Source organism: Sorex fumeus, unplaced genomic scaffold (assembly GCF_029834395.1).
Source record: "Sorex fumeus unplaced genomic scaffold, SorFum_2.1 ptg000063l, whole genome shotgun sequence".
Lineage (NCBI taxonomy): Eukaryota > Metazoa > Chordata > Mammalia > Eulipotyphla > Soricidae > Sorex > Sorex fumeus.
In genome coordinates this window covers 6,661,173-6,935,212 of record NW_026606120.1, presented here as the reverse complement: position 1 = coordinate 6,935,212, position 274,040 = coordinate 6,661,173, and the positions used below count along the sequence as shown (strand labels likewise).

The window sequence follows — 274,040 nt, the reverse complement described above, 5'->3', positions numbered from 1 at the left end:
CCCAGCATCCCATATGGTCCCCTGAGCACCGCCAGGGGTAATTTCTGAGTGCAGAGCCAGGATTAACCCCCTGAGCGCCGTCGGGTGTGACCCAAAAAACCAAAAAAAAAAAAAAAACTAAAGCATTTCTCCAGCCCTGATTGAATGTTTGTGAGCCAGGTCTTTTCCACGACCACTAGGGTCAAGATAGCAAACTGGGGGAGAGGTGACGGAGGGCAGAGAGGACTGACATGACACCTGTATGTAATAAGGAGATGATGCTTGCCTTGCCTAGTTTTAGCTTGTGAGCAGCTTGTAGCATCAGAAGTGAACGTGGCTCCTTTGGACCTTAGACCACATCCAGCCACGCTCTGCGTGAGTGAACTCTTTCTATACTAAAAAGTTCACTTATATCACTATAAATCCGACCTTGTATGTATGTGGTGCAGGAGAGTGCCCTGGTTAGCAGACCCTTGTATTTTTCACATTGTTTTTAATTAAGAGCCATGGAGGGCTACTAGGGCCTCTCCTGGCTGGGTTGGAGAGAAGCAGGAGAGAAGCAGGGCCCAGATGCAGTGCTGATGGTGCTGACAGCCTGGGTATGGAACTCAGAACCTGGAACTGTTTCCATGACCCCCACGTAGTGATGGGGGGTGGGGGTAAGCTTTTTGGACAACACTGGGGCACTCTCAAGAGCTACTCCTGTCTGTTTGCTCAGGAGTGACCCCTGGCTCTGAAGCGAAGTGCAGTGAGTAAAGGCATCTTATTCCTATATTATCTTTCTGGACACCACCATGCCCACCACCATCCACTGGCCGTTCTTGTTTGTTTTCGGGCCACAACCCATCGATGCTCAGGGCTCACTCCTGCCTCTGTGCTCAGTAATTGGTACTGGTAGTGCTCTGGGGACCATATGGGATGCCAGAAATCGAACCCAGGTCAGCCGCATGCAAGGCAAGAGTCCTATCCACCTTACTGTCTCTCTCGCCTCCCACCAAGGATCCCTCTCTTTTTGGGGAAGGCGGGGTTTGCTCAGTGGTAGATCGGCTGTATGAGGGGGAGCGTTACATCCAGGCAACTCCCCGCAGTACCTGCAAATGAATTCCGGCTGTGCTGGTGATATCATTCACACCATAACTCAGTGTCAAGTGCCCCCCAGCACACCACATGCTAAATATAACATTCAAATTGCCTCGTTCTGTATTGAGTTGTCCCGTGACTAAGATGTGAATTCTTTAAGATGGTGAATATTACTTAATTCTCTTGTGCAATAAGAGTTGGAAGATATAATAACGCGTTCCTCAAAAGCATTGTTTATAAGACTAGTGAACATAATCTCAAGTTCGTAAAGTACATAATATAATGCCATTTGCTACCATTATCACTTATTAAAAGAATTTTTTTTTGCCTCAGGAAATCTGCTTACCTATTTAACATAGCCTAAAATTATTTTTTTTAGTATTTTTTTAACATTATAGGCAGAAAAATTAATTGGCGGCTCTGTGCTCAGGAGTGAGCTCTGGTGGGGCGAAAGGGACCATATGTGGAACCTGAATTCAAACCAGTGCCACCAACACCACAGCTGCATGCAAGGGAAATGCCTCACCTCATGTGCTCTCTTTCTCTGGCCAGTAGGCATAAAGTTTTTGTTTGCTTGTTGGCCACAGCCAGCAGTGCTCAGAGCTTACTCCTGGCTCTGTGCTCAGAACTCATTCCTGATAGGCTTGAAGGAACATACAGGGTTGGGGTTCTGGGGATTGAACTCCCGTCAGCCGCGTACAAGGCAAGCTCCATACCTGCAGTACTATCACTCTAGCCCCAAGACATTTTAATCGCTCATAAGACAAGTTTTCTTTCTTCCTCCTTCTCTCCATTTTCTCCCTCTTCTTTTATAGCTCTAGGGATCTCAGACAATATGACACTGGCTAGCATGACTCAGAGAAGCAAGCATGGCACTGACTGTGCACAGGCACAGGGATTTGAACTCATGACTGCAGCATTGCAAAGCAAGCACTTTCCTCCTGGGGGACAGACACTTATCCTTTTTGTTTTTCAAAGGGAGAGATTCCCAACAGCTGGGGGCGGGGGACGTATAATTTATTTATTTACTGGGGCTGGAGCGATAGCAAAGCAGGTAGGGTGTTTGCCTTGCATGTGGCCGACCCTGGTTCGATTCCTCTGCCCCTCTCAGAGAGCCCAGCAAGCTACCGAGAGTATCCCGCCCGCACGGCAAAGCCTGGCAGGCTCCCCGTGGCATAGTCAATATGCCAAAAACAATAACAACAAGTCTCACAATAGAGACATTACGGGTGCCCGCTCAAGCAAATTGATGAACAAAAGGAGGACAGTGCTATTTATTTATTTATTTTGTGGTGTAGTGGCACACCTAGTAGTGCTCAAGGCTTACTCCTGGCTCTGTAGTACTCAGGGATCACTTCTGGTTGGGGCTCAGAGGACCATATGGGATGCTGCAGATTCAATCCTGGTTAGCCAAGTGCAAGACGAGTGCTCTCCCCACTGTGCTATTGCTCAGGCCCATCATTGGGGGTGTTCTTGGGAAATTTAGCTCAAGGCTGCCGGGATTGTTCTGCCTCGCCTGGGCGTCCCCAGGGCTAGCCCCTTTGATGACAAAGATCAAACTTGAGGCCTCCCACATGCTAGATATGTGCTCCACCTCTTTGAGCTATCACCCCAGCAAGAATTTTTTTTTCAATTGCCTAGGCTTCAAAAAATTCAGGTTGATGATACACAGTTGTTATTTTTTCCCCTTTTTTAACTGTGAAGGAGAATTTCTGCAAACCACTTAAATTCAAAATTTTTACTAGGCATCACAGATTTTTCCCTATTTTTTCCCTTTAACTGTTTTTGGGGGGGTGTAGAGGGGGCACACTTGACAATGCTCAGGGGTTACACCTGGCTCTGTACTTCTTTTCCTTTTTTTTTTCTTTTGGGCCACACCCAGCTATGCTCCTTACTCCTGGCTCTGCACTCAGGAATGACTCCTGGCGGTACTTGGGGTCCATACAGGATGCCGGGGATTGATTGAACACAAGGTCATGTACATGCAAGGCAAATGCCCTACCCGCTGTGCTATCGCTCTGGTCCCCTGGCAATCCTGACAAGCTCAGGGGAACATGTGATGCCAAGAATCAAACACAGGTCAGCCACATGCAAGGCAAGCGCCCTACCCACTATACTATCTCTCTGGCCCCTCTAACTGCATCTTTCATTATTATATATCATAATTATCATTAAAAAGATAATCATGAAAGGCTGGAATGATAGCACAGCCAGTAAACTCTTTCCTTATATGCAGCTGATCTGAGTTCTATGTCTGCCACCTCATAGTCACCACCAAGAATGATCCCTGAGCACATCTCTGAGCACAGACAGACCCAGGAGTAAGCCCTGAGCACTGCCAGATGTGACCCGGAAGGAAAAAAAAATGTAGGGGCTAGGGAGATAGCTCAAAGGGCTAGTGTGCATGGCTTTATATGTCAGAGGTGCTCCTTTAATCCCAAATACCACACTTCCAGGAGTGAATACCACAGCTGAGAGTATTTGCTGAGTACCACCTGCTTTTAGTTTTGGGGCTCCAGAACTAACAGTAAATAAATTTCCACTCCCTCATGGAATACCCACTACCATACTGTGGGAGGCTGCCTGCCCTTTTCCTTTTTTTCCTCTGTCTTTACTCATCTCTTAAAAATTTCACCTGAAAAATAAAAAGATTAACATGGGCAACCAGCAGTAGTACAGTGGGCACTTGCTCTACATGCTGCTGACCTAGATTTGATCCCTGGCACTCCATATGGTCTCTAGAGTCCTGCCAGGAGTGATCCCTGAATACAGAGACAGCCCTGAGCACCCTCCCAAATAAAAACAAACAAACATGGGGCCTGGATATAGCTCAGTACTTCCATGTGAGGAGGCATGAGTTCAAATTCTAGTACCAAAGACCAAAAAACCCCAAATAGTTATTATACTTAAGCTCCCCCCCCCCATTCATAGGTATTTGTACATCAGTCAATTTCAGCAGGTATTTGTGATGTGGACAAGGAGAAAAGCCCAGCAGATACTTTGTAGGTCTAGTATCTACAACAATCTGGGACATAAAAGTATTTAGACTTTTGTATAAACTACTTCTTTTTTTTGGCACCATGATTGCACTGGTGTTGTTTCAGTGATAAAGCAATGCTGTTAATATCCTTGGGGTACCAGGATACTACCTCCACTGTCTCTCGATTCCCACTTCATTCCCTCCCCATGCACCACCTCACCTTGGCAAGCTATATATATATATACACATACACAAATATATATACATATATGTGTATATATATATATAGTTTAATTGAAATATCGTGCTTTACAAAGTCATTCATGATTTGCAAACTCAATTCCATATTGCACACTCAATTATACATGTAGATAATGTAGATTCTCAGGGCCTGTTGTAGTTGTTGAGAATTTGATTCTTTATACTCCACATATCACTGTCACTGTCACTGTCCTCCCATTGTTCATTGATTTGCTCAAGCGGGCCCAAGTAACATTGTGAGACTTGTTACTGTGTTTGGCATATTGAATATGTCATGGGTAGCTTGCCAGGCTTTGCCGTGTGGGCAAGATACTCTTGGTAACTTGCCGGGCTCTCTAAGCGGGGCTGAGGAATCGAACTCGGGTCGGCCATGTTGGCTGCGTGCAAGGCAAACTCCCTACCCGCTGTGCGATCAGTTCAGCCCAATCCACATATCAGAGAGATCATTTAGATTAGTCCTCCCTTACTTCACTCAGCACAATCCCCTTCAATTGAATCCAAGTTGTAGCAACCAGCAAGATAAATTATTTAAATTTTGTTTTTTATAAAGTTGTTCACAATAATTTATTAACTTCAATATTCCAACGCCAATCCCACCACCATATTTCAAATTTTTTCACACAGACCTCCAAAATCTGCCCCCAAGCAGGACCTAAATAATTTATTTTGTGTTGTTTTTGTTATGAATAATTTTCTAAAAATAGTCCAAAAAATTTTCCTTAGTGGAAAGTGAGTGACGATTGTTGTGTCTCACCCAGGAGCCATTAAGCCCTTGTGTAAGAGATTACTAACATGTTGTTAAAGGTTGAACCTTATGTGCTAATATGTATATATATGATATTCTTTTCATCCCGATTGGTTGCCTTCTACTTTACACTCCATTCAATGTGGTGTGCTACTCTTGGTACTCAGTGGCATAGAGAGTCATGGCCACACATTCCAGGAATTACAAATTTTAAATAGGGTAATACAACTGGAGTTAATTTTTTAACTGGATGGTGACTTTGAGTTCCGGGAGCATCCCTGCAGCACATTGCTCTCTTCTGAGATTTATTTGTGAGTCTCTGGATCATGGCTGTTACATATATGATACCAGAGGCAGTTTGTGGGAATGATTTCCAGGCTCCTGGAAGAATAGGGAGATGGGGGAAGGCTGCCCATTCCCAACTCCATGCAAGCCTGGAAATTTCAGTCACAAATCTCCGTACCCGAGTTTTTCAGCAGATCCACTCATGGATGAGGCTCGTCCAACCCTGTAGAAATTGGCCATGAGCATGGTGGCGGTTGAATTCTGGGTTTTTTTTTAAGCTGCCAGGGCTCTGTTGGGGTGGATGGAGAGACTCACCTGCTCCCCTCTGGGTTTCCCTGCATGAGACAACCTGGCATAGGTTTCGGTGGCATCTCTGCAGCATGTTGCCCTCTTCTGAGATTTGTGAGGCTGGCAAGATAAATTTTAAGCTTAAGTTTTGTTTTGTTTTGTTGTTTTTCAGGCCGAACCCAGTAGTGCATAGAGAGTCGTAGCTGCACAGAGCTTCCTTATGGTTCTGTGCTCAGGGATCATTCTTGGTGGGGTATAGGGGACCATATGTAGGGCTGGGAATTGAACTCAGATCTGCTCTGTAGAAGGCAAGTGCCTCACTGTACTAGCTCTGTAGCCTCCTATGCTTAAGTTTTATTTATTTTATTTTTTAGTGGGTTGGGGGTGGGGGACACCCAGAAGTGTTTAGTGCTTACACTTGACTCTACACTCAGGAATCACTCTTGGAATGACTCGAGGAGCCTGATGAGGTGATGAAGATCAAACCCAGTGCCATGTGCCTGACCCACTGCCCTGTCATTCTTGCCCAAGTTTTATGTTTTTTTTAAAATTTTTTTGAGGGGTAGCTATAACCAGTGTTTCTCTGGACTACCCCCTACTCAGTGCTCAGGGCACCACTTGGTGCCTGTGATGAAATCTAGGACTCCTGTATATAAAGTATGTCCTCCTGTGCCTCGGCTCCTGTTTCAGCTAGCTCGTCTGACCCAAGAGCTATTTTTGGCTCTATGTTTTGGGGGTTACTCCCAGCAGTGCTCAGGAGCCCATGTAGTGCTGGGGATCAAATCAGAGCCCGCTAGAATCACAGCATGTGTGCTTGGCACTTTGAGCTATTGTCGAACTATTGGTTCAATGATCCCTGAGCACAGAACCTCTGTCAATAGGAATCACTTTTTTAACTTAAAAAAATACGTGCCTTGAAGAAACAATATACCTTGGGGCCAGAGTGATAGTACAACTGTAGAGGGGGGAGGGCCTTTGCCTTGCCCGTGGTGGACCTGGATTCCATCTCTGGCATCCCATATAGTCCCTAAGCATGGCAAGAGTAATTCCTCAGTGCAAAGCGAGGAGGAACCCCTGAGCATCGCTGGGTGTGGTCCCCCCAAAAAAAGAAAAGGAAACAATGTACCTTAAGGACAAAGAAAGATGGGGGAGGGGTTCTAGTAGGAACTGTCTGTAAATTTAAGAATACAGGATATAAACAAAGAAAAAACAAAACCCAGAAAAACCACAGGTAATTTTTAATGTATTTCCTATTATGCTAATCAAATTTGTTATCTAGACTTTATAAAACATTAGTAGAAACCTGATAATACAATGGATAAGGGCCTTGCTTGGTTTGGTCCCCAGCTGAATCCCAGCTGAATGATCCTTGAATCCAGAACCAAGGAGTAAGCCCTGAGGATAGCTTGGTTGTGGACCCCCAAACCAAACTGAAAACAAAACAGGGCTGGAGCCATAGTACAGTGGGTAGGGCATTTACCTTGTACAAGGATGATCCCCGGCATCCCATATGGTCCACCATACACCACCAGAAGTTACTCCTAAGAGTCCCAGGTGTGATCCAAAAAGTCAAAACAAATAAACAAACCAAAAAACACCATACCAAACTGAAATGAAATAAAGTGGTTCTCTCTCTCTCCCTCCCCCTCCACACACACACACACACACACACACACACACACACACACACACACAGACAATGATGATTTGGGTTGATTCTTAAAGGTACTGAGGTTTTTTGGTTTTGGGTTTTTTGAGCCATACATGACATGGCTGTGCTCAGGGATCATTCCTAACTGGAAGACTTGAGGGACCATATGGGATGCTGGACATATAACCAGGTCAGCTGCATGCTAGACAAGCGTCCTGCCCACTGTGTCATTTTGCTGTCCCATCTCCCACACTCTGATTATATTTTGTGTGTGGCTTCTTGAGTGAATAATCTCTCCCTGATATATGGAGAAATTAGAAAATAGAAGGATGGAACTTCTGGTCTAGAGTTATGGTTGCCGTATGCCAGGGTAATACCACAATATATTTAGCAGATTTAAATTCTATTCATTTTTTAATTTTATGGTCCCAGGAATGGGTCTCTATAGATCTCAGGATGCTATTTTATGAGCTTGCTTTTCTTCCCCTACATGTATGCCTGTACATATCTGTGTTTTTATCTTTTTTAATCATTTTTATTTAACACTATCCAAAAACGGGAAAGTACTGATTACTTGTATTAGCTTCCTTATGTAATGACAAATAAGAAATTGCAAATAAGAAACTATGTAATGAGGGGCTGGAGAAATAGCACAGTGGGTAGGGTAGAGCATTTGCCTTGTGCGTGGCCAACCCGGGTTCGATTCCCAGCATCCCATATGGTCCCCTGAGCACCGCCAGGAGTAACTCCTGAGTGCAGAGCCAGAAGTAACCCCTGTGCATTGTCAGGTGTGACCCAAAAAGCAAAAAAAAAAAAAAAAAAAAAAAAAAGAAACAACGTAATGAGAATTATGAAACTGTAATGAGAACTGAGACACTGAAACCAACCCCAAGGTCAGCCAGAGAAGGGAGGAAGAGTTTTTTTTTTGCTCTGTATGACCCTGATCAGGTAGGATAAGGGCCCGCCAGATGAACAGTAGAGTACAAGCAACCCCTGCCAGATTTAGGGGAATGCATGGGAGATGACACATGAAGGTCACACCAAAAGGGAAGGAGATACTGACACAGACGTTCCTTTTTTGTTTTTGGGGGCACTTCATTTTTTTCCTTTTTGTAGATTATAGCTCACTCTTAGAGAATGAAAAAAAGAGATCCCCCTCAGCAGACCGGGCCCCAAGTCTCTTTCTCATTCAACTTGGGGTCCTCAGGTTGGAGCTTCTAATAAGCCCACTCTTATCCTGAGCTGTCTCTCTGTTTGTTGTCGGCTCGCCAGCACACTTACATCTGCATTGAAATGCTTTAATATGGGTCCTGCAGAGTTCATGCCCGAGGCATTCATAGGGAATCTGTTTAGTCTCAGCCCAGGTTTTATTTGCAGATTTTACCGCAGGGGTCCAGCCAGGGTCTAATAGCCAAGAATCAGTCAGAAGGACCATGGGGACTCGCAGTTGGTCCTGGGTTTCTATTTCAACTCTGGCCGGTTTCATTTCCGCGTTAGGGATGCAGCCTCCCGGGGTTGCGGGGCTCCCCGGTGGCGCCCCCGCCCCGCCCACCGTGGGCTGGGGACGAATCACAAGCGCCCGTGGGTTGATGGACAGGTCCAGTGGCTCCACGGCCCCCTCCCCACGGACTCCAGCAATTGGCTGCTTGCTGCGCAGAAGTGGCTCTGGAGCGCGGGAAACGGCCCCATATAAGCTGTGGCGGGAGCACAGCCCTTGTCTGGGCCTTGTCTGCGAACTGTCCGCCGGTGTCTGCTTGTCCTCTCTCCCGGCCTTGGACCATGGTGCGCACTAAAGCCGACAGCGTCCCCGGCTCCTACAGGAAAGGTGAGTGGGCTAGAATCCCCGCGGCCAGCGCACCCGGGCGGGAGAGCCGGCTGGAGTCCCTGTGGCCCGTGCCCAGGCCTGGGCAAGGAGGAAGGAGCGGTGCGTCGGGGCAGGAGGCTTCCTCCAGGCTGGCCAGGATGCTGGTGGGCTCTGCCCTCCGGAACGACCTCCGTGCCTCTCTTTGCAGTGGTGGCGTCGCGGGCTCCCAGGAAGGTGCTTGGTTCGACCTCGGCGGCCACCAACTCCACGTCCTCGCCTTCGTCAAGGAAAGGTAAAGGAGTCCCACAAAGGGTTGCGGTGGCCACGACAGTATACGGTGGGTGGGCCAGTCCCGCACTCTACTCCCCTGCCCCCACGAGATGCGCTTTGCTTGTTTCTTCCTTGTGCTCTGAATGTTCACCAAATGCATCACGGCAACCGCAACCGGGACCGTGGTGAGGCTGGGGTGGAGGTTGAGACGTTAGCACAGGAACCCAGACCAATGTGTAAAGACCTATGGTCAATGGGTATGGGGGGCACTCGTCATACATTTCAAATTTTAAAGATTCATTAACGTTTTTGGATGTTGTTGTTTTTTTCTTGTTAGAAGTGGTGCTCCTTTCCAAGACGAAGAATTAACACCAGCCTAGAGGTTTAGATCAGTGGTAGAATACAGGCTCTGCAGATCTGAGGTTCTAGGTTTCAGCCCTGACACCGAAGAAACAAAAGAATTGGAACTAGGCCAGGAAGTGCCTCAGTGTATACCACTTAACCTTGCTTTGTGAAAAGCCCTGGGCCCAAGTCGCAGAACTACCAAAAATGACAAAAAATGAGGATCGTTGTTGACAGAGTTACTTACTTTTCCTCTTAGTGTAAAACATTTTTTTTTTACTTCTGTATGCCTGCCTGCCTACCTGCCTCCCTCCGTTCCCTCCCTTCCATCCCTTCCATCTTCTCTTTCCTTCTCTCTCCCTCCCTTCCTCCTTTTCTCCCTTCTTTCATGCCTTTCCTTTCTCTCAATTCTATCACAGGTGTGTTTGTGCATGTATGTTTCTAACTTTGCTGTTCCTGGTACTGCACTGGGACAATGGGAGCTAAAACTGGACAAAAGTAATAGTTCCAGCTGCCCTTTCCCTGCTAGGGAAGGTTGAGGAGAGACCAGACCATCTGATGTCTCTTCCTTCCAGCAGGAAGTTAGCAGGCAGCCAGGTTGATCCCCCAGAATCTAGTATGTAGGGGATCAATGTGAAGGACCTTGTGGTTTGGTTTGGTTTGGTTTGGTTTGAACACCAGGCAGTGCCCACTGGCTGCTCCCAGCTCAGTGCTCCGGGGTTGCTTTTGGTGTTGCTCTGGGGTCTGTGTGGTGCTTAGGATCACACCCAGGCTTCCCACATGCAAAACATGTGCTCTAGCTCTTTGACCCATCTACCCTGTCCCACTCATGATTTTTTTTTAATTTTTTATTTTTAATGAGTCACGTGAGGTACAGTTACAGACTTAGAAACTTTCGTGATTATGTTTCAGTCATACATGATTTTTTTTTCCGTAGTGGGGCACACCCAGTGGTGATAAGGGGGTTACTCTTGGTGGTGCTCAGGGGACCATATGGGATGTTTGGGATCGAACCCAGGTTGACTGTGTGCAAGGCAAGCATCCTACCAGCTCTAGTAGCTCTCTAGCCCCTGATTTTTCTTAAATTGTATTAGAAAATTAGTAAATATATTACAAACTATTTACTTTCCTTTTTTTTTTTCTTTTTGGGTCACACTCGGCAATGCACAGGGGTTACTTCTGGCTTTGCACTTAGGAATTGCTTCTGGCGGTGCTCAGGGGACCATATGGGATGCTGGGAATTGAACCCAGGTCGGCTGCGTGCAAGGCGTTACCTGCTGTACTATCACTCCAGCCCTTACTTTCCAGTTTTTGTTGTTTGTCACTCTAGGTAGTGTTCACAGTTACTCCTGGCTGGCTCTGTGCTCATGGATCATTCCTAGAGAGGATTAGGGAACCATATGTGGTGCTGAGAATTGAACTTGGGTCCGCCATGTGCAAGGCAAGTGCCCTATGTGCTGTACTATCTCTCCACCCCTGAGAAATATTTTTAGAAATAAAATTTTTGTTAGGCCTGCAATTGTAACTTAATAGTAGTAACATACTTCCCTTGCATGTTTGAGGCTCTGAGTTTAAACCCCAATATTGCAAAAAAAAAAAAAATCAACGTTCTATCTCTGCTACTTTTCCAGGTTAAAGGATAATTATAACAAAGCACTATTTTGGCAGGAGAGATAGTACAGCAATGAAGTATGCAGTCTGCCAGATTTGACTCTCAGCACCACATGTGGTCCCTCAAGTCCTGCCAAGAGTGATTGCTGAATGCAGAGCCAGTAGTAAATCCTGAACACAGCCATATGTGACTCAAAAATCAAAACGTCACAAAAGAAATCCAAAATATTATTTGATATTACAACAGTATCTGGGCTGGAGCGATAGCACAGTGGTAGGGCGTTTGCCTTGCACGCAGCCGGCCTGGCCGAGCCGAGTTCGATTCCTCTGCCCCTCTCGGAGAGCCTGGCAAGCTACCGAGAGTATCTCGCCCGCATGGCAAAGCCTGGCAAACTACCCGTGACATATTCAATATGTCAAACACAGTAACAACAAATCTCACGATGGAGATGTTATTAGGCCCACTTGAGCAAAATTGATGAACAACGGGAGGACAGTGCTACAGTGCTAAAATAGTATCTGATATATTATTGGTTGATTGGTTTATTGTGGTACATTTCTCATTATTTGGAGGCATTGAATCATACCTGGTGGTGCTCAGGAGTTATTCCTGTATCTTGGTTGAGGCATGACCCCTGGCCAGCTGTGGGATTATTTACTGTGCCAGGAAATCAAACCAGGGTCAGCCACATGTAAGGTAAGAAAGAACCTTCCCTCCTGTGCACTCTGTCCAAACCCTTCTCATCTTTGAAGGTGAACGTAATACTTAAAATCCTTTCTGTTTTTTTTTGCGGGGTTGGGGCCATGCTCATTAGCACTCAGTGGTCACCCATAGCTCATTGCTGTGGGTCTGTCCTACTGATGATTGGCAACAGTGAGTCCCAGGGATGTACCCAGGGCCCTGCGTGCACAGCAGCAGCCCGGACTGTTGAGAGGTCTCCCCAGCCCCTAAGTACCCTTCAGATTTGATGTTAAAGGAGGAAATGCCTCTTGAAGGAATGGATTGTATTTGTCTTACTTCGTTCCATCTGTTCGTAGAAAATAAGTATGCAGGAGGAAACCCTGTTTGTGTGCGCCCAACTCCAAAGTGGCAAAAAGGAATCGGAGAATTCTTCAGACAGTCCCCTAAAGATTTGGAAAAAGAAAACTGGGTTCCCGAAGAGCCAGGAAGCAGTGGCTTAGGAAAAATAAAGAGAAAGTAAGTTATTAAATCTAAGGAAAATATTTATATTCTTGGTGAATAAGATCAAAGACCTTGAGTAACTAATGTTCCTTTTATTATGTATTTGGGGGATGGGGTGAGGGATGCATTCGATGGTGCTTGGAGGCTATTCCTGGCTCTGCATGGGAGAGCATGTTATACTTAGGAGTGAACCCAGGCCTCCTGCATGCAAAGCATACTTAGCCATTCAGCTCTTTCTAACTGAGTGGCTAAAGTTTCTCATTGAGCAAATAAGAAAATAGAAGTTATTTTTTTCTAATTATTGTAAGTCATTCTCAAATTTTAAACAAGAATAAAACGTATTATTTTGGGCTAGACTCAGCTGTGCTTAGGGCTTACTCCCAGCTCTGTGCTCAGGGATCATTCCTGGAGGGGCTCAGGAGGGGCTGGGGATCAAATCCTGGTTGGCCATGTGCAAGATAAGCACTTACCACTGTACTATCTTTCCAGCCTGTAGCATCATTTTAATTTCTGTTTTTTTTTTTTTTCTGTCATACTTTGAAGTTGCTCGCAGCATGCCCGGGGAACTATTCAGTGTCCCAGAGCAATCAGATTGAGAATCTGGGCCTCCCGATGTGCTCTAGTCCACTTTCCACCTCTCTTTCTAGTCTGACGGGTATCAGTTTTTTTCTTTTTGGTGTTTTTTTTCTTTTTTTTTTTTTTGGCCACATCCAGTTGTGCTTGGGGCTTACTCCTGACTCTGTGCTCAGTGATTACTCCTGGTGGGGTAGAGGACACTATGGGGTGCTAAGGATTGAACTCGAGTTGTCCAACGTGTGAGGCAAGTGCCTTACCCATTGTACTACCTCTCTAGAATCACAAAGTAAGTACCTTAATCTACTACACATTAGTTCCTTCACCATCCCAACAACAAAGCTCAGCAATGACATGCGGCCAAAGCCATCTCCTCTTGGTTTGACTTGCCCTTCTGTAGTGCCTACTAATTTTATATCTTTACTGTTTTGTGTGCATCTTATACTGAGGACTTACCCATGTGAGGCATCTTCTCTACCACTGAGCCAAATCTCTGACTATACTTTTATTTTAATTGTTTTTGTTTTGGGGTCACACCCAGTGCAGGGATCACTCCTGGTGATGCTGGGGAGCCAGAAGCATTGCTGGGACTCAAAATGAGGTTATAGTTGCCATAACTACATGCTGGCAAACCTTTTTTGCCCTCTCTCTGGCTCCATCTTTATTTCAAAGAATCAGACCAGGGGCCGGAGCAATAGCACAGCGGGTAGGGCATTTGCCTTGCACGCGGCCGACCCGGGTTCGATTCCCAGCATCCCATATTGTCCTCTGAGCATCACCAGGGGTGATTTCTGAGCGTAGAGCCAGGAGTAACCCCTGTGCACTGCCAGGTGTGACCCAAAAAGCAAAAAAAAAGAAAAGAAAAAAAAGAATCAGACTGTGCCAGAGATATAGTGCAGTGGACTGAGTACTTACTTTGCATGTAGGAGGCACATCCTCCACCAGTATTTATGGGAGTGACCTCTGAGCACAAAGTTGGGAGTAACCCCTAAGCAACATAGTGTGGTACAAATGTCTCCCCCAAAGTAATCAGACCAAATCCACTAATTCATATAAATTCAGGAAGCAAAAGAAAAAAATTAGGTCTTTATCAGACAAACAACTTCCTTTACTAATACAATGTGACAGTCCCCAAATCATACTTGTTTAAAGAGCATGCAAAGTATTTGGCTAGATAACGCATGCCAATGTTAAATCTGCTACATTTTTTTATCAAGACGGAGAGATTAAAAAAAAGCTAATGGTATGATTAAATGTAGTTTAGGAGATTTGCTTAGTACTCTACCTAGAGGGGCCAGAGAGATTGTACAGTAACTTTCTTGACCCTCGTTTAATCCTGACTACTTCATAAGATCCCCTGAGTACTGCCAGGAATGATTACAAAACTTGGAGTACAGAACTGCCAGAGGTGGCCAAAAAATACCACTAAAAACCAAAACTCCATCTTATTTCAAATAGTATAGCAATAGTACAGTGGGTAGGGTGCTTTCCTTGCAAGTGGCTGACCTGGGTTCCAATATTGGCACACCATATGATCCCCCAAGCCCCGGCAGGAGTGATTCCTGAGCACAGAGCCAAGAGTAAGCCCTGAGCACTGCCAGGTTTGAAAACAAATTAAAATTTTAAAAAAACATTGACTATGTTAATATACCTAGTCAGAATGTTTTAGCTTTATCTTCCTTCTTTCACCACTTCATTTACTAGTTTGCTACTTAGTTCTTTGAGTTTTCAGTCTAATCATATAGTGTGAGTTCAAGATGTGGGCGATGACATGTGCCAAGAACCACCTCCCTAGGCCTCCCCAGCAGAGGAACAAAGAGACAGGGGACCACATATTTATAGAACATCTGAGGGGGTTTGAAGTATAGGAGTGCACGTACGTGTGTGTGATGGATCATTTACAGAGGTAAAGCATTTTGATGGAGGCAGTTCTCTTTGGGGGATAAACTCAAGGAGATACTTTGTCTCCCAGGAATATCTATATTGCTTTTCTCTTTCCCTAGCTATTAGTAAATATTAAACAATTAAGTTTACTTCTTATTAATACTTGTAGTTATTTGGATAAGCACAATAAGATTAAAAACTTAATTCTTTGGCCTCTAAGGGCAAGCAGGCTTTTACCGTAATTCCAGACTAAGTCCTCAGGTCAATCCATCTTGTCCTTACTCATGCGGGTCCTGTCTCTTAAGTCATAACAGCTTGCATCAAGACCATGCGTTTATGCTTTCAATACTGGAGTAGCTTCACCACTCGTCCTGGGTGCACAGTGGGACCTCCCTTAGTGGGGTGTTAGGAACTACAGCAACTGAAGCCAGAGTCAAGTAATTATGACGGATACCCAGGAGTAGATATATTTCAGAGTTAATCAACTCCCAAATATTAGGAACATAGCATTAACGGTCTTTCTGTGTTTAAGCAAAGAACAATGCTCTATAGAAAACTATGAAAAGGCTATAGGGGAAATAGAAAAGCAAGTAATTTACTTCGAATACAAAGTCCAGAATCACCAGAAGTTTTGACTTACAAGTAGTCAAAGACTGACTTGGGTAAACTGTGGCAATGAGAGGTAAAACACAAAGGAAAGGTTAAAGATAAGCTTGAGGGATTGGGGTGCTCATAAGAGCACTGTAAGTTTCTATGTGAGGAGGAAAGGAGGCAATTCACTGATGAAGCCTAAAACACGTAGGGTTACTATTCAACAGTTTATCATTAGAAAACAGTAATTTTTAAATCTAGATTTCACAAATCCTCATAGGCTCTAAAAACCATTCTTGTTTTGTGATTTTTAAATTTTTGTTTATTTATTTATTTATTTTGTCCACACCTGGCAATGCTCAGTGGATCATAAGGTGCCACCAGTGATTAAACCCAGGGCTCCTACATGTAAAGATTGTTCTCTAGTTCTTTTATTTTTTGCTTTTAGGGTCACACCTGGCAATGCACAGGAGTTACTCCTGGCTCTGCACTCAGGAATTACTCCTGCCAGTGCTCAGGGGACCATATGGGGTGCTAGGAATCGAATCCGTGTTGGCCGCTTGCAAGGCAAATGCCACACCACTGTGTTATCGCTCCAGCCCCTGTTCTCCAGTTCTTTGAGCCATCTCCTATCCCTTATATTTTAGTTATTATTTATTTATTTATTTATTTCTCGTGACCATGTCCTCATACTTTATTTGTTTATTGCTGCTTTTTTGTGCTTTATTAATTTATAAAATTTTTAAATTAATCACTGTGAGATATAGTTACAGACTTATAAACTTTCGTGATTAGGTTTCAGTCATACAATGATTGAGTACCCTTCCCTCCACCAGTGACCATTCTCCCCCACCAATGTTCCCAGTATCCCTCCCACCACCCCCACCCCATCCCCCCTATATTTTAATTTAAGATAGCTTACTAGGGTCAGAGAGGTAATATAGAAGTTAAGACACATGCCTGGCATATGACCGTGGCCAGGACACTAGTTTGAATTCTGACACCATATGTGGTCCTCTGAGCATAAAAGCAAGTGTGATCTTTGAGCATCATTGGATGTGGCCACACACCCACAAATAATGAAGCTCATTAATATTTATTTACTTATAATTTATTGGGGGTGGATTGTGCAGCAGCCCTCAGGGGCTATTCCTGTTTCTATACTTGGGAGTAATCCCAGATGTTACTTAAGGGATCATATGTGGTGTTGAGGATAGAAAGAGGGTTAGCGGAAGTAACTGCTTGCAAGGCAGGTGCTTTCTCTTCTAGATTATCTCTCTAACCCTAATGTTTATTTTTAATTTAACCCCCTCCCATCTACCCCCAACATTCCGCCTTCCCTTCTTTGCTGTGAGTTTGCTGGAGTTTACAAATCTTTTTTTTTTTTGCCTAGGGGGTGGTGGTCGGGAGGCATACCCAGCAGTGCTCAGGGGCTACTCCTGGCTCTGCACTGGAGTCACCCCTGGTGATGCTTGGGACCATATGTTATGCAGGGATTGAACTCAGTGGACTGCATGCAAGGCAAACGCCCTCCTCACTCTACTATCATTCATGCCCCCTGAGGTTCATATCTTACTACAGAGCTGCACACTCTGAGGCAGTGCTCCAGGGGGGTAACACTCCTTTCACAGCCATGCTCCCAGATCCCGTTTGTAGTTCTCATGAGGGTTGTTGTGTGTACACTTGCGTACTCTTAAAGGGTGGCACAATTAACAATGGACCTTGTACATTTTTAATTGTACTCCAAGAAGTTGGGCTGGAGCGATAGCACAGCGGGTAGGGCGTTCGCCTTACAAGCGGCCAACATGGCCGACCCGAGTTCGATTCCTCCGCCCCTCTCGGAGAGCCCGGCAAGCTACCGAGAGTATTCGATATGCCAGACACAGTAACAGCAAAGTCTCCAATGGAGACGTTACTGGGCCCGCTCGAGCAAATCGACGATCAACGGGAGGGCCTTTACCTTTTTACCTTTACCAAGAAGTTGATACACATTTTGGGGAGACTCTGGTTCCCAAACAGCAGATCTGTTTAAAGCACCCTTCTTAGCTAATGTGACCTCAGGGATGAAGCTTGGAACCTTAGGTTTGTAAGGAAAACTGGTGCTTTTACTTATTTATTTTTGGGGCCTCAACTTGTGGTATTCATGGTTTGCTCCTGGCTTCGTGCTCAGGGATTACCCTTGGTGGGCTCCCAGCACTCTCTGTGGTGTTGGGGATTGATCCCAAGTCGGTGCATGCAAGGCAAGTGCTCTACCTGCTATAATATCGCCCCAGCCCAGGCTGATGCTTCTAGCCATTGAACCATCCTCTAGACCCTTTACATATATATTTTTTCCAATTGAATTTTTTTTTATAGATTCAATTTTTCCAATTGAATCTATAAAAGGTGTAGTAACAGGCTGGAGCAGTAGTATTTTGGGTTAGGGGGTTGCCTGGCATGTGGCCTGAGGTCCCCTGAGCACCACCAGCAGTGATCCCTGACTGCAGAACCAAGAGTGCAGAACCTGAGCATTGCTATGTGTGTTCTTCTAAGAAACAAAAGAGGGGCTGGAGCAATAGCACAGCGGGTAGGGCGTTTGCCTTGCATGCAGGTGACCTGGGTTCAATCCCCAGCATCCTGTATGGTCCCCTGAGCACTGCCAGGAGTAATTCCTGAGCACAAAGTCAGGAGTAACCCCTGTGCATTGCCAAGTGTGATCCCCCCCCCCAAAAAAAGAAAAAACCAAACAATAACTCCCTCCCCCCCTTTGTTGCTGGGGGCTGGAGAGATAGTACAGTGGATTATATATTCTTGCCTTGTATACAGACAACTTGGGTTTGATCCACTGCACCACATTCGAGCCCCACCAAGAGTGATCCCTGAGTGTAGAGTCAGGTATGAGCCCTGAAGCCTGCTGGCTGTGACCCAAAAATAAAACAAAACAAAACAAATTCATTGCTGTATTATTTGAAATTTGTACGTGTCTTGTCAGGATTGCTGTTTTAAGTTTCTCCCAGTCTGGTTACTTGACCTATGGTACTGTTAATGTTCCTATTAATAAGCTTGAAAATGCTTTTTTTGTTTTTTTAATTGAAACTTGGGTGACTGCTGAAGTTCTCTATTTTTTTCCACAGAGCAAGTCCTTTGCAACCTGATCATACAGATGATGAAAAAGAATAGAACTTGTCATCCTGCCTAATGTCTTCTGTTTGTTCTGGTGTGCTAGCATGTAAATAAGTGCATTTGTCCCAACTTTGCTGAGTAGGCATTTAAATTTTTTTTAAAATCAGGATTTTAGATTTAGTTTTTCAAAAGCCTATAGTTATATTAGCGTTTTTAAGGTTAATTGTGGTTAGCTTATTAGTCTACATCATGCAGTTATCTGACTTCTTTCACTTGTGTTCTTGCTAAAAACAAGTCATAACATGGTGTTCTAATTATGAATTCGCTAAATTTGAGATTGGCTTAGATCGTTGTACTGCTGCCATTTGATTATTAGAATATTGCCATGTTTTCATTCCTTTTATTTGCAATTAAAAGTAGAGTTAAAGTTTTGCACATAAAAACGTTTAGTATTAATTTGAGCCTATACTTAAGAAAGGGGGTCAAAGATGCGAAAAAAATTCAGTGCTGATCTTTGCGTTAGCAAAATTTAAGGGCAATTTGATCCTGAGAGTTTAAATAGTTGATAAAACAACAAAAATGACAAAACAGCATAAAGTTGGCAGAAGAGGTCTAGCAGACTACATTGAAAGAGAAATTTTTCTAGAACATGCTTTTGATTCAGTATCATAAAATATTCCTGTTGGGTCTATACTTCTTAAAGTTAGAAATCAATAAGCCATAAAAGGCAAAAACTGTGATAAATGCAGACCTCTGTCTAAAATGTTATAGCTATCATATTTTCAAGATAACCCAAGGGTGTAATTGAGGAGGTAGGCTTAATATTTCGATAACTGATATGCTTTCTTCTTTCATTTTTTGCTCACTTACATTGCCATAAAAAAAATCACGTTTTAATAGGTATGTTTTTCTAAAGTTTGTTTTTTTAATAAAAAGATACTTATTTTCATAATACATGCATATTTTCTAAAATTATATCCTACTAGATTTATTCCTTTCAAATATTACTAAAAATCAAATGCTAGTTACCTAGTTAATTTTCTGCTTTGTCATTTTTAGATACAACGTAAACAGTACGTTACTGAATTGTGCTTCTTTTTTTGGTGGGCAGCATACCCAACAATGCTCGGGCTATTCCCCATAGTGTTTGGGAGCTCAGGGGATTCCCGGGATGGAACCTGGGGCTTCCTCATGCTAAGTATGCATTTCAACCCTTTCAGCCATTTCCCTGACCATGTTGCTGATTGTGAGCAGAGATTTTTTTAAATTTTTGGTTTTGGGGGCCACACCTGGTTCAGTGTTTACTCCTGGCTCTGTATTCAGGAATTACTCCTGGTGGTGCTTGGGGGACCATATGGGATGACAGGGATCCAAACTGGGTCAGCCTCATGCAAGGAAAGCACCCTCCTCACTGTACCATCTCTCTAGTCCATTTGCAATCCAGAGTTTTTAAAATTTTTTCATTTTTTTTTTTTTGTTTTGTGGGCCACATCCAGCAATGCTCAGAATTTACTCATTGCTCTGTGCTCAAGGATCACTCATGGTGGTGCTTGGAGGATCATATGGGATACCAGTACTAGAACGTATGTCAGTCGCATGCAAGGCAAGCACCCTACCCGCTGTGCTATCTCTCCAACCCAAGAGGGGCTTTTAATTTTTGTTTTATTATTATTATTATTATTATTATTACTATTAATTTTGCCTCTCCCAGCTGTGCTTGCTCCTGGCTCTGGCTGTGCTGGGGTACCAGGGATGGAACTTGGGTCATCTTCATGGAAGTTAAGCACCTTACTTGCTCTTTTGTAACTCTAGCCATGTGAACATAGTTTTATTCTTTTTCACTCTGGGGCCAGAGACCTTGCAGGCATTGCTCAGGGCTTACTCCTGGCTCTATGGGATCACTCCTGGCAGTATGCTCAGGGGCCATATGTGGTGCCAGGGATAAAACCATGAACAGGTTCAAAGCAATAGTACAGCGGGGAGGGTGTCTGTCTTGTACGTGGCTGAGTTCAGTCCTCAGCATCCCATATGGTCCCCTGAGCAGGAACTACTCCCCAGGAGTAACTCCTGAGTGCAGAGCCAGGAGTATTACTCACCGGAGTATTGCTGGGGGGTGACCCAAAAGGCAAAAACAAAAAAATCCAAAGCAAAACTGTCATCAGCCATATGCAAGTCAAGTACTTTTGCCCTGTCTGGCCTCAAATCAAATCTTTTTTTTTTTTTTAATTTTTTTTTTCTGAACTGTATATGTTTGTACTGTCTTTCTGACCACCAGGAATTACTTTTAACTTTGTAGGTTTTTTTTCTGCTTTTGGGGTCACACCTGGCAATGCACAGGGGTTACTCCTGGCTCTGCACTCAGGAGTTACTCCTGGTGGTGCTCAGAGGACCATATGGGATGCTGGGAATCGAACCCGGGTCGGCCGCGTGCAAGGCAAACACCCTACCCGCTGTGCTCTCTCTCCAGCCCCAGCTTTGTAGTTTTTAAGCAGACCTAAAAGAGACTATCTTTCTACCTCTGAAAAAGTATTTTCAAGAGATTGGGGGAAAAGGTGGTATGTCCCATATTGAGCTATAGGATAAAGATAACATACTCTGTAGCCATTTGAAATCAAATCTAGATCTGATGCCTACAGATCCAGCGTCTTATCGAGGGCATCTCGGAGGGCGTCGGGTGAGCCCACCACCTGCCCAAACAGAGCCATGTGTGTATTCAAAAAATGAACGAGCAACTCGGGTTCTCTCCTGCTATGTGCTTTCAGTGGCCATGAGCTGCTTCCTCACCCTTGCCTGCAGCTGCTGCTAATAGAGTATGAAGGAGGGAACAGAGCAGCCAGGCTTGTTGATGATCAGTCGCAGTTTATTCCAATCTTCCTCTCACCCTCTCCCATATTCCTCTTGCCCCCCTCCCCCCAATGCTACTCTCTCCATGCTCCATCTCACAGCCTTAGTCTAGAGCCTAACGTCCAAGCATTGGGGGTAGTAACTACACCTAGGTCACATATCACTCTCAACATATGTAAAGCCCTTCCTTCTGGGGAAGCTCTTCTAAGACAAAGATCTCCTGGTCGATCTGCTCAAGGCAGAATTTCCCCAAAGACATACTTCTCTTTTCTTTAGTCCATAAAGAATCATCTTAGATTCACTTCTTCATAATCTTTCTAGTCATTTTGTTTGGACACAGTAAGAGATATATTAATTTTATAGGGTGGCTCTCCTTTTATAGGGGACCTCTCACTATAGATCCCAGACTACAGTTCTCAGGCCAGATTAGTCCTTCCTAACCCCAGCAGGGTCCTTGTTCAGTCACTTCTCTTTGGGGCATGACAGAATTTGTCCACTACCATGCTCTTAAAAGTTTTATGGCACTTGGCCTGTCCCATTTCGATGCCAGGGTAGCTTACCACTTGTCCTGGGTCCATCCAGTCCCTTCATTGGAACCCTCCTTTGGGGTGCTAGGAACTAAGGGCAACTGAGTAAGTTGAGTAAATATAACAGATGCTCAGAAGTAAATATTGTTCGGAGTCAATTAAGTTAAAATAAGTTACACAAGCATAGCATTAACTGTCTTCCTGCGTATACAAAAAGGACATTGCCCTGAAGTAAACTATGCAAAGGACATAAGGTAAGGAAAAAAGCAATATTTCATTACTAATACAGAATTCAGAGTCCTTAGAGGAATCTGGCCTTAGGAGTTACAGAGTCTAACTTGGGGATAAATATGATTAACCAGTTGAGGAAGCAGAGCACAGAGAAGAGGTTAAAGATAAACACAGAGGAATGAGATTGCCTTGGGAGCACTGTGATGGGTATAATCCAATAAACCTAAACATGTGGCAAGGGAGAAAGGATGAACCAATATTATCCTACACCACGGCAGCCAAAAACCTCCATAACCTGTTCGCTGCCATGATCATGGCTGGATTTCACAAGCTTGGGAATCATCCAGGAATGAGTCTGTTGAAAAACTCAGGTATGTGGGTTTTGTGAGAAATCTGCAGGCTCTCAAGGAGTTGGAGATGGGTGACCTCCCCCTAGCCCTATGTTCTTCCTGGAGTCTGGTGGTCATGCCCACAAGCTTCTGGCACCATATATGCTCATTAACTGACCATGATCTACAGACTCAGAAAAGATCAGCAAGTTGCAGAGATGCCTCCAGACCCCACACGAGGCTGAGTCTCATATCCGAGGCACCCTGGAGAGGGGCAGGTAAATCCATCACCTGCCCAAACAGTCCCAGCAGCCAAAAACCTCCATAATTCAGTTGCTGTCATACTCATGGCCAGAATCCATAGGCTCTGGACGAGCCTCATCCATGAATGAATCTGTTTGAAAACTCAGGTATGTGGGTTGTGTGTATGCAGATCTCAAGAAGTCTGGATTGGGCAAACTTCCCCCTATTCTTCTGGGAGCCTGGCAGACAGGCCCACAATCTGCCTCTGGTACCATATGAGCTCATTTACCTCCACATAGCTCATTAACCAACCAAGATCCAGAGACTCATAAATAAATCTCAAAATGGATCAACAAGTTGCAGAGATGCTTCTGGGCCCCAAAGACAATATCCAGTTAAAAATTTAACCCCAGCTATTTCGCCTCATTCAAAATTTTAGAATTCCTGGAGCGACATCTCATACTCTACACCACTGGTATACCAGGAGTAGCACACCACAATGGATGGGATGTAAAGTAGAAGGCAACCAATCTTTTTTATTTTTCTTAAATTTTTATTAGTGAAACACCATGAGGTACAGTTGTAGACTTACAAATTTTTGTGCTTGGGTTTTAGTTATACAATGATCGAATACCCATCCCTCCACCAGTGCCCATTATCCATCACCACCAGTCCCAGTATCCCTCCCACCCCCATCCCCACATCCCACTCTATCTCTATGGCAGGGCATTCCCTTTTGTTATCTCTCTCCTTTTGAGTGCTGTGGTTTGCAAAAGAGACATTGAGTGGCGATCTTGTTCAGTCTATAGTCTACTATCATCATGCATCTCCCATCCTGAGAGGAACCTCCCAACACCCTTTATTTGGTGCTCCCTTCTCTATCTGAGCTGCCTTTCTCCCTAGCATGTGTGGCTGTCCTCAAAGCCATGGAGTAATCCTCCTGGTACTTTTCTCGGCTATTCTTGTGTGTAGTCTCCTATTTTGTTATTTTATGTTCCCCAGATGAATGCAATCCTTCTATGTCTGTCCCTTTCTCTCTGACTCATTTTGCTTAGCATGATGTCTATACTCATTGGATTTGTACTTTTCTTTCCTAAAGTTTTTTGACATGAAAACTTTGATAATGTAAATACCAAGCTCTATTATATACTTTCCATGTAGTACCATTTGTATATGAATTTCATGACTTCATCTTTTCTAACAGCTGCATAGTACTCCATTGTGTAGATGTACCAAAGTTTCTTTAACCAGTCATCTGCTCTCGGGCACTCAGGTTTTTTCCAGATTCTAGCTATTGTAAAGAGTGCTGCAATGAACAAACAAGTGCAGATGTCACTTCGACTATACTTTTTAGAAGGCAACCAATATTGGTTAAGAAAATATTAGCATGCTCAGGCCAAGCCTCACACACCAGAGAACATATTCCTGGATACATAAGACATACCCTACCCATTCTCCAAGAGTACCACATCACATTTGATGGAGTTTAAATAGTAGCAACCAATAATAGAGGGAAATATATGTAAATATATAGGCATATATTTACATATGTATATAAAAGTTCACAAGGCTCAACCTTTAACAACATGTTAGTGACATCTTATAGAAGATCTTAATGATCCCTGCCAAAATAGAACAGTCTTCACACTCTTTCCTCTATGAATACTTTTTTTGAGCATTTTCAGCAGTTTTTCATAACAATACAAAATATATTATTTTGATTCTGCTTTGGCACAGGGATTGGGGTTCGGGATGGAAACATCCCAAATATGGTGGTGGGAAGGTGTAATGGTGGGAGATTGGTGTTTGAATATTAAATGTAATAAAATATTTTGAACTACCTTATAAAATAAAAAAATTTAAGGGGCTGGAGCAATAGTACAGCGGGTAGGGCATTTGCCTTGCACGCAGCCGACCCAGGTTCGAATCCCAATGTCCCATATGGTCCCCTGAGCACTGTGAGGGGTAATTCCTGAGTTCAGAGCCAGGAGTAACCCCTGTGCATCACTAGGTGTGACCCCAAAAGCAAAAAAAAATTAAAAAGAAAAATTAGCACACAAGACTCAAACTGTAACATGTTAGTAATCTCTTATACAAGAAATTAATGATTCCTGAGTGAGATACAACAATCTTCACACACTTTCTTCTAAGGAAAACTTTTTGGATCATTTTTTGTGAATGATTCACAACAAGCAGCACAAAACAAATTATTTAGGGCCTGCTGTTGGCCCATACTTGGGTGGTAGTGGGAAAAACAGAAAATAATGGTGGGATTGGTGCTGGAATATTGAATGTAATAAATCATTGTGAACAACTTTATAGAAATAATTTTTTTTTAAATAGAGCTTGGTATTTACATTATCAAAGTTTTCATGTCAAAAAACTTTAGGAAAGAAAAGTACAAATCCAATGAGTATAGACATCCAGAACTATGGTGAGTTTGAATGTCTCTAAATGTTAAATATGATTATGGTAAATGTGTTATAGATAGTACCGCAGAGAGGGTGCTTGCCTTGCACAGAGCCCACTTAGGTTTAATCCCCAACATTCCATATAGTTTCCCCAGCCCCATCAGAAGTGACTCCTGAGTGCAGAACCTGGAGTAAGCCCAGAGTACTGCAGGGTGTGGACCAAACCACACTCCACAATGCAAATTCCTATTCTTTTGTCCCATAGCCTGAAGAAATGTGACATTTATTTACATGATTATTTTTCTACTGGAAATTATTTTGGCTTTTATGAAATTATTTTGGGCAGATATATTAATAACTAAATGGTCAGATTATTTCTATAATTCCATCATTTCAACAGGCTCATTGCTTGGAGATTTCTACAATAGTACAATTTTTACATAGAACTAACAATGTTATGGGACTGAAGTGGGTAGGGAATTTGCCTTGCACATGGCTAGCCAGGGTTCCATCCCTGGAATCCCATGTGGTCCCCCCAAACCTACCAGGAGTGATCCCTAAGCGCAGAGCCAGGAGGAAGCCCTGAGTACCACCAGGTATGTGCTGCCCCCCAAAAACCAAAACCTTGTTCTTCAAGGCCACGTTCTCCCTTTAGTATGTGTATCACTTGCTTGTCTTTCTCTTTGCTTATTTCCACATTAGAGAAACCGGTGTTCTCTCTCAAACATATACTTTTCTCTCCTCACATCTCTCTCCAACACATATTTTCTCTCCTCACATCTTTCTAAATATGTTGCAATAAAAACTTCGCCAAACCAAAATAAAATGAACAATTTAGGAGGTTGAGCCATACCTTCGGGTTTCTATAAGCAGAACTAAAGGAATCCATAGTTTTTTGTTAAGTTTTTGGGTTTTGGGTCTTCATCCAGTTGTGCTCAAGGGTCACTCCAGTGGATGCTTAAGGGACCATATGTGGTGCAGCAAAGGTGAAACGGGTCGGTCACATGCAAAACAAGTACCTGAATACCCTCTATTATCTCTCTGGCACAGAATCCATATTCTCTTTTTTTTAAAATTGATGAAAAAGAGATTTAATGGAGTTTAAGAGAGTTGTCCAAGATTACAATTGACAAGATGTTGGAGTCAGAATTCAAACTCAGTCCTTTTTATTTCCTCTATCACAAAATTTCTAAACCAAAGAGAGACAAACCCTCTTTGAAGATTTTGGGTTTGTCAGAAGCCATATTCTTAATATATAAATAAATAAATATATTTTTATAGTTGTTCACAATTACTGGGTATCAACCTAAAACTCTTAGGAGTTTTAGGCTTCACCAGTAATTGCCCCTTTCCTTCTCCCAGAATTTACAATGCCCTTGCTAACATCCCTAATTTGGTTAAAGTCTATCTTCAACCTTTCCTTTGTGTTGTATATTTACCCTAAGTGCTTTAGGCTTCATCAGTGAATTGCCCCCTTTCCTCCTCCAAGAGAAGATTAACACGCTCTTGCTAGCATCCCTAACTTAGTTAAAGTTTATCTTTAACCTTTCCCTTGTATTTTACATCTCATTATTACAGTTTCCCAAGTCAGTCTTGATTACAGTAAGCCAAAACTTTCTGGCAATTCTGAACTTGTATTTGTACTGCTTTGTATTTGAAGTGCTGTATGTTTGTACCTGCTTTTCTATTTCCCCTATAGCCTTTTTATATTTTACTATAGAGCAATGTTCTTTGGTTAAACACAGAAAGACCACTAATGCTATGCTCCTAAAAATATTTGGGAGTTGATTGACTCTGAAATATATCTGTTCCTGGGCTTAATTACTTGTCTCAGGCTTCAATTGCTGTAGTTCCCAACACCCCAAAAGGGAGGTCCTGCCATGGGACTGGGATGGACCCAGGGAGAGTGGCAAAGCTACCTGGCATTGAAATGGGGCCTTCTAGAAAGCGTAAATGAATGGTCTTGATGCAGACTGTTACAGCTTAAGAGACAGGACCCCCACGGAGAAGGACAAGCTGAACCGGTCTGAGGACTTAGTCTGGGATTTTAGGTAAAAGCCTTGCTTGCTCTCAGAGCCCAGAGAACTAAGTGTTAAAAGCCTTGCTTGCTCTCAGTCCAGAGAACTAAGTGTTGGGATCTTTGTCTCTTACTCTGTTTACCCAAACAACTGCTAGTACTGATAATTTATACAACGAGAGGGAAAGATAAAAGCAATGTAGATGACCCTGGGAGACAGAGTGTCTTCTTGAGTTGATCTCCCCAAGAGAATTTCCTCTGCCAAATGTTTATCTATGTAAATGACCAATCACACCTATGTCCTTACCTCAACCCCCCTTCAGATGTTCTAGAAGTATGCTAGCAACTCTGCATTAGACGGGCCATTTTCACCATCAGTCTGTGGTCCCTATTTCTTTGCTGAGGATTGGAAACAGCTCTCACCTAATGCAGGCGTCATTGCACCATCTGCACCACTTTGTGAATTTACACACATTGATTTATTACATTCAGTATTCCAACACCAATCCCATCATTATTTCCAATTTTCCCCAACACCATCCAAGTCTGCCCCAACAGCAGGCCCTAAATAATTTATTTTGTGTTACTTGTTATGAATAATTTATGAAGGTAAAGGTAAAGGCCCTCCCGTTGATCGTCGATTTGCTCGAGCGGGCCCAGTAATTTATGAAAAATGATCAAAAAAGATTTCCTTATAAGAAAGTGTGTGAAGACTGTTGTATCTCACACTGGAATCATTAATTCTTATACAAGAGATTACTAACATGTTGTTACAGATTGAGCCTTGTGTACTAATATTTTCTTAACCAGGATTGGTTGCCTTCTTCTACTTTACATCCCATCCATTGTGGTGTGCTACTCCTGGTATACCAGTGGTATAGAGTATGAGATGTCGCTCCAGGTATTCTAAAATTTTGAACGGGGCGAAATAGCTGGAGTTAAATTTTTAACTGAATAGTGTGACTTTGGGGCCCAGAAGCATCTCTGCAACTTTTTGATCCATTTTGAGATTTATTTGAGTCTCTGGATCTTGGTTGGTTAATGAGCTATGTGGAGGTAAATGAGCTCATATGGTATCAGAGGTAGTTTGTGAGCATGACTACCAGGCTCCCAGAAGAACAGTGGGATGGGGGGAAGTTTGCCCAATCCAGACTTCATGAGAGCCGCATACACATAACCCTCATTTCTAAGTTTCCCAACAGATTCATTTATGGATGAGGCTTGTCCAGAGCCTGTGGAGTCTGGCCATAGGTATGGCAGCAACTGGATTATGGAGGTTTTCGGCTGGGTCCCACTAGGCAGTACTCACTCCTGGATATGCTCAGGGGACCATATGAAATCTGGGTTGGCCACATGCAAGGCCAGTGCCCTCCCTGCTATACTATTGCTCTGGTCAGGTTACTATCAGGCAGGTTTTCGTAAGAACAGTCTATTACTTAACATCAGATTCTAGTTAAATTGTGTATATACTTTTCACTTCCACAAGTATACAAAGTTTGAAATGCTTTAGATATAAAATGTTTAAGCAACATACCAATATTTATTTCTGGGGGGCAGGGAGGCATACCCAGTGCTTGGGCACTCCTGGTTCTCTGCTCAGGGATCACTCCTGGAGGTGCTCAGGGCACCATCTAAACACTTTACCTGCTGTATTGCTCCTGGTGGAGCTATCCACCTGGGCGGACATGTGGGATGTGAGGGATCCAGCCCAGGTCAGCTATATGCAAGATTAACGCCTTACCCGCTGTGCTATTGTTCTGGCTAAGGTGGAAGGATTCAAAGTTGTGTTGTGTCTACAGGAAACCAAAAGACTTGCTGTTTCTTTTAAGTTAGATGCTGTAGGCTAGAGAGTTAGTACTGCAGGTAATAAGCTTGCCTTAGGCTGTCCCTGGTTTGATCTTCCTCTGCTTTTGGTTCCCCTGCAGCACCAGAGCAGCAGTCCTGAGCCCAACTGCATATAACAATCTGATGCCCTCTCCGCCCCAAATAACAAGCACATTTCCTCTGCACAGGTGAAGTGGACAATTTAGTGCTAATGTCTAAAAACTTATTATGACTAATAATCTTGGAGCTTGCAACTGCAAATACATTTATTACTTTGGAAGACAGAAGAAATTCAGGAACTGCCTTCGCCTCCGTCCCCCCCCCCCCCCCTTTAGGCGGAGATTAGGTCCAGAGTGCAAGTCAAACCCATTATCCCTGTATTCTTTCCAGTCAACTAGGAACTGCTTTTAACCTTAGCTTTTTTTTTCTTTCCCTTTTTGGGTCACACCCAAAAGCAATGCTCGGGAGTTACTCCTGGCTTTAGCACTCAGGAATTACTCCTGGCAGTGCTCAGGGGACCATATGGGATGCCGGGGATAGAACCGGGGTCCACCATGTGCAAGGAAAACGCCCTACCTCTGTGCTATTGGTCCAGCCCCTAACCTCATTAGCTTTTTTAGCAAACCTGTAGCACTGTAGCACTGTCTTCTGGTTGTTCATTGGTTTGCTGGGGCGGGGCACCAGTAATGTCTCCACTGTGGGAATTGTTGTTACTGTTTTTGGCATATTGAATACGCCATGGGGAGCTTGCCAGGCTTTGCCGTGGGGGCAGGATAGTCTCGGTAGCTGGCCGGGTTCTCCAAGAGGAACAGAGGGATCAAACCTATACAAGATAATTTGAAAAAAATCACAGAGGAGTTTTACTTTTTTTCTGGGGACGGGATTTGGGCCAAACTCTGCCGGGCTCAGGAGTGGGCCCCTAAGGGGCTCTGGAAACCAGCTGAAATGTGGATTCCCTCCAGGGTGTGCAGAATGCCAGGCAAGCGCCTTAACCCTGGCCTATGCCAGTTTTCAATAATAAATATAAAGATTTTTCTAGAGATAATAAACCAATTTTCCTGATATTTTCAAGGCTTATTCACCCCAACACAAGAATAAAGTATATGTTCTCTTATCGACATTTGCCTTGTTCACTTTGTAAGTATGAACACTTATTCAGAGTAAAGGATTTGATGTCTTCCTCCTTTCCAGGCTTGATTTCAGATTTCCTTTGGTCTTTTCTCAGGGCTTTTGTTTTATTTAGGGATTAAGAGCCTTACCGGTCTTCCCCTTTTGTTTCCTCCTTTGATTTACCCAAGGCCAGTCCAGATCTTGGATGTATGTGCAATTCTTAAACAATCTTCCCGTTTGGTTTCAGAGACTACCAGGAAAACCTAGTGCATGCAAAATCTCTCATAACATGAAACCGGTTTTAAAAACCTTGATGAAACACAACTGAAAATCTACAAGAGGGAGAAGCTTGCTGAATGGCCACAGCAAAGCTCCCAGGAAAGACCGGGGAGAGCAGGAGACCTCCGGAACAGATGCGCCTCGAGGCGGAGCCGGTGCAGGGAATGGCTGGAGGTTCCAGGGCGTGGCTCCGTTTAAGTGTAAAGCTGGACAGACTTCCGTGCCTCTGGCGACGAAGCTTTTGCTCGGTCTCCAAGGAGCAGAAGGTGTCAAAGTAGGACGGCGCTGAACACAAGTTAGCAGCTACCTACGGGAAGTCCCGGAAGAAACGGGGTGGGGGTTTGTCTTTTGAAGGTACTTCCGCTTAGCAACTCCACGCGGTTGCCAAGGAGGGGGGCAGCAGCTGCAATGACCCGGAAGTAGTGGTATCTTGTTCTCCGAGTCGGCTCAAAGTTTGTCCTATGGGGAGCGCCGGGCGTTCTGCTCCCGGGCCGGGGGCGGGGCCAGCACTAGTGGTTCCGGTTCGGCTCCTGCCGCCCATCGGCTCCCTGCATCCCCCTCCCCTCCCGCACCTCTCCTTCCTCCGGCTCCTGGGAAAGAGAGAAGCCACCGCTGCGGGTGGGTGGGGTAGCCCGGGGCGCCTTTGGCAGGGGATCGCATCCGTCGGCACCAAGTCCCGGAGCACGGCCAGACCAGGTACCGGCTCCGGTTTGGCGAGGCTGGGGAGTGAGTATGTGTGTGTGTGTATGTGTGTGTGTATGTGTGTGTGTGTATGTGTATGTTGTGTGTGTGTGTGTGTGTGTGCGCGCGCGCGTGTGCGCGTGTCTGTGCAGGGGGACCCCGCTCGCTCAGAGTTTGGGGTGGCCAGCTTCGGCGAGTCTGGGGAGTGTAAGAGGTGTCTGTCTCGCTGAGAGTTTGGGGTGCCCGGTGGAGGCTGCGGAGGAGGCGCTCCCCGGGGACGAGACTCAGGCTGGTGCGGATGGCCCGCCTGCACCCGGGGAGCGTAGGGGTCTCGGGGCAGTCCTCGCTCGCCCTCCCTGCCCGCCGCGCGGAGCCGGAGCCCTTGCTGGGAGAGTCGGCGGGGCCCCGCGGGGAGCCGCCCTTGGCTGAGCGAGGGCTGAGAGAACTCGTTCCTCCCCGCAGCTTCCGCGCACTGCTCCCCCTCCAGTGAAGGAGGAACTTCACCGCTCTCCCCTGCATCTCCTCTCCCCCACCCCCTTTCATGTGGGCAGGTATCCCCTCGGAAAAGAAAAGGAGGTGGGGGGCTGGATGTGCTGCCCCCTGAACGATACTTTCACTCCTCGCAGAGTCCCAGCTCTCTATATTAAATCTGATAGCAGTTATCAGAAAAGTGCATTTCTGTAAAGCGCACGACTGACTCCAGGCTCATCTGGCATCGCCCAGTGTGGTGGATAAAAGGGTTGATGAAATGCAGAGTGGGGGAGCAGCCCAGGTTTAAGCGAGGCATGTCGAGGCAAGCCCCTTTCTTTAACCTGCTCATGTGCCTGCCCCAGTTTACTCGGAGCAGAAAGCTCTATGTATCTAGGTATCTAGGTATCCCGGGATGCGCACAGGTATCCCGGGATGGAGCCCGTGCGTGTGCTGGGAGCAGGTCCCCCGGGGTCACAGAGCCCCGGGGCCCAGCTTTTAATAAAAGATGATCGGATCAGCTGTACAAGTCTTGCCTTTGAGGCCGGTAAGCCTAGAGCCTGAATCCAGCCACCGTGGGCGAGGCTTGCAATTGACAAGAGATTCCGTTTCTCCGCCAGGAATGTTACAGGTTTATCAGTATTGTAAAGGTGACAAGGTATTTAAGTAAAATGTTCCTAAAGGAAGCAAGTTTCTAATTGAAGTAGGAATTAGGGTCGTTAATCTTACCCCGCCAGAGGAACTAGGTTGAAGTAGGACGGGAACTGGATCTTTCAAAACATGTGCACGAAGGGACTTTCTAAGTGGCTGCTAGACATTAACCATAAGTACTGTGAAATTCAGCTACTTGTTTCCGACAGCTCAAAAATAACACAGAATGTGTGCTTTTATTAAAATGACCAAGATAGGTTTCAAAGAGCGGTCTCAGATTTGTGGTGGTAGCGTAGATGGATTGCTAAGAAAACATTTTAAAGTAATGTATATAAAATTTTATTAACATCATCTGTCTTTGAAGAGAATTTAAATTGTGACATAAACTAGAAATTAGTTGTAACTTTAAGAATAAAATCAACTACTAAGCACTGCTAGGTGTGACCCTCACAACGTCACCACCATGACTCAACAGATTTAAGTACCCAAACCTAGATTTATGTAATGTTTTGTAAAATAAGTGATTTTTCTTAAATTTATGATAATGTAATAATAAAAAAATGAAGTCTTTATATTTTGTATTTAAAATAGTAGTTATGTCAGATTTTAGTTTTAGTTTGTTTTTTAATATTTGATTTTAATATTTGATGTATTTTGGCTTTTGGGTTACACTGGCAATGCTCAGGGTTTACTCTTGGCTCTGCACTGAGGGATCACTTCTGATAGGGTGACCTTATGTGGTGCTGCGGACCATGTGTAAGACAAAGGTCCTGTTCACTGTACTATTGCCTCTGCTCCTTTAGACTTTTTTTGGGTATGACCCAGTGATGCTCAGAGATTACTCCTGGTTCTCCATTCAGGAATCCTCCCTGGCAGAGCTCTGGGAGACCATCTGAGATGGGATGCTGGTATTGAACTTGAGTCTGCTGTGTGCCAGGCAAGTGCCTTCCCCACTGTGCTATTGCACTGGACCCACCCTTTAGTCTGTTTTTATATGCCACTTGTAATTAGTAGTTTAAAATTTTTAAATCTTTAGACCTAAAGAGAAAGTATAGTCGGTAGGGCATTTGCCTTGCATATGGTGGACCCGGGTTTCTATCCCCAGCATCCCATATGTAACCCCACGTACTGCCAGGAGTAATTTCTAAGTTCAGAGTCAGGAGTAACCCTTTAGCACCTGATGTGGTTCACCCCCCATTTGAAAAAAATATTTTTTAAAAGTTATTTTGTGGGGTGGGTGGCTTGACCATAACCGTGGCTGTTCTGTGGTTAGGGCTTATTCTTGGCAATCATGAGGAATTGTGCCAGGAATTGAACCAGGGTAGACACATGCAAGGCAGGCATCTCAACTCGGTGTAACCTCTCTAGCCCCAAATATAATTTTATAAAGGATATAACTTTTTTTTTTTGAAAAGAGCAAGGCAAGCATAAAACCTTGAACACTGCCAAAGGTAGTCCCCAAACCAAATAAAAACTAAGAAACCCAAATAATTTGTTCTAATAATGTTGTGTGTGTGTGTGTGTGTGTGTGTGTGTGTATTTTGAAATTTGGTGTAAATGGGCCAGAGATATATTACTATAGGAAAGGTGCTTGCCTCCCTGCTGCTGACCTGGGTTTGAGCCCCAGAGCCATATATGGTTCTGCAGCTAGGAGTGAGTCCTGAGTACAGCCAGGTGTGACCCCAAACAGAAACCAAAAAAAAAATTCGGTATAACTTTTGAACAAATATTGCATAATTTTGAGAGAAAGTTTCAAATATACTTCCCTGTGTCTATCTTAAAACAGTTTACTATCTATCTTAAATAGTTTACTCTTTCCTGTATTTTTATTTTTTAGTTCTGGACATAGAAAATAGTCTTCTTTATGCAAGACATGTATGTACTGTACTTTTACTTCTGTGCCACATCCCTAGCATAGATTTTTTTCTTTTAAAATAAGTGGAGGGGCTAGAGAGCTAGTATAGCATTTAGGGTAGTTGCCTTGAGTGAGGCAACCCAGGTTCAGTTCCCTGTACCCTATATGGTATCCTGAGCACGGCCAGGAGTGTAGTCAGGAGTCAGCCCTGAACATCACTGCATGTGGCCCCAGAACAAAACCAAAAACAACCTGATATGGGGCTAGAGATATATAGTACAGCAGGTAGGACACTTGCATGCAACTGATTGTGGTTTGATTTCTGGCATTCCATATGTTATCCCTGCCCCATCAGGAGTGATTTCTGAGTACCCCAAGCCACAGGTGTGGCCTCAAAACACAACAAAAATAAGATAAAACAGATAAAATGGTTGAACTTTATTTAATAGAAATACTGTCTCTTTGGGGCTGGAGCGATAGCTCAGCGGTAGGGCGTTTGCCTTGCATGCAGCTGGCCCGGCTGAGCCGGGTTTGATTCCTCTGCCCCTCTCGGAGAGCCCAGCAAGCTACTGAGAGTATCTTCCCTGCACGGCAAAGCCTGGCAAGCTACCCGTGACGTATTCAATATGCCAAACACAGTAACAACAAGTGTCACGTTGGAGACGTTACTGAGTCCGCTCAAGCAAATCGATAAACAACGGGAGGACAGTGCTACAATGCAGTGCTATTGTCTCTTTTAGGCCAGAGCAGTAGTATAGCAAATATGGCACTTGTCTTTCACACAGCTTGCACGTTCCATCCTCAGCAACCCATATGGTTCCCTGAGTTCTGCCAAGAGTAATCCCTGAGTGCAGAACCAGGAGTAAGCCCCACTGGGTTTAACCCAAAAGTTAAAAAAAAAAAAAAGCAACAACAAAACTCAAAAAACTCTTAAATTTTATTCACCATGTAAGCTCCAAATAAATTTTGGTTTAATGAGATTTTATATGCACACATGTTTATATATTTATTTGTTTGGGAACTGTACCTGGTTCTGCTCAGGGCTTACTCTTGTCTCAGAAATCACTCCTGGAGGTGCTTGGTAGGACCATTTGGGATGCTGAGAATTGAACGTGGAATCTGGGAATGTTGGGAATGCTGGGAATCTGCTGCATACAAGGCCAGTGCCTAAGTTCTATCTGTTCAGCCCTCATGAATGAGCAGATAATATTTTAAGTTTTTGTCATTTTGTTGTTGGGGAGGGTGTCTTTACCCAGTGATGGTGTCTGGGGCTATTTTGGGGAACTTGCTGGTTGTGTGGGTTGCGCTCTCCATTGCTGGGGTATCATGCTGTGCCAGGGATTGAACTCAGGCTTCCTGCATGAAAAGTATTTGTTCCAACCCATGAGTCATCTCACCAGGCATATATTTTTTACTTTAATTTATTATTTCAAAACTTTCTTTGGCTTTTGGACCATACCAGGTGATGCTCAGAGGTAATTACTCCTGGCTCTGCACTCAGGAAATGCGCCTCGCAGCACTCAGGGAACCATGTAGGTTGCTGGGGATCAAACTAGGCTTGGCCGTGTACAAGGCAAGCACCCTACCTGCTGTACTATCTCCTTGGCGCTTTAATTTGAATTAAATTTTTTTCTTTTGGTCTGGGATACCAGGCAGTTTCTGGGATGTTACCCAGAAACTATGGGTAACATGAATTATGCATTCACCCATTGAGCAATATATCTGGCCCCTAATTTTTTGTTTGTTTGTTTGTTTTAAAGTTCTGAAGTTGTTAACCTTTTCTGTAGATTTATTTCAAGGTTATTAAAATAGATTCTAAATGACTTTTCTGGTAGTAATTTTCTGGATTACTCTCATTTTCTTTCAAATCTTAAAGCTTTGACTCTGTTAGTTTGCTTAGGTAGAACCATCAGAAGTTCCATTACCCCCCTTCAGTCATCTCATAAAATAATATATCATTTATTTTAATATCAGGTAGGATGCTAGCATTTAAAATAAAAGTTTTACTTAAATGAAAACTTCAGTAGACAGTTTAGAGATAATCCTTTTCCTCAGTAGCCTTTTTCACTCAAAGTATGTAACAATTCCAAAGATCTTGCAGTTGTTATATATGAAATTTGCTTATCAGGAATTCATAAATGACTAAACCTTACTTTAGTAAGAACTGTGTTTCAGAAAATTTTAGGAAAGATTAGAACAATTTAAAGTAAATTTTATTGTTGCTGCTAAATGGGTAGAAGAGTTATTGTGGAAATGTTTTTAAAATAACAGGATTTTCTCTTTATTCAATCAAATGATTATTTAGAGCTGGTTTCTGTTTTAAAGCATATTTCTCTTATGAAAATATAATTTATTCTCTCCAGAAACTTTTGATATTATAGACATGTTTTAATATTAACAGTATTGTTAGAAATCTCTTCAGTGGCCTCAGATAAATGAGACTTTCACGAAAATACATTAGAATATATAGGATGATAGTTTTTCTCTTTTACTATATCACTTGTTCTACTCATTTTTGCCAAAGTTTGAGAAGCTTGAAGAAGAAAATAGAGTCAATTTACTAAAGAATTACCATTTTAGGTTTTGTAGGTTGCTATTTGGAGAACTAAATTGAATTTGACATTACTGAGATTGCGTTCAAGATGGACTCGAGAAAAAAAATAGAGATGCCATCTGTTTCAAATTCCTCCCCCTACCTGCCCAACGTCATGTTTTGTAGCTTTTAATTCATCACATTATTTAAAAAATTTAAATCCTCAGTAGATTTAAATTATATAATTGTGGCTATATCATTAAAGATGTAAGTAACTAAAAGAACATATATTTATATTGGATATCACAGAATGATTACAGACATTGTCAAAAGCAATAAAGTTGTTTCAGTTAATCTGAACCTTAGGTAACTTTCTGCTTCTTTTTCATGAATCTCTTAAAAATAATTTTTGCTGGAGTGATAGCACAGCAGTAGGGCATTTGCCTTGCATGCGGCTGACCCGACGGGTCAGGGTTCAATTTCTCCGCCCCCCTTGGAGTGCCTGGCAAGCTACTGAGAGTATCTTGCCCATACGGCAAAGCCTGGCAAGCTACCTGTGACGTATTCGATGTGCCACAGTAACAACAAGTCTCACAGTGGAGATGTTACTGGGCCCGCTCGAGCAAATCGATGAACAACGAGAGGACAGTGACAGTGACAGTTAGTACTTACTATCGATTTCACTTGTTGGTTGAAACAGCTATAATTTTTTATTATGGATAAAAAGAGTATATCTTGGGCTGGAGCAATAGTACAGAGGGCAGGGCACTTGCCTCACAGCCAACCCAATTTCGATCCCTGGCACCCTATACTCCTTGAGCCCGCTACGAGTGATCCCTGAGTGCAGAGGCAGGAGTAAGCCCTGAGCACTGCCAGGCCGGCTGCCCCACAAAAACTCAGCCCCACAAAAACTCAGTTTTTCTTCCTTTGATAGTTGAAGACACTTCAAGGAGAATGCGTAAGGATAGAGGTCAGTGTGGAGCTAATATCTGTTATTTGTGGGGTGTTCTGGGTTCAGTCACCACATGACACACAAATCACAAACACCCAAAACAAGATAACCCCATGTAATCTAAGGAGAAGCTTCTGTTTAGACTTTTTTTTTAAATTTAATTTTTATAAAGTTTACAGTAATTGATTACATTCAGTATTCTAGCACCAGTTCCACCATCATTACACCTTCCCACCTCCATTTTACAAATTATTCCACTCCAGTCCCCAAAGCCTGCCTCCAAAGCAGGACCTCAATAATTTAGTTTGTATTGCTTGTTATGAATAATCCGCTAAAGATGATCCAAAAAAGTTTTCTTAGAGGAAAGTGTGTGAAGATTGTTGTATCACCTTGAAGCAAACGCAGTCGTCTGTTATAGAAATTCTAAGATTATAAATAGGGTGATACAGCTAAAATTAAATTTTTATTTTTATTTATTTATTTTTTTTTGCATTTTGGGTCACACCTGGCGATGCACAGGGGTTACTCCTGTCTCTGCACTCAGGAGTTACTTCTGGCAGTGCTCAGGGGACCTTAAGGGATGCTGGGAATCGAAACCGGGTTGGCCGCATGCAAGGTAAATGCCCTACCCGCTATGCTATCTCTCCAGCCCCTAGAATTGAATTTTTAACTGGATAGTGATTTTGGGGTTTGGAGGCATCTCTGTGGTGTGTTGCCATCTTCCTCTTTCAAGGTTTATTTGTGCGTCTCTGGATCATGGACATTAATTAGCTTATGTGTTGCTAGAGTTAGTTAGTTGGTGTGACTGCTGGGCTACCTGAAGTACAGAGAGTTGGGGGAGGTTACCCATTCCCAACTCGTGCTAGCGTGGAGATTTCAGTCACAAGTCCAGCGTACCTGGGGTGTTTAGACATTCTTAAACTTAACTTTTTGTTTGTCCTTTCAGCCACACCTGGCTCTGCTCAGCCCTTACTCCTTGCTCTGTGCTCAGAGGTCACTTCTGACCTTGCTGGTGTACCAGGTATAGTGCCAGCAATCGAGCTCAGCTTGGCTGGGTACAAGGCAAGTGCTTTACCTGCTGTTTTGTTTATCCAGTCTCTCAAACGTATTCTTTCAGTAGTGATAACAACGATCCACAATCCTCAGACACGTTCCTCTAAGAAAACTTTTTTTGTTCAAATATTTTCTTTTCTTTTTTTGTTTCTTCTTTTGTCATTCTCAGCAATACTCAGGTGATGAACCCAGCAAAACACATGTTCTAGCCCTTTGAACCCTTTCCCTGACTCCACGCTATAGTTTGTATCTAAGTGATACCAGTTTATAGGGCACTTGTTGCTTGTCAGTTGGATCAATTCTTTTGTGGAGGTGGGGCGGTGCTGCGTTTGAACCCTTTGAACTTGCTTCATATATATGAAACATGTACTCTGCCCCAGGGCTACATACATCTGTTGCCCCATCACTTTGGATCTTTTGGGGGGATGGGGGAAGAGGAGCATGCTCAGGAGCTGTTCTTGTTTTGTATTCAGGAATAACCTGGCGTGGTTGTGGAACTGTAAGTGGTGGTGCTGGGGATTCGAACCACAGTCACACTTACCCCCACCCCCTACCCCCTTCCCGTGCAAGGCAAATGCCTTACCTTCCTCCTTGTTGTCTCTCTGGCTCCACTCTTTGGATCTTAATAAATCTGAGGACAGAAATCTGTGTTTACTGAGCTGGAAGAGGCCACAATTTGTTTAAGTTGCTGTAATTGGCAGTTAGCATGGTCTGAAGGACCTAGGGATCTTTGAAAACTACTGTCGAACTTGCGTGCTGTCGCAGGAGAGGCCTGTAGAGAGAGGCATCTGGATAGAGGACAGCCATGCTTGGTCTGCAGTGAGATGGAGGAAGACAGACGGACTGCACTTACACCACTCTAGTCTGTTTCTCGCCCAGGAGTTCCAAGTGGGCAGTGTAGTTATGGGAGGGCCTGGGGTGTCAGTGATGGGAATTGTTCTTCAATAATTGCTGAACCATCACAATGGAGGCTCGGATGTACTGAGGAAAGGAATATTGTCTTAGATTTTGCTTTGGCCAGAGAAACTGAGTAAACAGGTAGCCATTGCCTTTGCCATCAGAGACACCTTGGTGCAGCACTGCTCGATGCTGGGTAAGCCTATTAAAATACTGCATCGGGGCTGGAGCGATAGTACAGTGGGTAGGGTGTTTGCCATGCACGCGGCTGACCCGGGTTCAATCCCCAGCATCCCATATGGTCCCCCAAGCACCACCACACCACCAGGAGTAATTCCTGAGTGCAGAGCCAGGAGGAACCCCTGAGCATTGCTGGGTGTGACCCAAAAAGGAAAAAAAAAGATAAAATACTGCATTGAATTTTCTGTTAGAATGCCACAACATTTTCATTGGAGCCACATTGTTTCCATAGTTCTACAGGTTGTTTGGTGTGTTCCAAGGAATCACTTCCATAGCTTCATACTTGGGAAGCATGCCCTCTTCCACTCCACATCATCCCAGGTTTTCACACTCTTTAACCTAGGAAATGAGGCACTTTTGGGCTACTGAATGAAAATGCCATTTTTTACATCCCTCTTGATAGATTAACAAATACACTTTAATTTTTAAAATGGTTTGGGTTTGAGGCCACACTGGCAATGCTCGGGCGTCATCCTGGCGCTGAGCTCAAGAATTAACTTCTTGTGATGCTTGGGGGACCTTATGAACTGCCAGGGATCGAGCCTGGGTTGGCTGCATACAAGGCAAATGCTGTACCTTCAGTATCATTTTCTAGCCCTACAAAATACACTTTTATTTGTCTGTTTGCCTTGATAAATAATGTGAAGACATTTTTGTTTATTTTGTGTTTGAGTGTCTTGATAACCACCAGGTGCTTTGGGTAAATTGTTTTTGTTTTGGGGGTAACACATGACTGTGCTCAGGCTTTATTTCTGGCATTGCTGGGAGGGTCCACATGTGGTGTTGGGGATTGAACCTGGGTTAGCTGTGTACAAGGCAAATACCCTACTGTACTTGCTCTCTAGCCACTTAATTTAATTTTGAACAGTTTTGAATTTACACAATTGAGCTGAGATTTCTATTTTTTAAATATATATATCTATATATCTCAGTCGAATCACAGTAAGATACAGTTACAAAGTTGTTCATGATTGGGCTTCAGTCATATAATTTCCTCACATCCATCCCTTCACCGTTGTACATTTTCCATCACCAGTATTCCCAATTTGGCAGCTAGACCATTCTCACTATCTCCATGGTTTTATCTTTTTCAAAATTTCTTTTTTTTGCAGGGGGGGAGGTGGTTTGGGCCTCACCCAGCAGTGCCCAAGGCTTACTCCTGAGTCCGTGCTCTGGGATCACTCCTGGAAGTGTTAGGGATCCATGTGGGATGCCAGGAAATGAACCCAGGTCAGCCTAATGCAAGGCAAGTGCCTACCTGCTATACTATTTCTCCAGCTCACCTTTTCAAAAATTATATGTAGTTGGTTAAATCATAGTATACAGCCCTTCAACAGGTTTTTCTCATTTAGTGATAAGCATTTAAAAGTTTACCATGTCTTTGTGGGTTGTGGGTTGATACATATATATATAAAGGTAAAAGGTAAAGGCCCTCCTGTTGATCGTCGATTTGCTCGAGCGGGCCCAGTAACGTCTCCATTGGAGACTTTGTTGTTACTGTGTTTGGCATATCGAATACGTCACGGGGAGCTTGCCAGGCTCTGCCATGCGGGCGAGATACTCTCGGTAGCTTGCTGGGCTCTCTGAGAGGGGTGGAGGAATCGAACTCGGGTCGGCCATGTTGGCTGCGTGCAAGGCAAACGCCCTACCACTGTGCTCTCACTCCAGCCCATACATATATATTTTTTCATTCATCCATTCATCATCCTGTTATTCGTTGATTGCCTCGAGCAGGCCCCAGTAACGTCTCTTTCATCCTAGCCCTAAGATTATATTCAAGGCTCTTTAGGAGAATGAGACCCATCATTGTTACTGGTATTTGGCATATTGGGTACGCCACGGGTAGTTTGCCAGACTCTGCCCTGTGGGCAGGCTACATTCGATAGCCTGCAAGTTTGTCCAAAGTAGGAATGAGATAATAAGATGTCATAAAAAGATGTCCTGATAAGATGTCTCGCGGCCGCATGCCGCGCGGTTCCGGGAGCTGGATTTTATAGTCTCTGAGTCTTGGCCAGTGATGGGATTACACGGCGCCAGGGGGCCAGGTGGTGGGTGTGACCCCCGCCTACTGGAATTTGGAGGATCTGGGTGGAGGATGCTCAACTCCAATCCGAGTAGGCTTGGAGATCTCAGCCCCGGAACCCGCGTGGCTTTGTCCCTCTGCCAGTACCTTCATGTGTACCTTCATATATATATTTGGATGGATTTAAGAGTCTACTATGTCTTTGTGGGTTGATATATTTTTTTTAACCTTTCCCTTTTTCACATATCTTGTAGTGTGGAACAGGTGCTATTCATCGTGGTGCTTAGGGGACCTGCCAGAGATTGAACTGGAATTCCAGCTGGGAGTGAATGCTCTACTCCTTCTCCTACTATTTTGTGCTGTTGCTCTGCCCTGCAGTTCATTTGTTGTTGTGTGTTTTTTGACTTTTGATTTTTGGCTTTTGGGCCTCACCCGGTGGTGCTCAGGAATTACTCCTGGCCTTGCACTCAGGGAATCACTCCTGGGGATGGTGGGGCTCAGGGAACCATATGAGATGCCGGGAATTGAACCCAGATTGACTATGCAAGGCACATGCCTTACTTGCTGAACTATCTTTTCAACCTCTTTGCTTTGTTTCTTGATATCTCAAATGTCATCTGATGTTTATTTTTCCCTTACTGACTTACTTTACTTATCATGAATTGAATATTATGAATTCAGTTGCCTTTATGTTTTAGCAAAATAAAAGATTCCATGTTTTTTGTAGTGGGGTCATGCCTCACCTGTTTGCTTGGTGGGGTGGGGCTACTACCAGTTTAGTATTCTTGGGGCCACCCCAGTGGGGATTTGGGAATCATGGCATTCTAAGGATTGAGCCTAGGGCTCTCGTATCTAAAACAAACTGTAGTACTGTGTATCTCCTTGGCAGTTATTTTATCTTAAAGCTTTTCTTATTTCAGTGTTGGTGTGTGTGTGTGTGTGTGTGTGTGTGTATGAATATGCATACATGTGAGTATATATCATATATAATATATGTGGTATATATAGCATATATATTTATAACATTTTCTTTGTGTATGGTGGGGCGTAGAGGTTGGCCTCTACCTTTCCTTGCTCTGGAGCTATTCCTTGTTATGTGCTTGGAAGTAACTTTGGCAGCACTCAGGCGTCTATCTGTGATGTTGGGCATTTGAGCTAGTGTGAGCCTTCTAAAGTGCAAACACTTAACCTCCTGTGCTATATCATCTTGGCTCTGTGAAATTTGGAGGTGTCCCAATGACTGAGTTTGTGGCCACATGTTCTAGGAGCTATGAAATTGGGATGTCATTGAGATTTGTTGTGGAGCTGTGAAGCTTGGCCGTTCATATGCTGGAGGGTATTGTGTGTGGGTAGGGTTCTGGACCTCTCAGCAGAGCTAGTATGCACGCTTGGGTGTAGTCCTTCCTGGGTTCCTTCTACAGTATTGCTTGGCCCCTGAGAACACTAAGCAGGGAGTAATTCCTGAGCTCTGCTCTTTGTGGCTCAAAAACAAAGAACTTGATTATTAAGTGTATCTCAATAACACTTTTTTTTTTAAAAAAAAAAAAGAGGTTAAGCTTTATTTCTAGTTATTTAAGTGGTTATTTTGGGGGGGGCATGGGGGTTGGGCCACATCTGGTGATGCTCAGGAGTTACTGCTGGCTCTGCACTCAGGAATCACTTATTGCGATGCTCAGTGGACCATATGGGATACCAGGGACCGAACCCGGGCTGGCTATGTGCAAGGCAAATGCCCCACCCGGTGTACTATCGCTTGGGCCCCCTCAGTAGACATTTTTTAATTTGAGATAAATAATAGTGTGAGCTAAATATATTACTAGTTATATGATAATTGCTGGAGGTCTAGGAGTTTGCTAGGAGGTCAGGTTATTTTGTTTGTGTTTTGTTTTTGGTCCATACCAGACTGCTCAGGGCTTACTCCTGGCTCTATGATCAAGGATCATTCCTGGCAGGGCTTGAGGACCATTTAGAGTGCTGGAGATTAAACCTGGGTTGGTTATGTCCAAGGGAAGTGTCCTACCCACTGAATAACCCCTGAGCATCACTGGGATGACCCCCCCCCCCCAAAAAAAAGCAATGAAGATAGCTTATATTTAAGTGGGCACATGTTTGATTGCATTAACATCTTCCCTCCCCTGCACAGTAGTGATCATCTTAATAGTTGATAACACAGAACAACAATGGATTTGCTTAATGTAGTGGTGTGGATATAAAACCACAGGGTTTTATAAAAGCCAAAAATGCGGATTAGTTTAGTATGCATCTGGTGAATTCAGGCTTTGAAGGATGATTTGTTGAGAAAACAAATCATACAACTATTCAGAACCTCCTCATTTTAAAATATGTGTGCTTTGATTCTATTTAAATGTTTTGAAACAGTCTATAATGGGTTTACGAAAACACTGCTGAAAGGAAGCAACTGTGAAGCCCTTATAATCATTTATTCTTCCTCACAGCATTTTTATACATTAGTATTTTTCTTTCCAATATATTAATTTCCATTATAATAATTTTAAATTATTTAAAAAGAAGTTAAATGACTCACCACAATAAAATGAGTTTGTTGAAAACTATTTTTACTGTGTCAGTGAACCTATATGTAGGACAAGTGCTATTGCTGAGGTATATCCGTGGTTTTTTTTTTTTTTTTTATTTTGGGACTATTCCTGGTTGATGCTCAGAATTTACTCCTTACTCTTCGCCTCAGGGATTATTCTTGGTTGGCTCTAGAGGATCATATGTGGTGTTGGGGATTGAACCCAGGTCAACTGCATTCTAGGCAAGTGCTTCCCCCCCCCCCCCCCCCGCCCCGCCCGGTACTGTCTCACCAGACCCTATTTATTTATTTATTTAAAATATTTTTATTTTTAAAAATTTATTTTTATAAAGTTGTTCACAATAATTTATTACATTCAATATTCCAATACCAATCTCACCACCATTATTTAGGATTTTCCCAACCATCACCCATGCCTGCCCCCAAAGCAGGTCCTAAATAATTTATTTTGTATTTCTTGTTATGAATAGTTCTCTAAAAATGATACAAAATTTTCCTTAGAGAAAAGTGTGTGAAAATAATTGTATTTTACCCTGAAGCCATTAAGCCCTTGAATAATAGATTACTAACTTATTGTTGTAGGTTGAGTCTTGTGTGTTAATATATATATATATTTTTTTTTTTTTTTGATCGAGATTAGTTACCTTCTACTTTATACCCCATTAAAGTGGTGTGCTACTCTTGGTACATTAGTGATGGAGAATATGAGGTGTCGCCTCAGAAATTCTAAAATTTTAAATAAGGTTATTCAGCTGGAGTTAAATTTTTAACTGAATGGTGACTTTGGGGTCCCAAGACATCTCTGCAGCTTGTTGCTCTCTTCCAAGATATTTAATTTTTTGGGGGGTGGCGCATTTTGGATCACACCTGATGATGTTCAAGGGTTACTCCTGGCTCTGCACTCAGGAATCACTCCTGACGGTGCACGGGGTACCATATGGGATGCTGGGAATCAAACCTGGGTTGGCTGCATGCAAGGCAAGTGCCCTACCCGCTGTACTATTGCTCCAGCTCATCCAGCTCCCTATTTTTTTACATTTTTAAATTAAATTGAAAAAAATTTTTTGAATGCTGGTGATTGAATGCATGGCCTCATACATGTAAAGCATGGCACTGCCACTGAGTTACATCCCTGGCCCATTCTGTGCTTATTTTTCAGCTTTTCCACGTATAGAGATATGCTGCCAATGAGTAGAGATGAGTTTACTCTTTCATTTCCAATTTAGTTGCCTTTAAAGCTCTTTCTCTATTCCTTCCTTCCCTGTCCTTTTCCCCCCTTTCTTTCCTTCTTTCCCCTCTCCCTTCCTAGTTTCACTTGAGTAGTGAATAAAAATGCCCATTACAAAGATCCTTTACTTTGTTCCTATTCTCAAGAGGAAAACTTGCAGGTTTTTACCATTGAAGTGTAATGCAGTTCTTGTTTGTTTGTGGTACCACAGATTGAACCTGCATTCTGAGATGTTCCATCACCGTTTTACAAAACCTCTGGAGCCTTGACTATCTCTCAGTGGCGGGATTTCTGTGAGGTTCTTTATATTGTTGAAGTTACTGTCTAGTGTTCTTTCATTTTAGCCTACAGAGCTTTTACAATTTTCTTGTAGGGCCCACTTATTAGTGATAGTATCAGTTTTTACTTAGTAATAATAGATTTTTTTCATTTATTGATGTATTGGTTTCTGGGCCACATTAGTAGTACTCAGGACTATTCCTAACTTGGTGCTCAGCAGACTGTATGTGGTGCCAGGGATTGAATCAGGAGCAGTTGGTCCTCTGCAGGACAAGTGCTTCAAGTCCTTGTTCTATCTTTCAGGCTCCTGAGACATGAAGAATGTTTTACTTCACTTGACTAATGTTCTGTATTAGGTTTTTTAAAATCTCTAATCATAAATTAAAAGTTTGCTTTTGAATAAAATCTTTTTGGGGTAGGGGTCGGGGATGTACACTCAGCAGTGTTCAGGGCTTATTCCTGGCTCTGTATTCAGAAGTCACCTCCTGGCAGGCCTTGTGGGGGCTCTGTATGGGATCAAACCCTCTTCCACTGCATGCAAAGCAAGTGCCTACCCACTGTCCTATATCTCTGACCCCTTATTTCATATTTAATTAATTTTTGCTTTTTTGCTCCACACCCAGCTGAGCTCAGTTACTCCTAATTCTGTCCTCAGCGATCACTCCTAGTGAGTCTTGGGGGACCACATAGGATGCCGAGGATCAAACCTGGATCAGCTGTGTGCAAGGGAAAAGCCCTACCTGCTGTACTATCACTTCGGTCCCTATTTCATAATATTTTTTTTTCAGCCTTCGTTATTTTATTAAGGCACACGTGGTGAGATTACCAGTCTGAAGTGTATAGTTCAGTTTCACTGCCCTTCCTTTTTTTTTTTCTTGAATCACCATGAGATACAAAGCTTTCATGATTGAATTTCAGTCATACAATGATCGAACACTCATCCTTCCACCATTGTACATTTTCCACCACCAATATTCCCAGTATCCCTCCCACCCAACCCCGCCCTTATTTCGTATTTTAATGTCACGTTTTCCTGATGCATTTTCCCAGCATCAGATACTGTCCTTCAGTCTTTTTTTCTGTTTTCTTTTTTTGCCGGGGGGCGGGGGTAAACCTGGCAGTGCTCAGGGCTTGCTCCTTGCTCTACACTCAGGGATATCTCCTGGCTGGCTTGGGATACCAAAGATTGAAACCAGGCTGGCCTCATGCAAGGCAAACACCTTGCTCACTGTATATTATTGTTCTGTTCCCTCCCTTTTAATCTTGAAAAATAAAATTTAAATGATTTGTGGTTGTTACCAAGTGGTATAAATGAAAAATTGGCAAGGGAAGCCCAGGCATTTTTCTTCTTCTATAAAGCATTGTTTTAGACGTGGATGCTTATGCAGCCAAATGCACAAAATTTTGTATTTTTCTACACTATCTTGCTAATTGAATTTGGCCCAGGCTCATGGGAATCCTGTGGGCGTGTGTATGTTTGACTTCTGAGCAAGCTTCTACAGGAGGATTGGTCTTAATTAATACTTCACAAATCCATGGTAATGTACAAATTTTGGGTTGTTTTTATTTTTTCCTTTGTGGTACCAGGGATATAAGTCAGGGCCACACACATTAGCAAATGCTCTATCTCTGAGCTACATCCCTGGCCCATGGGTGATTTTTGTTTTCTTCTTTGTTGTGGGCCTATTAATAGTTATTTTCCTCACAAGGCCTTTCTTGACATTAAAGAAACACCTGTCCTTCTTAGTACTGTTTTGGCTTTCTTTTGTTTCAGAGGCACACCTGGAGGTATTCTGGGGACCATATGTGGTGCTAGAGGTTGAACGCATATTCAGGGCAAGCACTTTACATGGAACTATCTGCCTGAGAATTTAATCTTTTTTGGGGGGGTGGTGGTTGAATCAACCTTGGCAGTGCTCAGGGCTTACTGCTGACTCTGCACTCGGATCACTCCTGGTGGGGCTAAGGGGACCATACATGTGGTGCCAAGGATGGAACCTGGGTCGACTGAAAGGCTAGCGCCTTACCTGCTATAATATCACTTTAGCCTCCCATATTTCAACATGTTTTTATTGCTTTTATTTAGGTTTTTAGTGAAGCTCATATTTCTACTGCTTATTGACCTGAAAGAATGAGTAGATTCTTGTGAATTCAATACAGAGTCTCAGCTGGAGAAGTATCAACAGGCTGAATGCATGTTTTGCAAGAAGGAGTTTCCGATCCCCACCATTGCATTACTCTTGACTCTGTGCTTATGAATCACTTCTGGTTTGGCTCCAGCAACCTTATGGCATACTGGGGATTGAGCCTCCATTGGCCAAGCGCTCTGCATTGCTCCAACCTCCAGAATTCAGGCTAGTAACAGTGGTTAAAGTGCCTAACTGGCTGCTAACCTTCCCCAGCCTCCCCTGAGTACCCCCAAACATTCTGGTATGATCCAAACATTCTGGTCACCCTGACAGATAAAAATAAGTGCAAGGCCTTTTCATATTCTCTTTCATGTGTAGTCACACGAACAAGCAAAACCCAAACTTTTGTGGATTCAGGAAGTTCTTCTGCAGATTGTGTCTATCTTTTGTCTACTCTTTTTTTTTTTTTTGCTTTTTGGGTCACACCCAGCAATGCACAGGGGTTACTCCTGGCTCTGCACTCAGGAGTTACTCCTGGCTGTGCTCAGGGGACCATATGGGATGCTGGGAATCGAACCTGGGTTGGCCGCGTGCAAGGCAGACGCCCTACCCGCTGTGCTACCTCTCCAGCCCCTACTTTATCTCTTTTTTTTTTTTACCTGCTCACCTCCTTTTACTTTCGTTTTTAGTTTTTCGTTTTTGGGTCACACCCAGCTGTTCTCGGGGATCACTCATGACTCTGCTAAAGGGAGCAGTATGTGGTGCCCGGGATTGAATCCAGGTAGACCTGTACCAGGCATGTGCCCTCCTATGTGCTTTCCTTTGTCAGCCTCTCCTATTGACTTGTAACTGTTTAGAGGAAGACGGGGATGAAAGAAGAGTTCTGTGGGTGGCCTCAAATCTCTGATGAGGATTCCCCCACCCTGCGATTCTTTCTTCTTTTGACAATAAAAAGAACTGAGTCAGTTTTTACTGTTTCCCTCAATTTGTTCATGACCTTTCCACTTGAACCCATCAGTGAATGTTTACCCCACTCTTGAGCTTGTGAACTCATCTTGATAAACTTTCTTGCAGAGGAGGTGCTTTGAAGAAATAGTCATTTCTGGTTTAGTGGTTTCAGTTTGATTTCCTCTTTGACACATTGTGATGTTAGTGTTGTATTCATTTTGTTCATAAAATATACTTCTGGCTGATTTCTGACAACCACAGAGAATGGTATAGCTCTCTATAGTTGTAAATAAAAAAACAAGATGGCTGTTTGTTGATTGCTCATAGAAATTTCTAACATTCTGAAACAGTTAAACAAGAGACTAGCTAATAGAATTGATAATATAGGATGAATAGGTAAGTGCTTAGTTGTATGAATAGTTTTCAGTTCCGGGAGAAAAAGGTAATTTAGCCAGTTTGAACTGATGGTGGTATTCTTTTCCTTGCATACGTAAGGAGCCAAAGAGATTACTTGATGGGCTAAAGCATAAGCGCTGCGTGTGGGAGGCCCACTTTCAATCCCAGACACCCCGTGCTCCTTTGAGCATCTTCAGCATCTCAAGCATTAGGCCAGGACTAGACCCTGATCACTTCTGGGGACAACCAAAAGAACAGCAACAAAAACCCATATACAATAAAAGTAGAATGAAAAGGAAATGAGTATTTTGCCATCTTAGTGTACATACATCATTTTTGTTTGTTTGTGACCTTGACAGTGCTTAGAGGTCCATCTGTGGTGCTGGGAATATGAATGAGTCTATACCTGCATACAGGAAAAGTGCCTTAACCCCTATCCCATCTCTTTGTGCCCCTCTTGTTTTGAGGCAGAGCTACACAAGTTGTGCTTAGGGTTTATTCCTTCTCTGTGCTCGAGTACCACTGCTAACAGTGCTCAGGGAACCATATGTAGTATAGGGATTGAACTGGGGACAGCTGTTCCTTACCTGTACTGTCTCTGCTTAACATACTGTCTCTCCGGCTCTTAGAGTGCTTGTTTTGCGTGTGTGAGGTGCTAGGTTTGATTCCTAGCACTGAAAAAATAATTTCTTTTGGTGGGGAGGTACTCCTAGCAATGCTCAGGGTTACTCCTTACTCTGCACTCAGGAATTACTCCTGGAAGTGCTCAGGGGAACTTATGGAATGCTGGGTCAGCTGCGTGCCAGGCAAGCGCCCTACCTGCTGTATTATCACTCTAAGCTCTGAAAAGACGACTTAAAATGGGCAGCCAGCCAGGGAGATGACTCAAATGGCTGAAACAAGGAACACATGCTGTGCAGGTGGGAGCTCTGGGTTTGATTTCTGACACTGCATGGGGATCTCCTTTTGAATGTTGTTGGAAGACAACCATGAGTACCAAGTCAGGCACTGCCTGGCTCCCATCCCCAGCACTACTGACGTGCTCCAAAAATAAACAAAGAGAGAAAATAATAGTGATTAAAAAAAATAGCTAGAACTAACCCACCAAAAAAAGTAAGATAAGAAACTCAAAGAGAATTTAAATGTAAGTTCAAGGAACACCTGCAAGGACAATTAGAGGCCTCCCTAAAAGCCTCTATCCCTCTTGGAGAGCCTGGCAAGCTACCGAGAGTATCCCGCTTGATAAGCTGTCTGTGGCATATTTGATATCCAAAACCAGTAAATACAATGGGTCTCATTCCCGGACCCTGAAAGAGCCACCAATACGGCAGCATGAAGAAGGATGAGAAAAGAGAGGCTGACAAAATCTCAAGGTTGAACTAGTCTGCCAAAATGAAGAAGGACAAAAATGACTGTCTGTACTTTCAATGTATGTATGCTGGCATCAGATGCGTCCATCGAGGACCTGATGGTATAAGTGTGAAAGATCAAGTACGACATCATTGGTCTGACTGAAATGAGAAGGCATCAATCACATCACATTGTTTTCAACACTGGAGAAGAACTGTTCCTCGGAACATGCGACAAAAGAGGTGTAGGTGGTGTCAGTGTCCTTGTCAACACGAACTTGGCCTTAGGCATTGATTCATTCGAATGCCTAACAACCCGAATCTGACGATTACACCTGAATAGATGTGGCTCCCTGCCGGCAGTTTCTATCTTCGTTGTCTACGCACCAACATCCAATTATGATGGAGAAATTGAGAAGTTCTACATGGAGCTGGAGAAGTTCTATAAAGAAGACGCTGTCTCGTCTGCCAAGGCATCGAAAATCAGATGGGCTGGACACGTAGTGAGATTTGGAGATGACCGCTGGACTAGAGCCATTACCGACTGGATTCCATGGGACGTCAAAAGATCGCATGGCCTCCCATCTACGAGATTGTCAGACTTCTTTGTCAAGACCCTGAACAATTCGGTTTGAGGCTCTTCGTGTTCCTAGAATGAGCAGACGCCATTGGGCTACACTAGCATGTGTCAGGGACGAATGGTGACGTTACTGGCGCCTGCTCGAGTAAATTGAGTATCGGGATGTCAAGTGATCAAGTGATCATGGGTTTATAAGCATCAGCCACCCTAAGGGCATTGGTTTTTTTTTCCTCTTTTCTTCTTATTTATTTGTTAAATTTATTTATCGAATCACTGTGAGAAAAGTTACAAAGCTTTCAGGTTTAAGTCTTGGTTATACAATGATCAAACACCCTTCCCTTTACCAGTAATTATTTTTTACCAACAGAACCCCAATATACCCCCCCCCAACGATGCTTGTGAGGCAGATGATTTCTACTTAACTCTCTCTCTACTTTGATTGCATTCATTATTTTGACAAAAGATGCACCATTATTGTTAGGAATTTCCCCCCAGCAATCAGAACTGCTGAAAAGGCATTGTGAAATAATTTTTTTCTATTGCTGGTTATGAAAACCATATGATGTCGTGTGACCGCTATTCTGGTCGTGCGATTTTGGAATTCTGATATTTTACTAATTAAGTCTGGAGGGATTTCTGCCAAGAGCCGGGTAATTACGAGATTGATTTCTGTGTGTCTGGTGCCGTGGCCATGCTGGAGAGCCGCTCGTGGGGGGCAACTCATGGCCTTGGTAGGGTGTGAAGGACAAGCCGATTCCGCCCCCCATCCCATGAGGCTGCAATTGCCCTGTCACTGCCAGCTCAGACCTGGCTGTCCAATAAGCTCTGAGGTGGCCGCCACAGTGCTTCTGGAAGAGACAGACGCCCTTTCCCTCCCAGCATGGGGGGGTCATGGCGCCATAGTTTAACACATAGTCCATTCACATTTCTGATGCAAGCTGTCGGGCTCTGGATTAGGTCCGTGTGCCTCTGGTGCCATGGCCGTGCTGGAGTTTCCTTTCCTTTTTAAAAAAGTTTTTGAAAACCCTTTTGTGGTTTGGGGGCCCCCACCAGTGATGCACAGGGGTTACTCCTGACTCATTTTTCAGGGATCACTTCCGGTTATGCTCAAGGGACCAGATGGCATGCCAGGGATTGAATTGAACACAGCTTGGCTGTGTTCATAGGAAGCACCTCACCCACTGTACTATTGCTCTGGTACCACATTGCTGTTTTCTGATGGCTTGTACTTTTTGAGAAGACGGGTGATTTGGGCACCTGGCTCTGTGCTGAGGTTCCTTCCTCACAGTTATTGGGGATCAAACCGAGTTAGGCACATGCAAGGCATCTTACACCCTGTACCTACTCTCCACTCTTCACTTTTACTTTTAAATATGTATTAGATTGAAAAGACAAAGTATAGAAGCCCTGCAGTATATTGGGAAACAAGTCAGTGATTTACAGCCTTCAAACCAACCCATAGACCCACACCCACACCCACCCCCACACCCACCCCCCCTCCCACACACACACGCATACACATACACACAGACTACTCTCTCTCCCCACCACCTACCTACATGTGTTTTGAGAAAAAGGATGTAGCGAAATCTTTTTTTTTTTGGCAAAGAGAGACAGATGGAAAACTTCCTCTCAGCTCTGGCTAACTGAGTAAAGGGAGAAAGAAAATTTCCTTGAATACTTTTCTTTTGAAATAGGCCCTCCTAGGGGATTAAGTTTCTGTCTCTGTCTCTGTCTCTATCTTTCTGTTGGGGGAGTGTGGAAATGTTAAGCCTTGTTTGAGTTATTATGGCTTGTTGTTATACAAATGCAAAGACCAGTGGGTTCAGACCTTTCTGGAGGAATACTCTCTCTGGAAAGATGCTCAGGCGGCTGGGCTTGTTCCTCTCACTTGGTTCATATCCTTGATCTCAAATGCATTTTTTCAGAGTCGGGGCCATATCCAGTGGTACTCATTCATTTCTTATTCCTTGACTCTGTACTCAGGGATTATTCTTGGTGGGGTTCAGGGAACCATATGGGGTGCTGGGAACTGAACCTGGGTCGTCTGTGAGTATGTCAGTTGTGCTGCCCATTGTATAATCTCTCTGATCCCAAAACTATGGTTTTTCAGAGACAAAACTGTTTTGGAGAGAAACAAGTAAAGAATGGAAAATTTTACACCTTGCAGAACAAATAACCAAAAGGGGGTAGGAGGGAAACTGGGGACACTGGTGCTGGGAAATTATACTGGTGGAGGGATGGGTGTTGGAACATTGTATTACTGAAAAACAATCATGAATAATTTTGTAATGCACTATATCACAGTGATTCAATTAAAAAGAAATTGGTATATTCATATTAATAGAATAAAATACACTTTCAGGGCATAGAAACAGTAACTGTGATTCAGATGAGGATTGCTTTTTGCAATCCTAAGTAGAGATTAATGAGCAACTTCATTAATAGCAACTTACATGAAGACACACTTATTTTTCTTCTTCATTAAAGAGTCTAGAAGTTGACATTTGAGGGCCGATTTTGGAAGTTACCTTTCATCAGTCAGGATTTCAGATACTACTGAGCTAAGGGTTGAACCCAGGTCCACACTATGCATGTGAAGCAGGTGCTCTATTGCTGAGTTCAGTCCCTGGCCTTCATGATCCTTATGAGGGTTTTTGGTATCACTGTCTTTAGCATTTGGCTAACATCATGGACCAAGATGGGTGTTTGGAACACCAACTCACACAGATTGCTTGTAGGAGGAAAGATGGGGGTTGGAGCTGAACACATGTAAGCTATTAGGGCAGATCTTAAGGTGATTCATGAAAGTCCCCCGTTGCAACCTCAGAGCTGGCTCTTTGCTGTAAGATAGTTATAAAATGTACTTTAGAGGAGTGCATTGCTGGGGCTGGAGTGGGGAGGATGTTTTCCTTGCACACGGCTCACCCAGGTTCGATTCCCAGCATCCCATATGGTCTCCGAGCACCACCAGGAGTAATTCCTAAGTGCATGAGCTAGGAGTAACTCTTGTGCATCACTGGGTGTGACCCAAAAAGCAAATAAATAAATAAATAAATAAATAAAATAGAGGCGCGCATTGCTGGTCAAAATAAAACTGCTTTACTTTCTCTTCTGTTTTCTTATTTTTGAGCCACAAATGGTGCTCTGTGGCTACTCCTGGCTTATTGGTTGGGGTCATCCGGTAGTGCTGCGGGTGGCGGGGGGCAGGTGGTGCCAAGGACCCACCTAAGGCTTCAATCATGCATGGTTCATGCTCTAACCCACTGAGATAACTTTGGGACCCAAGAACGTTCCTTACTAAGGAAAGGAGAGACTTGATATTGGGGTCAGTACCAGTAGACTCTGCCACATTATAAATAATAATAGGTTTAAACCAGGTAATACAGAAAATAAGAGAATTCTAACATTATCTTTTTTGTTTGTTTTTTGCCACACCTAAGTATGCTCAGCGGTTGCTTCTGGCTCTGGCCAGGGATCGAACTCGGGTTGGCTGCATGCAAAGCAAGCACTCTACTGCTATACTACCTCACTAGCCCCAGAATTCTAAAATTATCTGTTGGAGTTTCCAGAAAGTGCACAGATGGAAACCTATTGAGATCAAGTCAAAGTAGTAAGGAGGATTGGTAGAGAACCTTTTCAGATGTTAGTCATTCAAGGATATTTAGTTCCAGACATCTTGGAGAAGTAATCATATCAGATGCTGTACATTTTACTTTACTTTATTTATTTATTTTTGGCTTTTTGAGTAACATCCGGCAATGCTCAGGGGTTCCTCCTGCCTCTGCACTCAGGAATCACTCCTGGTGGTGCTTAGGGGACCATATGGGATGCCAGGGATCGAACCCTGGTCGGCTGTGTGCAAGGCAAGTGCCCTCCCTGCTGTACTATTGCTCTGCCCTAGATGTAACACATTTTAATTTCAGTAAATTCGGTTAGGATTTTTTTGTGCTTTCTTTAGATCTGTCTTGTGGTCTTAAGCATCTCTTCCTGTGCAAAGGTTTGCTAGTGTCTTCCGAAAAAGCGCAGCAACAACTGTGCTTTTTCTCTTGAAAAAGGACTTTATTGGTATAAAAATGAGTTAAGTTGTGAAACCTGCTTACCAGCACAGGCTCGAGAGCAGGCTTTGAAGAAAGGAGTGGAAATCTGGTTTTATGCCCAGCAGAATGGGAGTGACATGGAAGTTGACACATATTCTAGTATGATGTCATATCCTGGGGGTGGGGGTGCTTTTTAGTATGTGGGGCCAAGGGGGCTCCACCACACAGTTTCTACTGAAATGTACCCTTTGGCTAGGTAATTTGGGTCCTGATTGGTGCAGAGATGTTAGAGGTGTTTTGAAAGTTCTGTCTTAGCCTAGCTTAATAATAATAATAAAAAAAAACGCAGTGAGGTGGTTTCTTCCAGGGAGAGGTTATCACAAACCCTCCAAACTATAGACCTCACCAATCTTTTTTAGCTTTTCCTAACCCTGCAAAGTGCTTCTAAGTTTTTAAGTGGAGAAAAAGAGGGAGTGAGTTGAGGAAGATTAAACTCACTGATTACACTAGTAATACAAGATAGGTCCTTTGTAGAAATTGAACGAAGAGAGTTAGTCTGGAGGTGCCTTTACTTATTATGTAAATTCTCCAGGTTGCCTGATGTATTAGTCAAAGTTTTTCTCTCTATAACACACTGAGGATTGATTGCTCTGCCAGTATATGCTCATTTTTGGTAGTTAGTCAGGATAATATTAAGACCATACCTCCTTTTATCAAGCTATAGATCAAAATAAATGGGGGCCCGGTAGTTTGAGTGTCTTGTAATTATCTCAGAGGCTGAGAATTTATGAATACCTATGAAAATGTACCTGGAATTTACAGGACTAGCAGTAGTGCTTTTGGCCAGGTATTACAAATTTACAATCCCTGCAGAATTTGGAGAGCTTTACAAATCTTTAGTTTAGTGCTAATTTTTTTTTTAATAATAATGGTGGTATGTTTGATTAAATCAGAGTATTGGTGATGGTAAACTCAGAGAAAATCTAGTGAAATTGGTCAAGTGGCACAAACTTGTGAGAACCTGTCTGATAAAATAGTTGCTGGAATGTTGTGGTTTCCTTATAGTGGAAATAAAAGTAAACTATGTTTAATTTGTCATATGTATGTTAAAAAAACAAACAAACACTGTCTTCACATGGTTCATTGATTTGCTTGAGCGGGCCCAGTAACGTCTCCATTTTTTGAGACTTGTTGTTACTGTGTTTGGCATATTGAACACGTCACGGGTAGCTTGCCAGGCTTTGCCATGCGGGCGAGATACTCTCAGTAGCTTGCCGGGCTCTCCAAGAGGGGCAGAGGAATCGAACCCGGCGTGGCTGGGCTGGCTGTGCACAAAGCAAATGCCTAAGGCTGTGCTATCGCTCCAGCCATGTGTGTTAAAATATTCAGTAAATATATGAGAGGGGGGTCCCTGTTACTTTAGGGAACACTTAATTTTTTGAGATAGACCATTACAAAGCTGTTCATAATTGGATTTCAGTCATACAATGATCCAGCATCCATCCCTCCATCAATGTCTATTTCCTACTACCAATGTTCCCTATTTCCCTATCACCATCTCCCAACACCCCATCTCCTCAACAACCCCAGTCTCCCTCTGTGAAAGGCACTTTCCTTCTTGTTCTCTCTCTCCTTTTCCTTTTGTGCATAATGGTTTGCAGTACAGGCGCTAAGAGGTCATGGTGTTTGTTCAGGGCATTCGGTATTTTTATCAGGACAGTAAGGCTGGAGTAACTTTTAAGTTGGGCGTGATGTGACTGCTGAGACTTCCAGAAGTACAGGGAGGTGGGGAGAGGTAGCCTAGCCTGACCCCAAGAAAGCCTGGAGATTTTGGTCACAAAACCCACATACCTGAATTTTCAGCAGATTATATCTTGGCAAGGTGCATCCTGAGACAGTGGAGTCAGGCCCTGGGTATTTTGGATTGTGGAAGCTAGCGGCTACCGGGGGCTCTCTTGGGTGGACACCAGACTAACCCACCCACCTCCGATTTACCCCAGTCTGTTCAGCCATGTGAGGGTCTTTTATTTATGGGTCTTTGAAGCAAGGCTGGTAGTAGAGCTTACATGGTGGCGCTCAAGTTGGTTTGTGGGGGTGACTGCCACTGCTTCCAGGACTATTGGGAAGTGGGAGAAGGTTGCCATCCCAACTCCGAGAAAGCCTTGGGATTTCAATCACAAAACCTGCATATCGGAATTTTCAGCAGGATATATCTTGGTGAGGTCTGCCCTAAGATGGTGGAGTCAGGCTAGTGGCATGGCAGCAATTTTGGATTGTGGAAGCAAGTGGCTGCCAGGAGCTCTGCTTGGGTGTGCACCAGACTAACCCATCCCTCTCCAATTTACCCCTGTCCAGCCATGAGTGGGTCTGAGATTAACTGCAGGTTTTTTTTTTTTTAATCTGTTTTGAGGTTTATTTATGGGTCTCTGAAATAAGGCCAAAAATTAGGCCAATAAATATATAGCTGAAGGGTTTGTGGGTGTGGCTTCCACGCACCTAACTTTCTGCTGTTTAATTTCTTAGTAAACTTGGCCCCAAGTTGTTGAGGTCTGGCCAAATGTACACTGGCAATTTTGGGGTATCAGAAGTCTGAAGGCACCATTAGGCTGCTGATGCAAACATTCTGCAGGTATAGGTTTACCTATTGGCGGCAGCATACCCTTGGGAACAATTAATTAGGCCCACTATTTAACTGATTTTAGGGAATTTTCTCAGCTTTGTTTGGATCCTTTGAAGACTATTATTATTTTTTTCATTTTTCTGTTTAAACACATTTATCGGTATACTTGTATCATAGAGGTAGAATCCCTTTTTCAAAAGATCAAGGGGGCCCGAGCTGGTACAGCTGGTAGGGCTTGCACTCAGCCAACCCAAGTTCAATCTCAGGCATCCCATATGGTCCCCAAACCCATCAGGAGTGATCCTTGAGTGCAGAATCAGGACTGAATCCAGACCACCACTGGGTATGACCCCAAAATGAACAAACAAACAAACAAAAAACCCAGCAATCCTTTTTTAAAAATTCATGCTCTCATGATTTTACAGTAGTTCTAATGTTAATATACTACACGCAAAACCAAAGGCCAGTATATTCTACCACTATCCCTGGTTGGTTTCCCCCCTCCCCCCACCTTCTTTCTTCTGTTTTCTTTCTTATTCTTCCTTTTTATTTTTTGCTTTTTGGTTCATACCCGGGAATGCTCAGGGGGTTACTCCTGGCTCTGCACTCAGGAATTACTCCTGCTGGTGCTTGTGGGACCCCATATGGCATGCCAGGAATCAAACCTGGGTCAGCCACATGCGAGGCAAATACTCTACTCACTGTACTATTGCTCTGCCCCCTTCCTCCCCTTCTTGTCCTCCCAAAGAAGGTGTGACTTCAAAAAGAAGCTTCTGTTAAGTTTAGAGGAGGAATGAAGAAGGCAGGTAGAGGGGGAAAGAGGAGGCTTTGCAGAAGGAAATGAAGATAGCACTGGAGCACATGGGGCTAGAGGTGAAGGACAAGAAGTGAAGGAGCGAGAGGGAAGGGGGTTGGGGAAGCCATTTGTCTTTGTTTTATTTTATTTTATTTTTTGGTTTTAATCTAATCACAGAATTTTATTTTGTCAAGGGTTTTAGAGTCCAGGTAAAATTTGGAGAGGCCCAAAATATAATCAAAGATGCCATTCCATTTAGTTTGGTAGTTTCTGAGCCAGAATTCAGTTTGATTTTAAGGAAAATAAGTTTAAAACATTCTGTGTAATTGGTAGTCTAAATTACTTTTGGTTAGCTCAATTCATTTAATTAGAAATGCACCTGAGGGGGCTGGAGCCATAGCACAGTGGGTAGGGCGTGTGCCTTGCATGCGGCACTCCCAGGTTCGATTCCCAGAATCCCATGTGGTTCCCCTCGAGCACCGCCAGGAGTAATTCCTGAGTGCAGAGTCTGAAGTAACCCCTGTGCATCGCCGGGTGTGACCCCAAAAAATGAAAAATAAAAATAAAAAAAAGAAATGCACCTGAGAGGCTGGAGAGAGGGCAGTTGCCTTGCTTGTGGCCAACCAGGTTCAATCCCAAAAGCCTCTTGAGCACACAACCAGGAGTAAGTCCTGATCTCCACTGGGTTTGATCCCCAAAAACAAAGAAACAAAACAAAACAAATGCTACTGAGATTGGGTTTTGAACCATGAATTTTGTAGAGTAAAAACATCTTAAAAACATTAAGATAACTGAGTCTCCTATTTTTAGAGCAAAGAAATTCTAGCAGCACAGATCCAATCGGGATAATCTGTTTCTAGAAAGAAATTGGGCGGAAGGCCAAACTGAAGCTTCACAGAAGCTTCACAGCTCCAGGGAATAGTATCTGTCCTCTAGACATAATAGTACTCATAAAGACATAGCACAGTTACAGTTGAAGAGTACAAATTAAGAAGAATCCACACCATAAAAAGACATCCTGATGAATGGGAGAAAATATTTACACACAGTACATGAGATAAAGGATAATATCCAAAATATATAAAGCATTCACAAAACCCATCAAACAAAAAACCACTAATCAGGCCAGAGAGAGAGCACAGGAGGTAAGATCCTTGCTTGCCTTGCATGTGGATATTTCCAATTCAAGTTCCAGCACCATATATGGTGAACTCCTTGAAGGGTCACTCCTGAATAGCCACTGAGTACCAGGTGGCCTGGGCTGGAGCGATAGCACAATGGGTAGGGCGTTTGTCTTGCAAGCAGCCAACATGGCTGACCCGAGTTCGATTCCTCTGCCCGTCTTGGAGAGCCCGGCAAGCTACCGAGAGTATCTTGCCCGCACAGCAAAGCCTGGCAAGTTCCCCGTGATGTATTCAATATGCCAAACACAGTATCAATTGTCACAATGGAGACGTTACTGGGTCCGCTGGAGCAAAATCGATGAACAACGGGAGGACAATAACAGTGACAGTGACCATGTGGCCTAGAACAAACTAACATAAATTGATAATTCCATCAGAACATTCGAGGAGTCAAACTATAGTCCAGTGGGTAGGGCACTTGCCTTGCCCACAGCAGCAGACCCAGGATTAATCCTGGCTGGCACCATATGTGATCCCCAGCTAGGAGTAATCCCTGAGTGCAGAGCCAGGAGTAAACTTTGAGCACCTCTAGGTGTAACCTCTACCCCTAAATAAGCAAGTGTAGAGAGATGAGATGAACAGATGAAGAAAACAAGCATGGCTAGCAAGATGAAAAAGAAAAGTGTTCATCATTGTGGGATTGGTGTTGGGATATTGAATGCCTGTAACATTTATCTTGAATAACTTTGTAAACCATGGTGTATTTAAACTTATAGGGGGAAAAATGATTAAAATGAAAAATTGTTCATCATTACTAATTATCAGGGAAAGGCAAATCAAAATAGCAATGAGACATTATCAGACACTAGTGGCAATGGCATGTATCAAAAAACCTGGAAACAATAAGCAATGACAGGGATGTAGTGATTTAAAAGAAACCCTTATTTACTGTTGGTGGAAATATCATCTGGTTCAGCCTCTGTTGAAAACAGTATAGAAATTTTTCAGAAAAGTAGGATATATTCCAAAGGACTCAGTGATTCCACATTTTTTTTTTAAAATTGAATCACCATGAGATAGTTACAGAGCTTTCATGATTTTCAGTCATAAAATTATCGAACACTCTCCCTCCACCAGTGTACATTATCCACCACCAATGTCCCCAGTATCTCTTCCACCCTTCCACCCCTCCCACCCCCCACAGTGATTCCACTTCCTGGTACCTTCCACCAGAACACTGAACATAAATACATAAAGTTATATGTGCATCTATTTCGTTGTAATATGTAGTACAATACCCAGGATATGTAAACAAACCAGATATCCAGTGGTGGATGAATGGATCAAGAAGTTGTGGTCTGTATACGTGATAGGATACAATGCAGCTGTAGGAAAAGAGGAAACTGTTCACTTGGCTGCAACCCTGAATGGAACTGGAGAGCATCATGTTAAATGAGAGAAGAATAAATTATCTCACTCATCTGTGGAATATAGATGAGTAAAATGATCTCACCATGGATGACCTATGGAATATAGAGGCAAAATAAGGAAATAGCAGAAATGAGCAATGGTAAATCCTTGGGCCTGGATTATAAAATTTATTAACCCTGGGGAGGACAGCCAGGTCTATTATGGAAATCTTTTTACTGAATATTGCTGAAAATAGCAGTAATTCTTTAATCCGCCAGAATTTCTATAACAGATTAGGCATAGACATAAATGTAAACAGATATAACATATCTTGGTCCAGTTTAGAAGGCATGTTAAAATTTTTTTCTTACTTAAGGCCACAGTAAGCCTGGCAGTGTTCAGGATTTACTGCTGCTCTCTGCTCAGGGCTCATTCCTGGTGGGGCCCAGGTGATCATATGGGATACTGGGGATTGAGTCCAGATCGTCCGTGTGCAAGTAAAGCACCCTGCCTGCTGTACTGTCTCTCGGCCCCCTTAAACAGTTACTTTTATTAAGTAACTGAGTGGGGCTGTAGTGTAGAATGATGCTGTGTGGAATGGGTGAAACCAGTTTCTTAAACTGCATAATTACAAAATTTTGTGGTCGTAAAACTCATCGTTCCTCTAATTCAGGTATTCCTGTGTTATTTTTCAAAAAAGAAAGAAAACGACTAGAATTGGGTGGATAGATAGCTCAAAGCACTGGAGTGCTTTCTTTACTCCTGTATTTGATGGCAGCTTCATATTTGGCTTCTGCATGCCCTCAGGAGTAGTCCCCAAACACCACCACGGGAGGTCAAACCTCCACTGCTCTATCCCCTGCCCCCCAAATAAAAAAAAAGGAAAAAAGAAGAATTGAAAACAGAGTTGAGACAGTGGTTATGACTCAGAATTCAAATAGTAACTTCACAACTGCTTATATTTTTAGTATATGTTATGGATGGCTGCCTGTAGTCATGAGTATAGAATGAGATTTTTCATTCACCAGAAAAAGGAACATTACTTTTTGTTTGCTTCTTTGTTTTTATTTTGAGCCATACGGCTTTCGCTTTCTCGTGGCTCACGGATAACTCCTGGTGGGCTCAGGGGACCATATGGAGGGCCAGGGATTGAACCTGGGTCTGCCGCTTATAAAGCAAAGCAAGTGTCTTACTCACAGTATGATTGAGCACCAGCACCTATCGCAGCATTATTTATTTATTTATTTATTTATTAATCGGGGGGGAGGGGCGCACATGCAGTGGTGCTCAGGGCTTACTCTTGGCTCTGCACTCAGGAATCACTCCAGGCAGTGCTCAGAGGAGCATATAGGGTGCTGAGGAATGAACCCAGCTCTCCTTGTGTGCAGGGCAAGCAAGTATCTTATCCGATGTACTATCATTCTGGTCCTCAGAATTGAATAGACTGTGCCATGTGCCACGCATTGATTAGAAAATATACATCTTAAATGAGAATTTTTGCTGTGTTAGTGGAAGAATAAGTAACGTCTGTTTTGTATTTGTTTTGGCTTTTTGGGCCTACCTGGTAGTGCTCAGGACTTACTCCAGGCTCTTTGCTCAGGGATCACTCTTGGTGGACTCAGAAGACTGACCATATGGGATGCAACAATCAAATCCATGTTGACCGTGAGCAAGGGAAATACCCTTTAGCTCAAGCCTGATAAAGTGTGTGTTTGTTTTGCCTACAAGTGTTAGAAACACCCTTTCCATGTTGGAGAGAAAGCCTGATGGGATGAGTGCATGCTTTGCATGTGGGAGATGCAGGTTCATTGTGCAGCACCTCATGGTCCCCAAGCACCACTGAGAGTGACTGCTGACCACTGAGCTTGGAGTAGCTAAAAAACCAAAACCAAAAGATCCTCCTATCCCAACTGCACGTTCTGGTTGTTAAATGTCTAAGTTTAATGAAGAATTTACCTATCAACAGAAATAATATACTGAATACTGATTTTGGAAACGCTCTTAGCACATGAAATTTCATGTTAAAACTTAGTTGCTGTTGTGCATTTTACACACGTCTGGTGCACGTGTTTATTGGTGTTCTCTGCACAGGTTTGAAAACCAGCAGGTACTGTATGTTTTTGTAACATTTACTGCATGTGTATATATAGATACTGCCTGGATAAGTTAAGACACCTTTTTCCTATCCTCTAAACAAACCATATGGGTAAAAAGTAGAGCCTGACAATTATTCCTAGTCTAAGCACCTACCAATTCAGATCAGACTATCTAAATATCTTCCCCCCACTTTTCTTTCTGATACTATTTGAAGAACATTAGATACCAAATAGCCAGTAATAATAGGGAAGGCATTCGGTACAGTTGGCAATGAAAAAGAATGAATAAAGATATAAATTCATAACATTCTTGTAGAAAATTCAGTAATTGTCAATGTCTCATTACTCTGATTCTGGGTTTCTTTTCTTTTTGGGTATTGTCAGGGCTATACCTGGTGGTGCTCAAGGGCTTCTACTGGCTCTGCTCTGGAGTGATTCTTAATGGTGCTTAGATAACTATACTAGGGCAGGCAGCATGCAGGGCAAATGTCTAAAACCCTATATTACTTTTTTGCTCATCACCCCCCCCCTTAATAGACACTATATATAATTCAAATATTGTTTCCTGAACTCAGGGAAATGTAATTTATTGATGATCAACTTAATCTTCTTTTGATGATAGGTCCAATCATAATGCCATTAGGCAGGACTGAAGGAATCGTACATGGTGTAGAGCACTTGCCTTGCACACGGCCTGGTTTGCTGCCTAGCACCCCTGAGCCCCTCTGGAGTGATCCTTGAGTGCAGCAGATTATAGCCCCGCCCCCTGAAATAAAAAAAGAAAAGAAAGATGGTAGGCTTTGTAGAAGCATACTGTTACACAAGAATCACTCCTGGTGGCGCTCGGGAGACCATATGGGTTGCCAGGGATCAAGCCTGAGTCGGCTCTGTGCAAGGCAAATGACATACCCGCTGTACTATCGCTCTGGCCCCAGTGTTTTAATAATACAAAGAAAATAAAGGATATTTTAACTGTGTTAATGGAGCAAACATAGACTGTCCCTGGTCCTATATTAGTCAGTTAAAGGGTCTTCGAGTCTTAACAATTTTGCTTTGTTGTGTACATGCAGTACTAGCCAACCAGTTCTAACTTTGCTTTTTGCGGGGTGGGGATAGGGGAGGCAGTGCTGGGAATTGAACCCAGGCCTTCATCCTTGCAAGACAGGTGCTACAATGCTGAGTTGCCTCTCCAGCTCTTCTGATTCTCTTCTTGAAAGAGGGGCTGGGAACATAGCCCAGTGGTAGAGCCACTTGCCTTATATGTGTGAGGCCCTGGATTTGATCACTGGCACTGCCAAAACAGAACAAGAAATACTCTAATGAAAGTGATACATAATTTTGCATGTGGTTGATGATAAAAATATACTTGAGACTGTGTATTTCTATCATCCAGCATGGCAAAAATTAAAAAAATGTTGGATTATAAAAAAAAATCGTCATAGTAATCTCATTGTAAACTTTTGTCTTAGGTTCATTCCTGAATTAGTATATTGGAGGTTTGAGGGTTTCATGTTATTTTGTTCCTCAGGGTGTTTTTTTTTTTAAATTTGGGTTTTGTGAAGGATCTTTTCAGGCATTTAATCTTTTAAATTAGTACCTTTAGTATTTCAAAAAGTATCTCAGCGGGTAGGGTGTTTGCCTTGCATGCGTCTGACCTGGGTTCAATTCCCAGCATCCCATATGGTTCCCCAGCACCACCAGGAATAATTCCTAAGTGCAGAGCCAGGAGTAACCCCTGAGCATCGCTGGGTGTGACCCAAAAAGAAAAAAAAAGTTTCTCATAGAAATGTCCTGCTGGAAATGTAGCCTAAAGGGCAGATCACAGATTTTACGTGCATAAGACCCAATCCTTGGCACCACATGCCCCCCCCCCCGGCATAGAACTAAGAGTACCCCTCAAGCACCAGCAGTGCCCATCACCTCACACACACTCCAAGGGAAGAAGTAGGAGAAATAGGCTGCAGGCAGTGATTTGTTTCAGATTGTCTGACTGTTCTCAGTGCTTGGTCAGTGGGTGAAGATTGAGGGGAGGCAGGGAGTAACCTTTCTGATAGGATTATTACAATGTTTTTAAAAAGAGAACTTTTAATTAAATTGTCCTCCTTTTAAAAAAATTGTCTTAATCTTGCCATCATCTTTGTTATCCAGTAACAACAACAACAACAACAACAATAACAACATCAAGTCAACAAATAGCTTTCTCTTGGATCATATGGACACTACTAGAAAAAGCATATTTTGTGTTCCCTTTTCATACCTGGTATCCAGCCTGTTGAATTACTGTTACGAAAGGTTAAATTGTTGGGCTATTATTATTATTTTGTTTTGGGCTGCACTTGGAGTGCTTCGGGCTTACTCTGAGCTCTCCTGGCAGGGCACTTCTGGCTGGTTCCTTGGGACCATCAGGGGTGCTGTGGATCTAATCCAGGTCAGGTGTCTCATTACTCTGGTTTTTTGGTTCCTTTTCTTTTTGGGTGGTGTTTGGGCCACACCTGGTATGCTGTCTCTCTGGCCCCAGGGTTAAACTCTTGGAAGATATAAAACCAAATCTCGTATCATGGAGCCATCCACTTTGCTTGTTTTTGGATAGGATCTATTCTTACTAGTACTAACTCTCAATTTATTTAATAATTTTAACTTTTAACTGTATGTTTTCTTGACTTTTACCTAGGTTACAAACTATCCTCCTATGCATGAAATCTACAAACTCCAAGAACTAATCAATGGTTTTTCATCTCCTGGAGATATATTAGAACATAAATATGGTACCCAAAGAAGAACTTATCTTTCTCTGACTACATTTTATTTGACTATACTTTTATATTGAAGAGAAGTATACACACTGAGACTGCTTGTACTGACTGTCGAGTAAGATCATGGACCATCCTAGTAGGGAAAAGGATGAACGGCAACGGACAGCTAAACCCCTGGCACAGAGGAGTGCACATTGTTCTCGACCATCGGGCTCATCATCATCCTCTGGGGTTCTTATGGTGGGACCCAACTTCAGGGTTGGCAAGAAGATAGGGTGTGGGAACTTCGGAGAACTCAGATTAGGTAAGAACGTGATTATATTGGTGACTTCAAATAACAACAACTGCTGTCTAACAAGCTCTGATGTATTTCAAGACAGATTTGTAATTTGGATAAACTTCTATTTTGAAAGGGTGGGTGGGTGCATGGTTTGGATAGCACCTGATCTGTATACTTCAGGGACTTCCTGAACATGCATAGCTCTGCTCAGGAATGATTCCTGGTGATTCTTGAGGAATATTTTCTGGTGCTAGAATTTGAACCAGGGCCAACCACATGCTGAGCATGTAAGTACCTTTACTCCTGCACTGTCTCTCTGGCTCTGAGAAATTCCTCTCTTCTGTTTGTTTGTTTGTGGCCCATACCTGGCTTTGCTCAGGGCTTACTCCTGGCTTTGGGTTTAGGGATCACTTCTGGCAGTGCTTGGGAACTATCTGGACTATCTGGAATGACCCTGGCAAGCTGGACTATATTTAGAACCCTTGAGAAATTTCTCGAGGAAGAATTTAAAGATTTGTGAGGGGAATTATAGCTATTGTCTGTTACAAAATATCTTGGAAAGTTATATTCTCTCTTTATAGGTAAAAGACTTTAAATTTCCCTACCAATTCTGAGAATTAATTTTATTGTTGTTATTATTATTATTATTATTGGGTTTTGGAACACACCTAACTGTGCTCAGGGCTTACTTCTGACTCTGTGCCCCGGGATCACTCCTGGCGGGTTTGGGGCACTATCTGGGGTACCAGGGATTGAACCCGGGTTTGCCTAGTGCAAGGCAAGCACCCTACCCATTATGTTATTGTCCTGGCCTCCAATTCTGACAGTTTATCATGTAGTGCAGTCTACATGTAGATAATGAGAAAATTAAGATACTAGATTTTTACTACAAGTGTGAATATTTGGGTTAGATAGCTCAATGGACAGAGTGAATGTTTTCATGCAGAATATTCAGGTTTGACCCCTGTACCCGTACCTGTACCACATGGTGTCCAGAAAAAAATCTGAGCATCAAATTGGGAGTAACTTCTGAACCAAAAGGATGTAGTCCAGACATCCAGCCCACCACTCCCAAATAAAGTCACATATAAATTTTTGAGTGAGATGACAAATCAGACAGTTTGAACACGGGAAATTGGGAAGACGGTACATAAAGTGACTTGGCTATTTATATACTTTCTGTTTGTTTTCTGGGCCATACCTAGTGGTGCTTAGGGGTTACTTCTGGCACTGTGCTCAGGAATTACTCCTGGCAGTGCTCAGGAGACCATATGGGATGCCAGGGATTGAACCTGGATTGGCCACCTGCAAAGCAAATGCCCTACCCACTTAACTATTTCTTTCAACAACTATTTATATACTATTTTTTTAAAATTGAATTACCGTGAGATACAGAGCTACACAGCTGTTGATGGTCGGGTTTCAGTTACACAGTGTTCTAACACCCAACCCTCCACCAGTGTACGTTCCCCACTACCAGTGTCCCCAGGTTCCCTCCCGCCATCCTACCTAGCCTGTCACTATGGCAGGCACTTTTCTTCTCTGTCTGTCTCTGTCTCTGTCTCTGTCTCTCCCTCTCTCTCTGTCTCCTCTGCCTTTCTCTCTCTCTCTCTCTCTCTCTCTCTCTCTCTCTCTCTCTCTCTCATTTTCTCTCTCTCATTTTCTCTCTCTCATTTTCTCTCTCTGTCCTTCCCTCCCTCTCTCCCTCTCCCTTACCTCTTTTAGGCATTATGGTTTGTAATACAGACACTGAGAGGTTATCATGTTTGTTCCTTTACCAGTTTCCAGCATGCTGAGGGATCATTTCAAACTATCTTTGTCATAGTGGTCCCTTCTCTATCCCAACTGCTTTCTTTCTCAGCACTTGAGGCAGACTTCTAACCGTGGATCAGTCCTCCTGGCTCTTGTTTCTACTATCCTTGGGTATTAATTTCATACTATATGGTTTTTGTGTTTTTTTTGTATCCTACAAATGAGTTCAGTTATTCTATGTCTATCCCTCTCCTTCTGATTCATTTCACTCAGCATGATACTCTCCATGTTATCTATTTATAAGTGAATTTCATAACTTCATTTTTCTTTTTTTAATTTAATTTTATTTTTATAAAATTGTTCACAGTGACTCATTGCATTTAATATTCAAACACCAATCCCACCACCGTGCACTTCCCACCACCATGAGCAAAGTGTGTGAAGATTGTTGTGTTTCATACTGGAGCCATTTAAGCCTTTGTATAAGAGGTTACAAGCATGTATGTTAACTCCAAACAGATGTGCGCTACTTCCGATATATTAGTGGGCTAGAGTTTGAAAGGTCACGTAGTTGCATTTGCGGCTCCAGGAATTCTGAAATTTAGAATATAATTAGAGAGCAGAGTCACTCATGGGTAAGGTGTATGTCTCTCTCTTCTGGGAGCTTTATTTGAGAATCTCTGGATCTCGGCTGTTGATGAGATTATCTGTCCTAGGGGGTAGTTTGTGGATGTGACTGCCAAGCTACTGGAAAACTAAAGAGCTGGGGGAAAGAGGCATAACTTCATTTTTCTTTACAGCTTCATAGTATATTCCAATGTGTAAAATACTATGTAGAATACGTAGTATTCCATTTTACAGTTATTTTAACCAGTCATCAACTGTTCTTGGGCACTCAGGTAGTTTCCAGATTCTGGCTATTGTGAATAGTGCTGCAGTGAACATAGAAGTGCAGATAGCATTTCTGCTGTTTTTGGGTCCCCAGGGTATATTCCCAGAAGTGGTATTGCTGGGTTGTATGGAAGCTCAATTACTAGCTTTTTGGTGAATGCCCATATTGTTTTCCAAAAAGGCTGGACCAGTCAGCATTCCCACCAACAGTGAAGAATTCCTTTCTTCCCGAATCCACGCCAGCATTGGTTGTTCATTTTCTTTTTGATGTGTGCCAGTCTCTGTGGTGTGAGATGCTGAAATCATTGTTTTAATTTGCATCTCCCTAATGATGAGTGATGTAGAGCATTTTTTTCATGTGTCATTTGGCCATTTGTATTTCTTTGAGGAAGTTTCTGTTCATTTCTTCTCCCCATTTTTTTGATGGGGTTGGGTGTTTTTTTTTTTCTTGTAACGTTCTGCCAGTTGGATACTAACCCTTTATCAGATAGGTATTTTAGTGACTAGGGAAGAAAAAAGAAGAGCTTATAATTTGTATGGAATTGGGAGCCAGAGTGATAGTACAGTGGTTAGGGCTCTTGCTTTTTACATGGGTTTGATCCTCGGCATCCCACATGGCCCCCCCAAGCCCACCATTAGTGATTCCTGTGTACAAAGCCAGGAGTGACTCCTGAGCAATACCCAGTGTGGCCCCCAAACAAAACAAAAATATATGAAATTGAACTTTAGCTTGCAGAACATAAAGAAGTTCTGTTTAGGCTAATTTTTTTTTTAAATTTTATTTTGGGAATACACCCCGTTATGCCCAGGGGTCATTCCTGGCTCTGTACTCAGGAAACCCTCCTGGAGTGGTTGAGGGACCATATGTGATACTGGGGATCAAACCCAGGTTGGTCTCATGCAAGGAAAACACTGTACTATCCGCCTGCAAAAAAAATTTTTTTTGGTTAGTGTTGATCCCTCAATTTTTATACTGTTCTTTATGTTCTTTTGTACTTTTATGGTTTTCTTGCAAGACCCAGCAATGCTCAGGGATAACTCCTGGCTCTGTGCTCAGGAATTTCACCTGACAGAGCTTTGAGGATCATCTGGGATGCCACAAATTGAACCCAGGTTCACCGCATACAAGACAAGGACCTTACCTCCTGTGATATCACTCAAGCCAATTTTTTCTTTTTTCTTAGTAGCCATTAAGACTGTGGCATTTTATTAAGAGCCCATTTATTTTCAGAGAAGTTGGTTGGCCCTTAGGTGAATGAAAGAGCATAAGATAATTATTGCCTATACAACTTCTAACCTGCGTGGCAAAGCCTGGCAAGCTACCCATGATGCATTCGATATGCCAAATACAGTAACAACAAGTCTCAAAATGGGGACTTTACTGGGCCCGCTCGAGCAAATCGATGAACAATGGGAGAACAGTGCTACAGTGCAGTGCTACAACTTCTAATAATTTTTCCAAAGCAGTGAAAAAATTTTACTTCTGAGATCCCCACAGGGAGCGTCAGGAAAACACTACACAACAAAAGAAGTCAGTTATGAACCACAAAATGAATGCAGTCTTCCACAGGATTCCACCATGATCCCGCCTATAAAGTCTGGCTTGCTTCTCTAGAATTAACCTTTTCGCTAGCCTGATTCCTCTTTTGCCAAGAGCATTTTCTGCTTCAGAACTGTTGCACTTAAAGTTCTTCCCATCTGCAGAATTCTCCCACCCTCCAATCTTGCTTAGTTGGTTGCTTCTCTTCCTCCAAACCTTAAGTTGTATTCGCCTTCTCAGAGAAACTTTTTGTGATTTTTTTTTCCCCTCTCTTCTACGTATAAGGTAGAACAGTCCTAGACCAAGGATATAGCTCAGTGGTAGAGTTCATATTTATGCATGTGTATATTTTGGGTTTCATGCCTGGAACCAAAAAAATGTTGTTTTTTTTATAGCCACATTTCTTTATTATGTGCAACTATCTGAAATTATTGTATGTATTTATTTGGCCTGCTTTGCCCTTTGCAGAGAGGGATTCTGTTTACTACTGTTGCCTGAGATATAGATAGGTGGGTGAATATCAAGAGGGAAGGAAACGAAATTGGGTTTATTGGCTTCAGGTATGTGGTGGTGAGGTGTTAGAATAACTTTATTCTCTGGATTCCCATCAAATAATAACAAATTAATAATTAGGGGCTAAGGGTGTAGCTTAGAGGTAGACCACCTTTCTTGTACGAGTGAGATCCTAGGTTTGAACCGGCACCACCACCAGCAGCAGAAGTAAAGATTAGTCAAGTGTGTTTAACCCTCATTCATTTAACAATCATTTCTTGAGTATTTGCTGTCTCTCAGAGCTTTAAGAATGCAGAGAACAAGAAGATGTAATTTTCATCCTTAAGATTCGCATAGTCTAGTAGTAGGAAGAGAAAAATTGCAGTACGAAATGCTAAATATTATAATGGCTCCTTTTGAAAAACATACTGGCAGAGAAGGCGAATGAAAGCTTCTAGGAGAGGTATTGATTGAAAACAGGTTAGGACTTCTGGTGGGTGCAGAAATACTCTCAGGAGTAGAGTGGATGGACGTTAGAGATTGTGAAAGTATTTTTATTTATGACGGTTCTGGAGCATGAAATGAAAGAAAAATAATAAATAATGCTTTTATGTAGGTCAGATCAGACTGAAGTGCTCACATGGTATTAAATTTGTACTTTATGTAATAAAATCTGTGTTGTGGAATCATTGGTTTTATAACAGAGGAATGATATGATCTGGTTTGTATTCTAGAAGAATAATTCAGATAGTTGGAGGATTGGATTAGATAGGAAAGAGATTGACGTCTCGTGGGGTTTGCTTTAATTTTGAATGTTCCCGTCACAGAATGTTATCATTCTTCATCTCTCCTTGATTTCTTTCCTTGATGATAGTAACTTTGCTTTATTAATCCTCATAGTCTGTAGTTTTACTCTGTATCACATATAATGGGTACTTGTTTGTATGGCTTCTTAGTTCTAGTCAGAAATACTTAGGATCCATCTTAGATCTGAAAATGGAAAGAGTCAGGATGAAATTTCAGAAATAGACTATGGGTGGTTTTGGCCTCTAGATATTTGAGAAGTTAGGCAGAGGCAGTTGGATTTGTTAGTTTAGCGTGACCAAGTGAAAGAGAAAGCTTTTTTATTTATTTATTTATTATTATTATTATTATTTTTGCATTTTGGGTCTCACCTGTAGATGCTCAGGGGTTACTCCTGGCTCTGCACTCAGGAATTACTCCTGGCAGTGCTCGGGGGGACCATATGGGATGCTGGGAATTGAACCCGGGTCGGCCGTGTGCAAGGCAAACGCCCTACCCGCTGTGCTATCGCTCCAGCCCCGAGAAAGCTTTTTTAAAGATCAAAATTGAAGACTAGGTCCATAAGGGAAGGCAGGTTGGTAAATAAAATTTATGAATTTGTTAATTTTAAGGAGTGTGCACCATTTATGCAGAAATGCGAATTTAGAGTTAAGAGACTTTAGACTTGAGAGGACAAATAAAAATCCTTACCATGTGCGTGTTAATGACCAGCAATCATGGAGGATGAGATGAGCCTCAGGATCTTCGCTGAGTGGGAGAAAGAGGATACGTGTAAGGGATGCTGGAAGGGGAAGCAGAGACTGAAAGCTCAGAAGAGGGCAGAAAGGCAGCTCATTGGGTGGAGTGTCCACTGTATCCTAGAGATCAAGGTTTGGTCTCTGGTTCCACATGGTCCCTGGAACACTACCTGAAGCACCCCCTGAGCCAGGAGTACCCTAGAAATAGAAATAAAAAGAAAAATCAAAATAGAAATGTTTTTGCATCCACCAATAGACGTTGCACAGTTTGCTGTTCCTTTTTTGGTTTGCACTAGTGTGCAAAGAGAAAAAACTCCACTGCATTTTGTATGTCTCTGGCAGCCAGATGAAATAGGGGAGAATATCTGAAAAGGGAGAAAAAAAGAGAAAAGCATGTTGTGGGGAACAAAGCCTTGTGCCGTAAGGTTTAGCAGGTGAAAAGTGATTAATTATTGAAATTATTTATTTTATTGCTATTAATATATTCATTAATTTTTATTTTTAAAATTCAAATAAAATTTCTGACTTTTTTTTCTTCAGTTTTTGAGGCCATACCTGGCAGTGCTTAGTGCTCAGGGATTATGGTGGGAATCTGGGATCATATGTGGTACTGGGGGGTTTAACCCAGGTCATCAGTGTGCAAGGCAAGTGCCCTGCCAACTGTACTATCTCTCTGCCACCCCAATCATTAGGAGTATTTTTTTTTTTGGGGGGGGGGAGGTGTATATCCGGTGGTACACAGGGCCTACTCCTGGCTTTGCGCTCAGGGATCACTCTGTTAGAGCTTGGGGGACCATATAGGGGTTCCTGGGGATTGAACCTGAGTTGGCTGCATATAATGCAAGTGCCCTACGCAGTGTACTATCTCTCTGTCACTAAGATTTTATATGTATATTTATTTATATATCACTCACTGTCACTGTGATGATTGTTGTTCATCGACTTGCTTGAGCGGGCCCAGTAACATTGTGAGACTTGTTTCTGTGTTTGGCATATTGAATATGTCACGGGTAGTTTGCCAGGCTTTGCCGTACCGGTGAGATACCGGTGAGTAGCTTGCCGGGATCTCTGAGAGGGGCAGAAGAATCGAACCTGGGTCAGCAGGGTCGGCCGCATGCAAGGCAAACGCCCTACCCGTTGTGCTATTGCTCCAGTACATACTCTTTGTAACCAATAAAAAAGGCAAAAATGAAAAAAAAATATCCTTTAAGGAGAAAATTTTTTTTTTTTTTTTGCTTTTTAGGTCACACCCGGTGATTCTCAGGGGTTATTCCTGGCTTTGCGCTCAGGAATCTCTCCTGCCAGTGCTCGGGGGACCATATGGGATGCTGGGAATTGAACCCAGGTTGGCCGCATGCAAGGCAAATGCCCTACCTGCTGTGCTATTGCTCCAGCCCCAGGAGAAATTATTTTTTAATTTTATTTTGGGTCATACCTGCAGTGCTCAGGGGCAACTCTTGGCTCAATGCTTGGGATCCTTGGTTTACTGTATGCAGAATATGCGCACCAGCTAATGAACTGTCTCTCTTGCCTGACATAGGGAATATTTTGAAGACTTTACCCCCACCTCCCCAATTTTCAGTCTTTTCCTGAATCAGGTTGGAAAGATTTATGTAAGCCTTAAACTATTAATTATTCTACTCTTCCAGTATTAAGAAAATACATAATGCTACTTTATAGACAATGTCTTGTTTTTCTTCTTAGTTGGGGAACATAAGAGTTATTTTTTAATAGGCCTGTCCCTATGTTCTAGAATTAGTCCTGCACAAAATTTTAATTTTAATGGGGGCTGGAGCGATAGCACAGTGGTAGGGCGTTTGCCTTGCACGCAGCCAACATGGTCGACCCGAGTTCGATTCCTCTGCCCCTCTCGGAGAGCCCGGCAAGCTACCGAGAGTATCTCACCCGCACGGCAGAGCCTGGCAAGCTCCCCATGGCGTATTCGATATGCCAAACACAGTAACAACAAAGTCTCCAATGGAGACGTTACTGGGGCTGCTCGAACAAATCGACGAACAACGGGAGGGTCTTTACCTTTTACCTTTTAAAATTTTAATAGTCTTCAGAGCATCTTTGGTAGATACGATGTTAGAGAATGCTTTTGATGCAAACAAGCAAATTGAGGCACACAGAGTAATCTCTTCTCTCCCATCTTTGGTACCTGGTGAAATATGCAGAGGCACACTAACACAGAAGGGCGTTTCTTACAAAGGCAAAATCGGCTAAGGGTAAGTGTGTCCCGCCACACCTCTCTAGCTTCTAAAATAAGGTCTGTGTGTGTGTGTGTGTATGTGTGTGTATGTGTGTGTGACTAAATCAGGCTGTACAGAAAACATCTCTCTCTCTCTCTCTCTCTCTCTCTCTTTTTTTGCTTCCTGTACTTAATCACTCAACTCTCCCTCATGAAATTTTATTTTCTTTAGTTTTCTTTTTTTTTTTTTATGTAGGAGTATTGCTTATTCAGCCACTAAGCTGATTGAAGCAGGCATGGACTCTGCATTACTTTTTAAAAATTTTTAAAATTTTTTAAAATTTTATTTTCATAACGTTGTTCACAGTAACTGTTTTCATTCAATATTTCAACACCAATTCCAGCACCTTTGCACCTTCCCACCACTACCACTTTGAATCTTCCCACCACCACCTCAGTCTGCCCCTTAGGCAGGTGCTAAATAATTTATTTTGTATTGCTTGCACGGCCCTGCGCTCCTGGAATTCTTAAATTTTTTATTTTAATATTTGGGGTCTGGAGACATCTCTGTGGCATGCTGCTCTCTTCTGAGATTCATTTTGAGTCTCTGAATCATAACCTTTCATGCGCTTAAATGGCGCCCAGAGGCAGTTCATGGGCATATCTGTCAGGAAACCACATACCTGAGTTCTTTTAGTGGATTTATTTTCATGCGAGGGGGGCTCGGGACGAGCCGGTGAAGGTCGGCTGTGAGTGTGGCGGCGACTGGGTTCTGGAGGTTTGTGGCTCCCAGGGTTCATTTGGGGCAGCCAGAGGGACAAACCTGCCCTCTTCCAATGTTGCCCTGGTGACATCAGCCTGGCCCAGGGTGGGGAGACATCTCTGTGGCGTGCTGCCCTCCTCTGAGATTCATTTCTGAGTCTCTGAATCATGGGCATTAATGCGCTTAAATGGCCTGATTTTGATGTTTTTTGAGATTCATTTATGGGTCTCTGAAACAAGGCCGGTAAATGGGCTTGTGTAGTTGAGCCAGACATGGTCTGTGGGTGTGACTCCCACATACGTAACTTTTGACGTCTAATTTCTTGTGAAACTTGGTCCCAAGTTGCTGGGGTCCGGCCAGAGGCACAGTGACAATTTTGGGGTATCAACAAGCCTGAAGTATAAATCAAAATTTGAACTTGAGCTTACTATACTCTCTCTAGACCCCAGTATGATTTTTTTGGGGGGTGAGGGGAGAGATGTTTTTCCTTTAAAAATATCTGAAGGAGCCAAAGAGATAGTATAAGGGTACTTGCTTTGTACAAGACTGACCTAGTTATATCCCCAGCACTGCATACAGTTCCTGGAGCACTGCCAGGAATATTTTGAGTGCAGATCCAGGAGTAAGCCCTGAACACTTTCAGGTATGGCCCTGAAAATTAAAGAAGAAAAAAAAAACTTCAAAAAATACCAAATTTCACAGTGACTGGGGTCCCCCCAACACTGCAGAAAACAAAACCAGAAGTGTTTGACAGTATTCATGTGAAAGAATAAAATATAAGGAAACAAGATAAAGTGTAAGATTCACAAGTGATTTTCTTCTAGTTCAAAAGTAAAAGCTTTATAATCAAATATTACTCTTTAAAATCATAGTTTTTTTTTTAAATCTTGTTTTTTACAAACTCTTAATAAATTTTATTTATTTTGGGGACAAACACAGCAGTATTTGGTCCATTAGGAAAGGTACCTTAGGGGCCACAGCAATAGAACAGTGGGTTGGGGACTTGCCTTGCATGTGGCCAACCCGAATTCAATTCCTAGATTCCCACACAGTCTCCCCGCCAGGAGTGAGCCTTAAATAGAGTGTCAGGAGTAAGCCCTGAGTACCGCTGGTGTGGCAAAAAGAACAAAAACAAAAAAAAGAGATAACTTACTAATATTCAACAGTGTGTAATACTGGTTAGAACACTTATTAAAAAGGGCCCTTTGATACTTCATGGCTGGAAGGCAGGAGCAAGTGATATGGTGGATTGTTAAGTAAATTGGTGTTAGGAAGGAAGAGAAACAAGTGCCCCACTCCCCTCTTCAATCCAGTAAAGCTGGTTTGCTGACCCACAGTCCCCTCTTTCAGATGCAGAGGTGATTTTTCTATTCCATGGTGTCAGGACTCAGGGTGTGGCATCAAACACTCCCTGTTCAAGGTACAAAGTAGACAGTTTGATCTCCTGCATTCCTAGGCTGTCAGCTCATGAAGTTCTGAGATAAACGTCACCAGTCCAGAATAGATGAAACTTCAGTGTCTTAGAAATGATGCTGCTTCTTCCCATTTTATTTTATATATACCCTTCTGTCATTTTAAAAATTAACTTCCCCTTCATTTCCTCAAGGCTCCAGCTCTGTTAGAGCATCTGCAACACTACCGTTCTACCACTTTCCTCTTTGTTCTTATCCAGACCACTCTCTGCTGTGCCAGCAGTTTAGAGCAGGGATTACGTCTTGCCTGTCTTTTATGGAGCTGTCTGCTAGAATGCTTGCTAACCTGACATCAGGGTCTGAAGTCCATCAGTGGCAGAGTCCATGCCCATGTGCGGTAGTACTCCACTTGTGGGTGAACAAGTATGGTGAGCCGCCTGCCCAATTTTCAAGGCCTTCTCATTACCACGTGATAGGCGGGCCAAAGGTTCTCCAGTGATACCATCTTTAATGGGCTCCTTTCAGGGTGGAAATCCCCAAGCTTCATGGGATTAATCAGCCTTCCTGTGATTCTTCATTTTTGCTAGAATCTGGGATGCTGAAGTCAAAGAATTCTTTCTCTTCTTGGCTTATAAGTTTTACTTTTTATGTTTAAAATGTTAATATTAGGGAACTGTGATTTGCATTGTTATTCATAGTTGAGTTTCAGGTGTACAGTGTTCCAACGCCAGTCCCACACCCACTTCCTTCCATCACTGTTCCCAGGCTTCCTCTTACTCACCCCAGCCTGCCTCCTTTGACGGGCCCGTTTTAAACTTGCATTGTTGTGGTTTGGGTTTCATGCTTATGGCATTGTTGCCTCCCTAGTTTAGCTCTATGCATATACCACACTTCTACCCCACCAGTAGGCCTATGACTCCTCATTCCTACCCCATCACCTCCTATCCATCTCTTCTATCCCCTTCATTCCCCTCCCCCCAACATTTCTTTCCTTTCCTTTCCTTTCCTTTCCTCATTTCTGTCATCTAGAATCAAGGGTAATCTGAGTGCTCTCCTTTTGGTACTTTGTATTCCCTCCTTATACCATACATAAGTGAAATCATCTAGTATTGTCCTCCTGACACACTTCACTTAACATGATATCCTTTAATTCCATCCAAACTGCAGCAAGTTCCATGATCTCATCATTCCTTGCAGATTCAGTGTGTTCCATTGTGTATATATACCATATTTTCATTACTCATCTGTCAGTTATTGGGCACCTAGGTTGATTCCATAACCTAGCCACTGTGCTGAGTGCTGCAACGAATAATGGTGTGTATCTGTTCTTTTGAATGAGTACTTTTGTGCCTTGTGTGTAGATACCAAGGATTAGAATTGCTGGGGTGTGTGGCAACTCAGTTCTTACTTTCCTGAGAAACCTCCATACTGTTTTCATAGGGGTTGAACCAGGCAACATTACCACCAGCTGTGGATAAGGTTCTTTTTTTTTTTTTTTTTAGTCACACCCAGTAGTGCTCAGGGGTTACTCCTGGCAGGAATGACTCAGGTAACCATATGGGTGCCAGGGATTAAATCTGGGTTGGCCTTGTGGTAGGCAAATACCTTACTTGTTGTATTATTGTTCAGATAATGTATGTAATCACCAAAATAGTGCTTGTTAATGTGTATCACATTCTTGGTTTGTATACATGATAAAGATTCAATTTCCCCCAACTTTTGTGAAGTATATTTTTTAAAAAAAATGAATGGAATGTGATGGGAATAGGAAGTAGGGGGTCACACCCAGCAGTGCTAAGGGACTATTCTTGGCTCTTTGCTCAAAATCACACCCAGTGCCAGGAATTGAACCAGTGTCACAGCTGCATGCAGGGAAGTGCCATACCTCCTGTACTGTCTCTGACCTATGCAATTGACTATGTCCTGTCTCTTTTGCTTTGTCTCTTTGGAAAAAGGTTTGTGTATACATACATGTATATTTGTGTATGTAGGTATTTTTGAACCATTTAAAAATAAACTACAGGCCTGAGAAAAGATTCTTCCCCCTCCTATTTACGTTTTTGCTTCACAGATCTGTAGCATTGCAGCTTTCGTTTTGAACCATAGTATTCTTGGATGAATTAAATTTAAAATTAAGCTCCCAGAAATAATGCATTTAAATCCTGTTGGGAAAAGTCACAAAACATAACATTCTTGTTACTGTACTATTACAGTAAAACTTTCTTTCAGAATTATGCCCTACTCCAAATCAAGCACAGTTTTTTGAGGTTCAATAGCTTTATAAACTATTGAAGAGTTCTTTGTTAGTTTTACATTCCACCCCAAATTAGCAGGAATAGACCATTTAAACCGTGTTTGCTGATAGAGTGCATGGCTCGCTATTTTTTTTTTTTCAGGAAGTTCAGTCATGAATTGAATGGGGCCCTTTGAAGGACTATTGTTAAATCCTCATATAACATGGTTTATATTTGGCAGCGCAGCTAAAACATTGCTGGCTAATAGAATTAAGATTCAACATTACTTAAGTAAGCAATGAATTAATTGAAAGAAAGACTTGAACGTGATTAACCAGGAGAATTTAATGGTAAAATATTTAGTCTTGCAAAACAGAGCAAAAGTATATATTTAGGGTGATTATGAACCATATAAATTCATCAGAAGAACAATTATGAGTAGTTTGTACTCAGTATTTAAATGATTTAGCTATTATCCTAAGGAGAAAATTGTCTGAACTTACAGTCATACTTTTACAGAAGAAAGCAATATTCTGACTAACGTGGAGCTTGTGGCCAGCCATAGCAAAAAGTGAGCATGCTATAGACACACAGGTTTTAATTTCATATATTAAAAGTAACCATATGACATAGATTTTATCATTTTTAATTTTTATTCTTGGGGCTTGCCTGACCATCTACAAGGACTATACCTGGCTCTGTGCTCTGGGGGACCTTGTGGTATTGGGGACTGAATCTGGGCCTCCTTCATATACACATGCACTCAGCCCATTGAGCTGTTTATCCATCCCTGTGACACAGATTTTGGGGGGAGAATTGGGTCATACATGCCAGTGCTTGGAAGCTGTTCCTGGTTCTATACTGAGGGGGGGGGATATACATGTAGTGCCAGAAAGGGAATCCAGCTGAGGTTGCTGCGTTAAGGCAAGCACCTTAACTCCTATACTTAATTCCCTGACTCAACACAGATTTTAAAGTCCTTTTTGGAGGGATTGAGGGCCCATTCCCAGTAATGCTCAGGGTTACTCCTGACTCTGCATTCAGGAATTATTTGGAAAGTAATTGGGGGATCATATAAGATTTGGGGCATCAAACCTGCATCGACAACATGCAAGACAGAGTTCCTGTCCATTGTACTATGTTGGATAACATTGGGTTGTCCTTGCTCCTCCTGCAGGGAGCTTAGCTTTATTGAGTTATTCCCACAACAGGACCTCTGAGGCACACCCAATTCCATCAAGTACTAATAATCCAATATTCTTTCCTTTATATCATTTGCATGATGTAGCAATGTCCATTTTGTATAGACACAGGAAGACAGTTGATGCTGTGTTTTTGTAACATGGGAGTTAATTGATTCCAATAATATTTACTCCTGTGCATCCATATTTACTTGACTTAAGCCTCAGTTGCCCTTAGTTCCTAACATTCCAACAGCAGGGCCCCAACAAAGGGACTGGATGGAACCAGGGTAAGCTGTAAGCTACCCTGGCATCGAAAGGGAACAAGCTAAGCACCATAAATATAATAAGTGAAGAATATGGTCATGGGACAAACTCTGTCACGACCCAAAAAGAAGTAACTGAATAAAGACCCTGCTGGGGTTAAGAAAGAGTAACCCGGCCTGAGGATAGTTGTCTGGGATATAAAGTGAGCTGTCCCAGGAAGAGCCAACCTTTAAACTTAATATATCTCTTACTGTGTTCATACAAAGTGACTAGAATTATTATAAGAAGTAGATTCACTGTGATTGATTAAATGGATTACTAGCTGAGAAAAGGAGAAAGCAATACACCCTAGGTGGAATCCGCCCTTGAGCAGATCTCCTAGTAATCTAGAGTGCTGAACCCTCAAATGAGATCTTGTCCTTGAGTTAGTCTCCTAGAAACTTCCCCTGATGAACTGGTTTTTCATCTGTTTGTTGTTATGATAATGTTCAAACCCGCCTGTGTGTATCTCCACCCTTCATGATTTCTATATAACTATGCTGTAAGGGGTAAGAGGGGACTAGTCTATGAGAAAGAGAAGTAGATGAGAACTAAGAGGACTTTGATGTCTACGAAAAGACTAGGATGGTCGAACTATGATGACTGGGACTACGACCAAAATTATGACTACGATTGTGCTGTAAGGAGAGATTGGAATATGTTGGGGAGGAGAGAGAAATAAACTGTCTACTGACCAGCCTGGGGCCCTGTTTCTCCCTTCCCTGGTCCTTCTGTCATTGCCATGGTCTGGCCACGGGAACAGTTCTTGGCCACTGAACACTCGAGTCCCTTGTGCCCTCGTGCTTTCTTTTTGAAACTCACAGTACTATTTTTTTGGCCCCAGATTTTATTTTATTTATTTATTTTTTGCTTTTTGGGTCACTCCTGGCGATGCTCAGGGGTTACTCCTGGCTTTGCACTCAGGAATTACTCCTGGCGGTGCTCAGGGGACCATATGGGATGCTGGGAATTGAACCCGGGTCGGCTGCGTGCAAAGCAAATGCCCTACCCGCTGTGCTATCACTCCAGCCTCTTGGCCCCAGATTTTAAAGTCTTGATCCCTACATGCAAGCATTTAAGTATTTTAAACATGCTCTTTTTTTTTTCTTAAATATTATTGTTTCTTGGGTTGGAGCAGTAGCACAGTGTTTGCCTTGCACACGGCCGACCTGAGTTCAATTCCTCTGCCCCTCTTGGAGAGCCCGGCAAGCTACTGAGAGTATCTCGCCCACATGGCAAAGCCTGGCAAGCTCCCTGTGACGTATCTGATATGCCAAACACAGTAACAACAAGTCTCACGATTTGTTGAGAATATGAGAATATGAATATGAGACGTTACTGGTGCCTGCTCGAGCAAATCAATGAACAACGGTAGGACAGCGCTACAGTGCTACAGTGCTATTGTTTCTTGATTCCCCCACCCCCCTATTATTAGGCACTTTTAAAATTTTCCTCATATATACATACATTCATACTCTCCATTCTATTTTCCCACTGTACCTGTGTCATACATTTTGGCTAAAAGCTTTCTATTTTTACTATATTATGCTTTTAGGAATTGTAGGAAGTCCTGAATATAGTGTGCTGAGCTGAGTGCATTACTTTTTTTTTTTTTTTAACATCCTTACCCTCCTTCCCTCAAGTGAAAATTGATACCTGGGGCCAGGAAGATGACTCAGAGGGCTTGAGCACATGCTTTGTATGTGGGTGTGCCATGTTCAGTACCCTATGCACTGCCCAGAGCAACCCCCTAACACTGTTTGGTGAAACCCCCAAATAAAACAAATGGCTGATAGTTTTTGTACATTTCTCTTGGGTTACCAGCAGAATCTTAAAATGCTTATAAAATCATTAGATGATCTTAGTGTTTACATTTTTCTTCAGTGACATATGGCAGCTTTCACAGATATATTGGTGGACAGTAAGATCTGTTAAGTCTAGTTACTTTTCAGCTTCCAGAATTTTAACATCTCTAGTCTCTTGTTCATTTACCTATTTTATTTTTCATTTTTGGTTTATAATGTTATTTCATTGAAGTTTGGGAAAGGACTAGAGCTAAATGCCTAAATTTTACTTGTTATATTAAATCAGATGTCTCTCAGGGTCACGGTCCTCCCATTGTTCATTGATTTGCTCGAGTGGGCCCAGTAACGTCTCCATCATATAAGACTTGTTGTTACTGTGTTTGGCATATCAAATACATCACGGTAGCTTGCCAGGCTCTGCAGTGTGGGCGAGATACTCTCGGTAGCTTGCTGGGCTCTCCGAGGGGGCGGAGGAATCGAACTCGGGTCGGCCATGTTGGCCGCTTGTAAGGCGAACGCCCTACCGCTGTGCTATCGCTCCAGATGTCTCTATGAAACTTTTTTTTTTTTGAAGTAAATAGATTTTATTTGGAGGATTTTTTAAGGCGTGGAGTGGGGGGGAAAGAAAGAGTGAGAAAGAGAAAGAGAGACAGAGAGAGAGAGAAAGAGTAAGGTTAGACATGAAAGTACACATCTCAAGAGGGGAGATGCGGGCGACACATGTGCTTGGACACCACATGTGCTCAGCCACGTGGGCGTAAGCACACATGGGCTCAGGCTGCATATGCGCTCGAAACTATTTTTTAGATCAGCTAGGCATTTATTTGATAGACTTTTATGATATTCTAGTAACATACAGAAACACAAACTTGCTTAAAACCTATTTAAGTAGATTTGTTGTTAACTACAATCACCAAAAAAAAAAAAGTTAATGAACCATTGTCCTTTCTGATGACAAACTGTAGCTCTGTACTCTAGGTTCATTTGGTTCAACTATGAATTAGATGGGACTTTGAAGACATACTAATTAGATCCCCACAGTTCTTGAGGTAGAGCAGCTAATAAATTGCTGGTTAATAGGAGTAAGATTTAACATTATCTTAAGCAAGGAGTTGATCAGAAGGCCTGCCTGTGGGCCAGAGAGATAGTACAGCAGGTAAGGTGCTTGCCTGGCACATTCTATTTCCAACCCACATTCTATCTCCAGCACCCCATCTGGTCCCCTGCACATCACCAGGAGTAATTTCTGAGCACTGTCAGGTGTGACCCAACGCTTTCCCCACCTGCACCCATTCCCTCTTCCCCCGAAGACCTCACTATGATTTAGTAACCTCATATCCATGTGAGTTCAAGTCTGAAAACTAGATTTGCAACACATACATGGAAAAAGATGACCGTTAGGGCCAGAGTACAGAGTACATGTACAGAGTACATAACTAAGATCTGGAAACAATCCAAGTGCTCAACTGCCTATGAGTGGAGAAAGAGATTGTAGTACATGTACCCAGTAGAAGCTAAGATATGAGAAAAAGTGAAACTGTTATCCAGAGAGATAGCTCAAAGGACATGGCATGCTGACTTGCTCAGAAATTTGCTTGCCTGGCTCTTTCCTGTCTTCAGTACCCTGCACTGCACAGTTCCTTGAGCATCATAGGGTGTGGACCAAAAATGAAAAGATTAAATCTTGCATTTTGCTCTAACTTGGTTAGAACTGGAGAGTATTGTGATAAGTGAAAAGAGTCAGAAAGAAAAGACAGATATCAGCAGACCTCTCTTAGGGAATATGAAGAAACTCGGCTAAGAAACACACAATGGCAAATGAAAAGAGGCACTTAGGATACCAGACACATAGTCTAGGGGGTTAAGGCACTTGCCTTGCATGGAGCCAATCTCTGTTTGCTTGTTTGTTGGTTTGTTTTTAATTGAATCACCATGAGACACACAGTTACAAAGTTGTTCATGATTGGGTTTTTCGGTCATACAATGTTCCAGTCACTACCCATCCCTTCACCAGTGTACATTTCCCACCACCAGTATCCTGCCAACTCTAGGCCCCCCCCCAGCCTGCCTCTATGGCAGACACTTTTCTTCTCCCTTCCCCCACCATTTTCCTTTTGGGCATTACGGTTTTCAGTTCAGACACTGAGAGGTTACCATGTATATCCCTTTACCTCCTTTCAGGACTCAGTTCTGCCTAGGGTGATCATTTCCAACTATCATTGTCAGAGTGGTGCCAGTTTCCCTTTAGGCCCCGCACCACATGGTCCCCTGAGCACTGCTGGAGGTAACACTGAGAGCCCAGAACTGAGGGTAGCTGCCAACCCTTGCTGAGTGTGGAAGATAAAGAAACGTTTAAGATACTCTCCCAAGACCTGAGGAAATACAGGGTGTGGTGGGGGGGATGTAGGAAGAGACCAAGGGAAAGCTGTGAAGTGGTATTGGCTTTCCGGTGGTGGGTGTGGTGCTGCCTTGTAAGCCCTGAACATGAATATTCATGCTGTTGTAAATCATGATACCTCAATAAAATCTTGATTAAAAAAAGAATCGGTCTATTTTTGCCTGATGATTAAGTTCTGGTAGTTTATTATAGTTTTAGTTCTACTAGAATTAGTTCTTTAAACCTTGAATTCTATCATGGTCACAGTCACGGTCCTCCCGTTGTTCATCGATTTGCTCGAGTGGGCCCAGTAACGTCTCCATTGTGACACTTGTTACTGTGTCTGGCATATCGAATACGTCACGGGTAGCTTGCCAGGCTCTGCTGTGCAGGCGACATACTCTCAGTAGCTTGCCGGGCTCTCTGAGAGGGGCGGAGGAATTGAACTCGGGGGAATTCTATCCATAATAACTTTTTTTTTTTGCTTGTAACTGCCTTTCACTTTCTTAGAGATGAATTACCAACCTGTTTTTCCAAAGCATTGTGACATTTTATTTATTAAATCTGATGGTTCTCAGAGCTTGCTCCTGCCTCTGTGCTCAGGCATCATTCTTGGTGGTGTTTGGGTAATTGTATGATATATAATAATATATATATATTATTATATATATATGTATGTATAAACATACATATATATAATAATGTATGTATAATTGTAAATGTATAATGGGCCAGCTGCATGCAAAACAAGCATGTTAATCCCTGTACTGTCTTCTCTTCTAATTTTTAAGGGGCCATTTAGACTTTACTGCCTGCATTGCTGAACTGCTGAACTGTCTCTCTGGCATGCCTCTGAGACTCCATTTGATCTTTTCATTTTCTACATTTCTATTTTGTTTTGGTTTTAGGGTCACACCCAGCAGTGCTCACAGGCTGTTTCTGTTATGGTGCTGGTGGGGTGAGGGTCGCTCCTGGTGCTTGGAAGACCACAAGAAACTGGGAATTGAACTTGGCCATCTATGATTCTTTTTAAATTGTTAATATTTTTGGTTTTTGCCCACACCTACTGTGCTAAAGGGCTTTCTCCTGGTTCTGCACTCAGGAATCACTCCTTGCTGGCTCAGTAACCATATGGGATGCGAGGGATCAAACCTGGTTCTGCCATGTGCAATGCAAGTGCTCTATCTGCTGTACTGTCTCTCTAGCCCCTACTATCTTTCTTTATATCCCACATAAAAGACTTAAAAAAAAATTGGGGGGGAATTTTTACACATATAAATGATTTGTACATATATAATAATAATTTATACATATGTAAATGATTCAAGCTAAACTGATGTTCTACATAATTGTAAGTCAATGATGAGTTACAAAATTTTTTTTTTCAAAAACCTTTTTTTATTGATATATACATTTTAAGAACCAGTCTGGATAATTCTGCACTAATCATTTAAAAATTAACATGAAATAACAAAGGGAACCAGTGTTATATATCTTTATAGAAATAAAGATACTGTTATTATTTTTTAAGAAGGGTTTTTGGACTATAGTTGGCTGTGTTCAGGGGTCACCCAGGAGACCACATGTGGTGTTAGTGATTGAACGAGGTTTGAGGCACAAGGCAAGAATCTTACCTGCTGCACTGTCTCTGACTCAGGGTAGTATTTTTTGAAATGTACTGCTTTCAGTTTAGGAAAGTAAAGAGATCTAACAAAACTGGGAACCTAAGACTGCTGTTCTTTTGTCCTGCGACTGAGCAAGGAGACCAGCTAGTTCTTTGAAATGATGCTGTCTGGGGAAGCTTGTGGTGTAGGCGACTTAGAAACAGGAAGTGTTCCTGTGGTGTTTTTCTGGGGAGCATCATATTTTGGGCTGCTGCTCACAGACAGCAGAGTTTAGGTGTACCGCCCAGGAACTGTTATGTAATGCAGAGTCTGCCATTAACTATCAAAGTAATCTCGCCAGGAAGTGAGTTTGGGAAACCCTGGATTTTGCAAAACAGATGCTAAAAGCTTTCAGTGCTTGGGACTGTACCATCTTATTGATTGCATTTTTCTGTCTGTTGCCAGCTCTTTTTAGAGTTATTGTCATATATTTTCCTGTTATTATGTTAAGCTTTAAGTGAACATTTTTTATTTATGGTGGCTCCAGGCTCTCAGGGCTTACTCTTGGCTCTGCACTCAGGGATCACCCCTGGCTGTGCTTGGGGGACCATATGTTAGTGTCAGGAATTGAACCAGGGTCAGCCATAATGTAAATAAGCTCTTCGAGCTCTATACTATCTCTCCAGACTAGTAAATATTTTGAATGGATTAGATTTACTCCTCTAAGTGTTCCAGCCAGAATTTTTTTTTTTGGGGGGGGGGTGCCATTTCTGGTGTTAAAGGCTTATTAATGGCTTTGTGCTTAGGGATCACCCTGGCAGCACTCACTGCTCAGGAGACTGTATAGTGAACTGGTGTCAGTCACTGCAAGGCAAGTGTCTTAACCTTTGTACTAGCTCTCTGGCCCCAGAGCAAAATTTCTTTGTACTAGCTCTCTGGCCCCAGAGCAAAATTTCTCTTCCTTCCTTCTTCCTTCCCCTTCCCCTTCCCCTTCCCCTTCCCTCCCCTCCCCTCCCCTTCCCTTCGTCACACCCAGCAATGCTTAGGGGTTACTCCTGGCTCTGCACTCAGGAATTATTCCTGTCGGTGCTTGGGGGACCATAAGGGGTGCTGGGGATCAAACCCAGGTCAGCCAGCTGCATGCAAGGCAAACCCTACCCACTCTACTATCACTCTGGCCTCCCCAGAGCAAAAATTTTTTTTTCTTTTTGGGTCACACCTGGCGATGCACAAGGGTTACTCCTGGCTCTGCATTCAGGAATTACTCCTGGCGGAGCTCAGGGGACCATAAGGGATGCTGGAATTGAACCTAGGTCGGCCGCGTGCAAGGCAGACGCCCTACCCGCTGTGCTATTGCTCCAGCCCCGCAAAATTTTTAAGTACTGCACATCACTGAGGATAGTGGCAGAGTAATTATCCAGACTTCCACGTTTTGTTTTGCATTTTGTGTTGATCTATTGAGGTTTTTATGAAGTCCTGGCAAACAAATTCATTTGATTAATGTATAGGCCAAGCAGAATTATTCAGCCACGAGTGCCCTTTTGGGGTAAGGTCACTGCTTTGTAAGAGTGACATGTGTATCCGCGTATCTCTGATGGAAGAAAACTCATACAAACAAGCAAACAAGCAGACATTTTGTGATGTTAGCCATTATTTTTAATGTTACATAGATTCATTCATTATACTCCTTCAATCGTCTGTTTTATACAGATAAGAAAATTGTAGCTGAGAGGTGTTTAATGTTCTCCCTGTTACTTTAAGATTTGGTGAGAACTAGATTTCTTTCTGTTCTCTACTAATTTACAGCCTCATTTTTGATAGTTCTCTTTTTATCATTGCATGTAATCCAGAATATGTTACTTTTCCCTCAGAATGTTCTTAATTTCATTTTTTGTTTGTTTGGGGCCACACCTGGCTGTGCCCAGGGCTCATTCTTGGCTCTGTGCTCAGGGCTCACTCCTGGCTCTGTGCTCAGGGCTCACTCCTGGCTCTGTGTTCGGGGCTCACTCTTGGCTTTGTGTTCAGGGCTCACTCTGGCTCTACGCTTAGGATTTACTCCAGGTGGGGTCAGGACACCATTTGTTATGCCAGTGATTGAACCTTAGTTGGCAAGGCAAGCATCCTATTTGCTGTTTGTTGTTCTATCTCTTAGCCCTAACTGCCAATGTTTTTAATTCATATGGCACAGCGGGTAGGGTGTTTGCCTTGCATGCGGCCGACTCTGCCAACCCAGGTTCGATTCTTCCGCCCCTCTCGGAGAGCCCGGCAAGCTACCGAGAGTATCTTGCCTGCACGGCAAAGCCTGGCAAGCCACCCGTGACATATTCGATATGCCAAATATAGTAACAACAAGTCTCACAATGGAGATGTTACTGGGCTTGCTCGAGCAAATCGATGAACAACGGGAGGACAGTGCTACAGTGCATCCCTCCAGATATTATTGCTTCATACTTGAAGTACAGTAATAATAAGGCCAGAGGTATCAGCAGTTAGGGCACATGACCTGAGTTTGATTCCTGGCCATGTACTTTTTGAGCATCACTGGGATGTCTTTTGTGGTCCCTGGTATTGCTGGACCCGGGATCGGAGCAATAGTACAGCGGGTAGGGTTTTGCCTTGCATGCAGCCAACCTGGGTTTGATCCCCAGCATCCCATATGGTCTCCCAAGCACCTCTAAGAATAATTTCTGAGTGCAGAGCCAGGAGTAATCCCTGAGCATCACCGGGTTTGACCCCAAGAAAGGGGCAAAAATCCTAGTATTGCTGGACCCAAATAGCTCAGTATCCTTGAGCCTTAATATTGAGCCTCTGGACAAGTATGAATGCGATTGCCCCCTTCCCTCAACCCAAATAATAAGTTCGTTGATTTGCTCAAGCGGGCCCAGTAATGTCTCCATTGTGAGACTTGTTACTGTGTTTAGCATATCAAATATATCATGGATAGCTTGCCAGGCTTTGCCCTGTGGGCGAGATACTCTCAGTAGCTTGCTGGGATCTCTGAGAGGGGCTGAGGAATTTAACCCGGGTCAGTTGGGTCGGCTGCGTATAAGGCAAACACCCTACCGCTGTGCTATTGCTCCAGCCCAGTGATAATATCAGGTATATTAATTGAAGTATTGAGAATTCAGTTTTTCTAGCACCTTCTAGTTTACAAAATAAGTACCCATATTCCAGTGTTTTTAGTCCTCATTACTATAATGTGTATGATGGTTTTCTTTTTTGTTTTTGGTGGGAGAGGATGTTTGGTGCTCAGGACTTCTTGCTCGGTGCTCAGGGATCATTTCCTTGGGGAATCATATTCAGTATGATTCAGTGGTCCTTGGGGAATCATACTCAGTACCAGACCTTGGATTGAGGTCATCCATATGCAAAGTAAATGCCTTACCTCCCTGTACTATCTCTCTGGTCTATGATGTTATACTTTAAATGTTTCTGCCATAAAACTTCTAGACATCTTCTTTCTAGGTATACCCTCACCCATTTTTATTTTATACCTTGGCATTAAATTAATATTTTTAAAATTCAGCTTTCAAGTGAAATGAGTCAGAAAGAAAGGGACAGACATAGAAGGACTGCACTCATTTGTGGAGTATAAAGCAACATAACATGAGGCTGACACCTAAGGATAGTAGATACACGGGACAGATAGATTGCTCCATAGATGGAAGCCTGCCTCATAATGGGGAGGAAAGCAATGGGGAGAAAGAAGCTGCAATAGAGAAGGGATCACTAAGAAAATGATGGCTGGAGGAATTGGTCAGGATGGAAGATGTGTATAGAAAGTAGATAAAGGACCAAACATGATAACCTAATCTCTCAGTGTCTGTATTGCAAACCATAATGCCCAAAAGTAGCGAGAGAGTACGGGGAATAATGTCTGCCATGGAGGCAGGGGGAGGGTGAGGAAGGTGAGGCATACTGAGGATATTGGTGATGAGGAATGGGCACTGGTAGAGGGATGGGTGTTTGATCATTGTGTGATTTTAACCCAAACATGAAAGCTTGTAACTATCTCACGGTGATTCAATAAAATTAAAAAAAAAAACAAAGACAAAAAAGAAATAAAATTCAGCTTTCACTAGAAATTTTTTCTCTTAATATTATTAGACTTTTGGTGGTTTCACAGCATGTTGAAACAGCAAAACTTTGTATTTGTAGGCCCAGAGAAATAATGTGGGAGTTAAGACACGTATCTTGCATGAGGCTGACTGGTTTGAATCTTCAGCACCATCAGCACCACTCCTGAGCACAGAGCCTGGATTAGGGCCTGAGCATTGCCAGGTGTGACCCAAAAGCTAAAATATGAAACAAAACAGATAGCCAAAACATTTTTTCTTCCAGGGGTAGTGGGGGTTGTGGGTTTGGGCCAATTCAGGGGTGCTGAGAGCTTACTCCTGGTTTTGACTTTATGGTTATTCCTGGTAGAGCTTAGGGGAACCATATCAGGTACCAGGGATTGATGAACCTTGGTCAGATGTTTCCTGGGCAAGTGCCTTACTACTTCTTCTCTTTCCAACCCTCAAAACTTTTTATTTCAGTTTAGGATTGTTCATAATTTGTTACTTAAATAGTCTTTAAAATTTTTTTTTAAATGTAGGAAACGCATATTGTTGAGGGAAAAGTACACTCCAAAGGAAGTAGTGGGCAGGAAGGAAAGGTCTGATCTGCCCTCAGAGGTTATCTTCTTTGTCCTTTTTTCAGGAGCTGGTGGTGGTGGCTGGGAGCCTGTACAGTGTCAGATTTTAATCAGGGTTGGCCACTGTCAGACAAACACTTTATCCCTGTACTATCTTTTTTTTTTTTTTTTTGATTAGTGAATCATGGTGAGGTACAGTTACAGGCTTATAAACTTTCATGCTTGTGCTTCAGTCATACAATGATCGAGTACCCATCCCTCTACCAGTGCCCATTTTCCACCCCCAATGGTCCCAGCATTCCTCCCACCACCACCACCCCATCCCTGTACTATCTTTTTGCCATTTTTTCCATTTTCTTTTTAGATGTCAATTTGAATTTTTAAAATTTATTTATTAGTGAAAACACCATGAGGTACAGTTATAGACTTATAAATTTTTGTGCTTGGGTTTCAGTTATACAATGATCAAGTACCCATCCCTCCACCAGCACCCATCCTCCACCACCACGGGTCTCAGCATCCCTCCCACCCCCCACCCCCCATCCCCCCCATCCCACCCTGCCTCTGTGGCAGGGCAATCCCCCTTGTTCTCTCTCTCTTCTTTTGGGTGCTGCGTTTTGCAAGAGAGGCATTGAGTGGCAATCATGTTTGGTCTATAGTCTACTTTCAGCATGCTTCTCCCACCCTGGGAAGATCCTCACAACACCCTTTATTTGGTGCTCTCTTCTCTATCTGAGCTTCCTTTTCCCCTAGCACATGTGGCTGGCCTCCAAGTCATGGAGCAAAATTCCTGGTACTAATATCAGCCACTCTTGGGTGTTAGTCTCCCATTTTGTTGCTTTATGTTCCCCAGATGAATGCAGTCTTTCTGTGTCTATCCCGCTCTTTCTGGCTCATTTCACTTATCATGATACTTTCCATGTAGTACCACTTGTATGTCAATTTCATGACTTCATCTTTTCTATCAGCTGCATAGTACTCCATAGTACTCCATAGTACACTCTGGCTATTGTAAAGAGTGCTGCAATGAACAAACAATTGCAGATGTCACTTCGACTATACTTTTTTGCCTCTCTGGGATATATTCCCAGGAGTGGTATTGCTGGGTCAAATGGGAGATCAAATTCTAATTTTTTGAGAATCGTCCATACTATTTTCCAAAAGGGTTGCATCAATCGGCATTCCCACCAGCAGTGAAGGAGGGTCCCTTTTTCGCCACATCTGCGCCAGCACCGGTTGCTTTTGTTCTTGTGGATGTGGGCCAGTCTCTGTGGTGTGAAATGATATCTCATTGTTGTTTTGATCTGCATCTCTCTGATGATTAGTGATGTAGAGCATTTTCTCATGTGCCTTTTTGCCATTCAGATTTCTTCTTTGCTAAAGTTTCTGTTCATTTCCTTGCCCCATTTTTTGGATGGGGTTGGGTGCTTTCTTCTTGTGGAGTTCAACCAGTACCTTGTATATCCTTGATTCAATTTGAATTTTTTTGAAAATTTGATTTCCTGCCAATTTTTTTCTTTTTTCCAGTTTTTTTTTTATTGAGGAAATCTTGGTTTACAAATGTTTATATGCTTTAGAAGTACAGTGCTGCCGCACCACACTCACCGCCAAAATGCCCACATTCCCCCACCACTGTCCAGAGGACTCAGCCCATCCCCCGCTCTGGTGGTCTTAGTCATGTAGTTAGAGTCAGGGTTTTTATTTTTCTTGGACACTGCCTATTTCCTTACCTTCTTTATTCTTTTTTAAAAAAAAGTTAGAATTTTGTTCACTTATTTGTAAGTGTTATTGCTTACGGTTCTGTTGATCATTTAATGAGTATAGTTAAAGTGTCTACAGACCCTCCACCCACTTCCCCCATTACTTCCACTCTGCCTCCTTAACTCTCATTCCCTGTCTCACTTCATATCTTAGTGCTGTAGGCCAGGTTGGGTATTTGATATTATTGATTTCCCTTGTTTTGTTTCTCTGCATATACTACAGATGAGTGAGTGCACATGATATTTTTCCTCTCTCTCTGATTAACATGATATTCCTCCAATTTCTTTGAAGTTGCCATGAATGGTGTGATTTTATCTTTTCTTACAGTTGTATAATGTTCTATTGTATATAGAAATAATTTTTTATTATATATAATATATATGCATTGCATATTCATGTTTTGTATATATATATTTGTGCATTATATTATTTATCCTTTGTCACATATTGGGTTGTTTCCATTCTCTGGCTATTGTCCTAAGGGCTGCAGTGAACGTGGGTAAGATAAGTATTTATCTTTCCAAAATGGTATTTTGTATTTTGGGGGATAATTGCCAAGTGAAATTGCTGGATCATAAGGAAGCTTTGTTTCACTTTTTTTTTTTCTTTTTTGTGTCACAACCGGCGATGCTCAGGGACTACTCCTGGCTCTGCACTCAGGGATCATTCCTGGCAGTGCTTTGGGGACCATATGGGATGCTGGGAATCGAACCCTGGTTGGCCACGTGCATGGCAAACACCCTACCCACTGTGTTATCACCCCAGCTCCTGTTTCATCTTTTTGAGAAGTCACCATATTGTTTCCTATAGGGATCAACTAATCTTTATTTTTTTAATATAAATAAGCTAGACCTTTTGAAAGAATTTTTGTGTGTATCAAGCCAATTTGGTTCACTTCAGTGTGCTAACTACTATTACTATCTATAAACTACTGTTTTTCAGGTTTATTGCTAAGGACACAAAGACGAGTTGAAAGTTCTACTTGTCCTTAGGAAATTTTTGCCTAATTGAGATGAAAATATATATATATACATATACATACATACATATTAATTTATATGTATGCATTGGGGGTGTTTATTAGCAGTAGAACACTTGACTTGCATGTGTGAATGTGTGAAGTGCGGGATTCACTTCTTGATCTGCAAAAATTGCACATAACTAATTTTCCATATGGAACTTTGTGTTGCCTGGTGCGGCCTCAGTTTTATAAAATGTATTTAGAAGAGGTACTGAAAATAAGGGACAAAAGAAACTAAGAAAGTAATAGAAGAGTGAAAACGGATGATGAGAGTCAGTACAAAAATTTCCAGTCTAGAATGTAGATAATTAAATTTAGCAGTCTAGAGAGAGCTCAGTGAATGACAGGGTACCTGCCCAGTATATACTCTTAAGTATATATACTGTAAGTTTATACTGCAAATATAAATCACACTAGATAGGCTTCAGAAATCAAAGACACAAGAAATGTCAGGATGTTGGGTTGCAGAAGGAACTAAAAGCAGGCCACTTAGTACAAGTCTCTGTGGGAAAGCAGTTAGTTGACAGGATCTTCCTCTTTCCCTGTCTTTACCTGGCAGTTCCCCTTTTCACCCTCTGTAGAGATGGAGGTTCATGTACGCAGCAGTGTGAAGCCAAACTGCCTAGCCCACACAAGGAAGGTGAAGAAATGTTTGTGTGCTGAGTAGTGAGGCCAGTGTCATACATGCCTGAGTGCTTGAGTTCCTCACTGGAAACGTCTGCCTGGTTTCTATACTGTCTAGGTTTGGTTTACTATAAAAGCACATTTCCCAAATCAAGCAGACTGGAGAGAGAAGACAGGGGTTACCTTGTACGTGGCCAACCCCAGTTTTGGTCCCTGGCAGCCCACATAGACCCTTGAACACTGTGAGGAGTAACCCTTCAGCAAAAGATCTAGGAGTGGTTCCTGAGCAATACTGGGTATGGCCTTCTAGTTTTGTTAATTTTTTTGGACGGGGTTACACCCAGCTGTGCTCATTGCTTACTAGTGTCTCTGCTCAGGGATTACTTCTGGCAGTGAATGGGAAACCATATAAGATGCTGGGGATGAAATAAGGGTTTGCTGCATACAGGACAAGCACCTTAATCCCTGTACTATCTCTCTGGTTCCCCTCAACTTTTTTAAAAGTTTTTAAACCAGATCGTTTTAACTTTTTGTTTGGTTTTTGGGCCACACCCAGTGATGCTCAGGGGTTACTCCTTGCACTATGATCAGTGATCACTCCTGGCGATGCTCAGGAGACTATATGAGATGCTGGGGATTGAACCCAGGTTGGCTGCTTATAAGGCAAATGGTCTACCTATTGTTTCATCTCTCTGGCCTCTAACCAAATCTTTAAAAGGAAAAGTAGTATCTTACTTGTGCTTTAGTATATGACCTTTATATACGATTGCTTTTGCATACCTCAAAGAAGCGACATTCAGGGTTATTTACAATATTGAATCTGTCTTTATTTTTAATTATTTCTCCCCATATGCCAAGTGCTTTATTCATACTGGGCGACTCAGCTAGTATATTAGGTTCTGTGCATTTTCCAACCATGTCTCCAGATCACTGTTCCTTTTTTTTTTTTTCACCGTTTCTTTTTTGTTGTTTTTTTCCTGATTTTTGGAAAGTGCTGGCAGTTCTCAGGGATTACTCCTGACAGTGCACTCAGGGATCACTCCTGACAAGACTTGGGGTGCTAGGGATTGAATCCTGGTGAGTTGCATGCAAGGCAAGAATATTACCCTGGTATTATCTCTCCAGTCCTTTATATATCACCTTTCAAAGAGACATCGTGCAGGGACTGCTCCTGGCTCTGTGTTCAGGGGTCACTCCTGACAGTGTTTGGGATACATTTTGCAGTACTGCAAATGGAACTAGGATAAGCATGGCAAGCAGCTTAGCCCCTGTACTGTCTCTCCAGTCCATACCCACCAATTTATGTATGTATGTATGTATGTATGTATGTATGTATTGGCTTTTTGGGTCATATCCAGTGATCCTCAGGGCTTATTTCTGGCTCTGCACTCATGAATTACTTATAGAGGGGTTCAGGTGACCACATGGGATGCTGGGAATAGAATCCAGGTCAGCCGTGTGCAAGACAAATGTTCTCCCCTCTGTGCTCTGGTGCCCCACCAGTCACTTTAAAGGTCAGTCACTTTAAAGGTCAGTGTTGGAGCTGTGCAAGATATGGTCTTAGATATTGTAAGGGAGTAGTGAGAACAAATACATAACATTCTTATCCTCAAAGACTTAGAGTTCATTAAAATATGGGCCAGAAAGAATACAGGTAAGTTGCTTGCATTGTATGTGACTAACCTCTGTTTGATATCTGGCACCCCTGTGTTCCCCCAAGCACCACCACCCTTTACACCAAGAGTAGCTCTTGATTTAATCCTGGTTTAATCCCCACCCCCTCAAAAGAAGAGAGCACAAGTATATAAGAAGCAATGTGAATTCCAGTGCACTAGATCAGAAATGGCATATACTAACTATACAGTAGCAATTAAAACTAGTCTTCAAGAATCACTGAGGTTGGGAGGTAGAGCTAGTTAAAACTCAGCTTGTAATAGAGGCAAGTGGTTTTCAGCCACTTGTTTGAGAAATGCTCGGGGTCCACATGTGTAGAATGGTGGGATGAGGATAGTATAGTGTACCCCAGAGCTTTTGTGTGAAGGGGTTTATGTGATGCTGCTTGGGCCAATGACTCCCACACCCCCATGTCACTCAGGGTGAGTACCCAGGGCAGACACGCATTCCAGCCCTTTAACTTTCTCCCCAACCTTCTAAGCTTCTTTTCTTATTCTGGTTTGCTGCATGATTTCATAGGTAGTTATATGAAATTTCGGAATGTTGGGGTTCAACAGTGCAGCAGGGTGCAACATACTCTACATGTTGGAGCCCCAGATTCGGTTGCTGCATTGCACAGATCCCTGAGTACCACCAGGAGTGACCCCTGAGCACCGTAGAATGTGACCCAAAATTCCCAGAAGAAAACCTTCTTATATGTATGAGGGAAAAAGTTTCTTTTTCCCTTTGTGAATTGTTCTCATGTCTAAATTAAACTCTCAAATTCTCATATTATTCTTTTTTTTATTTGAGAGGCCACACATGTCTGTGCTTCAGGGCTTTCTCCTGGCAATACTTTGGGGGAACCATACATGGTGCTAGGGTTTGAACCAGGGTTGGCCATGAGCATGGCAAGCTCATTACCCCTTGTACTATATCGCTGGCCCACAAACTGTTTTTGTTCTCTATGCTGGGTCTCATTGTCTGTTGAGGTTTCACTTATAAATATAAAGAAATGATTCATATATTTATGTAAAATGGTATTGGGGCTGACCCTTAAAGTTTTTTTTTTCTTTCCCTTCCCTAGAGTAAATGTCACTAAAACTTTTACATTCTGCTTTTCCCCTAGGTAAAAATCTCTACACCAATGAATATGTAGCTATCAAACTGGTGAGTAGACTCTATATTTGTGGTGATTATGTTTTGGTGCTCTCACCTTTCACATATCTTTTTACAGGAATTGCAAAAACACTTATGTTGTGGATATTTCTTGCGGCTGATCCTCAGTAGTAATTTTCAACATCTATAGTTTTACAAGGATGAACTCCTGATATTAAGTATATTTAAGAAATAATGAATTAGGGACTGGAGTAATTGACAGCACGTAAGGTGCTTGCCTTGTACATAGTGACCTGGATGTGATCCCTCACACCCATATGGTACCATATGGTACCCAAAACACTGCCAGGAGTAACCCCTGAGCATTACTGGATATGGCCAAAACTGGTCACGGTCCTCCCGTTGTTCATCGATTTGCTCGAGCGGGCCCAGTAACATCTCTATCATGAGACTTGTTGTTACTGTGTTTTGGCATATCGAATACATCACGGGTAGCTTGCCAGGCTCTGCCGTGCGGGCGAAATACTCTCGGTAGCTTGCCGGGCTCTCCGAGAGGGGTGGAGGAATCGAACTCAGGTTGGCCTTGTTGGCCACTTGTAAGGCAAACGCCCTACCACTGTGCTATCGCTCCAGCCATGGCCAAAACCAAAAAAAAAAAAAAAAGATGAATTAAAAAATGGATAATAAAAATGAGCTGGGAGAAAAAATTGCTGGGATACTAGTAATTTTTGTAAATGCTCTTTGACACGATGTTTTGATGAAATTATTAGAAAAATATTTAATTTTTAAGAACTTTTGTTACCAGTAGCACTCAGACCTCTGCAAAATCTTAGCACACTGAAGGTTGTGAGTTCGCGGGCTCTCTGGATGGTTCTATCTTACTGCCCACGTTCGGTGCTCTTGAGCTGCTGTGTGTGGCCTGGATCAGGACAGCTGTTGGCCAGGGGCAGATGAAGGAAGAAACAAGAGCCAGGCTGGCTGGTCTTGGTTGCAGTTTATTCCAATCCTCTTCACTCCTGTCTCTCCTCTGCCTCCTTTTCTCCTGGGCCTCAATCTGGAACCCTTTCTCCTTCTGGCTCTGAATCTGGATCTCTGTAGCCCGAACCCTCTCACTTCTGACTCTCCACTTCCAAGCTTACAGTCTTAGTTTATATAGCAATCACATAGGGTGGTGACACAAAGTTAGGTTGAACATTAACAAATCAACAAAGAGAGGTAAGACCACTCCTTAAGGAGATTAACTCAAGGATAAAATCTAGAGATTACTCCAGATTACTAGGAGATCTGCTCAAGGGTGGGATCCCAATGAGGGTGTGTTCTTTCCTCAGCTAGTAATCTACTTAAATAGTTATAGTAAATCTACTTCTAATATATCTAGCAATGTCATTCTGTCTGAGAACAGTAAGATATAAACTTACAGTTTGGTTTTTCCTGAGGACATCTCACTATATATTCCTCAGTCCTTCAGGTCAGGTTAGTCTTCCTAGCCCCAGCAGGGTCCTAGTCTCGTTGTTACTTACTTTTGGATCATGACATCATTTGTCCATGATCATGTCCTCAACTTACAGTTGAGTATTGTGGCGCTTTGGCCTGGCCCATTTTGATGCCAGGGTAGCTCACAGCTTGCCCTGGGACCATTCAGTCCCTCGTCGGGACCCTGCTTTTGGGGTGCTAGGAACTAAGGGCAACTGAGTGAAGAAAGCAGATGCCCAGGAGTAAATACTATTTGGAGTCAATCAACTCCCAAGTTACAAAGCATAATATTAACTGTCTTCCTGTGTCTATACAGAAAAGACATTGCTTTAAGGTAAACTATTCAAAAGACATAACTTACAATACAAGTTCAGTGTCCTTAGATGGATCTGACTTTCCTTACAAATTAACAGAATCTGATTAGGGGAGTAAACTGATTAACTGTTTGGGGAAAAGAGCATAGAGAAGTAGTTACAAATAAACAAAAGAGTGGGAGCACTGGGATGGGTGTGACCTGATAAACCTAAGCTACCTGAGGAAGGACAAAACAGTGTTATCCTACAGGCTACTCCCGGCTTAGTGCGTCAGTGTTGCTCCTGACAGTGCTGGGGGCCTGTGTGCCTGGGAGAGCGCCTGACTGCCGTGTGCTGAGTAGGCGTCCAGCTCTGAGTAGCTCTTGGATTGAAAGTTTCCTTTTCCTGATTCATTTATTAAAAATACAAGGTATTGTATATACTGTTAATAGTAGGGAATCAAATGTGATAATCTAAACTTTTTAAATTTTTTTATTGAATCACTGTGAGATAGATCGTTAGAAAGCTGCTCATGATTAGATTTCAGTCCTATAATATTCCAACACCCATCCCTCCACCAGTGTACATTTTTCAGCACCAGTTTCTACAGGTTCCCTCCTATCACCTTACGCATCACCCCCTGCCTGCCTCTATGGCAGGTGCTTTTCTTCTCTCTCTCTCTCTCTCTCTCTCTCTCTCTCTCTCTTTCTCATTCTCTCTCTCTCTTTCTCATTCTCTCTCTCTCTTTCTCATTCTCTCTCTTTCACTTTCTCTCTCTCTCTCTCTCCTCCACCCCCTTGGGCATTGTGGTTTGCAATATTAATACTGAAAGGTTATCAAGAATATCCCTTACCTACTTTTTAAATCTTGTCCAGTGTGATCGTTCCCAGCTATTATTTCATAGCGGTCTCTTCCCTATCTTACCTACCCTCAGCCCCACACATACTTGTGGTTAGTTCCAACCATTGACCAGTCCTCCTAACCCCTTTTTTCCCTGGCCATGGATATTAGTCTTCTACTATATATTATTTTTATATACCACAAATGAATGCAGTCATTCTGTATCTGTCCATCTCCTTTTGACTCATTTCACTCAGCATGATACTCTCCATGTCCATCTATTTATAGGCAAACTTCATGAACTTCATTTTTTCCTAACAGCTTCATAGTATTCCATTCTGTAGATGTGCCATAGTTTCTTTATCCATTTGTTTGTTCTTGGGCACTCAGGTTGTTTCCAGATTTTGGCTATGGTGAATACTGCTGCAATAAACAAAGGAGTGCTGATGGTGTTTCTGCTGTATGTTTTTGGGCCCTTAGGGTATATTCCCAGGAGTTGTATTGCTGGGTCAAATGGGATCTCAATTTTTAGTTTTTTGAGGAACATCTATATTGTTTTCCAAAAGGGCTGGACCAGTTGGCTTTCCCACCAACAAGGAGAGTCCCCTTCTCCCCCACATCCATGCCAGCACTGGTTGTCTTGTTCTTCTGGATGTGTACCAGTCTCTGTGGTGTGAGATGATATCTCATTATTGTTTTGATCTGTACCTCCCTGATGATTAGTGAAGAGAGCATTTTTTTCATGTGCCTTTTGACCATTCGAATTTCTTCTTTGAGAAAGTTTCTATTCATTTCATCACCCCATTTTCTGATGGGATTGGATGTTTTTTCTTGTTGAGTGCAACCATTGCCTTGTATATCTTTGATATTAACCCCTTATCAGAAGGGGGGGAAACTTACCAAAAGGCGGGACAAGCACTGTAGCACTATCCTCCCGTTGTTCATCAGTTTGCTTGAGGGCCCAGTAACGTCTCCATTGTGAGACTTGTTGTTACTGTTTTTGGCATATTGATTATGTCACGGGTAGCTTTCCAGGCTTTGCTGTGCGGGCGAGATACTCTCGGTAGCTTGCCGGGCTCTCCGAGAGGGCAGAGGAATTGAACCCAGGTTAGCCAGGCTGGCTGCATGCAAGGCAAACTCCCTACCACTGTGCTATCGCTCCAGCCCATCAGAAGGGTCACGAATCACGAATCACGACCATCCTGTTGTTCGTCGATTGCCTCGAGCAGGCCTCAGTAACGTCTCCTTCGTCCTAGCCCTGAGATTTTTTTTTAAAAAAGTGCCATATTAAAGACTATTTCAGGGTTAGGAGAATGAGACCCATCATTGTTACTGGTATTTGGCATATTGGGTACGCCACGGGGAGTTTGCCAGACTCTGCCGTGTGGACAGGTTACATTCAGTAGCCTGCCAGTTTGTCCAAAGTAGGAATGAGATAATAAATGTCAGAAGGGTATTGGGTGAATATCCTTTTTCATTGCGTAGGTTATCTTTGTATCTTGGTCACTGTTTCTTTTGAGGTGCAGAAGCTTCTTAGTTTAAGATAGTCCCATTTGTTTATCTTTGCTTCCACTTGCTTGGTCAGTGGCACTTCATCTTTGAAGATATCTTTAGCTTCAATATCATGGATGGTTTTGTCGACCTTTTCTTCAATGTACTTTATGGATTCTGGTCTGATGTTGAGGTCTTTAATCTATTTTGATCTGACTTTGGTGCATAGTATTAGATAGAGATCAAGTCCATCTTTTTACATGTAGCTGTTCAGTTTTCCAGCACCGCTTGTTAAAAGAGACTTTCCTTGCTCCATTTCATATTTCTTGCTCCCATATCAAAGATTAATGATCATATATTTGAGGGTTTGTGTAAGGATATTCAACCCTATTCCATTGGTCTGCAGATCTGTTTTTCATTCCAATACCATGCTATTTTAATTTTTATCACTTTGTAGTACCACTTTAATTTTTACCACTTTTGTAGTTTGAAGTTGAGGAAGGTGACGCCTCCCATATTCCCCCCCCCCCCCAAGAATTGCTTTAGCTTTTCATGGGGGCTTATTGTTCCATATGAATTTGAGGAGTACTTGATCAATTTCTTTGAAAAATGTCATGGGTATCTTTATGGGGATCACACTGAATCTACATAATGCTTTGGGCAGTGTTACCATTTTGACAATGTTAATTCTCCCAATCCATGAGTTGGGGAGGTGTTTCCATTTCCTCGTGTCCTCTTTCATTTTTTGAGGTAGCACTTTGTAGATTTCTATGTACAGGTCCTTTACCTCCTTAGTTAAGCTGATTCCGAGGAACTTGATTTTTCTGAGACACGATTGTGAATGGGATTCTAAACATTATTTTTGAAGGCTGTCAAGCATGAATAGGTAGAATATAGTCAGTTTGAAGAAAAAGTTCAATTGGTCCTGTCAGTACTAATCTTCTGACTAGTGAAACTAATCATTGAAATAACTTTCTATCAAATAATTCTATTGAGATTTGATAATTTTTAGAAGAAACAAAAAACTTTATATATTTAAGAGTAATACACGAGTTATTTTATTTATTTTTTTTTTTTTGCCTTTTGGACCACACCCAGTGATACACAGGGGTTACTCCTGGTTCTGCACTCAGAAATTACTCCTGGCGGTGCTCAGGGAACCATATGGGATGCTGGGAATCGAACCCTGGTTGGCTGTGTGCAAGGCAAACGCTCTGGCCACTGTGCTGTTGCTCTAGCCCCAAGAATTTTTTTTTTTTAAACAAAAGAATTTTTAAGCATTGAAATGTTTCATAATACAAGCTTCTCTGAAATGGTGACATGTTTGTCCATGGTGTTTGTGTATCTTAGTAGAAACATTTCTCCCTGTTTGCAGGTAGTTTGGATTTGATTAGTTGGAAGACAGGAATTGATGGTTGAATGAAGTGTCTTGAGATAGTTTCAGTTTTCTAATGACTTGCATTTAGCCATGATTGCTCTGTGGATAGTGTTTTTTCTCTTATTCAGCTTTTCAGTTTGTAGAGTTAAGACTTATTTTGTAAGAGACCCTCAGATTCATTCCTTGCTTGGAGTTGTACAGGGAGCGGGTTCTGGCAGGTCGATGCTCAGGAACCAGGGTTTTTTTTTTTGGTGTCTTGAGTTCTTGTGAAGAAATAGGAACAAGAAGAGGTAATGCATAGTGCAATGTAGACCAAATACTTTCTGGGACTGAATATCGCAGGACTTAATATTGGATTAATGACATGCATTTTACTGATGTGAATTCGGATATTCTGCCTTTTTACTTTTTCTGCCTTACTACTTTGGTAATAATCTTTCTTTGGAACGAGTTACAGAAAAAAAAAACGCAGCACCTAAAACACTTATAAACATTTTCTTCATACTTTCTTGATACTTTAGATTTTCTTTTTAAAAAATTTTATTTTGAGACCAGAGCAGTAGTACAACGGGGAGGGTCTTTGCTTCACATGTGGCCTTCCAGGTTCAGCCCCCGGTATCCCATATAGTCTCCTGAGCACTGCCAGAAGTAATTCCTGAATGCAGAGCCAGGAATAAGTCTTGAACACCACAGGTGTGACCCAAAAACCAACATGTAAACTTTAAAAAATTTTTAGTTTTGATTTGCTTTGGATTTTGTGGGTCACAGCTGGCAGTCCGGGGTCCACGCTCAATTGGCCATCAAGTGCCAGGACTTGAATTTGGGCCTGTGTAGGTGCTCAAGCACTCTGTTAAATCCCTGTCTCTTTAATATCTAACAGGAGGTCTTTAGAGGTTTTCTTTTTAAATAATGCCGTTGTAAATTGTGTTAGGATGGATTTATAAGTTTCTCTGTTTCTTTTTGAGGGATAGAATGTTTCCATACCACATCCACAGTCAAAGTGCCAATATCCCTGTGCCACAGTCCATTCAACCTGGTACCTTCATACCCTCTTGAGCCCTCTCTGCTGTCCTGTGCCCTCTCTCCTACCTTTATTCCCTCTCCACTACCCCATGCCCTCTCTGCTACCTCCGTGCCCTCTCCACTACCCCTGTGCCCTCTCTGCTACCCCAGTGACCTCTCTGCTACCTCCATGCCCTCTCCACTACCTCTGTGCCCTCTCCACTACCCTCTGCCCTCTCTGCTACCCCCCCGCCCTCTCCACTACCCCTCTGCCCTCTCCCCTAACCCCTGCCCTCTTCTTTTTCCTTTAGCAGCTGAGTTTGTGGTCAGAGTCTAAGGGTTTGTTATCACTGGACCTTGTTCTCTTGCTTTTATTAATATTTCACATATGAGTGAGACCAGCTGTGACTTTCTCCCTCTAACTTACATTTTCTCATGGTTTCCATAAGGATAGGAAGGTTTCATCTCTTCTAATACTGAGTGTTGTTCCACTGAGTGAGTGCATAACCATGACAGCTGTATCCACTCATCTGTTGATGGGCTTTTGGGTACATCTGGCTGCTGTAAATAATGCTGGAGTGAAATACCGTTTTTGAAATAGTGGGGTTCTTTTGATAGATATGAGAAAATAGCTAGGTATATTTGGGCGGGGTGGGACTATATCTGGCTCCCCCAGGCACTGCTTGCTCCCTGCTCAGTGGTGTGGGTCCTTCCTCGTGTTGTCCAGGGGTCCATGCAGTGCCGGGGGCCAAACATAGGCCTCGATGTGCTCCAGCCTGTTGAGCTCTCTCCCTGGCCTAGATCATATTTTTTGGTTTGTTTTTGGGGCACACTAACTGTGCTCAGGGCTTACTCCTGACTGTGTGCTCAGTGATTACTTCTGGTGGTGCTCAAGGGACCATAGGGCATGCTGAGGATTGAACCCAGGTTGGCCGTGTGTAAGGCAAGCATCTTACCTGCAGTGCTATTTCTCTTTCCCTCCTAGATTATATTTTTATTAGATCATATTTTAATCTCTTAAGGCATTGCTATATTATTTACTATAGGTGCTGGGCCAATTATTTATTTTTTTAATGGTTACAGTATTTTATTAAGATCACTACTGTAGGATGGTTACAGTTATATTTTTTTAATATTTCTTGAAGTACGCCTTAAACCATTTTTAGGGGGCGGTGTGGGTTTGGCTCACAGTGAGCAGTTCTCAGGAGCTACTCACAGCACAGTACTTGGGGGTTGTTCTCAACAGTGCTCTGGAGGACTGTGCAGTGCCAGGGATCAAACCCAGTCCTCCCACATGCAAAGCATATGCAGTATCCCTTTGAGCTCTCTCCCTCTTCCTGACATTGGAATTTTGATAGGATGGCACTATCAAAATTATCAAGATTTAGTCTGCAAATTGTTTTTGGTAATATTTTAGCAATATAAAAATGTTCATTGCGTGAACATGGGATATCTTTATGTTTCTCTGCATCTTTCATTTCTTTTAATCACTGTCACTATCACCCCGTTGTTCATCGATTTGTTTGAGCGGGCGCCAGTAACACCTCCATTCTTCCCTGTCACGTGCTAATGTAGCCCCATGGCATATTGGGGGCTTTTTCAGGGTCAGGGAAATGAGGACCATCATTGTTACTGTTTTTGGCATATCAAGTACACCACGGGAGATTGCCAGGCTCTGCCGTGTGAGCGGGATACTCTCGGTAGCTTACCAGGCTCTCCGAGAGGGATGGAGGCTTTTGGGGCAGCCTCTAATCACCTTTACAGGTGTTCCCAGTCAGGTATATATGCGGGCAGGATGCTCTCAATAGGCTGCTGGGTTCTCTGAGAGTGAGAACTAGAGAATAAGAGGTTGCGTGGCTGCATTGGCAGCCACGCACTTCCGGGAGCTTGGTTTTATAGTCTCTGGTTTTATAGTCTCAAGATGGGGGATCTGGGTGGAGGAGGCCCAGTCCCGATCCGAGCAGACTTGGAGATCTTCTGGACCCAGCCACAGCCATGTTGAGACCACTCTCCACATGCTCAGACGACTCTCACGCATGAAGGAACCAGCAAAGGAACCCAAGTGTGCAGGACCCGGGGCTGAGATCTACAAGCCTGCTTGGATAGGGACTGGGCCTCCTCCACCCAGATCCCCCATCTTCAGTAGCTAGGCATTTATGCCCACAAACTGTCATGTAACCCCAATCAGTGGCCAGGATCCGGAGACTATAAAACCAAGCTCCTGGAAGAGAACAATGTAGAGTCTCCTGCACCCGCACCTGGCTGTTCTCACCAGGGCCCCTTGGAGGGGGGCAGGTTGAGTTCCCTCTCCGCCCCGAGCAGAGTCCCGGCAGCTGAAGACCTCCGGAACCAGCCACAGCCATTCTGAGATCACTCTCCACATGCTCAGACGAGCTTCACGCATTAAGGAACTGGCAGAGGAACTGGTTATTATTTTTTAAATAATGTCTTATAATTTTTCCAGGTGTAGGTCTTTCACCTGCTTTGTTGTTTATTTGCTTTGTTTATTGGACTGCTTTTAGCAGTTCTTGGAGGCTACTTTAGTACAGTCTTCAAGGGCCACTCCTTGTGGTTTCTGGGTCACCATGCATTGCTAGAATCAAACCGAAAGCTCTCACATGCAAAACGTGCACTTCTCAACTTTAAACTATCTCCCCAACCCTCATTTCATTTGTTAATTATACTCCCAGGTGTGTAATTCTTTTATTTAAAAAAGGGGCCATACCCAGTGGTGATAGGTTAGCCATTATTGCCAGGACCCTTGGTCAGAGCCTCATAAGTGCCTGGAATATATTCTACCAGTTGAGCCAAATCCCTAGCCCCCTTTTAATTTTTTTGTTTTGGGCCCATACCTGGTGGTGCCCAGGGATCACTCCTGGCTGGGACTGTATATGGTGCCAGGGATTGAACCCAGTTTGGCCATGTGCAAGCCTTACCTACTGTACTACCACTCCAACACTCCAACCTGCATTTTATATTTTATTTTATTTTTTTTTTCTTTTTGGGTCATACCCGGCAATGCACAGGGTTTATTCCTGGCTTTGCACTCAGGAATTACTCCTGGCAGTGCTCAGGGGACCATATGGGATTGGGAATTGAACCTGGGTCAGCCGCATGCAAGGCAAACGCCCTACCTGCTGTACTATCTTCCAGCCCCCGCATTTAATCTTTTTTTTAAATGAAAGCGTAAATGGTATTATTCTCTTGCTTTCTTTAACTCCAATTCATTGTTGGCTTATAAGAATGCAGTATATTTTTGTTTGCTGAGCTTTTTGGTTTGGGGGCCCAAAATAATAAACAATGGTGTTCAGGGCCTGCTCCTGGCTCTGCACTCAGGGATCACTCCTGGTTGGGCTTAGGGAACCATATGTGTTCTGGGGATTGAACCCTGATTGCCTCCTTTCACGCCCAGCAAAGGTATCAGCTCCTGTTGGTGGATTGCTTTGGAGACAGGAAAATTGGATTGGGGTTCAATTTTCTGCACTAGACTCATTATAATCACTTGGTGTCTGAGCATAGCACCCTTCTGTAGACAGTTTTGTGAATCTGTCTGTCCTCTAGAGCCTAAAGACCAGTGTCCAAAATCTTGGTGGTTCTTTTTGTCAGAATCCATGGGGAAATGATCTCCAACTCCCATGTTCGTTAAAAATCGCTGTTTGTCTGGCTACGGTGGCTCAGGCACTTTGTGTGAATTCTTCCTTTATAAAAGATCTCATTCTGATCTTTGATCATATGATCATATTCATATGGGGTGCCAGAGATTGAGCATGGGTCAGTTATGCAAGGCCCTCTCCCTGCTATACCCTCCCCAGCAAGTGGTGCTTATGTTTTTGAGCTTTTTATTTATTTATCACCTTTCAGAGTCATAGTAGTCAACCAGTATAGATAAGCTTACATAGTGTATTATTGGCATGACTAAACATTGTAGATTTTATTAAACTTATTTTACATTGTATGAGCAGTCTAAAAATAGACTTCCTATCATTTAGGTTGGCATCTCTCAGTATCTCATTTCTCATTCAAATAAATTTTAAAGGCATTTTATAAGCCTTAACTGTGGGTCTCATCTCTTGTTAGGCTGTGTTCTCAGTGGGAGATAGGAAGGCAGTAATTGAGCTCTTTTCATTGAAATAGCAAAATTTGCTGGAGGAATTATCCTCCTACAAGGTAGCCATCTGCTGTCGATTTAGGATTTCTGGCAGGCACAAGTGCTGCAGAGTAGCCTGGTTCTGAGAAATAACCAGCTCTCGATGGAAGTGATTAGGACCTGACACAGAAATACAAGGACTCCCTGCTGTGACCCTTCCCGTTTTACTTTAGATATTTATTCTAGTTTTTTTCTTTTTTTCTGAGAATCTTTTATTGGGGATGGGTGAGGGGGGTGGTTGTGCTGGGGACTTAATCCAGAGACTCATATATGCAAGAGATGTGCTTCTTTTAGGAACCTTTAAAAGAAGAATCATATGATACAAACAAAATAGTTTGAAGTTTTTTATCTACCAATGAGATTTCTTGGCCAAAGAAATCAGAGACTTTCTATCTGTTATAAACCTAGGGCTGGAGAGAGTTCAGTGGTCTCATATCCATGCTTACATGCAGGAAGTCCAGATTCCAGCCCCAGCAACATATGGCTCCCAAGAGAAGTACCAGAAGTGACCCTGAAGCACTGAGCCCCATGAGAGTAGCCCCCAATTGTGTGTGGTCCCCAGAAATAGGGAAAGGGCAGAAAAGATAGCTCAACAGGCTGTTCGTCATTCTTTGCATGTAGGACCCTAAACAGGGAGCCAGGTATAGCTCTGAGCTCTGCCAGGTATGCCCCCCCCCCCCAAATAAAAATAAAAACTATCTTTCTGTGCTGCTAGTCTTGCTACCTTTCTAAGTTATCACTTGATCACTTGATCCCCCATTACTCATTGATTTATTCGAGCGGGTGCCAGTAACGTCTCCATTCATCCCTGTTGCATGCTAGCAACAAGTTATAGAGAGTATTATAGTGTCCTTGGGCTGGAGCAATAGCACAGCGGTAAGGCGTTTGCCTTGCATGCAGCCAACATGGCCGACCCGAGTTCGATTCCTCCGCCCCTCTCGGAGAGCCCGGCAAGCTACCCAGAGTATCTCGCCCGCACGGCAGAGCCTGGCAAGCTCCCCGTGACGTATTTGATATGCCAAACACAGTAACATCCAATGGAGACGTTACTGGGCCTGCTCGAGCAAATTGATGATCAACGGGAGGGCCTTTACCTTTACCTTTACCTTTACCTTTATAGTGTCCTCGAATCATACTACTTCCCAAAAAAGATATTTGTAGCTTCTCATTAGCTGCAAATATCTTTTTTGGGAAGTAGTATGAGGGGCGGAGGAATCGAACCGGGCTCAGCCGGGCTGGCTGCATGCAAGGCACACGCCCTACCGTTGTGCTATCGTAGCTCCTAGGAGAATACATTTTAGTAAAGTACTTCCAGGTGAGGGCTCTAACCTTAGATAATAGCCCAACCAGATTATTTTTGTCTGCCCATAAAAGAGACTATTTAATGCAGCTTCATCTGCTCTTAGTTTAGCTGTTTTCAAAGAGAAATTGTGGTAAGAAAAATTGTATAAATATCATTTCTAAAATATTAAGTGATCTTAGCTATGTTTCACTCTGAAAACCTAGGAATGAAAAATACTATTTCTCTAAATCTGATCACAATTTCTCTTTTTGGGTTTCAGGAACCAATAAAATCACGTGCTCCACAGCTCCATTTAGAGTACAGGTTTTATAAACAGCTCGGCAGTGCAGGTAAGTCCATTTTCTACATTTACTTAGCATATGGTAAGCCATATGCTGTAGCACTAAAATATGAAGATTTTCCTGTCTTTCACTTTTTTTTACTAGATTATGTATCAGATAGGTAAATAAACATAGTGGCCTAAAATCTACTGTTCCTGGCTTGTGGGGAGCAGTGAGTTGGTTGGGAATCTGTGATGCTGTGGCCTTGCCCATAGAAAAGTGTGAATGCATTCACCTGCCTGAAATGTACGTGGGCTAGGGTTTTACTTTTAGGTAGCTTATTCACTTTCATTTTTTAAAAGAAGACTTATTTTAGGCATTGTGATTCACTGTATTGATAGTGGTGAGGTCTCATGCAGAAGCATTATCTTTTCATTTTGTTACATATATCAAAGGAAAGCATGAGGAATCAGTAATTTGCTGACTTTATGCTGTCATGGAGACTATATCTGGGTTTGGAGGTTACTGGGGATCAAAAGTCAGGCCTTTTGTGAAGCATAGCTCTCCTCTGATGTGTAGATCCAAGCCTTAAATACCTCTTTTAAAGATATACCATGATATGACCCAAGGGGTACTATAATCGTCCAATGGGTGGTAGTAGACTTAACTGCATTTGGGGGGCACTTCCTGTTTGTTCATGTCAGAAAGGTAAGTTCTGACCTGGAGAGATGGCTCACTGGGATGAAAACATGGGAGACTCAGCTTTGATATCCTGGCACCATGTGCTCTCTCAAGCACTGTTAAATAGTCATCCCTGGGGGCTGGAGTGATACTACTGTGGGCAGGGCATTTGCCTTGTATATAGCTGACCAGGGTTCGATCCCCGGCATCACATATGCCCCCAACCGCTTCCAACACCGTCAGGAGTAGTTCCTGAGTACAGAGCCAGGACTAACCCCTGAGCATTGTCGGGTATGACCCAAAAAGACAAAATAATAATAATAATAATAATAATAAAAATAAAGCCATCCCTGAGCACCACTAGATATGACATAGAAATTAAAAAAAAAAAGCAGGTGGGTTCTGGGGGCCAAAATATAGCTCAGTTTTAGAGTACTTTCCTTGAAAGTCTGAGAGCCTCTGTACAGGCATCAAGGTATAGGGAGGTAGATTTCCAGGGTCGGATTGAGTAATTTTTTTTCTGAAGGGGTGTGGTAAGTAAATAAATTTGGGGACCTCTGTGTAAAAGAATACGTTTCAAAATATAACACTTTTGGTTTATTTGTTCTCATTAACTTGTAAAATATTTATATGACTATAATAAACTATGACTTTTGAGGATGTTTTTGTAGTTTATAATTTAAAAAAACATTATTTTTATCTACAATCTCTGAATTCTGAAATCTCTTATCAGTTTCTAGAATAATATGACTAAGCGAATGTTAGCAAACCTAAGGAAATTTCACTCTAGGATTTTTTGTTTATAATGTTAAATTATTGAGCACTTGTTTCATTTTTTTGAACATTCACAGACATTTCTTTTTGTGCTTTTTTTTTTTATTGTGTTAGGGTTATGTGACTATCTAAAATGTGGTTTCAGGTGTCACTATAGATGGTACTATGGAAGGAGTCCTGGTTTCATTTCCTACAGAATAAAATGAATTATGTTTGGGTTTGGTTTTTGGGTCACACAGGGTGGTGCATGGCACACACCCCATGCTACTCTCTCTCTCTCCGGCCCCAAAGAATATATTGAACTCTTTAAGAACCCCTCGCCATGGCAGTAATCTGTCATAGTCACAACCTTAGGATGGGTCCAGGATGGGAGTTTGTCTTTCTCAGAAACTAATGTAAATTCTTGCTCATTGTAGATTCTCAGAATATATTTGTTCAAAGATTTATCCTTTAATACAGACTGCTACTGTCATAGGTTTTTTTTGTTTGTTTGTTTTTGCTTTTGGGGTCACACCCGGTGATGCACAGGGGTTACTCCTGGCTCTTCACTCAAGAATTACTCCTGGTGGTGCTCGGGGCACCATATGGGATGCTGGGAATAGAACTTGGGTTGGCTACGTGCAAGGCAAACACCCTACCCGCTATGCTATCACTCCAGCCCCTACTGTCATAGGTTTTAAGGTGATAGCTCAATGGGCTGAGCTCATTCTTCACCTACAGCTGACTGGATTCAGTCCCTGGAATCGAGTAGTCCCCTAAGCACCTTTGGGTGCAAGCACAGCTGGGTATGGACCCAAAACAAACAAAAAAGAAATGGTCATCCATTTCTGCTTGACTGCTTCTAGAGTTTGCTGTTTTCAAGGGTCATTGTAGGAAAATCCAGCATATTGTAGGTTGGAGGGAGTTTTAGTTCACCTGAGATGCTCAGTAGTTGTTTCTGGCTTGTGCTCAGGAGAGACTCCTAACAGTGCTCAAGAGCCCATGTAGTGCCAAGTACAGAACTAAGGACCTTACATGCAAGACATGTGCTCTACCTCTTGAGTCCCATTCTCAACCCTGTCTATCATTCTAATTTATTTTTGGTTTATTAATTTGGTGGGGGGCATGGAACATATGGCTGTGCTCTCAGGGCTTACTTCTGGCTGCTCAGGGGTCCATATGGAATGCCAGGGATTGAACCTGAATCAGGCGAACATCTTACCCACTGTACTATCCCTTTGGCCCCAATTTTTATTTATTTTGGTTTGTAGGCTATACCTGGTTGTAGTCAGGGGTTACTCCTGGCTCTATACTCAGGGCTACTCCTTGCAAGACTCAGGTAACCATATTTGGTGTGGAACATTGAATCCCAGTTTCATTGAGTGAAAATCCATTGCCTCACCTATTGTACTCTCTGTCCTGCTCAGTAGACAACATTTTCATATATTAGCTGCTCTCAACCAAGGTTGATTTTTATATTAATATTTGGGTGCTGAATCTCTTCAGTATCATCATATTTTTATTCCATTATTAATATTGGAGTATTCCTTAATCCTGGTTCTGTTGGTATGATTATGTATGGAATATTTTCCTTGTTATTTTATATCCCTCTCACCACCTTACCTCATATGACTATAAATTTCTTTCTTTTTTTTTTTTAGTTTTTAAATTTTTATCAGTGAGACATCATGAGGTACAGTTGTAGACTTACAAATCTTTGTGCTTGGGTTTCAGTCATACAATGATCAAACACCCATCCCTTCACCAGTGCCCATTTATGACTATAAGCTTCTTGAAAACAAGATTTGTGCTTTTTTTAGCCTACTCTGTCTGCTGTCTCAAGTCCTAGCATAACCACAGTAGTAGGCAGTTGGAAATTATTTGGTACCAATAACAAGTTAGGAAGATTTAATAAGCATACCTTTTTAGATTTTTGCTAAGTTATTTTAAAGATATTTCTTGGGAATGACCAAATAAAAAAAATTCTTAACAACTGGAAAAATAGCGCGTGACTTAGAGCACCTGCCTTGCAAGCATGTGGTTATGCATTCAAGTCCCCAGTGTCCCACATGCAACAAACACAGTTCTGGCCACTCTAGTCTCTGATTCGCCCAACTACACGTCCCTGGCACGTCAAGTGATTTCCAGCTGCACTGCAAACAGGTATGTGTTAACACATAAAAAAGAGGTGTGATTTCCTCCAGCAAGCATCAGCACAAAAAAAAGGTGTAAGCATTATGACCAGGAAGTCAGTAAATATGTGTGAGCACTGAGCTGAACCCTGCTGCATACCTCAGCCATATCTTGTGAGACTCAGATTTCACGTCCCTGTGAGCATGTGTGCAAGCATCACAACTAAAGAAGTACAAATCTGCCGCTGATGTACAAGTACCTTAGCTTGCAACCGCCAGCGAGCGCTGTAGCTAGAAAACCATGCGAGTGCCACAGTCAGATGTGTGTGTACCCTAGGCACCACAGCAACAATGGTAAAAGGAGGCGGAAGGGAGGAAATTATACAAAAAATTAGTTTGAAAGTGGTAAGTTGGCAAGAGAGTAGACGTGATTTTGCCATAAGTGGGAGCATCAGCGCGAGAAGTTTTTAACTTTTTAAGCACAAACATGCTTCTCTCCTTTTTTCCAGACAGAGTTGTAAGTGTGACTCATCAGTAGTCTCTGTTTATAGATCCAGAGCTCAATATGGCACTCTCATCAGAGCCAAGGTGATGTGGCATTATTAATAGACATATGATGACCAAGATAATATAATCAGTTATTTTTCTCACTCATGCATTGCTGTAGTAACAATCACACAGTGATTTTAAAAAATACTTAGATATCATATAAAGATTATTTTTTTTGTTGTTTTTGTGTTTTGGGACACACTCAGCTGTGCTTAGGGGTTATTCCTGTCTCTGCACTCATGTGGTCTCATTGAGCTCATTGGGATTGGGATTAAGCTCAGCTTGGACATGTGCAAGGCAACCCACTGTACTGTTGCTCTGACCCTTCATCTAAAGAATATTTAAAAGTTTATTGTGACAGGTTTATTTAAAGAATTGATTAGTGTTTTAAAAAATTGATGTGTTTTAAAAAATGTGTTTTAAAAAATTTGAGACAAATGATTCTGAATCTGAAAAACTATATGATTATGTGACCAGAACTAGAGATTTTTAAAAAAATTGTTGTTGTGTTTAGTTTTTGGGCTATACCCAACAATACTCAGAGGTTACTCCCAGCTCTGCACTCAGGAATCACTTCTGGTGATGCTTTGGGGGACCATATGGGATGCCAGGGATCGAACCTGGGTCAGCCACTTACAAGGCAATTGTCCTGCCTGCTGTACTATTTCACTGGCCCCCCAGAGATAGGATAATAAATTCTGAAAATACGAATTTTTGTGTTGACTTCGCTGGTTGCACTATATCCTTCTGTGTCCAGGTCTTACTCATTACCTCAGAATTTTGATCCCATGTTGCTCTAATCTCAATCTGGAAATGCATATTAGTTCTCTGCTTGTATGTAAGCGACGAAACGGAAGCACTGAATGATTAGTAGACCTGGGTCAGGTTGAGTTCTTCCTCGTTGTCTGCTTGACTGTTAAGGCCTTCCTTTCCATTCTACTCTCTTCTCTAATGGAAAGTCAAACTTCAGGTTTTGCTTACCACTTGTAGGTTTGCCAGCAGGAATTCAGGATCATGCTAGAGAGTTCATTTGTACAAAAAGTAAGGTACTTGGCCTTTTAGGCTGCTATGGCTCTGACCCTGGTTTGGTCCTGTCAGCATTAAGGAAAAAAATTTTTTTTCAAAACCTGCCTATTTATTAAATTTATTTGGGGGTTTGGAATTACACTTGGCAGTACTCAGGGCTTACACCTGGGTCTGTTCTAGGGATCACTTCTGATGGTGCTCAGGGGATCCAGGTGCAGTGCTGGGAATTGAACTGGGTCTGCTGAATGCAAGGTAAATGCTTTCTCTCCAGTCCCAACACCTGATTACTTACTAAGATGGTTAGTATCACTAAGATAAAAAAAAACGAAGAAAATAAAGGATGCCTTCAGGGTGTTAAATCTAAAAATCAAGATCTTGTTCATCTAAAGTTATCTTTTCCCCCCTTTTTTATAAAAACTAAATTTTAAAATATTAAAAGATATTTTGAAAGGCAGCGATTCATGCTCTTACCACCTCTTCTCAGCTATATTGTATTTGAATATTTCTCTTTTACACAGAAATAGTTTATAATCTCAGTTTAACATGCAACTATATGTCTTCTTTCACTTATATTATGTCATATAACTATAGAATCTTCATGTTTTTAAAAGTTGCTTAATCTGTTAGCTTCATAGGCTTTAATTTAGACATCCATTGTTTTTATTTGAGGAAATCATTTTCCCATAGTGATTTCTGACATCTGGATATCATTATGCAGTATCTTTGGTGTATGAAAGATCCAGTGTTGATTTTCATCTTTTAAAGATCTGTTAAATGCAAATTGTGCTGGCATCACTGGACGGCTACATGCAAAAAAATGGGCTCAGAACTCTGCCTAACACCGTGTACAAAAGTAAGATCAAAATGGATTAAAGACCTCAACATCAGACCAGAAACCATAAGGTACATTGAAGACAAAGTTGGCAAAACCCTCCATGACATTGAAGCTAATGGTATCTTCAAAGATGCCAAGCCACTGGCCGAGCAAGTAAAAACAGAGATAGATAAATGGGACTATCTTAAACTAAGAAGCTTCTGCACCTCCAAAGAAACAGTGACCAAAATACAAAGACAGTCTACAGAATGGGAAAGGATATTCACCGAATACACATCTGACAAGGGGTTGATATCCAGGATATACAAAATACTGGTTAAACTCCACAAGAAGAAAACATCCAACCCCATCCAAAAATGGGGCAATGAAATGAACAGAAACTTTCTCAAAGAAGAAATCCGAATGGCAAAAAAGCACATGAGAAAATGCTCTACATCATTAATCATCAGGGAGATGCAGATCAAAACCACAATGAGATACCATCTCACACCTCAGAGACTGGCCCACATTCAAAAGAACAAAAGCAACCGATGCTGGCGCGGATGTGGCGAGAAAGGGACACTCCTTCACTGTTGGTGGGAATGTCGACTGGTTCAGCCCTTCTGGAAAACAGTATGGACGATTCTCAAAAAATTAGAAATTGAGCTCCCATTTGACCCAGCAATACCACTCCTGGGAATATATCCCAGAGAGGCAAAAATGTATAGTCGAAGTGACATCTGCACTTGTTTGTTCATTGCAGCACTCTTTACAATAGCCAGAAACTGGAAGAAACCTGAATGCCCAAGAACAGATGACTGGTTAAAGAAACTTTGGTACATCTACACAATGGAGTACTATGTAGCTCTTAGAAAAGATGAAGTCATGAAATTTACATACAAGTGGTACAACATGGAAAGTATCATGCTAAGCGAAATGAGTCAGAAAGAGAGGGATAGACATAGAAAGATTGCATTCATCTGGGGGATATAAAGTAACAAAATATGAGATTAATACCCAAGAATAGCTGAGATCAGCACTAGGAGGATTACTCCATAGCTTAATGGCCAGTCGGGCATTCTAGAGGAAAGGGCATCTCAGACAGAGAAGGGAACACCAAATAAAGGGTGTTTGGAGGACCCTCCCAGGAGGGGAGATGCATGTCGAAAGTGGACTATGGACTGAACATGTTTGCCACTCAATGCCTCTTTTGCAGACCACAACACCCAAAAGGAGAGAGAGAACACAGGGGATTGCCCTGCCACAGAGGCAAGGGGGGATGGGAGGATGGGGGTGGGGGGGATATTATCCATGGTGGTGGAAAATGGGCACTGGTGGAGGGATGGGTATCTCATCATTGTATAATCAAACCCAAGCACAAAAAATTGTAAATCTACAACTGTACCTCATGGTGTTTCACTAAAAAAAAAAAAGAAAAGAAAAAAGAAAAAAAAGAAAAAAAGATCTGTTAAATGATAGGGTATTCTAAATAATTGCAGGAAGGGGTGTTGGTCCACATCCAGCAGTGCTCAGGGCTTACTCCTGGATTTACCCTCAGGGACCACTTCAGGTAGAGTTGAGGGGGACCCTATGGGATGCAGGGATTGAAACAAGGTCAGCTATATGCAAAGCAGCCCTACTACTGTACTATCATTCCAATCCCTAAATAATTTAAGAACAAAAATCATTGAAATGACAGGAAGAAAAATTAGTAAGTTTAAATACTGACTTTGCATAACAAGTGGAACAATCTAAGGAATAATTTATTTAATTTTGGGGGAGTAGCACTGTCCTGTTCTCCTGATGTTCACTGATTTGCTCCAGTGGGCACCAGTAACGTCTCACAACAAATTGTGAGACTTGTTACTGTTTTTGACATATCGAATACGTCACAGGGAGCTTGCCAGGCTTTGCCGTGTGGGTGAGATACTCTCGGTAGATTGCTAGGCTCTCCGAGAGGGGTGGAAGAATCGAAATCAGGTCGGCAGCATGCAAGGCAAACACCCTACCTGCTGTGCTATTGCTCTAGCCCTTTCAGGGAGTATCTGGGTCAAACATAGCAGTGCTTTGGGGTTTTCTCTGTCTCTGTTTCAGGAAATTGTTGGTGGTTATACCCAGGGGATCAAACTGACATTGTCCACATGTAAACCCCTATACTATCTTTCAGGCCCTGAAAGTAACCTAAATCAATTTGGAACTGAATTGGTGATGATTTGTTTATATGAATGAATTATGTATTAAGAGTGGTGTAGCAGCATTGCAAACATAAGGCAATACTATTTGATCTATTTATAAAAAAATGAAGATAATAGGAGAGTTCAAATGATGAACTCAGTGGCAAAGCAGATGTCTTACAGACTTGAGTTTGATCCCTGGCCTCAACCCCCCTGCTGAGTCTAATCCTGGAGAATAGTAGTGATCTCTGATGCTGCAACAAAACATACTGTTTCTGACCACACCATAGCTAATTTTGCAAACCCTTATGAGCACTGATCACCCCGCTTATAGTAAAAACAATGGGGAAAGGAACAAAATTTTATGTACTATTATGGAAAGAGTGCTCTCTCTCTCTCTCTCTCTCTCTCTCTCTCTCTTTCTCTCTCTCTCTCTCTCTTTCTCTCTCTCTCTCTGTCACACACACACAGAGCAGGGAGTTGGGGGGTAGCACAACAGGCAGTGCTCAGAGCACCATATGTGGTGCAGTGAATTCAACCTGGGCTGGCCAAATGGAAGGTAAGCACCTTAATTTCTGTACTTGACTTTTTGATTTACAAGAGAGAAAAAAATGAAAACAGGGGCCAGAGAAATAGTACAGGGATTAAGGTGTTTGCCTTCCACATGACCAACCCAGTTCAATCCCCAGCATTCCATATGGTCCCCTGAGCACAGCTGGGTGTGACCCAAAACCAGAATAAAATTGTGTGTCTAAAGAAGGGGATGTCATCCTCTGCTATTTGAGGAGAAAAATATAGTCGATGGTTTTTTGCAGTGTTGCTTAGAGCTCATTTGAGAGATGGTCTCCTTAGAAGAACAGACACAAGAACTCTGTGGAGAACTGGTGACTGTTGGAGACCAGGAGGGGAAGTTTTATAAAGGGGTATGGGAAACAAAGGCCTGTAGTTGGGAAGGAGATTGGCATCTGCAAGTTCTGGGAACAGGTAGAATAATGTGGGCAGAATCTCCCTGACAGTGGATTTGCTGCCCAAGACTGGACCCCGACTCCATTTGTTGAGACGTACCTTGCTCCATTTCCCATACTTAGTTTCTTTGTCATAGAGTTAACTGTTCATGAATTGGAAGACGTGTCTCTGGGCTCTCAGGACTCTCAGTTCTCTTTCTTTGGTTTGTGACCCTGGCCTGATTCCTTTACCGCACAGTTTTGATTTCATTAGCTTTATAGTCACCAGATCAGAGTTTGGAAACTTAGTACCCACAGCTTTTTGCTTAGAATTGCTTTGGTAATTTTGGGAGTTTTATGGGTCCATAGAAGTTTTAGTATAGTAGAGTTTTAGATTCCTTAAATTCAAAGAAATTTTAATGAGGATTGTATGAATTTTTATAATGCTTATATGGGATAGTCACTTTGACATGTTAATTCTTCCAATCCATGAGTATGCAGTATTTTTGCATTTTTTCATTTCCTGGTGTCTTTTTTTTTAATAGTTCTTATAATAGTTCTCTGTATAACTTACCTCCTTTATTCATTTGGTTCCTAGGTATTTAATATTTTGAACACCATTTTGTAAGGGGCTGTGTTTCATTTCTTTCTCTCGTAGTTCACTATTTGCATATAGAAATGGCAAAGATTTTTGCGTTTGAATTTTCAAGTCTGTAACATTGCTGTATTGATTTATTGTTTCTAGGAGGATTTTTGGTTTTTCGTGGATTTTTAAGGGTTTCTGTTTATATTAGTATGCACTGTCCTCCCATTGTTCATTGATTTGCTCGAGCGGGCACCAGTAACATCTCCATTGTGAGACTTGTTGTTACTGTTTTTGGAATACTGAATACGTCATGGGTAGCTTCCCAGGCTTTGCCATGCAGGCGGGGTACTCTCAGTAGCTTGCTGGGCTCTCCGAGAGGGACGGAGGAATCAAACATGGGTTGGCTGCGTACAAGGCAAATGCCCTCCCTGCCATGCTATCGCTTTGGCCCATATCATTTGCAAACAGTGATAATTTAATTTCTTTTCAAATTTGGATCCATTTAATTACTTTTCTTTTTCTGATTGCTGTGGAAAGGTGTTTCAAAACTATAATGAATAAAAGTGGAAAAAGTAGAAATCCTGGTCATATGCCTGATCCCAGGTGAAGATTTTCAGTTTTTCACCACTGAGTATTATATTGGTTGTGGGTTTGTTGTATTTGGCAGTTACTATTTTGGAGTATCTTCCTTTTATCCCTCTTTTTTGAAGTTTTTTTTTTTTAAATCATAAGTGGATGTTGAATCTTGTCAGAAACCTCTGCATCAAGTGATATGATTGTATGTTCTTTATCTTTCCTTTGTTGATATGTCATTTAATTAATTTTCAAATACTGAACCATTCTTGCCTCCCTGTGATGAAACCCATGTGACCATGGTATCTCATCTTTTTGGAATATTGTTGGATTAAGTTTGCTAGGATTTTGTTGAGGATCCCTAAACCAGTGATTATCAAGAATGTTGGTCTATAATTTTCTTTTACGAATAATATCTCTGAGTCCTTTTGTATTGGGGCAATGTTGCATCATTGAAGCTATTAGGAAGATTTCCTGTTTCTCCATTATTTTGGAATAGCTTAGGAGTATGAGTACTGTCTTCTCTAAAGTTTTGGTAAAACTCACTAGTGAACCAATTTGGGCCAGGGCTTTTGTTCTTGGGGAGATTTTTATTTGTTTTTGGTTTTTGGGTCACGCCCAGCAACGCTCAGAGGTTTCTTCTGGCTCTGCATTCAGGAATTACTCTGGCAGTGTTTGTGGGACCAGGTGGGATTCCCGGGATTAAACCTGGGTCAATCACATGCAAGGCAAGCGCGCTACCCATTGTACTGTACTGTTTCTTCTGTCTCTTGGCGAGATTTTTTGTTACTACTTCAGTTCCCTTATGATTGGTCTAGTACTTAGGTTTTTATTTCCTCTTGATTCAGCTTTGGAAGACTGAGTCTATGAAGTCATCCCTTTTAGGTTCTCTAGGTTGCTGGTATAGAATTGTTTATAAGAGCAACCTTTATGGTCCTTTGAATAATAAGAACAACTCTTTTATCTTTATGTATATATATATTTTGATTTTTTTTGGGGGGGTCACACCTGGCGATGCTGGGAGTTGCTCCTGGCTGTGCACTCAGGAATCACTCCTGGTGGTGCTCGGGGTACCCTATGGGATGCCAGGGATTGAACCCAGGTTGGCCATGTGCAAGGCGAATGCCCGCTGTACTATCACTCCGGCCCCAACTCTTTTATTTTTTGTATTTCTGAGGTGTTTATTTTAATTCCCCTGCCCTTCCCCCTTTCATCTCTGACTCAATTTATTTGGGTTTTCCCTCACTTTATCTTTGTGAGTCTAGCCAAGATTTTTAAATTTCATTTATTCCTTCAAAATGCCATCTTTGGGATGGAGCAATAGTACAGCAGGTAGAGCATTTGCCTTGCACATGGCCAACCCAAGTTCTATCCCCAGCACCCCGTATGGTCTTCAAGCACGCCAAGGAGTGAATCCTGACTGCAGAGCCAGAAATAACCCCTGAGCGTTGCTTGGTTCCCCCCCCCCAAAACAAAATAAAACAAAACAAAAAAACACCCTACCAAAAAGCCATCTCCTGGTTTCATTGATCCTTTGTATTCTCTTGGTTTGTGTATCACTAATTTAGTCTTTAATTTTTATTATCTCCTTCCATTTATTTTGGAATTACTTGTTATTGATTTTCTAATTTCTCAAGTTGTGCCATTTGGTCATTGATTTGAGCTTTTTCTTCTCTTTTCTTTTTTTCTGTATATGCCTGCATTGTTGTGAATTTTTCCTTTAGTATTGCTTTTGCTATTACTAATTTTTAAAAAGATTTGGCCCCAGTATTGCGGCTTTTCTCCACCTACCTCTTCATTTACTGTAGCTTCATTATGAAGAAAAACTCAGCAGCCTACTTTTGCTCCATTTATCCTAAGCCATAGTTTAACATTGCATCTCAGACACAAGTTTAACAAATCCTAATAAAGTGATAAATAACTTTCAAGCTGTTTTCTTTTCAAATAACTTCTTGTAAGGATTCAAAGAAAATTGTTAACTTGAAGAGGATCACCTTGGTTTTCTCTCACTACCGGGAACCCCAGTTGTTGCCTATGGAGGCAATTGTTATGGCCAGTCATGGGGTTTGAACCTGAGAATTTGCACTTTCTAGGCAAGCACTTCAAGCCACTGAGTTATCTTCTCAGTCACTTGGGAAGAGTTATCTTATGAGTAGGGCTTCCTGTCTTTAATGCGAGGGCCATTTCCAGGGAAATTTGAGTAGCTATATCTTTTGAATGTTGTAAGGGAGGTTTGTGTATTGTGTAGGTAAGAGTAAATTAATTTAAAGATCTAATTGAGGTTGCTAAGATTGTATAAAAATTTTATTTTTTCTAAATTCAAAATGATTTTATTTAGTAGGAAAAGGCAGGAGAAAAGAAGTCAGGGAAGCCCCTGGATTATGGGAGGCGTTTCCTTAATTTTATCCACGTATAAAAAGTCTTAAGAGCACATTTTACCCTACATGGAACATCCTAGTGAAGATATTTGTACTAGGTACCTTCTTCAATTTCAGGAGACATAAACTTACTTTTAGACATTGGTCATACGTTCAGGGGCTGGAGGAGGCAGGACTGCACACAGCTGACCCCTGGTTTAGTCCCTGGTACCACATATGGTCCCCTCCTTCCCACCAGGAGTGATACCTGTGTGTAGAGCCAGGCGTAAGCTCTGAGCACTGCCAGGCATGTGCCCAAACCTCGCAAATAAAGAAATAATACATTAACTGACCAAAATGGACAGCGACTAAGAATGGGAATATTATGTAGTCTTTTAACCTAAAAACATAACTGGACTGCTAGATCGGGCTAGGATTTGTTCTGTTTTGTTTTCTGTTTCCCATCTCTTTGCTGTCCTTTTCACTCTGACCAGGGCTCACACACTTGATTGTGATTGTCCACACGAGATCAAAAGCCTTGTAGCGTCAGGCTGCAGAGCCGCTGCAATCACATCCGGGTGTGTGGAGCAGTGCTAAGGGATCTAACTCAGACTCACTCCCTTACCCTTAAAGTTGGTTGCGACTGCTGTGCCTTCCCAGGAACACAGGACAATGGTTTTTTTTTTTTTTTTTTTTGGTTTGTTTTTAATGATTTTTTTGGGTCACACCTGGTTATTTTCAGAGGTTACTCCTGCCTCTGGACTCAGGAATTAATCCTGGCAGTGGGCCATATGGAATGCTGGGACCAAACCCAGGCAAGGCAAACACCCTCCCTGCTGTACTATCACTACGGCCCCTGGGGCTAGGGTTTTTTCCATTTGTTGTTTTGTTTTATTTTAGGGCCACACTTAGTAAAGCTCAGGGACACAGGAGAACTTCTGGAGAACTCAGGAGAACTCCTGCTTCACAGTCAGGGATCACTGGTGCTAAGGGAATGGTATGAGGTGCCAGGGATTGAACCTGGGTTGGCTGTGTGCAAGGCAAGCACCCTCCTACTGAACTATTGCTCCAGCCCCTCAGGGCTACATTTTCATTTGCAAATTTTGATTCCAGTTATTGATCCTGAGACTGTTGGAAATTTTCCAAGCTCATTAAGAGAAGACAGTACTTTCAAATTTATTGTTATTATTATTTTTTAATTTGGGGAGTGGGGTGGGCTTGGGGCCACACCTAGAAGTGAGTTCTTAAGGGTCACTCCTGGGGATGTTGGGGGGACCTTATGGACTGCCAGGATTGAACCTAGGAACACAGGTTGGCTGCTTGCTAGGCAAATGCCCTACCTGCTATACTGTTACTCCAACTCCAAGACAATACTTTCAAATTGTGAAACTGCAGCTGTCTAATTGCTAAGAAGAGCCATTATATTTTGGGTTTTGAGTGGGTGTGAGGGATGCTGCCCTGTGCATATTCGTATGGGTGATTGTCTGTGTTTTCTAACCCTAACACCTGCAAAGGATGGGCTTTAGTTATTTCTCCTGTGGCTACACCTGACAATACTTTCTTCACTTCTGTCTGCCCTTCCCCACTCCCTTCATTTCTTCTTATAACAGTTAGGCCTCGTTACACTTTCCTTTTTCAGATGTTGTTTCTGTAGATATTTCTGAGCACTCAAGATTAGGATTCAGGGAGTTTAAGCTTGACTGGATTTCAGCGAAGTGTAACCATCTTCCTTTTTACAACCCCCCACCCCCAACATCATCTGTGTTGAGTAGTTATAGTCACTGCACACTGCAGTAAGTACCAAATTAGTTTTCCTGTTTGGGGAATGTTTTTAGGTTTGCTGTGCTCTCGGGGTTCTTTACAATAAAAATATATATACATTATCAATTTTATTTTATTACTTTTTCCTCAGTCCTTAATCTTGGCTCTCTGTTCAGGGATTGTACTTCTTGGGACTCAGACCCTGAAATGGGACTGGGACTTGAACTCTGGTTGGCTGCGTGCAGGGCAAGCCCCTAACCCCCTTGCTATCTCTCTGGTCCCTGTTGTTTAATTTTAAAATCCCAGTCCACATATCTTGTATCTTTGTGCCTCCCACTTGTGTATCATATCCTGATAAACGGGATTGCTTCTTGGTGGCTGACAGGTTTGGGCAGGGGCAGAGGATATAGAAGGTGAATAGTATGAATATGAATATTTATGACTATATTTGAGTTGGCCGCTTGAAAAGGTTCTCTTTTAATGAAAGAACAGACGAATAGAACAGAACCAAGCTTCTAGTTAACTTGCAGGAGGGAGAAGGAGGAAGACGGAATAGTCTGCATGAGCAGAACAAACGTCCTGTAGTAGGCAGTAGCAGGTAGTAGAGGAGTGACAAGAAAGTAAAGAGTAGGAGAGGATATTTTGAGCAGATAATACTACATTGTTTTCTTTGTATCTGGAACTTTCTTTGCTGTATTGAAACGCCCTAAAGATAGTAGAGCAGCTCATCTTGTTCTGGTTAAACACTTAATTCTACTTCTACTCAACAGTCGGCCTGAGAGAAGGTCACGAATGACTTTGTAATGGTCTATCACAGATACTCAATAAAAAATTAAAAAAATTGTTTTCAAATTATATTAATTAAATTGAGGGTGTGTGTCATGTGAGAAGCTCAGAGCTGCTCTACGCAAGCTATTTTCACCCACTAAAATCCTTATTCTGTGAATACAGAGTATTCCCAAGTTTTGCAGTTTTAAAAATTGCTTTTTTTTTTTAATATGCTGTAAGGATAGGAAATAATGATTGGTACCAGAAAAAGTGCTTCCAGTCTAGGGAACTATAAAATTAATAGGAACTACAAAAATTAATAGGAACATTTAAGAATGGAAAAAAGCATAGATTTGAAGAGAAATCACAAAGTGTGATATTGATGATAAGGTAAAAGGTAAAGGCCCTCCCGTTGATCGTCGATTTGCTCGAGCGGGCCCAGTAACGTCTCCATTGGAGACTTTGTTGTTACTGTGTCTGGCATATCGAATACTCTCGGTAGCTTGCCGGGCTCTCTGAGAGGGGCGGAGGAATCGAACTCGGGTCGGCCATGTTGGCCGCTTGTAAGGCGAACGCTCTACCCGCTGTGAACAACGAATGTCTTTAGGAATACATTATATGCAAGAGGGCAAACAAATACACGGCAAAATTAGGAATAGAGAATTAAGACTTTAGATGTTCATTTGAAGAGATACTAGAAGCATAGGAATCGTACTTAAAATCATATAACAAAAGGAGTTGCAAGCAAGTAACATGAGCTAACCTACAGATTCTATTGTTGAAAGTCTTAAGGAAATGAGAAGAAACTCTTTGGTCTTCAGTTGAGTAGAAAGTCTTCACAGAAAGGGAGGAAAAGACTAAGAGCCCGAAAGACTGGGACACGTGCTGGGACACGTGCTTTGCATGCGGACAGGACTGGGACACGTGCTTTGCATGCAGCAGGTCCAGGCTTAGCCCTGGCACCACATGGCCCCCTGAGCCAGGAGTATCCCCCAAAACTGGAAGATGCAAGAAAAAAGGGGGAAAAATAGATGAAACAATATTTGTAAATGAATGTGAAGTGTGAGCCCTTTCTTGCCATGTGTAAGTTTTCCAGAAGTCTCTCTGCTGGAGGTATTACAAAAATACACATTTCACAAAAAAATTCATGGAAACTGATTTTGATGAAAATACGTTTTGAGAACTGTGGAGAGAGAGACACTTGCCACCTCTAATTATAGGCAGTGTGAAAAAGGGGAGACAGCGAATAATTAGAGTGAGGAGAAACATTTTCCTTTTTTATTCTTTACTCAGTGTTAGAGATGTGTTACTGCCATGCCTCAGTTTCCCTTTTTTTGTACAACAGGAAAGCCTATTTCTTACTGAGTTTGCATACCTACTAGGATGAAAGGAGGTATAATGTCTGCAGAGCCTCAAGTCCTTTTTTTGTTTGTTTTTGGGCTGCACCTGGCAGTGCTCAGGGGTTTCTCCTGAGCACTGTGCACTATGCACTCAGGAATCACTCCTGGCTGTGTTTGGGGGACCATATGGGATGCTAGGGAACAAACCCAGGTTAGCCATGTGCAAGGCAAATGCCCTACCTGCTGTGCTATAGCTCCAGCCCCAAGCCTCAGATTCTTAAGGGAATGTGCTGTGTAAACTTGAGGCCATTTTTTCAAATTAATTTTTATTAGTGAAACACCATGAGGTACAGTTGTAGACTTACAAATTTTTGTGCTTGTGTTTCAATTATACAATGATCAAATACCTATCCCTCCACCAGTGCCCATTTTCCACCACCATGGATCCCAGTATCCCTCCCACCCCATCCCTTCTCTCCCCCCCCCCCCCCCCCCCCCCGCCTCTGTGACAGGACATTCCCTTTTGTTCTCTCTCTCCTTTTGGGTGCTGTGGTTTGCAAAAGAGGCATTGAGTGGCAGTCATGTTCGGTCTATAGTCTACTTTCAGCATGCATCTCCCATACTGTGCGGATCTTCCCAACACCCTTTATTTGGTGCTCCCTTCTCTATCTGAGCTGCCCTTTCCCCTAGAATGCCCGGCTGAGGCCATCTTATTTTTTATGAAATGGAAAATCTAATTTTCCTGTACGGAAATTTTCTAATATATATTTCTCAGAGCTTAATAAAAACAAATCAGGACAAGATAAATTGTAATTAAGAAATGTTGATAAATTCTCAAGCAATAATATTTTCTAGTTCTTGTTTTGACTCGAGCAAAATTCTAGCTATAATTGATTGAATTTTTGGTCTTAAGAGAAAGGGTTAGTTTAATAAGGGTATTTCCTAGCTGTCTTGGGCGGGTGGTGGTCATGCCATTCGAGGAATTAAGCTCAGCACTTTGCACATTATTTATTTATTTATTTATTTATGTGGAGTACTGCTATTTATTCAACCACTGGTTAGCTGATTGAATTGGCACTTTGCACATTTGAACTGTCTTCCTGACCTTTGTTTCTTTCACTGAATCTTACATGATGAACTTGAACTAGTTATATTCATTTGACCCACCCTCTCACCAGACCACACCTTTTAAATCTTTTGGAGGGCTTACTGGGTCATGGCCAGTAGTACATGAGAAAAGACCTCAGAATTAAATTTTTTAAAAAAATTTTATAAAGTAGTTCACAATATTTGATCACATTTAATATTCAAACACCAATCCCACCACCATTATACCTTCCCACCACCATATTTCAAGTCTTTCCATCCTGAACCCCAATCCCTCCCCCAAAGCAGAACCGAAATAATATGATATTCCCCTCTAAGGCTGTTTGCCTCCTACTCTGAATCCCATCAAATGTAGTGTTGTACTCTTGGAGTATGGGTAGGGTGTGTTCTATGGAATGTCATGTGGCTGCGAATTCACCCAGGAAAAGGTTTACTCGTGGGTGAGGCTCAGCCCAAGCATGTGGAGAGCAGCCCATGAGCAGGGCGGTAGTTGAGTTCTTGAGATTTTCGGCTGTTTGGGCTGGGTCCCTTGGAGCGGGGAGGGGTCTCACCCACCCACTCAGGGGCACCCCAAATGAAACAGCCCGGTGGGGGTCTGGTGGCATGGTTATGGCGAGCTCATGTTGCTCCCTTTCGGGAGAGAAAGATATGTGATCTGGATGGTGGCAGATGATGAGATTATCTTGCACTAGCCAGGAGTAGTTTATGGGAGACTGCTGATTTGCTGGAGAGGGATGGGGGGTGGGGGTGGGAGATACTGGCAGAGATCTCCGTTCTCGGTCCTGTTGAACCCAGAGTTCTCAGTCACAAAGTCCTGCATACCTGGGTTTTCTGGGGGTTCACTCGTGAAGACCCCAGAATTAAAGAGGAGTTTGCCATTATCAGTTTTTATCCCATTAACTTCTTATAGCTCCAGCCAGACCAGCTAGTTCAATTGACTTTTGATTCATACTACAGTGTTTCCTGAATTCATTTGTGAATTCACAAAGGAAGTGATTTTACTACTATTCAGTTATTGAAACATCACAAATAAGGTTTAGTAAAGTCATTTATGAGAATGTTAGTAGTTTCCATTGTCCCCTGGAAAGAAAGGAGACCTATTTATAATGGAGCTACCATTTGCCTCCACTGTAGAGAATAGGATTTCTTAGGAAGCCAAAACACGTACAGGAACAGATAGTAAATAGGAGTTTTGTAAGTACTCAGTTTTGCTCTTCTTCATAAAGCCACTTGTAGACAATGAATAAATAAATGTGCATTGTTCCAGTAAAGTCTTATTTATAAACACAAACTTGTATTGTTTTTTATTGGGGTATGTGGGCCACACCCAACCATACTCAGGGCTTACTCCTAACTCTGTGCTAAGGGATCGTTGCTGGTGTTGCTTGGGGTGATGGGCCACATATGGCTGTATTTAGAAATCTCCCCAGCCTGTGTCTGGGGGACCATATGTGGTGCCAAATTGGAGTTGGTCACATGTAAGGCAAGTGCCTTAACCCTATACTGTTTCTCTAGCTCTATAAACAAAAATTTGAATTTTATCTACTGGTCACATATCACGAAATAATCATTAAAAAGATACTTTGGGGGCCCATACTTGGCAGTGCTCAGGAACCACATAACTAAGCAGTACTCCGTGGACCATGTAGTGCTTGGGTTGCTTCTTTGGTTCCTACTTACCAAGCATGTGCTCTAATCCATTGAGCTATACCCCTATCCTTCAATATTTTAAAATATAGAGACCAGATTTGACTATTGATTACTTTTTAGCCTGACTAAGACTACAATGTTTCATTCTTTTTGTCACTCCATTCAGATTGTGGAGTATAGAAACTGTCTCAATCAGGTTTGTGGACCATACTGATGGCCCATGATGTAGAGAATTGTGTCACATGAAATATGCTACTGCATTGTAAGCCTTTTTTTTTTTTCTCCAGGGTGATTGTAATACCCAGCAATGCTCAGGGGTTACTTTTGACTCTGCACTTAGGAATTACTCCTGGCAGTACTCAGGGGACCATATGGGATACCAGGGATTGAACCTGGGTCAGGGATCAATCCCAGGTCAGCCACATGCAAGGCAAATAAATGCCCTACCCGCTGTACTATCAATCCAGTCCCCTGGGGTTTGTTGATGTTTTTTGTTTGGAGGCCACACTTGGTGATACTAAGGTTACTCCTGATTCTTGCACTCAGTAATCATTCCTGGAAGTGGTCAGGGAACCATATGGTCATTCTGGGATCATGATCACGGTCATCCTGTTGTTCATTAATTGCCTCGAGCAGGCCCCAGTAACATCTCCTTCATCCTCGCCCTGAGATTTTAAAAAGTGCCATATTCAAGGCTCTTTCAGGGTTAGGAGAATGAGACCCATCATTGTTACTGGTATTTGGCATATTGGGTACGCCACGGGGAGTTTGCCGGACTCTGCTGTGTGGGCAGGTTACATTCGGTAGCCTGCCAGGCTGTCCAAGTAAGAATGAGATAATACCATGATGAGATAAAACCCAGCTTCTGGGAGCTGGGTTTTATAGTCTCTGGGTCTTGGCCATTGATGGGATTACACGACCAGGGGGCCAGTTGGTGGGTGTGACCCCTGCCTACTGGAAGATGGAGGATCTGGGTGGAGGATGCTCAACCTCCATTTTGGGATTGGGGGACCATTTAGTCTTTCTCATCACTGTAGTGGCTGTAACATTGCAGATCTTCAGACATAAATAGCTCATCATCAGCTAAAAAATAATTTGGACACAGTTACTATTGAGCCAGTGATTTTATCTTGTCACCTTTTTACTTGGTTCTAGTCTAAATAGTTACAGAAATGACAGTACTCTAGTGCTGTGCTTAGGGGACCATATGGGATGCCAGGGATCTAACCTGGGTTGTCATGCTTTACTTATTTACTTTTGTAATTAAAAAAAATTTGTTTTATTATATTGGCTTTTTGGGTCAAACCTGGCAATGCTTGATCAGGGATTATTCCTGGCTCAGTACTCAGAAATAACTCCTGGCAGTGCTCAGGGGACCATATGGCATGCTGGGAATTGAACCCCGATGGGCCGCGTTCAAAGCAAATGCCCTACCCACTGTGCTATCTCTCTTGCCTTCTGGCCACACTTTTGAACATGCCTTACTGCTATACCATCTCTCTGGCTCTTGGATTTTGAGCCTTTTAAAGACTAGAAGCATCTTTTATTACTAGGATATTAATCAAAAGAAGAGACTCTAATGACGTCTTTTAAATATCTATATTTCTATGTTAATATATATATTTTCTCTTTCATTTTTGTTTTTTGGGCCAAACCCAGTGATTACTTGGGTTACTCTTGGCTCTGCACTCAGGGATCACTCCTAGCAGACTTGGGACCATCTGGGGTTAAACCTGGGTCAGCCAGATGCAAGGCAAAAACTTTACTTGCTGTCCTCTCTCTCCGGTCCCTTGAAATTCCCTTTGAGTGGCATTTAACCAGCAGTAAGAACATTAAGTTGAATTGCTGTTTCTTTCTTTCATGTGTACACTCAACCTCTAAATATCCAGCCTTTTCATTATTTGTTTGTGCCAACAATTGTTGATAAACTGTGTTAAGAAAGCAGAATAGAAATACAAGTAATTAATTCAGGATATAGAATGAAATCCCACAAATGATTCATGGATTTGGTGTTCAGTCAGAGATATATCTATTGACTGTTAACTACCAACTCAAAGCATCCAACAATTCTTTAGTGAAATTTCTGGAATATAAGCCCTTTGAAGGTAGCAGTGAACTGTAATGGCTATAATATTGCAGATCTTTAGACATCAATAGCTCAACATCAGCTAAAGAATAATTTGAACACAATCACATTGAACCACTAATTTGTCTTTTTACTTGGCTCTAGTGTGATAGCACAGCTGTAGGGTGTTTGTCTTGCACACGGCCGACCCGGCTGACCCAGGTTCACTTCCTTCCCCACTCTCGGAGAGCCCGGCAAGCTACCGAGAGTATCTCGCCTGCACAGCAAAGCCTGGCAAGCTCCCCGTGGCACATTTGATATGCCAAACACAGTAACAACAATCTCACAATGGAGACGTTACTGGGCCTGCTTGAGCAAATTGATGAACAACAGGAGGACAGTGCTTCAGTGCAGTACTGGTCTGAAAAGTTACATTTAGGAAAGATAGTACTCTAGATCGACTCATTACCTTTAAAACAAAAGAAAAGAAAAGAAAAGAAAAGAAAAAAAACAGGGGCTGGATAGTACCGCCTGGCCTGCAGGTTGTTTGCCAGGTTTGAAAATCCCTGGCAAACCACATGATTCCCTGAGCTCGCCAGGAGTAAATAAGCCCTGAGCACTGTGGGTGTGGCCCACAAACAAGCAAACAACCAAAAAAAAAGAAAAAAGAGAAAACCCGGTAGCTTCAAGAGAAGAAATTCATACTCTATATACAGCTTACCGCTGTGCTCCGTGGTCACTTCAGACTGCTTTGTGGTACTAGGGATTGAACCTAGGTCACCCATGTGGTAGTCAAGTGCCTTACTGTGATAGTACAGCAGGTAAGGAACTTGCCTTGCACATAGTTGGTCCAGGTTTGATCCCCAACACCACATTTGTTCCCCTGAGCCTGCCAGGAATAATCCCTGAACACAGAAACAGGAGTAAGTCCTGGGCACTGCTGGGTGTGGTCCAAGGGGAAAACTTTTTTTCCCCTTGTTTCTGATTTAAAGATAAATTGGAGATCTCTATCAAATGGGGGAGCTAAACATTTTAAACAGTTCTGATGTGTATAGTTTCATTATTCAATAATTTGAGAGACAGGATATTTACTAAAAGGGTAAAATGAGTGGGATCAGGGGGAAGCTCCGTGGTTCGCCCAAGGCCTAAGGCTCAGTCCCTGTAGCACCCTGTGCTGAGTGTGAGCCCAGTGACACTCCTGTGTGTAATCTGTGATCTCCCACAACGTTCCATAACCACAACATTGTATACAAGGACCCCACAAAAAGGTGTGATCCCTAGCCATTGCAACAGTAATGGCAGGGGAAGGAAGGGGGCATGAGAAAAAATTTAAGATAGAAAAAGTATTGGGCCAAAGTAGAGAGAGAGTATGGGGGAAATTGTCTGCCAGGGAGGCAGGGGGAGGGTGGGAAAGGGGGGGTATACCGTGGAGGTTGGTGGTGGAAATTGTGCACTGGTGGAGGGATGGTTGTTTGAACATTGTATGATTCAAACTCAAACAGGAAAGCTTTAACTGTATCTCACGGTGATTCAATTAAAAAAAAAATGTATTGGGCCAGTGGTGGCTTAGGCACCTGCATTGCAAGTGTAGGGTTGTGTGTGAGTTCAGTTCCCAGTGCCAGTACATGTACTGCATGCAATATACACATGAGCTCTGCTGTTTGCGCTCTGCAGCTTAGGGATCATATTAGAGTATATTTCCAGGGACTGCAGCATGGTACAGCAGGAGGGCGCTTGCCTTGGTATGGGCTGATCTGGGTTCAATCCCCAGCACCACATATGGTCTCCAGGAGTAATTCCTAAGTGCAGAGCAGGAGTGAGCCCTGAGCATCACTGGGTGTGACCCCAAAACAAAACAATCACAGCCACAAATCAAAGTATTTCCAGGTGCTCCTGGAGATGTGTGAGCACCACAACAAAAGGGTTGTGACCCTCCCCATCCAGTGAACACCTCTGAAAGAAGCCAGAAGATGAGATCCTGGTGAGCGCCTCAGAGAGCACTGCAGTAGTGTGGCTGCTGGGAGCACTGCAGCTGGAACGCGCAGCGTCACATCACTCCTGCCGTTCACAACAATAAAAATGACAAAGGGAAGGAGAAGGGGAATGAAAAAGAAACCGTTGAAAATATGTTGAGAAGATAGAAGCCAAGTGATGATTCAGGATTGCTGATCACATGCTCATATGTGGGAGGTTCAGATTCTATCCTGGGCAACGTGTTCCCCCAGCGTAGAGCTGGGAGCTGCCTTGGAGCCACACCAGTGTAGTCCAAGAACAGAAACAGAAAAAGTGAGGAAGTTGACAGGACCCATCATGAGCTTTCCTGTCGGTTACCAAGTGCCTAAAGCACTGTCACTTTGAGTACTTGGTAATCTAATTTGAATCCTAGATGTTATTCAGAATGCCCAGGTAACCTCAGTTTAGATGGCTTCTGAGTTAGCCCAATAGTTAGCTCATAAAGCTAGATTCTCAGCAGCTATTACAGATGTAAGTGCATAGGTACCTTATGTGAGGATTTCCAGGTGACAGGTTTTTTTTTTTCCCCTTTATTTTATTTTATTGTTTTTTACAGTTGTAGATTTACAATTTTTTGTGCTTTGGTTTCAATTATACAATGATCAGATACCCATCCCTCCACCAGTGCCCATTTTCCACCACCATGGATAATATCCCTCCCACCCCCATCCCCCCATCCCCCCTGTCTCTGTGGCAGGGCAATCTCCTGTGTTCTCTCTCTCCTTTTGGGTGTTGTGGTCTGCAAAAGAGGCATTGAGTGGCAAACATGTTCAGTACATAGTCTACTTTCGACATGCATCTCCCCTCCTGGGAGGATCCTCCAAACATCCTTTATTTAGTGCTCCCTTCTCTATCTGAACTGCCCTTTCCTCTAGGATACCCGCTGGTCTCTAAGTTATGGAGTAATCGTCCTGGTGCTGATCTCAGCTATTCTTGGGTATTAATCTCATACTTTGTTACTTTATATCCCCCAGATGAATGCAATCTTTCTATGTCTATCCCTCTTTCTGACTCATTTCGCTTAGCATGATACTTTCCATATTGTACCACTTGTATGTAAATTTCATGACTTCATCTTTTCTAACAGCTACATAGTACTCCATTGTGTAGATGTACCAAAGTTTCTTTAACCAGTCATCTGTTCTTGGGCATTCAGGTTTCTTCCAGTTTCTGGCTATTGTAAAGAGTGCTGCAATGAACAAACAAGTGCAGGAAATCAACTGTTAAATACAGTGGTGTCACATGTGAGGTTAAGGACTAAAATTATCACACAGGTGAAAAATCACACAATTAGAGTTAGCTCTGAGAAATCTTTTAAAGTATTCATAGGGTATAGTCTATCTAGGTTTGAATATATGGTCACATTCAAAGAACTTGATGTGCCTAATAGGTATGTAATCTCTATAGTGGTGCACACTTTATTTAATAAAGCTTGTATTTGCAATATAATATTTTAAATTGTTGTGTTTAGCGTTTTCCTTAGCATAGATGCTTAAGGGACCAGATGGTGCCAGGGATCAAACCCAGCGGCATGCTCATGCAAGACATTTGAGCCATATGAGACTATCATTTGGGCTGGGGTTGGTTTTTTGGACCACAACCAATAGTACTCAAGCTATATTCTGACTCTGTGCTCAGGGGTCATTCCTGGTTCAGGGACTGTATGGGTACAGGAGATTGAACCAACATGTCTGTATGCAAGGCAAGTATCTTTACAACCTCGTATGCAGTCGAACATATACTACTAAATTTCAGTAAATAAATTTACTTACTGGATTTTGGGTCACCTGGCAGTGCTCAGAGCTTACTTCTACCTCTCCACCCAGCGATTACTCCTGGAGGAGCTAGGGCACCATATAGGGTACTGGGGGTCAAACTCAGGTAGGCCACATGCAACACAACTGCCCTACCCACTGTAGTATCTCTCCAGTCCATCTGCCCAACTTTTGCTGACTCTAATACTCTTTATTTTACTCTCCTACCTATGGTCATAAAATCCATTGCCTTGGCAATAAGACGGTTACAGTAGTGAAATTTCATTGTTAGTGCTTCTATCCTAAGAGAGGCAGACATTCTTAACCACCAAGGAATGCCATCCTCCAAATCATAGGAACGACCGAATAGGAAAGAGGAGCGTTATTGGCAAGAAAGAGGAGCATTTAAGTTGAAAGGCCTGTGTACAGCAGAGTACATATATAGACCGAGCTTTAAGAAGGAAGTTGAGGGGTAGGGGTTAGGGTGGGGTGAAGAAACGCTCAAGTGGCGCAAGGCTCTGGGTTCAGTGACTTCAGTGCCTCGTATCGTGTGGCCCCCTTAGTGCTGTGTGTGAGCCTGGTAACACCACAGCCTCACCAGAGTTCTGCCTAGTCCTTGCTGGTTTTAGCCCCTGTTAAGCAAAAATAGGAAATGAAGGTGTGGTTTCATGCAGTCAGGGTGACCTAACAGCTTCTTAGTGGTTTACTGGGGAATTCATGAGCGAATTCATGAGGAGGAGGATGGGCAAGTTGGTATATTCTGTGGACACTTACCATGCATCACATGAACAGAAGTGAAAGAGGAGTATTGGGTACGGGGTTGGAGAGTTTAGGTTTGTTTTCTGGTTTTCTGTTTTTTGCAGTGCCAGAAATTGAACCCAGGGCCTGCTGTTGAGCCTCATTCCTAGGCCTTGTATATTTTCAGCATTATAAGGAGGAAGATACTTATGAAAAGGGTGCCTTTTCAGTCTCCACTGACCAGTACTGTCCACCCAGGACTCTGAGACCTTTTGTTTGTTTGTTTGTGGGTCACAGCTGGTTGTGCTCAATGGATACTTCTAGCTCTTGTGCTCTGGGTCACTCTTGGATAATGCTTGGGGGATTATGTGGTCCCACAGATTGAACCTGGGCCTCCTGCATGGAAAGCAAATATTTAGCCCTTTCTCTAGTCCTATGTGTTTTAATCAGTAGAGAGTCATTTCTAAAGCTCTCTCTTGGCCGTAGCAAGGTGGCTGCTTGCAGAGAGGGGATGTTGCAGCCTTCAGCTGGCCTGAGGGAGTCTGCTTTGGCTTTTGCAACCCCAGAGAATCTAAGTTTTAGGGAGAAAGAGAAGGGCACAGGACTGTCTCTTTTGATTATTTGAATTCTTTGTGTATGTATTTGTGTGCATATGTGTTTGTTTTGGGATCACATTCAGCAGTGCTTAGGGGTTACTCCTGGCTCTGCACGCAGGAATTACTCCTGGCAGTGCTCAGGGACCATACAGGATGCCGGAGATTGAACTTGGGAGGCAGCAAGGCGAGCACCCTCCCCTGCTATACTATCTTTCCAGCCCCTGCTTTGATTGTTTGATTACAGGGGTCTGGAATGATAAATGGAAGCTTAAAGTTCCATCTGCCAAACTTTCACCCTCTGAAGGATCTCCTCCTTTTAGAGTGATGTGAGGGTAACAGTAGAAGTCTCATTATAAAGGAAATGGTACAGTCCTGTTCTTTGTATAAAGGACGAGGAGGGTGTTTGAAAATATTGGTGCTCTTAAATGGTGCTTTTTCAAAAGGACCAGCACCAGTGTCACTCTCATTTCTGTTTTGGAGCAGAACCTAAATAGAAACACGGAATGACCTGGGGTCGCTGGGTGCAGAGCATCTCTGTACATGGGACAAACTTCAGATGTGGCACAATGGTTGTCATTTTTCCTTTTAAAGAGTCAGAGTGTTCATTCTTTCCTGTGTTCATTGATTTGTGTTCAGATTTTCCCTGCATTGTTTAGAAAACTAGTTTTGGAGGGGAAGGCATCCCAACTCATGCCCATGAGGCCTGGAGTGCCTCTTGTTGATTTTGATCAATAATTGTCCGGGTAATTCAATGTGGGGGCTTGAGGGCGTAGTGCTGCGTGGACCCAGAGGTGCCAGGGACCACACAGGTGGCAGTGCCTGCCTGGGAGTCTCCAGGACCACACCCAGCAATGCTTGGGAGATCATGTGGTATTAGGGATCAAATCAGGGCTAGCTGCATGCAGGACATGCACCTTAATCCCTATACTTTCTCTCCAGTCTTCAGAAATCATTTTTGAGGCATATTTACAGTATTTGAATATATTTTGTTTATGAGCAATGCTTGATTTTGTGAAGAAAAAATGTGCAAAATTATTTTACTAGTCTTGGAAATATAATTCACATCTCAGTAATACTAATTGCTAGTCTTTAATGGGGCTCATTTAATGGTCATTGTTTGGGGAATTTCTGTTTTTTTTCAAGAATGAAAAGCCATGACTTCAACTTGTATAAACCATTTTCATGAGTAACTAAAAAATTAACTGGTGTTTCTGAAGCCCATTGGTCAGTATTCTTTTGGCCTAGAATAAAGTCATGTGTTGTATGTGTGTATGTCCCATAGTTGAGAAAATAGGACAGTAGTTCTCATGTCTGTACTCTGTATTATAGAAAAATAGAATTTTGTTTTGGGTACCACTCAGGGTGACTTCTGGCTCTGTGCTTAGAGATCACTTTTGGTAGATTTTGGGGATCAAGTACATTGCTTGGAAACAAACCAGGTACATCCACATGCAAGGCAAGCATCTTCATCTCTTTGGCCTTATTTACCAGCAAAATGTGTGAAATAGGGCCTTGCATATGGCCAACCCTTCTTTGATCTCCATCATCGAGTACATCGAGTATGGACCCCCTATAACCACCAGCAGTGACTGAGCACAGCTGGTGGTGGCCCAAAAACCAATGAACAAAAAAACATTTCCTGGTAAAGACCTGCTGGGCTAGAGTTTCTGTAATTGCAAGTTGTGAGCTCATGACCGAAATTGGCTTGCATAATCTAACAGTAACAGAAAGTACTAATACTGTGTTGCAAAGTACAGAACTGCTAGAGGTGTTTTCTGAGTGTGAATGAAGAATTTCTCACTTTGGTTTTTTAGGAACTTTATGAAAAATAGAAGGTAAGATTCCAAGTGCAGACCCAAGTAACTGATATGTAAATGGATTGAACAGGAGAATTGTGATTTGTTCCACAAAACTGGAATATGTTTCTGCAGGCAGGGATTTGGGAAAGGTCAATATAAGCTTGTCCATAAAGCAACACCTATTCCAAGTGTGCTAGTTCTGCATTTTCTCTCAGAATAGGAAAAAATTGTCTTTCCTATTTTTTAAAAATACCGTTTCCTTAGATTTTTGTTTGTTTTTGGTATTGTGAAATCTAGTCAGGGGACTCATACATGTGAAGCCTGTACTCTACTACTGACCTATATCTCAGTCATGTTTTAGTTTTATTTCATTTTAAAGTTGGCATTAGCAGAAGCGGGGGTAGGGGTGGAGCAACTGTACAGCTCTGGTAGGGCATTTGCCTTGCACGTGGCCAACCTGGGTTCAATTCCTGGCACCCCAGATGGTCTCCCAAGCCTACCAGGAATGATCCCTCAGTACAGAGCCAGGAGTCAGCTCTGAGCATCACTGGGTGAGGCCCCCAGCCAATCAATCAATCAATCAATCAATCAATCAAATAAATAACTTTAGAATTGCTGGCTTCATCTGTACAGTATAGTAATTCAGAATTTGTAATGTGAAATGATTGAGTTTGAAATGATTCCGTTTTCATGTCTCACTGTAGTAAATCTATTCATTTTCTTTTTCTACCTTTATTCACCTCTTCTTGGGTACTTGTCTTTTTGGGTACTTGCATGTGCCTCTTCCTTCCCTCTCTGTCCAGCCATTTTCAGACATTGAGAACGACTTAGGGGGCCAGAGTGATTGTACAACAGGTAGAGCACTTGCCTTGCCTGCAGCTGACCCAGATTTGATCCCTAGCATCCCAGCTGGTCCTCTGAGCACTGCCAGGAGTGATCTCTGAGCACAGAGCCAATAGTAACTTCTGAGCACTGCTGTGTGTGAACCCTCCCCCACCAAAAAAGAAAGGTTTAATGGGGCTGAGGAGATAGGACAGCAGGTAGGGCTCTTGCCTTGCATGTGGCTGGTCTGGATTTAATCCCGGCATCCTATATGGTCCCCTAAGAACCACCAGGAGTGATTTCTGAGTGCAGAGCCAGGAGTTACCCCTAAGCATCAAAAGAGATTTAGTGATTGCCCTTAGGAAATGTGGGGGTTTTGTTTGTTTCATTTTGTTTTTTGAGGGGCTATATCTGGCAGTGCTTAGGGCTTAGTCCTGGCTCTGTGCTCAGGGATCACTCCTACTGGTGCTTGGGAGACCATGTATGGTCCTGGAAATCAAATGGGTCTACTCCATGTAAGGTGAGCTCCGTAAGTCTTGTACTTTCTCACCAGCCCAGGACAATGTTTATTCCAAACTAAGGACTGAACTCAGTGACCTTTATGGGACTGACCAAAGCCCTCATTCAGCCCTTCTAAATATTCAATAAATCTATACTTGGGCATAGTTAATTATTAAAAAGGAAGGTAATATTGAATATCCCCCAAATAATGGTGTATTATGGAGTGTAAGTATGAGTCACTAAAGTGAAACTTTTGTATAATTAAGAGAAGATGGAAGCATTGTACCTAGTGACTTTATTAATATCCTATGAATTCACAGGGTCTGAGAGATAGCTCGACAGGTGTGTGCAGGAGTGTGGGCCCCAAAACACCATGTACACATGCAGTACAAAATGTGAGGGGTTGGGAAGATGGCTCAAAGTCCCAGGTGCATGCTCTGCATGTGGGAGTCCTGAAGTTTAATTTGTGGCATCCTTTTCCATGTGTTCATAGCATTGGTGAGAGAGAATGTTTTCCTTCATTTCTAGTAACAGATTATAAAAATATAGATAATTCTAAGACCTCCAGAACCAGCCACAACCATGTTGAGACCACTCTCCACATGCATGAAGGTACCGGCAGAGGAACAAAGGCATGCGGGTCCCGGGGCTGAGATCTCCAAGCCTGCTTGGATCGGGGCTGAGCATCCTCCACCCAGATCCTCCATATTCCAGTAGGCAGGGGTCACACCCACCAACTGGCCCCCTGGCGCCGTATAATCCCATCAACGGCTAAGACCCAGAGACTATAAAACCCAGCTCCCGGAAGCACGTGGCCACAAATGTGGCCACGTGACATCTTACTATCTCATTCTTACTTTGGACAACCTGGCAGGCTACCTAATGTAACCTGCCCACACGACAGAGTCTGGCAAACTCCCTGTGGCGTACCCAATATGCCAAATACCAGTAACAGTGATGGGTCTCATTCTCCTAACCCTGAAAGAGCCTTGAATATGGCACTTTTTAAAATCTCAGGGCGAGGATGAAGGAGATGTTACTGGTGCCTGCTCGAGGCAATCAACGAACAACAGGATGATTGTGATCGTAATTCTTCATACCTACGGTCAGAATAGCTCTCTACCTCTCTACCTCTCTGCACTTATTTGTGCTTGGAACACTCTGGCAAAATTTTTTCCATAAAATTTTCTTTCATTTGGGTTCGTTTTTTTTTGGGGGGGGGTGAGGAGGTGATCGTGGAATACACCTGATAATGCCATAATGCCTTGGGCTTACTCCTGGCTCTGAACTCAGGAATTAACTGAGGACTGGCAGTGCTCAGGGGACCATATGAGATACTGGGGATTAAATCTGGGTCAGCTGCATTAAAAACCAAGCACCCTACCTGCTGTGCTATCACTTTAGCACCATGTTTTTCTTTCATTTATCAAAATAAAAAAAATCTCCTTTATTTTTATTCCTTTTTTTCATCATGTTTTATCAGCCTATAGCAATCTCTTATTAATAATTTAGTCACAATGCAAGTAGATGAAATTTTCACTGGCAGAAACATCACTGCACATCAACTGTTGGCCCACAATATACAGCATGATTTGGGGGAGGGGGGAGATATGGTCTTGCCGGAAATATAGATTAATAGCAGAATGCTTGTTTTTGCATCTCTTAAACCCAGATTTGATTTACCAGCACCACGTTTACCCCCCCCCCCAAAAAAAAACAAAAAAAAAACCCCTCTGCCCTCAGTCTTCAGGGGATCAGAGCCACATTGGATAGAAATTTAATATACGCTGAGCTTTCAGTATGTTTATTGTATGGCAGTATTGTCTCAAGAAGCTCTGTAATGTACATAAGTAACTAAGCTAAAATAGTGGGGTGTCATTCATTTATTTCTGCATTTCTTCAGTCATTTGGGGGCCTCTCAGTTGGTGCTCAGGAGACAAAGGGCTCCTCCCAGTGGTGTTTAGCTAATTCCAATCAATTGGACCAGGGTTCAGTGAAACTGCACGAGAAAATGTGCGCGCCACACACACACACACGCACACACACAGAGTGTGCTGCTCAGTGACCCCCAGGAGTACTGTTGTTGGAGACCTCCAGAGTTGCATCTTACCCAGATGCTTTTGAGCGTGTGTGTGTGTGTGTGTGTGTGTGTGTGTGTGTGTGTTTGTATTGGGGGTGGGGGGAACAGGTGCTTTCTGGAAGTCTCTCTGACTATACTTCTACTTCAGTGGTTTCCTTTTTTTCTTTTTCTTTTTGGGTCACATTTGATGATGCTCAGGAGTTACTCCTGGCTCTGCACTCAGGGAATTACTCCTGGTGGTGCTCAGGATACTATATAAGATGCTGGGAATCGAACCCGGGTTGGCTGCATGCAAGGCAAACTCCCTCCCCGCTGCACTATTGCTCTGACCCTTCAGTGTTTTGTTTTCCTTTTGTCCCAGCTTTCCATGGCCACATGCAGAGGGTGGGCGGGGGTGAGGTCCCTGTTGTCCTGCCATCTGTCACAAGCAAGTGCTGGGGGATGGGGGTGTCCTTTTATCTGTTCCTATCTTCCACCCCCTTCTACTGCCCTCACCCACTTCATTTCCTGTTTGACTGCATTCCTTTTTGGCAGGTGAGGTTTAGTATAATTAAATGGTGGGTTTAATTATCCTAATTAAGTTAAATGTGGTGCTGGTAAATCAAATCGAGGGTTCACCTGGTGTTCCGCCCTTCTAATCCCACTGAATCACTGCTCACTCCATTAGTTGTGGAACTGCACTGGGGTGTGGGAAGCCAAGAGCCCTCTCATAGACCCTGGCCATGGTTCCCATGTTAGGAACTGCTTGGGACAGACATTGGTGACAGTCTCCCAGGACTTCCTGATCTCAGCAGATACCAGATCTATAGCCACACATCAGGCTGACAGCTTATCTGGCCTTATCTATAGTAACCTCCAGGATGCATCTACTCCCTAAGACCCTTTGATATACAAATGTAAAGCTCAGGATGCACCTACTGTACAGGGGGCATGGGGGTTGATTTGTGCTTCAAGAGAGCTCTGAGCTCAGGGGTTCCTTCTGGAAGTGTCCTGGGGGACATGCGGTACAGGCTCACAGTAGAGTGAAACATGATGTGTCTGACCCCCACCCACACTGTCTTTGGCTCCTGAGTCCTTTTCACTTATGCTCGTGCATATCTTGACCTGTCCACCAGAGGTCACTGTGGTCTTCACATGGGCGTTCTCCAAGGATCATAGTACCTGGCTGTGTGCTTACATCATTTAAAAAATGTTCTTGATTGAAATTCTGTGGTTTACAACATTCGATAACTCTCCCCCCACCCCTGACACACAGACACACACACATGCGCGCACGCGCGCTCACACACACACACACACACCACCACCACCACCACCAACAACAACAACAGCAACAACCCCATCCCACCCCCACTACCACCACCACTACCAGCTCAGTTGTGCGAATTAGTTCTTTAGCCCTTGACTGCTCCCTTGCCATCTGTCTTAAGTCCCATGAGAGACATCATTACAGAATTTCTGTCCCTTCCTTCTGACTTCACTCAGCATGCTGTCCCCTAGTTCCATCTAAGATGCTGCAAATTACATGATTTTGTTTTCTTAGAGCTGCATAATATTCTGTTGTCACACATTTTTTTTCAGTTATGGTGCTTACGGGGTGTTGATCTAATTGCCATGCTCACACATACCCCGCTGTGATGCAGACAGATCATTTGTGGGCCCAGAGAGCAGAGCTGCCTGGGATTACACTGCACAGTGGGTGTCCCAGGGATGTCCCTATGGTCTTTCACTTGCAGGGCAAGCACTCAAAGCCACTGAGCCACACCCACATCCCTATAGGAGGGGCATCTGGGCCAAAGAAGGTGGTACTCAGGGGTCACTCCTCCTGTTACTCAGGATCATATGTGGTGCCCAGGCTCAGATCTTGGCCATCTACATGCTAGACATGATTTCAGCTTTGAAGTATCTCTCCAACCCCCATCCCCACCCCATCTTATTTTTTAAAAAGAGTTTATTTCTGTTTTCAAGTCCAGAGAGATAGTACAGGAGTGGTAAGGCACTTGCTTGCATGCGTCTGAACACAGGTTTGAAGCCCCAGCACCACAAACGGTTCCCTGGTTCCTTGGGGGTCACTCCTCAGCGCAAAACCATAATAGTCGTCAAGTGCTGCTGGGTGTGTTCCCATTCCTCTCCCTTCCCTCTACTCTCCTCCACCCCCAAAAGGAAAAGAAAAATCATTTTCAGTCACAAAAGTGAGAAGGATTTTGGCTTAAAAGAATTTTTTTTTTTTGACTGGGGTTGGGGAGTGCTCAGTGCTGGAACTGAACTCAGGACATTTTAAGCCCGTGTTCTACTGCTTAACCATATCTTTGATTTCTTTCTTTCCTTTTTTTTGGGTGGGGCTGGGCACTTCCCATATGATGCTCAAGAGGTCCAGGCCACTGGCGATTCTTAGCCAGTCAGGTCAGTGGTTCAGTTGAAGAGCCTGAGATACGGTACTGGGGACCCCCAGGGCCTCTGGGGCTGCTACACCAGCAGTGCAGGCAGTCAGACTTGAGGTAGCTGTGTGGTAGGCATGTGCCCTAACATGTGCTATCTCGCCTCCTCTTCCCCATCCCCCAGTTTTTAAAATAGGGTCACTGAGGTATATTTAGTAGTTCTTATTTGGAAGGGGCGGGCCATGTGGTGCTGGGGATCAAACTCAGGACCATGTCTACTCTGAGCATGTACTCTACAACTTGAACTATGGTTCTGTCCTCTTTTTTTTTTTTTTGGTTGTTGTTGTTGTTGTTAATTTGGGGCCATGCAGGCAGTGCTCAGGGATTACTTCCGGTGGGGCTCAGGGGACCATATGAGGTGCCAGGGATAGAACCCGGTCAGCCTTGTCTGAGGCCAGCGTCCTCCCCGCTTGTCCTATTGCTCTGACCACCCCCCCCATCCTGTCTTTCTCAAAAAGGAAAATGTAACTATGCTCTTACATCTTTGTAACAGTGTACATAGTTCATACAGAATTTAAATTGAGGTAGCATAAACTTTATAAGGTTGTATATGTGGTATATCTGAAAGGTGACCTAGGGGACTAGGTTTCAAGCTCTGTGTGCAGAAATCCCGGGCTGAGCCAGCATCACACAGACGGCTCTGAAACATCAGCACAAGACTTGCTCCTAAGGAATACCAGGTGTGACCCACATAAAGAAACGATTGACTATTTTGGGGGCACAATTTCATAACTCAGTGTACCCACACATATCACCCAAGATCTAATATCTTTCTGTCACTATCCATTTGACCTCCTCTGTTCCATACAGACTTTTCTCTGAGTTTGAAAGTTCATTTAAATTTTTTTCTTTTATTTCTTCCCATTGCCTGTTTTATTTTTTGCTTATTCTGCTCTTTGCTTATTCTGCTCTCTTTATAGTGGAGTTGTTTAATAATAACTACTGATCATACTTCCTCACCTATTACAATTTTCTGATCTCTCACAAGTAATGAAAAACTTTAAGTAGTTTTGCTAGAAGCTGCTAAGATTGATGTCACCAAGGGTAATTTAATTTTGGAGAAAAATTTATCTTGCTTTCCTTAAAAATGACTTTTTTAGTTTGGGGCACCCCAGCAGTGCTCAGGGCTTACTTCTGACTCTAGGGTCACTCCCAGGGACTGGAGCAATAGCATAACGGGTAGGGCACTTGCACACGGCTGACCCAGGTTTGATCCCCGGTACCACATACGGTCCCCTGAGTCAGCCAGGAGTAATCCCAGAGTACAGAGCCAGGACTAAACCCTGAGTACTGTCAGGTGTGGCCCCCAAACAAAATAAAACAAGAAACAAAAATCCCTGAGTTCAGGGATCTCTCATAAAAGACCTGGGGGGACCGTAAGGGGCACCAGGGATCAAACCCACGTGGACCGTCTGCAAAATCACCAGCCTTACCCGCTGTACTATCTCTCTGTCTTGAAAACAATTTTTTTTAACTTTAAAACCTGTAAACAGAAGAAGGAAATTGACAAGATCTTTGTGTCAAAGGGTTTATCCAGCCCTGACTTTAGAAATCAGTCATCATCCAATTATATTAAAGTTTTTCATATAAATGTTATGAAACTTGGATCAGAATGATTCCTCAAAGGACTAGAGTGCATGCTTTGCATGTGGGAGGCCCAAGTTGGATCCCTAATACCATATAGACCCCAAAGCACTGCAGGGAGAGACCCCTGGCTCCCTAATTTTCCAAGAAGTGAGCTAGGAATAGCCTGATATGCTGCTAGGTGTGACCCCCCAAATCAAAACTCGTGTGTGTGTGTGTGTGTGTATGTGTGAAACAGATGTTATTTTTACATCTAGGTCATATCAATGTATATATGGAACTTGAATTTGCTTCATAATTAGGTAATTTTATTTTTAAAAAAGAATGAAAGGCTAATTATTGTGCACTAATGTGATCAAATTACCAAAAGCTTTAAGTAAGTTCTATTTTAGTTCTCAGCATGACATGCTTTTAAAAATATCTCTACTTAGAGTTGTTCATAAGTATTAAAGAATTCTTTTTAGGTTGGTGATAGCTCGGATGATAAAGAAACCATTATCTTTGATTTGGAGTGTTTAACTCTAGTTCAATTCATGACAGACTGAAAATGAGCTGCAGTGTTATCTACCTCAGGTCCTGTTCAGTGCCCTGTGGTATATGTGTGTCATATACAGCAGGTTTCATAGGAGCATGTTTTTAGTGGATGGAAAAGTCGTTTCATGCTACCTCGTGAAAATATATGGTAGCATAAACAGTGCAGACTGTAAAACTTTGCAGAGTGGGTTGGCATGAAAATTCTACCTTTGCATGCAAAAGGCCCAGGTTCCAACTGCACGGTTCCTGTAACCTATGGGTAAAGGAAACACAATGAAGTTCATTGAGAGGTTTTTTTTGTTTGTTTGTTTTTTGTTTTTTCCTGATGAGGAAGAAGAGGAATAGAAGGAGGAATTCACTTTTTAAATTCCAGATTTTTATGCTTTTGATCAATTTATAAGGAATACCTTATAAATTGTGTTTATAAATAAAACTCATTAGTGTTTTATTTTCAGAACAGATGATAAACTACCTTAGTTTCTGCTTACCTCTCCCTTCTTTATTACTATTACTTTATTATCTAATTATTACTTGCAGATCAGTTTACCATACATATATTTTACAATGAAGACTTCTCCCTCATTTTAGTGGATTTCTCAAAATGATATTAATCAAAACATTCTTTTCTACTTTTTTGATTTTTGGGCCATACCTGACATTGGTGCTTCAGACTTACTTCTGGCTGTGTGCTGAAGGATCACCCCTGTCAGTGATTTTGGGACTAGGTGGTGCTAGGGATTGGTTCAAGGCTCATGTAAGGCAAGCACCTTCCTCACTTTGCTATCTCTCTGGCCCCAGTTAAAATATTCTTAAGCAATAGATTTGAAGTAACTGCAAAAAAGTGAAATACATTATAGTCTTGAATTTCAGTTAATTCCAGTGAATTTAAATAATTTAAATTTAAATCATTACCAGGCACTAATCTCCCCCCTCCCCCATGCCAGACACTCTTATTGGGTTTCTGTTTTTGTCTTTTATTACTCAGCACCGGCCACTTTATGGACAGTCATGTGAGAAATGATGCACAGAGTGGAACTTGTATGGACTTCTTTCTGTACTATGAATGGTTCTAATATTTTATGGCTATTTATCCTGAGAGACTTAGGCTCATGAGCACATTTTCATAATACTTTTTATTTTTTCTTTTAGGGTGACACCTGGCGATGCTCAGTTGTTACTCCTGGCTCTGCACTCAGGAATTACTTTTGGTGTGCTCAGGGGACCATATGAGCTGCCTAGTATTGAACTTGGGTTGGCCCCTTGCAGGGCAAACGCCCTACCCACTCTACTATATTGCTCTGGCCCCTCATAATACTTAAGAACCTCACAACAGATAAATCTTTAAACTTGTCTTAAACAGATTCTTTTTAGAAAAATATTTGCTTCCATTTGTTCTAAGAGAAACAAACTGCTCTGCTACTATTTCAGAACCCTAATATTTTAGTCATAAAGCAAAGCATTTCCCTGTATTTCTAACCTAACACATCCTTGTCCAGCTAAAGCTATGCATCAAAAAATGGTTTTTTTTTTCCTCTTCAAACTTTTGGGCCTACTTGGCAACACTCAGGGTTATTGCTGGCTCTGCACTCAGGAATCCCTTCTGGTGGCATTGGGAGACCATATTGGATGCCAGAGATCGAATGAGTATGTGCATTTATGTCTCTCCATCCCATTAAACCAAAACGGTTTTGAAGTTTCATTTTTTTCTCTTTCCTTTCCTTCCCCTGCCCTTGTTTGCTGATGTGAGTGATAGTAGCTTGGAGACACCATTACGTGCTCGCTGGGGTCATGCTCTCCTGCTGTGATCCAACACCTTGCAGGTGTGGTCCTCACGCATGGTCTCCAGAACCCCTGGCCTTTAATTGTGAGGTGTGCACACACCTGGCTAGAATGCCAGAGATCTCAGTCTCTGTAGTGGGACTGTCAGTGTCACACAGCACAAGTAGGTGTTGATAATACCCAACTCCTGGGCTTATGCTGCATGGCAGGCTCTCGCGGCCTCTGAGCCATCCCTGGGCCCTTTAGAAATGTTTTTAATAGACATTAAAATGTCTGTTAAATTCCAGATGAGTCACCTCCACCAACTCATATTTTGAATTTGTATTCTCATGGTCTATCAAACAGGGAGGTTAATTTCTTTCATACGGGTTCTCTGGCTTTGCAAAGAGGAACCTAGAACGTAACTAGAAGGAAATTCTAGCCATTCTAGTTCAGAGTTCTGACTTTAAAAGGAACCCATCTTTAAAAAAATTTAAGATAAATAAATGAAAGGAAGCTGTCTAACCCCCATCCCTCTCCTACCACCTTATGGATATGGAGTAAGGTGAATTTCAGAGTTTACAGCAGAAAGAAATTCTAGGAACTGTCTCTGAATTAGCTGCTTGGACCTAGCCTATGTCTGAGAAAAGTTGCTGAGTCCAGTAGTCCCAAAGTTGTCTTGAGGTCCCCAAAACTGCCAATGTATTTCGGGATTTAATAAAAGGAACCAGTACCATACAGGACATCCCCCACTGAGCTTTTTTTCTTTTGCTTTTTCTTTTTTAAGAGTAAAATAGTGATATTGAAGGAAATGTACTTTGTGAAATGTGACTGGCTGAAGGCTGAGATACAGGTCTGGGAGAGGCCGACAGGGCTTCTCAGTTGGGGAAAGCGCAGAGAATGGCTTTGGGCAAGAAGGTCAGAGACAGTTTCTCTAAATTGTCCTGGCCTGGAGTTCTTGCGTGCATAAAAGTTCACCTGAGCATTGTCACAGGGAAAGCCTTGGGCTCCTGATGCTCCTTTTTATATTCCCATGCCCTTTGTTGAGTTGGTTTGTTTTGGGGAAGGGTAGGCATATCCAGTGGTGCTCAGGAACTCTGTGCTTGAACCTGGGGTTCTGGTGCGTGAAGCAGGTACTCCAGCTTCTTACGTCATCTTCCTGGTCCTCCTTATGAGATGCACTACTCATGGAAATTATGTCATCACCTTAAAATGCTTTTGTGACGTCTTATAGACATGTAGATTTCCAACAAGGCATCCTTAACAGTCCTGACTTTATGCTTCAGAAAGAGGATACTATGCCCCAGTTTGCAATTCACACAAATTAAAGGAATAATGATATATTTATTAATTAGGACTAGATTTGACTGTTACAAAGTTTTTTAATGTGTGAGTAGAGATTGATTTTTTTTCCTTTCATATACCCGGCTGTGCCCAAGGCTTATTCCTGGCTCTGCACTCAGGCATCCCTCCTGGCAGGGCTTGGAGGGACCGAATTGGGTCAGCCACATGCAAGGAAAGCACCTTACCCTCTGTGTTATCTCTCTGGCCCCAAGGGATTGATTTTCCTTTGGGATTGATTTTTCTTTGGAATAAAAATGTCAAAAAGAAAGTCTAGTATTAAAGTGTTTGTTTCAGAAGAGTATTAAGTCTTCAATTCTCCATGTGCTCCATCCATTCCTGTCTTACATATTACTCTTACATCTTCGGGGTATCTGAGATGGCTTTTAGAGCATTGGCTGTCAGAGGACCATATCTCCTGCTTGAACCCGCTCCCTTTTCTAGAAGGGGTCACAGGTAGTTTCCCCTTCACTCACTTGTCATCACTGTTGTAAGAGAAGCTGAAAGGCATGACCGGGAAGGTGGCTCTTGCTCTTTTTTTTCCTTTCCCCTTCCACCATTCCTCTTCTCTCTTCCCCCTTCCCTTTCCCATTCCCATTCCTGCAGAGCCTGGGTGATGGCTTGGAAAACTTTGCATGTAAGAGGTCAGGGCTGGAGCGATAGTATTGTGGGTAGGGCCTTGCACGCGGCCCACCTGGGTTTGATTCCCAGCATCCCATGTGGTCCCCAGAGCACTGCCAGGAGTGATTCCTGAGTGCAGAGCCAGGAGTCAGCCCTGATCATTGCCGGGTGTGACCCAAAAAGGCCCTCCCCCCCCAAAAAAAAAGAGGTCAGGGTTTGACCCCTGACACTGCAGCAGCCCCTCCACCACCAATAGTAGCCTTGGGAGCACCACAAAAATTAGAACAAGAAACTCCAGACCCTCGCCTTTCTCTCTGGCCTTACCCTTTCAGTCCAGTTCTACTTGTGACAACAGTTCCAAAGTTTCCTGCTCCTGTGACAGTGAGCAGAAGCAGTAATGAAGACGCCTGACTGTCCAGGTTCCATTATCTGGCCTAGGAGCTCAAGGAGCTGTCCATTAAACTTTTCATAATAGTTCACTTTGGGGTATCTTGGGGTGACTGCAGCTCACTCTGGGCTCCATCATTGGTGAGGGTATCTTTTATGTCAGTGGAAAAGCCTTTGGCTTTGATGTTAACTTCTCTCTGAGGTAAGCTGACACTCACTGTTTGTCCCCTTTGAAACTGTAAGACCTAGTTGAAGTTCTCCAGGGGAGACTGAAACAAAATGGAAATCTTATAACTTGTACTTTTTGGTTTCTTTATATCGACTTTACCTTTTGACACAGCTCTCTTGTTTTTTGTCCCTCTCTCCTCTCTCCCACCTTTCCCCTCTCTGCTCTCAGGTGAAGGCCTCCCACAGGTGTTTTACTTCGGACCGTGTGGGAAATACAATGCCATGGTGCTGGAGCTCCTGGGGCCGAGCTTGGAGGACTTGTTTGACCTCTGTGACCGAACTTTTACCTTGAAGACTGTGTTAATGATAGCCATCCAATTGGTAAGTTGTCTTTGCTCGTCTGCAAGAGGATAAATGGTTCCCCCAGCCATGTGCTTAGACCCTGTTGAAGCTTTACCAGTTGTAGTGACACCTACTACCTCGATATTCTGCTGGATATGATGATGTACGAGGGCAACTGGGCTACTCCAGAGAAGGCACTCAGTATCTTCTGTATGCACTGTTTTTAGAACTTGCGTTGAGGTGCAGTGAACTGTCTTTAACTGACATGGAAGCATATTATTTAGGGAGAAAGAGGAAGACTAAGAAACACTGTACAGATGTGAATAATTTTGTTGTTGTTTCCTTTAAACTGTAAACATGTGATTATAAGATTTTCTCAAGCCCTGTTGCATCTGAGAGAAGATTGGAGCTTTTCTAAGTAAAATTAGAAAAAAGAGGGACAGACATAGAATGACTGCACTCATTTGTAGAATATGAAGTAACATAATATGAGACTAACACCTAAGGACAGTAGGCATATAAGGGCGAGGAAGATCACTCCACAGTTTGGAAGCCAGCCTCACGTGCTGGGGGAGTGGCAGTTGGGATGGAGAAGGGACCATTAAGTAAATGATGGTTGGAGGGATTGCTTGGGATGGGGGATGCATGCTGAAAGTAGATTAAGGACCAAACATGATGATCTCTCAGTATCTGTGTTGCAAACCATCTGTCACTGTCACTGTCCTCTCGTTGTTCATCGATTTGCTCGAGTGGGCCCAGTAATGTCTCTATCGTGAGACTTGCTCTTACTGTGTTTGGCATATTGAATACATCACGGGTAGCTTGCCAGGCTTTGGCGTGCAGGCAAGATACTCTCGGTAGCTTGCTGGGCTCTCTGAGAGGGATAGAGGAATCGAACCCGGCTCGGCCGGGTTGGCTGTGCACAATGCAAACGCCCTACTGCTGTGCTATTGCTCCAGCCCTTTGCAAACCATAATGCCCAAAAGTAGAGAGATAGTAAGAAGGAATGTACCTGCCATAGAGGCAGGGGGTAGGATGCAGTAAGGATGGCAGGAGGGATACTGGGAACATTGGTGGTGGAAAACGCGCACTGGTGGAGGGATAGGTGCTTGATCATTGTATGACTGAAACTGAATCATGATAGTTTATAACTGTATCTCATGGTGATTCAGTTAAAAAAAAAAAAAGAAAAAGATTGGAGCTCTTCCGATCTGTTGCCCTAACCATCAGATTCCAAGGGTGTGTTTGAGTACTCACTGTGATTCTCTATTCTTGGCTTCTGCTAAAGACCGAGACACACGCTTAGCTCCCACAAGTTTCACTTTGGTACTAGCCTAAGGAGCAGTTAAAAAACAGTTCCTTTGAGAAGTTTGTCAGCTTCAGAGGAAAGATGCAAATTAGCTCATAAAACTTGAAATTTTATTATTTATTTGGGCTGTGTATTTTTGTTTGGAGACCATATCTGGCAGTGCTCAGGGATCGCTCCTGGTGGAGCTGCAGTGACCATACTTGGTGCCAGGGATTGAACCCAGGTCAGCCCCATGCAAGGCTAGTGCCTTATCCACTGTACTGTCTCTTTAGCCCAGTGTCCTTTAACAGAAAAACATAATAATCGCACTTCAACCTCTGTTTCTAACTTCCTCTGTGATAGCAGAGCTGGATCAACTTCTCTGGGTCTCATTTCTCTTAATTTTGCTGTAAAGCAAGTCAGGCTGGGGCTGGGTGACTGGGCAGGCTAATGTGTGGAGAGTGCTGAATCTCTCCTCGGAGGCTCCCTCCCACACTCCAATATTCTTTCTGCTAGTAAACACTTCTTTCCTGTCACATGCTTACTTTTGGAAATAGTATAAAAATAACTAATTCTATTCGTCAGTTGCAAGTTGTGTCTTTGAGGAACAAATATTTCAGTCATTAAAACTTGGACTAGTAAAAGAAAATATCTTCGTGTTCTTTTCATATTCTTTAAGTCTTTTTTTTTTTTTGTCTTCTAGCTCTCTCGAATGGAGTATGTGCACTCAAGGAATCTCATTTACCGAGATGTTAAGCCAGAGAACTTCCTGATTGGCCGACAAGGCAATAAGAAAGAGCATATCATTCACATTATAGACTTTGGGCTGGCCAAGGAATATATTGACCCTGAAACCAAAAAGCATATACCTTATCGAGAACACAAAAGTTTAACTGGAACTGCAAGATACATGTCTATCAACACGCATCTTGGCAAAGGTGTGTTTATTTTCTGCTCCATGAGAGAGGCAGGTTGTAAAAATGACTTTTTATTCCACTAACGTGTTTGTCCCCATTATGCATCACAATTTGTGGTTTGTATTGCTTTATGAGGTGTTTTTATACTCGAGCAATTCAGATGGTAAGTTCAGTGACTCCCCTAAGTATTCTGACAACAAGCATAAGCATAAGGATTTTAAATTCTTCAGCGGGTAGGGCGTTCGCCTTACAAGCGGCCAACATGACCGACCCGAGTTCGATTCCTCCGCCCCTCTCGGAGAGCCCGGCAAGCTACCGAGAGTATTCGATATGCCAGACACAGTAACAACAAAGTCTCCAATGGAGACGTTACTGGGCCCGCTCGAGCAAATCGACGATCAACGGGAGGGCCTTTACCTTACCTTACCATACTATGTTTCTGAGTTTCTCAGCAGTATGTGTCCTTGATTATTTGATTAAGGTGAAAGCATTTGAGTAAGTTCAATGGTGAGTTTGGCATTTACATAGATCTGACCCATAAGTGATAGTTCTGAAAAGGACATTGGGCTTTGATGAAAAGATTTCTGCTTTGGAGAGTGCTTTGCTATGATTTGAAGTGAGCTGTTCATTTTATATAATTTTGTTAGTAATGATACAAGAAAGAGGTTATGCCTTTTTCCATAATATATATATATATATATACATATATATGTATATATAGCAAAAATATATTTGCTGGGGCTGGAGAGATAGCACAGCGGATAGGGCATTTGCCTTGCACACGGCCGACCCAGGTACGATTCCCAACATCCCATATGGTTCCCTGAGCATCGCTAGGAGTAACTCCTGTGCATCGCCAGGTATGACCCAAAAAACAAACAAAAAAAAAATTGCTTTTCTGCAAGTCTTGCATTTTATTCAAGACAGGCAGTTTTCACAAATACTGCTATTAGTTGTAATCAAGACAGTAGTCCTAGGACGGATCAGTAGTTCAGTGGCTAGAATACTTGCCTTACATGCAGCTGACCTGGGTTTGATCCTCAGCACTACATAGGGTGTGTGTATATGTATGTGTGTGTGTGGTGTTGGTTGGGGGGAGGGGAGGTATTTGTGAGAGTAGCCAAAGGAATAGTACAGGGAGTAGGCCGAACCCTGGGCTCCTTGTCACTGCTTGGGAAACACCTTTTTTCTCTCTGTTACTTATTTCCTTTCATAAAAGATCCCATTTGAAGAAAAGGTTCCAAGGTGATTGAAAAATAACAACTCTGCGACTGGAGTGATAGTACAGAGAACTTGCCTTGCATGTGGCCGAGCTAGTTCCACTTTCAGCACCCTTTATGATCCCCTAAGCAGCACAAGGTGACCCCAAAACAAAAAAAGAAAATAACCACTCTAAAGTAGACAGTGTAATCAAGTATGTCCAAGAGTTGGACATAGCTGATATTAGGTTTTTAAATATTAATGAAGGTGGGCTGGATCGATAGTACAGAGGATAGGGCATTTGCCTAGCATGCAGCCTACCCGGGTTCGATTCCCAGCATCCCATATGGTTCCTTGTGTACCGCCAGGAGTAATTCCTGAGTGCAAAACCAGGAGTAACCCCTGTGCATCGCCTGGTATAACCCCCAAAAAAGCAAAAATAAATAAATATCAATGAAGGACAAGGATATAGCTCAGTGGTAGATACTTCTCATGTGTGAGGCCCTGAGTTCTATCCTAGGCACTGCAGAAATATAAATCAGTATTAATGAACTGTTGTATAATAGTACTTAAAATTTTTTAAAATAGTATTTTGGGGGTCATACTAGATGGTCCTCAGTGCTCAGGGGTTTCACCCAGCAGTACTTGGGGACCCATGTGATGCTGGGGATTGAGTCCTGGCCTTCTAAGTGCAAAGCCTGCACTCGGCCTCCAGTTATCACTCTGGCCCTTATGCCAGTATTTTAAAGTATAAAATAAAGTTGCTTCATGGAGTTAGAGGACACCGTATTCAGTTCAGGATCGTAGTACTAGGGAAGAATAAAAATGACTTTACAGAGTATTGTGATGCAACTTGAGCTGAAATCATCATTGCTATTAGAGTTTTTCCAGCAACTTCCTGGAAACCCTAACTTAAGTAATGCAACACTTTATAATTAGGATGGAAAGCCCTGTGTCACTTCCCTGCTAGTTATTACAAAAGTTTCACTTTGGACAAATTCCATAATGTTTCTAAAATTTGTCTTTTAGGTGAGAATTATACTTTACAAGGTGTTCTGAGGATTTAAGGGGTCACACAAATAATTGGTCTCCTTCATAGTGCTTAATATTCTCTTCCTATTGTACATGAGGCAAATTGTCATAAGTTGTAAGTCATAATTTGATTTATTTATAAATAGGTTTGCTAATAGCACCTTCCATTTTAGGGTTTTAAAGGAATACATGTAGAGTGCTTACCTTGTAATAGTGATAGTTACTACAGTGATTATAGTGATGGTAGAACTTATTAAAAAATGCATTTTAAGCATCTCTTGTCATAGAGTTCCTTCATTTCTTGGTAGAGCCTTTCCTACTGAAGTTTTTGTCTTGGACTAAAAGAGTTCCAGAGTGTTTCACATCTCATTCAAACTGGCCAACATGTTTTATCCTCTCTACATTGTAGAAAGTGCATATTGATGGTTGTGACATGGCCTTCAAACTCTGACTAGGTCTCTCAAATCGGAGCTTTCCACAGGAGTTCTAGTTCTAGGTTTTCACTGATTTGCTTTCACAGGAGAGGCTCTCCCCTGTAGTGTTTAGGGGGCCCATGGACTATCCCTAGCGATCCTTGATGCACGCCAGCGGGGTTGGCCAGTTTAATGCTAGGATGTGGAACTGCTGGGGCCAAGCAGTGCTAGGAATCACCAAAGTGCTGCTTCATTCATGCTCGACTGGGGACAGACTCAGGCTGGGGCTGGAGAGATAGTACAGTGGGAAGGACACTTGCTTTGCACACAACTGACCCAGGTTCAGTCTCCGGCCCCACATACGGGCTCCTGAGCGAGACCGCAGAGCCATGAATAAGCCCAGAGCATCACTGGGGCTTGACCCCAAAACAAAACAAAATAACCGCAGGTCATTTACACATGCATGTGCCCTGAGCTAGCTCTGTGCTTCACACACACTTTCTTCCTCCCCTCCTCTCTCTCCTCTCCTCCCCTACCTTCCTCTCCCCCTTCTTCCCTCTCCCCTCTTCCTTTATTCTCTTTCCCTTCTTCCTTTTCTTGACATTTCTTTTTCTCTTTCCTTCCTGCTAGCTGTCAAACCCAGGGCCTGACACATGTAAGGTGAATGCTCTACCCCCGAATCATATACCTGGATAATCTTTTTCTGTTTGTTGGGTCACACTTGGAGATGCTCAAGGGTTAATCCTGGCTCTGCACTTAGAAATTGCTCCTGGTGTTGCTCGGGAGACCATATGGAGTGTTGGGGATCAAGCCTGGGGTTGACCATGTGCAAGGCAAATGCCCTCCCCACTGTACTATCACTCTGGCTCCAATTCCTAGATAATATTACTGATGGTTTTTGTTTGGGTTTTGGAGTCACACCTGGGGATGCTCAGGGACTACACCTGGTTTGGTGCTTGGGACTCTTAGAGGTCCCAGGGAACTGTGCAATGGTAAGCACGAAATCCTAGGACTCTAGCATGGAAAGGATGTGCCCTAGGGGCTGGAGAGATAATGCAGCATGTGGGATGTTTGCCTTGCACACCGACCACCCTATTTCAATCCCTGGCATCCCATATGGTCCCCTGAGTAACACTAGATTTGGTTGAAAATTTTTAAAAAAAATAAATAAAATGCATGTACCCTATTCTTTTGAGCCCTGGCTCCCTATTGGTATTTGAACTTATTAGAAGTTATATATTGTTATAAAGAAGAGGAATGGAAAGTGTTTCTTCAAATGAATTAGGGATAATTCCTCTTAATTTTCTGCAGAAGCCGAAGAAAGGAAGAGTCCTTATTACCACATCACATTAGCCACGCTCCACTGATGATGAAAAAACTGGGTTAACCCATTTTGTAATATTTAGTGGTTGAACTTAGGATGTAACTACTGGTTGCTTTTTTCCATCTACAAAATATATTCTGCTTAGAATCAGAGATGTAATGCATGTAAACCAAGCATCTGTTTCTGATTAGCCGACAGGAAGCTATGTCACTGCTTCTGGTCTGACTAGTATTGAAACTTTGCTGCTTTGGAAATGGAACCATCCTGCATAATGTCACTTGAGGAATGCGGAATTGAGTGAGCATGGCATGTCACAGGAGTATGGGAGCAAAGCATGGCTCTAGTTTTAACTTTGCATGGTTTAGAATAGAAAAGTCCCATTGACTTAAATTATCACGGATTATTTGAGAAAGACATTTAGAACTGAAAAATGTCTTCGCGAGTGATCAGTGTTCTCAGTCATTTAGTGTAACTGTGGCCCCTTCCGGTCTGGTGTCCTTCCTCTGGCCCCTCTGGCCTGCTGAGAGGTTTTGGTTTTGGGCCATGCCTGGCAGTGTTAGTGGACCACACGTGGTATCAGGGATCAGATCAGGGTCGAGCACATGTGAGGCCAAGTGCCTTAATTGCTGTACTGTCTCTCTAGCCTGGTCCCAGTCTTGTGTGTGCGCCCCCCCCCCCCATGATTTTCACGTATGGCCCCCTTGGAATATTCTGGGCCTTACGGGGGGGCGGGGGGCACAGGACCCCAGTGTAGAAATCCTGACCTAGGCTGAAGTGATAGTAAAGTGGGTAGGGCATTTGCCTCGAGTGCTGCTGACCCAGGTTTGATCCCTGGCACCACATATAGTCTTTCATCCTGTTCTACCCTCTAGCCCCGTCAGGAGTAATCTCTGAGCACAGAACCAGGAGTTCATTCTGAGCAAAGCTGGACGTGGCCTGAAGGGAAAAAAAAAGAGAGAGAAATGCTGATTTAATCACTTTATTTTCATATAAGGTCATAGGACTCTCTTTGATTTCACATGTATTAACTTAATGAAAGAATGTCCAAGGCTTATGTGACCTGACTCAGGAGCTTTTGTTTTTCCTGATCAGACATTCCAGCTATTTTTCCTGATTCTTAGTACTTGAAGCGAGCAATAGCACAGCGGTAGGGCGTTCGCCTTACAAGCGGCCAACATGGCCAACCCGAGTTCGATTCCTCCGCCCCTCTCGGAGAGCCTGGTGAGATTCCCCCGCAGGGCAGAGCCTGGCAAGCTACCCGTGACGTATTCGATATGCCAGACACAGTAACAACAAGTCTCATGATGGAGACGTTACTGGGCCCGCTCGAGCAAATGATGAACAACGGGAGGACTGTGACTGTGACTTAGTACTTGAAAGGTGATTCTATATTTTAGTGAGTTTAAGTATATGCATAATTTTTCGATGTAAAAATCTCATTTGAAAAATCAGATTTTATTAATTTATGGGCTGGAGCGATAGCTCAGCGGGGAGGGCGTTTGCCTTGCACATAGCTGACCTGGGTTCAATTCCTCCATCCCTCTCCTAGAGCCTGGCAAGCTACCGAGCGTATCTCACCCGCATCGCAGAGCCTGGCAAGCTCCCCATGGCGTATTCGATATGCCAAAAACAGTAACAACAAGCACCACAATGGAGACGTTACTGGTGCCCGCTCGAGCAAATCGATGAACAAAGGGTGGACCGTGCAACAGTGCTATTAATTTATCAGTGTCCTACCAAAAAAAAATTTTTTTTACCTGATCAGTGCTGGAATTGTGGAGAGTGCTGCCCTCTAGTGTCCATCCAGTTACAGTGCAGGCATTTCTCCGGTGTCCTGTTCCAGGTGCATCTTAGTGTTTCAGGAAGTATCTATAGACCTGGAGAGGCGCCGAGAGGGTGTGATACGGTGTAGGAAACTGCTGGGCTGGCTTCTCTCTCTGCCCTGTTTTGTAGGAGCCTCAACTCATCCTGCTGGTTCTTTCTTTTTTAATTGGTGTTCCTTAGGTTCCGTTAAACTATTTTTATCTGATGGCTTTTGTTTTTGATTATATATATATATATATATATATATATATATAAAATTTGATTGCAGTACAAGCAGGTCATGTAGACAAAAAGCTTCTAATGGTTTTAGTTCAATCTTTGAAAGATTCTGTCAGTTCATAAGCAGCTTGATGCCTCTTGTTGGGGTGCCTGCTCCCATTATTCATGGCCATTCCTGAGACCTCCTTCAAAGTGCAGTGGGGGAAGTTGTCTTTTCTTTCCCCCTCTGCCCTGGTGAGCAATATTTGTTCATGAAAATCTCCCGGAATTGGAGGCAGTAGTTAAACCTGTTGTGCTTTTCTGTTTTGAATTAGCCTACTGGCATTTCCTTGCTTTCCTGACTCTCTTAGGTTTTTATTTTCTGTACAAACAAAAATAGTCTAATAGTCTGATTTAAAGTTGCATTTTAATCTGTTTTCTGTAATTTCTTCTGATAAAAGCCCTAAAGTTGATTTTAAAAATAGAAATACACACCCGAGAGCTGAGACACGTAACAGTAGATGACAAAATTAGAAATTGTCTAAAAACCAGAGAATACACAAGGAATTTTATTGTGGGAGTGGGGGAGTCTTACACCACACCCAGGTTCTCATTCCTGATGGGACTCAGGAGACTTTATTGGGTGCCAGGAATCAAATCCTGCTCAACCATGTGCAAGACAAATGCCCTACCGTCTGTACTATCTCTCTGTAAGATGTTTTCAGAGATAGAGCTATGATTTTTCATAAACTATTCTGCATTCTATTGGTGATCATTATTTTTCTAGTAAAAGGAAAGAAAGAGAAACCCAGCAACTTATTTATACTTATACTGTCACTGTCCACTGTCCGTCCGTTGTTCATCGATTTTGCTCGAGCGGGCCCAGTAATGTCTCCATTGTGACACTTGTTACTGTGTTTGGCATATCGAGTACGTCATGGGTAGCTGGCCAGACTTTGCCATGCGGGTGAGATACTCTCGGTAGCTTGCCAGGCTCTCCGAGAGGGGTGGAGGAATTGAACCTGGATCGTCCGGGTCTGCCAGGTTGGCTGCATGCAAGGCAAACGCCCTAACCACAGTGCTATTGCTCCAACCCTATACTTATACATCATACTTATATATGATAAGATCCCAGAATGCAGAAATTCTTTTGTGTGCCCATAAAGGACACCTTAATGATGAGTTTAAGTTTTTTTCCCTTCTGTTGGGGTGGGTGGTCAGTGGTGGTGTTTGGTCCACAACCAGGGAGTTATTCAGGAGTTATTCCTAGCAGGTTATTCTGGGGGGTGGGGCGGGCATTCCTTGCAATTATGAGCATGAAACCAAACCAGGGTTAGCCATGTGCAAGGCAAGTACTATCCCCTGTACTATCTCTCTGGCCCTTAATTTTTTCTTTAGGTGACTATGGGGCATAATACAAAAGGAATAGAATTGATAGATTATGTATTAATGTCTACATATGTAACCAAATTTTAAGTGTTGATTTTTATTTTGAATAAAAAATGCTGGGCATTCTTCAGCTTGTGTCTCTCCAGGCCCAGCCAGAATGGACTGTTTTAATCAGCTGTGTAATCTGCAGTTCACTTGGCCTAGTGATTATAGGCCGTGATCTGGAAATAGCACTGCATTTCAACTGCCTTCGTTTCTGGAAGGCGAGAACATTGGGTTATAATTATTTATTTATTTATTTTTGCTTTTTGGGTCACACTGAGCGATGCACAGGGGTTACTCCTGGCTCATGCACTCAGGAATTACTCCTGGCGGTGCTCGGGGGACCATATGGGATGCTGGGAATCGAACCTGGGTTGGCTGCGTGCAAGGCAAATGCCCTACCAGCTGTGTTATAGCTCCAGCCAAGAACATTGAGTTTCAGAAGTAGTTACTTGCCATTTAGTGATTCAGTTTAGTCTTGCCACTTGATATTTCCGTGTCCATGATAAGAGCTAGGCAAAGAAAGGACTAGTTGTTTTCATTTTGATCTAAAGTACTGGTGTAGATAAATGAATAACTCAGCAGAGCTCTTTTAGAGCAGAATGATTTCTGAAGGGATTACTTGGTTTGAGCCCCTTTCTGCTTGAATCATTGCGAACATAATGTGTGATGTGTCTTCCCTTTTAGAGCAAAGCCGGCGGGATGATTTGGAAGCCCTAGGCCATATGTTCATGTATTTCCTTCGAGGCAGCCTGCCCTGGCAAGGACTCAAGGTATCCAGTGGTTAATGAGGGGACTGCTGACTATCTGTAAGCCACACCGAGGGAACACTGGCGTCAGAAAAGCCGTAGAGATACTTTGCAAGCTCCGTCTTGTGAATCTGTCCTCTTCAGTTGGTTAATGCTTCCTTCTCTGTTGTTTCTGGGTTTCCCAGCATCCCTTCCCCCCGTTCCTCCCAACTTGGCAGTGCCCTCCTCACCCAGCGTTATGTAGCCTTCCCAGTGGTGGTGAGAGTAGGGGTCGGGAGGTAGATTTCTGGAACAAATTGATCATAGCAGGTGCCATTAATGACTACACCAGCAGCGCTGTATGTGTCCCCAGTGAGTGAAGGGAACTAGTTGTTGATCCTGTGCAGGCTAAAGGCCCACCGAAACAGAAAAACAAGCCCAGATTCAGCATTGCTTCTCAGGTGCGCTGAATGAAAGCCAGTGCAGTGGGAATCGCATTGTGATTACTGCCTCTGGCTAATACTCTAGGAAATGGTGAGTTTCCTTCCGATTCATTCTAAGTTCCTTTGTGTAGATGAGATGTATTTTTGAGCTGTTATTTACTTCAGCCTATTAAAGAAGAAAGAAACAAGTAGATTTGGGGGGCTTCCTAGAGACTCTTTCTCCCTGGAAAAGAGCAGAATGGTTGGTTTTGCTGTTTTCTAGAACACTGCTCTCTCCTTCCTGGTCTTTTTTTTTTTTTTTTTTGCCAGGTAGACCTTCTCATTGATATTGACACTTGTCAATTACTTTCACATCCTGCTTGTTCATTATCTAGCCACAAAATACATCTGTGTGTTACTAGTTGCTTGAAACTTTCTCTCATGATTCATAGATCATGTTGGTGGCAATTGTAGTTCTAAACTGTTTCCAAAGTAAATAAATAAATAATTAAAAAAAAGAAAAACAACCAGTTTCCAGTTTTAAAAAACGCTGTTTAAAGCTGGTACAGCAAGCCCCTTGAGACTCCCTACAGAGCACACCATTGGTCAGGATACTCAGTTCCCTTTTCTGCAGCCCTGAGCAAACCAGACTCTGTTAGCCAAGTCCATCGCAGCAGGACATCTGCCCCTGTGTTCAGTTCAGCCTCTTGATGTGTCTCTAGTGGAGCTCTTTCCTCCCTCCCTTTCCTCCCTCTCACTTTCTCTTTCTCCTCCAACCCATCTCTCTCTCTCTCTCATGCACTAGTTTCATTCATTCATTCATTCATTTATTTTGCTTCTCGTGCTCAAACTCAGAACTTCAATATGGTAGCATGCATGCCACCACCACCAAGCTCCAGTGGGCCACTGGTATTATTTGTAATCTTAAGATAGAGTTGCTATGAGAACTGTTGAGTGTCAGTGATGATGGGTACTAAGCTGTGACAGAGTAGTTTTATTTTCTTATCCTAGCCATTTATCTCCCTACATGTGAAGTATTTTTCCATCCATCCATTAAAAAGATTGCTGAATCTATTCTAAGTAAATTTTTTCCAGAGCAGATGTTTCTACATATCTAAATACATTATCTCTGCATTTTTTTTTTTGTTGTTGTTGTTCCTGTTACAGAGAGATACAGTATGAGGCTGCCTTCACAAATCCCACTGTTTTGAGTAAACCAGCCATTGTATCTGCAAACTCCTTGGACCGCCCTTCCTTAGTACCTCTTCCTAAATCTCTTTCTCTCTTTCCTCTCTACAGGCCGATACGTTAAAAGAGAGGTATCAAAAAATTGGCGACACCAAAAGGAATACTCCCATTGAAGCCCTGTGTGAGAACTTCCCAGGTAGGGCCTGAGTGGTGTGACTGGAGTTTTGAGATAGGATCTCTCTACAAAAGGGTGTTTGTCTACTTTACACTTCCCTTTATTGTTTTTTAGACTTGGTAGATTTTATTTTATTCTTTATTTATTTTTTGCTTTCTGGGTCACACCTGGCAGTGCTCAGGGGACCATATGGGATGCTGGAAATCGAACCTGGGTCAGCCATGTGCTGTGTTATCACTCCAGCCCCTAGACCTGGTAGATTTTAAAACTTTCATCTGATCCAGAAAGAAAAACCAGCCTTGGGGCCAAAGAGATAAGACAGTTCAATGGATAAGGTGCTTGCCTTGAAGGTGCTAACCCAGGTTTGATCCCCAGCACTGCATATGATTGATTCCCTGACTGTGGTCCATAATCCCACATCCCCAAGAAAAAACACCAGAGTCAGTATATACGTGTATTTTTTGTTTAGCTCCCAAACTTCTTATTCTGCTAACAAGCATGACCTCTCAACTCTTTTCCTGACAGAGGAGATGGCAACCTACTTGAGGTATGTCAGGCGACTGGACTTCTTTGAAAAACCCGACTACGAGTATTTACGGACCCTTTTCACAGACCTTTTTGAGAGAAAAGGCTACACGTACGACTACGCCTATGATTGGGTCGGGAGGCCTATTGTGAGTGCACTCATTTCACTTTTTCACGTCACACCTTCTCAGATCTGGCTTTTATTATTGGACTTTCTGCCTAAATCTGTGTTGTTAAATCTTCTGTGACTACACACTTTACATTTGCTGACCTTCAAGGAAGATGCACAAGGTTCCCCTACTAGAGGTGAGAAGTCCCGAGCACCACTCTGCTGTGTCCTGAGCATTGTGGCACCAGTCATACTTTGAGAGTCACTTGGACCTGGAAGCTGATGCTCCTGGGTCTGTTAAGGTGTCTGACTTCTATACGAGTAGAAATTTTTGAATTTTCTTTTCTGGCCAGAGATTCAGAGGGCCAGATATCTTACTAAGAGATATCATTATAGAAGAGGAAGTTTTTTGTTTTTGTTTTTTTCAATGTAATATCGTTTCCAATGAGCTGTTGTGGCCCAAGCGCCTTCTCTTCAAGGCTGAGCAGAGATAAGAAGACTTGAAAGTGCCCTCTAGTGGTTGAAAAGAAATACTGCTACTACCCTGTTAGCTGTCCCTGTCACTGTCCTCCCGTTGTTCTTTGGTTTGCTTGAGTGGGCCCAGTAACATCTCCATTGTGAGACTTGGTGTTACTGTGTTTGGCATATTGAATACGTCACGGGTAGCTTGCCAGGTTTTGCCATGCGGGCGAGATACTTTTAGTAGCTTGCTGGGCTATCCGAGAGGGGTGGAGGAATCGAACCTGGCTCGGCCTGGCTGGCTGCGTGCAAGGCAAACGCCCTACTGCTGTGTTATCGCTCCAGCCCACCCTGTTAGCTAATGCTGTCATTTTCATGTAGAGATGAGGGATTGAGTTGGGCCTGTTCCCATTTGACCTTTCACTCTGTCTTCCCAGCCTACTCCAGTGGGGTCAGTTCATGTAGATTCTGGTGCCTCTGCAACAACCCGCGACAGCCACACGCACAGGGAGCAGCCGTCACAGCAGCCTCTTAGAAACCAGGTATGTGCTGGGCCTTCCTTGTTCATATATTTCTCTTTTCATGTCTAATGTTAGAACTTAGGTTCTTTAACTTTTCTGCTTAACTGTATGTGTGAAATCAATGATAGAAGGCTTCCTATTTCTCTCCAGTACAGTGGGAAAATATTGAAACTTGGGCTGGAGACTCAATATGGGCACATGCTGGGTTCGATTCCCAGCACAGTATATGCCACCCCAACCCCCCAGCATTACCAGGAGTAAGCTGTGAACACTGGGTGTGTCCCCAGAACAAAAAAAATACTGAGATGTTGACCTGGTGCCTTACATGGAGAAGCCACTCTGGTGAATCTGGGCCGACCAGAGCCTTTGCTGAGGACTAGCCCAGAGTCAGGACTCCAGCCCAAAGGGTGGCAAGGATTGGCAGGACAACCCACTCTGGCCTCATCTGCAGTCAGTCTAGAGCGCTCATCTGTGCTGAGTTTTCTGGCTTCTTAAGAGGGTTGGTAATTGGATCGCGCTGGAGAGATAGTACAGTGGGTAGAGTGCTTGCCATATGCACACAGCTTAATCCTTGGCATCCTATATGGTTCTCTGAGTAGCACCAGGAGTAATTCCTGAGTGCAGATTAGGAGTAACCCCTGAGCATCTCTGCGTCTGTCCCAGAAAACAGAAATAAACAAAAGGGTTGGTGCTTTGAACTACCTGGGGATGAACTTGCTTCTGCACCCCACCTCAACCCTGTATCCAAGTCAGTTTTAAAGCTGGCTCAGATATGAGATGGTTCCTGAGTGAAGTCTCAGTTCTGTGTACTTTCTGCTTAGCTTCTACTCCAAAGAAGGTCTGTGTTCTTTTATCTTTTTTTTTCTTTTTGGGTTATACCCAGCGGTGCTCAGGGGTTACTCATGACTCTGCACTAAGGAATTACTCCTGGTGTTGCTTGGGGGACCATATGGGATGCTGGGGATTGAACTAGGGTTGGCTGCGTGCAAAGCAAACGTCTTAGCCATGGTACTATTGCTTCGGCCTGGTACATATCCTTTAGTGTTCATTCTTTTTGAAGTAAGCTGTCTTCATTTAGATTTTGCTTCATTAAAGACAGAGGAGGCATCCAAAAAAGTATCAACAAACCAGAGGTGATCCCTTTGTACAGCACAAGGAATAAGCCTTGTGCACTGCCAGTGTGGTCCAAAAGTTAAAAGAAAGAGAAAAGAAAAAAACTTTCAGGGGCCTCAGAGATAGTGTAGCGGATAAGGTACTTTCCTTGCATGCAACTGAACCATGTTTGATCCACGAACCGCGTATGGTCCCCTCAGGCCCATCGGAGTGATCCCTGAGCAAGTGCATACTTTGGAGTAAGCCCTGAACTCAGCTGGCTGTGGCTCCAAAACAAATAAATAAAAATCAACAAAATTGACAACATGAGAAGAGGCAATTGGTTGGAGAGTCAATAGAAGTGTTTAACTCTGCTTTGTTTTGTTTTGAGGCCACACACAGCAATGCTCGAGTGTTACTCCTGGTTCTGCACTTAGGGATCACTCCTGGTGGTGCTCAGGGATCATAAGGGATGCCAGGTATTGAATCTGGGTCAGTCACGTGCAAGGCAAACACCCTACCCACTGTACTGTCACTCCAACCCCCAGAGTTTTTAACTTTATATCATATATTGCTAAGAGTAAAATGTGCATCTCAGTTAATCAACAAAGAATAATAAAACAGTTTCACATACATAGGTACACACATGCATACATACATGTCATCATCACCTGTCAATTACCTTGTTTTCCATCATCTCGAACCTCACTTTTTATATTGACATTTTTGCAATAAAATGAAAAAGCATTTCATCACAGATGCTTGTGTGAAAGTACATAGTTTTAAGCAGTATACAGATGTGCACAGATTCATAAATATGTATAGACTTACCAGTGAGCATTCTCTTCAAAATATATGGCCTTTTGGATATGAAAAAAAAATTATAAACGGGGTCTGACCCAGCAGTTGCCTTGTTGTGTGCTTGTGCCCAGAACTATGCCCAGAACTATGCCCATCACTCCCCAAAAAGAAATTAGTGTGCTGGGAGTAGAGTTCAGTGGGATGAAGTGCAAACTTTGCATGTGAGGGACCCAGGTTCAGTCCCTGGCACCACTTGGTCTCTCTCTTGGGAGTGACTCCCCAAGCCCCACCAGAGAGCCAGGAGTAGCTCCTGGAAAAGGACATAAAGAACATAAAGAAAAGAACATTCCCTTTTGCTCAGGAGCAGGGAGCAAAACTAACGGCACTTAGCAAAGTGTAACCCTATTTGGGTCTGTATTTAACCTGTTATAATCAAAATGGTTGACTGACATTTTTAAATTTTACTTCAGTTTGACAACAGAATATTGTTGACTTCTGTGATTATTCATTTCTGTGTCCCTTTTAGAAGGGGAGAATGTTGAATGTGCAGTTTATCTGAAACTTTTATGCTTTTTTTTACTTCATAAATTGTTAAATTCTCTAGAAAGTAATTTTATAAAGTTACTGTCTTCTCTGGTAGAATAATCTTCTTGTAATCAGTCATATTAAGGCAATCTAAGATATGATTGTTATATGGATAAAACTGTTGAAATGGAGGCTCGAGTTGTAGCTCAGTAGTAAAGCAGGTGTTTTCCATGACAGTCTCTGAATTTGAGACTGTTGCCAGGGCTACCAGTGTTAATGATAGCAGTATATTAGAATTGATCTAACTATCTAGGTATGATACATTGTTTATGGCTTCAGCTCCAATACTTTATTGTATTGGAGTTATTTATTTATAACTTAATTATAGTGATTTTCTCAGTGGTATGTAGTTGTTTAAAAAAAAAAGGCAAACATAGAGATAGTACAGGGTTTAAGGCTCTTTCCTTGCATGTGGCTGACCTAGTTCAGTCCTCCACACCATGTATGGACCCATTAGCATTGCCAGGAGTATTCCCCGAGCACAGAGCCAGAAGTAAGTTCTAAACATTTCCAGGTGTTTAAGATAAAGGGCCAGAGAGATAATACAGAGGGTCGGGCTCTTACCATGCACACAGCAGATCAGGGCTCAATCCCCAGCAACCAATATGGTTGAGCACACTAGGAGCAATTCCTGAGTCCAGAGCCAGGAGTAACCATGCCCCCCTCACTCCCCGCCCTACCAAAAAAAATAAAATAATGTATATGGTTTTAATAGTGAAGAAATCAGGTCCAGGGATGTGGCTTAGTGATAGAGCATCTGCCTTGTATTTGTAAGGTCTGTGTTGGGTATTAACCCTAAGTGCTTTGGGCTTCATCAGTGAATTGTCTCCTTTCCTCCCCACATAGAAACTTCCAGTGCTCTTATGAGCACCCCTAATCCCCTGAGTTTATCTTTAGCCTTTCTTTGTGCTTTACCTCTCATTGTTACATTCCCCAAGTCGGTGTTGGTTAGTTATAAGTCAAAACTTTCTGGTAACTCTGGATTTTGTATTTTAAGTGAATTAACTTGCTTTTCTGTCTCCCCTGTAGAGCACGGTTCTTTGCTTAAACACAGAAAGACCGTTAATGCTACATTCCTAATATTTGGGAGTGATTGACTCAAATATATCTACTCTTGGGCATTCGTCATAATTACTTGACTCAGGCATCAGTTGCCGTAGTTCCTAACACCCCACAAAGGGAGGTCCCGCTGTGGGACTGGGATAGACCCCAGGCAAGTGGCGAAGCCATCCCGGCATCGAAATGGGACAGTCTAGAAAGCATAAATGCACAGTCTTGATGTAAGCCATTATGAATTGAGAGACAGGACGCCCATGGGGAAGGACAAGCTGGACTGGCCTGAGGTCTTAGTCTCGGATTTACGGTAAAAGCCTTACTTGCCCTTGGAGCCCAGAGAACTAAGTTTGGGATCTATATCTCTTACTATGTTTATCCAAATAACTGCAAGTATTAATCAGCAATAAATGTTAATGTTAAATATGTGTAACTAAGGGAAAAAGAAAAGCAATATAGATGTCCCTGGGAGCTAGAGTGTCTCCTTGAATTACCCCGAAAATTGCCTCTGCTGAAACTCTTCGCCTCTGTAAATGATCAGTCATACCTATGTGCAGTATTGTACCTCAAAACCCCCAGATGTTCTATAAGTATGCTAGCAGCTCTGGATTAAATGGGCCATATTTACCATCTATCCTTGAGTTCCCCATCTGTTTGTGGGGATGTGACTCTCAACCACCGAAGTCGTTGTGCACCCAGATTTTGAACTCACAGTCCTAGGCATTTAACATTACAGATAAAAGATGTTTAAAAATGGTCTGGAGAGTGAGTATGGGTGCTAAGGCCCTTGCCTTGCACATAGCCAACCCGCGCTCAACCTCTAGCACCCCACGTAGTCGCCAAGCCCTGCCAGGAGTGTCACATGATTGTTAAGAGATTGACTTCCCCTTTTCTACACATTACTGCGGATTTTATATCTCCTTCCCAATTTTGAATTGTTGCTGGGTAGTTTTTCTGCCCTGTGCAGTGTAAATCAGTGCGTTCTTAGTGTTTAACTTTTTTTTCTTTTTTTTGGCAGGGAGGTTAGGGCACACCTGACAGTGTGCAGGAACTATTCTGGACTCCTAAATGCAGAACTCCAGAAAGGCTCAGAAGAGTTTAATGAAAATGACAGTAAACATTATATGAACAACACCAAGTTTAGGTACTGAATGAAAAAGGCAAGGCTAGGAAAATGATCATAATGCTTTGATGCAAGGCAGAGGTGGAAAGTTAGTTTCTAATTTCAGAAGGAATTGAGACTAAATTTGTTTTGTTTTATTTTCAAGTCATACGCAGCAGGGGATGCTCCCAGCAGTGCTCAGGGAACTTGGTAGGTTCTAGAGATCAAATCCAGGCCTCCTTCATACAAAGCATCCATCCCGCCCGTTGTGCTACCTCTTCTCTTACCCTGAAACAACATTTTCAAACTGAGAAGTGTTGCTTATAGTTTTTCTTTCAAAGTCTTTTTACATAGAAAGTGATAGTAAAGTAGAAATGAAGTCTTATGAGTTAGCAGATAAGAAGTTTGTTTCAGAGGTAAAGGAAGACCAGTGAAAAAGAGGTGGATGGGACTGGAGCGATAGTACAGCAGGGAGGGTGCTTGCATTGCACGAGGCTACCCTAGGTTCAATCTCTGACATCTCATATGGTCTCCTGAGCACTGCCAGAAGTGATCCCTGAGTGGAGAGCCAGAAGTATGCCCTGAGCATTTCCTGGTGCCCAAAACAAAAGAAAGGAAAACGAGATGGAATGGAAAAGAGATGCCAGGGTGTAACCTGTCAGAGTTGGCAGCCCACATAGGTGTCAGGGTTGAAGGAGAAAGAAAGATAAATCAAATCTGCCGAAATTTTTAAGTTGAGGTATTTTTGGAGGCAGTGTGGTACTATCACTACAAATAAGACTTAATTAGAGCTTGAGTTTGTATCTTGAGTTTGAAACACTAGCAGTGTGTTCCAACTGAATATGTCTTCAGGCAGACAATTCCTCTCAAAGCGAAAGCCAAAAAGATATTGATGGGGTGAGGAAGGAAGAGATGTGGGTCCACACCCAGTGGCTCTCAGAGCTTTGTGCTAATGAGTCACTCCTGGTGAACCATATAAGGGATATGGGGATTGAACTCAGCCATATGCAAACCAAATGATGCCTCTACTATCTCTCTGGTCCCAACCAGAAAGATATTTGGAAGTCAAGGTATGGCGATGACATTGATGATAGCACCGAAGAGCCTCTTTCCTCTGGGTGAGTCTGCCCATGTGTGGTAGAGCAGTGAGGCTGGGGATTAGCAGGTGCCATTAGTCCTTTAGAAAGGAAGGGAAGGCAGTGGAGATTCAAATCTGCTTTTCCTTACCCCAAAGCTCCGAACATAATTAGTCTTTCTGGGTCCTCGGCTTTCTCACATGTAAGCCTTGTAAAAGCAGAGATTTTTTTTTTTGTCACCTTTGTGTCCCCAACACCTCAAAAAAGGTGTCTGTATTGGTAGGTATTTAGTAATTGTATGACTCTTCAAATGATGAATATTAATAAAATAAGATTTTTTTAATAGAAATTTTGGAGGTTGCTGAAATGGTAGGACACATGCTGAACATATGTGAGGTCCAGGTTCCATCCCTGGTTCTTTGTGACTCACACAAACCCCAGTATGCACCAACTGTGGCTCTGTTGCTCACCAAGCATCGTTACTGCTAGAGCTAGCAATACCTGGTATGACCCTTAAAGTAATAACCACAGGCCAAAAGGCTAAAGGGTTAAGGCACTTGCCTTGCATGTGACTGACCCCAGTTTGATCGTTGGCACAGCTTGGTCCCCAGAGCACAGTCAGAACTGGGAGTATCCCCCAAGCACCCATGAGTGCCCAAAAGCCCCAAATACATAAAAACAACAGCAACAGTTACAGCAGATTTTCGTTGCAGAATACATTCTGCTAATTGCATTAGCTTTCTTCCTTTACCACATGAAAATCTTCAGGAGCTATTTTGCTTTGCTTTCTAGGCACATTGAACTGTACTGTTCGGTTGCTAGTTGTAATAAAAGACCCCCAAGTATGGTTCCCGAAGAATTACATTTAAACTCACCATATAAACTTACTGAAGTTGTCTATTATTTCTTTATATTTTTGTTGGATGTGGGAGCAATAGCACAGCGGGTAGGACATTTGCCTTGCACGCGGCCGACCCCGGCCAACCTGAGTTCGATTCCTCTGCCCCTCTCAGAGAGTCCAGCAAGCTACTTGCCTGCATGGCAAAGCCTGGCAAGCTACCTATGACGTATTCGATATGCCAAACACAGTAACAACAAGTCTCACAATGGAGATGTTACTGGGCCTGCTCAAGCAAATCGATGAACAATGGGAGGAGTGCTTCAGTGCTACAGTTGGGTGATGTACTGGGTATTGAATCCAAGATCTCACACATGCGGGGCCACTGAGCTGTGTCCACAGCCATTTGGCTTTTGTGGTTTTTTTTTTAAATTTTTGGTTTTTATTTTTGGATATTATGCAATATCTCCTAGGAGATATTCTTGACTCTGTTCTCAGGAGTTACTCCTGACAGTGCTCTCTGGCTCCATAGATCAATTTTTAAAAACTATTAATACTAACTTTTTTAAATTCATTTTTACCCAGCTCTTAGAGAACTGTAATTAATCCTTGAGTTTGTATGCATGAAATATTCTTAACTGCTAGATCCATTTAGAAAGATTCCAGTTATGTTAGTTATCATTTTACTTTTGGTATTTGTCCTTTCCCAGTTCCAAAGATGGTAAACATTGCTGTGACTCTGATTCCTCTCTAAAGAACTCTGCATTACCACCCATCAGCAAGGGGATGAAAACTTTAATCGTTCTGCTTATTTCTACCTGGCAATGCTTCCCTTATATTCTCTGATCAAATTCAATCAGGAAGTAAGTCCTGTCGTTACCCAGAGATCCAATATTAGATTGTACTACATTGTGCTGTCGAAGGTATTTGCTTGTTCAACACATCAGATGTAGACTTAATTGTGTTGACTGGAATGAGAATGCAGCAACGCTCTGCACTGTCAGAACTTTAAGTCTAAGCTGTGGGGCCAGAGCGATAGTGCAGCAGGTAAGCTGTTTGCCTTGCACGAAGCTCCACAGTCTGGTCCCTAGAATCCAAGATGGTCCCCTAGCCCCACCAGGAGTGATCCTTGAGCACAAAGCCAGGAGTAAGTCCTGAGCACTGCTGGGTATGGCCCAACCCCCCACCCCCTCTGTACTTCCCCCCAAATCTATGCTTATGAAAATCCTTACTCAAGTAAATGCTGTGCAAATGGAAGTCATTAAGGTTCTCATTTTGCCATTCTCAGACTTTTCTTATCTTCCAGTGACTCCTTGTATTTGGTAGATTTTCTGTGGGCATATAAAGCAAGGGGACTTGACCTAGAAGGTCAGGGAATAGAATTTGTTTTGAGATCATAAAAAGTCATTAATGACTATTAAGAACTATTAAACTCTACCAGACATGTTACACTACACTGATAATAATGGATTCCAAAATATTATTTTTATATGAGTAGCATATGTTTAAAGAAAAGAGGCTATTCTTTGGGGTGGGTCAGATGGTTCAGGGTGGTCCCGAGATTGATCCAGAGACCCATGTCATAGGGCCTCACTACCAGACCCACGCACAACATGGCACTGCTGGGCCTAATACCAGTCAGGCCTGCCCTGCCAGGTGTACCATCACCAGAAGTTGCCCTGGGGTCCCCTGAGCATGACTAGGAGTGTCCCTATATATATATTTTAAAAATAGGAGTTTATTCTTTGTTAAGCTCTTCTAGGTAAATTGTTCTTTTGCAAAGTCCCAAGTATGACTAGCAAGAAAATATGAATCAGAGATCAGTTAAACTGATCCCTCATTCCTCTGGGAAAGCCTTGTTTAAACTGTGTCTTAACATTAACGAAAGAAACAACGAAACTTGGAAATGTTCAATCATACTGAGTTACAGACTAGTTTAGATTTATCTAGACTCTAAAAGGAATTTGAACTTGAGGAATATACCAAGCCTTCAAAAATATTATGGGCTGGTGCCTTTATGTCCTTAACTGTGTGAGGCTTGTTAGGTGCATCGCAACAGGGACGTTAGATCAGGTAGCCAAGATGGTCAAAAGTCGTCATAGTATGGGTATTATTTTGTAAAGCCTTAGAAGAGCAATAGTGATTAATTCTCCATTTCCTTCCTTTCACAGAATACTGCTTCATTTTCAGCAAGGTTCAGGGTTTGCTAGTTGAAGGGATAGATGGCTTTTCGCAGGCACAGTTTGCTTCCTCCTGGCCTGCCCGTGAGTTCATAGCTGGCCGCCTGCTGTGTAGCAGGAGCTCAGGTGCAGAGATTGCGCACTGGCCCTGCCACCTGCCACCCCTGAGCTCAGTGGGAACGGGCTGCTGTTCCTCAGTTACGGACCCTTAACCCCCGGAGGGACATTGGAACAAGCAAGTACAAAACTGAAATAAAATACAATTTTTAGCTTCTCCTAGTCTCATCACTTCTGCTCTTGTTTGTTCTGTATTTTTTTTCCCCCGCCAGGGCCACAGTCTGACTCAGTGGTAGAGTGTCTGCTCTGCATGTGTGAGACCCTGTGTTTGATCTTAACATCACAAAAAAGAAAAAAAAATTTTTTTAAGTCTCTGTTCATTCTTCAATACTTTTTTTATTTCAGTCTACATCCTGAATCTGAGGCAGGGAAAACTTGAGAATTCTGGAGTAGTCTCTATCTTCATCATCTTTCCATGGGGGTGTAGGAGGTATTTTTTTACTAAGGTAGAAGAGTGGGTAGACCTGGGTTCGATTTCTATCACCCCATATGGTACCCTAAGCCCACCAGGAATGATCTCTTGAGTACTGAGCCCTAAGTACCACTGGACGTGGCACAAAAACAAAAAACTAAAAGAGGTTTTATCAAATCATAACTTAGATATTGTCGTTACATTATGTTTAGGTTTACAGTACTGGATGGCAAGATCACTGCATACTGCCTGGTTATTGGGAGCCCCACCCACTGCATGGATGTCTGTTTTTCACACACATGCTTCCCCACCCCTGATTCTTAGTTTTTATACTGCAGGCTGACTCTGGCCCACAGACAGCTGAAATTCACTGTCTTCTATGATACTGACATTTAAAAAAAAAAAAATCAACAGACCTCTGTGTTTTTCCTTACGTACTTTTTGTTAGTTTCATTTATTAATGTTGATTCTAGTTAGATTGCTATGGTGTTTTTTCCTCATTCACCTACTACTTACTAACCCAAGCATTTCCTAAAAGGTAATGCAGGTAGGGCTGAAGATCTTCTTGTTAGTTGGTTTGGGGCCCTACCTGCCAGTACTTCGGGGTTGCTCCCAGCAGTGCTCGGAGACCATCAGTACTAGTGCTCTCAGCCCTTTGCTTTCTCTTTCTCTGACCCACAACTGAGGAGTTTAGAGCATTTATTTCCTCTAGGAGTTCCCACTACTTAAAATTCCTGTGACTTACACATGTAATATGAACTTTTGCCTTTCAAGAAATGCCGACAGGGCCAGAGAGATTGTATAGAGCTTGAGGCACTTGCCTTGAACACCCCCAACCCTGGCTCAATCCCCTGCACTGCGTATGTTCCCCTGAGCACAGAGGCAGGAGTAAGCCCTGCTCATTCCAAACTAGAAGCTATTTGCCACAGGAATCAGGAAAATATTCTAGCCTTTACATTTATTTCTTGGTAGACTGTAGCACTGTAGCACTGTCCTCCCATTGTTCATTGATTTACTCGAGCGGGCCCAGTAACATCTCCATTGTGAGACTTGTTACTGTGTTTGGCATATCGAATATGTCAGGTAGCTTGCCAGGATACATTTATTTCTTGGTAGCCTTTTTAAAGTCATGCATCCTTTAACCTTCATGTTATGTCACTCTGCTTTTTTTTTTAATGTAGGAGTACTGCCATTTATTCAGCCACTGATTAGCTGATTGAATTGTGCACGAACTCCACCTTACTTTTTTTAAAATTTTTTATAAATTTATTTATTGAATCACCGTGAGAGCAGTTACAAAGCTTTCGGGTCTAAGTCTCGGTCATACAATGAAACACCCGGTACCTTCACCAGTGCCCATTCTCCACTACCAAAAACCCCCGTATACCCCCATTCCCCGCCCTCCCCCTACCTGTGGGGCAGATGATTTCCACATTACTCTCTCTCTACTTTGATCTCTCTACTTTGATTTCCACATTACTCTCTCTCTACTTTGATCTCTCTCTACTTTGAAATACATTCAATATTTTGACCCCAGACCCACCATTATTATTTGAGATTTTACCCCAACACTCAGATCTGCTGAAAAGGCAACAGTAGATAATTTGTGTTCTATTGCTGGTTATGAATAACATATGATGTCCGTGGCTGCAGTAGGGTCATGTGATTTTGAAATTCCAAAATTTTAACACTTAAATCTGGAGGGATTTCTGCCAAAAGCCACTGGGTTTCGAGATTTGCTCCTGAGTCTCTGGGATCATGGCCGTTGAGCAGCTTGATCTGGAGCCAGAGAAGCTGTTCATGGGCGATGACTTGGGGTCTCTCTGGGGTGGGGAGGACAGGCCCGGCTCCACCCCCATCCCGTGAGGCCCAACAAGTTTTGTTACTGCAGGCCCAAGCCTGACTGTCCAATGGCCTCTGGAGGATGACAGCCACCTAGCCACCAGGGGGAAGCAGGCAGAGGGATAGCACCCTTTCCCCCCTGGGGTGGCCCAGTGACAGTAACCTACTGCGGAGTCCAGCCGCATTTTTGCCAAAAGCCGCTGGGTTTCGAGGTTTGTTCCTGAGTCTCTAGGATCATGGCCATTACGCAGCTTGATCAGGAGCCAGAGAGGCCATTCATGGGCGATGACTTGGGGTCTCGTTGGGATGGGGAGGACAGGCCCGGCCTCCCCCCCCACCCCCCCAATCCCGTGAGGCCCAACAAGTTTCGTCACTGCGGGCCTAAGCCTGACTGTCCAATGGCCTCTGGAGTTTGACGGCCACTGAGCCGCCAAGGGGGAGCAGGCGGAGTGACAACAACCTTTCTTCCCAGGGGTGGCCTGGCGACAGTAACATACTGTGGGGTCCAGATGCATTTCTGCCAAAAGCCACTGGGTTTCGAGATTTGTTTCTGAGTCACTGGGATCATGGCCATTAAGCAGCTTGATGAGGAGCCAGAGAGGCCGTTCGTGGGCGATGACTTGGGGTCTCGTGGGGGTGGGGAGGACAGGCCCGGCTCCCCCCACATCCCATGAGGCCCTGCGTGTCTCGTCCCTGTGCCCAATCCTGACTGTCCAGTGGCTTCTGAAGGATGGCGGCCACTGGGCCGCCCAGGGGAACAGACCAAGGCACAAAACCTATTCCCACCTGGGTTGGCCCAGCACCGGTAACCTACTGCAGGGACCGGACGCATTTCTGCCAAAAGCCACTGGGTTTCGAGATTTGTTTCTGAGTCTCTGGGATCATGGCCATTAAGCAGTTTAATCAGGAACAAGAGAGGCCATGCCTCTAATTATATAGCTGAGCCGGAGGTGGTTTGTGGGTGTGTTTCACACATACCTAACTTTTGGCCGTTTACTTTCTTGGTAAACTTTGCCCCAAGTTTTTGGGGTCTAGCCAAAGGCACAGCAGCAATTTTGGGGTATCTGGAAGTCTGAAGGCGCCATGTGGCTGCTGATGCACTTGCCTCACAGGTACAGACTGACCTGCTGGCAGCACCATACCCCCCGTCACTCTGCTTTTAAAAAGATAACTTTTGTTCATCTTTTTAGATAAAGCATATTGCAGGCATGTTCTCTATCTTAGAGTTCTATCCAGATCTCGCCTGAGATGTATCCTATATCCTCAATTTCTTTCGCTCTGGAGAAAGCCATACATCATATTGTCTCTTGTTTCTCTCTCTCTCTCTCTCTCTCTCTCTCTCTCTCTCCCTCTCTCCCTTCCCCCCCCTCTCTCTCCACCCTCCTCCCCATATTTCTCAAAAATAAAAATGTTTTACTTCTTCAGTCACAGACCCATGTTGCAGTACTTGCACTGGTCACTGTCTCTACTAGGAAATGTCCTAGAGCATCGCATCTTAGACTGCTTATGCTTGCAGTCTGCAGACAGGTGGTAAAACAACCACTGTTCTAGGGTCCAAGCAGATAGTACAGTGGGTGAGGGGCACTTGCTTTGACCATGGCACCACGTATGCCCCGAGCCCCACCAGAAATGATCCCTGAGCACTGTAGCACTGTAGCACTGCCCTCCCGTTGTTCATCGATTTGCTCGAGCGGGTCCAGTAACGTCTCCATTGTGAGACTTCTTGTTACTGTGTTTGGCATATCGAATATGTAACGGGGAGCTATCAGGGATGAAAACAAAGAAGGAAACTAAGACACATTCTAAAAGCCAGGAAGCTAGCTCAAAGGGCCAGAGTGCTAGAGTGCATGTTTTGCATGTGTGAGCCCTAGATTCAATTCTTTGCACCACATGGTCTCCTGAGCACTGAGCTAGGATTAGTCCCTCAGCATGTTGGGTGCGACAAGAAACAGAAAAAAACAAAAATCCTGCTTACTGTGAGAGCTCTGTAAGTAGAGCAGAAGACTCCTTATATGTGGGGAAAATGCTCAGACTTTTCTATACTAATCATTGCCTGTTTAGAGACATGGTTAGTAAGTATTATAATTTCTTTGTTCAACAATCTTAGCATTCTGAATTGAATCTGTGTAGTGGATACTGAAGTTTTACTAACTTGGAAACAAAAAATTGATTCTAGCTTTCAGTATTTTCCCTTCTTCTGGTGCTTTTTGTTCTATGTTTGAATGAGAATAGCCAAGCTAACTTTTTGTCAGTGCTGTGCTGCTGTTGCTGAATTAAAGTAAAGCCCAAAATCCTTCGGGTCACTAATGTTCACGATTTTGTTATTGCTTGCTGTTGCTTTATCTTTCCTTCTGTATCTTGCCCTCTTGCTTCCTAATCCTGAGCAGACCACATCAACAGAACGCCGAGGAGAGTGGGAATTCCAGCCGAGCCGGCAGACCTCGTACCTGACATCTCACTTGGCTGCAGACCGCCATGGGGGATCAGTGCAGGTACCACTGCCTTTACTGCCCTTTCTTGGCCTTTCCAGACCAGCTGCTCGGGTGTTGGCTTGCTTCCTTTGGAATAGAAACTTAGAGCCAGAGTGAGCTTCTTCTGTAGTTCACTGGATGCTAATTTTCTGCCCATGTGGACTCTTCAGAGCCACTAAAAATGAGTCTTGGTTGTTGTTGTTGACTAAGAAATGTGATTTCTGACACAGCATTCAATTTAATCCTACAAACTTTATCCATTTGTCATAAACCATACAAATGTAAAGATCTGAAATATACAGAATATGTATTTTTTAAATAAGGGACTAGAGCAGTGATTATCTTTTTGTTGTCTTTTGGGCCATACCAGTGGAGTTCAGGAATTACTCCTGGCTCTGTACTCAGGGAGCACTCCTGGCGGGTTCAGGGAACCATATGTGCTGCCAGTGATTGAACCTGGATGGCGTGCAAGGCAAAAGCCCTACCCACTCTACGATCTCTCTAGCCCACTAGAGCAGTGATTTTCATCCTTGGTCCGTGGATTGGTACAGGACCATAGGTGTAAAATGGTTGAAAACCATTCATCTATTTCTCTCACTTTCATGCTCAAAATATGGAGCAGTATTTTTCATACAATGGCCATGCACTGGTACCAACCCACATGTGTAAGAAAGTTGAAAACCACTGGAGCTAGAAGTGCCCATATAGTTCCTTCCTTGCTGTGTATTGCAGCCCGTGAAAAGGTGAGACTGTTAATTGGTACCAGTCAGCCATTTCTGAGTGAGCACCCAACAAGTTGTGCTATTTTTATTTTTCTTCCTAAAATAAGTGTGATCTTGGGAAATTATTTTCCTCTGCTGGAATGGGTGAGGGGTACTCCCAATTTGTGCTCAGAAAATCTGAGGGACCAGCAGTCACTCTTGCTTCAGAAGCTATGGGACTAGGACAAGTCAGCAGGTTGGAGTCTCTTTGAGTTTAGCTCTTTTTTTTTTTTTTTTTTTTTTTTATCTTGCTGCTTCCAGTATTCTGCCTTAGGGCCAGCGAGATAGTACAGTGGGTCAAGTGCTTGCCTTGCATGTGGCTCACCTGGATTTGTTCCCCAGCACCGAGTATGGTCTGTCCCCCGAGCTCTAGTGATTTGCTAGGAGTGATTCCTGAGCACAGAGCCAGGAGTAATCCCTGAGCATTACCAGGTATGGCCCCAAAACTTAAAATAAATAAATAAATAAAATCCTCAATATTCTCTCTCTTTGGGTTTTGTTATTTTAAATAACAGTTTTAAGTATAGGGTGTCCTCAACTTTTTCCTGGTGAGTCAATTTTCATTGGCCTCTTGGATCTAGGTGTCTGTAATCCTCAACTCTGGGAAATTCTTACTGATGATTTCTTTAACTATTGTTTCTTCATCACATTTGCCTTCCTGTCAGCCTCCTATGAGTCTAATATTGTTCCTCTTCAGCTCATTCTGTAGTTCTCTGGTGTGCTGTTCATTTCTGTTCAAACTATTGTCCACCTTCTGCTCTTTTATGGCACCTTCTACCTTCTCATCTTGGAGCTCCTTGATCTTCTGCTTGGCTGTATCTGTTCTGCGGTTCACAACTTCTGTTGACATTTTTTATATCACTACATCCTTCATTTCTGTCACTTCTGATTGTAGTTTTCTCATTTCTGTTCTCACACTTTCTTATGCTTTGCTGACTCCCTGTCTTGTTTCTTTGAACTCATTTATCATCCTCATCACGGTGTTACTAAAGACAGTTTCTGTGTTGTTTGCTCAGGTGATGCTGTTTTTGCTCACTGATCTTTATGGGATTCTGCATGTTTTTGTCACGGTTTTCTAGTGTTCTTGCTGTGCTAGGGATGAGTCTTGGTAATTGACCCTCGGAAGATGCTGAGGGATTAGGTTGAAGGCTGCTCCCTTTCTTCTCTGCCCATCCTCACAGAATGACAGGAATGTGACTGTGAGCAGTATCTCATTTGCTAAGTGTATCTGTTGTGCAGCTGTTCATGCTTCAGGAGCTGTGGTGGGGGCCCTTAATATGGTGCAGGTTGGATGTGGAGGCTGTTGAGACCCACTGCCTCCCAGGCCTGGTTCCTGAATAGGCCCCGTGGTGCCACCAGTGGCAGGCCTCAGCCAGGTTAGTGGTGTAGGAAGCAGAAGTTCTCCTCAGTCCAGTCAGCCCTGTGAGTAAAGGAAAAAAGCAAGATTTTAGGGCATAGTGTTCTTTGAAAACTGTCGGCTTATTTCTAGACCCCTCATTTTGGATTTTCTCTTTCCTTTCTTCCAGCCATTAAATTTAGGGGTATTTTTGGTTTGTTTGTTTTCTTCAAAAGCTTTTTTTTTGTTTTTGTTTGCTTTTTGCCTTTTGGGTGATACCCGGCAATGCACAGGGGTTTCCTCCTGGCTTTGCAGTCAGGAATTACTCCTGGTGGTGCTCTAGGGACCATGTGGGATGCTGCGTGCGAGGCAAACTCCCTACCTGCTCTACTATTGCTCTAGCCCCTAAAAACAATTTTTTGAGGATCACAGCCAGCTGTTCTCAAGGCTTATTCCTGGCTCTGACTTCAAGGATTAGGGTTCCAGGGGTCTGACCTGGGTCAGCCAAGTCCAAAGCAATCACATTAACCCCTGTAGTATCTTTCCAGCCCCCTGTTAAATTTAGTTTTAGTTATAAATTTTTGGGGCAAAAATGCTATATTGGTACTGTTTTATAGTATTCTTTTTAACAGAATCAGCAAATAAATAATGGCGGATGATTTCATTAATTGGAGATGCTAAATTTTTTCAGTGGCAGAAATTTGGGTATTTCCTGGCTAAATACAGATTTAATGTAAATTTATTTGACCATCTCTGTGATAGTGTATAAAGTTCTTACCATGTTTTGTTAATAAGAACAATAGAAGTTTCTGGTTTAAAAATAATTGTAGACACAGGCCAGAGAGATAGTACACTGAGTAAGGCATTTGCCTAGCACATTGGCAAACTGGATTCTATCCCCAGCACTACATATGATCCCTTGAGCACCGCCAGGAGTAATCCTTGAGCACAGAGCCAGGAGTAACCCCTGAGCATCACCAGGTGTGACCCAAAAAACAAATATCAATAATAATTATGGGCATAGCCAGTGAGTTGTTTTCATATTGTCTATTCTTTCCTTTTTGAATAAATACCACCCCCCTCCCCCAAAGACTTCTGCTAAACATTTTCTCTTTTTATTTTTTTGGCTTTTTGGGTCACACCCAGTGATGCACAGGGATTACTCCTGGCTTTGCACTTAGGAATTACTCCTGGCAGTGCTCAGGGGACCACATGGGACACTGGGAATCGAACCCGGGTCAGCCACGTGCAAGGCCTACTCACTGTACTATCACTCCAGCCCCAACATTTTCTCTTTATGCAGGAAATTTTTTGCAGATTAAGTGATGAGGACCCCAGCTGAGGGGGAGAAAAGGAAAAAACTTTCTGGAGGGAGGGTCTGGTGTACATCCTTTGGATGCAGAGGGCCCCGGGAACATTGAGGTGTGGCCAACCAAACCAAAAGAAACTGCTTGAGGGAGAAGAACAGTAAGCTTTTATTCATCCATTTCCATGTCCCATGGCACTGTACTTGGACTTAGTGCAAATGCCGCACAGTTGCCTGGTTAGGTTAGCAACAGTTCTCCATCTTACACACAGTTCAGATCCAGAAGAGACTGAGGATCTGGCAACAATAACAAAATGTAAGTAATGAAGCTGGGATTCAAATCCAGGGCTAAGTCTAGGTCTCATTTCATTTACTATTCAGTGCCACTTTCATTCTTGTTACCTGGTATTATACCTTGACTCAAGTATAATTCTCTCTCAACCCCCCTTCCTGTACATAATAGTCTCAAATAAATAATTTCTTATCTAATAGCATACAGTGGCTGAACTATTTTATCTTCTTTTTTTTTTTTTTTTTGCTTTTTGGGTCACGCCTGGTGATGCACAGGGGTTACTCCTGGCTCATGCACTCAGAAATCACTCCTGGCAGTGCTCAGGGGACCATATGGGATGCTAGGATAGAACCCAGGTCTACTGCATGCAAGGCTAACACCCTACCTGCTGTGCTATGGCTCCAGCCCCTATTTTATATTCTTTAGTGGTTCTCTCCCATGTTTCAACCGGGGTCTTTAATAGCAGAGTGTTTTATCCAGCAGGTCCCTTTTTTCTACTCCCCAGCATCCACATGAACAGGATTCATGTGCTAGAAATGAAACCAGGTGGCAGTAGCAGCTGCACAAGCAAGAAAAGTTCAGTCGGACCCAGAGTGGCAGATAGCAGGACTGAGAGCCGTCAGTCAAGGCTCGGGGACCAGCAGTGAGCAGTGGGAGACAGTGAAGGTCGTAAAAGAAGACTGAGCTTTCAGGGGAAGTGTGTCTGTACTATCTTCCCTCTCACTAGAGGGCACATGATACTTGTGTTATTTGAGTGCTAACCAGTGGTCAAAGCCATGAAGAAATGTCTGAAGGAGAGTATGATTATTTAGTTTTCTCAATCTCAGTGTTTGTTTTTTAATGTTTAATTTTTTAAATTGAATCACAGTGTTATACACATTTACAAAGTTGTTCATAACTGGATTTCAGTCATATAATGTTCCAACACCTTTCACCCATGTACCAATGGTCCCAGTTTCTCTACCAACCTCCACCCCCTGCCTGCCACTGTTGTTTTTTTCAAAAGATGTTTTTAAACGTCTTACTGAGTTTTCATGTAATTGAAGCTTAAATGAGTAGCATTAAAGAGAGGGATATAGGGGCCAGAGCAATTGTACAGTGGGGAGGGTACTTGCCTTGCATGTGACTGACAGAGTTCCATCCCCAGCTTCCCATATGTCCCCTGGAGTGAACCTGCCAGGAGTAATCCCTGAGCACAGGGCCAGAAGTAATCACCGAATAATGCCGAGTGTGGCCTAAAAACCAAAAAATTTAAAAAAAATAGAGAGGGGGTATGTTTTATAGCTTTCACTGGGTGAGGATTACATTGTTTCCATCCAGTGTAAAGGAATAGGCATTTAGTACAAGTTCTGATGATCACATCATTGAATTTTTGGTTTTCCCCCGTAAGTCTGATTGCCTACTCTAAGTTTGGGCAGTTGCCTTCTCTCCCTCAGCCTTTCATCTCCTCCCTTGTCTGCAGCCCTCAGGAAGCTGCACTGGGCTCCAGTGCTCTAACTCTAGGGGCCACCCATGGAACACACACCCCAGCTGAGGAATTCTCCCAGGATGCTAACACCCTCCCTTCCCCCGGCCACGCTCCACTAGGAGGCTCTGACCAGAGAAGCCCAGCCCGGGGGCCGTTGCCCTCAGTCCTGGACAAGCGGCCAGATTATCCTCTCCCCCATCCGCCCTCCCCACCCCTGCCCCGCCCCGTTATCCCCTCCCAGGGAATACAAACACCTCAGACATGGCCTTGAAACCACATCTCCCCGAGGGACCCTTGCTAGCTGGCAGGAGACTGCTGTTACCGTGCTGTGTGTCACACCGAATCTTTCTCTTGCAGGTGGTTAGCTCAGCCAATGGAGAGCTGAACGTCGATGACCCCACAGGTGCCCACTCCAATGCACCGATCACCGCTCACACTGAGGTGGAGGTACTGGAGGAAGCTAAGTACGTTCCGACTTCGGGGGCTCCTGGCCCCTCTCTGTCTTGCTCTCTGTGTGCTGCTTCTCACTCCATGCCGGTCTCCTCTCCACAACTTTCTTCCTTCGGCTGTTTTGCTTTTGCATGGCACTCTAAGGCTTCTGCTGTCCTTTGTTAGCTGTGATTTCACATTTTTTCTAGTCTCCCTGGGACAAAAGTTAGTAGTCAGGAGACTCTTTGAATCCCGGAGCTTCTGACTCCTTGTATGTTTATCCAAACTACTGACCCAGCTGAGCAGCATGACGAGTGCTCTTGTTATAGTTCTGGAGAAAGAATTTCAGGACCATTTTGTTCTTTTTTTTTTTTTTTTTTTTCGCTTTTTTGCTTTTTGGGTCCTACGCAGCAATACACAGGAGTTACTCCTGGCTCTGCACTCAGGAATTACTCCTGGTGGTGCTTGGGGGATCATATGGGATGCTGGGAATCAAACCCGGGTCAGCTGTGTGCAAGGCAAACGCCTTACCCGCTGTGCTATCTCTCCAGCCCCAGGATCATTTTGTTCTTAATTAAATGATTTTTGGATTCAGAAGAACTCAAGTCAGGGGAGAAAAATCGTTTCTGTTTCTGTTCCTGTGAGTAAATGAGTCTTGAAATGAAGAGGAAATCACTAATCCCCAAAGGGCGAGGAAGCGCCTCACTCCCTTTCCTGCTTTTCTCGCATGTGTGTGTCTTGCCTTGCCCAGGCCGCCAGCCCCTTGGTGTTCTCTGCATGGTCTGTGTTTAAACTCTTAACATCTGTGTGGGAGGTGAACTACCTTTTGGCCCTGCTATGAAAGCAGCACTCTGACCACTTCTCTCTTTTTGCCTCATCTCAAGTTCAGATTCAACAGCAAATTCCCAAGAAGACACAAGCGGTGTCTTTTTGATTTAGTAACTGCTGCCACGGCGAATGCATATGATCTCTTTACTAAAACCCTGTGAGAACAGTAGTAGGCCCTCCCAGTAGCATCTTCCCTGAAGCTGGCAACATGCTTATAGTGAAATTGTGCCCTGAGTGGTCTCTTGAGTATCCAGAGGCCCCAAACATCCCTACACCCCTGGATGCTTCCTTTCAAATACGATTTCCATGGTTGCGATCCCCCCACACGCACACACACCTGACTTCTTCCTGATCTATACGATGAGCTCACCTTTCCTGGAAAGGCCAGGGCTCAAGAATTCCTACCCAGGAATTCTTAAAGCTGAGAATGTTTGGAACTCTTGTCAAGTCACTGCTGACTATAGGGTACCTTTGGGTGTTCCTCTCCTGGGCGATGCTGGACCTGGCCCTGTGTTGATGGGGGCTTTGGAAAATTGTCACGGTGGTCACAGTTTTTCAGTTTCCATGGCAAAATTTAGTCTTCCACATAAACACTATGCCGCTCTGGGTTCTTGGCCTCATCTGAACTTGCAGTCGGCTCAGGTCAGAAAATACCAATACCTGAGTCCCAGCACCAGAGTTTCTGGTTTAATTTCTCTGGGATATGATGTGAGCATAAAGACTTTTAAAGTTCAGAAGATTCAAGTTTCTTGTCAAGCTTGGGAATCACTCATTAACTCACTCCTGATTCCCCTTTGTGGCTATTATGTGGAAGATTCTGGGTTAAGTAGTGACCCTTGTGTACCAAGATTGACTATTTCCGTTTTACAGTGTATTCCCATACAGGTATGCAGGTTCATCTTTTGGACCATTACATTTCATTTCTTTTTGGTAAATGTGTGTGTGTTCGCGTGCATGCGTGTGTGCGTGTGTGTGTGGTGTTTGTATCCTGTGTGTAAGGTAGGGGGCCATTCACACAGATTTTAATCCGGTATATCCTGTTCCTAGTATCACCTAAACTGCAAGGTAGAGAGTTAAGTCTCTCTGCTTAGCAGAGCGAACACTCTAGTCTTTGCTCCCTTTCATCAGAACAGGGCAACAGTATTTGATAGCATGTCACCCAAAACTCTGGGTTTAAAGCATTTGTATGCCATTTCCTTTAGTAATCTCCTGAATTTCCAATCCATCTTTCTGAGGACACTGTCAGAACACAGCCATGTATTTTACCGTTTGACTCTGTGTGTGTGTGTGGAGGCGGGAAAGGAAGGATCACCAAATATCCATCTGCTCGGTCATGTTCATGGGAAGAAGTCACAGTGAGAGAAACATAAGGCACTCCACCCCACCCCCTCATTACAGGCATCTGTAGTACCTCATGGATATGCAGCCTGTTACCATTCAACTCAGGTACTGGTGAGGCTATGTGAAACCTTCACCTCTAGACTTTTGGCTTCTTCACCCAAATGATTTTGTGTGAAGGGAGGAAAGAAATAATAGGGTCTTGATTTTTGTTTTCTGTATAGAGTGAGTGTCTCGCTTCCCATTTCTGTGTTTAACTATGATGGGAAGGGTGGTGAGGCAAGCATCTATGGTTGATGTTTGTTGGGGTCTGAACACAGACATTTGGTACTCTCCATGGACTTCAGCCATGAGTGAGCAAACGTGGACATATTTCTTCCATCATCACCCCTGCTCCCCCAGAATTAACAGAAATGGGGTTCAAGTGCTTTTCTGCACTTGACACTTTCTTTGTTGCAGAATATTGGAAGGTCAGCAAGACACCATGTAGGACTTCCTGTGGTGGACCTTGTACCAAAATATCTTGGCATTGCTGAAACAGGAGCAATTGTTTTTGCTCTTGAAATTAGCCCAGCACCTCCTGAAGCTGCATCAGTGCTTTCTGTTTCGCCTTTCCCCTCACTGAGAGCCCATTCCCACTGTCATGCTTCTGCCAGGCCCTGTCCCGTGCCACTTTAGTGTGGAGACCAGGCGACTGAGTCTCCACTCTGCCTCAGCAGAGGAAGAAACTAAACACAGACACATTCTGCATGTTTGCATGGCTCACAGGGAGTCGCTCTCCTCTCGCCTCTGTGAACTAATATCTGTCTTTCTCTCTCTTCCTTTCTGTGCTTTCTCTTTGTATACTCTATAGCTGCCTGAAAATGCTCAACCTGTGGTGAGTCCCTCTCTCCAGTCCATGTGCCAGGGAAGCAGGCCCGGCTAAACCGGGATTGGCAAAGCCAAACGATGCCCTAGGAGCATTGGTTGGTCACTCTCTGCCACGTTGTTCCATACCCACCCAGACTAGGGAACTGGATCCACAGGTGGGGATGGGATAGGCCTGTCCCCCTGAATTTCCCTGTCCCTTCGACACCTCATTGCTGCCTCCTGTCAAAATAATACCCCATGATATCCAGAACTCTTAAGTTTTTCAACAGAATAAATTTTCTCCCAAAAAACTAAATACTATCAGACAAGTAGGAACAGAGATAGGAAGACAAGATTACATGTCAGTTTTTTAGATTATTCCTCACAAGGCCAGTATTAGTGGGATAATCTCAGATTCTACAGCTTGGTCCATGACCTGAAAATCGCCTGTTTTGGCAGAATCTTGTCTGTCTTTTTGATTCACCTGATTCTCCCATCTACAGAATATGGATTTCTTGGAAAAGAGTGAGAGATACTTAGGGGAAAAGATGGACATTTTGTTGTTTGGGTTATTTTGTTTGTTTTCTCCCTCTTTCCTTTCCTCTAAGAGAGTATAGTGGTTCCAAAGACAGCGTTGGCGAAGGAGATAATGGAGCCTTTCTTTTGCATGCTGGGGAATAACTCCTCGGATGCATTCCTCAGGACAGCATTGGGGTATGGAAGGGAAAGCCCTAAGAATCCATGTTTGGGAGGCACATTCTTGCTATAGATAAACCCCTTCTCAGCCCTCTTCCTGGTCACTGTCTGACACCTTCCGGGTGCTGCCGAGCTAGCTGGGCTGTTGTGGTCTGAAGCTGTGACTCTCCTCTTTGTCTGCATGCATATGCTCTGTGCTCACGACAGCCTGCTCGACCTGATGGCCGCCTTGTGTCTGTTTGTCAGCAGTGACTGGAGTGGGCTCCAGTGTCTGAGTCCCGACCGTAAGTTCAGTTACATACGGGCCTTCCCCAGGGACGGGTAGATTGAAGATAATCATTTAATGCAGGGTTTGTGGCGATAGAGCTTGTAGATAGAATTTATGATCTCGAGGAGTACATTTGGCCTGTCCAGCACATGTGTGTCTATATAATCTGATATTATTATGGTACCCCCAGATGTTAATCACACAATCCTGCAAATTTTTTGCTTTGTTCCCAAGGAGTTTCTAGTCCTGCCCCAGAGAGCTCAGGAACCATCTTGGTGGAGCCATGAAACAAACATTCTTGAAAGGACCATTATTTGTCCATTCAAGATACTTGCATGTTTGAGAGATCACTGTGCAGCGGGAGGGTGAAGGAAGTTTTCATGGAAACTGTATTAGAATAAGAGGAGAAAGAACATGTGCAGTAAAGGAGAGAGGCAAAGTAAGTGACTGGTGTGAGGAAGAGCTAGAACATAGCGTGAAAAAGGCCAAGACATGGGAGAAGAGCACTCAGGGCTTTTGAGTAGAAAAACTGGATGGATTCTGACTGAAGCGTGATAAGAACTCTGAGCTTTCTGTCCGAGAGTCAACTGGAAGACATCTGAAAGGCTCACTTATTTTTCTGGGGGTCCATTCCATGGTGACCTGAGGGTCTCCTGGTGTGTTTGGGACCGATCACCATCCCCCTGCACAGCCGACGATGGACGAACAAAGGAACAGGGCGCCACAGGCTGGTTGATAATCAGTAGCCCAAAAGTTTATTCAAGTCTCTCAGTGTTAGTTACAGAGAAATCGTGAAGGGTTGGGGGTAGCAATCACACAGAGGTGTGGTTGAACATTATCATAAATAATGAACAGATATAAAGCCCTTCCTTTAGAGGAAGTTCAAGGAGATCCACCCAAGGACAAAATCTCATCTAGGGATTCTAGCACTCTAAATCCCTACTAGGAGATCTGCCCAAAGGCAGAATTCTGTCTAAGGGCATATTGTTTTCCCCTTTCCTTTGCTAGTAATTAATTTAAACAATCATCATCATAATAATATCTCTAGTCATTTTGTTTGAACACAGTAAGGGATATATTAAGCTTAAAGAGGACTCTGCCTGGGGGCATCTCTCAGTATATTCCAGACTACAGTCCTCAGGCCAGGTTTGTCTTTCCTAACTCCAGCAGGGTCCTTATTCAGTCACTTCTGTTTGGGTCATATCAGAGTTTGTTCTGTGACCGTGCTCTTATTATACTTCTTATGGCACTTAGCCTGTGCCAGGGTATCTTATGACGTGCCTTGGGTCCATCCAAGTCCCTCTCCAGGACCCCCCTTTTTGAGGTGTTAGGAACCAAAGGCAGCTGAGGCTTAAGTCAAGTAAATATGATAGATGCCCAGGCGTAAATATTATTTGGAACCAATTAACTCCCAAGTTGCAAAAGCATAGCATTAACTGTCTTCCAGTGTCTATACAGAAAGGACATTGCTCTAAAATAAACTATGGAAAGCACATAAAGGAAAGCGAAAGCAATATTTTACTTACATATACAAAATCCAGAGCCCTCAGGTGATTTCACCTACAGGTTACAGGGTCTGATTTGGGGATATATGTGATTAACAGATAGGGGAAGAAGAGCCAAAGGAGAGGTTAAAGAGAGACACAGAGAATTGGGAGTGCTTGATGGAACTGGGTGTACCTTGGGGAGCACCATGTTGGGTGTAGCTCAGTTAACCAAAGCTGCCTGTGGGAGGAGCAAGGACAACCCAATGTTAAACCTAAAATGCTTAGAACTATAATCCAACAGCTCACCACTTGTCTTCTCTTCTGAGAGAAAGGCTTTATGGAATTCTCAGTGGGCTTGTCTTGGGTCTGCCTAGGTTTTGGGGGGGGGGGGGGGCATGTGCACCCAGGAATGCACAGTAGCTACTTTAGGCTCCTTGCTTGTGGGTGGCTCCTGACAGGACTCAGAGGATCATAGGTGCTAGGAAACAAATCTAGGCCTTCTGCATGCAAAATTTGTCTGTAGCCCATTAAACTAATATCTTCCAGTCCTGAACCAATTTTAACAGGACCTGATGATGGTAATTACCACAGAAACCAAAGAGTTGTTGGGCCAGAGATAGAGTTTAAATGGCTTAGCACATTGTTTGCATACAGGAAGCACAACTGGGAGCTATCCCTGAACACATCCAGGGTCACCCCCAAGCATCAGATTGGAAGAGCAGGTTGTGGGACTGCTTCCTCTCCTGGATAGAGTTACTGAGAGTTTCAGCTGAAGTTTTAGCTGTGGTATCTGGCGGGCCATAATACATCAGGCGGGGTGTTCGCCTGGCACATACCCTACCCAGGTTTAATCGCTGTGGTTCCCCAAGCCCTGCTAGAAGTAAGCCCTGAGCACTGGGTGTGGCCCCCAAACCAAGAGTAAATAAATAATTAACTATGGTAATTTGTAACACTTTTGGTAGAACTCTGGAGTATGTGCCTCCTCCACTCAGTGAGCTCGCCGCTGTGCTTGAACGTCATCAAGGCAGGATAGGCTTTTTAGCAGATAGCGATTTCCTGATCTCCCTCGAAAGTTAGTTTAGCTTGAAATGGGCCAAAACAATATTTTGTATGGTTTTGAGTGTTTTTATTTAAAAACACAAACTCTTAGGGCTGGAGTGATAGTATAGCAAGCAGGGTATTTGCAGTGCCTGCAGCCGACTTGGGTTGATTCCTGGCATCCCATATGGCCCCCCATGTACCACCAGGAATAATTCCTGAGCACGGAGCCAGGAGTAACCCCTGAGCAATGCTGAGTGTGGCTCCTAAACCAAAGGTAAACAAATAGTAAAAACTAAAAACATCATCTTAGAATTTACCTCCAAAAAGAATAGAAATAAAAGTTGATAGAAATGTTAGTGTCTTTGAAGGTTAACTGCAACAGAGGGCTATTAAAATATTGGTGCTCCCATGAGATTTAGTTTGCCTTGTTTAATATTAACTTCAAGAGACTCAACTTGAAAAACATACACTTAAAAAAAACTAAGGAAAAATATATTCCCCCTGATTCTTTTCCCAGCAATTTCACTAGGGACTGTTTATTTTAAAGAATAATTTACTCGGGAGGGGGGCGGGGGTTGGAGCAATAGCACAGCGGGTAGGGTGTTTGCCTTGCACGCGGCCGACCCAGGTTCAGTTCCCAGCATTCCAGCCCATATGGTCCTTCAAGCACCGCTAGGAGTAATTCCTGAGTGCATGAGCCAGGAGTAACCCCCTCTGCATCGCTGGGTGTAACCCCCCCAAAAAAAAGGGAAAAAGAATTTATTAGGGTGCTAAATGCATATTGGTTATTGACTGTTCAGGTTTATTAATAATACTTTACAAACATAATTGATCTTCAGAAAATCTTTTTTTATGATATCCTTGAGCTCCTGTTTCCAAAATTTTGATGTTTCATTCATTTGGGTAATGGTAAAAATCCCATTTTGGTCTCCGTAAACATTTATTTCTAAGAACATTCTTTGGAATTTTATTAACTCATTCCCATTGTGACTGGAGTGATAGCACAGCAGGTAGGGCATTTGCCTTGCATGCAGCCGACCTGGGTTAGATTCCTCCATCCCTCTCGGAGAGCCTGGCAAGCTACTGAGAGTATCCTGCCCACACGGCAGGGCCTGCAAGCTCCCCATGATGTATTTGATATGCCAAAAACAGTAACAACAAGTCTCACAATGGAGACGTTACTGGTGCCCGGTTGAGCAAATTGATGAACAACGGAAGGTCAGTGCTACTAGACAGTGCTACAGTGCTGCATTCCCATTGAGTGTAGGAGTACCAAGGGTTCTGGCTTCAAAAAGGGAATCTTAGCTGCAGTGGAGAATTTAAGAGTAAGGAGAGCAGGGCTGGAGCCATAGCACAGCGATTAAGGTGCTTGCCATGCAAACAGCCACACCACGTTTGATCCCCATCATCCCACATGTTTCCTGAACACCTCCCGGAGTCACTCCTGAATGCAGAGCCAGGAGTAACCCCTGAGCATCACAGGGTGTGGGTCTCCATCCCACCCCCCCAAAAGAGTAAGGGAAGTAGGCGATAGCTCTTTATTACACATGATTATTCTTGACATGGAACCTGGAAGGATTAGACATGGTCGCTGAGTTCAAAGATGGTTTTCTCAGAGGAATTTTTCTTGCAGGAGTGCAGCAACTCTGAGATGCCCCTGCCATCTCCCTGTGCCTTTGACTCACCCACTGCCTCCTATCCCTCTCCACCCCACTTTCCACATGGACAGAACGGGTCATCTGCACCAGTCCTACCCTAACCCTCCTTGAGGACTTCTGGCAAATCGCATTGCACGAGCAAGACATGCTTTCAGGTTCAGAGGACGCGAATGAGGCTCAGGGATGTGCTGACGCTGTGGCTCCCGAGGCAGCCTGGGACCTGATGATGCACACAGCACCCTACACCCCAGTACTGCACGGGGATCAGCTCCTAAACTGCAGGCTTTGGTGATCTGAGCAGGGAGCCTGGACCCACACTTCCGTAGAGTCAGAATTTCTACTGTTCTGTACCTTGGGGCCAGCTGGGATAGAGGATAGAATTCTTTTCGTGTGTGTGTGTGTGTGTGTGTGTGTGTGTGTGTGTGTGTGTGTGTGTTGCAGATATTGAACCCAGAGCCTCGTACATTTAATGCAGGTGCTCTACCTTTGAGCTATTTCTCAGGCCCCAGAGAGGTTTTTTTTTCCCCCTTGGGTTTGGGGAACACACACAGTGGTACTCGGAATCACGTGGTACTGGAAGTCTTAATCATTTAAACTTCGTGAGATCCTGGAAGCGTTCCAGTCATGCTTTCCATAGGATCTGTTTGCCTTTGTTTGGCCTTGCTACCATCTCACCGATGACTATGCAGTAAATAATTCTGCTGTATCAGGAGGACTGTGTATACTGTTGTTCTTATGTAGCCCAGAGGGTCCCTGGGTAGACAAAGATGAGGAATCTGGGTTGGGTGTTAGATTAGGAAGTTATTCTCCTTCCAGTGCAACATTCCCCCAAAGGGCAGAAGTATGTGTTTCCAGCCCTGCTTGCTTGCTATGGTGACAAATGACACAGCTGTTTCCTTTGGCTTTCCTGGGAGACACCTGCCCTCCCTTCCCCGACTCCCCCCATCCACCTACCACCATCAGGTGATCTATAAGGCAGTAGGCTGCCCTCAGGTTGGGTGGGTGGGTGCCAGGGGTGAAGTCCCACTCCCTCCCTAAGTTATTGCTGGCAGAAGGCTGTTGGAAGTTGCAAACCTCCTTCCCTGACTTGCCTTGTTCCTTGTGCTCCAGGTGCTGCTGTTTCTTTAAGAGGAAAAGGAAGAAGACTCAGCGCCACAAGTGACCAGTGCCAGCACTTGCAGCTCCTGCCATTTCTCATTGAAAGGGACTCCCCTGTGGGGGAGGGTGGAGATCCAAACCAAAAAGAAGAAAACAGTTGCCCCCAGGAGGAGTCAGTGCAGGCAGCCAGGGCCTAACTGGTCAGTGGCCTGGCGGTCCTCACCCATCCAACACTCTGAGCTGGACTCAGAGCTCTTCCACGGTTTGCCCTGGGTGCTGTCTGGCTGATCCTCCTTCCTATTGTTTACAGTGAAGGTGTCATTCACAAAAACTCAAGGACTACTACTATTCTCTTCCTTCCCCTTAGTTGACTCCTGGTTCTTGGCCCACACTTGACCCCCTCCAGCATTGCAGCTATTCAGTGCAGGGCTGGTCTGCTGAAGGAGCCTGAGGAGCTGGGCTAGGGCGCAGAAGCTTGGAGGAAGATGCCCAGCCTTGGCCCTGCCATGAAATTGGCTCCCTCTTCTCTGCATCTGCGCAGCCTCCACCCCTAGCTGGACCTGGGGTGCAGGTCCCCTGCTCCCTCCTGTGAAGTTACACTGTAGGACACAAGCTGTGAGGAATCCGCCATCTACTGTTCCCCCGTGTTGGTATTCTTAGCTTTCTGGACAAGTGACTCGACTCCAGTCAGTGTCAGATAAAGAGAATTGTCCCTGAGCAGTGGGGAAATGACAACAACAACAAAAACTGACTTTATTGCACTTTTAGTTTTTTGTTTTTAACAAAAACAACTTTGCAGATGCATATTGTGTCTGGTTATATTGTTTTACCTGTTTTTTTCTGTTTTGAGGGAGTTGGGGCCAGCTCAGACATTCAGAGAGAACCTGGGTCCAGAGAACATTCTCAGCGGAAAGAGATGGGTCTGCAGCACCCAGAAGAGAAGAAGCCAAACTGCGTCATTCTGAGTGAACGCTCAGGTTGACAAGGAAGCATACTTGAATTTTCATGCATCTTCTCAGCTGCCAACGAATGTCCTTCTTGACCTCACCCACCTGCGATTTGAACAACCTGACTTTCTGGCACAGGGGTGAAGCCGACTGTGACTAGGAGACAGTTTGTTCCCGAGAAGCAGAGGCAGAACAACACATCGGTCTGTTTCCTCCACTGCCAGGGACTTCCAGCTAGATAGCCATGTGATTAGCTTAGTGACTCTTGGAGGCCAAGATTCATGGTGAAATAGCCACCACCATTTTGCTACAGCGGACAGAAAGAAGGAAGTCATTTCGCCTTCTGGCTGCCAGAGGAACCCCCAGAATTGACATCCCAGGACCCCTGAGAGCTGAACCAGGCCCTGGGGTCTCCCTGCCTCATGGCAGGCTCAGGGCTCAGCACAGGTGTTGACAGAGGATGAGGGTAAGGTTTGTTGGCACTAGAAAGTTCCAGAGAAAAGGAGACTGACATGAAAGTCTGAAGTTGTCTTCAGGACAGACTCCTTCTAGAAAAGAAGTGAGCACTTGCTCGCTGTTGCTGCTGCCGCCGCCGCCGCCCTGCGCATGCTCACAGGACAAGCCACCGTGAATCCCCTGGGAGAGTTTCTGCTTGGAATGTCAGAAGTGGTTGGGGGCCAGGATTGTAGCTCAGTGGTAGAGGCCCTGGCTTTGATCCTGGAGTCACAGGAAAAAGGGAAAGGAAAAAATATGAAGTTAACTTTCTTAGGTTCCATTTTCCTTTGAGTTCAGTGGTTCTCCAGACAGTGACCTTTCATTCCAGATGTCTGGGAGGAAGAGAGGAGAAGGAGATTGTTTCCTTCAGGGAAGGAGGTCTTGTCTCTACAGGTAGAGATTGCTCATCAAGGAGAACAGTGTCTGGTGACCTAGTCAGGTGCTTTGGAGAGCAGATAAATCACTACCCCTGGCTTGAGGTGTGGGGTTGTCTTCTAGATTGGAGAAGGTGGGACTACTTTCTGCGAGGTGGTGTTACCTGAGTAGTTTCTTGATTTATCGCCTATGGAACCAAAAATAGCATTAGCATGAATAGCATGACTGGGTTTTGCCATTTCCGTCGGACCTTGGCTCGGAAATGCCACTTCATGACTTCAAGCTTGCTTAGTTCCTGAAAAGTTGTCACCTCTCCTTTTTTTCGACAAAACTGGCCAGGAGATGCCTTGATGCTCCCCTTTCCCCCTACACAGATTTTTGAAGAACAGGGTTTGCTTCCTTGATGTTACATAGTGATTAGGGCACCCGCTTAGAGATGGACACCGTTTCTCAATCAGCAGTGGGCAGCCTGAACTTCCTGTAGAGCAATTGTAACACCCTCGTCTCTGATTAGAAGAAAAGGCTTGCCTCTAGGGGCAGGGTAAGGAGAAAATATGGCAAAGCTTGGAGCATCCTGGCACTCCATACCCCTAAGTGCCTCCCCACTCATGTCCCCCTTGTGCTTTTGCAGAAAGCAAAGGCAGAGGCCAGCTTGCCTGCTTGTTAAATCCCTCTCAAAGCTGGGTTTGGGACTGTTTCTGGAATCTTTAATATTTTTATAGATTAGCTCTTGAAGGGTTGGATCCAAGCAGTTCAGTTGTGTGTGTGGGTTTCTTCCTAGTGCACTATTCTCATGGACCCCACCTCCCCACCCACAACCCATGCACACTGGTCTACTGCTAGATATTTGAAAGATGAAGACCCCTGCAGGGCCCCCTGGCAGGAAGGGTAACAGTCATCCTCATCTCCAGGGGAGCCTGTTGTGATCTTCCTGAAGATGGCTGTACACACTCACTTTGCTAAGAAAGCAGTTTGGTTATTAGTGTGTGTGTCTTCTCTCATTCCTTCCCCTTCCCCCAAGTCTCCCCTCTTCCCACCCACACAACAGGGCCTCTGTTGCATGGCCTGTGCCTGTTGCTGGTTTGCAATGTCTCTGCCGGGCTCCTAGTGGGGCTGGGTTCCAGCACTCCTACCCCTGCCCAAATCTGCTTGATCTGTAGGGGTCTTTCTTTCTCTTTTTTATTTCTCTGTGATTTTTTGAGCTTCCTCTTTGTCATTGTTTCTGAGTAGTATTAAGAGCTGATTTAGCATCTTTTTGTGTGACGTCCTTCAACATTAGGCCATTAGGAGTTCTCCCAGGTTCTCAATGTTGCTCTCATCCCAGATTGCTCAGCAGAGCTTTGCCAACTGCCAGTCACGTTTGCTTTTAGGACGCCCTCCATGTTTTCCTGCTATTTGGGAATCTGTGTAGGAGTAAACAGGATCTAGGAAGGTACAAGTCAGGTGACTCTTACAAAGAAACAGCTCCCTCCAATGTGTCTGCTTCCAACTTAATCCGGTGGGAATGTACACAGGTATTTCATATTCAGTGTTGATTCTCAGTGTTAGGAGCCACTTTTGATGTCAGAGATACGCGGTGATGGTTATGTGCTATCAGAGTGGTTACTAAAGATTATGGCCTTAATTTTTTATGCAAAATATATGAACCGCTCCCCATCCCGGTGAGCGGCATGCCTGTTTTTTAAAAGCAAGCACTCCTGTGGCAGAGCAGAAAGCATCTCTTACAAGGAACTTGATATTCTGGTGCATCTCTCCCAAATCCCGTGTGCCTCCAGTGTCCTATCACCTCTTCCACTTTCATATTTGTACCACTTTTCAATCCCTCATGAGTTGCCCCGGTAATGAATATCTCCAGTGTCCGAACCCCATCAAGGCTAGGGTGGGACCTTGTAGAGCCATACAGCCAACATTGCCTTGGCCAGACCATTGCTACAAGGTGAGCGGATGAGTTTCAGGAGCCAGGGTAAGTAGGTACCGCCGCTGGACTGGCCGTGGAGCAGTGGTCGGGCTCTTTTTTTTGTTGCAGAGGCTGATGACCAGTGACTCTTTGTCTTCCCCTTGGTATGTTGGTCAGAATCAAAATAGGATTCCTCCAGTTTTCTTTTTTTCCTTTGAGGGGGAGTCTGGTTTGTTTGTAAGAAAAAGGAAACCCTGGCCCTTCTGAGGGTTTGCAGTTTGGGCAGCTTGGTTTTTGCCAATAAGGAATCTTGGAAGCCTTTAATCAATGAAGTCATCTTAACTATGTTTCTCCCCTCATGCCTTTTGCAGGATGCAAAAGAATAAGTTTTTCCATTGTATTCAAAATAGTAAATTACCTGGATACAGACAGTAGTAGTTGACCAAATTTCCTCAAAAACAACCCAGAAAGCCACTCCAGTATTTGTAGGTCGACTTATAGAGGAAAAGCTGAATGTATATTCCATATATTTCTAGTTTGATTACCAAACTTGATGTTATAAAGAAACCTCAGTTCTGTGGACAGAAGTTTGTTTGTTTTTTTTCTACTTCTCAATTATCTTCCTAGTGCCAGCAGCACTTCCCAGTCTTGGAGCAGAGGATTTTCAGTGTAAATAGTGGGGTGCAGTGCATTGATTTCATTACAGGAGGGCATCTGTCCTGAGAGTGCCCCTACCTCCACACAGCCCCAGCACCCTCTGTCAGGCCAGGTGAGACGTTTTCAGTGTTCCTCTTCAGGAGCTCCAGACCAAATCCATGCCATGGAAGTCTTATCATAGGAAGCTTCTTCAGTCTGTTGGGAATGTCTCAGGAAAAAAGAGCCATTTCTTTGGGAGAAGATATATTACAGATGGGTGTGTGCATGTGATCATATTTGTATGCCTGTGTGTATGTGTGCATTCATCTGTATGCATTTTACTTAAAGATTAACACCCCAGGCTGCCGGGACCATGTGTTCCTGAATATTCTAGGAAGAAAAGTAGCAAATGAGCTTCTTGACTTCAAGTCACAGCAAGCGTGCTCTGAGAACAAGCCCTGTTTATAGAGCGGAAGAGTTAACTGCAGAAAAGAGATGAAACCAAAAACAAACCCTTCTGTGAAAAATAATATTGACTCATCAATTCCCATTGGGTATTATGACATGCTCTAATTTATTATATTGTCTGTTTCTTTAAACTTTGCCTGTTGTACTTTTAAGAAGGTGTTAGGATATTGATTGCAATTCTTTAAAACTAGATAGTGTATAAATCTGATGTGGAAATCAGTTTTTAATTGATGTGTGAATGTGTCTGATTATTGTTAAATGCATTTTTTTTTACGTTTTTAGATTTGTAATGTTTCATAAACCATGGCACTGGTGGTAAAGCTCAGCTGTGAAAATAAAACTTGTAGTATTTTTTAACTTGATGTCAATTTCAAGTGCATTTTAAATGGTTTCTTCAGGAGAGAGATTCATTCAAAAGAGAAACTCCTGCAGAGGAAGTAGCCTTCTTTGGAGAAAACAGAAATGTTGTGTTATCTTGGTGTGTTATGGCAGTGTAGCTGTTTCCTAGGGCATCATGGAAAACACAAATGTGATCTTTAAGTAGACCTCTTCTCCAGTTTGAGAGGAAAGGACTCAGTTTGCACCCTTTTTGTATGTAAAATAAAACGTCTTACCTTTCTTGACTAATTCTGTTTATTTAGTTGGTTGGTTTGTCTGATTTTAATCTCCCTGACTCATTTTTTAGGTTTGTTTTAGAACAGCATCTAGCAGTGTTCAGGGAATACTCCTGACTCTGTGCTCAGGGAAAACTGATATTTGGTGATGTTATATATGGTACCAGGGATTCAAACCAGGGTCAACCACATACAAGGCATATCACTTACTCCTCTCTCTCAGAAGCCCTGATTCATTTCTAACCAAGAATCTGGTTGGAGTGGATATAGCTCAGTAGTAGAACACTTACCTTGCATGTGAACCCCTAGGCTCAATTCCTGAGACCCCATGTTCCCTCAACACACCTCCAGGAGTGACCCTCTCCCACCCACCCCCAGGAGCTGGGTGTGGCTGAAAAAAAATAATCTGACTAACTGATTTTATTCTATACTATAGCAAATGAAAATGCTGAAGGCCAAGTGTGTGACTCCGGTAAAGTATATGCCTTATACGCTTGACACCTAGGTTTGACCTCTCTCCCAGCAAGTGAAAGAAATGAGAGAAATGGGTGATAGTATGGTGAGTTGGGTGCTTCCCTTGTATGCAGCCAACTCAGGTTCAATCCCTGGCACCCAATTTGGTCCCCCAAGCCCCACCAGGAGTGATCCCTGAGTGCAGAACCAGGAGTCAGCCCTGAGCATCACCGTTTGTGGCCCACGGACTAAAATAAAGAAAAAAGGAATAAAGTCTAATATTTTGTTGCTGTCGGCTGTACACTGCCTTCTTCATGGGACACTTAAAATAACTCAATTTAAACAGTTGTCATTCACACGTTTCCTCTATTTCAATTATTTTTAGGTCTTAGAATGCCAGAAAGGATTTGCTTTATGAAACCACTTTGAGATAGCGGCTTTATAATTCTGTTCTAGTTATAACATCTGTTTAGACAACATCTATTAATGATGCGCCACATAAATTCACAAGTGTGTGTTTGGCCACTAGAGAATACCATCTGGGAATGATTGGTCCCGGTTCTTTCTGTTACTGTTCAATTGGGCTGGAGCGATAGCCCAGCAGGTAAGGCGTTTGCCTTGCATGTGGCTGACATGGCTTACCCGGGTTCAATTCCTCCGCCCCTTCAGAGAGCCCAGCAAGCTACCGAGAGTATCTCGCCCGCACGGCAAAGCCTGGCAAGCTCTCCGTGACATATTCGGTATGCCAAAAACAGTAACAACAAGTCTCACAATTTGTTGGGGGATGTTACCGGTGCCCGCTTGAGCAAATCGATGAACAATGGGAGGACAGTGCTACTGTTCAACTATAGTAAGTCCATTTAACATCAGCAAGTTCTGGGAAACTTAGCAAAACATCAAAACTTAATTTTTCCTTCCACATATTCTCATCTCTAAATACAGACCCAGGGGCTTAGTAGGTAGTATCATGGGGTAAGGCACTTGCCACTGACCCTTTTTTTAAAAACGTAATTTAAATATCCTGATTTACCAAGTTGTTCATAATACAGCTGTTTCAGGCATTCAGTGTTCTAACACCAAATCCCACCATCAGTGTGACCTACCCTCTACTATTGTCCCCAGTTTCCCACCTTTTCCCATGCCTGATGCCTAGGCAGTCACAAAATTGTTTAGTTTTTATTGCTTGTTCACTTAATCACTTAATCCCCGTTATTCATCGATTTATTCGAGTGGGTGCCAGTAACGTCTCCATTCATCCCGGTTGCGTGCTAGCGTAGCCCAATGGTATCTGTTCGTTTTAGGAACATGTAGAGCCTCAAACCGATCATTTAGGGTCTTGACGAAGAAGTCTGACCATCTTATAGGTGGGCGTCCACGTGATCTTTTGATGTCTCGTGGAATCCAATCAGTAATGGCTGTAGTCCAGCGGTTGTCTGTAAACCTCATTACATGTCCAGCCCATCTGATTTTTGATGTCTTGGCAAATGAGACAGCGTCTCTGATTCTTGAGCGTTGACGAAGATCAGAACTCCGGATTCTATCTCTCATTTGAGTGAATCGTGATATTCCAAGCATAGTTCTTTCGATTCCTCTTTGAGAGACCCGAATAGTGTTCTCATCCTGTTTTCGTAGGGTCCAGGTCTCTGAGGCATATGTTAATGCAGGAAGAATAGTGGAATCAAAGAGATGTGCTCGTAGTTGGAGGTTCTTTGTCCTTTTAGTTATTTCTTCAATGCTCTTGAAGGCATTCCAAGCCGCTCTCTTCCTCCTGCGTAACTCAGGTGCCAGGTCATTCATCATGTTGATTTCTCGACCTAAGTATATATAACTGTTGCATTCGGAGATGGTGGTTCCGTTGAGAGCGAATGGAGCGTCAGGAACAAGGCTGTTTCTCATAAACATTGTCTTCGTAAGATTCAGCTGTAGTCCGACCTTTCCACACTCACGGTCAAAGTCCGTAAGCATTTGTGCCGCTTGGCTGATGTTTGGTGTTATTAGAACGATGTCATCAGCAAAGCGGAGGTGGTGTAGTTGCCGACCATCTATCTTCACTCCCATGTTTTCCCATTCTAGTCGTCGCATGATGTTCTCGAGGGTGGCACTGAAGAGTTTTGGTGAAATGGTATCACCCTGCCGAACCCCTCTCTTGATATGGATGATTACTTCTTTGTAGAATGGTGAGATCTTGGTAGTGAATCCGCAATAGAGCTCACGAAGGATCCTGATGTATTGAGTTTATACGCCCTGATTGGCTAGGGCTTCCATGACCGCTTCCGTCTCAACAGAATCAAAGGCCTTCTTTAAATCAATGAACGTTAGACAGAGTGGCATCTTGAACTCCCGAGATACCTCAGTGAGCTTGGTTATTGTGTGGATATGGTCAATGGTACTGAATCCTTTTCGGAATCCAGCTTGTTCACATGGTTGTCCTTCATCTAGTGTTCTGCTAATCCTATTCAGGATGACTCGAGTGAATAGTTTGTAGATGACAGACAATAGGCAGATTGGGCGATAGTTGCCAATATCGTGGATGTCTCCTTTCTTGTATAGTAGTACAGTCTTGCTGGTTTTCCATTGGGATGGAACCTTGCATTCAGACAGGTAGCGTGTGAAGCGTCGAGCTAATGTATTGATGAGTACTGATGGTAAGTTCTTCAGGTGTTCAGGTCTGATCTTGTCTGGGCCAGGTGCTTTTTGTTTCTTTACCGACGAGATGGCATGTTGGGTTTCGGAAGGGAGAACATTGGGAACGACATATCCATCATGTGGTATGTGGTATGTGGGCAAGTGGATGTGGCTATTAAAGAGATCTGAGTAGAAGTCATGAATAATCTTCTCCATTGCCCTTCTGGAAGATGTGATAGATCCATCATGATGTCGGAGGGCAGTCATCTTGGTTTTGTAGTTGGTGAAGGACAGGCGGGCATTACGAATGTTTTTCCCAGCTTCTGCTGCATCTACCAGTACTGCTGCTCTCCTGTTTTTGAGGTCATCCTTGATGGCTTTTCTGCACTGTTTTGCCAGTTTGGACGTTTGCTTGTGGTTGCCTGAGGCACGTGCCACGCCACGTTGGCGAATAAGTTCAAGAGTGTTCAAAGAAAGACGGTTTTTTGTGGTTATCTCTCTCTTGGCATTCCTTGCACAATCATGGAGGTGCTGAATCATTCGATCGTATTCCTCATCAATGTTGTCAATGACGGCATCTTCCCATGTTGCTGCAACAGAGCCAAAGAGTTCCCAGTTGGTGGTTGTTCTGGGAGTCTTCTTCTTAAACCTTGCATTCTTTTCTCCTCGTTCTGTGAGGTAGAATTTTGCACGAAGAAGACGGTGGTCTGATCCCGTTTGGAATTTTGGGACAACAGCAACATCGGTTAGGCAAAACCGCCGATTGAATATGATGTGGTCTATTTCATTGTGGAACCGTCCATCGGGAGACTCCCATGTCCAACATTGCTTGTTACAACACAAAATTATATTATTAATTCCCTTTGTCATGCAGATTGTTGCTTAGATGTATGGGATGGCACGTGCATGCTGGCTGAGGTTACACAGGAGCTGACACTGAGGCTACACACATGCTGACTCTCTGAGGTTGCACACGCATGCTGGCTACTCTGAGGTTGCACAGGTTCTGGCTTTCTGAGGTTACACAGGCATGCTGGCTCTCTGGGGTTGTAAAGCCATGCTGACTATTACATCAGTTTGTCTTAAAATTATTTGGATTCCATCCCTGCTCTCAGGATAAGCTGGTAGCACCTGACGTTTCTTTTTTAAAAAAATTTAGGGGGCTGGAGTGATAGCACAGCGGGTAGGGTGTTTGCCTTGTACGCGGCCGACCTGGGTTCGATTCCCAGCATCCCATATGGTCCCCCGAGCACTGCCAGGAGTGATTCCTGAGTGCAAAGCCAGGAGTAACCCCTGAGCACCACCAGGTGTGACCTGAAAAGCAAAAAAAAAAAAATTTTTAAATTTTTTTTTCATGAAGTTGTTCACAGTAATTGTTTACATTCAATCAACACCAATCCCACCACCATTGCACCCTCCCATCACCATTACTTTGAATCTTCTCACCGCCACCCAAGCCTGATCCTTAGGCAGGTGCTAAATAGTTTATTGAACTTGTATAGCTGAGCTAGAGGTGGTTTGTGAATGTGACTCCCACATACTTAACTTTTAGCTGTTTAATTTCTCGCTCAACTTGGTCCCAAGTTGTTGGGATCCGGTTAGAGGCACAGTGGCAATTTTGGGGTATTAGCCTGAAGGTACTCTCAGGCTGCTGTTGCACTTGCCCCACAGGTACAGGTTGACCTGGGCAGCACTATACCCCCAGCTGACCCTATTTTGATCCAAGGCACAGCTATGGATCCATGAGCGCTGCCAGGAATGATCAGAGTGTGACTCACTTAAAAAAAAAAACAGGTCAGGTACTATAAAAGGCTGCTTTTCTGCCATGTCTGCATGACACAGTGTGAAGATGGCTACTTTGGAAACCAGTTTGATAGTCATTTTGACAGACTGGAAAAGAGAGAGGAGGGACATGGAGGGAATCAGAAGTGTGTGTGTTTCTTTTCTGCTTGGTTTGGTTTGGGGACTAAACCCAGTAGTGTTTAGGAATTGCTCCTGGCAGTGCTCAGGGGATTTGTATTTGGTGCTGGGGATTGAATCTAGGTTGGTGGTGTGCAAGGCCCATTTTTGGAGGGATTGGGGGACATATCCAGTGGTATTTGGGTACTATTCCAGCTCTTGGGATGAGGGGTTATTTCCTCTCAATGCTTGAGAGATTGTCTGGTATGGGCATTGAATCCAAGGCCTTATACGGGCAAAACATGTGCTCCAGTCTTTTGAGCTATCTTCCCCTAGACATGGGCCGTATTAGAGAGATTGTCCTTTTTAGTACAGTTATTATCTAAAGAACCACCTAACAGATTGTATTGAGGTGGGGATTAGAAATAACAAATGTTCTAATAATGTTATTAAATCCCCATCTGAGTTCTTTGTCTTAAAATCATGGTAATTCCTGCAGAAAGTAAATGTCCATGTTGATAATCAATAGACCATTTTTGCATGATACACAAACAATGGGATACTACTCAGCTAAGAGAAAAGATAAAATTGTGCATTTCTACGGATAATCTGCATTTACCTTGCATATGGCCAACCCAGATTGAATCCTGGAACCCCATATGGTCCCCCAGGCCCTGCCATGTGTGATCCTTGAGTGCTTTGGGGATAGATGCCAAGGAATGAAAGAGCTGGTTCATGTTTCACCCAATTTTGTTTGGGGCCATATTCTGGTGTGGGGGCGGGGAGGGGGGAACTACTCCTCTCAGACTTTCTGCCAGTTGTGCTTCAGAGACCAGGTTGTGCTCCATTAAACTTTGTCTCCTACACTGGAAGTCCAATACTTAGTTTTTTTGGAAAGGCTCCGCCTTAGTTTTTTGGAAACAGGTGATGTCCCCACCAACAGTTCCTGTCTCACCACCTCCCTCCAGCACTGGTTGGTTCCTTTCTTGGATGTGCCCATTCTCACTGGTGTGAGGTACTAGCTCTCCTTTGGATTTGCATTTCTCTGATAAGTAGAGGAAAATGCTTTTGATTTTTGTTGGGATTTGGGTGCTGCTCGGCTCTGTGGTCAGGGTCCATTCCTGGCGGTGCTTGGGAGACCATATGTGGTACTGGTAATTCAAACTAGGATCAGCAAAATGCAGGGCAAGTGCCTTATCTCTACAGCCCTGGAAGAGCACTTTGGGGAGGGAGGTGTAGGGATTGCTCATACATGGCAGTGCTCAAGGACTACTCCTGGATCTGTCCTAAGGGGACCATTTGTGGTGCCAGGAATAAAATCAATGACTGCCTGGTGCAAGGATACTACCACCATACCCTTGGCAATTTCTCTCAGGCCCCAAATGAACACCTTTTCATATACAACCTATATGTCTTATTTGAGATAGTGTCTACTCAGCTCTTCCATTTTTTTAAGTTTTTTTTAAATTTAGTAAATTTCCTCCTCCTCCTCCTCCTCCTTCTCCCCCTCTTCCTCCTCTTCTCCCTCCTACCTTCTCCCTCCTCCTCTTTTCACTTTAGCTAATTTTGGGCCACACCCAACATGCTCAGGAGTTACTACTGGCTTTGCATTCAGGAATTACTCCTGGTGGTCTTAGAGGACCATAGGTTGACCGGAAATCGAGCCTAGGTCGACCCCATGCAAAGCAAACACCCTACCTGCTTGTACTATCACTCAGGTCCCCAAGTTTTACAAACTCTTAAAAAACTTAGTTATTAGTCTCATAGGTAAGAAAATATTTTCTCCCACTGTGTGTGAAGGGGTGGCGGCGGCATGGTTTCTAAGTGCAGAAACTTTCATTAGGAAACTACGTTCCTGCAGAGCATATTTTTGATATGTCCTCAAGCGTTGTCTCTCAGTTTTCACCAAACACCGAGAGACATCAACCATCCTATTGTAAAAGTCAAGGAAAGAAAATATAGAAGATGAAATAATTTACTCCAAGTTCTCATGTTTATTAGGAGTCCAGGTTTAATTCCAGACTGCTTGATCCTGGTACTCACCCAGCCATTTTTGTACAAGCTACTGGGCTTATTATAAACTTATACAGTTGGCTTTAAAAATCATAAGAAGATGGGGCTGGAGCAATAGTACTGCAGGTAGGGTGCTTGTCTTGAACCATCAACCTGGAGTTTGATCCCTGGTATCCCATATGATTCCCCTAGCCCTGCCAGGAGTGATCCCTGAATGCAAGCCAAGAGAGACCCCTGAGCACTGACAGTGTGGCCCAAAACCAGAAAAAAAGTTCTTTTTTTTTTTTTCACATAGCTAACCAGTTTTTCCAGTACTACTTGTTGAAAAGGCTTTCCTCCCTCCACTTTATATTTTTTGTTTCTTTACCAAAGATTAGCACTGTAGCACTGTCCTCCCCTTGTTCATCGATTTGCTCGAGCGGGCACCAGTAACGTCTCCATTGTGAGACTTGTTACTGTTCTTGGCATATTGAATATGCCAGGGGGAGCTTGTCAGGCTCTGCCCTGCGGGCGGGATACTCTTGGTAGCTTGCCGAGCCCGGCAAGCTACCGAGAGTATTGGATATGCCAGACACAGTAACAACAAAGTCTCCAATGGAGACGTTACTGGGCTCCCTCAAGCAAATCGACGATCAACGGGAGGGCCTTTACGTTACCTGAGAGGAGCAAGAGGAATCAAACCTGGGTTTGCCGCATGCAAGGCAAACACCTTACGCTGTGCTACCACTCCAGTCCAGTTTTAAAGACATTTAATAATATAGCTCCATGGTTTAGGAAAAAGACAGGTGTTGCTGTGGAATGTGGACGACCACCAGCTGCGGGTGTGAACATGTAAAATCGTGCTGTGAGATCAGAAAACTAGTCCTGATCTTCCTGACAGTTTCCGGAAAAATGAGATGACAGAGCTCATTATCTATCACCCTCTAGGGAGCGAGGGCCAGCGCTAAGGCTGACTGCAGGTCTGGCAGCAGGAGAGACCTATTCGCGGCTGCAGGAGCAAGTGACCCCGGATGTGTGGGGTTGGGTAGCCCCTGAGCACTGCATACATATGGCCCAAGCAGCTCTCCAAACATATATTATAAATATATTTTATAAAATGCGCGTAATTGACCTACGGAAATCTATGTACAATACGTATACTGTTGGCGAGTCACAGTTAAGCACGTTGAGGACAGAAAGGCGACAGGCCTCGCAGGATAGTGACCAGGACTGAGTCAGGACGTGGGTTCCAATAAGTTTGCACGACTTGCGGGAGCTGATTTGGGTAAGCACGCACGTCTTAGGTTTTGGAAGCCGAAACGTCCAAAGCCTCCTTCAGTGGTGATGAATGCTTTGATTCGCTCGGTACTAGCTAGTCCAGCATCTTTTTTTGTTTATTTTCGGGGCTGCAGCCCGTTGCACTGAGGTATCACACCAGGGACTGAAACCGCGGCGGTCCTGCGTCTCGGTCTCTGCGCGTGGACTCGGGCTCATGTCCCGGCTAGCACCCGCTGAAGCCTCGCGCATCCCTAGGACCGACCGCGTCTGAGCACCGCGCGACTCCTGCTCTCCAGGCCGTCGCCTGGTAACGGCACTTCGAGACTCCGCCCCTGGATGGGCGTGGCTTAACGGCACGAGCCAATGAGGCCGCAGCAACGTGCCGGCCGCGCTCCAACCCGGGTCTTCTCTCGCCGCGCGGGCGCCGGGCCCCGCCCCCGTGGGACTCTACAGTCCTGAGCCGGCCGTGGGGGTTCCGCGGCCCCGCTGCACCCCACCCTCCCCCGCGCCTGAGCCCGGTGGCCGTGCCTCCCCACCGTCTTCGGCCCCGTGGTCCCGGCTGCGCTCTTCGCCCGTGGATGCTGCGCCTGTTGGGGAGGAACTTGAGGATGCTCGTCGTGGGCTCCGTCTTCTTCTGCCGCCGCCGGGACCCTCCGCGGCTGATGAGAAGAAGGGGCCCAAAGTCACCGTCAAGATACCGCCACCGGACCCCGCAGTGTCCCCTCCTTTCATCTTTGGAAGAATTCAGTGACCAAAGAAAACATCTGTGGAGGGTCAGGGAGATGGTCGCTTGCTTGGCATGCAGCGGTGCTGGGCACCACATTGCTACATGGTCCCTTGAGCACTGAAAGATGTGGACCCTCTATCTCCTCCCAAACACACTCCTGAAGAGAAGAAAACTCTTGGGGCTGGAGTGATAGTACAGCAGATAGGAATTTTGCCGTGCATGCGGCCAACCCAAACTATATCCCTGGCATCCCATATGGTCCCCAGAGCGCACCAGGAATAAGTTCCGAGCACAGAACCAGGTGTAAGCCCTGATAGCTGCCAGGTGTGACCCCCAAACCAAAAAGGAAATACAGAGGCTGGAGCCAGTGGGTGGACCAGTGCAATATTACAAGGGGTAAGGCGCTTGCCTTGCATGTGGCCAACCCCAATTCAATTCCCAGCACCCTATAGGGTGTTCCATGCCCCACCAGAGGTCAGCCCTATGCACCACTAGGTATGCACTCCCCCTACCCACAATCCTCCTTCAAAAAAGAAAAAAAAATCTGCAAACTAATGGTGTGAGTACCAGAGCTCATTTGTCTCATTTTTTTTAAGGGCACAAGTTGTCCAAAGGTGCTCAGAGGTCTCAGGACCAGCAATGTCTGCCTGAGGTTTGCGCCCAGAGATGAGGTGCTCATTCCTCAACCAGTGGTGTTTGGGGTTGAACTTGCACAAGCAAGACATGTGGTACAGTATTTTGCACCATCTCACCTCCACCTTTCCCTCCCTGCACTCACACACACCTCCCACAGCTTATTTCTTTTTTGGTTTTGTTTTATGGACCATACCCATTGGGCTCAAGTCTTACCCTCCTGGCTCTGAGCTCAGGGGGTCACTCCTGGTGGAGCTCAGGGAACTATATGTGGTGCCAGAGAGAGAGCCCAGGTCAGCAACATGCAAGACAAGCACCTTCCCCATTGTACTATCTCTCTGCCCAAGAACTTTTTTTTTTTTTAATTTTGGTGTTGTGTGGTTGGGGGTTAGGTGTATTTGGACCACACCTGGCGGTGCTTAGGGATCACTCTGGCTCTGCTTTCAGGAGCACTCCTGGTGGTGCTTGGGGGACCATATGGGGTGCTGCTATCAAACATGGATCAAGCTTGTGTAAGGTAAATGCCCTGCCTGCTATACTATCACTCTCACCTCCACAAACCCATCACTCCTGGTGGGGCTCCGGGACTATATGTGGTGTTAGGATTTGAGCCCATGAAGAGCAAGTGCCCTGATTATAGGACTATCTCCCTGGCCCCAACAGACTTACTCTTTTTTTCCCTTTCTTTTAAAAAGGCCTTTCCCTTACCTTCTTTTAAAAAAATTTTATTAGTGAAACACCAGTAGGTACAGTTGTAGATTTACAAATTTTGTACTTGGGTTTCAGTTATACAATGATCGAGTACCCATCCCTCCACCAGTGCCCATTCTCCACCACCAATGATCCCAGTATTCCTCCCACAACCCCCCTCCCCCCAATCCCACCCCTATCACACCCTGCCTCTGTGGCAGGGCACTCCCTTTTGTTCTCTCTCCTTTTGGGTGTTGTGGTTTGCAATAGAGTGACAATCATCTTCAGTCTATAGCCCACAGATTTACTCTTAAAGAGCCAGAGACCCAGAGCATCCTCAACACCAAGAGAGTTGGAGCACTCTGTATAGGAGAGTTTGTTTCAAGTTTCTACTGGAACTGCAGGTCACACCTGCCTGGGGAAGGGGAGTTTGGCTCTTGGACTATCACTCTGGCTCCATTTTGTTTTGTGGGGAGGGGAGAGGGGAGTTTGGGGGCCACATCAGCTCTACTCAGGGGCTGTTTTTGGTTCCACATCCAGAAGTGACCCCTCACCATACTTGGGGGATCATCCATGATGCTAGGGAGTGAACTAGGGTCAGCCCCATGCAAGGCAGGCACCTTACCCACGTACTGTCTCTCTGGCCTGTTTCTGGCCCCATTTTTGGCTCACATTTTGTTTTCGCTTGGGAGCCATACTTGGCAGTACTCAGGACTTATCCTGGCTCTCCATTCAGGGATCGTTCCTGGCAGGCTTGGGGACCATAGCGGGTGCTGGGGATCGAACCTGAATCAGCTGCCTGCAGGTCTAGTACCCTGCCCTGTGCTATGGCTCTGGCCCTGCCCTTATTGCATGTTTTCCTGTTGACACTGCACGCTGGTGGAGAATGGGGGCACTGGGCTTAGCTGGCAGCCATGGGGGTCTTCCAGGAGCCCAGCCTTTTTGGACTGGTGTGGTGTATGTGCTGCCCCAGCAGCCCATGACACCTCCTTACCTGCTTTTTTCCCTTTTTCCTTTCAGGAAAGAACTTGGCTACAAAAACAGCAGGTTCCATCAGTCGAGAGGGGCAGGCAGCCTGACTTGGGCGAGTCTCATCATACTCACCTAATCACAGACTTATTTATTTTTTTTTTTTAGTGAAACACCATGAGGTACAGTTGTAGATTTACAATTCTTTGTGCTTGGGTTTCAATTATACAATGATCAGATACCCATCCCTCCACCAGTGCCCATTTTCCACCACCATGGATAATATCCCCCCACCCCCATCCCCCATCCCCCCCTGCCTCTGTGGCAGGGCAATCCCCTGTGTTCTCTCTCTCCTTTTGGGTGTTGTGGTCTGCAAAAGAGGCATTGAGTGGCAAACATGTTCAGTCCATAGTCTACTTTAGACATGCATCTCCCCTCCTGGGAGGATCCTCCAAACACCCTTTATTTGGTGCTCCCTTCTCTATCTGAACTGCCCTTTCCTCTAGGATACCCGGCTGGCCTCTAAGTTATGGAGTAATCCTCCTGGTGCTGATCTCAGCTATTCTTGGGTATTAATCTCATATTTTGTTACTTTATATCCCCCAGATGAATGCAATCTTTCTATGAACACAGACTTATTTTTTAAAAAAATAATGTGGGGGGCTGGAGTTATAGCACAGTGGGTAGGGCATTTGCCTTGCATGTGGCTGACCCGGGGTTCGATTCCTCCACCCCGCTTGGAGAGCCCGGCAAGCTACTGAGAGTATTCTGCCTGCACGGCAAAGTCTGGCAAGCTCCCTGTGACATATTCGATATGCCAAAAAAAGTAATAAGTTTCACAATGGAGACGTTACTGGTGCCCATTTGAGAAAATTGATGAAAAATGGCAGGACAGTGCTACAGTGCTACAGTGGGACTACTGCTATTTGTTCAGCCACTGATTAAGCTGATTGAATTGGGCATGAACTCCACATTACTTATTTTTTTTTAACTGTATCACCATGAGATAGTTACAAAGCTTTCATGTTTGAGATTCAGCCATACACTGATGGAACACCCATCCCTCCACCAGTGCACATTTTCCACCACCCGTATCCCAGTCCTCACCCTGCCTCTATAGCAGAAAGTTTCCCCAATACTTTCTCTCTAATTTGGGGCATTATATTTTGCTCAAAATTTCCCACCACTATTCAAGCCTACCTGCCAGGGGCAGACACTAGATAATTTATTTTTCTTCTTTTTTTTTTTTTCCTTTTTATTTTATTTTATTTATTTTTATTTTTTTTCCTATTTTTTTTTTTATTTATTTATTGAATCACTGTGGGAAAGGTTACAAAGCTTTCAGGTTTATGTCTCAGTCATGCAAATATCAAACACATTTCCCTTTGCCAATACTTATTTTTTACCATGAAGAACCCCAATAAAACCCCACCCCCCACCCCTCCCCGTCCCTGTGAGGCAGATGAATTCTAGTTAACACTCTATCCGCTTTGATTAGATTGTTTCAATAAAAGATTCACCACTATTATTTAGAGTTTACCCCCCCCCCCCCCCAAATCAGACATGCTGAAAAAGCATTGTGAAGTGATTTGCTTTCTACAGCTGGGTTCAAGAATTAAATGTTGGTTTTGGATTTCTGCTATTTTACCTATTGACCCTGGAAGTATTTCTACTGAAAGTCAGATAGTTAAGAAATTGGTTTCTGTGTTCTGGAGTCGTGGCCGTGCTGGAGAGCCGCTCGTGGGGGGCAACTGGTGACCTCGGTAGGGCGTGAAGGGGGGAGCGAAATGCCCCCCTTCCCATGAGGTTTTAGTCGCCCCCACACTCCCGACTCATACCTGCTGTCCACAAGGCTCCCATGTGGCCGCCATCTTTCTTTCCAGAGAGGAGAGGGCGAATGGGGCAACACCCTTTCCCCTCCGGCAGACTTGATGGGCTGGATCAACGCATAGTCCGTTCACTTTTCTGCTCCAAGCTGCTGGGTTCTGCATTAAGTCCTTGTGCTTCTGGGGCCATGGCCGTGCTGGAGAGCCGCTCGCGGGGGGCGACTTGTGACCTCGGTAGGGCGTGAAGGGGGGAGCGAAATGCCCCCCTTCCCATGAGGTTTTAGTCGCCCCCACACTCCCGACTCATACCTGCTGTCCACAAGGCTCCCATGTGGCCGCCATCTTTCTTTCCAGAGAGGAGAGGGCGAATGGGGCAACACCCTTTCCCCTCCGGCAGACTTGATGGGCTGGATCAACGCATAGTCCGTTCACTTTTCTGCTCCAAGCTGCTGGGTTCTGCATTAAGTCCTTGTGCTTCTGGGGCCATGGCCGTGCTGGAGAGCCGCTCGCGGGGGGCGACTTGTGACCTCGGTAGGGCGTGAAGGACGGACCGGAACGCCCCCCCGACCCATGAGGTTTTAGTCGCCCCCACTCCCCCGGCTCATACCTGCTGTCCACAAGGCTCCCATGTGGCCGCCATCTTTCTTTCCAGAGGGAGGAGGGCGGAAGGGAGCAACACCCTTTCCCCTCTGGGCAGAAATGATTGCCTGGATTAACGCATAGTCCTTTCACTTTTCTGCTCCAAGCTGCTGGGTTCTGCATTAAGCCCTTGTGCTTCTGGGGCTGTGGCCGTGCTGGAGAGCCGCTCGTGGGGGGCAACTGGTGACCTCGGTAGGGCGTGAAGGACGGACCGGAACGCCCCCCTTCCCATGAGGTTTTAGTCGCCCCCACACTCCCGGCTCATACCTGCTGTCCACAAGACTCCCATGTGGCCGCCATCTTTCTTTCCAGAGAGGAGAGGGCGAATGGGGCAACACCCTTTCCCCTCCGGCAGACTTGATGGCCTGGGTCAATGCATAGTCCGTTCACTTTTCTGCTCCAAGCTGCTGGGTTCTGCATTAAGTCCTTGTGCTTCTGGGGCCGTGGCTGTGCTGGAGAGCCGCTCGTGGGGGGCAACTGGTGACCTCGGTAGGGCGTGAAGGACGGACTGGAACGCCCCCCTTCCCATGAGGTTTTAGTCGCCCCCACACCCCCGGCTCATACCTGCTGTCCACAAGGCTCCCATGTGGCCGCCATCTTTCTTTCCAGAGGGAGGAGGGCGGAAGGGAGCAACACCCTTTCCCCTCTGGGCAGAAATGATTGCCTGGATTAACGCATAGTCCTTTCACTTTTCTGCTCCAAGCTGCTGGGTTCTGCATTAAGCCCTTGTGCTTCTGGGGCTGTGGCCGTGCTGGAGAGCCGCTCGTGGGGGGCAACTGGTGACCTCGGTAGGGCTTGAAGGACGGACCGGAACGCCCCCCTTCCCATGAGGTTTTAGTCGCCCCCACACCCCCGGCTCATACCTGCTGTCCACAAGGCTCCCATGTGGCCGCCATCCTTCTTTCCAGAGAAGAGAGGGCGAATGGGGCAACACCCTTTCCCCTCCGGCAGACTTGATGGCCTGGATTAACGCATAGTCCTTTCACTTTTCTGCTCTAAGCTGCTGGGTTCTGCATTAAGTCCTTGTGTTTCTGGGGCTGTGGCCGTGCTCCAAACTTAACTCTGACTTTCAGGGAGAAAGATTGGGTGGTTCACTTCTCATTGATCACTTTGTATATAGAGAGAAAAAGTCCTCGTTCCCGCATACTCGAGCTGTGTTTGTAGAGGCTTCTGGTCACCGGGGTTCCATCTGGGGGAGGCGGGATGCGGCACCTACTCCATCTGGAACTTGCGGGTGAACTCGGCTCTTTTTGGAACCTGTTTTTTCTTTTTTTTTTTCCTCCGGGATCCCGCACCCTCCATGTGTTCTTTCTCTTATGCTTAAGGCTTCAAAGATGGTGCTGGGGGGCGGGCTGTGGGCGTGACTTCCGGAATCAGAGGTTACCTGGGAGGTGTAGTCCGGCAGATTTGAGAAAAAGTCCTCGTTCCCGCATACTCGAGCTGTGTTTGTAGAGGCTTCTGGTCACCGGGGTTCCATCTGGGGGAGGCGGGATGCGGCACCTACTCCATCTGGAACTTGCGGGTGAACTCGGCTCTTTTTGGAACCTGTTTTTTCTTTTTTTTTTTCCTCCGGGATCCCGCACCCTCCATGTGTTCTTTCTCTTATGCTCGATAATTTATTTTTCATTGCTCATTTTGAATATCATGAGAACTCAGAGAACTCACACGGCCGTGATTGTAAATGTAAATTTCTAGATTGTAAATGGTTGGGTTCCAGAGACAACTCTGTATGGCACTAGTCCATATTGGGATTCAATTGGAGTCTTTAGACCAGGGCTATTGGTGCGCTAGGATGGCACCAATTGCTAAGAGGCAAATTGTGGATGTGACAGTCAGTCTGCTGGGTGGGCAGGGACGCAGGGAGGGTCACACCCTGGATCCTCGGCCACCATGCGACCTGGAGATTCATTCCTGGAACCCGCAATACCTGGGCCTTGCTTGTGGAAGCTCTTGGTCATGGGAACTCCATCTTGAGTAGGCAGTTAGACCGCACATGCTCCATCTGAGTGCCCCGGTGAAATTGGCTAAACATGGGGCCTGGAAAGATCTCCGGCGCTCCTAACCACAGATTTCTGGTCCAGGCCTGCACCCAGGGTAGCCTGTCTTGGATGCTCCAGGGACAGGGCAGATGGCGGGAGAGTGGGACCACTTTCCCCAGCTGTACTCTCTCCCCCTGCCCAAGACTTAGTCCTTTTTTTGACGGCATTGGGGGAGCGGTACCGCCACACCCAGTGGTACTCAGGGATCACTCCTGGCCGTGCTCAGGGGACCCTATATAGAGTATAGGGGTGGAATGCGGAATATCAAACCTGGGTCCAACTTGTGCAAGACAAGTTCCCTGTCGACTGTGCTCTTGCTCTGGCCTTCACAAACGCATCACTCCTGGTGAGGCTCAGGGGACCATATGTGGTGCTGGGTATCCAAAACCGAGTCCGTCACATGCAGTGCAAGTGCTCTGCTCACTAGACTCTTCCTCCAGGGTCCGTTAACCAGAGCTGCATCTCACCTGTCTCACCTTCGTGGCTCTGGCACACTAGGGACAGATGGGTGTGGGTGTGGGATGCGTGGTTGTGCTCTGTCTAGAGCTCGAAGGTCCCCAGCTGTCCCTCTCCTCATCCAGGCATGGTGGGCTGGGCTTGGGGGCTGCTGAGGGTGCAGCAGCCATGGCACAGCCGATCCATTTCACTCCCAGCCCCAGATGCCCAGAGGGGCTCGAAGGAGGTATTTAGGGTTCAGACTTGTATCAGTGGCCACAAGCCTCTGGCTGACTGTTGGGCAGGCTGGAGAACACCCCATACTACCACACTGGGCAGCGGCTCTATGGGGGGGAAGGAATATGAGGGGACCCCAGAGGCGGGCCCTGCAGAGTGAGAGCAGCTGGCCACCCAGGTCAAAGCCTTTGCTCTCAGCTTAAGCTGTACTGCTGAGACCCGGAGACAGGGAAGCTGCACTGACTCCCCACACCTGCTCTCCACAGAACAGAGAAGAAGACTTGGGTAGGACCTAGGAACAGGAAACATGACACCAGAGCGAGCAGTGGGAGCTGAGGAGCAAGGCAGGCCGGAATCATAGGACAATGGGGAAGGCACTTGTCTTGCATGCAGTGCCCTGATGCCCAGGGCACATATGGTCCCCCCCATCCCCACCAGGACTGATTCCTGAGCACCGTGGGTGTGGCCCCAACCCCCACAAAAGGTAAGGCTCCCCCTCCCCCCTGCACCTGCACCCTAGAACACGAATCCTAGATCAGGAGTACCAACTCATCTGGGATGGGGGTAGGGAACCAGGTAGAGGCCGACGGTACAGCTGTGAGCTAGGAGGGCAAGAGACTGTGAGCCATGGAGTAGAGGATGGGGTTAGTCTTCCCGTTGGTGGAGACCTAACCAGGGACCCACAAAGGAAAGGGTCAAGAGGGAGGTGCTGTGGCTAGCAGGACAAGCCTACCTCCTGGTTTTGCCACCAGGGGGCAGCAGCAGCCAGGTGCAGTCTGCAGTGCCAGCTGTTACCAGGCAGAAACTTCCCCAGGGCTCCATAAAGAGAAGTAGTGAACTCCTGGGGTGGGAGGGGGGGGGCAGGATTAAAGGTCTGGAATCACCTCTAAGGGTCTCAGAGCACAGAGGCCAGGTGGGTAAAGTAGATGCTGCTGCAGAACCAGGAGGCAGGTTCGTAGCCCCTAGGCACAGCTGGGTGGGATCCCAGCCCTAAAAGGATTGGAGATTTCCAGGACAACAAGAGCACTGAATCCAGATCAGTGCCTTTGTGCACCCTGCTTCTGTGAGATTCTTCTCTGACATGAAGACAACCAAGCCTCTCACCTCCCGCAGTGAGCAGTGCATGCTGGCCTTGGAACGGGAGAAAAAGGTGGCTTCTACTGCCCCAGCACCTGCCCTGGTTCTCTGTCTCAGCAATTCAAGCTGATTTCACTCCAGCAAACAAGTTGAGGGCAGTGGACGAGTTACTCTTAAGTGTGCCCTGTCCCCCCATCCCCGTGCCTCAGTTCCCCTGTAGCTCTGTGAGCCACCCCTCCATGCCATCCCCCATGACACCTCCAAGTAGACCCCCAGGTACCCCACGATGCACCTGGATGTTGGCTCTCAGGTACCCCCACACACCTGGGCGTATTCCCCCAGGTACCACCCATGCACCTGACTATCGGTCCCAGGTACACCATAAACCTGCTTGTAGGCCCCCAGGTACCCCTCCCCCCACACACCTAGATGTAGGCCCCTACGTACTGCATACACCTGCATGTAGTCTCCCAGGTACCCCATACGAAACTGGGTATAGATCCCCAGGCATCACATGTACCTGGTTGTAGGCACCCAGGTACCCCCCACATATCTGGATATTAGCCCCCATGTATATCACGCGTCGGGATTTAGGTCCCCAGATACCCCTGTATATAGGATCCCAGGCATCCCATGCACATAGATGTGTGCCCACAGGCACCCTATGCCCCTGGATATAGGCAGCTGCTGTTCCAGCTGCTGCTGTTCCAGCTCTCTGGTTCTCCAGCTGAGCAGGTGGTTGGAGGGAAGGTCTCTTGATCTGCCAGGAGGTCCCATCAGACAGCATGAGTGTATCCTGCATATTCTACTGGGGAGCGGGAAGTTGAGGAGGTGGTCAGCAGAAGGAGACAAGAATTGGGAGGTCTGAGGTGCACACGATCCCTCCCTGAGCCTCCGGAACTGCGGGAAGAGTCAAGGCCAGTCTGCCCCCAGGGTTTGGGCAGGAGCTGGGCAGGGTCTAGCGGTCACCAAGCGCCTCATCCACTTGTGTGCCACGTGGAACTCTTCGTAGCGCCTTGTCAGCATTTGTTTGTCTGCACCCTCTACACCTCACATGCACATCGCACTTGCACTCAGAACCTCTGCACTAGTGCATGAAGCCCACCCAGAGCAGAGCCTAGGAGTGGCTCAGTGTCCAGGCGCAGGACTTGAGCAAGACCAAGATCTGGAGCGGGGACCTGATACTCTAAGTTTATATCCTGTCAGCAGGGTCTGAGGCCAAAGGTTTCAGGCAGAGAAAGGCCACATGGTAAACTAGGGCACTGATGAGAGGGTGAGGTGAGCCGCTGTGGGGACCTTGATGGGTGTGGCAGGTCAGGGTCTCCACTGTGCTCAGCTTTAATGTGGGGAGGAGGGATGGTCCCCGGAGGGAGGCAAGGTAGCCACTGGTCGGGCCTCACACACTCCAGCAGGTGTTCTGAGTGCACATTCGTTTCGGTGGGTGTGGACACACACTGCACAAGCAAATGAGGTGTAAGCGGACCCGGAGACCCCTATTGCCTCCTCCCCAAACACTGGCCTCCACACTGCCCGCACTCCCAGAGGCTTGGGGAAGGAGCGGGTGAGACCCAGCCTGCCTTGTCCTTGTCCCCAGCTGTTGGCAGCCACCTCCACCACCCTCACCCCCTCATGGACACCAGCAGGGAATTCCTGGGGGAGTCCTACTTTACCCGCAGCAGAGGGCACCAGCTGGAGACCCCTGTTGGACCCCTGCGTGGCCTCCACAAGGGGTTGCCAGCAGGGAACTTCAGACGGACCGTTCCCAGAACCACAAGGGGATCCAGCAGGGGTCCAAGAGGGCTCCACCAGGGTGCGCCATTGGGGTACCCCACGGGAATCATGCCTAGCAACCAGAAGGGGGTTTAGTGGGGGTCCTAGGTGGGACCTGTTTCTGGGACCCACCAGGGGCTGCCAGTGGGGCACTCCGGCGGGAGTCCTGCTGGCACCTACCAGGGGGCTACTGTGGGAAATCCTGCGGGTACCCCAGCCTGGCCCCCATGTTGTCGCTCCCTTGCACCCACCTGCTCATGGGGCCAGCTGGGAAACCCAGTGAGATCTCTGATGGGCCCCCCACTACGGGGTGCCAGCGGAATCCCTGGCAACAACCAGGGGCCAGAGGGGGACCCTGGCGGGACCCCTGCCTAGTATCTACCAGGAGGGCCCAGTGGAGAACTCCTGGGGGTGTACTCGTTGCCCCACCGGATTGTGCTAGTGGGGGACCCTGGTGGACCAGTGCCTGGCATCCACCAGGGGGCACCAGCGGGTGACCCTGGAAGGACCCCTGCCTGGCATCCACCAGGCTGCACCATCGGGATTCCCTGGCAGGACCCCTGCCTGGCACATACCCACCCACTCTGGGTGCCAGCGGAGATCTCCAGAGGGATTCCTGCCTGGCACCACCGGGGGATGCCAATGGAGGACCCCAGCAGGACCCAAGCGTGGTCCCCCACGAGGGAGCTATCACGAACCCACACCAGGGGCTGCCACCGGTGGAGTCTGGGGTTACTCCTGACTGGCACCAACCAAGTGGTGCCATTGGGGGACCCTGACGGGACCCCTGCCTAGCACACACCAGGGGTCACCAGCAGTGGACCCAGGGGACACCCCACATGGCACCCAAGAGGGATCAACCAAACACCCACCCCCAGGTGGGCACCAATGGGGAAACCCAGAGGGACCCGTGCCTGGCAACTACCAATGGGGGCCATATGGGGACCCTGGCAGAACCCCTGCCTGCCTTCTCCCAAGGTGCCAGTGGGGGTGTGCAGAGGGACCTCTGGCTGGCACCCACCAGGGGGCACCAGCCGGAGGCCTCAGGGGGACCCCTGACTTGCCTCCACCAGGGGCTGCTAGTGAGGGACCAAGGGGGGGGGGCCCAGCCTGGCCTGCACCAGGGGGCGCCTTGGGAGACCCCAGGGGGAGCCCTACCTGGCAACCACCCTGGGCCACCTGCATAGCACCATTGAGGGATCCCTGCCAGGCCCTATCAGGGGTCACAATAGAGGTCCCTGTAGGGACCTTTAGGGGGTGCGAACAGGTGTCCCCAGCAAGACCATTACCTGGCTCTCACAAGGCGGCGGCAGCGGGTGGCCCTGGCGATACCCATTCCTGGCACCCATTAGGGGGCTTCAGCGGGATATCCCAGGGGTACTCCAGCCCAGCCCCCCACGAGGGAGCTATCATGAACCCACATTCTCGTGGGGGTCAGTGGTGAAGCCCAGCGGGAACCATGCCTGGGAGTGCACCAGCGGAGGCCTTCGGGGGCTCCCTTGCCTGGAACCCACCAGGTGTGCCAATGGGGATCCCCAAAGGGAACTTTTCCTGGCTCCCACCAAGCAGCGCCAGCAGAGGATGCTGGCGGGACCCTTCACTGCCCCCCACCAGGGGGCGCCAGTAGGGTTTCCTGCAGGACCCCTGCCTGGAACCAACAAAGGGCCGCCAACTGGGAACGCCAGAGGAACTCATGCCTAGTCTCCACAAGGGGGCACCAGCGGGGGACCCTGGCGGATCCTGAACCTGGTACCCTCCTGGGGGGTGCCAGTGAGGGTCAGTTGTACCCCTGACTGGCTTCCATCATGGGTGCCAGTGGAGGACCCCTGCGTGACTCATGTCAGGGGGCACCAGTAGGGAATCCAGGCGGGACCCCTGCTGGCACCCACCAAGGGGTGCCAGTGGAGGATCATGGGGGGAATGGTGCCTTGCACCCATCAGGGAGTGCCAGGGGGAACCACGGCCAGGCCCTCATGGGGGGCGGCTTCCACGCACCCCACCTGACCTCGTGGGCATCAGTGGGGAATCCGTGAGGGACCTCTGCATGCCCCCACCAGGGGCGCCAGCAGAGGACCCCCCAGGGGGACCTCTGCATGTCCCCCACAAGGGGGCACCAGCAGGGAACTCCAGCATTACCCCTGCCTGGCACCCACCAGGGGCTACCAGTGGAATCCCCATTGGGATCTGTGCCTGGCAACCAACAGGGACCACCAGTTGGAGACCTTGAATGAAACCTGCCTGGTCTCCATGACGGGGTGCAGCAGAAGACACTGGTGGGACTCTTGCTTGCACCCTGATGGTACCACAGCCTGGCCCTCACATAGGGGCTCTCAAGGACGCCAGTGGGGGATCATGGGTGAAACCCTGACTTGCCCTCACCATGGGGCACGAGCAGCCACCCACATAGGAACCTTGCCTGGCTTCTACCAGTGGCCAGCGTCAGCGTGGGATCCCACAAGGGACTGCCAGCAGGGAACCCTGGCAGGACCCATGCATGGCACACACCAGGGTGCGCCAACAAAGCACCCTGGGGGTACCCCAATCTGGCCCTCATGAGGGGGCTACCATGCACCCACCCCTTCATGGGGGCATCCCTGGCCCTCACCTGGCACCCACCAGGGGCACCCTCTAGGAACCCCGTGTGAAACCCTGCCTTGACCAAACAGGGGGCACCAGCGGGGAACCCTGGGGGGATCTCTCCATGATCCCCAACAGGGGATCCTGGCGGGACACCTGCATGGCACCCATCGGGAGGCACCAGCAGGTGACCCTGTGGGACCCAGCCTCGCACCCATGGGGGGCACCAGCGAAGGATCCCAGGAGGACACCTGCCTGGCCCCCAGCAGGGGGCGCCATTGGGGGTCCCGGGGGGAGACACCTGATTGACTCTCACTAAGGGGCACCAGCTGGGAGCCCCAGTGGGACCCGTGTCTGGTATCCAACAGGGGCACCAGTAGGGGAGTTTGGGGGGGAACCCTGCATGGGCCTACAGGGGACACCAGTGGGGCACCTTGGGGATCTATGCTTGGCCCCCACCAGGTGGCACCAAAGAGGTCCCCAGCGGGATCCCTGTCAGGAACCCATCAGTTGGTTATCAGTGGGGAAACCCGGAGGGACCAATGCCAGGCCTCACCAGGTGGGGCCATGGAGGTCCCCTGCGGGAATCCTGCCAGGCACCCACCAGGGGCACCAGCGGAGGCCCTGGCTGGACCTGTGCCTGGAACTCACCATAGGGGAGAAGCGGATGTCCCTAGAGAGACCCCTACCTGGCATCTACCACCAGGGATTTCCTGGCAGTACCACAGCTTGGCCCCCACGTGGGGCCTCCTATGAAACTGCTCCTGGTGGGTGCCAGTGGGGGACCCCGGAGACCCCTGCCTAGCTCCCTCAAGGGCACACCAGTAGGGAACCCTAGCGGGATCCCTGCATGGACTCCACCATGAAGTGACAGCAGAGGACCCTGGAGGGACGCCTAACTGGCACCATAAGGGGCCTCCAGCAGGGAACCCCAGAGGGACCCCTGTCTGTCCCCAAAGAGGAGCCCCAGCGGGGGACCCTAGCAGGACCCATGCCTCATACCCACCAGGGGACACCAGCAGGGAACCCCAGGGGAACCGCAGTCTGGCCCACACGAGTTGGCTCTCAAGCACTCTCACTTCCTGGATGCCATCAGGGAACTCTGTCGTGACCCCTGCCTTGCCCCCACTAGGTGGCATCAGCGTGAGAACCCAAGGAGACAGTGCCTGGACTCCACCTGAATGCACCAGAGGGGAACACTGGTAGAATTCGGACCTGGCCCCCACCATGGGGCACCATCATGGGACATTGGTGGTACCCTTGACTAGCTCCCATAAGGGGATGCCAGAGGGTGCCCCCAAGGGGTCCCATGCGTGGCCCCTATCAGGGGGCACCAGCAGGGAATCCAGGTGAGACCTCTGCCTGGCACCCACCTGGAGGAGTCAGCAGGTGACTATGGTGGGACCCCTGCCTGGCACTTACAATGGGTTGCCAGCAGGGAACCCTGGGTGCACTCCTGTCTGGCAACGACCAGGGGTGCCAGTGAAGGACTCCGGTGGGACCACTGCCTGGCTTCTACTGGGGGTACCAGCCAGAGCCCCTGGTGGGACCTGTGTCTGGCAACCACCAGGGGAAGCCAGTGGGGGATACCGGCGAGACCCCTGCCTGACCCCCATGAGGGTGCAAAACGAAAATTTGCTTTTTGGGTCACACCTGGCGATGCACAGGGGTTACTCCTGGCTCTGCACTCAGGAATTACTCCTGGTGGTGCTCAGGGGACCATATAGGATGCTGGGAATAGAACCCAGGTCAGCTGTGTGCAAGGCAAATGCCCTACCCGCTGTGCTATCGCTCCAGCCCCCACAAAAGGTGTTTTTAACTTCAATGTCATGGAGGATTCTGCCTACATTTTCCTCCATGTACCTTATAGATTCAGGTCTGATATTGAGGTCTTTAATCTACTTTTGTGCCTGGTGTTTTTGCAAGTAGCTGTCCGGTTTTCCCAGCGCCACATGTTGAAGAGACTTTCCTTGTTCTGGTTCACATTTCTTGCTCCTTTATCAAAGATTAATTGATCGTATATTTGAGAGTCTGTGACAGAATATTCAATTCTGTTCCATTGGGTCTGTTTCTAGTCCAATTCCATGCTGTTTTAATTACTACTGCTTTGTAGTACAGTTTGAAGTTGGGGAAGGTGATTCCGTCCATCTTTTTTTTTTTTGGCTTTTTGGGTCACACCTGGCAATGCACAGGGGTTACTCCTGGCTCTGCACACAGGAATTATCCCTGGTGGTGCTCAGGGTACCATATGGAATGCTGGGAATCGAACCCAGGTTGGCCGCGTGTAAGGCAAACGCCCTACCCGCTGTGCTATTGCTCCAGCCCCACCACCCATCTTCTTTTCTCCAAGGATGCTTTAGCTATTTGTGGGGGTTTATTGTTCCATATGAATTTCAGAAGTGTTTTGTCTATTTCTTTGAAGAATGAATGTCATGGGTATCCTGACAGGGAATGCATTAAATCCATATAGTGCTTTGGACAGTATTGCCATTTTGATAATATTAATCCTCCCTACCCATGAGCAGGGAATGTGTCCCCATTTCCAATAGTCCTCTTATTTCTTGAAGTAGTGTTTTGTAATTTTCTTTGTATAGGTCATTCACCTCTTTGATCAAGCGATTCTGAGGTACTTGATTTTCTGAGGCACTATTGTGAATGGGATTTAAAAAAATATCTCTTTCTTCTCTTTCATTATTTGCATATAGACAAGCCATGGACTTTTGAGTGCTGATTTGGGTGCTGCCGCTTTACTATACAAACCTATTGCTCCTAGGAGCCTTTTTGTAGAGTCTTTAGGAATTTCTAAGTACATACTTAGATATCAGTAAGTCTCATCCACAAATAGTGAGAGCTTGACCTCTTCCTTTTCTATCTGTATGCCCTTGGTATCTTTTTCTTGCCTAACTGCTATGGCAAGAACTTCCAGTACTATATTGAATAGGAGTGGTGAGAGTGGGCAACCTTGTCTTGTGCCTGATCTTAGAGGGAAGGCTTTTAGTTTCCCCCATTAAGAATGATGCTTGTTGTGGGTTTGTGGTAGATGGCTTTGACTATATTGAAGAAAGTTCCTTCAATGCCCAATTTGCTGAGAGTTTTCATCATAAACGGGTGCTGGATCTTGTCAAATGCTTTCTCTGCATCTATTGATAGGATCATGTGGATTTTATCTTTTCTTTCTTTTTTTTTGATATGATGGATTATGTTGATTGACTTGAGAATGTTAAACCATCCTTGCATCCCCAGGATAAATCCTACTTGGTCATGGTGCATGATCTTTTGATCTTTTTTTTTCCCTCTTTGGGTCACACCCCACGATGCATAGGGGTTACTCCTGGCTCTGCACTCAGGAATTACTCGTGGCGGTGCTCAGGGGACCATATGGGATGCTGGAAATCAAACCCAGATTGGCCAAGTGCAAGGCAAACACCCTACTCACTGTGCTATTGCTCCAGCCCCAGGTGTATGATCTTTTTGATGAGTCATTGGATTCTGCTTGCTTGGATTTTGTTGAGGATTTTTGCATCTGTGTTTAACAGGGATATTGGCCTGTAATTCTCTTTCTTGTGGTGTCTTTGTCTGCTTTTGGTATCAGGGTGGTATATGCTTCATAGAAACTGTTTGGAAGAAGTTTCTGCTTCTTCAGGTTGAAACGGTTGAAAAGAACTGGAAATAAGTACTCTTTAAAGATTTGGAAGAATTCACTAGAATTCATCTGGGCCAGGACTTTTTTTGGGGGGGAGACTTTTTAATGACTGTTTAAATTTCATTGGTGGTGATAGGTCTGTTTAGGTACTCCAGGTCTTCTTCGTTCATCCTCGGGAGGTTATAGGAATCCAGGAATTTATCCATTTCCTTGAGGTTTTCTTATTTCGTGGCATAAAGATTCTCAGAGTAATCTCTGATGCTTCTTTGAATTTCTGTGGTGATGTCTGTTGTGATGTCCCTCTTTTCATTTCTGATTTGGTTTATTGAGGTTTTCTCTCACCTTTCTTTGTGAGTTTTGCCAGAAGTTTATTAATCTTGTTTATTTTCTCAAAAAACGAGCTCTTGATCGCATTGATCTTTTGGATTGCTTTTTTGGCTTCCATCTCATTAATTTATGCTCTAAGTTTTATTATTTCCTTCGTCCTGCCTAATTTGGGATCCTTTTGTTGTTCATTTTCTAAGCTGTTAAGCTGTGAGGTTACTTATGTGAGCTTTCTCTTTCTTCCTGAGGAATACTTGTAGAGCTTTAAACTTTCCTCTTAACGCAGCTATTGCTGAGTTCCATAAATTCTGGTAATTCTTGTCTTCATTCTCCTTTGTTGCAGGAATCTTTTGATTTCCTCTTTGGTTTCTTTTCTAAGCCACTTGTTGTTCAGTAGTGAGCTGTTTCATTTCCCGGTGTTTGACATGATTTTCTGTTTGTGTGTGTGTGTGATTCACTTCTATTTTCATTGCATCATGGTCTGAGAATATTGTTGATACAATCTCTATCTTCTTAATTTTATGGAGGTATGTTTTGTGACACAGCATGTGGTCTATCCTGGAGAATGTCCCATGCACACTTGAGATGAATGTGTATTCAGCTTTCTGAGGATGAAGTGTCCTGTAGATATCTACTAATCCCCTTTCTTCCATTTCTTCCCTCAGATAAAGTATGTCCTTGCTAATCTTGAGTCTGGTTGATGTATTGAAAGGTGATAAAGGCAGTGTTGAAATATCCCACTAGTAATTGTGTTGCTATCGATGTCTTTCTTCTAGTCTATGAGCAGTTGTTTTAAGCACTTGCTGATTCCTAATTAGTTGCATATACATTTGGAGTTTAAGTTCTTCATGATGTACAGATCCCTTGATCAGTAAGAAATGACCTTCACTGTCTCTTGTGACCTTCTTCAGAATGAAATCAATGTGGTCTGATATTCTACAAAGAAGTAGTCATTGATGTCAAGAGAGGGGTTCGGCAGGGTGATACCATTTCACCGAAACTCTTCAGTGCCACCCTCGAGAACATCATGCGACGACTGGAATGGGAAGGAATGGGAGTGAAGATAGATGGTCGGCAACTACACCACGTCTGCTTTGCTGATGACATCGTTCTAATAACACCAAACATTAGCCAAGTGGCACAAATGCTGGCCAACTTCGACCATGAGTGTGGAAAGGTCGGACTACAGCTGAATCTTACGAAGACAATATTTATGAGAAACAGCCTCGTACCTGATGCCCCATTTGCTCTCAATGGAATGACCATCTCCGAATGCAACAGCTATGTGTACCTAGGTCGAGAAGTCAACATGACAAATGACTTGGCACCCGAGCTGCGCAGGAGGAAGAGAGTGGCTTGGAACGCCTTCAAGAGCGTCGAAGAAATAGCTAAGAGGATGAAGAACCTCCAGCTCTGGGCACATCTCTTTGATTCCACTGTTCTTCCTGCATTAACATATGCCTCAGAGACCTGGGCCCTACGCAAACAGGATGAGAACGCTATTCGGGTCTCCCAAAGAAGCATTGAAAGAGCTATGCTTGGAATATCACGTTTCACTCAAATGAGAGAAAGAATCCGGAGTTCCAACATCTGTCGATGATCAAGAATCAGGGATGCTGTCTCGTTTGCCAAGGTGTCAAAAATCAGATGGGCTGGTCACGTAATGAGATTTAGAGATGACTGCTGGACTAGAGCTGTTACTGACTGGATTCCACGGGATGTCAAAAGACCGCGTGGCCACCCACCTACCAGATGGTCAGACTTCTTTTTTTTTTATGATGATGATGATGATGATGATGGTAATAAAATAAAAGACACAGAGCCCATAGTACATCAGGTAAATCATTTGCCTCACATGCAGCTTATCAGAGTTTATTTATTTATTTATTTTGTTTTTTTTTCTTTTTTTATTAGTGAAAAACCATGAGGTACAGTTATAGGCTTACAAATTTTGTGCTTGGGTTTCAGTTATACAATGATCAAGTGCCCATCCCTCCACCAGTGCCCGTCATCCATCCCCATGGGTCCCAGCATCCCCCCCCACACCCTCATTCCCCCCCGCCCCCCGTCCCATCCTGCCTCTGTGGCAGGGTATTCCCCCTTGTTCTCTCTCTCTTCTTTTGGGTACTGTGTTTTGCAAGAGAGGCTTTGAGTGACAATCATGTTTGGTCTATCGACTACTTTTAGCATGCTTCTCCCACCCTGGGAGGACCCTCACAACACCCTTCATTTGGTACTCTCTTCTCTATCTGAGCTTCCTTTTCACCTAGAGCCTGTGGCTGGCCTTCCATTCATGGAGCAAAATTCCTGGTACTAATCTCAGCCATTCCTGGGTGTTACTCTCCCTTTTTGTTGCTTTATGTTCCCCAGATGAATGCAATCTTTCTGTGTCTATCCCGCTTTTTCTGACTCATTTCGCTTAACATGATACTTTCCATGTAGTACCACTTGTATGTAAATTTCATAACTTCATCTTTTCTAACAGCTACATAGTACTCCATTGTGTAAATGTACCAAAGTTTCTTTAACCAGTCATCTGTTCTTGAGCACTCAGGTTTTTTCCAGATTTTGGCTATTGTAAAGAGTGCTGCAATGAACAAACAATTGCAGATGTCACTTCGACTATACCTTTTTGCCTCTCTGGGATATATTCCCAGGAGTGCTATAGCTGGGTCAAATGGCAGATCAAATTCTAATTTTTTGAGAGTCGTCCATACTGTTTTCCAAAAGGGTTGGACCAGCCGGCATTCACACCAGCAGTGAAGGAGGGTCCCTTTCTCGCCACATCCGCGCCAGCACCGGTTGCTTTTGTTCTTGTGGATGTGGGCCAGTCTCTGTGGTGTGAAATGATATCTCATTGTGGTTTTGATCTGCATCTCTCTGATGATTAGTGATGTAGAGCATTTTCTCATGTGCCTTTTTGCCATTCGAATTTCTTCTTTGCGAAAGTTTCTGTTCATTTCCTCACCCCATTTTTTGATGGGGTTGGGTGATTTCTTCTTGTGGAGTTTAACCAGCACCTTGTATATCCTTGATATCAACCCCTTGTCGGATGTGTACATGGTGAATATCCTTTCCCATTCTGTAGGCTGTCTTTGTATTTTGGTCAATGTTTCTTTGGAGGTGCAGAAGCTTCTTAGTTTAAGATAGTCCCATTTGTCTATCTCTGTTTTCACTTGCTCGGCCAGTGGCGTGACATCTTTGAAGATACCATTAGCTTCAATATCATGGAGAGTTTTGCCGACTTTGTCTTCAATAAACATTATGGATTGTGGTCTGATGTTGAGGTCATAAATCCATTTTGATCTTACTTTTGTGCATGGTGTTAGGCAGAGATCTGAGCCCACTTTTTTGCATGTAGCCGTCCAATTTTGCCAGCACAGTTTGTTGAAGAGGCTTTCCCTGCTCCATTTCACTTTTCTTGCCCCCTTATCAAAAATTAGATGATTATATGTTTGGGAGGAAATGTCAGTATATTCAACTCTGTTCCATTGGTCTGCAGCTCTGCTTTTGTTCCAGTACCATGCTGTTTTAATTATTACTGCCTTGTAGTAGAGTTTGAAGTTAGGGAGGTTGATTCCTCCCATTTTCTTTTTCCCAAGAATTGCTTTAGCTATTCGTGGGGGCTTATTGTTCCATATAAATTTCAGGAGTGTTTGCTCCATTTCTTTGAAGAATGTCATGGGTATCCTTATAGGGATTGCATTGAATTTGTACAGTGCTTTGGGAAGTATTGCCATTTTGATGATGTTGATTCTCCCCATCCATGAACAGGGGATATTTTTCCATTTCCTCGTGTCCTCTTTTATTTCCTGAAGTAGCGTTTTGTAGTTTTCTTTGTACAGGTCCTTTACTTCCTTAGTTAAGCTGATTCCTAGATACTTGATTTTCTGGGGCACAATTGTGAATGGGATTGTTTTCTTGATGTCACTTGCTTCTCTTTCACTATTTGCGTATAGGAATGCCATGGATTTTTGGGTATTGATTTTATAGCCTGCCACTTTACTATACAAGCCTATTGTTTCTAGGAGTTTCTTGGTAGAGGTTTTAGGGTTCTCTAAGTATAGTATCATGTCATCTGCGAATAGTGAGAGCTTAATTTCTTCTTTCCCTATCTGGATGCCCTTAATATCTTTTTCTTGCCTAATCGCTATTGCAAGTACTTCCAGTACTATATTGAACAGTAGTGGAGAGAGTGGGCATCCTTGTCTCGTCCCTGACCTTAGGGGGAAGGGTCTCAGTTTTTCCCCATTGAGGATGATGTTTGCTGTAGGTTTGTGGTAGATGGCTTTAACTATATTGAGGAACGTCCCCTCTATCCCCATTTTGGCAAGGGTTTTCATCATGAATGGGTGCTGGATCTTGTCAAAAGCTTTCTCTGCGTCTATTGATATGATCATATGATTTTTATCTTTTCTTTTGTTGATATGATGGATTATGTTGATTGATTTCCGAATGTTGAACCATCCTTGCATCCCTGGGATGAATCCCACTTGGTCATGATGTATGATCTTTTTGATGAGTTGTTGTATTCTATTGGCTAGTATTTTGTTGAGAATCTTCGCATCCGTGTTCATCAGGGATATTGGCCTGTAGTTTTCTTTTCTTGTGGTGTCTTTGTTTCCTTTTGGTATTAGAGAGATATGGGCTTCATAGAAGTTGTTTGGGAGAGTTTCTGTTTTTTCAATTTCCTGGAAAAGCTTGAGAAAAATTGGCAGTAGGTCCTCTTTAAATGTTTGGAAAAATTCGCTAGTAAATCCGTCTGGGCCTGGGCTTTTGTTTTTGGGAAGACTTTTGATTACAGTTTCAATTTCCTTGATGTGAATAGGTCTATTCAGGTACTCTATATCTTCTTGATTCAGCTTTGGGAGATGGTAGAAATCCAGGAATTTATCCATTTCTTCCAGGTTCTCGTGTTTCGTGGCATAGAGACTTTCAAAGTAGTCTCTGATGATCTCTTGAATTTCTTTAGTTTCTGTTGTGATATCCCCATTCTTATTTCTGATTCGATTTATTAGGGTTCTCTCTCTCTGTTTCTTTGTGAGTGTTGCTAGTGGTTTATCTATCTTATTTATTTTCTCGAAGAACCAGCTCTTGGTTTCATTGATCTTTCGGATTGTTTCTTTGTTTTCCATGTCGTTGATTTCTGCTCTAAGTTTTATGATCTCTTTCCTTCTGCCTGATTTAGGCTCTTTCTGTTGATCCTTTTCTAAGGTCTTGAGCTGTGAGGTCAAATTGTTTATGTGCATCGTTTCTATCGACTTAAGATAGGCTTGCAGAGCTATAAATTTTCCCCTTAATACAGCTTTCGCCGCATCCCATAAGTTCTGGTAGTTTGTGTCTTCATTCTCATTTGTTTCCAGGTATCTTTTGATTTCATCTTTGACTTCGTTCCTGACCCACTCATTGTTCAGCATCGAGTTGTTTAATTTCCAGGTGTTTGATTTGGTTCTCCGTGTCTGTGTGTGATTCACTTCTATCCTCAGTGCATCATGGTCTGAAAAGATGGCTGATACTATTTCTATCTTCTTGATTCTGTTGAGGTATGTTTTGTGTCCTAGCACATGGTCTATTTTGGAAAATGTTCCGTGCGCACTGGAGAAGAATGTGTATTCTTTCTTTTTGGGGTGTAAAGCCCTGTGTAAGTCCATAAGCCCTTTCTCTTCTATTACTTCTTTCAAAGCCAATAATTCCTTGCTGGGTTTTGTTCGTGTTGATCTATCCAGAGGTGATAAGGCGATGTTGAAGTCTCCAAGTACTATTGTGTTGGTAGTGATGTCCTCCTTAAAATCTGTTAGCAGTTGTTTTAAATATTTAGCTGTTCCCTCATTAGGTGCGTATACATTTAAGAGTGTGATTTCTTCCTGTTGTACGTATCCCTTGATGAAGAGAAAATAGCCTTCACTGTCCCTTCTAATCTTTTTCAAGGTGAAATTAATGTTGTCGGATACTAGTATGGCTATCCCAGCTTTTTTGAGGGAGTTGTTTGCTTGCAGGATTGTTTTCCATCCTTTGACTTTGAGTCTGTGTTTGCTCTGGCTGTTGAGGTGAGTTTCTTGTAGGCAGCAGAATGTTGGGTTCTGTCTCTGTATCCATTTTGCCACTCTGTGTCTCTTAACTGGTGAATTTAGACCGTTGACATTGAGAGAGAGAATGGTTATGGGGTTTTGTGTCATGTTTCTGTGCGGGTGTGTTGTGGTTGTAGGGTTTGTCTTTTCTTATAGTAGCCCCTTTAGGCCTTGCTTTAGGTTTGGTTTTGAGTCTATGAAGTTCCTGAGCTGCTGTTTATCTATAAAATAGTGTACTGTTCCTTCGATTTTGAGGGAGAGTTTAGCTGGGTAGAGTATTCTTGGGGAAGCATTCATTTCCGTGAGTTTTTTGACTATATCTCGCCACTGCCTTCGGGCTTGTAGGGTTTCCTCTGATAGGTCTGCTGTGAATCTAAGGGATGCTCCTTTGTATGTGATTTCCTTCTTTGCTCTTGCTGCTTGCAGTATTGTGTCTCTATCGGCAGTATCGATCATTCTAAGTATGATATGTCTTGGAGTGTTTTTGTTGGGGTCTCTTTTAGCTGGCACCCTTCGGGCTCCTTGAACCTGAATGGCTGCATTGTGCAGCTCTGGGAAGTTTTCAGCAATGATTTGTTTGACGGTGTTTTTTTCGTTGGGATTGTTTCCCTGAGGTTCAGGTAGTCCCATGATTCTAATATTGTTCCTCTTGGAGTCATCTACTAGGACTCTGATTCTCTGTAGAGCCATTTTGAGGTCCCTTGCCACTGTTTGTTGTTGCGTGTTGGCTTGTTGCAGCTGATCTTCCAGGTCACTGATTCTCTCTTCAGCTGTGGTCATTCTATTTTTAAGAGAAGAAACTGAATTTCTCATTTCATCTATGGAATCTTTTAATCGTGACATTTCTGCCCTCATTTCTTCTCGTAATTTGTCGATTTTTTCTGTGGTGTTACTGGCTGTCTGTCTGACTGTTTCATTGAGTTGATTGAACATCTTGATGACTTCGTACCTGAATTCTGTGTCAGAGAGGTCCCTTAGGTGAGCTGTATTGACAGAATGGTCTAGATTGTTTTCGTTGTTCTCCCCTTGTGTTGGAGATTTTCTTTGTTTCTTCATATTGCTGAGTAGGTTGGGTTACTAGATTCCCTGGGGACTAGGTTCCTTAGTGTGGGAAAACAACCTGCGGCCGCGTAAGCGTCCGCCCGCCGGAAATTAAGCAATGCCCACTTTTGAGGCCATGCCCACTTTTGAGGAGGCCACGCCTCTACAGAACCCTGGGTTTGGGATGAGACGGGCGCCGCCGTCAGGTCAGGAGTGAAGAGGGCAGGGCAGACGCTCAAAACTGCTTCTCTTCAGGCATCTCGGGGGACACCTGGGGTCCTGCAGGGAAAGATGGAGGTCCCAGGGTCCCGAGCCGGCAGCTGTTCTGACCTGGAATTAAGATGAGATGGGCGCCGCCGTCAGGTCAGGAGATGGTCAGACTTCTTCATCAAGATCATGAACGATTGGTTTGAGGCTCTTCGTGTTCCTAGAGTGAACAGATGCCATTGGGCTACACTAGCACGAGACAGGGACAAATGGAGATGTTACTGGCGCCCGCTCATGCAAATCGACGATTAATGGGAAGTCAAGTCAAGTGATCAAGTTGTCTGATACCAGAATGGAAGTGTGGCCCTTTTAACTGAATCATGCCATTACCTATGACTTTGTCATGAAAACAATTCTTTGGCCTTTACTTGGACCTGCAGAATCAGAAACTTATGGGTGGGACTCACAGAATTATTTTAATAAGCATTTTAAGAACCATGCCTCTAGACTGATAATTGACTAATGGGGAACATTATTTAAATTTCTTCAAAAATTAGAGTTGTATTAATTATAACATTCATTGATTTCTAAGATAATGAATGCCAGCAGTGATAAAAATTTATCATAGTGTCCATATATTTCAAGACATATAAGACATTTATATGTGTGTTTTTATATACAACTTATATTGATTTTAAAACATATTTCAGAAAGAATGAATAGTAAGAGACATAGGGATAAGTTCTATTCAATCAATTCTCTTAGGTCATCCTGAAAATTGTATATATGTGTATACATCTATAAGTGCATGTATATGTATATATACACATATATATGTCATTGCAAATGAAGGAAAATTTGCCAGAATTCACTAGCAATCCGCACAATTTTGTCCAAAGAGTCCCTTGAGGGTAATTAAATGTGTTTTGCTACAAGAAGGCACCTGGCTATGTGCCAGTGGACTCCCACAGTGTGAGAGAGACCTTAAGGGGCAGACAGAAAAAATATATCCAACATTTTAAGGTAAGTCATTTTTAGGGTTGGTAGATGAATCTAACTTCCAGAACAGTCAGGTGATCTAAAGATATGATATATATTGGCACAAGGCATCTACTTTTGAAGGTAAGATGTAAATGTGAATATTGTATGACACTTTTATAAGCACAGGATTGGAGTATACTGGATCTCAGTAAAAAGTGCTTTGTTCTGGGAGAAAGAATGACTGACCTAAAAGACTAATAGAGAGATAAATTTTATTTGCAGGGAAAAGACGATATTGTTTAAGCAAAAGAGAAATGAAGGTAATAATATAGTAAATACAAGTTAAATTCTTATATTTAACTCCTTATTTTTATAAACTGATAAAAACTTCCACTGTCTTAATTTTTAATTTTATTTTTTAAATTTATTTTATCTTTTGTTTTACCTTTTGGTTTGGCGGTTTCACTCAACAGTGCTTAGAAATTCTTTTGGTACTGTATTCAGGGATTGCTCCTGGCAGGGAATGAAATCCAGGTAGCCTGCATGTAAGACAAATTCCCTACCCTAGGCCCATGATTTTTAATAAATAATTTATGTAGGGTAGGAAATATCCTTAAGTGATAATTAATTAGGAATGGACTTTAATATAGATAGATAGACATAACTTTGCATATAGAAAAAGAGAAATAGAAAAAAAGTGGAAAGATTCAAATAAACTAAGAGAAAAGTAGGTGAAAGTTAAAGGATGAATTAGGAGGAATCTTGGTTTGGGAAATGAGAAAATTTACAAGTCATTATTTTGGGGGCCATATGCTGTAAAGGCTTACTCCTGTATCTATTCTCAATGGTCACTCCTGGCTGAAGCTTAGCGGGGCATATATGGTGCTAGGGATCAAAACTGAGTCATCTGTAAGCAACAAAAATGCCTTATACATCTCTGCTATGTCTCTGGTGCTGCAAGAGACATTCTAACAAACATTATAATTTAATCTTCTTCTGAAATATCTGAATAGAATTTTATAGCCAAAGTGCTCACATTTAAATACATTTATTATTTGAAAAATTTCTATAGGATGTAATAAAAATGGCACAGAAAAATTACTCAAGGAGATATTGGGCTTTTAAAGAACATGACATAATAGGATCTCAGCATAATACCAATAGTGAGACATAAAATATCTGATTTATCTTAATAACCTACAAAATATTTGTACCTGGAAATAACTATACAATAATGTCTTATAAGCATGAAAATCATTAGTTAAATTCAAATGAATCTATCTTAAGTGTGTGGGTGGTCATTATACTTTATTATGGACAGGTAAGATTATGGGTGTTAGATAGGAAAAAGCAGATCACAATACTAAATATTGAGCCCCAAAAAATAAAGGCAAAACATATACAGATAAGAAATATTGTATCATGCAGTTATGTCATTCAAAGTTCACTAAGAGTATGGTAATTCATCAGTAATGTATACCTATGAAATAATACTTATAAATGTCACATCTTGTCAAATTTTTCCTCATACTTATGACTTAAGTAGATCATTTGACACAGGTAATATTTTAATATGATTTTAAATGATTTGATCTTATTACAAAGATTTTTATTTTCTATGTATAACTTTATCATGATTAGGATTATTTGAAATTGATGAATTAATCATAGCATTATTTAATGTTAACTACAGTAAGTTATCCAGGAAGTGTTTTATCACGTGGTTTCTTTTTATTCTAAAGGATTAAGTAAAATAACTAAGCAAGCTAAAGAAAATTGTTAATGACATGGCAAATCTAGCGTAGGTATCCTATTTATGCCTTTTATCAATATCAGTTGTTAAAATTTTTTTTAAATCTCTAGCTATGAGCTGGAGAGAGAGTTCCGAGGGTAGGGTGCTTGACTTTTGTACTGCTGACTCAGATTTGATCACTGGCACACCATCAGGTCTCCCAAGCCCTTGAAAGAATGATTCTTGAGAACAGAGCCAGAAGTAAACCCTGAGCAATGCATGGTGTAACCCACCTTGCCATCTCTCGCCCTACAAAAGAAACTCATTTATCTCTAGCTAAAAATCTCTGACCTACACATTATATAAAGAGGTATGTTTTCTTAAATATAAGTTTGTGTAATGATTTGGGTGAAAGTGATAGACAAAGAGCAAGAATATAAACAGAATAGCAAATAACTATTAAAAGTTCCATTAAATAATTGAGTACCATAATATTTAGTAGCTCTGTAGCACTGTCCTCCCGTTGTTCATCGATTTGCTCAGGCGGCATGACGTCTCCATTGTGAGACTTGTTGTTACTATTTTGGGAATATCGAATATGCCACGGGGAACTTGCCAGGCTCTGCCATGCGGGCAGGATACTCTCTTTAGCTTGCTGGACTCTCCAAGAGGGATGGAGGAATCGTACCTGTGTTGGCCGTGTGCAAGGCAAACACCCTACCCGCTGTGCTATCTCTCCAGCAAAATGAATTATTTTTGAAAAGTAACTAAATGTTTTATTTTTTTCCTTAAAATACAGGAGACAAAAATCACATTCTTCTGGAAGCAAACAATTCATCATTCTGGTCCTCTTCTTATCTTTCATTGGAACCTTCAAATTTTTAAGTAACTATATTTGGACCAGTCCTCAAAGAGACAACTGTTACAGGAATATGACCCAAATTTGCAATGAAAGTCACAGTGATTTTATCCTCCTGGGCTTCTCTAATAAGCCATACCTAGAGAAGATTTGTTTTTGGGTAACTCTATTTTTTTATTGTATGACTGTTACTGGAAATGTGGTTATAATTATCATCTCCTGGAAGGATCCCAAACTCCACACCCCAATGTATTTCTTTCTTTCCAATCTTTCCCTTTTAGATCTCTGTTTCACTAGTAGCTGTGTTCCACAGATGTTAATTAATTTCTGGGGTCCTGAAAAGACCATCAGCTATGTCGGTTGTGCCATTCAACTCTTTGTTTTCTTGTGGCTTGGAACTACTGAATGTGTCCTTCTTGTGGTCATGGCTGTTGACCGCTATGTGGCAGTGTGTCATCCTCTTCAATATAATATTATTATGCACACAAAACTATGCCTGAACCTGTCCATCCTTGCATGGGGGATTGGCCTGATTCAGTCTTTGGTTCAGTCTCCTACTACCCTCCAGTTACCCTTCTGCTCCGGTCAAGAGATAGATGACATTGTGTGTGAAGTACCAGCACTGATTCAGATTTCTAGTGCAGATACCACTTACAATGAATTACAAATGTCCATATCCGCTGTTATTTTCCTGGTGGTGCCCTTGATGATAATTATTTGGTCCTATAGTTCTATTGCTAAGGCTGTTCTGAAAATAAAATCGACTGCAGGGCAGAAAAAAGCATTTGGCACTTGCAGTTCTCACCTTCTTGTAGTATTTCTCTTCTATAGTACAGTCACAGCTGTATATCTTCAACCCAAGAATGACTATACTCATGAAAATGGCAAATTTTTCACCCTTTTCTACACTGTTGTAACTCCAACTCTAAATCCACTCATCTACACTCTAAGGAACAAGGAGGTAAAGGGGGCACTAAGAAGACTAGCAAAGAGGATCTAAAGAGATTAACATACTATTGCTTAGTATAACAAAAGAAAATGATCTAATTAAAAAAACTCAAGATATACTAGGAAACCCTAAAATGCAAGAGCTAATTTTTGCTCAAATATCTCAGTGATGGCTATACATTAATCATTACCGAATGTATCAAGTGCTTATCTAGGCACATTTTAGTGTATAAATACATATGTTTATTAGTTACCGTTCAAAGAATATAGTGGGAAGAAAATGAACGTAAGTCTGCAAAATAAAAAACAAAAAAAATTATATGTTTTCCTTTAATTATTTTTCTTCCCCCCGTCTATTTTCCTCTAAGCTTAACTTTTCTCCAGACCGCACAAAATTTCTAGAGATTTTTAAAAAATTATGCTCTAATATGATAAGTTTTAGTTTTAAATTACTTATGCCTCCTTGCTTCTTTATGGCTGTTGTCAAGAACAAGAACAAATTTATGACTCCCAGGTTCTGCTGCTGGAAAACCAGTTTCTTAGTTTGGGATCTTATATCTTAAATATGAGAAGAAAGAAAAAAATTTACATTCAGGAGAGAATGTGGTTTTCTTTAGAGTGAAGAGAGCACTTAATACATTTGGAACAAAACAGGGTTATATATGGATTTCTGCAATTGCCTTGGAATTTTCATAGAGAAAAGCACTGAGCTTCTAGTGGTACATTATCATGTTATTGTGACATCCTTCTTCCTTGAACTCCTGGTGCCTCTTTTCTCAGGAGTCCAGACAATCTTCTCAGTATGATATTCTGTACCAGAAGTTTTCTTGGGTGTTCTGATAGATCTTGTATCTCAGTAGTCTTTGTGTCTAGAGATGATTTTTATCATTTATTTATTTATTTATTGCTTTTTGGGTCACACCCACCCGATGCTCAGGGGTTACTCCTGGCTCTACACTCAGGAATCACTTCTGGCAATGCTTGGGGGACCCATATGGGATCCTGGGAATCGAACCCTGGTCAGCCGCATGCAAGGCAAATACTGTACGCACTGTGCTATTGCTCCAGCCCCGACAGATGATTTTTAATAGAGACACTGTGTTCCAGCTTACATTATTAGAGTCTCCCTAGATCTCTATCTGCAGCACCATGTGAATCTACAGACAATGACCCAGGGCATAGATCTGTGGTTAAAACATGAATATATTAGTATGATTTTACTAAAAATCTTTACAATTTTAAGACTTAAAATTATGTTTTCATCTCTATCAAATAGAACATTTGACATGTAAGTTTATAGGTCAACCCAGAGTGATTCCCTTCGCTTTTATCTTCCCCACACAAAACACAAATTTATGATACTATAAGACCAAGTCTAAACAGGAATAGGTCTAGGGAGCCGGCAAGTTGGAGGCATTTAGGGACACAGAATCTACCATAACGGCAGCTGCAAGGTCCTAATACCCAGCTCTCCCACAAGAGTAGTAAGGAGTGTGTGTGATTAGAAAAAGAGAGACCTTGTGATGTGGTGGGAAGATATTTTCTGGAAGCCAGCAAGCTGGAAGCAGTGTGAGACACAGAATCTTCCATAATGGCAGAGTAGAGTCCTAATACCTGACAACTCCCCCAAATGGGAGTATTTTTCAGAGCAGAAAGGAATATGGGCGATTAGAAAAATATGTCATCTGAGGGCGTGGGAGGGAGATATTTCCTGGAATCTGGCAGGCTGGAGGCAGTTTAGAACACAGAATCTACCATAATGGTGGCTGTATTAACCTAATGCCTGGCTACTCCCACACGTAACCTTAGTGTTTCGAAGCAACAAGGAGCACAGAGTTAGTAGAAGAGCAACCTGGTATTGTGGTGGGAAGATATTTCCTGGGTGTCGGTGAGCTTGAGGTAGTTTTGGGGCACAGATCTACCATAATGGCACAGGATCATTCGTGGAGTTACTGTGGGGTGACATTTGGCAATGGGGATTGAACCCAGATTAGCAGTGTACTTACTCATTATGCTCTCTGGCAGGTCTCTATATTGTTATTCTAAAACCTGTACTCATGGGTCAGAGATATAGTGCACCATTTTAGTGTTCCTCTAGCATCTAGTTGTCCGGGGTTTGATCTTTGGCACCACATATTTCACCCAAGCCCCACCAGGAGTAACCAATAATTTATCAAAAAGATCATACACCATGACTAAGTAGGATTCATCCCAGGGACGAATGCTTGGTTCACCATTTGAAGTCAATCAACATAATACAACATATCAATAAAAGAAAAAATAAACATCACATCTATTGAAAATATCAATAGAGGCAGAGAAAGCATTTGACAAGATCCAGTACCCTTTCATGAAAACTTCAAACAAAATGGGAAAACTCCTAACGAAATGGTAGTTAAAGGAACAGTCCTCAATGTAGTCAAAGCCACGTATCACAAGTCCACAGCAAGCATTATTCTCAATGGAGAAAAATTAAAGGCTTTTCCCTCAAGATCAGGCTCAAGACAATGTTGACTACTCTCGCCACTCCTATTCAGTATAGTAATGGAAGTACAAACCACCATGGTTAGGTGGTTAGGGAAAAAAAAAGATATCAACTACATCTGGATAAGAAAGAAAGAGGTCAAGCTTTCACTATTTGCAGATGACATACTACTATACGTAGAAAATACTAAAATCTCTACAAAAAAGCTCCTGGAAACAATAGATTTGTTTAGTAAAGTGGAAGGTTACAAAATCAATACCCAAAAGTTCATGAATTACTTATATGCAAATAATGAAAGAGAAGAAAGAAACATATACAAATAATGAAGGAGAAGAAAGAGAAATTTAAATAGCAATTGTGCCTCAGAAAATCAAATACCTTGGAATCAATTCCAACTAAAAATCAGCTTGATTAAATAGGTGAACTAAATAATCAGCTTAACTAAATAGGTGAAGGACCTCTACAAAGAAAACTACAGAACACTATTTCAAGAAATAAAAGAGGATATTAGAAATTGGAAATACATCCCGTGATTATGATTCAGAAGGAATTAACATTTTCAAAATGGAAATATTCCCGAAAGCACTATATAGATTCAATGCAGTTGCTAAAATGATACCCATGATATTTATTTCAAAGAAATAATGAAAACACTCCTGAAATTCATAAGGAAAAATAAGTCCCCACAAATAGCTTAAGAAATTCTTGGGAAAAAGAAGATGGGAGGCAACACCTTCCCCTACTTCAAACTCTACTACAAAGCAGTAGTAGTTAAAACAGCATTGGAATAGCAATATCCCAATTCAACAAAGTTGAATATCCCGACACAGACCATCAAATATGTGATAATTTAATCTTTGCTAAAGGAATAAAAAATATGAAGTGGAACAAGGAAAGCTTCTTCAACAAGTGGTGCTATGAAGCCTGGGCAGCTACATGCAAAGCAATGAACTCATATCTCTCTCTAATGCCATGAAAAAAGGTCTGATCAAAATGAATCAAAGACATCAACATCAGACCTTCATTCATAAAATACATGGAGTAAAACATGAACAAAAGCCTCCATGACATTGAAGCTAAAGGATTCTTCAAAGATGAAACATTCCTAACCAAGCAAGTGCAAGCAAAGATAAGCCAATGGTACAACATTAAACTAAGTTGCTGTGCACCTCAAAAGATACAGTGACCAACACACAAAGACAAACTCATTTAATAGTAAATGATATTTACTCAATATCCATCTCACAGGGGAATAGTATCAAAGATATATAAGTAACTGGTAGAACTTTACAAGAAAAGAACATCTAACCCCTTCAAAAAATGGGGAGAAAAAATCAACAGAAACTTCCTCAAAGAAGAAATTCAAATGGTGAAAAGACATAAAAATGCTCTACATCACTAACCATCAGGGAGATTCAAATCCAAACAACAATGAGATATCACCTCATGCCACAGAGACTGGCATACATCCAAAAGAACAAGAACAGTCATTGCTGGCCGTGGATGTGGGGAGAAATAAACTCTCATTCACTATTGGTGGATCTGTCAACTGGTCCAGCATTTTGGAAAACAGTATGAACCTTCCTTAAAAAACTAGCAATTAAGTTTGACCCAGCAACATCACTTCTATGAATATACCCCGGGAGCCCAAAAAACACATGGCAGAAACAGCACCTGCACTTCTATGCTTGTTGCAGCACTACTCAGAATAGGCAGAATCTGGAAAAAACCTGAGTGCCTGAAAACAGAACACTGGTCAAAAGAAACTATGGACATCTACACAATGGAATACTACATACTATATATGCAGCTGTTAGAAAAAATAAAGTCATAAAATTTGCTTATAAATGGATGGACATGGAGAGTACCATGCTGAGTGAAATGAGTCAGAAGGAGAGGGACAGATATAGGATGACAGGGATTTGTCTTAAGGAGTGTTTGATTATTTTTATAAACTAATTAAATAGACTAATTATAAATTTTAGATAAAATTACTTTATTACTTTTTAAAAATGATTAGAAATAATTTAATTTTTTCCAGAGTTGTTGAACTTCCAAAAAGAGCACATATAGAGCACAAAGATTTTTGCCTTCAATAATTGAGCTTTATATTTGTATATATTTAAATTGTGGATCAGATCATGCAGCATTTCACCACTATAATCCGTTGTCCCTGCCAGAAACTGTCCCTCATCATGTCTCTCTAAATTTTAACCCTCAAGCTGCATGAACGCAAGTGCATCCTCACAAAGTAGTTTCTTGTATATATCATATATATCATACATTAGAGATACCAGTGAACCTAGGTTTCGCATTTATTCACCTCTGCATAACTCCCCATAGGGATACAAAGAAATCCCAACTGCAGGTTCCTAACCAGACAACAATACATAAGAAACAATTCCAAACTGCAATGGTCACAATGGTAAAGCAACATAGAAACTCACCAGGCTTCGCTTAGTGAGTGAAGTTGCTAACCCAGGTGACCCAAACAGTAATGATGAACTATATAGCCTCTCTGATAAGGAATTTGGAATGGAACCATTAAGGTTACATAAGGAGCTCAAAGAAACAATGGCACACACTGCCGATAAAGTACAAAAAGATCTGAGAGCAGAAATGAGGAAAATACAAAACTACAAGCAGAAATGACAGATCTGAAAATCCTGGTAGGTGAAATGAAAAACTCACTGGAAGGCCTCAGCAGCAGAGTAACAGCTGCTTTCCTCAGTATAGTCAGGCCATTTACAACAAGCCCACAGCAACCATTATTATCAATGAGGAAAAACTACAAGTCTTCCAAGACCAGGCTCAAAACAAAGATGCCCGCTCTAGCCACTTCTATTTCACATAGTACTAGAATTACTTGACATAGCAGTTAGGCAAGAAAAATATATCGATCATCCAGACAGGAAAGGAAGAGCTTAGTTTATCATTTTTTTTTTTGTGAATGACATGATATTGTACTTAGAAAATTGTAAAGACTAACAAAAATGGTCCTAGAAACAATAGGTTTGTACAGTAAAGTGGCAAGTTACAAAATCAATACCCAATATTCCTTGACTTTCTTATATACAAATAATGATAGAGAGGAAAAGATATTAAAAAAAAAACAATCCCACCAACTGATGTGTCCTAGAAAATCAAGTACCTCAGAATCAGCTGAAATAAAGAGGTGAAGGAACTATGTAAAGAAACCTACAAAACACTACTTCAAGAAAAAGGAATACATGAGAAAATGGAAACAGAACTCCTGCTAATGGATTGGGAAGATTAACATTTTTAAAATGGCAATACTCACCAAAGCATTATACAGATTTAGTGCTGTCCCTATTAGGATTTCCATAACATTTCCCCAAAGAAATAGAACAAATACTCCTGAATTTCAAATGGAAAAATAAATCTCCAAAATTGCTAAGGCAATCCTTTGGGAAAAAGAAAATTGGAGGCATCAACTCCCCAGTTTCAAATTGTACTACACAGTGGTAGTAATTAAAACTGCATGGTAGTGGAATAAAAAACAGACCTGCTGATCAATGGAATAGAGTTAAGTATCCTGAGACAGACTCAATTATATAATCACTAAATCTTTGATAAAATGTCGAATACCATACTGGCATTTCTCCCAAGCAAACTGGGCAATGCTATCTGGTTGATTAAACATCTGGAGAATCTCTTTGAAGCTAGAAGAGTTCAGAGACAGTTCTTCCCCAAAAAATGGCAAAGGAGAGTGCCAAAGGAAACTCCTCTCTTCCCATAATTTGTAATAATTGTTCCTCTATTACAAGGAACTAAACTTGGTTTAATTAGTTTAGTTAGTACTATTTTTTTTTGCTAGAAGTTTATGTTAATTGAGTTACTTGCCACCCTTTTGTTTCACACATTTCAGAACTTCTATGGAACTTTGACTCACAGAGATACTCAAAATTTTGTGTTTGTGTTAAACTTCTTCTTTGTGCTATACTTGCCCTGAATTGTTTCACATTCTATCACTGTCCCCAACTCTGTAGCAGATCCTCTTTCCTTTACCAAGTCTGTGGTATTGAGAATAAAAGTTGTTGATTATTGTTTGGCAATGTATCTACAACCCATAACTTTTCAAACAGCTGGAAATCGTCTGTAGGACCTAAAAGCACCAGGGGACACAGTTATTGTGGAATGGTAAGAAACAATAAAGGATTAAGAAATATCAAGTGGATCAAGGAAAGCCTCTCAAATAAGTGGAGCTGGAAAAACTGGGCAGCTACATGCAAAAATAAACCAAACCAAACCAAACAAACAAACAAAAACCCCAACAAAACAATCCCAATGTGTTTTGTACTGCTTGTTATGGATATAATATAATGTTTCGTGGCCTCTCTTGCAGTCGTGCACTCTAGGAATTTGAAATTTTAATAATCAGGGTCTGAAGAGATTGTTGCAGCAAGTTGCTCGGGTCTGAGATTTGTTTGTGTGTCTCTGGATCATGGCCTTGTGGGAGCTCAAGTAGACTGTGGCTGAATGTGGCATCATCTCGGAGTTCCACTGGGGTGTGGGGAAGGAGAAGGGGGCTCACTCCTCCCCTGTCCTGTGAGACCTGGCGTTTGCTGCTACCAACACTTGTACTTGGAGCTTATCACTGACTTCTAGAAAATGGTGGTTTCTGGGGCTCCTAGAAGGCCGGCAGAGGGACAGCACCTGCCCTGTCTGGAGCAGCCCAGTGGAAATGGCTTATTGCAAAGTCCAGTGCCATCTTTGCAGCAAGTTGCTCAGGGTCCAAGATTTGTTTGTGTGTCTCTGGATCATGGTCTTGTGGGAGCTTAGTAGATGGTCGCCAGAGGTAGCATCATCTCGAGTCCCAGGGTGGAGGGAAGGAGAATCGCCCAGACTTTTTGGAAAACAATATTGGCATTTCTCTAAAAGTTATGAATTGAACTTCCATACAACCCAGAAATACCGTTTCTGGGAATTTAACCCAGGGACCCAAAAACATGCTGCAGAAAAGCCATATGCACTTTTATGTTCATTGTAGCACTATTAACAATGGCCAGAATCTGGAAACAATCCGAGTGCCTGAGAACAAATGGCTGGATAAAGATCCTATGTTATATCTACAAAGTGGAATACTATGCAGCTATCAGGAAAAATAAAGTCATAAAACTTGCTTATAAATTGATGGACATGGAGAGTATTATGCTGAGTAAAATGATTTAGAAGGAGAGGGCTAGATATGGAATGATTGCACTCATTTGTGAGATATAAAAATATAATAGTAATTAATTCCCAAAGACCGTTGAAACCAGGGCCCAGAAGATTTGTTCATGGTTGAGAGCCCGATTCAAGGGGCATGGGGTGGGAGTGGCAGGAGGGATACTGGGAACATTGGTGGTGGAGAATGGGCACGGGTGGAGGGTTGGTTACTCGATCATTGTATGACTGAAATGTAATCACGAAAGTTTGTAAGTCTGTCATTGATAGCAACACAATACTAGTGGGCGATTTCAACACAGCTTTATAGACTCTAGATAGATCAACCAGAGTTAAGCTTAGCAAGGAACATAAGTATTATTGGGGTTCAAGAGAGGCAGGAAGACAACCTTGATGAAGTAACAGTCAAAGGCATCATTGCTGAGAAATTCCTAGATCCAAGAGGTCCAAAGGGTACCAACTAAAAAATACAAATAAAAATATTCCAAGATATATTTAATCAGAATCATGAAAACAATAGATGGAATACTGAAAGCAACAAGATCAAATAAGGAAAGTATATACAAAGGAGCATCCTTAATATTTATAGTAGAATTATCAGATGAAACCCTCTACGCCCAAAGACAGTGGTGAAAAAACTCAATGAAATTAATGCCTTACCAAGGATACTTTACCCAGACAGACATTCAATTCAGATTTGAAGAAACAATACAAAGCTTCACAAATAAACAATAATTCAATAACTTCATAGACTCAAAACCATATTTGCAAGTAAATAATGGGCTACTATAAGATAAGACAAACCCTACAAACATGCCAATCTCTTGAGGAAAGATTGCACAAAACTCCATAACAATAATTTCTCTCAATGTCAATGAACTCATTGCTTCAATTAAGAGATAAAGTGGCAGGATTGATTAGAAAATGGAAATAAACACTCTGCTGCCTGCAAGAAACAAATTTGAACAGTCAGAGTAAACTCAGAATCAAAGTCAAATGTTGGAAGACAATTCTTAAAAAAAAAAACTCCTGAAAAAGGTTGTAGTGGCCACACTAATATCAGATGACATAGACTTCAGGCTGAAAAATGTTAGAAGAGACAACGAATGTCATTTCATAGTGATCAAGGGGTATGTATTTCGGAGGAACTCACATTCTTAAATTTTTATGCACTAATCAGGGACCAGCAAAAATACTTTGAACAAATGCTAATAGACTTGAAGAAAGGCATTCACAGCACCACAGTGTAGTAGGTGGAGACCTCAACGCTCTTCAACACTTATCAACATGCTAATTAAATATCAGCAAGAAAAGGCTTTATATGAGAGAATAAATGGAAGAAAGAGGGTTAGTAAGTATACATAGGGCATTTCATTCTCAAAAGATCAATGAGCATTCTTCTTCAATGTACATGAGATATTTTCCAAGATACAACACATGATGAGATACAAAACACCTCCACAAAGTCAAGAGCACAGAAATCATATCATCTGTCTTCTCAGATGCTGATGCTAAAAATAGAAGTTAATTAAAGTTGGCTTACAGAGACACAGCCAGGGCTGCCTCTAGAACTCCACAGAAGCCTGGGACCCAGAGGAGATAGCCCTAACTCTGGTTTCCAGATGCAAGGAGCCCCAAATATACAATTATAGGTCAGAAACCTCATGGAGTGGATTTCCGAGCCGCAGTTGCTAATGTGGCCTTGAATTAATCTCCTTCTCTGCACCCCGTAAGTACCATAAATTAGTTCCTTATGTGGGCCTTTCATTAGAGTAGCCTGACTACCAAAACACATTAGGCCAATACTTCATTGACCCCTACCTCAATTAACGATGCACCAAAAACACAATAGTAATAGTGAGCATGAAAACCAAAACCACACATGCCACAATGGTAAAGGAATGCAGAAAACCACCAGGATAAGTGAGTGAAGAAGCTAGCCCAGATGAGCCAACCAGTAATAACGAGCTAGACAACCTCTCTGATAAGGAATTTAGAAGGGAGCTATTATGGATGCATAGGGAGCTTAAAAAAACAATGGAATTCACTGTTATTAAAATACAAGAGTATTTGAGAGCAGAAATGAGGAAAAATCAAACAAAATTAAAAACAGAAATGACAGAACTGAAAAACTTGGTAGTAGAGTTGAAAAACTCAGTGGAAGCCTCAGCAACAGAGTAACAGCTGCCGAGGACAGAAACAGTGAGCTCCAAGATGAGATGCAGAGAATCTCCAGACAACAGAAGAAAATGGAAAAGAGCCTCAAAATTAACCAACAGATGTCAAGAGAAAATCGGGATGAAGCCTAGAGGAATAACATAAGAGTCACTGGAGTCCCAGAGGGACAGAAAGAAAACCTTGACGAAGAAGAAACTATCAAAAACATCATTGCTAAGACTTTCCTAGAGCTGAAGAACACATACAATCAGATTCAGGAAGCCTGAGAGGTACCACCTACAAAAAATCCAAATAAAAATTCTTCAAGATATTTTTTTTATCATTCAATTGGGTGTATTTTATTTTATTATTTTGCCTTGCACACAGTAGACCTGGGCTCAATTCCTCCGATCCTCTTGGAGAGCCTGGCAAGGTACCAAGAGTATCTTGCCCACATGGCAAAGCCTGGCAAGCTATACGTGCTGTATTCAATATGCCAAACACAGTAACAACAAGTCCCACAATTTGTTGTGAGATGTTACGACTGTCTGCTCGAGCAAATAGATGAACAACAGGACAGTGCTACAGTGCTACAGTGAAGTGCTTTTAATGTATTACAAACTTTTGTGCTTATGTTTCAGTCATACAATGTTTGAGTACCATCTCTCCACCAGTGCCCATTCTCCACTACCAATGATCCCAGTTTCTTAAGAATGATTGTGAATGGGATTACTTTTTCATGTCACGTTATTCTCTCTCATCATTTGCATATAGAAAAGCCATGGACTTTTGAGTATTGATTTTATAACCTGCGACTTTACTATACAACTCTATTGTTTCTAGGAGCTTCTTGGTATAGGCTTTAGGGTTCTCTAAATATAGTATCATATCATCTGCAAATAGTGATAGCTTGATTTCTTCTTTTCCTTTGTGGATGCCATTAATGTTTTTTTCTTACCTAACCACTATTGCAAGTACTTCCAGTACTATATTGAATAGTAGTGGTGAGAGTGGGCATCCTTGTTTTTTCTTTGATCTTACAGGGAAGGCTCTTAGTTTTTCCCCATTGAGGATAACGCTTGCCACAAGCTTGTGGTAGATGTCTTTTAGTATATTGAGGAAAGTTCTTTCAATTCCCATTTTGGTGAGAGTTTTCATCATAAACAGGTGCTGGATCTTGTCAAATGCTTTCTCTGCATCTACTGATATGATCATATGGTTTTTATCTTTTCTTTTGTTGATGGGGCTGGAGCGATAGCACAGCGGTAGGGCATTTGCCTTGCACACAGCCAACATGGCCGACCCGAGTTCGATACCTCCACCCCTCTCGGAGAGCCCGGCAAGCTACCAAGAGTATCTCGCCCACACGGCAGAGCCTGGCAAGCCACCCGTGATGTATTCGATATGCCAAACACAGTAACAACAAAATCTCCAATGGAGACGTTACTGGGCCTGCTCGAGCAAATCGATGAACAACGGGAGGGCCTTTTTTACTTTTGTTGATATGATGGATCATGTTTATTGATTTTCCGAATGTTAAACCATCTTTGCATCCCAGGGATGAATCCCACATGGTCATGGTGTATGTCTTTTTGATGATTTGTTGGATTCTATTCACTAAATATTTTGTTGAGGATCTTCGTATCCATGTTCATGAGAGATCGGCCTGTAGGTTTTTATTTTTTGTGGTCTCTCTGCTTGCTTTTGGTATTAGGGAGATATGTGCCTCATAGAAACTGTTTGGGAGAGTTTCTGTTTTTTCAATTTCCTAGAAAGTTTGAGAAGAACTGGCGATAGGCCGTCTTTAAATGTTTGGAAGAATTTTCTAGTGAATCCATCTGGACCTGGGTTTTTGTTTTTTAGAAACTTTTTATTACACTTTCAATTTCCTTGATAGTAATAGGTCTGTTTATATATTTCAAATCTTCTTGGTTCAGCCTTAGTAGATTATAGGAATCCAGGAATCTATCCATTTTTTTTCTAGGTTCTCTTGTTTCGTTGCATACAGACTTTCAAAGTAGTCTCCGATGATCTTTTGAATCATCTTCTCTCTCTCTTTTTCTTTGTGAGTCTTGCTAGTGGTTTATCAATATTGTTTATTTTCTCAAAGAACCATCTCTTGGTTTCATTGATCTTTCAGATTGTTTTTTTGATTTCCATGTCCTTAATTTCTGCTCTAAGTTTTATTATTTCCTTCCTTCTGCCTCTTTAGGGCTCCTTTTGTTGATCCTTTCTGAGCTGTGAAGTCAAGTTATTTATGTGAGCCCTTCTTTCTCCCTGACAAATGCTTGCAGAGCTATAAATTTTCCCTTTAACACGGCTTTAGCTGCTTCCCACATGTTCTGGTAGCTCGTGTCTTCATTGTCATTTGTTTCCAAATATCTTTTGATTTCTCCATTGATTTCCTCCTGACCCTCTCGTTGTTCAACATTGAGTTGTTTAATTTCCAGGTGTTTGATTTGGTTCTCCGTTTCTGTGTGTGATTCACTTCTATCTTCAGTGCATTGTGATCTGAAAAGACAGTTGATACGATTTCTATCTTCCTGATTCTATTGAGGTATGTTTTGTGACTCCGCATGTTGTCTATTTTGGAAAATGTTCCTGTGCACTGGAAAAGGATGCATATTCTTTTTTTTGGGGGGGGGGGATGTAAAGTCCTGTATAGATCTATTAGCCCTTTCTCTTCTATTTCTTCCTTCAAGGCCAGTGTTTCCTTACTGAGTTTTAATCTTTTTGATGTATCCAGAGGTGATAAGGCCGTGTTGAAGTTTCCAACTACTATTGTGTTGCTACCAATGCCATCCTTAAACTCTTTAGCAGTTGTTTTAAAAATTAAGCTGGTCCCTCATGGTTGTGTATATGTTTAGGAGTGTGATTTTTTTCCTGCTGTACATATCACTTGATTATTAAAAATATGGCCTTCACTGTCCCTTCTAAAACCTGAAATCTATGTTGTCGAATACTAACTAGTATGGCCACCCAAGGCTTTTTGAGGGAGTGTTTGTTGCAGGATCGCTTTCAATCTTTTGACTTAGAGTCTATCTTTGCTCTTACTGTTCAAATGTGTTTTTTGTAGGCAGCAGAATATTGGGTTCAGTTTCGGAATCCATTTTGCCACTCTGTGTCTCTTAATTGGTACATTTAGACCATTGGCATTGAGAGAGATTATTGTCATGGGGTTTGTGCCATTTTTCTGTGAGGGTTTGTTGTGCGTGTGGAGGGGAGCTTCTTGTCTTCCAGCAGTCTCTATAGTCCTTCTTTTAAGTTTGGTTTTAAGTCTATGAAGTTCCTAGTTGTTGTTTATCCAGGAAATAGTATATTGCTCCTTCCAGTTTGAGTGAGAGTTTAGCCATATAAAGCATTCTTGGTGAAGTGTTCATTTCATTGAGTTTCTTTTAATTATTTTTAAATTTTATTTTTAATTTTATTGAATCATTGTGAGAAATTTTCAAGCTTTCATGTTTGGCTTACAATGACACAATGATCAATCACCCATCCCTCCACCAGTGCACATTCCCCACCACCAATATCCACAGTATATCCCCCTTTCCACCCAATCACTGCCTCCATGGCAGACAATATTCCCCATACTCTCTCTCTGGCATTATGGTTTGCAATACAGACCCTGAGAGATCTGTGTTTTGTCCATTATCTACTTTCGGCACACCTCTCCCATCCCTACTGATTTCTCTAGCCATCATTTTCTTAGTCATCCCTTTTCTATTCCAGCTGTCTTCTCCCCTCCACTCATGAGGCAGACTTCCAGCTATGGGGCAATCCTCTTGGCCCTTGTATCTACTGTCCTTTGGTTTCAGCCTCATGTTATGTTATTCTATACTCCACAAATGAGTGCAGTCCTTCTATGTCTGTCCCTCTCTTTCTGACTCATTTCACTTAGCATGATACTCTCCATGACTATCCATTTATAAGCAAATTTCATGACCTCATCTCTCCTAACAGCTGCATAGCATTCCATTGTGTAGATGTACCAAAGTTTTTTTAACCAGTCATCTGTTCTAGGGCACTTGGGTTGTTTCCAGATTTTGGCTATTGTGAACAGTGTTGCAATGAACATATAGGTACAGATGTCATTTCACTGTGCTTTTTTGCATCCTCATTGAATTTTTTTTGAACTATATCCCACCATTAGTCAGGCACAGGGTAGGAGACTCTGCCTTATGCTCTCCCGGGAGTTTGTTGTGATAATCTCTGGATCTTGGCCATTGTTGGGGTTACACGGCAGTTGGAGGGTGTAACTGTCTAGCTACTGACAGGTCAAGTCCCAAACCATGCAGGCTTGGAGATCTCAGCCCCGGGTCCCACACACCTGGGTTCCTCTGCCAGTTATGTTATGCCTGAGGCTTATCCTAGTGTGTGGAGAGTAGCCTCAGTATGGCCTTGGCTGGGGCCTGGAGGTCTTCAGCTGTTGGGCCCTGGCGAGGATAGTCAGGCACAGCATAGGAGACTGCCTTGTGCTCTCCCGGGAGCTTGTTGTGATACCCTGTGCCTGACTATCCTTGCCAGGGCCCAACAGCTGAAGACCTCCAGGCCCCAGCCAAGGCCATACTGAGGCCACTCTCCACACACTTGGATAAGCCTCAGGCATAACAGAACTGGCAGAAGAACCCAGGTGTGTTGGACCCGGGGCTGAGATCTCCAAGCCTGCACGGTTTGGGACTGGACCTGTCAGTAGCTAGACAGCTACACCCTCCAACTGCCGTGTAACCCCAACAACGGCCAGGATCCAGAGATTATCACAACAAGAGTTTTCAGGGTACCTTTAAATATCCCACCCGCACGGCAGAGCCTGGCAAGCTATTCGTGGTCTATGCAAAATAGACCAAATTGATATGCCAAAATCCAGTAATAAATGGATCTCATTCCCCTAACCCTGAATATGGCAGAGTCGAGAAGGATATGGAAGGAGAGGCTGATAAAATACCAAGGCAGAAATAGGCTGCCAAAACGAAGAAAAACAAAAATGATTGTCTGTACTTTTAATGCTCGTACGCTGGCATCTGCTGCATCCATTGAAGACCTTATGGTACAAGCGTGAAAGATCAAGTACGACATCATTGGTCTGCCCGAAATGAGAAGACATCAATCACATCATGCCGTTTTCGACACTGGAGAAGAACTGTTCCTTGGAACATGTGATAAAAGAGGCGTTGGTGGTGTCGGTGTCCTTGTCAACACAAACTTAGCCATGAGCATTGATTCATTCGAATGCCTAACAACCCGAATCGGACAATTACACTTGAATAGATGTGGCTCACTACCGGCAGTTTCTATCTTTGTTGTCTATGCACCAACATCCAGTTATGGTGAAAGAGAAACTGAGAAGTTCTACATGGAGCTGGAGAAGTTCTATAAAGAAGATCACACCTTCTACAAGATCATTGTCGGTGATTTTAATGCCAAGATAGGACCAAGAAGATCAGTCGATGAACTCCACATCGGGACCCATGGCCTAGAATGGAACGAACAGGGTGACAGACTGTCTGAGTTCATCATGTCAACCAAAACCTTCCATGGTAACTCACAGTTCCAAAAGGCTGAATCTAAACGTTGGACATGGGAGTCTCCCGATGGATGGTTCCACAACGAAATAGACCACATCATATTCAATCGGCGGTTTTGCCTAACCGATGTTGCTGTTGTCCCAAAATTCCAAACGGGATCAGACCACCGTCTTCTTTGTGCAAAATTCTACCTCACAGAACGAGGAGAAAAGAATGCAAGGTTTTAGAAGAGGACTCCCAGAACGACCACCAACTGGGAGCTCTTTGGCTCTGTTGCGGCAACATGGGAAGATGCCGTCATTGACAACATTGATGAGGAATACGATCGAATGATTCAGCACCTCCATGATTGTGCGAGGAATGCCAAGAGAGAGATAACCACAAAAAACCACCTTTCTTCGAACACTCTTGAACTTATTCGCCAACGTGGCTTGGCACATGTCTCAGGCAACCACAAGCGAACATCCGAATTAGCAAAACAGTGCAGAGAAGCCATCAAGGATGACCTCAAAAACAGGAGAGCAGCAGTACTGGTAGATGCGGCAGAAGCTGGGAAAAGCATTCGTAATGCCCGCCTGTCCTTCACCAACTACAAAACCAAGATGACTGCCCTCCGACATCATGATGGATCTATCACATCTTCCAGAAGGACAATGGAGAAGATTATTCATGACTTCTACTCAGATCTCTTTAATAGTCACATCCACTTGCCCACATACCACATACCACATGATGGATATGTCATTCCCAATGTTCTCCCTTCCGAAATCCAACATGCCATCTCGTCGATAAAAAAACAAAGAGCACCTGGCCCAGACAAGATCAGACCTGAACACCTGAAGAACTTACCATCAGTACTCATCAATACATTGGCTTGGCTCTTCACACGCTACCTGTCTGAATGCAAGGTTCCATCCCAATGGAAAACCAGCAGGACTATACTACTATACAAGAAGGGAGACATCCACGACATTGGCAACTATCGCCCAATCTGCCTATTGTCTGTCGTCTACAAACTGTTCACTCGAGTCATCCTGAATAGGATTAGCAGAACTCTAGATGAAGGACAACCATGTGAACAAGCCGGATTCCGAAAAGGATTCAGTACCATCGACCATATCCACACGATTACTAAGCTCATTGAGGTTTCTCGGGAGTTCAAGATGCCGCTCTGTCTAACATTCATTGATTTAAAGAAGGCCTTTGATTCTGTTGAGACGGAAGCGGTCATGGAAGCCCTAGCCAATCAGGGCGTACAAACTCAATACATCAGGATCCTTCGTGAGCTCTATTGCAGACTCACTACCAAGATCTCACCATTCTACAAAGAAGTAATCATCCATATCAAGAGAGGGGTTCGGCAGGGTGATACCATTTCACCAAAACTATTCAGTGCCACCCTCGAGAACATCATCCGACGACTGGAATGGGAAAGCATGGGAGTGAAGATAGATGGTCGGCAACTACACCACCTCCGCTTTGCTGATGACATCGTTCTAATAACACCAAACATCAGCCAAGGGGCACAAATGCTGAACGACTTTGACCGTGAATGTGGAAAGGTCGGACTACAGCTGAATCTTACAAAGACAATGTTTATGAGAAACAGCTTTGTTCCTGACGCTCGATTCGCTCTCAACGGAACCACCATCTCCGAATGCAACAGTTATATATACCTAGGTCGAGAAATCAACATGATGAATGACCTGGCACCTGAGTTACACAGGAGGAAGAGAGCGGCTTGGAATGCCTTCAAGAACGTTGAAGAAATAACTAAAAGGACAAAGAAGCTCCAGCTATGAGCACATCTCTTTGATTCCACTGTTTTTCCTGCATTAACATGTGCCTCAGAGACCTGGACCCTACGAAAACAGGATGAGAATGCTATTTGGTCTCTCAAAGAGGAATCGAAAAAGCTATGCTTGGAATATCACGAGCCCGGCAAGCTATCGAGAGTATTCGATATGCCAGACACAGTAACAACAATGTCTCCAATGGAGACGTTACTGGGCCCGCTCGAGCAAATCGACGATCAACGGGAGGGCCTTTACCTTTTACCTTTACCTTACTCAAATGAGAGATAGAATCCGGAGTTCTGATCTTCGTCAATGCTCAAGAATCAGGGACGCTGTCTCATTTGTCAAGACATCAAAAATCAGATGGGCTGGACACGTAATGAGGTTTACAGACAACCGCTGGACTAGAGCCATTACTGATTGGATTCCACGGGACATCAAAAGATCATGTGGACGCCCACCTACAAGATGGTCAGACTTCTTCGTCAAGACCCTGAATGATCGGTTTGAGGCTCTGCATGTTCCTAGAACAAACAGATACCATTGGGCTATGCTAGCACGCAACCGGGATGAATGGAGACGGTACTGGCAACCGCTGGAGTAAATCGATGAATAACGGGGATTAAGTGATTAAGTGATAAGTGATCCCACCATTATGTTTTAGGGTTTGGAGGATTTCCTCTGTTAGGTCTGCTGTAAATCTAAAGGGTGTTCCTTTGTATATGATTTCCTTCTTTGACCTTGCTGCTTGCAGTATTGTGTTTCTATCCATGACATCCATCATTTTAACTATGAGGTACCTTGGGGACTTTTTATTAGGGTCTATTTTAGCTGACACTCTCCAGGCTCCTTGTCTCTTGACGCATGCATTCTCTACCTCTGAGAACTTTTCAGCAATGATTTCTTTTACTGTGGCTCTTTCACTGTGCCTCCCTGACCTCTGGTACTCGATAATTCTAATGTTGTTCCTCTTGTACTCATCCCCTAGGTGTCTGATTTGCCCTAGAGCTATTTTGAGGTCTTTTCCCATTGTTTATTGTTGCCTATAAGCTTCCTATAGCTTATCTTCAAGATCACTCATTCTGTCTTCAGCTGTAGCCATTCTACAAAGACACTGAATTTTTTTATTTCATCGACCAAATCCTTAATTCGTGACACTTCTGTGTATAGATTACTAATTTCTGTTCTCATTTCTTCCTGTATTTTCTTGGCTGTACGTTCCTCTGTTTCTTTTATATCATCCTTTAAATTACTGGATGACTGTTCCACCGTTTCTTCGAGTTCATTGAACATCTTCAGCATTTCATCTCTGAATTCTTTGTCGGAGAGATCATATTTGTGGCTACCACCTATTGAGGCTTCTGGACTCTTTTCTTCATCCTCTCCCCATGGTAGGTATTTGTGCTGTTTCTTCTGTGGTGCTTGTATGGAGGTATAACCTTCTAGTTCACTATCTTCACTATCACTGTTCTCTCTTGTTTCGAGAAAGGATTCTGGATGAGCTCGGTTGATGGTGGTTGCCTTTTTACCCTGTTTAGAATACGTCTTTCCTCTTAGGTGTTCCTTTGTGAGTTATGTGAGGCCTCTAGTGAAGCTTTCAGAGGATATGATTTTTTTTAATTTTTAAAATTTTTTTTTAATTTTTAGTGAAAAACCATGAGGTACAGTGGTAGATTTACAATTTTTTGTGCTTGGGCTTCGATCATCACTTATCACTTTATCACTTAATCCCCGTTATTCATCGATTTATTCGAGCGGGTGCCAGTAACGTCTCCATTCATCCCGGTTGCGTGCTAGCGTAGCCCAATGGTATCTGTTCGTTTTAGGAACATGTCGAGCCTCAAACCGATCATTTAGGGTCTTGACGAAGAAGTCTGACCATCTTATAGGTGGGCGTCCACGTGATCTTTTGATGTTTCGTGGAATCCAATCAGTAATGGCTCTAGTCCAGCGGTTGTCTGTAAACCTCATTACGTGTCCAGCCCATCTGATTTTTGATGTCTTGGCAAATGAGACAGCGTCCCTGATTCTTGAGCATTGATGAAGATCAGAACTCCGGATTCTATCTCTCATTTGAGTGAATCGTGATATTCCAAGCATAGTTCTTTCGATTCCTCTTTGAGAGACCCGAATAGTATTCTCATCCTGTTTTCGTAGGGTCCAGGTCTCTGAGGCATATGTTAATGCAGGAAGAATAGTGGAATCAAAGAGATGTGCTCGTAGCTGGAGGTTCTTTGTCCTTTTAGTTATTTCTTCAATGCTCTTGAAGGCATTCCAAGCCGCTCTCTTCCTCCTGCGCAACTCAGGTGCCAGGTCATTCATCATGTTGATTTCTCGACCTAGGTATATATAACTGTTGCATTCGGAGATGGTGGTTCCGTTGAGAGCGAATGGAGCATCAGGAACAAGGCTGTTTCTCATAAACATTGTCTTCGTAAGATTCAGCTGTAGTCCGACCTTTCCACATTCACGGTCAAAGTCGTTCAGCATTTGTGCCACTTGGTTGATGTTTGTTGTTATTAGAACGATGTCATCAGCAAAGCGGAGGTGGTGTAGTTGCCGACCATCTATCTTCATTCCCATGTTTTCCCATTCCAGTCGTCGGATGATGTTCTCGAGGGTGGCACTGAAGAGTTTTGGTGAAATGGTATCACCCTGCCGAACCCCTCTCTTGATATGGATGATAACTTCTTTGTAGAATGGTGAGATCTTGGTAGTGAGTCTGCAATAGAGCTCACGAAGGATCCTGATGTATTGAGTTTGTACGCCCTGATTGGCTAGGGCTTCCATGACCGCTTCCGTCTCAACAGAATCAAAGGCCTTCTTTAAATCAATGAACGTTAGACAGAGTGGCATCTTGAACTCCCGAGATACCTCAGTGAGCTTGGTTATTGTGTGGATATGGTCGATGGTACTGAATCCTTTTCGGAATCCAGGTTGTTCACATGGTTGTCCTTCATCTAGTGTTCTGCTAATCCTATTCAGGATGACTCGAGTGAATAGTTTGTAGATGACAGACAATAGGCAGATTGGGCGATAGTTGCCAATGTCGTGGATGTCTCCTTTCTTGTATAGTAGTACAGTCTTGCTGGTTTTCCATTGGGATGGAACCTTGCATTCAGACAGGTAGCGTGTGAAGAGCCGAGCCAATGTATTGATGAGTACTGATGGTAAGTTCTTCAGGTGTTCAGGTCTGCTCTTGTCTGGGCCAGGTGCTCTTTGTTTCTTTACCGACGAGATGGCATGTTGGATTTCGGAAGGGAGAACATTGGGAACGACATATCCATCATGTGGTATGTGGTATGTGGGCAAGTGGATGTGGCTATTAAAGAGATCTGAGTAGAAGTCATGAATAATCTTCTCCATTGCCCTTCTGGAAGATGTGATAGATCCATCATGATGTCGGAGGGCAGTCATCTTGGTTTTGTAGTTGGTGAAGGACAGGCGGGCATTACGAATGTTTTTCCCAGCTTCTGCTGCATCTACCAGTACTGCTGCTCTCCTGTTTTTGAGGTCATCCATGATGGCTTCTCTGCACTGTTTTGCCAGATCGGAAGTTTGTTTGTGGTTGCCTGAGGTACGTGCCAAGCCACGTTGGCGAATAAGTTCAAGAGTGTTCGAAGAAAGACGGTTTTTTGTGGTTATCTCTCTCTTGGCATTCCTTGCACAATCATGGAGGTGCTGAATCATTCGATCGTATTCCTCATCAATGTTGTCAATGACAGCATCTTCCCATGTTGCCGCAACAGAGCCAAAGAGTTCCCAGTTGGTGGTTGTTCTGGGAGTCCTCTTCTTAAACCTTGCATTCTTTTCTCCTCATTCTGTGAGGTAGAATTTTGCACGAAGAAGACGGTGGTCTGATCCCGTTTGGAATTTTGGGACAACAGCAACATCGGTTAGGCAAAACCGCCGATTGAATATGATGTGGTCTATTTCATTGTGGAACCGTCCATCGGGAGACTCCCATGTCCAACGTTTAGATTTAGCCTTTTGGAATTGTGAGTTACCATGGAAGGTTTTGGTTGACATGATGAACTCAGACAGTCTGTCACCCTGTTCGTTCCATTCCAGGCCATGGGTTCCGATGTGGAGTTCATCGACCGATCTTCTTGGTCCTATTTTGGCATTAAAATCACCGACAATGATCTTGTAGAAGGTGTGATCTTCTTTATAGAATTTCTCCAACTCCATGTAGAATTTCTCAGTTTCTCTTTCACCATAATTGGATGTTGGTGCATAGAAAACAAAGATAGAAACTGCCGGTAGTGAGCCACATCTATTCAAGTGTAATTGTCCGATTCGCGTTGTTAGGCATTCAAATGAATCAATGCTCATGACTAAGTTTGTGTTGACAAGGATACCGACACCACCGACGCCTCTTTTATCATACAATGATCAAATACCCATCCCTCCACCAGTGCCCATTTTCCACCACCATGGATAATATCCCTCCCACCCCCATCCCTCCCATCTCACCCTGCCTCTGTGGCAGGGCAATCCCTTGTGTTCTCTCTCTCTCTCTCTCTCTCTCTCTCTCTCTCTCTCTCTCTCTCTCTCTCTCCCTCTCTCTCCTTTTCAGTGTTGTGGTCTGCAAAAGAGGCTTTGAGTGGCAAACATGTTCAGTCCATAGTCTACTTTCAACACGAATCTCCCCTCCTGGGAGGATCCTCCAAACACCCTTTATTTGGCGCTCCCTTCTCTATCTGAGCTGCCCTTTCCCCTAGAATGCCTGGCTGGCCTCTGAGCTATGGAGTAATCCTCCTGGTGTTGATCTCAGGTATTCTTGGGTTTTAATCACATATTTTGTTTCTTTATATTTCCCAGATGAATGCAATCTTTCTATGTCTATCCCTCTCTTTCTGACTCATTTCGCTTAGCATGATACTTTCCATGTTGTACCACTTGTTTATAAATTTCATGACTTCATCTTTTCTAACAGCTACATAGTACTCCATTGTGTAGATGTACCAAAGTTTCTTTAACCAGTCATCTGTTCTTGGGCATTCAGGTTTCTTCCAGGTTCTGGCTATTGTAAAGAGTGCTGCAATGAACAAACAAGTGCAGATGTCACTTCGACTATACATTTTTGCCTCTCTGGGATATATTCCCAGGAGTGGTATTGCTGGGTCAAATGGGAGCTCAATTTCTAATTTTTTGAGAATCGTTCATAGTGTTTTCCAGAAAGGCTGAACCAGTCGACATTCCCACCAACAGTGAAAAAGTGTCCCTTTCTCGCCACATCCGCACCAGCATCGGTTGTTTTTGTTCTTTTGGATGTGGGCCAGTCTCTGAGGTGTGAGATGGTATCTCATTGTGGTTTTGATCTGCATCTCCCTGATAATTAATGATGTAGAACATTTTTTCATGTACTTTTTTGCCATTCGGATTTCTTCTTTGAGAAAGTTTCTGTTCATTTCATTTCCCCATTTTTGGATGGGGTTGGATGTTTTCTTCTTGTGGAGTTCAACCAGTATTTTGTATATCCTTGATATCAACCCCTTGTAAGATGTGTGTTCGGCGAATATCCTTTCCCATTCTGTAGACTGTCTTTGTATTTTGGTCACTGTTTCTTTGGAGGTGCAGAAGCTTCGTAGTTTAAGATAGTCCCATTTATCTATCTCTGTTTTCACTTGCTCGGCCAGTGGCGTGGCATCTTTGAAGATACCATTAGCTTCAATGTCATGGAGGGTTTTGCCAACTTTGTCTTCAATGTACCTTATGGTTTGTGGTCTGATGTTGAGGTATTTAATCCATTTTGATCTTACTTTTGTACATCGTGTTAGGCAGAGTTCTGAGCCCACTTTTTTTGCATGTAGCTGTCCAGTGATGCCAGCACAATTTGTTAAAGAGACTTTTCTTACTCCACTTCACATTACTTGCACATTTATCAAAGATTAGATGATCATGTAATTGAGGGGAGATGTCAGTGTATTCAACCCTGTTCCATTGGTCTGCAGTTCTGCCTTTGTTCCAGTACCATGCTGTTTTAATTATTACTGCTTTGTAGTACAGTTTGAAGTTAGGGAGGTTGATTCCTCCCATTTCCTTTCCCCCAAGAATTGCTTTATCTATTCGTGAAGGCTTATTGTTCCATATAAATTTCAGGAGTGTTTGCTCCATTTCTTTGAAGAATGTCATGGGTATACTTATTGGGATTGCATTGAATTTGTACAATGCTTTCGGTAGTGTTGCCATTTTCACAATGTTAAGTCTCCTGACCCATCAGCAGGGGATATCTTTCCATTTCCTCATGTCCTCTTTTATTTCCTGAAGTAGCGTTTTGTAGTTTTCTTTGTACATATCCTTTACTTCCATAGTTAAGCTGATTCCTAGGTACTTGATTTTCTGGGGAACAATTGTGAACCGGATCATTTTTTCATGTAGCTTTCTTCTCTTTCACTGTTTGCGTAAAGGAAAGCCATAGACTTTTGGGTATTGATTTTATAGCCTGCAACTTTACTATACAAGTCTATTGTTTCTAGGAGTTTTTCGGTGGAGGTTATTGGATTCTCTAAGTATAGTATCATATCATCTGCGAATAGTGAGAGCTTGATTTCTTCCTTTCCTACCTGAATGCCCTTAATATCTTTTTTTGTGATTACTTTTATTCAAGTTATATATATATATATATATATATATATATATATATATATATAGTTTCTTTCTTTTTCTTTTACAGTTGTAGATTTACAATTTTTTGTGCTTGGGTTTCGATTATACAATGATCAGATACCCATCCCTCCACCAGTGCCCATTTTCCACCACCATGGATAATATCCCCCCACCACCATCCCCCCATCCCCCCTGTCTCTGTGGCAGGGCAATCCCCTGTGTTCTCTCTCTCCTTTTGGGTGTTGTGGTCTGCAAAAGAGGCATTGAGTGGCAAACATGTTCAGTCCATAGTCTACTTTCGACATGCATCTCCCCTCCTGGGAGGATCCTCCAAACATCCTTTATTTGGTGCTCCCTACTCTATCTGAACTGCCCTTTCCTCTAGGATACCCGGCTGGCCTCTAAGTTATGGAGTAATCCTCCTGGTGCTGATCTCAGCTATTCTTGGGTATTCATCTCATACTTTGTTACTTTATATCCCCCAGATGAATGCAATCTTTCTATGTCTATCCCTCTCTTTCTGACTCATTTCGCTTAGCATGATACTTTCCATATTGTACCACTTGTTTATAAATTTCATGACTTCATCTTTTCTAACAGCTACATAGTACTCCATTGTGTAGATGTACCAAAGTTTCTTTAACCAGTCATCTGTTCGTGGGCAATCAGGTTCATTCCAGTTTCTGGCTATTGTAAAGAGTGCTGCAATGAACAAACAAGTGCAGATGTCACTTCGACTATACATTTTTGCCTCTCTGGGATATATTCCCAGGAGTGGTATTGCTGGGTCAAATGGGAGCTCAATTTCTAGTTTTTTCAGAATCATCCATACTGTTGTCCAGAAGGGCTGAACCAGTGGACATTCCCACCAACAGTGAAGGAGTGTCCCTTTCTCGCCACATCCACGCCAGCATCGGTTGCTTTTTTTTCTTCTGAATGTGGGTCAGTCTCTGAGGTGTGAGATGGTATCTCATTGTGGTTTTGATCTGCATCTCCCTGATGATTAATGATGTAGAGCATTTTCTCATGTGCTTTTTTGCCATTCGGATTTCTTCTTTGAGAAAGTTTCTGTTCATTTCATTTCCCCATTTTTGGATGGGGTTGGATGTTTTCTTCTTGTGGAGTTTAACATCTTTTGTATATCCTGCATATCAACCCCTTGTAAGATGTGTGTTCGGCGAATATCCTTTCCCATTCTGTAGACTGTCTTTGTATTTTGGTCACTGTTTCTTTGGAGGTGCAGAAGCTTCGTAGTTTAAGATAGTCCCATTTATCTATCTCTGTTTTCACTTGCTCGGCCAGTGGTGTGGCATCTTTGAAGATACCATTAGCTTCAATGTCATGGAGGGTTTTGCCAACTTTGTCTTCAATGTACCTTATGGTTTGTGGTCTGATGTTGAGGTCTTTAATCCATTTTGATCTTACTTTTGTACATGGTGTTAGGCAGAGTTTTGTGCCTATTTTTTGCATGTAGACGTCCAGTGATGCCAACACAGTTTATTAAAGAGGCTTTCCTTACTCCACTTCACATTACTTGCACCTTTATCAAAGATTAGATGATCATATGATTGAGGGGAGATGTCAGTGTATTCAACCCTGTTCCATTGGTCTGCAGTTCTGCCTTTGTTCCAGTACCATGCTGTTTTAATTATTACTGCTTTGTAGTACAGTTTGAAGTTAGAGAGGTTGATTCCTCCCATTTTCATTTTCCCAAGAATTGCTTTATCTATTCGTGGGGGCTTATTGTTCCATATAAATTTCAGGAGTGTTTGCTCCATTTCTTTGAAAAATATCATGGGTATCCTTATTGGGATTGCATTGAATTTGTACAATGCTTTCGGTAGTGTTACCATTTTCACAATGTTAAGTCTCCCGACCCATGAGCAGGGGATATCTTTCCATTTCTTCATGTCCTCTTTTATTTCCTGAAGTAGCGTTTTGTAGTTTTCTTTGTACAGGTCCTTTACTTTCTTAGTTAAGCTGATTCCTAGGTACTTGATTTTCTGGGGCACAATTGTGAACAGGATTTTTTTTTCATGTTGCTTTCTTCTCTCTCACTGTTTGCGTATAGGAAAGCCATGGACTTTTGGGTGTTGATTTTATAGCCTGCAACTTTACTATTCGAGTCTATTGTTTCTAGGAGTTTTTTGGTGGAGGTTATTGGGTTCTCTAAGTAGAGTATCATATCATCTGTGAATAGTGAGAGCTTGATTTCTTCCTTTCCTACCTGAATGCCCTTAATATCTTTTTCTTGCCTAATCGCTATTGCAAGTACTTCCAGTACTATATTGAACAGCAGTCGAGAGAGTGGGCATCCCTGTCTCGTCCCTGATCTTAGAGTGAAGGCTCTCAGTTTTTCCCCATTGCGGATGATGCTTACTGTAGGCTTGTGTTAGATGGCTTTAATTATGTTGAGGAAGGTCCCCTCTATACCCATTTTGGCTAGGGTTTTCATCATAAAGGGGTGCTGGATCTTGTCAAATGCTTTCTCTGCATCTATTGATATAATCATATGCTTTTTATCTTTTCTTTTGTTTATATGATGGATTATGTTGATTGATTTTCGTATGTTAAACCATCCTTGCATCCCTGGAATGAATCCTACTTGGTCATGGTGCATGATCTTTTTGATGAGTAGTTGGATTCTATTTGCTAGCAGTTTGTTGAGGATCTTTGCATCTGTGTTCATCAGGGATATCGTCCTGTAATTCTCTTTCTTTGTGGTATCTCTGTCTGCTTTTGGTATCAGTGTGATATTTCCTTCGTAGAAACTGTTCGGAAGTTTTTTTGATATTTCAATTTCGTGGAAAAGCTTAAAGAGCATTGGGAGTAAGTCCTCTTTAAAGATTTGGAAGAATTCAGTAGTGAATCCATCCGGGCCAGGACTTTTGTGCTTGGGGAGACTTTTTATTACAATTTCAATTTCCTTGATGATGATAGGTCTGTTCAGGTATTCCAGGTCTTCTTGGTTCAGCCTTGGGAGTCTGTAGGAGTCTAGGAATTTATTCATTTCCTTGAGGTTTTGATGTTCCGTGGCATAAAGCTTCTCAAAGTACTCCCTGAGGATCCTCTGAATTTCTGTGGTTTCTGTTGTAATGACCCCCTTTTCATTTCTGATTCGGTTTATTAGGGTTTTCTCTCTCCCTTTCTTTGTGAGTTTTGCTAGAGGCTTATCGATCTTGTTAATTTTCTCAAAGAACCAGCTCTTGGTTTCATTGATCTTTCGGATTGTTTTTTGGGTTTCCATCTCGTTAATCTCTGCTCTGAGTTTTATTATTTCCTTTCTCCTGTTCGGGTTGTGCTCCTTTTTTTGGTGCTTCTCCAAGCTCTTAAGCTGTGAGGTTAGGTTACTTATGTGTGCTCGCTCCTCCTTCCTGAGGAATGCTTGTAGAGCTATAAACTTTCCTCTTAACACAGCTTTTGCTGTGTCCCATAAGTTTTGGTAACTCGTGTTCTCATTTTCATTCATTTCTAGGAATCTTTTGATTTCCTCTTTGATTTCCTTTCTAAGCCACTCGTTGTTCAATAGCGCACTGTTTAATTTCCAGGTGTTTGATTTAGTTTTCTGTTTTTGTATGTGATTTACTTCTAATTTCAGCGCATTGTGGTCTGAGAAGATTGTTGATACAATCTCTATCTTCTTAATTTTATGGATGCATGTTTTGTGGCTCAGCATGTCGTCTATCTTGGAGAATGTTCCATGTATGCTTGAGAAGAATGTGTAGTCAGCTTTTTGTGGATGAAGTGTCCTGTATATATCTACTAAGTCCCTTTCTTCCATTGTTTCCCTCAGATGAAGTATGTCCTTGCTAGGCTTGAGTCTGGTTGATCTATCAAGAGGTGAGAAAGTGGTGTTGAAGTCTCCCACTACTATTGTGTTGCTATTGATATCTTTTTCCAAATCTATGAGTAGTTGTTTTAAGTACTTTGATGGTCTCTCATTAGGTGCATATCTATTTATTATTGTAAGTTCTTCCTGTTGTACAGTTCCTTTGATCAATAAGAAATGGCATTCACTGTCTCTTATGACCTTCTTCACTCTGAAATCGATGTGGTCTGATATTAGGATGGCTACCCCAGCTTTTTTATGGGAGCTGTTTGCCTGTAGGATTGTTTTCCAGCCTTTGACTCTGAGTCTGTGTTTGCTTTGACTATTGAGATGTGTTTCTTGCAGGCAGCAGAATGTTGGGTTCAATTTTCTAATCCATCCTGACACTCTATGTCTTTTAATTGGTGCTTTTAGCCCATTGATATTGAGAGAGATTATTGTTATGGGATTTTGCCCCATTGTTCTGTTGAAATTTGGTGTATTTGAGGGGCCTTTCTTGCCTTAAATTAGCCCATTTAGTTGTTCTTGTAACCATGGATTTGAGTCTATGAAGTTCCTGAGCTGTTGTTTGTCTGTAAAACTGTGTGTTGTTCCTTCTATTATGAATGAGAGTCTTGCTGGGTAAAGTATTTTTGGAGAGGCATTTATTTCACTGTGTTTTTTCACTATGTCCCACCACTGTTTTCGGGCCATGAGGGTTTCATCAGAAAAATCAGCTGTGAATTTTAAGGATGCTCCTTTGTAAGAGATTTCTTTCTTCGATCTTGCTGCTTTCAGAATTTTGTTTCTGTCTAAGGTTTTGGTCATTTTGATCAGAATGTGTCTTGGGGTATTTTTATTCGGATTTCTTCTAGCTGGTACCCTTCGGGCCTCCTGAATGTGGTCACAAGTTTTCTTCAGCTCTGGAAACGTTGTGGCAATGATGTCTTTGACAGTTTCTTCTTCATCAAGGTTTTCTTCCTTTCCCTCTGGGACTCCAATAATTCTTATGTTACCCCTCTTGGCTTCATCACTGTCTTCTCTTGCCATCTGTTCCTGAATTGTGAGTCTCTTTTCCATTTTCTGCTCTTTCCTGGAGAGTCTCTGAACTTGATCTTCGAGCTCACTGATTCTGTTCTCAGCAGCTGTTACTCTGCTGCTGAGGCCTTCCACTGAGTTTTTAAATTCGCCTACCAGGTTTTTTAGGTCTGACATTTCCGATTGCATTTTCCTCATTTCTGCCTTCAAATCCTCTTGTCTTTTATTGGCATTGCTTTCCATTGTTTCTTTTAGTTCCTGAAGCATTCTAAGTAGCTCCCTTCTGAATTCCTTGTCAGAGTGTTTGTCTAACACTACAGTACTGTTGATGTCTTCTGGGTTAGCCTCTTCAATAATAAAGTTTGGTGGGCTTTTGCGTTGCTTTACCATTGTGACAAGTGTGGTTTAGTCCTTCACGTTTACTGTTACTATTCTGCTTGATATGTAGTGTGAGTTGAGATAGGCTTATGAGTTATTGGCTACCGTGTTTCTAGTGGCTGAGCTAAAATAGAGAAGATTCCATCTAAGAAGGCAGCTTATGGTTCCTAGGGCATATGTAGTGAGAGAATATTTCGCGGCCGCATTAGCAGCCGCGGCTCCAGTAAGTGTCCCTGCACTGGTACCTGACTGGAAGGAGGAGAGGGGTCCCCTTCAGCTTTGTTGCCGAGCCGTGGGGCTCAGTTCCCGTCCCGCGCAGATCAGGGGAAAAAACCGGCTGTCAGGATATGATTTTTTATATTGGGCTTGTACAGCTTCTTGCATTCACCAGTATGTTGGTGCAACTGGAATAGACAAGTGCACTATTGACCTATTGTGTTTAAGATAGCTAGGATATTCCTTACGGAATTGGGTGATGAAGATTGAGATGTAACTCCAGATTGCTGGGAAAGGGGAAAATAAGGTCACCGCCCCCACTTGAGGTCATGCTCCCTGTTGCAAATGTCGACTCCCCAGTTGCAGAGGCCAAGCCCCTGCCGGTGCTGTAGATGGAGTGCTGGCTAGGTGTGGGGGGAGGGGGTCACACATCTGGAGCAGGGAGCAAAGCCGCGGTGCTGGAGAATGGTGAGCACTGACACACTTTTTAAAAAAATTTTATTGAATCACCATGCAATAGCTACAAGCTTTCATGTTTGGGTTACAATCAAACAATGATCAAACACTCATCCCTCTACCAGTGCACATTCCCCACACTATTGTTCCAGTATATCCCCCCTTCCCCAGTATTTCCTCCCCCTGCCTCCATGGCAGACAATATTCCCCATACTCTCTCTCTACTTTTGGGCATTATGGTTTGCAATGCAGATACTGAGAGGTTATCATGTTTGGTCCATTATCTACTTTCAGCACACATCTCCCATCCCGACCAGTTCCTCCAGCCATCATTTTCTTATTGATCCTTTCTCTATTCCAGCTTCTTTCTCCCCTTTGCTCATGAGGCAGGTTTACAGCTATGAGCAATCTTCCTGTCCTGTGTATCTACTATCCTTAGGTGTCAACCTCATGTTATTTTGTTTTATACTCCACAAATGAGTGCAGTCCTTCCGGGCACATGTCTAAGGACACAGGTATCTCCTCTCGCTAAGGTGCTCATCTGTGCATGACTGTAGGGGGGGGGGCTTTCTTTTCGCTGTTGCTTCTCACCACAGCCCCAGTCCCTGGTGTTCCTGGGGCAAGAGGAGCCACGCATTGGAGCAGATCCTGGGTTACAGTTCGAGTCTCACTGATACTGAGATCTTGATCTGCCTTTTGTATCCAAGGCATTTTATATGCAAATAATAAAGTAGAGTAGAGAAAAATTAAAAAATAACAACCTCATTCAAAATTTTGCCTCAGAGTATCCAGTACCTAAGAATTTGCTTAACAGAAAAATTGAAAATTTATATAAAGACAAAAATATTTAAAAAACCCTACTAAATATCAAGCCTTCTTGCTATTTCACAATTCCAGGTTATGTTTGTCTCTGGCTAATAACACTGGGCCTACTCTAGAAAGGGAGGCAACCACAACCAGTAGCCTCCATACGCAAACTATGCCCATGCCCGAGTCCCTGAAGCATGTAGAAACTTATATGGTCACAAGCAATAAATCTACTCACCAAATTACATGCTTCTCAAAGTTACACTTCTTGTAATTCTGTGAGGATGGGCAGAAAAGGCAGATAATAATCTCCAGCTTACTGGCTCAGTATCTTAGGTGGAGGGGAAGGGTGATAGCTACAAAAAAATCACATTACCAGCACAATAAGAACACTAGAAAACCAATGGAGGAAATGAGAAGAAGCCCACCAAGACTGATGAGTGACAACAATATTACCAAAGACATAAGCAATAGCCATATATCCTCAGATTGTGTTTTTTAGTGACACTGTGATCAGCATGTTCAATGAGTTCAATGAAATGATAGCACAGGAAGTCAGCAAAGCACATGAAAGTATGAGAGTCTAAATGAAAGTAACAAACAACTGCAGTAAGAAATAACAGAAATGAAGAACATGGTATGTGATATTTAAAAAAAGTTAATAGAAGCTCTAAACAGAATAAACAGCAGAATAAAAGCTGAACAAAGACCAATGAGGAGACAGCAGGAGGTGGGAAATAATATGAATAATATGAAAAGAAATGTATACTAGAGGACTTGGGATGAATTCAAAAGGAACTGTGTAACAATCATTGAAGTCCCTGAAGAACAGGAAGGAGAATGAGAAAAAAAATAGTTACAGAAAGAATTGATAAGAAGTTCCAATAGTTGAGAATTCCTGGACCAAAATTCAAGAGACATAAAAGGTTCCAGTGAAAATAGATCCAATTATGAAAACTCTAAGGCACATTATACTCGAAATGACAAAATGTGAAGCTTTGAACTTAAAGCCTTTGGCCTGGAAACCTCAAGGCCTCTTCCTCACTGACTCCAGCCCATAGATCAAGATGCCACACCCTCTGATGTCTGCTATAATTCTCCAAACCCAAAACCACAATATTATTATTGAACATACTCTTCATGTTGAAGACAGTGGATACAATAAGCATGATTCACTGACTTTTTTCAGTCAGCTAAATGGAGTGACTGTTCAAAATCCCCTTGCCATGCTCTAATAGCTCTGCATGGTAAAGAAAAAAATCTAAATAATATTGGTATTATCAGCTGACTTGAGGCATAAACAATTGAACATATCATTTCTTCTTTTAAAAATTAGGATTAGTGTTAGTTATTCAGCCGTTGATTAGGCTGACTGAATTGGGCATGAACTCCACCTTATTTTTTTTCTTTTTTTAAAATAATTTTATTTATTGAATCATCGTGAGAGCAGTTACAAAGCTTTCAGGTTTAAGCCTTGGTCATACAATGAAACACCCTCACCAATGTCCATTTTCCACCACCCCAAACCCCAGTAGACTACCATCCCACACCCTCCCCCTTACTGTGGGGCAGATGATTTCCACATAACTCTCTCTCTACTTTGATTACATTCAATATTTCAACACCAGACCCACCATTATTATTTGGGATTTCCCCCCAACACTCAGATCTGCCAAAAATGCAGCAGTAGACAATTTGTTTTCTATTGCTGGTTATGAATAACATATGATGTGCGGCCACAGCAGTGACTGAGCAATTTTGGAATTCTGAAAATTTAACAATTAAATCTGGGGGGATTTCTGCCAAAACATGCTGGGTTCTGAGATATGTTCCTGAGTCTCTGGGATCATGGCCGTTAAGCAGCTTGATCAGGAGCTAGAGAGGCCGTTCGTGAGCGTCAACTAGGGATCTTGTTGGGGTGGGGAGGAAAGGGACAGCTCCACCCCCATCCCGAGAGGCCTCGCTTGTCTCATCACTGCGGGCCTAATCTTGACTTTCCAATGACTTCTGGAGGCTGGTGGCCACCGAGACACCAAGGGGGAGCAGGTGGAGGGACAGAACCCTTTCCCCCCCTGAGGTGGCCTGGCACCAGTAATCTACTGCGGGGACCGGACACATCTCTGCCAAAAGCTGCTGGGTTTTGAGATTTGTTTCATATCAATTCTTAAGTAACTAAGAATCTAAACTTCAAATATGAATCCACATAAATTTAAATGAAAATGGGGAAATTAAGGAATTCAACTGTTGTGGCAGACAGTGATAGAAACCCAGGAAAATACACAAGCCCATTAAAACTTTCAAGCACTTTCAATTGGGACCTGAAATCAACACTCCATACATTGGCAGTCAAAATTAAGAAAGCACTGGCTAGTGAAATTAAGCAATCATGAGATGAGAAATTCAACCAATTTTCAAAAATTAGAAATTGAGCTCCCATTTGACCTAGCGCAATACCACTCCTGGAAATATATTCCATAGAGGCAAAAAAGTACAGTCGAAATGACATCTGCACTTCTATGTTCATTGATGCACTATTCACAATAGCCAAAATCTGGAAAAAACGAAGTGCCCGAGAACAGATGACTGGTTAAAGAAACTTTGGTACATCTACACAATGAAGTACTATGCAGTTGTTAGAATAGATGAAGTCATGAAATTTACATACAAGTGGTGCTACATGGAAAGTATCATGCTAAGTGAAATGAGTCAGAAAGAGAGGGACAGACATAGAAAAATTGCATTCATCTGGGGAATATAAAGTAACAAAATGGGAGACTAACACCCAAGAATAGCTGAGATAAGTACCAGGAGGTACACTCCATGGCTTGGAGGCCAGCCGCACATGTTGGGGGAGAAGGCAGCTAAGATAGAGAGGGGAGCACCAAGTAAAGGGTGTTGGAAGGATCTCCCAGGATGAGATATGCATGCTGAAAATAGACTATAGACCGAACATGATAGCCACTCAATTCTTCTTTTGCAAACCAATGCACCCAAAAGGAGAGAGAACAAAAGGGAGTGCCCTGCCACAGGGGTGAGGTGGGATGGGGAAGTGGGAGGGTGGGAGGGATGCTGGGAGCATTGGAGGTGGGGAATGGGCACTGGTGGAGGGATGGGTACTCAATCATTGTATAACTGAAACCCAAGCACACAAATTTGTAAGTCTACAACTGTACCTCATGGTGTTTCACTAATAAAAATAAAAAAAATGTGTCTCATTCCCCTGACCCTGAAAGAGCCACCAAGATGGCAGCGTTAAGAAGGATCAGGAAGGAGAGGCTGATAAAACATCAAGGCCAAACTAGGCTGCCAAAACGAAGAAGGACAAAAATGACCACCTGTACTTTCAATGCACGTATGCTGGCATAGGATGCATACATCGAGGACCTGATGGTACAAGCTTGAAAGATCAAGTACGATATCATTGGTCTGACTGAGATGAGAAGACATCAATCACATCATGCCGTTTTCGACACTGGAGAAGAACTGTTCCTCTGAACATGTGACAAAAGAGATGTCGGTGGTGTCAGTGTCCTTGTCAACATGAACTTGGCCATAAACATTGATTCATTCAAATGCCCAACAACCCGAATTGTGCTATTATGTCATGGGAGTTAATAGACTTTGAATAATATTTATTCTCAGACATCTGTCATATTCACTTGATTTCAGCCTCAGTTGCCCTTAGTTCCTAGCACCCAAGAGCAGGGTCCCGACGAAGGGATTGGATAGATCCAGGATAAGCTGCAAGCTATCCTGGCATCAAAACGTGATAGGCCAAGTGCCACAAAACTTATCATAAGTTAAGAGCATAGTTGGCTGCGTGCAAGGCAAACGCCCTACCGCTGTGCTATCGCTCCAGCCTCTTGGAGAGCCCGGCAAGCTACCGAGAGTATCTTGCCCGCACGGCAGAGCCTGGCAAGCTCCCTGTGACGTATTCGATATGCCAAACACAGTAACAACAAAGTCTCCAATGGAGACGTTACTGGGCCCGCTCGAGTAAATTGACGATCAATGGGAGGGCCTTTACCTTTACCTTTAAGAGCATAGTTGTGGAAAAATTCTGTCATGACCCTAAGAGAAGTGACTGGACAAGGGCCCTGCTAGGGTTGGGAAGGACTAATCTGGCCTGAGGACTGTAATCTGATAGGGAGATGTCCTCAGGAGGAGCCATCTTTAAGCTTAATACATCTCTTGCTGTGTTAATACAAAATGACTAGAAGTCAATTTAATACAATAGTTTAAATGTTTTACTAGCAAAGGAAATGAGAGGGCAATATATCTTTAAACCCTTTATGATCTTTCTATTATTTCTGCTATTAGCCTTTGAATTAAATAAAAAGGGGGAGAAGTGGAGTATGGTGACAGACACTGGTGAAGATAAGACCTGACCTTGCAAAGCAGCCCAGAAGCAAAGCCTCTCAAGAGGGAGTATGTGTGCAAAGTTGGCAAGAACAGGGTGTCAGCCAGCACCAGGTGTTTGTCCTTGAGACTCACTTGACCCCCTAGTCACATGAACCTTAGAAACTGTCACATATGCTTAGCAAGTCATCCTAACTGCAGTAACTAACCTTGATTGGGATTGGACTAGGGCAAAACAGAGTTGGAGAAGTGATAGGCCAATAATGCTAAACTTTCTGTGACCATCCTCTTAAGCCAAGATCCTCTATAAATTATGTGCTTATTTGGCAATAAAGTGACCAGCCATCAGCTGCTCCTGGAGGGTGTTTCTCCTCATACCCATTACCCTTTGCCCCACATCTGCCTGGACCCAGTGCACAACGTGTCAAGGGGTAAACTGTTCCCCAACATTTGTCATTCGATTAGGACGTGTCTTGGAGTGTTTTTACTTGGATATCTTTGATTTGACACCTGGATCTGTGTACATATGATCTGAAGCTCTGGGATTTTTCTCAGCAATCTGATGTATTTAACTGTTGCTTCTTCATCAGTGTTTCCTTCCATGGGTTTGGATTAGTTTCTTATTGATCTCCAGATGTTTGAAATGTGCATTTAGGTTGTTTATTTTGTCTTTTTCTGCTTTACTAATTAATGTAGGCTTGCATTTCTATGTGTTTCCCTCCAAGTTTAGTTTTTGCTGTGTCCAGATTTTGATACCCTTTTTCTTTATGATCACTATCCTCAATGTCTCTGGATCTTGGCCGTTGATGGGATTACACAGCGCCGGGGGGCAGTTGGTGGGTGTAATGCCTACATACTGGAAGATGGGAAATCTGGGTGGAGGAGGCCCAGTCCCAATCAGAGCGGGCTTGGAGATCTACACCCTGGGTCCCGCATACCTGGGTTCCTTTATAAAACCCAGCTCCCGGAAGAGAACAGTGCAGAGTCTCCTGCCTCCATGCCTGGCTGTCCTCACCGGGGTCCTATGGAGGAGGGTGGGTTGAGTTTCCCTCCCCACCCCGAGCAGAGCCCCGGCAGCTGAAGACCTCCAGTTCCAGCCATAGCCATGCTTAAGATCACTCTCCACATGTTCAGACGAGCCTCACACATGAAGGAAGCGGCAGAGGAACCCAGGTGTGCGGGACCCAGGGCGTAGATCTCCAAGTCTGCTCGGACTGGGACTGGGCCTCCTCCACCAACCCAGATCCCCCAACTTCCAGTATGTAGGCATTACACCCACCAACTGCCCCCCAGCGCTGTGTAATCCCATCAACGGCCAAGACCCAGAGACTATAAAACCCAGATTCCCGAAGCGCAACATCCTATTATCTAGTTCTTACTCTGGAGAACCTGGCAGGCTACCAAAAATATCCTGCCCACATGGCAGAGTCTGGCAAACTCCCCGTGGTGTATTCAATATGCCAAAAATCAGTAACAATGATGGGTCTCTTTACGCTGACCCTGAAAGAGCCCTGAATGTGGCACTTTCTAAAATCTCAGGGCTAGGACGAAGGAGACATTACTGGTGCCTGCTTGAGGAAATCGATGAACAACAGGATGACAGTGGTACAGTGAAAATGATCCTCAATGACTTTTTAAAATTTTTTTCTTGATTTCCTCTTTTATCCTGTTGTAATTTAGTAGTGTATTGTTTAGTCTTCAAGTGTTAGAGTTTCTCCACATATTCGTCTATGATTAATTTATATCTCTATGGCATTGGGGTCTGATAAGATACTTGGTATGATTTTAATGTTTGTGAATTTCTGTAGGTTTGCCTTATGCTCAAATACATTATTTATCCTGGTGAATGTTACATGTGCACTGGAGAAGAATGTGTACTTCACTTTTTAAGAACATAAATCCCTGTATTTGTTCACAAGCCATAGCTCTCTAGTTCTTCATTCTAGCTCTTCTAGTTATCTTATGCCTTTACTAAGTTCTGTCTAGTTGATCTGTCCAGATATGACAGTGGAGTGTTGAAGTCCCCCACTACTATTGTGTGTTTCTATTCATATGCTTTTTTCAGTTTGTGAGCAAGAGCAATAAACTTTGCTAACCCTATATTTGGTGCATATATATGTTAATTAAAGTTAGTGTTTCTTGATCTATTGTTCCCTTAACCAATAAATAGCATGTCCATCCTTATCTCTAATACATCTCTTCAGAATAAATACTGTTTGGTCTGATATAATTATGGCTGCCCAAGCTTTTTTTTTTTCTGTTTACCATTGACTTGTTTTATTAGTTTCTGTAGTTTTCTCATTTATGCTTTTATATCCTTTCGTGCTTCCAGTTCCAATGTCTCTTTCTGTTCCTGAAACTTTTCCAACATTTCCTCACCAAAGTCCTTATAAGAGGATTTGTATAGCTCGTTATCATTGTTTGAACCTTCAGGGCTACCATCTTCACTCACTAAGCATGGTGTGCTTCTGCATTGCTTTCCCATTGTGACATTTTTAGCTTGAGGTGTTTCTTGTATGTTGCATGTGGCTAAGTTAAGATGTTTTGTATGCTGATGATGAGATATGAAGAAGTGAAATTGAGAACAAACAATATCCTGTTGCCACTACTCTGATTCAGTATCTTAGGATTAGGACTGGGTGAGCCAAGGAGGTAGTTGGCAGTCTACTCCTTCCTCCTCTGCTTCATGGAGCCTTCAAACCATGCGGGGGCGGGGGGGAATGACAGTCTTGAGGAACAGTGTCCTGACATCGCTGGGCTGCCTAGTCTGAGGAGGGTATAGAATTTCCCTGATAATTAGTGAGGTAGAGCACTTTTATATATTCACTTATTTATTTATTGAATCACACTGAGATATACACTTGGAAAGTTTTTCATGATTTGTCATATAGTGTTCCAACACCCGTCCCTTCACCGGTGTTCGTTTCCCACCACCAATGTCTCCTGTTACCCTCCTGACAGTCAACTATATAGCCAGGACTTCTTCTTCTCTCTCTCTCTCTCTCTCTCTCTCTATCTTTTTTTCAAAAATTATGGTTTGCAATTCAGATACTGAAAGTTATCATGTATCAACACTCAGTTCTTGTCCAGAGTGATCATTTCCAACTATTATTGTCATACTAGTCCCTTCTCTTTTCTAGCTGCCCTCCACCGCCGCCCCACATACACACACATGTAGTAGCTTCCAACCACTGACGCCTGTTTTCCCTGACCTTGGATATTAGTCTCATAATATTTTTATAAATCCCACAAGTGAATGCAGTCACTCTATATCTGTTCCCCTCTGTCTGAATCATTTCACTCAGCATGATACTCTTCTTGCTCAGACAGTTATAAGAAAATTTCATAACTTCAATTTTCCTACATAGTATTCCATTGTGTAGATGTTCCATAGTTTCTTTATCCAGTCATCTGTTTTGGGGCACTTGGGTTGTTTCGAGATTCTGGCTATTGTGAATAGTGCTGCAATGTACGTAGAAGTACTGATGGCATTTCTTCAGTGTATGGTTTTTTTGGAGGGGTCACAGGATATATTCCTAGAAGTGGTATTGGTGGCCATATGGGAGCTTAATTTGTAATTTTCTGAGGAATGTCCATATTGTTTTCCAAAAAGACTGTATCAGTTGGCATTCCCACCAACAATGAATGAGAGTCCCTTTCTACCTGTATCTATACCAGCACTGGTTGTTCTTGTTTATTGGATGTGTGCCAG

General features: G+C 43.5%; 3 protein-coding genes and 1 non-coding gene across 6 annotated transcripts; all 4 read left to right on the top strand.

Moving 5' to 3' along the window:
- Positions 1 to 8,877: 8,877 nt before the first annotated feature.
- PCLAF (PCNA clamp associated factor) lies at positions 8,878 to 19,593 on the top strand. The gene is made up of 4 exons (XM_056127659.1): positions 8,878 to 9,094; positions 9,282 to 9,365; positions 12,335 to 12,494; positions 18,641 to 19,593. The coding sequence occupies exons 1-4, from the start codon at positions 9,049 to 9,051 to the stop codon at positions 18,684 to 18,686; spliced, it is 336 nt and encodes a 111-aa protein (XP_055983634.1). The 5' UTR covers positions 8,878 to 9,048; the 3' UTR covers positions 18,687 to 19,593.
- Positions 19,594 to 30,991: 11,398 nt separating this feature from the next.
- Positions 30,992 to 192,788, top strand: CSNK1G1 (casein kinase 1 gamma 1). Of its 3 annotated transcripts, XM_056127484.1 has the most exons (14): positions 30,992 to 31,140; positions 66,021 to 66,406; positions 97,296 to 97,336; positions 109,472 to 109,541; positions 150,116 to 150,267; positions 152,220 to 152,454; positions 160,543 to 160,628; positions 162,305 to 162,389; positions 162,894 to 163,042; positions 163,899 to 164,003; positions 177,468 to 177,572; positions 183,072 to 183,178; positions 186,163 to 186,186; positions 192,419 to 192,788. In XM_056127484.1, exons 2-14 carry the CDS (start codon positions 66,226 to 66,228, stop codon positions 192,468 to 192,470), a joined length of 1,392 nt encoding a protein of 463 aa, XP_055983459.1. In that variant the 5' UTR covers positions 30,992 to 31,140; positions 66,021 to 66,225; the 3' UTR covers positions 192,471 to 192,788. The 3 variants fall into 3 exon arrangements, with proteins under 3 accessions (XP_055983459.1, XP_055983460.1, XP_055983461.1); XM_056127485.1 differs by lacking the exon at positions 186,163 to 186,186; XM_056127486.1 differs by lacking the exons at positions 177,468 to 177,572; positions 186,163 to 186,186.
- On the top strand, positions 72,839 to 72,965 carry LOC130036333 (small nucleolar RNA SNORA31). The gene has a single exon (XR_008794373.1). It is a non-coding gene; the product is annotated as a small nucleolar RNA SNORA31 (small nucleolar RNA).
- Positions 192,789 to 234,632: 41,844 nt separating the features above from the next.
- On the top strand, positions 234,633 to 235,559 carry LOC130036083 (olfactory receptor 2H2-like). The gene has a single exon (XM_056128054.1). The coding sequence runs from the start codon at positions 234,633 to 234,635 to the stop codon at positions 235,557 to 235,559; it is 927 nt and encodes a 308-aa protein (XP_055984029.1).
- The last annotated feature ends 38,481 nt before the right edge of the window (positions 235,560 to 274,040 follow it).

Excerpts from the sequence above, each read along its gene's own strand:
- CSNK1G1 (XM_056127484.1), top strand. The coding sequence starts at position 66,226 with ATGGACCATCCTAGTAGGGAAAAGGATGAACGGCAACGGACAGCTAAA. Across the intron at positions 152,455-160,542 it reads CAACACGCATCTTGGCAAAG|AGCAAAGCCGGCGGGATGAT; the intron begins GTGTGTTTATTT and ends CTTCCCTTTTAG. Across the intron at positions 163,043-163,898 it reads ATTGGGTCGGGAGGCCTATT|CCTACTCCAGTGGGGTCAGT; the intron begins GTGAGTGCACTC and ends CTGTCTTCCCAG.
- LOC130036083 (XM_056128054.1), top strand. The coding sequence starts at position 234,633 with ATGACCCAAATTTGCAATGAAAGTCACAGTGATTTTATCCTCCTGGGC.
- PCLAF (XM_056127659.1), top strand. The coding sequence starts at position 9,049 with ATGGTGCGCACTAAAGCCGACAGCGTCCCCGGCTCCTACAGGAAAG. Across the intron at positions 9,366-12,334 it reads CTCGCCTTCGTCAAGGAAAG|AAAATAAGTATGCAGGAGGA; the intron begins GTAAAGGAGTCC and ends ATCTGTTCGTAG. Across the intron at positions 12,495-18,640 it reads TTAGGAAAAATAAAGAGAAA|AGCAAGTCCTTTGCAACCTG; the intron begins GTAAGTTATTAA and ends TTTTTTCCACAG.